This window comes from Archocentrus centrarchus, chromosome 1 (genome assembly GCF_007364275.1).
Source record: "Archocentrus centrarchus isolate MPI-CPG fArcCen1 chromosome 1, fArcCen1, whole genome shotgun sequence".
NCBI lineage: Eukaryota > Metazoa > Chordata > Actinopteri > Cichliformes > Cichlidae > Archocentrus > Archocentrus centrarchus.
In genome coordinates this window covers 6,581,665-6,870,022 of record NC_044346.1, presented here as the reverse complement: position 1 = coordinate 6,870,022, position 288,358 = coordinate 6,581,665, and the positions used below count along the sequence as shown (strand labels likewise).

At 40.0% G+C, this 288,358-nt stretch overlaps 1 protein-coding gene across 1 annotated transcript; it reads left to right on the top strand.

The window, feature by feature from the left end:
* Positions 1-63,388: 63,388 nt before the first annotated feature.
* LOC115775707 (voltage-dependent T-type calcium channel subunit alpha-1I-like) lies at positions 63,389-247,648 on the top strand. The gene is made up of 37 exons (XM_030723225.1): positions 63,389-63,417; positions 95,551-95,662; positions 100,527-100,660; positions 127,658-127,755; positions 138,480-138,639; positions 149,135-149,477; positions 150,915-151,007; positions 161,339-161,678; positions 161,776-162,182; positions 168,045-168,196; positions 170,113-170,298; positions 171,504-171,621; positions 174,016-174,171; positions 176,278-176,365; positions 178,465-178,631; positions 183,509-183,579; positions 183,824-184,322; positions 185,288-185,388; positions 188,322-188,445; positions 189,016-189,084; positions 199,364-199,542; positions 202,591-202,717; positions 203,272-203,397; positions 204,034-204,123; positions 207,151-207,343; positions 209,064-209,215; positions 211,632-211,741; positions 214,011-214,144; positions 216,856-216,926; positions 221,278-221,356; positions 221,669-221,790; positions 222,797-223,237; positions 235,586-235,726; positions 237,509-237,643; positions 239,178-239,349; positions 242,528-242,742; positions 244,403-247,648. Exons 1-37 carry the CDS (start codon positions 63,404-63,406, stop codon positions 245,039-245,041), a joined length of 6,558 nt encoding a protein of 2,185 aa, XP_030579085.1. The 5' UTR covers positions 63,389-63,403; the 3' UTR covers positions 245,042-247,648.
* Positions 247,649-288,358: the final 40,710 nt, after the last annotated feature.

Here is a 288,358-nt window from a genome sequence, read left to right as displayed (position 1 = left end):
ACACACACACACACACAATGACATACTCTCACTCATGCACAGGTGTTGTCTCTGCTAACTAGCCAACCATCCCAGAGGGCTTTAAATATTCTTACATGGAAGGTTGGGGCTCTCTACCCCCCCCCCCCCCCCCCCCCCCCCCCCCCCCCCCCCACACACACACACACACACAGACACACTCACTCACACACATACATACACAAGCTACAGCCCACTGGTGCAGGGAGAATTGAGTGCCAGGGGGGCTGACAAGTGGAGGAGAAGCACTCAGGGAATATAGCTGATGAACCGAACAAATGACAAACAGACAAGGGACTTTCTTACTGTTAATATCATTACTTAGTATATTCTATTTCATTGTTTTTCATCACCATTATGGACCATACAATGACTAAAGTAATAATCCGCCAGTCCTGGCACATGAGTCAGGTCTTAAAGACTAGAAACTATGGCTGCAGCTAATGATGATTTCCAACATGTTCACTTTACTGTTCTGTAAATAAAATTGCTCATAAATCACACTTTTCAGAGTACATGTGGTTTAAAATGATATTTAATGTTCTGTCAATTTACTAAGTGATTTGGATATTTGGAGTAGCTAATCATTTCAGCACTTGTTATAAATCTAGAAGGCATGATTAAAAGATTGGCTTTCTTTACATCAGTTCCAGTTCTGTTGTACATTAATTCACACTGTTGTTTCAGTTTGAGTAAGCGTGTGAATATGTGTGAATGCATGTGTGTGTGTGTGTGTGTGTGTGTGTGTGTGTGTGTGTGTGTCTTCTTGCGCTATTCCTGTTCTATCTCTGATCCAGCCTTAATAGTGTTTGTCGTGGAGTGTTTGTGCTTCCCCCCTCCATAATATCTATATTTAGGCTTCTGTGTCCCTCATTTATTGAGGCCATGCTCCTAGCAGACACAATTTGTTATGAAAAGCTAACACCAAAAGAGCACTCCCTTGATTGCCAGACTGGTCAAGAGGTGACTGGTCATTTGCAGTCAAAATACAACGCAAACAAAGCAGAGGCATTATTGGGTCACTCCCCTCAACAGTCTTTCCTCACTAGCAGCACTCAGTGTTCTAATCACCTTGGAAAGAAAGGTTAAGAAAGAGGTTGTCAAGAGTCTGTGTGTGTGTGTGTGTGTGTGTGTGTGTGTGTGTGTGTGTGTGTGTGTGTGTGTGTGTGTGTGTGTGTGTGTGTGTGTGTGTGTGTGTGTGTGTGTGTGTTTGTTGTGCTGATGCCTTTGTAATGTAATGACTGTTTGGCATTATATGTAAATTCCCTGCTCATCTTCAAAATTCAAAGCCTCTTTTCTATCCTCAGTCTCCAGCTGAGCCAGCATTCCATACTTCCTCAATGATGAATCTTTCCAAACATTACAATTGTACTTGTACGTGCATTAATTGGCTCCTTGAGGTGGATAAAATTAGAGTGCAAAATAAGATGGCATACGTAATTTGTGTTTGATTTGGGTGTGTGTTTTCTGTGTGTTGTTACACAGACAAAAATACCGTAGATATATTGCAGGGAACTGAAAGATGTAAGCAAGGTAAAGATATTATAATCTAAATATCAGAGAGCTGCTACATCTTATATGCCCTCTTTGTCACTCTTTGGATAGTCTGTTCCTCTGTGCTTTTATTTGTAGCATTTTCTTCCATTGAGATTGTATAAAAAGAATAAATAAATCAAGAACAAAAAGTTTAACATCCATCTATTGTAACTCCAGGCTCAGCATTCACAACCACAAAGTAGTCCAACAGGTGTCATTAAACTTTAGTTGATTTGTTTATTGTATCCATATACCTAGCTACTATGGAGTTCACTCATTTACATTTACTGACTTATTATTTAGTCATTTTAAAACTTTGCAAGCATACACAGACCTCTGGACAAGAAAAAAGATTAAGGCAAGCTAGAAGATGATAGAGATGGTAGTTTCCAAAATGGTAATGAGACAAATTATGCTGTATGACGTGTGGCTATATGGCTATTTTCATTGGGAGTGACCTGGGTTGATGGGAACAGCTATATCAGAGGGAGCGCTCAAATTTAGAGGCACATTTGTGATGGTTTGGACATGTGCACATAGTGAATAAACTGACAAAGGGATGGTGAAGATTGAGCTGCTTGGCAAGAGGAAGAAAAGAAGACCAAACAGGAGGTTCGTGATGTAGCGAGAGAGGGCAGAGGATGATGAAAGGGTTAGGGCGAGATGGAGGCAGACGATCAGCTGTGGCATCCTCTAAAGGAACCAGCGGAAAGAAGAAGAAAAGGCGAAGGTTTAATTTTGGATATGCTGGGACATAAATCTTGTGTTAAAGTGATTTTCTTTTTAAACATACATGGTTTGAGTAATAACTGATAGTGTTAGGTCTTTGTTTGTGTTATTGGAGTGTTACCCTGCAATGCCTCTCATGTGTTTTTAGAAGTGTTTTAACATTCCTTCCTCCCTTTTATCTCCCCTCTAGTGGGCGTTCAAAAGGGAAATCACAAATCACATAAATCTTCAGTATTTCTATGTGGTTAATTTGTTAATGGGATGTGTAATGACTGCTCAGGCCCTCAGTGTCATACAGTTTTTTTTCTTTCTTTTTTTTGGGTTCACTTTCCATCTCTGCTGTAATAAATGAAGGGGATTGATAAAATTGTCAAATCCTTACAATAACACTAAAAATTTCCTCACTAAAATTTTCTGCTGTCAGTCACCAGGCTGAACGGCAGCAAAAATGCACTTGCCACTCCCCTGTGCTGACAGGCAAGCAGCTGATTTAGATGACAGAGATGGAGAGACTGAGCGCGGGTCGCGTCGTGCTTTTTTGTGGTCACACCAGACACCTGTGTGGAGGTGCTGTTGAGGACTGAAGTTGGAAAATGGTTGATGGCTCAAAGATGAGAGTTTGTTCAAGAAGTAACCTTATGAAGCCTGCATCTGCCACTCTGTATCATGATTTCTTTCTTCTTTTTTAACTTAATGTGGGAGTAAGGTTCTTTGTGGACAGTTCCACTGACTAAAGCATAGAAAAAAGGTGAATTTTACATTTACAAGTGTCCTTTGAAGTTTAAGTCAAAGGACACTTGCAAGTTGATAATTGGACCTTCAGACTTTGGATGGTAATACAGCAGAGACCGTGCCCGTCTGTGGCTGGGGTCTCACAGGGACACAGACTGATTTGCAGCTGTGTGCATGTGTGTGCGTGTCTGTGTGTATGGAGATTTATACTATATTTTGTGGGAGGAAAGAGAAAAGAAGACCGACGTAAATGCGATTAAAGACAGAAGAAGTCCAACATTTATGGTCCCACAGCAAAGTAACAATTACACACAGACACAGATAATTTACTAGTTACCTGACCGGCACCTTAATCAGCCAAACTGAACAGAATTGTGTATCTGCATGTGGTTTCTGTCGGCTAAATCATCACTACCAGAGATTATGGAACGCGTGAGTGATGTTCTCCTGACTTTCTTCATTTATGTTTTCCACGTCACATCCACCTTTTCCTTTTCCTACATTATGCATTTTACCATCTGCCATTTTGACAGCCTGCTTGGAAAGAAGATACTTTTATTATAGTGTTGCTTCAGTGTTTTTGTCTCTTCTTTTTGTCTTCTCCACCGAATGCTGCTTTTTGTAGAAGTGGAGCAGAGGGGAGAAGCATCTGTTCCTGCTTCATCAGTATGCATAAAGGTTAGGTATTTGTGCCATCTGTAAACAAAACCTGCTCTGAGACAACCTACATTACACCCACAGGCACTAGTCAGATACGAATATGGAAGATTATAGTTCAAATTCTGCATGTCCCATGGTGTAGCGGGGTCTTGATAAGTGAGTAAACTGTGGCTTTAAGCTAGCTATGTGGGATTTGTGTTTGACTTGAAAGCAATACAATATATAACACAATATAATGTTGAAGGCAGCCTTATTCTTCAAGATGTACATTCTGCAGGGTAGAAATCCCTCTTCCCAGAGGTGGATATATATGCATATACACACCAACACTCCTTCAATTTGTCCCAATGAAAGATAAAGGACGTCACATGAATTTTTTTTTTCTTTTTGGAATTGAAACGTAATAGCTCTGAAAGCTGTCAATCATTTAATATTTTTTGCATGCATCATTACTCCAGAGAACAACCATTATGAACTTGCTCATTATTTCAATGTAGTGTATGGCAAAAAAAAAATTGCTACAGATTATCTTTGAAGTTTGGCACTTCCATCTGATGCAACACAATGAGAACAAAAGGCAACACAGACGAGGTGCAACACAAATGCAACAAAACTGCAATGTGGAGTACAGACATAGGGTGGCATTAGACTCAGTGGAACTTCCACCTATTCTAATTAGACCAACTACAGAGTATAACATATCATGAATACACTAATCAGCCACGGTGACAGCCATGTGTGCAACACTGATCATCCTGTTGCAATTAAATTTTCTGCTGGGAAACTTTGGGTGCTGGCATTCATGTGGCTTTTACTTGTACATTGTTACCGACTAAGCACACCCCCTATGGCAGCAGCATCTGCTAGCAGAGCTGGTATGACACAAAAAAGCAGCTCAGGAACAGCTTAGGGAATAAGGCAAAGACTCCAGGATGTCAACACAGCCTCTAAATTCCCTATTTGGAAATGTAATTGAGCAGACTTTGGCTGGGAAAAGCCTTACCCAGCCCTCAACCATGGCCATGGTCAGGCTCTTTTAGGGCGCAATCAGAACATTACTGTTCGGTGTATGGACTAACAAATTAATCTTACCCTCAGGTATAATGCGCACACACACACACACACACACACACACACACACACACACACACACACACACACACACACACACACACACACACACACGCGCACACACACACACACACGCACACTATTATTAGTATTATGGCACTAACCAAACATTTGATTCTGGATGTTTTTCCCAACTACTTTGGCCTATAACTATGTCATGCATCACTGCACAGGTTTTTGTGTGAATCTGTGCTCAGAAATGAATGCCTTTGAGTACGGCTTAGGCTGATACAATTTATTTTTGTCACTGATGTGTGTTTGTTTATGAGGGTTTCCTCAAGGCTTTCCCGAGGACTTTTTCCTGAAGTGTACTACTGCCGTTTCTCTCCATTCTGCACTGCATGTAAAGGCAAGAAGAATGTTAAGATATGTTTTTGTTACACTATAGTGACTCATTTGGATGCATTGACAAGTTTAGAACTATAAGTTGGACCTCCAAAAATTCTAGTCCATCATGTAGCAATGCAAAGTACATATTTCCCACAAACAAAATATAAACCCAGTATTTGTATTTTATTTGTGGGTGATACATGCTCATTGGATAAGCTTATTGAATAACCATGTATTTCCCACAAATAAAATACAAATGGAGTGTTTGATGAAATATGAATACCACAGCTGTGAATTCACTGAATGCTGAATACTTGCTGGCATGATTTGAGGCTTAAATGCATTTCCCTGTGATATGATATGCCAATACATTTGAATATGAATGCTTTTTGGTTTGTATGGCTGCAATATCATAAGACTACACTGGTATTGTTTGTGTGATGCTGACACTTGATTTCAATACATTATTATATTTGAATATTTCTCTCTTTATTTATTTGTTATATGTACCATAACCACCCCCACACCACTGTGTGTCATTTCACTTATTTCTATGAGACTAAGTTGTGTGTGACTGGTTGTAGAGGAAAAGATAAACATGGAAATAGGAAACTGTTCATTGGCAAATATTTCTCACATTACTGATTCTCATATAATGTAACTACATAATGTTCTTTTTCCTCATGAAAACAGTCACCGTTTACTTTCACCTGTTAGCATATGAGAGTGCCTCTACATATCGCACAGTGCTAATGCTAATGATCTACCTGTTCAGCCGCAAAGCACCCCATCTATCTGTTTCCTCCTCACTCGTCTCCTCTCTGCTGTCTTTACACAGCTCCATTTTTTCAAATCCACCTCCTCCTGTCCTCATATTTTCTCCTTGTCCTCTCATTCTCCCTCTTCTCGAGCTTTTCTGTCACACCTGTAATTAATACCTGCTCGCCCCCGCTCTCATTTCCCACCTGCCTGCTATATGGCCATCATTGTTTGCTGCTTGCAGTACCGAATCATTTTGAAGGACCACGGTGTGAGTACTTGTATGAGAGAGAGACTTATTAGCATATCTGCTGATGATAAGACTCTGCTGGTATCTCCCATTGTTTATATTTACAGAGGCACATGACTGCGTGCATCCTGTTTAAGTATGATGATGTGTGTGTGTGTGTGTGTGCGTGTGTGTGTGTGTGTGTGTGTATGGGAAATGTGTGGATGTCCCAGTCACTCCACACCTGGTTGTCAGGAGTGGTTACTCGGTGTTGGCAGCAACCAGCTGATAATTAAAGCAGAGCCGAGGAGAGATAGACAGAAGAGAGGAGTGAGCAACAACATGAAACAATGAGCCGTGAAGCCAAAGCGACACCAGGCCTTCTGAGACTTTATATGATTACCTTTAAATGCATGCTGTTTTAATTTTATATTGTTTATTTTTAGTGCAACTAATGTATTTTTCTTCCTGTTATTTCTCTCTCTTTCTCAATCTGTCTGCCTGTACAACTCAACTGAATCTACCCACCTCTACTGATACACACTGTCCTGTTACATTCACTTCACCTGCACACCATCCACAACCTTGGTATCTTCTATTGTAATTTGAGGAAATTCCAGTACAGGTCAGAAGTTTGGACACTCACCCATTCATTTGAATTTTTCATTTTATTTTGGACTTCTATTACCTTCTGGTCATCTTCAAATCTCTTCTTTTGTCTGATGAACAAACTGCATTATGTTTATATAAGACAAAAAAAAGAAGCTAATTGTAAAATCTAACAAGATAGAATAAACCAATGACTTACCGTTCTTTGCTAGAAAAATCCTGACAATCGATTGTTAAAGCTGACTTTTAGTTTCGGTTATGGTTGGTCAGAGCCTCTTCTTATTGTTCACATCAGAGATCTGACTGGTTTTCAGGGCCAGACCTCGACTGTGTAGGCTGATGCTTAGTTGTCATTCCACCACTGTACAGCATTTTTCTTTTTTTGTCTTTTCTTTGTACTGTTCATGTGTGGAACACCTTTAACCTAAGATTTTTTTTTTTAAGTCACATTTTACACTACAGACTCATGGTGTCCTGGTGTCCATCAAATTTTTAAACGAATCACTGTCTTGCCAGCTAAGATTTCAGTATGATGGTTAAACTTAGGAACATGATTTTTGGGGGGAGCAAATGCAAAATACTGATGACTAACATCACTGTGGTTTGGGCCATCTTTTTTTTTTCTGCATATGTAAGCACAGTTGTTTTTATTGATCAGTTGTCGTTGGTGAATGTCACTGTCTGATCCATACTATTTAATATATTATATTTGAAATATGATCCATCAGACTGCAGTTTTTATGTCTGACTGTGTTGTTTCCTCTGGTCCCCTCCACAGTTGGAGTGAGATGTTTAGCCACATGTTCTCTTTAAATTGCTGGCTGTCTGAGCGGTGTCCAAAAAAATGACTATAGTTAATCATAGATAATTAAGAAACTTTCTAGGCAAAACCTGGTCTTGACAGGAGATATGGCAGCCATCCCACTTTGGATGGAGCAGCAAAGCATTGAGACCAGGAGACAAAACAGTTGAAACAGTTAAATGTGAATTATTGAACATTAGGTCTCTTTCTTCTAAGTCCCTGTTAGTAAATGATTTAATAATTGATCAACATATTGATTTATTCTGCCTTATAGAAACCTGGTTACAGCAGGATGAATATGAATCAACACCCCCGAGTCACAGTAACTGTCAGAATGCTTGAAGCACAGGTCGAGGAGGAGGAGTAGCCGCAATCTTCAATTCCAGCTTATTAATTAATCAAAGACCCAGACAGAGTTTTAATTTTTTTGAAAGCCTGACTCTTAGTCTTGTCCACCCTAATTGGGAAAATTCAAAAAACTGTTTTATACCTGGTCCTTATTCAGAGTTTCTCTCTGACTTCTCAGACTTTTTATCTGATTTAGTGCTCAGTTCAGATAAAATAATTATAGTGGGTGATTTTAACATCCATGTAGATGCTGAGAATGACAGCCTCAACACTGCATTTAATCTATTGGTAGATTCAATTGGCTTCTCTCAAAATGTAAAGGAGCCCACCCACCACTTTAATCATACTCTGGAGCTTGTCCTGACATATGGCATAGAAACTGAACATTGATACAGTGGCTTGCAAAAGTATTCATGCCCCTTGAACTTTTCCATATTTTGTCACATTACAACCACAAACATAAATATATTTCACTGGAATTTAATGTGAAAGACCAACACAAAGTGGTATACAATTGTGAAGTGGAAAGAAAATTATACATGATTCAAAACATTTTTTACAAATAACAAACTGAAAAGTGTGGTGTGCAAAAGTATTCAGCCCCCTTTTCACTGAGTGCAACCAATTGCATTCAGAAGTTGCCTGATGACTGCTAATGACTAAAAAGAGTCCACCTGTGTGTAATCTAATCTCAGTACAAATACAGCCGCTCCGTGACGGCCTCAGAGGTTGTTTAAGAGAATATTGGGGAGTAAACAGCATCATGAAGTCCAAAGAACACAGCAGACAGGTCAGGAATAAGGTTGTGGAGAAGTTTAAAGCAGGCTTAGGCTATAAAAAGATTTCCCAAGCTTTGAACATCTCACAGAGCACTGTTCAATCCATTATCCAGAAATGGAAAGAGTATGGCACAACTGTAAACCTACCAAGACAAGGCCGTCCACCTAAACTTACAAGCCGAAAAAGGAGAGCACTGATCAGAGATGCAGCCAAGAGGCCCATGATGACTCTGGACCAAATGCAGAGATCCACAGCTCAGGTGGGGGAATCTGTCCACAGGACAACTATTAGTCGTGCACTGCAAAAATGTGGTCTTTATGGAAGAGTGGCAAGAAGAAAGCCATTGTTAAAAGAAAACCATAAAAAGTCCCGTTTGCAGTTTGCCAGAAGCCATGTTGGGGACACAGCAAACATGTGGAACAAAGTGCTTTGGTCAGATGAGACCAAAATTGAACTTTTTGGCCAAAATGCAAAATGCTATGTGTGGCGGAGAATTAACACTGCACATCACTCTGAACACACCATCCCCACTGTCAAATATGGTGGTGGCAGCATCATGCTCTGGGGCTGCTTCTCTTCAGCAGGGACAGGGAAGTTGGTCAGAGTTGATGGGAAGATGGATGGAGCCAAATACAGGGCGATCTTGGAGGAAAACCTGTTGGAGTCTGCAAAAGACTTGAGACTGGGGCAGAGGTTCACCTTCCAGCAGGACAACGACTCTAAACATAAAGCCAGGGCTACAATGGAATGGTTTAAAACCAAACATATTCATGTGTTAGAACGGCCCAGTCAAAGTCCAGACCTAAACCCAATCGAGAACTTGTGGCAAGATCTGAAAACTGCTGTTCACAAACGCTCTCCATCTAATCTGACTGAGCTTGAGCTGTTTTGCAAAGAAGAATGGGCAAAAATTTCAGTCTCTAGATGTGCAAAGCTGGTGGAGACATACCCTAAAAGACTTGCAGCTGTAATTGCAGCAAAAGGTTATTAGGGATTATTTTTTACTCAGTAAATAATGGACATATGTTTAAGGTAAACTCCAGTAAATTAAATAATTAACAGTGGACCGGCCACCAAATGTACAATTAGAACATCGCCAACGTCACCATGTTCTGTCATTAATCTGGACAAGATTCCACTGTATTGATTAAATTAGAACATCAGGAAGAAGATGTGCCTATGACCAGAGGTGGGAAGTAACGAAGTACAAATACTTCGTTACTGTACTTAAGTAGATTTTTCAGGTATCTGTACTTTACTTAAGTATTTATTTTTCTGACTACTTTTTACTTTTACTCCCTACATTTTTACACAAGTATCTGTACTTTCTACTTCTTACATTTTCAAACAGACTCGTTACTTTTTAACACGTCAGGGAGAAGTTTGCATTTCCGGTCAGTGCGCCGTCAAACATCAAACGATCTGAGCCTAAACGGAGGACTAATAACACATAAGAGACAATCGTACTGCGTATCCTCCATCATCGGGGCTTATCTCGTACAAAGGGATTAAATACACAAACCCATATAATTAATGTATCATTTATAGCGCTATAATCGGGCCGGACCGAGTCCGTAAGTTGCGCTGCGGCACATAAACAGCTTAGCTAGCGCTACTGAAGAGGAGCGAGCATGAAGGGAGTAACGTGTGGCAGGTAAATGCAACGTTTCTAAATGCTCAACAAATATCAGCAAACACACAAAGTGTGTGCAGTTTGTCACACAGTGTGTCTACTAGCTAAAAGAAGAGCTGCTGCATTTCAGGGAGAGCAAAGAGAGAGAAGTTCACTCAGAGATGGAGAAAGAGGACAGGAGAGGAAGAAGAGAGGTTAGAATTAAAGGTAAGGACTGGAAAATAAACTGAAGTATGCTGACTTTGTGTAATTCAAAGATTGTATGAAAATACTGCAGTTTAGTGTGTAATAAATAGGTTAGCTTGTTGTACTGTATTTACAGTAAAGCTCTGTGTTGGACTGGAGCACAGTGTTTGTGTTGATGGTCAGAGTTACAGGTTACATCAGTGCAGCAGAGATGAGTTTGAATCAAAGCTGCTGATGCTGAGATTCATTCACTGAATCCAACATTTCTACAGCCTGTATGCTGTCAGTGTAGGGGATGGAGATCAGCTCAGATAGCTGTGAAATACTGGGTTACATCTTTGAGAGTTCAGTTCATCCACACAGAGCAGTAAACCTCAGAGCAGCAGCAGCAGGTCAGCTGATCACAGCCTGCACACCAACATCATTTACTGCAGCTACAATAGAAAGTTGTGATTCTTCTCCCCATGCAGAGCCGCTACAGCTGATCTTAGGGTTCCTCCACCTGCTGAATCCCACTGAGTATCCTCATGTTTGTGTTTAGGTGGAGGCACAGTCACCCTCTACTATGGAGGACACAGAGAACAGAGCTGTGTTTAAATTCCCTTTTACAGTTTGTGTCCTACATAACAGATTCAAGCTGAGTGCATTCATTAGGATTAAAATTTAGATTGGAATAATGTTTGCATTCTCATGTAATTTTATTTTATATTATTACAATAATATATAATGAGGTTCGGTTAGTTTCACACAAAAATAGCAGGTAGAAACGTCCTCCAAAGAACTACTTTTACTTTCTTTTTTTTTTTTTTTTTTTTTTTTTTTTAAAGCCTGTCATGTCTGGTAGATCTTGCAAGCAGAACTGTGATCTGAATGCGTCTGAAATATTTGCTATTTCAAGATGAGCTCTATAGGTTCTCTATAGGCTCTTCTTGTTGATGTTTTAACCCTTTATTTTATTTATCTGAGTTATTTTTCCACATACTATGTAACAGCCAGAGCTGACAGGCTGAAGAAGAGGAAAATAAAGAGAAGAAAAAGGGAGAGAGAAAGGGAGCAAAAAAAAAAAAAGGGGAAAGAGCACAAGTCTATTAATCAGATACTTCATCACTTTAACATATAAAAAAATACTATCAATACTTGCAAAAATAAATTTGTGTGTGAAAAACAAAACTAACAAAGCATGTTACGCACACCAACAATTTTGTTGAGTTGTGATTGAGTGGGCGTTTGTGTCTGTGTCATGTTTGTGTCTGTGTCATGGAACGTACTTACCAATGAGGGCAAAACGCTGCAGCTCCACCCATCAGAAGCCAGAGGCAGGTACGGAAAGCCCCCGGAACCCCAGGCCACCAGCAGCCCACCAAGAGCCAGGAAGACCCCCGGCCACTCAGTCCAAAGACAACCGCACACCTACCCCAGCAGACGGGAGAGGGTGGTCTCAGACGGAGCCCCCCCAGTCGAGGAGCGAGGGCTCCAGGGAACCCAAGGCGATGAGAAGCCAGCCCCCCCCCAGCGGCCAGCCCCCTGCACTGGCCGGCGGCAGGGCTCCCGGGCCCACGGCACCCAAGGACCGCCCGACCCTCCACAGAGCCCCCCCCCACGCCGAAGAAGCCAACGCAGCCCCGCACCGCACCCCCAAGGGGGGCAGGCCAGCACCCACGCCAGAACACCCAGCCCCACCCAGGAACCCCGAGGCACCCCCATCCCAGGGGGGTAGGGGGGAGGAGGCAACCAGCAAGGAGCGGCCAGGAGGCAAGGCACAAGGCCCAGACCCAGGTCCAGCCATACATACAAACACACCCAGACACCCGTGTACACATTTATACACAGATACTCATACATGCCCATACATACTTACCCACACACAGATATGCCATACATACACATTCACTCACCCACCCATACTCACGGAGACGGTGACAAATACACAAAGACACACATTCATCCATAGCTACCCACCCTCTGAAGGCGGGGCAAGTGGAAACCACCCCAGGGCCAACAGCGACCCCAGGACGCCACCAGCCCGGTCCCCAAGGAACCATCCGACCCCTACCCCGGGCGAGACGCAAGAAATCGGGGTGTAAGATGACCCATCCACCCCTCCTCCTCCCCAACTTGTAGGTCTATGTGTTAATGTTTGTGAGTGAATGAGGTGTATAGGGTGCAGTTAAAATTGAGGGGACAGTTATGCCACAAGCGCCAACTGTTGGTCGTCAGCGCTTGCCCACACTGCCCCCCCAAAACCCTCCATGTCTAAAGTGCAAATAAAATTTGGAGACAGACAGTGACGAGGATCCGAGTGGGGCCACCTCAGCGGGGTTCCTCCACCTGAATCCCACTGAGTATCCTCATGTTTGTGTTTAGGTGGAGGCACAGTCACCCTCTACTATGGAGGACACAGAGAACAGAGCTGTGTTTAAATTCCCTTTTACAGTTTGTGTCCTACATAACAGATTCAAGCTGAGTGCATTCATTAGGATTAAAATTTAGATTGGAATAATGTTTGCATTCTCATGTAATTTTATTTTATATTATTACAATAAAATATAATGAGGTTCGGTTAGTTTCACACAAAAATAGCAGGTAGAAACGTCCTCCAAAGAACTACTTTTACTTTCTTACTTTGAGTACATTTCAGAGCCTGTACTTTTTTACTTTTACTTAAGTAGAGAAGTTGAACCAGTACTTCGACTTTTACTAAAGTATTTTTTAACATAAGTACTTGTACTTCTACTTAAGTACAGAATGTCAGTACTTTTGCCACCTCTGCCTATGACTGAGAGGAATCTGGGTTATGAAAAACCAGCTGGAACGAGCCTGGATGGCGAAGGTCAACTCATAGCGCCCAGAGATTGTTTATGCTTAGATAACAGGAGTATAAAAATGTTTTGGTTAGACAGGAACACGGGCTCAGAGAGAGAGAGTGCACACTCTTGCTCTGTGTCCCCACATGGCCGTGTGTGTACTTTTTCTGATCCTTTAATATATTAAATGTTTTACTTTTTTAATTAAAGTGTTTCAGGTGTCTTCCTTCACAAAAAACCTGTTTACCTGACAAGGTGGTTCCACAAGGTATTGACTCAGGGGGGTTGAATACTTTTGCACACCGCACTTTTCAGTTTTTTTATTTGTAAAACATGTTTTGAATCATGTATAATTTTCTTTCCACTTCACAATTGTGTTGGTCTTTCACATTAAATTCCAGTGAAATACATTTATGTTTGTGGTTGTAATGTGACAAAATATGGAAAAGTTCAAGGGGTATGAATACTTTTGCAAGCCACTGTACATTAATATTCCCTGAAAACTTAATAACATTTAAATTTACAATAATGGATTGCACAGCAGTGGGGGATACATTTCATTACAGTCAATGTCTTTCTAAAAGTGCTATATAAAGGATATAATTCCTCTGTTATTATCTTCAATTCATGAGCCTACACAATGCAGAGCAGCTACCTAAATTCTGCTCCCATGGAGGTAGTAGTGCATCCTCACTGCGTATGACTTTGGATACTGTGGCTCCTCTGAAAAAGAAAGCCTGAAATCAGAAGTGCCTGACTTCCTGTAAAACTCGCAAAAGCGCACCTTAAAGCAGATAACCTGTAAGCTGGAGAGGAAATGGTGTTTTTCTCTAATCTAAAAGATCTTCATTTAGCCTTGAAAAAGAGTTTGTTACTCTATAAAAATGTGCTCCATAATGCTAGGACATGTTACTATTCATCACTGATTGATGAAAATAAGAACAACCCCAGGGTTCTTTTCAGCTCTGTAGCCAGGCTGACAAAGAGTCAGAGCTCTGTTGAGCTCTACTCAACATTTCTGTGGAGACACTGTTTTTTCACTGACGCCTGGATGCAGTGTTTGATTGTAACACCTGGGGGAACACTTATACTAATAACTGTGGTAATAACTGAGTGTTTTACCTCTCAATGGCATCTCAGTGTTTGTTTGCTTTTGGGAACTGAAGGATGTTTTGGACCATCGTACCTAACAAGTGCATTGCCTTTCTTCTTAGCAACATTTGGATGAAATGCCAGAAACACAACAAAATAACTTGGAAGTCTAACAAATTGCTTTTCATGCAGGTGTGAGGATTTATTTTTTCTATTTGGTGATTTTTGCTGCTCTGTTCTTAGCATCACCTACTGAGTGACAGAAGTTGCTCACTGAGAGAGTCTGTGCTGACATTGTAAAAGCCTTTGCAAATTTGTTGAATAATAAAATTGTTGTAGTAGTCTGAATAAAGTTGTAGATACGTTTTCTCATTAGAAAAGTGTTGCTTTAACCTCACAGTGATTCTCTTCAGTTTCTCTCTTGTCTCTTCTCTGTCATCACTTTTTTATAATGTCACTTGATGCGCTGTTTTACTCATCCTCACTGTTTATCCTGAAGATTAACCATTATATCCTGTTCAGGTCAAATTTGACCCCTTTTTGACATTTGACAGCAGTAAAAACACCCTAAATGTAATCCTTCTATCCTAGAAATGAGAAGTTTAGAGACTCTTGTGACAGTGAAACTGTACATGCCATTTCTTTTTTTATAGTGCAGTGCTGACAGTTCAATGGGGGACCTTGACAATCTCATGAGAACTGTAGGTGTTCCCACCACATTTGACCAGGTTCCTGCAGAGACAGGCATCTGTTGGCCTTTGAAGGATCAAGGGGGAATCACATACCAGTGAAATAGTACAATGACACAGGAGTGATAATACATGGCGCGCAAAAGGAACAGAGGTCATAGAGAGGTCAGACAGTAGCTTGAGAGAGAGAGAGAGAGAGAGAGAGAGAGATCAATAGTAGGATGGCATGGTGGTGGTGTGGTTAGCACTGCCACCTCACAGCATAAAACTTTCAGTTTGCATGTTTTCCCTGTGCCTGTATAGGTTTCCTGAGGGTATGTTAGATTAAATGGTGATCCTAAATTGACTGTGGCACTGAGTTGTCAGTAAGTGTAGAAAAGTACTATATAAATGCGAGTAGATGCAAGTTGTATTTGCAAGAGGAAAAACAAGCACCTTTGATCCAACAAAATAACCTATAAAACAAATTAGAATCAATTTATTCTTAGCTGTTCTTCTGAGAGGTCAAAAGAGGGGTTGGGTCCCTGAGCTGACATTTCAATAAGTGTGGGAAACATATATATGTTGCTTTAACCATATATATATATATATATATATATATATATATATATATATATATATATATATATATATATATATATATATATGGTTTGCACATTAAACTTTTGTGGCCAGAACAAAGACAAAACTCCTGTCAATCAAGAATGGGCTCTCACTCTATGTAGTATTTCACACCACAGAAATAATATTTAATGTTAAAGAATGTTTCATGGTTGTTTTGAATGCCTAATAATTGCGATAAATTAGAATACTAATATTTAATATGGGCAGCAGACTGGTGACCTGTATAGGGTGTACTCCTCCTCTCACCTGATGACAGCCGGGATAGGCTCCAGCCTGAAAAGGAAGGATGGATGGATGGATGGATGGATGGATGGATGGATGGATGGATGGATGGATGCTTAATACTCTGTAAATAATGGAAGTGCTAGTGGATGCGTTAATGAAGGGGAAGTTGTCGTGGCCCCTAGTTTTGGTCCTCAGGGTTTTGTGTTATTTTGGATGTTGTGGATTCATGTTCATTACTAAGAGTTTCCTGCTTGTTCTTGACTATTGTTAGGTTGAATTTGGGAATCTGATTTGATTCTGTGGTTACTCTGATGTTTAAAGTTTTGATTCCTGCATTTGTTGGATTTCAGGATTCCTGTTTTAATTTCTTTTATTCTAGCAGAATCAAAGAACTTAAAACAGGAATCAAAGATTCAAAGATATCACAGGAAATAAAGCTGGCAATAGCTTTATATCCTGTGTTATCTTTGAATCTTTGAGTCCTGTTTTTAGTTTATGGTTAATCTAGAGGTGAGATTCAGTTTGAATGCTATGTGTTGGTTCAAGTCTTGAGTTCTGTTAATAGTAGTTCTAGTTTAGTGTTCCCTATCTGTTCCTGCCTCGTCCTCTTCTTTCTGTGTTTAAAATCATGCGAAAAACAAAGTTTTCACAGCTCTCAAAAACTAAGTGCAACCTTATTGCTTCCACAGGAATAATGCTAGGCTGTCATTTGTTTGTATGCATTGTTAGAGTGACTTCTAAATTTGCTTTCAAAGTACCAACAAATTCAGGTATGACAATATTGATAAATCACTGATTAGTGCGTGAAATGTTTGTATGCGTGATTTACACACAGATTTGTGCATACTTTCATTTGCTGTTAGTAAATGAGGGCTAATGATCCAAAGCTGAAAAGGAAAAGAATCAAAGTGTCACAAAGGCCCAGTCAGAGTCCAGACCTCAACCCGACTGAAATACTGTAGCAGGATCTTCGGAGAGCTGTGGATGAATTAATGCCTGCAAACCTCAATGAACTAAAGCAACACTGTAAAGAAGAGTGGGCCAAATTTCCTCCACAACAATGTGAGAAAGGGATAAAGTCATATAGAAAATGATTACTTCAAATTATTGCTGCTAACTACTTAGTCATGGGGTGTACTTAGTTTTTCACAGGACTGTGTAGAGTCCTGTGAAAACTTTTGTTTCCTTTTTTACACGTCTTTGTCCTTCATTGTTCTCTTTGTCTTCATGTTTGGTGTGAGTCTTCTTGGTGTGCATCTTTTGGGTTGTTTCCTTGTCTCTTACTTTTTTTAAGTGTCAGTTTTCAGGTGCATGTTAGTCTCTATAAGTTATTTCCCATTGTACTTTCCTGTTTTTCTCTCCTCTTGTTTGTTATGATTGTCTTCACCTAAGCATAATTACTCTCCCCTGTGTCTCATTTCCTTCCTATTTGTCATTCTCCAATCAGCCCTCTGTGTATAAATAGACCATTTACCCTCTTCCTCTAAGCACTTGCAATAACTGATGCAAGTCAATGACTGTAGATCTCTCCCATATCTCCTCTTATTGGTTAAATGGATCCAGCACACAGGTAGTGCAATATTGGAGGTGGAAAAAAAAAATTCGCTTCGGAAATGATCAAGACGCGTGGCTGCACGTGACAAAAAATTAGTTTCATCTTTGTTGAAGATAAATTAGTATTTTCTTCCAAGAAACAAGAAAAATAAATCCAAATTAAACATTTTACACATTAAATATAAGATTTACAATAAAAAGTGCTGTGCAAAAGTCTTGAGCCACCCCTCATTTCTTTATATTTTGCTTCCAAGGAGCCAGACTTTCTTGTGATTTTTAAAAGTGGTCTTGTTCTCCAGACTTTCTGAAGGTCTTTTTCTTTAGACATTGGCTGCTTTTACACTTATTTTCAGTCCAGTCCTTGTACCTCACCATTTTCAAAGCCATTTTTTTGTTTATTAACCAGCTTAAACACTGACTAAAGAATTATTCAGACATGAAAATGCAATAAATTCTATGGATGAAGCAGTGCTGTGTTCTCATTTCTTTAGGTGTATCTTTACAAAGAGCCAAAGATCACACAGTTTGACAGGCATAAAATAGCATTTTCACACCAACAAGGTGATTGCTAGAGATATTAACAGAAAACTGTGTGGCATATCTCAGCACGACATGCAGTGTGTCCTTAAAAAAATTGGAGGAAACCGGAGAAGTGGAGGACAAAAGAAGTAGCAGGGCTAAAAATCTATCCACAGCAGATGAACTGTATCTGAAAGTCAGGTCCCTAAAAAACAGGAAAAATAAAACCCAACAAAGACCAAACACAGGACACGAGAGATGCATCTTTTTTCCTGAGATGCTGTATTTCTTTGTGTGTTTGCACGTTTCATTAAAACACTGCTGGAAAAATATAAAGAAATGAGAGGCGGCTCATTTTCTTTGCTGTTGCAGTTTAGCAGTATTGGAACTGAAACTTTAGGAGTCAAATTTACTGAAAGAACAAGATCTAAACAAACCCATGAAACTACATCCAATGTATATATGTATATATATATATACATACACATACATATATACACTCATATATATATATACATACGCATACATATATGTACACACACACGGTACACACACACACACAGACACACACACACACAATCTTGCTGTGTTATGTAACAATGTATGTGTCTATGTGTTTCTGTCATGAAACATACTCAGTAATGAGGGCGAATTCTCCATTTTAAAATCATTTTTTCAAAGTTAGTAAACAACTGAATGCAAAGGTTTAGTTCTGATCACTTTATATGACACAAAATCACACTAAAGGTAACAATAACATCCTGTTTTATTTTAGCACATCTCCAGTATCTTTCATGGATGAGGTCTCTGGCAAGAGAAAAAAAAAAGACTGTAGACATATTTCTAGCGCAATGAATAAATTATGATACATTACGCCTCTTTTTTGTTTCTTGTTATTATTAGCTTTTTATTGATTATAGATACATCACACATCAGAGAAGCCTATTCCCACATTTCCAAATGGGTGTTGCCAAAATAGACCTGAAGTGGATAAAGAAGAGATCACTGGGAACAGTGTGTGTTTGCTGTTACTGGCATTCATTGAAGGCATTTGCCCTTCACCAAACCTCCAAGTACTACAAAGTCATTCACTAATGTCCTACAGTGCCCTCCATTATATGGGGAAAAGGACACACTCTTTATCGTTTTGCCTTTGTACACGACAGTGGATTATAAATCAAGCAATCAATATGTGATTAAAGTGCAGACTTTCAGTTTAAATTTAAGGGGATTTACAAGTATTTTGCGAGAATGAATACACTGGGCAGCTCAGCAACACTGAAGTCAACTAAAGTGCATGATGGCAGAATTATGTGTATGTGTGGTTGTCGGTAGTGATTATTGATGATGTAACTGCTGAGAGAAGTAGCAGGAAGGATTGTAAAGTGTGCAGGGTTACACTCTCTGCTCAGACTCAGCCAAATGTTGCAAAACTGATCAGACAGAGCTTCACACTGCAAATGGACAATGACCCAAAGGAAACTGCAAAAGCAACCCAAGAGTTTCTCAAGGTAAAAAAAAAAAAAAAGGGATATTCTTCAATGGCCAAGACAGGAGCCTGATCTCAACCCAACAGAGCATGCTTTTCCACTGTTAGATCCAAACTGAATGTAGAAAGACCCACAAACAAGCAGGAACTGAAGATGGCTGCAGTAAAGACCTAGCAGAGCAGCTAAAAGAAGGAAAAATAATACATGCTGATGGCCATGACTGGCTGCAATGTTTTTTCATCCTTGTATTAAAAAGAGTCTTTATCTTTAAATTTCTGTTAGTTGGACCCATTCGTTTTGAACCTCTGAAAACTGGGGGGGCCATGTGTGAAAGTATCTGTAATCCTAAGACAGTTCATGCAAAGGTTTTGTAAAACATCTGCTCTTCAGTCCCATATTGATTGGTTGATTTACAGTCCACTGTGGTGACGTCCAAAGGCAAAACTACAAAAACTGTGTCTTTTTCCCAAACATCATGGAGGGCACTGTACACTGATAATTTGTGGTGTAAAAGAGGATCTCATATGCTGCGCTTGCAGATTGTGTAGTTTTTTACTTTCTGGTTGTCTCTTTGACTTTAAAACTGAAATCCATAGCCACAATGATTTCTTGAGATATCACATAAGTAAAAAGAGAGTATTTTTTTTTGCCTATTAAACCTATTTGAGTCTGTGTTTTTCAAGGAAAATAAACAATATTTTTTTCAGTTTCAGGTAACGCATGTTAAGATTTTCTTCTTGTCTTTTGAACTGCCAGATTTCAAATTTATGTCAGTGTCCCTGTATTGTCTGACAAAGCATTCAATTATTGAAGTGAAACCTCAATGAAAGTAATTTTTAACAGCCTGTCATAAAAAAAATGTCGGTGCTTCACTTCTTATTTCTGAGGTCATGGAGTTAACTGGGGTGGCTCAAGCCTATCCCAGCTGGCTCTGGGCTAAAGGCTCAAACAAAAGAGTACACAAGCAAATGAATATTTCACTTGGATAAAGTTGGGGACAAAATATGATCACACCAGCTAATCTCAGGCAATATCCTTAATTGTGGGTAAAACAACAAAATCCCTGGACCCCTCACTTTCTGCACATTGATTTGGCTTTTTTTCACTTGAGTTTAAATTGTTAAATATGTGAATTTTGTTTGTATAAATCTTCAAAAAGGAAGAAAGCTAGGAGTGGCTTCTCAACAGTTGGTGCTTTCAAAGGAGGAGATGTGATTCATGTGTTGCCTAAGCTCCTCGCTGACCTCCGTGTTGCCAAGTTGGAGTACAACTGCAGCTCAGCATAGTAAAGCAAATATAAAACTTCCCAGGAGGAAAGTCTCTAGAAGAAAAAAAATGCCAACAGTCACTGGAGTCCCAAGGTGCACTTGCCTGGCAGACAGTCGGAGACCAAAGACATGAGAGAGTTGGCTCAGCATTGCGAGTGAGTGTGCACGACTGAGATCACGATGAATGGTGAGCAAAAAAGAAGAGGAGGAAGACTGGGATAAGTGATGATGTCACCCTCCAGACGGAGGAGGTTGACCCTGTTTACCTTTTTGACTTGGATTCATCACACATGTGCATGCTTGTACAGACGCATGCACGCTACAGCAAGAGAATGTCTGGATTCAGCGGCATGCTTTGAAGGCTGCATTTAACTCACACTTATACAGGTTTATGTGTAAACACACAGCTGAGGCACACATGCTTGAACGAGGGCAGTTTGGACTTCAGCTGTTTTTTTCACGTCTCTGTTCTCTAACCTAACCTCACCAGGGACTGGAGACAATCAAAAAAACCCAGCCTCTTCTCTTACACCCCTCTGCACTCTTGTTACTGTGCCAGTTCTGTACAGCACTTTTCTTGTTGCCGTTCACCCTCAACCGCACTTATAAAAGCTGGAAACTGGCCTAATAAGGAATGGTTGGAAGGAGAAATCACAAGGAAACTGGCCATGGGGAGTCAAACAGCCAGGCCAGGGAGACACACGGGCACACAATGATTCAGGTCTCCAGTGGTATAAGAGTTCGGCTTGCTATGGCTCTCTGGATCCAACAATCCTAATGGTTTTGGCCTGAAGGAGTAGGAGCGCTGATTCTTTCTCTTTTTTTCTTTCCTCCTTTTTCAGCTGATTGAAAGCTGGACAGTGTCGACGATAACAATTAGAGATGCTACCCTGCTGCTCTCACCCTGCTGTAATTGCTGTTGTTTGCAACTGTACTTTTATCACAATCAGTTTTGCCTCAGTCTGTAGAAGGAGCCAAACCTGTTATTGGTTGAGTGCAATAAGCTTGTCTGTGTTGTAAATGTTTTAAACCATGAAGAAGTGCAAACAGCAAACAAACAGTTGATGCTCTTTGTATATAAACTGAAACATTGAAACTGAAACATGGTATATATTGTATCTGTAAAATATATACTCAAGCATACTCAAGGGTGGCTGTGGCTCAGGAGGAAGAGCAGGTCATCTCCTAATCAGAAGGTTGGTGGTTCAATCCCTGGCTGCTTCAATCTGCATGCTGAAGTATCCTTGGGCAAGATACTGAACTCCCAGCTGCTGTCAGATGTGTTCGTCAGAGTGTGAATGCTAAATAGAAAGCACTTAAGTGTAGAAGAAAGCAGTTGCGTGAATGAGGCATGCTGTATAAAGTGCTTTGAGTGCTCGAACAGAGTAGGAAATCAGTATATAAGAACAAGTCCATCTACCAAGCAAGTGATGAATAAAGTTGGCATTTTGTAGTCAGAATTTGAATAAAAAAACACCACCTGTGCCAACATTTGCTACAGCAGCTCCATAAATCAGGATTTTAGATTTAAACCTATTGATGTAATATAATATTAAGATCTAAAGAGCTCTTATGTTTGAAAATGAACATATGGGGAAAGAGCAACGGCCTTTTGGAATGGAGTGCTCTTTAAAGGCTAGAAATACAGCAGTGGATATATTTGGTGCACACCAAATACAGCTATATATTTTTTTTCCTCAAGGAGAAGCTTCATACCAACTGTGAGGCATGAAGCATTGTGTTAGAAATGTTATGGTTTAGGGTTGTTTCACCACCTTTGTGACTGGGCACCTTGCAGTCATTGATTCAACTCTGAAGTCTGCATCACATCAAAGAGTGTCTGAAAGCAGAGCTTGAGCTAGAAATGGACCTTTCAAAAAACACAATGATCCTAAGTACACTCTAAAATACACTGAGGAGTGGCTCAAAAAAGAAGACATGAGGGACTCTCACGAAAAAAAAAGCCCAGTTTAACATTTTGGGGGCTCATTTGAAGTGAATACATGCAAGAAAATTATGCAACTTCCAATTAATTATTTCTGCTGGAAGGGGAAATATATCCTTCTGAAGCTGAAGGAACATGTTTCGTGTGCTGGATGGCCCAATACGGTGGCACCTTCATCACCCACGAGAGAGAGATGAATAGATGACATTTGCATATTTTCTCATATGATTGTGTTCTCTAAAAATAAATAAAATACTCACAGAAAAGGCAGATTAACACTACAAATGTTCATGATAAAACTGTGACCATCAGTACTGTAATGTATTATCAAAGTCAACCTCAAACACAACCTTGTATCTGCGAGCATTCACCGTTTAGCAAAATGTCCACTGGCACTGCTATTTACCAGATATTATACAACTGCTGCTCTGCAATGCTTTTATGAAAGCCAGATTCACAAAATAGTACTATGATAAGAGCAATGACCACAACCGCTGATACGGTTATAGGCGAACCAAGGGCATCGCATCATCAGCTAACAGTTCAGAGGACATTATGCTGATATTCTAAATGTTTAGCACTGTTATTCAAAGAAATGCAATGCACAGATTTAGGGATTTATTTACCTTTTTTCCCCTCTTTTTTCTTCCCCCTTTTTTTTGTCAACACTGATTAAAAGCATGAGAAATGTTGCACTTTTTAACTGTGTTAAACCCAGTAAATCCAGCTTTTACTGTTGAAGTCCGATGCTTTTCATACCCAAATATAAGGCCTGACTTTCAGCCTTTCGTTTTTATGCTTTACAGTAACATAATAGGAAGTTTCTTTGAACATAAACAAGCAATTTTGTGTGCTTTATCTTGCACCGTAACCACTTGCACATACAAAATACACTCACCAGCGACTTTATTAGGTATAGCTCAATAGTGCTGGGTTTACCCTTTCACCTTCAGATCTGTTTTAGTATTGCTGTTGACATGGTCAGCAAAAGTACTCTGGCAGGCTGTGGTGTTTAAACCAAAGAGAGCCAATATAATATCCCCCACAACTTTATATTACCACCAGCAGCCTGAAACAGTGATACAGCACTGGGCGGATATATGCTTTCATGTTGTATATGCCAAACTCTGGCCCTACCATCTGAATGCCACTGATGATGTGACTCATCAGATAAGATGCCTTTCCAGTCTTTCTATTGTCTGATTTTGGTGAGCCTGTGTGAAGTATAGCCTCTGTTTTCTGTTCTTAGCTGACAGGAGTGGCACCCAGCATGGTCTTCTGCTGCTTTAGCCCACCTGCTTCAACATTTAATGTGTCCATGATTGAAACAAGTGTCTGCTTGAGTTACTGTTTTCTTAGCTTGAAACAGCCTGACCATTCTCCTCTGAGCTCTGGCATCAACAGGTATTTTCAGGTTCGCTGGATATTTCCTCTCTTTCAGCCCGTTCTCTGTAAACCCTAGAGATGGTTGTGTGGGAAAATCCCAGCAGATCAGCAGTTTCTGAAATACTCAGACCAGCCTGTCTGGCACCAACAACCACGCCAACTTCAGAGTCATTTAAAACACCTTTCCTCCTCATTCTGATGCTCGGTTTGAACTTCAGCAAGTTGTCATATTTTTATATTAGGTTAAAGCAGCTTAGCGGACAAAAAATGTTTTTGCTCATCTGCTTTTCTTTATTTTGAGGTGATATCAGTAATGGACAGCTCAAATGTATCAGTGTACCAATGAAGGATTTTTATGTGTTTTTTTGTCAAGCAAAATATGGTTGTTAGCACACCCACAGGGTAATCAATGGCTCCTGCGTAGTTCTCCTCCCACACAGACTGTTGCATCAAGCTCCAGCAGAGGCGTTTGAATGTCAGATATGATCCAATTTCATCTAGATCAGGGACTCGCCTGCTGATGCCTCATCAGATCTGTCAAAGGGTTAAATCTTTCTCATCATTTCTGAAATAATATATCTGCAATTTGATTGACATGAAATGAGTTTGAAAGGTACTTTTGTTCTGTTTGTGTATGATTTTGCTGATTGTGTATTGCAGTTGTGCTGTATTTAGGGCAGTAATACACTGATTCAATATTGGTTCATTAGTAAAAGTATAAAATGCATTTAGCTTTAAAGCTATGGGTCACTAGAATGCATTGAAGCGATAAATAATTGTGAAGGTTTAAGGAAAGTGAGTTAAAAGATGGAAGCAGGCACCAGCTCACACTTTTGAGCCTGTAACACAGCATCAAATAATTATTTTGGCTCTGAAACTGTAAAAACGTTTTGCACAAATACAGAGATCCTCTTTTTGAAGGTCTTACTGTAGTTTCTAACATTTATGCAGCAGCAAAAACTTTATTGCTATGTAAAGATACGGTGGAGTGAAGTATAAAGAATAAAGGCACTCCCTGCATTTTGATTGGATTCTCTGTTCTATGTTTTGGTGGTCAGTCCAGCCGCAGATGCGTTTTAGTGCATGTGAGTCACTCCCTTCAAAACTACCGGCCCTCCCTTTGTTTGTTAAGCGACTGGGGAGTGACCTCCCACGCTGCATTGTAAAAGCGAGGTGACAGAGTGCAGTCCATGCACTCAGCTGGAGGCGACCTTTCAGATTTTTCCTCCACTGTAGAAGCCACGGCCTTCAGCTGCAAAGTACAGCCAGAGTCAACAATCTATCTTTTCTGAGCTGGGAAGAGGAGCTAAAGTTGACCCCGCTTTTAGTTTCAGTGCTACTGGATGCTAAGTGGGATATCCACACAGAAAGCATGTGATCCAAAGCATACCACAACATGGTGGAGGTAATGTATGGCTTCCAATGCGAAGCTGCAGTATAGCACCTTCTCAGTGTTTATTGTTGAGTACAGGTTTTGCAAGAATATATCTAAAATATCTCTGGAAAAGCAACATAATCTGCAGATTTGAGCAAAAGCCTTATTCTTCTTCTCACAATTGCAATTTGATTAACCTGGTAAAATCACCAACACTCATCAAGCACAATAACAGCTAAACCCCGTTTCAGTCAAAGAGCAGTGATTGGTCCTGAAACATTTTTGTTCAACAATAAAACAAAATTGAGGCTTATGCAAATGTTTTTCAGTGTCATGTAATCACTTGCATCAGGTATTTCTATTTCTTTTCTTTGCTTAATCAGATTCACCCTTTTTTTTTTTTAAATTCCTCTTAAGACTGTGTAATCTCCATCTGTTTGTCTCCTTTCCAGCATCTGCCTCCTCTCTCTGTCATTCTCTGGCAGATTCAAAAATGTCAGTATAGTCACTAAACATCGCCAGATTACAATACTAGATGTCTATAAAAAAAAAAAGTCAGCAAGGAGATGATTTAGCTCATAACTTTCTAGCAATGAGCAAGCACCGACTGACTGAATATAAAAACCTCACAGTCAAAACAAGAATCGACAGTTAGATATTTGCTCATTTTGTAGTTTTGTCTTTGTGCACCACCACAGTAGATTTTAAATCAAAAAAACTGAGATGGGACTGAAGGGCAGACTTTCAGCTTGAATTCAAATAGTTGAACACAATTATTAGATTAGGAATTACAGGCTTTTTAGACACAGTCCATGCATAAATGGGACACTGACTGACATGCAGTTTCGTGGCCAGGTGAGGGCTGTTCCCTCACTATTTCATGACAAGCTGAGGTTGCATTTTGTTGCATTTTACTGGAACCCTCAGTGCAAAATCCAAAGAACAATGCAAGTGAATGAGACTAAAAAGCAAAATAAACCTATTAGCGAGAAAAAAAAGAAAAATTTGACTTGATCAAATCAAATGTATGATACATTCTTTAAAAGAATGAAGGCACTGGCCTGGTCAAAAAGGCCTGAAAGACCACAGAAGAAATTTAAAGTGGACGATCACTGAATTTTTAACTTTGCAGCATATAACCAAGTCAAGAACACTTTTGAGAAGGTAGGCATTTTATTGTCAAAGCCTACAATCAAGAGATGCCTTTATGAGAGGAAATACAGAAAACAGCCTTTTAGATGTTTGCCAGAAAACATCTAAAAGAACCTGCACAGTTCTGGAAACATCTTTGGAAACATGAAACTGAGATTAACTTGTACCAGAATGATGGGAAAAGAAGAGCATGGAGAAGAAAAGGAAATGCATACATACCACATTAGTTGTCAAACTTGCTCGAGGCGCTGTATGGCTTCCAGAGTATAGCTGCTGGTGGAACCAGTCCACTAGTGTTTATTGATCACGTGACTGCTGATAGAAGCAGTGGGGTGAACTCTGGAGTGTACAGGTCCATACACTCTGTTCAGATTCAGCCAGATGCTGGAATCGTGATCAGACAGTGCTTCACCGTGCAAATGGAGAATGACCCAAAGCAAACTGAAAAAAACAACAACAACAAAAAAAGAGTTTCTCAAGGCAAAAATTGGATATTCTTCAATGGCAAAGTCAGTCATCTGATCTCAACCTAACAGAGCATGCTTTCCAATTACCAAGGAGAAAACTGAAGGCAGAGAAAACTGCAGAGAAAACTGCAAACAAACAGTCAAGTATTAACAAAACAATGTGACTTCTATGCTTCCTCAAATGGATTTTGTTTCATTTTTTGTTTTTCTTTTATTATTTTATTTTGTCTTTTGGAACTTTAAATGTACTAGTTGTATGTATATATATATATATATATATATATATATATATATATATATATATATATATATATATATCTGAATGTAACCCTATCTCCTCCTTAACAGGTGGCTCAATCTGAACAAAACTTTGCACGAACATCGTCACACACAGCAATTGTTAAGATTTATGTTTTAAATCTAAATTTTTATTTATTTTTTTTATATATTATGTTCATTTCATCTTACACATCACATCACACAGTCTTCTGTGTGATGTTGTTTTAACTTTCTTTTTCAGCCCTTTCCAATGAGGCTTTGCCTTTTTCCAGGCTGTTATTGGAAATAAGAAATAGGTTCTTTATAACTTGGATGGTTGACTCACTGCACACTGGTACAAAATGGCATTACATGATAGTGAGGCCTGGCCCTATTTTAACTTCAGTCAATATATCTTCAACAAAATTCATTTAAATTTTGTTGACAGCTTCATTTACCCTTGGAAGGGTTTTTCTTTTCTTCTTCTGTTTTGTGGTTTATTTGGCTCCCACAAACAGGCAGAGTCATCCACAAAAGGTGAAATACCACAGGGCTCCTGAAATTTTAAATAATTTCAGGTTTTAAAATGAGGAAAGACAGAAAGCATATTTGAAGGAAACTGGTACATACGTATGTGCTGCTGCAGGCGGGGGGAAGAGAGATATTGGAGCCATTACTCTTCAAGTAGATGGTTGTTAAGGGAGAGGGGCCTCTGAAGTGCCACAGAAAATCAAGTTCCCATCAAGTTCCCCATGAGACAAAGAGGGATAACTGATGTGTACTGTGAAAGTAAGTGCATGTGTGTCTTGCTTAGTGACAATATTTGCTCAGTACCCAGAACTTTTTACATGAGTTATAGTCTTTTTATATTATAATAATCATACTCCATGTGAAAAAAAATGTGACAATGTAAAGGAATTCATCCATAAAAAATTATCAGTGCCATCTCAGAATTGCTCCCCCTTGTGCTGCCAATACAGCTCTGACCCTACAGGCCTTGGACCTCTGGGGTTTACTCTTGTTGTCTGGTGACTGGGGACATTGGTCACATGGGTCTTCTGGGTTTCAGGCGAGTGCCTCTGAAGATTGTGCTCCTTCTGGCACATGTTTAACTATAAGCTTTATCAAAAAGGACAGTTTTGAGTCTAATCTTAAAAGCAGAGAGGGTGTCTGTCTCCCAAATCCAAACTGGGAACTGGTTCCACAGCAAGGCTCTGCCTTTAAGAAACTCTAGGAACCACAAGTAAGTCTGCACTCTGAGAGCAAAGTACTCTATTGGGATAATATCGTAGTATAAGGACTTTAAGATATGATCGTTCATTGATCATTGTTGAAGACATTGTATGTGAGGAGAAGGATTTTAAACTCAATTCTGGATTTAACAAGGAGCCAGTGAAGAGAAGCAAATATGGAAGAAATATGATCTGTCTGTCTCGTCCCTGTCAGTATTCTTGCTGCAGCATTTTGGGTCAGCTGAAGGCTTTTCAGGGAGCTTTTAGGACAGCCTGATAGTAATGAATGACAATAGTCCAGCCTAGAAGTAATAAATGTATGAACTAGTTTTTCAACATCATTCTGAGACAGGATGTATTTAATTTCAGAGATACTGCACAGATGAAAGAATGCTTATATTATATTTGTTTTGTGTACTTGCTGAAGGACTTGTCCTGATCAAAAATAACTCTAAAATTTCTCATATTGTTGCTGGAGGGCAAGGGAATGCCATCTCATTACACATCATGTTTCTAAGGTTTTTAGGGCCAAATTTAATAACCTCATTTTTTTTTCTGAATTTAGGAGAAAAGAATTACAGGACATCAAGGCCTTTATGTTTTTAAGATATGCCTGTGGTTTGACTATATTATTGGTGCCGTCTGGCATCATAGATAGATAGAGCAATGAAAATGTATGCAGCATTTTCTAATATTGTTACCTTAGTGAAGAATGTATATTGTAAATAGAATCAGTTCCTTCACAAAACCCTGTGGAACTCCGTGGACTAAGGCTCCGTTTACATGGGAACGTTTCAGATGGAACCGGTAACGTTTTGATGCGTTTTGGCCTCCCATTTACACGAGAACGCCATTTCCAGTCCCTGAAAATGATACTTTTTAAAAATGGGTTCCAGAGTGGAGCGTTTTCAAAATGCTCTGGTCTCTGTTTTCATGTAAATTTTGAAAATGCAACTTTTTGAGAACGAGGGTATTGACACATGCACACTATGGTTGCGACTCTTATAGCCACACCGTCAACTTGTGGCCTGGCAATGGAAACTACATCATTTCAACGTCTTGTGTTTTTAAAATGTTTCTGTCTGAACGTGTTACTTTTTGAAAATGGAAAAATGACACAGGTTACAGATCATTCTCGTGTAAATGGGACCCAACTTTCATTTTTTTAAGAAGACTTTCCATTTACAGGCACAAATCTATTAGAGCTATCAGATAGATATAATTCAAACAATTCCAGTGCATTTCCTTTAATACTAACAATGTATTCTAGTCTCTGAATTAAAATATTGTGATCAGCGGTATCGAATGGTGCACTGAGGTCTAACAACAAGCACAGAGATGAGTCCACTGTCAGAGGCCATAAGTAACCTTATGTAACCTTCACTTATGCTGTTTCAGTGATATGATGAACTCTAAATCCTGATCTCAAATAGACCTCTGCAAATGGTCACTTAAGCTGTTAGATAACTCTTTCAAGAATTTTTGAAATAAAAACATATACAGAGGTGGGAAGTAACGAAGTACAAATACGTCATTACTGTACTTAAGTTGGTTTTTCAGATACTTGAGTATTTATTTTTCTGACTACTTTTTACTTTTACTGCCTACATTTTTACACAAGTATCTGTACTTTCTACTTCTTACAGTTTCAAAACAGACTCGTTACTTTAGGTTTAATGTATCTGAGAGGAGTTTGTATTTCCGGTCACTGTGCTGTCAAGCATCAAATGATCTGAGCCTAAATGGCGGAACAATAACACATAAGAGACAATTCTTTTGGCGTATCCTCCATCACCGGGCTTATCACATACAGAGAGACTAAAGAAGCAAAACCATACAATTTATGTATCATTTATAGCGCTATAGTTAGGGGTTACAGTTCTCCGAACAGAGTGGTCAGGGTACTTCCAGCGTCTTAGCTAGTGCTGCTGAAGAGGAGCGAGTATAAAGGGAGTAATGTGTGGCCGGTAATTTTAAATGCAATGTTTCTAAATGCTCAACAAATATCAACAGACACAGAAAGTGTCTGCAGTTTGTCACACAGTGTGTCTGCTAGCTAAAAGAAGAGCTGCTGTGTTTCTAGGGAGAGGAAAAGAGGGAGAGAAGTTCACTCAGAGATGGAGAAAGAGGAGAGGAAGAAGAGAGGTTAGATTTAAAGGTAAGGACTGCAAAACAAACTGAAGTATGCTAACTTTGTGTAATTCAAAGATTGTATGAAAATACTGCAGTTTACTACGTGATAAACAGGTCAGCTTATTGTACTGTATTTACAGTAAAGCTCTGTGTTGGTGCACAGAGGCTGTGTTCATGGTCAGAGTTACAGGTTACATCAGTGCAGCAGAGATGAGTTTGACTCAAAGCTGCTGATGCTGAGATTCATTCACTGAATCCAACATTTCTACAGCCTGTATGCTGTCAGTGTAGAAGATGGAGATCAGCTCAGATAGCTGTGAAATACTGGGTTACATCTTTGTGAGTTCAGTTCATCCACACAAAGCAGCAAACCTCAGAGCAGCAGCAGCAGGTCAGCTGATCACAGCCTGCACACCAACATCATTTACTGCAGCTCACAATAGAAAGCTGTGATTCTTCTCCCCATGCAGAGCCACTACAGCTGATCTTAGGGTTCCTCCACCTTCTGAATCCCACTGTAACCCCTGAGTATCCTCATGTTTGTGTTTAGGTGGAGGCACAGTCACCCTCTACTATGGAGGACACAGAGAATAGAGCTGTGTGTAAATTCCCTTTCACAGTTTGTGTCCTATATAACAGATTCAAGCTGAGAGCATTCATTAGGATTAAAATTTAGATTGGAATAACATTTCTATTCTCATGTATTATTTTATATTTTATTTTATATTTATATGATGAGGTTCAGTTAGCTTTACACAACAATAGCTGGTAGAAACGTCCTCCAAAGAGCTACTTTTACTTTCTTACTTTGAGTACATTTCAGAGCCTGTACTTTTTTACTTTTACTTGAGTAAAGAAGTTGAATCAGTACTTCAGCTTTTACCAGAATAGTTTTTAAAACAAGTACTTGTACTTCTAAGTACATAATGTCTGTATGTTTGCATATATATATATATATATATATATATATATATATATATATATATATATATATATATATATACACTTAAAATAAATTTTAAAGGTACCCTGTAACTGTTGTTGATGTGTGAAAAACACATACTGTGTTTGCAAAACAGCAAAAGAGTTTGTTATATCAAATGAAAGGGTGATGATATTCAGGGATGTATATGGCCAAAGATCTCAGTTATTACAGATTTAATGATGCAGGTTTAATAAATGGGATAAATGCTTTTCAATTTGCTGTATATAAAAATAGCAAGGATTGTTAAGCACATGTAGCAACCATGCAGAAGGGGTCTTCACCCTAGGTTTTGAAATACTACAACAAAGTACAAGAAATCGGAATTTTGAAGGAGAGTTCAATTTTGACTGTGTGTTTAAAAAAAATGGACAGTCTTCAGAAGGGAGAGAAAGAGACATGCAAATGTGCATATCAGAGAAAGGTTGTCATTGAAAATAAATTAAAATAGGCAAAAGCTGTCAGGAGATAAATACACCAAATAAAAAAAAGAGGGGAAGGAAAAATGGGGAGGACCGTGATGGAAATGAAAGGCAGGAAAACCAAAGTGAAAGCAGACTGAGCCATTGTACTCCAGCTTCAGAGAGCAACAAAGGTGAAGAAGAAAAGAGAAAATGGAAAGCAGATGGAGAAACAGGGAAATGCTGGAATAAGGGGAGTGATGAGTGGAGGGCTTTGAAAGAGGGCACGTGAATGTGTTGCACTCTTTAATAATGATGGGGTGGTCAGACATTCACATCACAGAGTCCTCTCTGTTTTTTATCTTCTCTTGCTTGTACATCTGTCACTGAGTGGTTATACGATCAGTGTTGGTTGTGCTACATCATATGCCAACATGTTGTTTCTGATATATTACCAACACACTTAGTGGAGATTCTGCTTGGATGCCCCCAGGGAAAGTAAAAACAAATGCAAAGATGGCACCCGTTACATAATCTCAGTGCATGCTTCCAGGGAGCCAGCCCCCCATGTTTTATGGCTCAATCACACGAGCATAAAAACAGGATGCCAACCTCCTTTCGAGTAGGGAAAAATCTGTGGTTGCAACAGATTCCAAAAAGTTGTGGTGACAGCTTGTCGCCCAGAGGTTAGGCATGCAACACCCTGAACCCCTGGGCAACCACTTTCAATTGCAAGGCAGTTGCCCAGGTCACCTAGTGGGAGGCAACCTGTCTCCAAACAATTGCAGTCCAATTCATGTTGGTCACAATCACTCTCAGACAGACTGGCAAAGGTCTGCAAATAACTGCCATCTGATTTATATATGTAGACAGATTGCCAGCATGTTTCAATCAATCTGCAAGTCCTCTGAGACATGTCTCTTTGCAACAGGGGATTCATCTCAGCTGCTTGCCAACTAGCAGCAATCTGATTACATTCCTGTGTAAAAGCAAGGTTGCTGAGCTCCTGTTTCATTTTGCAGTTAAACTGAAAATTCTGGGGCAAATAAGTCCATTATTTGGGAAGTAATTTATGAATTATGAATCCTCAACCCAAAAAGGCCCCACAAGTTCATCTTTGATGATACCAGCCCATACCAGTACCCCACCTCCACCTTGCTGGCGTCTGAGTCGGAGTGGAGCTCTCTGCCCTTTACTGATCCAGCCTCGGGCCCATCCATCTGGCCCATCAAGAGTCACTCTCATTTCATCAGTCCATAAAACCTTAGAAAAATCAGTCTTAAGACATTTCTTGGCCCAGTCTTGACGTTTTATCTTATGTTTCTTGTTCAAAGGTGGTCATTTTTCAGCCTTCCTTACCTTGGCCATGTCCCTGAGTATTGCACACCTTGTGCTTTTTGATACTCCAGTAACGTTGCAGCTCTGAAATATGGCCAAACTGGTGGCTAATGGCATCTTGGCAGCTTCACGCTTAATTTTCCTCCATTCATGGGCAGTTATTTTGCGCCTTTTTTTTTTCAACACGCTTTTTGCGACCCTGTTGGCTATTTGCCATGAAACGCTTGATTGTTCAGCGATCATGCTTCAAAGGTTTGGCAATTTCAAGACTGCTGCATCCCTCTGCAAGACATCTCACAATTTTTGACTTTTCAGAGTCCGTAAAATCTCTCTTCTGACCCATTTGGCCAAAGGAAAGGAAGTTGCCTAATAATTTAGCACATCTTATATAGGGTGTTGATGTCATTAGACCACACCCCTCCTCATTACAGAGATGCACATCACCTGATTTGCTTAATTGGTAGTTGGCTTTCAAGCCTATACAGCTTGGAGTAGGACAACATGTATAAAAAGGATGATGTGGTCAAAATACTCATTTACCTAATAATTCTGCACACAGTGTACAGTAATCCCTCGCTACTTCGCGGTTCACTTTTCGCGGACTCACTGTTTCGCGGGTTTTTGCGGTACTCGTTCTTCACATGTGTAGTATGTGTTGTACAGTAATGTATATATTTGGTGTATAAGTGTGAGGGGAGGGTTTATAAAAACTTAAAATAGTGTATAACTACTAAAATAATGTATAAGTATTAAAATAAATATAGCGTCCCTACTTCGCGAATTTTCACTCACTTGGTCCTGGAACGTAACACCCGCGATAAGTGAGGGATTACTGTATTACCATAATAACTCTTGGGTGTTGAGTGCAGTTTCTCGGCTTTCAGAAACTGTTTGAATGGTCGGGTAATTACGGTAATTTAAAGTGCTTTTGATCAGACGTCTCAGTGGTGATAGGCTTGGTGTTAACCAGCTGTTCACAGCAAGTAAGGGCAGGTAACAGGTGTATCAACAGCGATCACCGCTGTTAAAGGGTTAAGTCTGGAGATTGAGTAGGCTATTCTAAAACCTCTCACTTCATTCCCCTGATGAATACTGGTATAGTTTTGGCAGTGTGTTTTGGGTCATTATCTTGCTACATGATGAAGGATCTCCCAATCTGTTTAGTTGCATCGTTCTTTAAATTGACAGACTTCTGAGTTCATTGTACTGTTGCCATAATATGTGACATCATCAATGAAGATGAATGAGCCCATCCCAGAAGAAGCCATTCAAACTAATGCCATGACATTACCTTCACTGTGTTTCACAGATGAGCTTGTATATTTGGGATCATGAACAGGTCCTTTATTTCTCCAAACTTCAGCCTTCCACACATAATAATGTTACAGCTTTTCCTACCAGGAACTTTTGTGTTTATATACACTGCTCAAAAAAATAAAGGAACACTTTTTAATCAGAGTATAGCATCAAGTTGGACATTGATCTGGTTAGTTAAGTAGCGGGGGAAGGGGAGGGGGTAACAATGAGGTAACCCCCACAACAGGTATGGTTGTACAAGTGGAGGTCACTGATATTTTTCTCCCTTCATTTTTTTTTTTTCACTAGTTTTGCATTGGCTAGATTCAGTGTCACTACTGGTAGCATGAGGCGATACCTGGACCCTACAGAGGTTGCGCAGGTAGTCCAACTCCTGCCATTGCCAGACGGTTTGCTGTCTCTCCCAGCACAGTCTCAAGAGGATGGAGGAGATTCCAGGAAACAGGCAGTTGCTCTAGAACAGCTGGAAAGGGCTGTAGAAGGTCCTTAACCCATCAGCAGGACCGGTATCTGCTCCTTTGTGCAAGGAGGAACAGGATGAGCACTGCCAGAGCTACAAAATGACCTCCAGCAGTCCACCAGCATGAATTTCTCTGACCAGATAACCAGAAACAGACTTTGTGAGTGTGGCCTGAGGGCCCAAAGTCCTCTAGTAAGCCCTGTGCTCACTGCCTGGCACCATGGAGCCTGATTGGCATTTGCCATAGAATACCAGAATTAGCAGGTCCGCCGCTGGTGCCATGTGCTTTTCACAGACATCATTCAGCATGACTGGTTTGGTGGTGGGTCAGTGACGGTTTGGGGGGGCATATCCATGGAGAGACGCACAGAGGTCTACAGGCAACGGCACCCTGACTGCCATTAGGTATCACAATGAAGTCCATGGAACCATTGTGAGACCCTATGCTGGTGCAGTGGGTCCTGAGCTCCTCCTGGTGCACAACTATGATTGGCCTCATGTGGTGAGAGTATGTTCCTAAAGGATGAAGGAAATGATACCATTGACTGGTCCCCACACTCACCTGACTTAAATCCAATAGAACACCTCTGGGACATTATATTTCAGTCCATCCGACCCAACCAGGTTGCACCTCACACTGTCATGGAGCTCAGTGATCCCCTGGTCCAGTAGATCACGCAGGACACCATCCGTCATCTCATTAGGAGCAAAATTCCCCCGATTGCCCTATGGGTGTCTTTCTTTGTCCTTGAATCTCACCAGAGGCCTGGGAGCTTGAGGGTCCTGTGCAGTATCTTAGCTGTTTCCAGGACTGCGCTCTTCTGGACAGATGTCATTCCAGGAATCTGCTGGATCAACTCTCCCAGTTTGGTGGTCACTGCCTTGTGAGTTCTGATTACTACAGGGACCACTGTTACGTCACCTTCCACATCCAAAGCAGCAGGAAGGTTCATGAAGTTGCATTACAGAGAGTCAAAACTATGCTATCTGGCAAAAGCTTTGGAAATCCTAGATGATGCTTCCTTTTGCATGGCTGCACTAATGTTTATTGTAAAATATATAATATCTTGCCTACTGTATGTGTCTAGAAGAGCTGAGACACAAATTTCTACATGTTTTCAAAATCTGGTTTCTCACTAGTAACAAACGTAGTGGCTTAGACACTGAGCATGTCTTGTATTTATTGTTGTGTTACGTTAGACGTCTTTTCCAGGCACATTGTTTCACAGCTTGAGCAGCAGCATCCAGGCTAAATGAGAATCTGTGGTGATAGATGGTGGAACATCACATATTTCACTTAGAACAGATGGAAGGAAATGCAACACCCTGCTTGGTGGCAAACGGATGATGCAATTGCCTCACATTTTCTGCTCCATCAAACTGAAGGAGAGCATTTGAATATGCCTGTTGGTGTTAGACGGATCACTCAAGAGCTTAGCACATTTATTTGGTTTTTCTGTGCTGCAGTGCATGAAGGCCAGGAGATTATTCTTAACAGGGCAAGCAGACAAACACATTCCTTTGCACACCTCATTGTAGTTTAAAGTCTGCTGACAATAAACAAAAATCAAGACATTCAACATGACAGGGCAGACAGAAAATAAGCCCCAAATAAATGGAGCCCTTCTGCTGTGAGGCACTAACTTTGAATAACAAAAAAAAAATAATTTTTTAAATTCTCAATTCAATAATATTGTTTTCCAATAATGTCACCCAAAATTTTTCACAGGAAAATTCTGTTTTAGAGCACAGGAATTTGAAATTGTGCAAGCATGTTGAATATGCAATAAATAAGCAAAGCTAAAAAATAGAAACATTTTGCTTTTTAGACAGAACTAAATTTTAAACAGTCAGCAAATAATTCTAAAACTAATAATCTCAGAATTAAAATCAATTTCTTCATGAATTACTGCAGAGTAAGTAAAGACTGAAAAAAGGTTACTTTTTTTTTACATTTTTATTTATTCGGCCCTGCGGCAGGCTGGTGACCTGTTCAGGGTGTACCCTGCCTCTCGCCCTATGACAGCTGGGATAGGCTCCAGCCCCCCCGCGACCCTGAATAGGATGAGCGGAAGTGAATGGATGGATGGATTTTTATTTATTTATAAAAAAATTTTTTCTTGCAATGTTTGTCTTTTTTGCACCTCCCAGTGTCGCGGTCTCCCTCCGGCTTACTTTCACTCTGCCTCTGTCTTTCTCTGCCTCTCTCACTCATTCCTCTCTACCTCAGTGCTCTGCAAACTGTCAGCTCCCATGGAGTGGGTGTGCTACACACTTACATAAAACCAGCATGTTACACAATTTGAATGCTCTCTGTATCAGTGTATGTGTTCATGCATGTTGCCTGTATGTGGGCTGTGTGTCTGAAAGTCTTGAGTGAGCCTGATATAAAAGAACAGAGCTGATTATAGCCATGGGCTTATATGTATGTCTGTACTGTGTGTGTGTGTGTGTGTGTGTGTGTGTGTGTGTGTGTGTGTGTGTGTGTGTGTGTGTGTGTGTGTGTGTGTGTGTGTGTGTGTGTGTGTGTGTGTGGTTTTACTATACATTCCAGGCGATGAAACACAAATCCTCTGTTGCCATTCAGTGTGTATTGATCCGCACTGTTCTCTTTACTTTGTTCCTAAGCTCTGTGCAGCCTATTTAATAGTGTACATAGCACACATTCTAATCCTCATATCAAACAGGCTGTTTTTTTTTTTTATTATTAAACACTGTTATTACAGAGTTGCGCGTATTCCCTCTGAACTGACTATAACAAATGCACTGGATGGGCGAGCAACAGCCTGCACAACAATCACTCAAACCTTGCCCATTCAGGTCTGTAAGTGAGAAAGAGAGCATGAGAATGTTAAAGATGCTGCTGATTCAGTCTGCCATTTTCTCTTCAGTAATGAATGCTCTGGGTTCCTGCTTGGCTGACTTCATCCCCCAATCAACTAGCTTTATTCTGTCTTACTAGCTCCTTTCGTGCCCCATTCCTTTCTCCCTTCACCTCTCTGACTCCTGTCTGGCAGCTGGCCTCCTTTCTGGACTACTTACCAGTGTTCTTGCTTACTTAGGAGTAACTGCCCTGGCTGACTTTCTTTTTACACCTACTGTACCATCTGGCTGTCTAGTCTAATGGGCCTTTCATTAATACATGCAAATAAAGACGATGAACAATGTACAGATGCAATGACATTTTTGAGACAACAATGACAATTTAAAGATGGTAAAATACACCCACTGGCATTGTGGTGATTTGCTAAAAAGGAACTGATGCAGGTTTGAACTGTAGTTTTTTTTTTGTTGTTGTCTTTACCAGCGAGAGATACTGCAGCTAGTGTTGTTTGGGATTCCTTCTTTGTGTGACTGTGACTTTGTGGTGGCTTAAGAAAAAAACTTGGAAAAGTGTCACAGTCACTGTCTTCCTGCTTGACAACTTTTTCTTCTTTGAGCATATGGATTCATATACCTACTTTTCTTCTTTCTCGTGATGTGAAATGATGACCCTGAGCATGCTACAGTACATGTAAAGGATTCATCTCACCTACTGGCCAGTCATCTCAATACTTCATTATTTGTCCCTCAGCATGAATTTAGCAGCGTGTGTGTGTTTCTTGATTTCTTTATAATCTGTCACCTTACCACACCTTTTTATCTATTCTCAGTTGTTTTATCCTCTCCCTTATCTTCTTTGTCTTCTTCTTCACATCTCTTTTTCACAGCCCTCTGATCTTTGCTGTTCTTTGTATCCCCCCCTCTTCTGTCTGAGTGTATTTGCCATTGTTTCTTTCCCCACTGCTGCCTCATACATGCTTCCTTGCACTGACATACATCTTGCATATAGCTCATCTATAGAGACACCTACAGTACATCTACACAGGGAGCTTACAGTATTTTTTTTGCTGCTGCGTAATACATGCTCACTCAAACACAATCACATAGGCAGGGCCCCCTCCTGTGTAATTCTAGCAATGAGCTATTTTGCCCCTGGCCCGCCGTTACTCACGAGCTAGCTGTCAAATCATCCCCGCTCACCCTCCTTTCTCTTCCAATCCATCATCTCACACCCCTGCCTCTCTCGCCTTCCTTTTTCTTTCTCCCCCTCTCTTTCACACAGATCTCACATCCAATTGCTCTTTACTTCATCCATCTTAGTCTAAAGCTTCTTTTGCTCTCAGTCTTTACCTCGCTGCCATCTCTCGCGATCACACAATCCCCGATCTTCCACGCCTCTTCTCTGCCCTCTGATCTCTCTTCATCATCAAGCGTGCTTTTCCTTCTATTGTGTGCGTTGTATGTCATTGTGTCAGCGATCAAGATGTTGCTGATTAGTCCCAAACCAGCATCCTCCTTTTGCTTAGTTTGACAGATTTGAAATCAAAAACTGTTGATGTCACTATTGTGGGACTCAATCCAAGCCATTAGGAGACCTGGTGGGGATGGTGACTCACTGATGTAATGAGCTGCCATTTGTTATGGCAGATGATAGCTTGCTTGATGAGTTCAACAACTGAAAAACAGATAATTTATTCAAATGAGGAAACCAGTAATTAGTTTGTTTCTGTCATTGGCAAGAGTGTAGTTTTCAGATATATAAGAATTTTATCTGCTATTTTTTAAGCCATTCTACTGACTTGGCATTGGGGATGGCAATGATTGCCTGTTGGTTGGAGTACCACTTTGATCAAGTCTCAAATATCCAAGTACTTGCTAAATTGTTTGCCATTAAATAGAAAAACATTCATACCCCTAAAGGATGACTTTTAATGACTGCAGTGGCTCCCTATTCATGTAGCACCATTACAGTAACACAGATGGATTGGTACTGACCTGTGTACAAGATTCAAAGTCCCCAAAGGATTTGTCCACTGTTTTCCCTTAATGTTCACCTGTCTTTTTCCCCCTAGAAAAAATTTAAGTTGCTGCAATGTGTCAGTGATAATTAGATGCATTGCCTAGGCTTCAAGGTCTGAAAATTAGAAAAATATCCTGCAAAATCATATTATATTGGCATACTCACACTAGTATTTTAATCAATGCTCTGCTCTGCCTGAGCCTCACAGATTTGTAAAATACTTCAGAGATGATTTACCTTGGAATCATAGTGAAATTAATTTTTTTTAAAAAAGTTCTTCTATTCTGGAGTCTCAGCATAGCTTGTAACAGTAAATCCCAAAGCTTACCGTTTCTCATACAAGAGATTGTGTTACTTTTGCTGTTCTTTCTTGCAATTACCAGGTTGAATTCTATGTTATATATTCAGTGTTTGCATTAACCCCAAAGCTATGTCTGATTACCACATCCATCCATACAAAAAAATACTTTCTTTTTGGAATTCATTATCATTATACTATCATACAATAAACAATAAATACCGTATTTTCCGGACTATAGAGCGCACCATACTATAAGCCGCACCTACAAATTTTTTGGAAAAAACTGGAAACGTACATATATAAGCCGCACCGGGCTATAAGCCGCTGGTATCTCCGCCGCTCTTGGTTTTCCACAATTACTCGGCACTCAGCAGAGGGGGACAGACAACCCCAAATTTGAGTTATAACAAGTCAATTCACCATTGATTCGTTCACGCCGAGCTTACGTGCAGCGGCTCTATTTCCCTCCTGTAGTGCCAGGTCGATAGCCCTCAACTTAAAAGCGGCATCATAGGAAGTTCTTTTTGTGGTTTCCATGATGAGGGAGTTTGAAAAAAGTCTCTTTTGTGCCTGCTGCTAGCACTTGTTGGCGCTTTCTTCTTTGATTTCCAACTTTGACGTCCCATGATTCATATCCTGCTAAAGAGCCCCCTGGTGGTTAAAGAAAAATCCACAGAAACGCCGCACCGGGCTATAAGCCGCATGGTTCAAAACGTGGGGAAAAAGTAGCGGCTTATAGTCCGAAAAATACGGTAGTTTTCTACAAATACTGCCAAAGAACCATCGTTCTCTGTTTATGAGTCAGTTGTCCAATTCCTATCCAGTTCCTGAGCTGCAATACTTTTTCAATTGCATTGTGATTGTTAGATTTAAAATCCACTGAGGTGGTGTCCAGAGGCAATATTTAAAAAATGTTTCAATGTCCAAAGACTAAAATGAGTGAAAAATTAATGTAGCAAAATGAGGTTAACCAGTACGTTTAAGACAGATGATATTTGGGATTTTACAAAATATTGCTCTTTACTTATTGGTCTTGGCTAGGCTGATTGGCCCAATTGTATTTGTACACTGGATAAATCAGACCCTGCAGCTTGGCTTAAAACAATCTTTACAAATTGGACATGTAGCACGCTGCTCACTTCCCAGTTCTCCCAGTCAAAGACAATGACATATTGCCAACAATAACTAGGTTATATATATTTACACTCCACATAATACCTTTCGTGTATCCATCGATTCTTTAACCCAGGAAGTTAAAGGGTGATTTATGGACACAGCTTCCTGTGTCCCTCATACTGCAGACAGATAGTGTGACTACAGACAAATTGTGTTAGTACCAGCCTACAAATTGCTACAGCTGCTTCACAGTCTATTTTTACCAGCCATAGATCCTGGCGGTCTGGTACTGTCACACCCTCATATCTAGACTAATGGAGAACTCACTGGGAACTGGCCTGATAATACTTTATATACCCAGTGCAAAACATCTTTTCAACTAATTACAAGGGTAATCGCACACCTACTAACACAGATAAACACATATAGAGTTGACACCTTTCTGGATGCAAGGCACAAACAAAAAATGGCATTCTAACAAATTCAAGACTTCAGCATGTATGTTTGCATGTTTACACACACAAAGAAAATAGGATGTTTATTGTCACAGTTTATGGTAAGCATCAATAATCATCAATAATACCAAGAAAACACTCAGTCTGAATGATATTTGCAACACATAATCTATCCATAATGTCACATGTCATCTCTGGGTATTAATTGATCCCAGATTTTCCCATGTGGTTTCTGAAGCACCATAAGCAGTCTTGGAAAAATATGTCAAGTAGTGATGTATGTTGCACCCAGTGCAATATTTTCACATTCAAACAATTTCAACTCATACTCTGAAAAACTTAAAATAGTATTGTACCTTTTTTCAAAAACAGTGGTGCCTTTGTTCTGGATAATCTGGAAAAAATATTTTAGGAGTGTGGACCAAAACTGAAAAAGATTAGCTGTTTGATCATTTTTATAGCCTATCTTATTCAAACTCAATGGTTTGCTTTGATGGAGCTTCCATTGAACTTTTTTCCAACTTTAAAACACGAAACAAAGTGAAACGCAGCTTCCAGCAACATTAAATGGTTTGTCTCTTTAGTGAAGATCACGAAGAGCTCATGGACTTGATGCAAAAATGGCTGGACATCAGCACGGCTTCTGATGAATAGGGAGAAAAAGTGAGCTAAAAACTAGGGTCCTCTTTCATCCATGATGAACTACAAATAATTTAACTATTTTCATGTTTTAGGACAGCTAGCAAGATCCTCACCTGACTAAAAGAAAGGATAAAAAGGTAAAGGATATAAGAAAAAAATATACACACACACACACACACACAGATTAGTCGATTAGACAACTAATTGTCGCTAATGTCCCTTGTTTAGAAGCTCTTAGCTAAACCCACAAATTCCCATTGGACTTTATCTCTTAATCCCAGCCCATTTTATGCACTATAATTCCAAAAGAAAAAAACTCCACAAACTATTGACTTTTGATGACCTTACCTCAGATGAGTATTACATTCACAATGTTTTCTGAGAAACTGATGTGTTTCTGTGGGAGTTTTCTTTTATTAAATTCCATCATATATGCCTTAGATAGTTTTCTGTAGGGATGCCCCAGACTGATGGAGGATCGGCATGGGTACTGACACTGGTCTTATAAAGCAGATTGAGGATCGGCCAGTTATGGAAGAGGATTCAGAGATAAGGGATGAATGGGTATCAGCAAAAAACAGCCAGACTGATGCATCTTTGAGTTCTGTTGAATATATAAGAAACTGTTTCACAATCCAAATGTAGGATATTAATCCACTGCAGTAAAGCTATTAATACCTATTTATGCCTAACTTTTACACATTTTACACAGTTTTTTTTTTTTTTTTTGATAAATTTTTCTGCTTTTTTGACATTTGCTAAAAATGCTGAACACTGAGAAACTTAAACACTATTTTTCAGACAAGAGACAAAAATACACGCACTGGCCTTATGCAGGTATACCTGTTCAGCTGCTTGTTAACTTGTTATCTAATTAACCAATCACATGGCAGCAACTCACTGCATTAAGGCATGTAGACATAATCAAGACAATCTGCTGAAGTTCAAACCGAGCATCAGAATGGGAAAGAAAGTTGATATACGTGACTTTGAATGTAGCATTGTTGTTGGAGCCAGACGGGTTAGTCTGAGAATTTCAGAAACTGCTGATCTGCTGGGATTTTCCCACACAAGGATTTATAGAAAATGGTCTGAAAACAGATAAAATATACGGTGAGCCCCTTTAGTACTAACTGAGCATCATTTAAATGCCACAACCTGCCTGAGTATTGTTGTTGACCACGTCCATTCCTTTATGACCTTTAAGATATAAAAGGAGCTCCAACCCAGTATTAGCAAGTTGTAAGTAATAAAGTGACTGATTTTATGTTTGTGTACATGTGTAAGCTTACAAGAGACCTAAAATATGAAAATACAAAACATGTCATATTATATATATTGTACACACATTTATGGACCAGAGAGGACAAAACATAATTATTTTGGTCGACCTGTTTTTGTCTAGTGTCACCAGTCAAGGCAGTTCTGGAGTTTAATCCCGGTCAACATCAGAAGTGAACGCTACACGAGTTGCCAGTCCATCAGATCCGTGAATGTTTTTTTATGTCAAGTGAAACATCTCACAATGGACTAGCACCAAATTTTGAACAGACATTCATGTTCTTCAAATAACATATCCTAATGAGACTGTTCATTCCCTACTTTTTCTGTAGTGCTACCGTTAAGCCAGTGGTTGAAGTGTTCTTAATAATATATTGGATGGATTGCCATGAAACGGGGTACAGGCTTTCATGCCATCTGGACTAATCATAATGACTTGAGTTCTTTCTTGTGCCACTTACAAACTACTGTAGGCGATCACTCTTACTAGGTGATAAGTCTTAACAGTCAATATGTTGGTCGAGAATGACAGAGCCATGATCCTGTGGGACTTCCAGATACAGATGGACAAACTAGTGATGTCTAACCAACCGGACATAGTAGTGGTGGACAAACAGAAGAAGAAGAAAGCTGTAGTGATGGCAACGTCAAGACGAAAGAACAGGAGAATCTCAATAAATTCTCCTGTATATATATATATATATATATATATATATATATATATATGTGTGTGTGTGTGTGTGTGTGTGTGTATTCTTAGTGTATTCAGTGTCAGAAACCATGGATTATACATAAAAGATAGGTGTAATATAATAGGGATGTCACCCTTTGACTTGTTGAATCTGATTTTGAAGCCCTGACTTCAGTCTAATGGCCATCTCCATAGTTTGTTTGTTTTGTTTCGGTTTTTTATGTTGTTTTTTCGGTGTCAGAAGTGACTTCATTTAGACAAGAATGTTGAGAACATCTGTTCAGATCTCTGCTACTCTGTGCTAATCAGGGGCTGAAGTGGGATTTGGCAGGTGTGGAAACTTTAAGTTCGCATACAGTGGGGCAGCAGGGGGCCAGCTACATTCTGCAATATATAAGCCCATGTTACATTTACCAGTATGACTGCTGGAATTTGGCAACTGTTACTAAAGAACACCATAAACATAAATTCAAATTGATGACATCTTCAAGAAACAAGTCCTGCGACTTAATGAAACAAATCTGAAAACTCATAGTTGCAATTATTTTCAAGCATTATCTCTTTCATTCCAATTATCAACAGGACATAAAGCTTGATGTACAGAATATGCATTCAAATCTAATATAGATTACCTTAAGGTTTGCTGACTTTTGACACAAATATGATTTTAAAAGTTTCTCCCCTGGTAGTGATTCTTCCATCAGTTCAGAATTGAGTTCCGTGTCTACCCCAAAATGAATTAGAATATTAAAAATAAACTTTACATTTCAAGTTTATCTAATGACACTTGCTGAGCAGTCTTTACCTTCGAAGGCAATCTCTCATCTTCCTCTAGGGTCCTTTCTTTCTTACATCATTCTCCATCTGTGAGAGTAAAATTCCCACACAAAATCTTTTCTTCTCTGGAAAATACATCCACTGTACCCTTAGCTAGCAGATAAATTATGTGCCAAATGGCACAGAAACAGTTTGTGTGTTATATACTGCATATTGAGTTGTTTTAAATGTTGAAATTAGCTGCCACTTCTAAAACTAATTACGCTCACTCCCCTTCTGTGGCACTAGCTACAGTAGGATACTGAAGTTGTCATGTTGGCCGAGTGGATTGGACCCAAAGAGCAACCATGGCAGTTCACACTACAAAGTTTATTTAGAACAAACACAAAGAGAAAACAGGGTAAAACCAAAATGAGAGGCTGTGGAATGAGTCTGGCAAGACACGGAGAATCTGCGGGGAGAAACAGAATTAAGGGCATTATCAGGAACGGGAATACTATGGTGGAGGTGCGTTTGAATGAATGACTGGTCTTACTGTTACATTTGGGGAAGAGAGACCTCAGGGAGGTGTGACAGAGTAAAGGCTGTCGGAGTATTTGCACGCAGGTGTTATCCAAGAGGCAGGCTGGTGGAGGCTGGAGAGGTGGTGGCTGAAAAGAACTGGCTCCGTGGTGAGGCAGAGATGGTCTGTAATTCCAGTGATAGGTGTGCTGACAGGAATCAAGCTGATGAACAGGAGAGGTTATAGACAGACAGACAGACAGACAGACAGACAGACAGACAGGCAAGGATTACACACGAGAAGGAACAAGCAAGCTGTGTTACCACCATGGAGGTTGTACAATCTGGGGACGAACCATAGTCTCAGCCACTCCTAAATACTCCAAGCCCAGATTGGTTTAACCAGCCACAGGTGTGCTCCTTGGCACAGCCACAGGCTCCACCTGAAGGTGGAGACATGAATGGCCTGCCCACAACCACCTGAAACCAAACCAACCCATGAGAGAAGTACCTCGAACACAACTTTACATCTGAACCATGAACACGTTACAGGGATGGGATGGAAAAAGGATGTGTGCTGTGTAAGTGCCTTAGCTGTCTGTGTTGAATCAGCTAAAAGGACCACCAGCTTGAAACTCATAAAAACCAAATTGTTTGACAATATTTTGGTTTAAAGTGCCAATCAGATTTAGTTACTCATTAGCTGAAGGTGCCTGGACATTGTTCTGGATCTTTCTGGCCCACTTTAATTCCTCATACTAAGTAACAGATGAAATATAGAATTTCACTCACCAAAAACTGAAGCACAGACAGTCTGATAATACATGCAACCATCGAGCAGACCATATTAGTGGTCAGATAGGCACCAAGATTCCAAACAAGGTTGAGTAGTCCAGTTCACTGCTTTGTACAGTATTAGCTAAGGTCAAACCTATCAGACAGATATAGCACCAGTGTTGGTACCCAGCACTCAAAGTGACTGTGCTCTTCAGAGTCACAGCTTTGACCCTTATTACATTTTAAATGAGGAAGTTATAAAAAGAAACAGAAATGGTTGTCATGAAAGGGAAAATTAGACTAAAATTTGTGTTGTTTTTTTTTGTACCCGTCTGTGTCTATTTCTGCTGTAGTTTTAACATGGAAGGGTTTGGGATTGATTGACTTTTGTATCCAGCTTCATGTGACCATTTGAGAAGCTCCAGTTTTTGGCACTTTCACAATTGCTACATTTTCAAGGTTTCCACTTGACCTAATCTTTTTAGAGCCAAATGTAAGAATAAGACATTGCATCAGCCCAAAATACCATAGACTTCCTGTTCATGCCCTACTCCGCTGTCGTTTTTTTCTCTCTGATTGTATTCAGTTTTTCACAGTCCCTTGGCCTGTTCCACCTCAATCCATTTTTTTCCTTCAGCTTTAATACACTCAGGAAGGCCAGGTGATCTTTATTTCTCTGTCAGTACTCTGTTATTACAAGACTACTCAGTTAGAGAACGGTTATAAACTGAGGATGAAGCTTTTTTTTTTTTTCCCTTTTGTTCAAGTGGAGCTGCTCTGGTCACTCATTCACACACAAACATACACCTACAGTAGACTCAAGTCCGGGTTCTTGTCCCAGCCAAAATAGTACACTGACAGGCTAAAATAGTGCTGCGGGAAAGTTGAACAAGAAGCTAAATAATTCAGGAGGCAACCAGTCACCCTGTTCCCTGCACCTCTGTTATTTTGCCAGTCCTAATGTTTGCCCCCTGCTAGACTCCCCTGAGCAGACTGGTGCTTATGTCAGCATCCTGCAGTGTTTCCTGTGTCATCCTAATCTGACAAGACATTTTGTCCTTTTTATTGCCCCCCCACACACATCACCACTTCTATCTTCATCTCAGTCTTACCTGTTCTCTCTCGCCTGCTTTCTATCACATAGTTATTAATGTCAGATTTGTTTCTGAGATTTATTCCCCACTTTAGCTTTTTTAATGCTTTAGTCTGTGGATTTTTTTTTCTGCAGGCAGTTTGATATATATATATATATATATATATATATATATATATATATATATATATATATATATATATATATATATATATATATATATATCTTAATGTTTATTTTACTTTACTTTGCATATGAAAGGGCACACTGACAGGAAGCTGTTTTAAATATGGATTGCCAGGGTTTCTGCCAGTACCTCATCTGCTTCATTAAGGTGCCCACAGACTGCGAGACCACAGCATTCTTAATTAATTACAAACCACTCAGTGCAACATGGATATAATAAACTTGGGTGTACATGAAATTTAATGCAGACACACTGTATGATGATAATATATATTGGATTGGGGCCAAGACACACTAGTGTTTTCCTCTCTTTTGATGATATGTGGTCATAACACCTGGAGCACATATCATGCAAACTAGAGCTTCTGCTTGGAATCCCAAATATTTTGTTTTGTATATTTTGCTTTGATGTGTTCCACTGGAGTTGTTTTTGTCCCGGTGTCATCATTTTATGCCACGGTCATATTGGTTGGTTAGCAGCCACAGGTCAGAGCAGATGGTCACATTGTGAGATGGCCATCCTAAATGACACTATCAGAAAATTGTCCCAGGTTATCTTTGGTCACAAGGCTGTTGTGACAGCAAACACTGAGGTTGTGTCATTTTGTGAAGCAGGACTGCCATTTCAGAAATACAACAAAAGATATCACTGCGACTCTGGGACAGCCTAGAATTACACAGTATATACCTGGCTTTAGGTCAGTATCAGTATTGGTACCTGATGGGTGTGAAAGATCAAATTCACCTGTGCTTTTGTGTGTCTGCAGCATTATAATTGAGGACATGTAAGACAGTGTGCATGGGTGTGTGTGTGTGTGTGTGTGTGTGTGTGTGTGTGTGTGTGTGTGTGTTGACATGAGACAGGGGGACAAGGAGAGTTACACTAAGATAGATTTTGTTTCACAGCAGTGTACTGTGGCAAATTGGATTGCTGTTTGTGTGTGTGTGTGTGTGTGTGTGTGTGTGTGTGTGTGTGTGTGTGTGTGTGTGTGTGTGTGTGTGTGTGTGTGTGTGTGTGTGTGTGTGTGTGTGTGTGTGTGATTGTGAACATCCACAAGCCTACTGTCAAGATGTAAAGGTGTATCCCTCCTGAACAGAGCTTTGTGCATGTAAGAGGACAAAGAGAGACAGACAGAGAGAAAAAGAGGAAACTATGACTTGCAGAAAGAAAGTCTGCAAAAGAGAAAGACTGAGGACAACAAAAGAAGCAAGCGAGGATGTCTTGCTGCATGATTCATAAAGAATGAGTAACACTTTTGAAAGACACAACATTGATTTCTTCTCTTGCTGCTGTCTCACCAAGAAACCTCACCAAACCACTTTACGTCAGCTGTGAAGAGCAGCAGAACTAAAGCGCCACTATCAAAGTAAATACATTTAAATATTCTCCCATAGCTTCGTAATGTGTGTGCAGCAGTGTGCAAATGCAGAACTGCTGTTGCAGAAACATTCTGTGTGGTAAATCAAATAATAAAGATTCTATGTTTACAAAGATTCTTTATTATTGACAATAAACAGCTTCCAGATGTGGCCATTTTTAACATTTTGTGTGTGTAAAAACTTTGTGTGTGTGTGTGTGTGGTTTTATGTCTAAAAATAATTAGTCGCAGGTATGTATGAATGCTTGCTTCAAACTAATGAAATCTTTTTCAGCTGTTTCACATAAAAAAAAAAAAAAATCGGACTGAAACATATCTTCATTAAAAATATTTCCACCCCCTATAACTATGACAATGGACTGAATGCACTATAATATAGAGATCCTGTGATTCACATATTCAGTGTGAAATGTAATTTCTTAGCAGCTTGAGTCATGTGTGTGTCAATATTCTTATAGTATTACTTTTTCAGCTAAACTTTAAACAACCACAAAAAGAAACTGTGTCTTTGTCTCTGTCCCTTGAGGCTGATTTCAACCACTGAGATTTTGTTTATGCTTCCTTATTGACTCTGCAGAGAAATGTAAATTTGAAATTATTAATATTCTTTCTCCTACCTTCCCTCTCTATCTCGCGCTCCCTCCTCTCTGTACAGTGGCAGTAAATAACGTCTGCTCCACAAATTAATTCCCCCTCAACCCTCATTGGCCTTGTTCATTGTCTCTACCAGGTTTATAGGAGAACTCTCATATCAATTAAAGCCTAATTCTGTTAGCTGTCATGCATGGTGCACTGGGGTATTTCCTCAGCTTATGAAAATGCCAGCTCCCTTTAAGAAAGTGTCATCTCTGATAATGCCTATAAACTTTGGCCCTCTGAACTCGAAGATAGCATGTGGGAAATAGCCAATATTAAAAAGATTAAGCAGGTGGAAACAATTGGAAGCTAATATAAAAGCCAAATAAATTGAACCGGTAAATCTTTGTACTACGTCAATGCTAATATGCTGCTGTAAAGTGCTGCCTGCATGCATGGGGATTTTAACTACTGGTGAGTAAAACTGAAAGCAAATGCTTCACAGTAACATGACAGTTACTGCACAGTATTGCACTAAAGCACTTTACATTAATGCTTTTGCATTTAGGATATATGACGCTATTTTTTATAGCATAATGAGGTTCATAAACTTCATCCAGAAATTGCAGTATTTGTTTTGAGGTTGATAAAAAGAGCTCTGAAGTAATTTCCTTAAATTAAATTCTAAATAGCTTCCGCAAGACACGCTGCTAGTGGTTTTCCAAATTCCATGCTCCCTTCTGGCCATTGCCCAAAACATGAAAAAGCCTAAGAGTCCCAAATAGGCTTTTGTCCCCTGTTTATCTATCCATCCATCCATCCATCAATCCATCCATCCAACCAACCAACCAACCATTTTCATCTTCTTACCAAATTCAGGGTCCCAGAGGGTTGGATACTATCCTAGATGTCAAAGAGTGAGAGGCAAGTTACACCATCGACAGGTCGATGTCGCAGGGCTAACACAGAGAGAGAGAGACAGTCATTTACTACATGATTGTGTGAGGATGAGCTGCAGACATTCACACTTAAGGCCAGTTTAGAGTCGCCAGTTATTCACCGGGAAGCCGGAGAGAACTGTGTTTATTTCAGTTTTTGTAGACTAATTTTAAATTGTAATGAAACATAAAACACAATAATGTCATAATTTTGTAAACCCTGTCACGCCCATTCTTGCCCAGTGTCAACAAGTGGAGTACTTGTTGGCTTCTGGTTGTCTCAGGTTACAACATAAAGTGAAGCCTGCAAAGCCTCTTGTGTGCAGAATTGGATCTGAGAAGCCAGTGAGTACATTCTAGACATGTAAACAAAACAAGATACAAAATAAAACAATAACTCAATGTGAGCAGACATCTGAACAGATGATGCTGTTATCCCTGGTGATCTGATACTAAAGCCGATTGAAGCTGGGATGAACTAAGGTGTTGTCTGAAGAGTTGCTACAATGGGCCAGCGATTTCTCACTAGATTTCTCTTTGTTGTTTGAAACACATTTCCACCTGGAACTATATTGTGTTTTTTTTTTTTTTTTTTTTTGGGGGGGGGGGGGTATTTATTTATTTTTATGATATGAGTCCCCACTTACTGAAAAACAAGCCCAGTCCATTTCCAGTGTTTATGGATCAATAGAAATGTCATCTGCCTATATTTTCTATGCTTAGTGCATTTATGGGCATCTGTCTTTAAGCAGGTGTGTTGCTCCCTGCACGAAACAGTGCAGCAGTGAGCCTGGAACTCAAAAAGTGGAGATTAAGCAACCAACTGAGCTGCAGACATACTCTTAGCAGAGAGGTCACAGTGGACAGGTTGAAGCATGCACTTTGGCTGCATTCATACAAAATGTGTGTGGATGTGTCCGTGCTTATTTTCACACTGAAATGTAACCATTGTGAAACAACGAGAAAAAAAAGTTTTATAGCCCCCTTTGATTCACTCCAAAGCTTCCTTGACCTCTGTTGCTCACTCTACACTCATACTGTACCATCTTTAACAGTGAGTCTACAAACACAGTAGGCCTGTAAAAGAAAGAAATCCATTCTTTGATAGAAGAGATTTTTGGCTGCTCCATTGCACTGGCAGAGTTTTATGCCAGATGCAGCCCCAATGGGCATCTCCAACTGGAATCAAACCAGCAACCTTTTGCTCACCAAGCCAATGAGTTAACCACTATACCATTATAAGTATGCTAACAACCAGCAATAGTATTTTACTTACCTCCCATTGTAAAACCAAACAACCAGCAGTAACACAGCTTTTTTTGCATACAGCTGAGAATTATTTTTGTGTTCATTTATCTGTTCATTCACTCGTTGAAAGTGGGGTGCAGATAAATCATCATTATTTATTTATGTTTCAATTTAAAGTAGATAAAGTAGCAGATTAAACAACCTCCAGAAGCCAATGAGACACACCATCTATGGTGGTTATCAGCTCTAGCTGTATGATGAAGAAAGTTTACATAACCAACATAGCCAAGCTTCCTTTGCATTAGCTGGCTTAATAAAACCTAAAACCCCATTCAAAGATGACATGTATCACAGTGGTGGTTATCAGCTCTCTCTGTTAATCCAGGTTTTTCTGCTTGGTGATTTGATCATTTTACTGCACAGAGCAGTAAAATAAGCACAGTATCAGTCAAAAGTACTTTGCTAACCAATCAATCTTGCTTGATAGTACACCCCTCTGGTATGATCAAGGATAAAAATGTTTGATGTTATGACAACATAAAGCTAATGGTCTGCGCCTAGTACATAGACGGTTTGTCTAGGTCAGAGGTTTGGGATCACCATAGGGTTTCTTTTTTTCTTTTCTTGCAACGGAGACCAGTAATTGTTGATGTGGTCACATGTGGACACACAAACAAAAACTCAGGGAGACACGTTAGAGTTAAAATGCACAAAAACCTGCTCACATAAACAACATGGAGCTCCATAAAATCCTGCCAAAGACTCATGAGCAGCTACAGAGCTGGAATACCTACACACATGCAGATAGAAAAAAAAAGAAAAAGACTATGTACATGAAGCACCCCATTGTCAGCAAGAGCAAATCACTGAAGGCCTATCTGGTAGCACCAGCTCTCTAAATAGCACAAGCCCAGAGGCCACGACACGCGTCTTTCATCTGAGAAGGAAATGTTGCTGAGCTAGAGATTGCACAGAAGTGCTTATGTAGAAATGATTTGCTCTCTGCACAGCTACTGAAGCCAAACAACTGCTCCGTCCTCAGCAGTGTCTATTCTGTCTGAATCTGGTAAAAGACAGAGACAAGAGCTAATTGCAGTTTATGGATAGAAGCCAGCTGGCTCATGGAGAATCCACAATGAGACGTACTGTAGATGGTTCACAGGAAAGATATGATCACATAGCTTAGTATTTAACGGCAACCACTAACTCTGCCACAAATGGAGCATGTGTGCATAGCACTTGTGGATGGAAGAAGTACAAAGATGGGCATATCTCGTCAAGGAAAAGCTTGTTAACAAGCCTTCTGTGTTTCCAAAGGGTACTTTTGTAACATTTTATATTCTCCAGAATCAGTATTTCTTTCTTCAAGTGGCTTCTGTCCTTTGTGACTGCAGTATGGTAGTTTACAAAGATGTTACTTTTCTTTTTCCCACTGTTTTTATCATGATTACCTTAGCAGACATCTTGGAAAATGCCATGGCCAAGCCTCCTGGCTTTTTTGAGCTAAAAAATCAGGAAGGCAATCCTTTAGTAGGTTACATTATGAGTCATGAGTCAAATTGTCAAAATTGCAACACAGTGGTGTCTGAACAGTGGCTGTTATTACACCCCTAGTTAGTTTGTGAGAGGGAGCCATTCAGCCACAAAAGTGGAGTACACTGCAGCCCAAAAGTGGAACCAAAGACACACTGACTGAAGAGCAAATACTATGTACTAAGTATTCAACTATACTTTTTACTCTAATGGATCGTTCCTTTCTTTAAGTTTCAAATAAATGCCATTCTAAATGGAAAGAACTCTGACTTTAAATGTGATGCTACAGTTCCATGTTGTGTTTTTCAACAATTAGACGGCATATTAAAATAGACACGGAGTTTACAGGGCGCTCTTGGGCAGCAACATCAGTAGCTGAATGGATGAATAATTGTTTCACTGTGTTTTCTTTGTCCTGTGATTTCTAGTTAAGATCGAAATGATTACCCTTTTCTGAAAGTTTTGCATTCACATGGGCTCATATTGTCTAAAGAATGCATTAATAAACCAGTTTCAGCAATCACTCTCTTTGGACTCATTTAGGCGTGAAAATAGACTGTAATTAGGTTGAAATTTGCATACACAAATGTATTTATGCACATTGGCGTGTAGCTTTTTAGATTTCAAATGGGACTTGAGTGTACATTTTGTAAACAAGCCATGATTTCCTTAGGGCACTGCGAATGTGTTTGACTATGCCAGCAACACTATTTGTATAGTACTACAACCTTCCTGCGGTTTAGATAATTAAAGGTTTCACACACAAGTCTCAGCAAGAATGATAAATCAGCTGCCAGAAAAATAAGAAATCACTGCCTATTCACGTTGCTGGGAGAGCAAATCAAGTTAGGCAAACAAATTCAAATAATCTTCTCATTGCCAGTTGATTGCTGGTAAATAGAGGTGATATTTCAATCTTACAATCAAAACATCAGGTTGCATGCTTCGTATTATGCTTATCAAATAGGTAATTGCCATGCTCCTTCAAACAAACCCCTAACTTTTAAAGCTCCTCCTTTGCTCACCTGTCTTCAGTTGTTTGAAAATCAATTTCTGATCCATGCAAGGGGGCGTGCTTGGTGTGAGCGAGGATAAACTGTGGCTCGTCAGTGCTTGTTTCGCTACGAGAAAGTCGATGAGCAAACGGATTGTGTTGTTAGCTGCAGGAAATGTCAATGGGGATATTGGGAAGCAGCACTGGGCTCTAGTGGTCCTGCTAAAGCCTTTCATCTGAGGTAGCCAACATCATTATGAGCCTGCCATGTTTGCCTTTTTGGTGCCTGGATGTGTGTGTGCTCGTCTGAGGCTGTGTGAATATGTGGTACCATCCTAGTGAGTGTGTATGTGCTTGTTAGAGTGTGTTCATCTGTCTGCCAATGTACAATTTGGTTTTGATTACTTTGTGTATAATATTATGTGTATGTGCTTGTGTCTAAGTGAGCCTATGGGCCATTAAGCTTTCAGCATGGTCCAGAGCTCACTAATGAGGATCCGTGTCACATCAAAGCAGCTAGCTCTTAGGTTCCCATACTGTAGCCACTAACTAAAAGCGTGTGTGCAGGTGTGTCAGTATGAAGTCACGTGGGCAATCAGTGGTCACTTTTCCGTTTTACTCATAGCTCATTGTATAGTTGTTACCCTTCGATGTTATCTACCTCAAATCTTGTGTATGCATATATATTTTTAATGATTTTTAGGTTTTTCCCATCAGCTCTTTGCTGTCTCATCTCATCAAGTATGTGGTGTTCTGTGAAGTGTTTCTTTTTTTTAATTTGTTCAGTCTCTCCTCTAAGATCACCTTCTAATCCACCTCTGGACTGCTTCCTCTACTGGTTCTAGTTTTAGATCACATACTGGAATTCAGTGCCATGCAGTGAATTTTACAGACTTTTATAGACTAGCAGACTCAATTTTCTGAGACATTTCTAAGACAGTCAAAAGGTTGCACACCATTCATTTATTATTCTGATGTTCACTTGTAATGTACTGAGAGAGAACATTCAGTGCAAACAACTTGAACAACTTGAACTGTGATGTATGTCATTGCATGGTGACATACACCAAATGTGAGGGGATAGAGCAGGACTTCCAAGGAAGCATATCATACATATATGAAACAAAGCAACACAAAGGTCCACCCATTTAATAGAATGTGTTTCTCTTTGAAAAAGGCAGAAACTACAACCTAATGCGACGCCTCTGTCTTGTCTGAAAGAAGAGGATGCACGTCAGGCTGTTTAGAATCTGTCTTTTGTTTCTCATAAGCCTCAAACACTAACACCATAGGTGAGACACTGTTGAAGTCTTTACTCAAAAAACCCAATGTAAAAAATCAGTTATTATACTTTTTCCATTACTTTTTCATTACTCTGCAGGCTACAGTGCATACAAGCTTGACACAAATGCTGAAAATTCAGCTGTGGCTGCTTGGCAGAGTTTGATATACACTCAGCTTTACATTTCCCCAAGAACCTTCAATCAGTTGCACCAAATTACACCAGTTTGTTTTGAGCGATGTAATATTACAAAATTATTCTCTAGCCACTTAATCAACAAAACTCACACACTCATTAAGGGAAATGTAAATTGTTTTGGCCCTCATATAATGTTGGTGTGTTTACGAATTATGAACACAATAAACAAATTAAAGAAGTCCTTGCATTGATACTGTAGTAAGCTGCGAGTGTGTGAGCATATTTGTGTGTATGCAGGAAGCACTACATATTTTATCTCTTGTGCGTCAGCTGATTGGTGCTCAAAGTTCAATAAATTAAATTATTTGAAGAAAAATGTAATTTCTTTATTTGTCATTCTTTGCTTGGGTACAGGAATGTGCAAAAATCTTGAGTTAACCAACAGTTTCTGTATAATTTGCTAGAAAAATGGGAAATAGGTGCAGCGATTTATTGTAATACATTCAAGCCTACAGTAAATGGGAGTACAGTAGATGAGGCAAAAATAGAATTTGAACAGTTCTAACAAGCTTGAAACTCAGTATTTGGTATGGCCACCTTTATTCTTCTACGCAGCCTGAACTCTTAGGCAGCTTTCTTGTAATTTCTTGAAGTAGTCTTCAGGAATAGGTCTCCAGGGTTTATGAAGGATGAATGTCCTCAAGCTCTTCTTGAGGTCTGGGCTCTGGGGAGGCCAGTCCATGAATCATAGTGTCCCATTGTGTGTTTTCCCATCCAGGTGTGCTTTTACTAAACTGGCAGTGTGTTTGGGATCATTGTCATTTGAGAAATGAAGCCGTTGCCAATCAGATGCTTTCAGATGGTACTGCATGGCATATCAAATTCTGGCTGTACTTTTCCACATTCATAATTCCATCAATTTTAACAAGATCCCAAGCATCACTGGCTGAAATGCAGGCCCAACCTATGACAGAGCCTCTGCAGTGTTTACAGATGGCTACACACACTGTACTGTACATGATCTCCTCTGTACATATTGACCGTAATTGGAACCCAAAATTTGGATTCATTACTCTATAAGACCTGTTGCCACTGATTTTCAGTCCAGTTGTTTTGTAATGTAGTATACCTGCAACATTCCCTTCCTCAAAAATGACTTCTTGGCAGCCATCCTTCCCCTAAGACCATTTCTGAGGAGGCTTCAGTGAACGGTAGATAGATGAACTGAAGTGCCAGATGCATCTTCAGGTCCCGTGTGAAGTCTTTATTGGATATTTTATATTTCTTAAGGACATGACTGAGTTTTTAGGCCTGACAAACATTTCACACAATGCCAAGAATGCAGCATTTTTGGCTAATAGTTCTTTGAGAATCACCTTGTTGGTGCAAAAATATTATTTTATGTCAGCCAGACTTTGTTTTGTTTCACATTTTTCATAGATACAACAACAAGAAATAAGAACAGATGTGTTTTTGTGACAGACTGTTAGTAACAAAGTGCGTAAAGATACAATTTAATTCATTTATTTTTTTGCTAAGTTGTCTGTTATGTGTTGACACTGGTCTGGGTCTCTTTTTTATGCTTTAATGATTTACAGGTAAAATGGTCAGGGACAAGACCTGGACTTAAAATGATTGAAAAAGCAGCCAATGTCCAAAGAAAACCCTTATAAGACCTTCAGGAAGCCTATTGCTCAAGACCACTTGCCAAAAAACATAAAGACATAATGGGTGGTTCAAGATATTTGCACAGTACTGTGTGTGTGTGTGTGTGTGTACATTTCAAATCCCCTGCCCCCTCCGAGGCAGGCCTCTAAGGTGTTCGTATATCATAGCTTCACACCATGATGTATGAGCTTGCTTTTGGCATTTGATCTGCAAAGTTCAGTCCATGCCACCTGACGTTAATCACACATAGATGTGAGAGTTGTCAGGGTTGGTTGATCATTGACTTTCAGCTGAGAACCAAACAAACACATATAAAGCAACTAATTAGCTCAGCGATGCATAAATGATTTGCCAGGAGGGAAAATGTACTCACACATAAGCATCATGCTTTGAAACCATCCAATTGGTGGGTCATTAATGTGATGAAGCTTTAAGGTAGACCTGCTTGTTTTCCTTTTTCTTTGCTTAGTTATTGTATTTTTTAATGGCCTTGCTATTGCTGAACAGTGCATAATAAGATGCAAATTGCTGGCTGCTCATACAAAACAAAAGGTAAACATTGTTTAACAGCCACTATCTGTGGTCTCACTGAAATTAGGGCTATTATTCAGCATCGTGCTTCAGTAACATGAATCATTAGTTTTGTGTCGGCTGTGCTCACAGACCTTGATATTCTTCAGAATGAGTTATAAGTTTTTCAGGTCACTGTTACCGTTTTAGGGTCTCATCTTCTTCCATGTAATTTAAATAAATAATTTTATGCGCAGTCTTTGACTTTGGAAATCTCTTGACATTTGCTTTGAATAAACCTGCAGTATTCAAGCAAGGTGCAATCATATTTTAAGATAATTACAGGTACACCCTTCCTCCTGTTACCTTCCTCCTTACATAAGTGGATTCAATGACATTTTGACTTTGTTGGTATATATTCAGGCTGAAATCATTATACTAAAACCTGTAGTTATATTACCTTTGACAGATTAATGGGAGTCATGGCCTGCCATACTTTGTCTTTAGTAAACCTCACCTCAGGGTTATTAATTGTGGAATTTTATCTCTAATATTTGGCTGACCATTAAGATTCTGGTGTGCTTAAAAGTATTACTTTTTGTTCCCACAGACAGCAATCTAGTTAACTCAAGCACCTTCGAAACTACAGCACGTAGATAAGTGACACCATTTGATGAAAAATGAACCCACCTGAACTTTTTTTTCTCCTTCACTAAGTTTCTTAATTGTGGAACATTTCCTGAATACTTGAACTTGTCTTTTTCAGAATGTATATCATTCTAATGAAACCCTATAGAGCCTGAAAGATGCTTGAAAAGATTGTGAAATTGCAGCGTATTGCTATTTAAATGAATATGACCAGTAATTTTGCTGAAACAGGGACACTTACAGGACAGCCATTAAAGTGAAGGTGGACACTAAAATATCATTCCATATGCCTGATGGTGTCTCACTCGCCTCTTGGTGGTGTGTAGTGTGTGTGTGTGCGTGTGTGTAGTGCGTGTGTGTGTGTATATATATATATATATATATATATATATATATATATATATATATATATATATATGGAAACTTGAGTGGAATTGGTATAACTGGTGTGTAAGAAAATCATAGTAAAACAAGGCAGCAAATGAGAAAATCATGCTGAGAATCAGTAATCCAGAGGATACAAATGCTCTGAGCAGCCTGACTTGTTAAAATCCCTTTTTAAAAAGGCAGCAATTTAGGGACACATTCACAGGAAACGACTTAACTTGTACCACAAAAGATATTTCACATCAGCTGCAAACACAGCACTAAAGTGAAATCAACATGTTGTTGCAGACAGTGAATAGCAGCTAGCTCACCCCAAAGGTCATAATGAGCTTTAATGTGTCACTGACTCATGCACATTTTAAAAGAACTGCCATTAGGAAAGGGCTGCACAGATGCATTTTTATTTTTTGTACACAAGGCTTTATCAGCTGCCATTCTCCCATCTATATTTCTCAGTTTTGATCCAGAAAGAATCCCCGTGTGTGTGTGTGTGTGTGTGTGTGTGTGTGTGTGTGTGTGTGTGTGTGTGTGTGTGTGTGTGTGTGTGTGTGTGTGTGTGTGTGTGTCCTCAGCCAGCAATTGTGCTGCTTTCTAGCGGGATAACACCCTGTTGTCAGTGTGCCTAATTTGTTTTATGATGAACTCGTGGCTTTTTTCCTTTTCCTTTTTTTCAAAAATGAGAAGTCAGTGTTCCTGACACAGGTCTCCAGATTCTGAACGGCTAACAGCAATAAACATGTCTGGGGCCCTGCTGTCAAAACCAAACAAAAAGATAAAAACACTACCACCTACTTTCCCCCATCACTGGCAATAATGGGTAAGCATCATCATATTTAATGGCTCTTCTAGTAAAACGAGCATTCCTGACATGAATGCTCATGAATTTCAGTGTTAGAACAATTACTATCATGTTATTGCTTAGCATCAGTGCTGTGGAGAAGGTTCAGAAGGTAGAGCTGCAGACCTCTCGTTAGCCAGTGGGAAATCTATACGGTCCCTCACTTCCATCAGATTTAGAGCTTGTGCAACAAGCTAATCTTTATTGGAATATACAGCAAATGAAGATGATGATTGGGACTTGTGCAATTCACGCACAATTTTATTTATTTTACACAGCATACTAAACAAAAATAAACCTCAGCTCATCTGTTGTCCAATGCAGAACTTCAGAAATGGGTGAAACCTCACTCATTCATGCTGCTCCACTCCTACTTGTATCCATGGTGGCATCAAAAACACAAAATTCGACTTTTGAGATTAACAATCTCAGCAAAAGACCAAGACCATTAGAGCTCTACTGCTGTTGTGCTGTCCGTTGCTTTCTTGAACAGAAATGCATAGAAATCTGTTTATATGAACCTGCAACTGTTTGCATTTTTTTGACACTTTTATTTTTCTTTCCACTCCATGTTCATTGCTTCATTTTTTTTTTTTGCTGCTTTCATCTTTCCTCTTCCTTGCAGTGAACCTTTGACACTGTTGCAACAACCTAATTGCCACCAGGGTTTAATACAGTGTTATTTCTTACCACTGACATGATGATTGCTCTGCCAGATACTGTGATTTAAGACGCTGCCAATTCCTTTGCCAGTTTGTGCTCTGATACAGCAACAGTCCTCCGCTTAGCTTTCTCCTCTCTGTTGTGAAAATGTAATGAAAAGCTTTGCCAGAGTTGACGCTGGCCTTCCTTGGCAACTGACAGCCCGATTACATATTGCACTTACTGTAATAAAGAAACACAGGTTAACAGTCTTCAGTGTAAGGTTTCACCCTCCTTCCTTTTTCTCTTCTCTTTTGTAGTCATAAAAATGCCCTGAAAATAACTGAGAGCAACACAATCTACCTCCACCTCTCCAGAAACTCGCGGATATGATGGTAAACTGATGGTGTGAGTAGCTTTTGTTACTCACTCATTGGAAATCTATGGGCATGTGCCACTTAGTCATATCAGGACTCCTGTTCTCTGTATTCTCTCTCCAGCTACACGGTATTGATTCCTCTAAACTCTAAGCCTCTGACTAAACCACTGAAATCTCCTTACTTACCCACATTTTTCTTACCCCTTCACTCTCCTTCCCTCTCTTTATGCTTTCAAAACACATTAGTGGTGTAGCTTCTCTGTCTCTCTTATTTCTGCCTGTGATCAGAGTGTGATAAAAAAAAAAAAAACAACATGGTATCTATGTATATTCAAGTGTTTGCCAACACACATCCTTTCCAGTTTCCACCATCAACCTTCTCTTTGAATTGGAGTTTTCATAATAGATGTAAATGCAGCTTGAGAACGACCGCTTGTTAATGCTGGAGATGATACTCATGAGACTGTCTGCTTGTTTCAGTGTTTGACAACAGCAGCTCTACACAGCACACGTTTCATATAAACAAAAGGGCCTGACATCAGCGTGCAATAGTGATAAATAAAACTGACAAAACTCAATAAAAACACAAGATGAAAACTTTCACCAGAGATGTTTGAAGCAGTGTTGATGTAGCCTGGCTTCTTTGAATTAGCAGGCTCAACAAAACCTAAAGCTTCAGTCAGACAGTCAGAGATAATGGATACCACAGCAGTGGTTATCAGCTTTCTTTCTTCTTTTCTTCTTCAGAGTCAAAAGCCAGCATTTGAAACTCTGTTCAACTGTTCTTCTGCTCACAATGGGCTAATCAAGTGCCACCTGCTTCAGTTAAGAGGAGCACTTTAATAACACACAATTCCTTGTGTGTGTTACACGCATGACCAATAAAACGGGTTCCTGTAGGATTTGTAGCCAGCAGACATGCTTGAAATATGGATGTTGCTGCACGTAAACTGCAAATTCTAAAACATGGATGAATGACACAAACATGTTCAACCCGGCAGCACAGAAAATTTATACATGCACAACCATTTCAAGGTCTGTAGCCAAGATTAGTGCCACTTCTCTGAAATATGGTCACCATCTCCCCGTCTACTGCTGAGTAATGGGCTACGAAGGCATTTTTGCAGCACATTATCATGTGACTGTGAAACTGACCTGCGCACAAATATGTAAATGGGATCAAGCATATTGGGAATTTGGCTGCATTACAGGACGATAAAGGTACTGATCATTGAGTTCAAGGTGTACAGGGCTCGCACCCACTGGGGCAATGCCTACCACACCACAGTCAACTCTGTGGAAGAAAATGTATTTCAAGGCAGTTTAAGGCAACTTTCTCTCTTAAATGTTTTTTGGCTTTGGGAAATGTGGAAATTCCAAAGGACGAGGTTATAAATTTTAACTATATTTGTGTCACTTCCAGAGTTCTTATTGACAAACACAAAAACCATGGCCTTCCATATATCAAAGGAAAATAGTAACAGATAAACCATTAAATAAAACAAGCTCATGTTTATTATTCCATTAAATAACAGGAGAATCATACTTTTCTTTAGTGTCATATTCTCAACTCAATAATCTAATTTTTATGTTATAAGTAATTACAAAAAACACAATCATTTCAGAAACAAAAATTAAATAAGAAAATAAAATTTTACTTCTTTCTGGGGTCACTAAACCCTGGTGACCCTTTTCTATCCTACTTTTAAAAATTGGTTAGAAGTACGAAAAGTGTCACTTGTGCTTAATTCCTACCAACACACTTTACTTTATTCAAACTATGACAACCTAATCATGGGAAATATTCATTTTTGATTCCTTTCCCTTATTGTTTAAATATATACTCTTTATTTCTTTCCCGATCTGTTAGCTCCGTATTTCTAACCCCTGAGTGATTTACAAAAATAAATTTCTCCTTTGCTGTTCTGTGTCTCTCATTTCAAGACTGTAAGGTGGCCATGACGAGTGAGGAGGAGGAGGGCCCTGGCGTTGCAACATCAACAGCAACAACACCATCTGCACCGACAAACTCCAGAGTGACAACAGCCATAGCCAGGGGCGACAGCGACGATGCTGTCACGTCCTCGTCTCCCCGCGGGCCCTCCCCGTACCACCGCCCAGATCCCGAGAAAAAGGAGGCGAAAAAGGAGGACATTGAAGAGGAAGGAATTATTCAGGAAGACAGGATAGAGAAGGAGGAAGAGGAGGAGGTGGTTGAGTGTAAGGAGGATAATGAAGAAGAAGAAGATGATGATGATGAGAATGATGATGATGATGATGATGGCAGCAGTGATACCAGTGTGCTAGTAGTGCCCTACCCGGAGCTGGTACCTGTGGTCTTCTTCTGCCTTAAGCAGACAACCTTTCCCCGCAGCTGGTGCATCCACATGGTCTCCAGCCCATATCCTTTTTACCATATACTGGGAATCACAACAGCATGCATTTATGGATTATCCCCACTGTGTGTTGTCTTTTCATAACTGAATCCATCATCAGTTATCCTTCCATTTAAAGGGTATAAAGAAAGGACTTAGTAAACTATGCTCTCTTAAAGTTTAATTTTGCATTAGATAGATCTCATGAATGGATCCAGTGGATTCTGTGCTCTGACACAAACAGGTTTTGAGCTTTTTCACCTCTATCCCCTGTTCCAAGCTGAATTTCTGCCTCCCGTGTGAGGCTAGAGCAGAGCCTGGGTGTTTACAAGTGTACATAACATTAAGGGCCAAATTTTATGCTGCATTTGTTTTTCCACAATAAATCAGGCACAAAATAAAAAGCACACCAGGCTGATTGCATATCAGTTTAGCATCAGTTTCATCAATTGTAGAATGATTTAGAGGGAAATAGTGCAGTAAGATTTTCTGTTTTGCCATGGTTCATTTTGTGGAGAAAATGTCGGAAAGATCAGCTCTAAGTAGTCACAAGGATATTTTTTTTATGACAGTAAATATGTCTTTACCTTTATTAAGTGTTAATAATCTACCTTTTCCATGCTTGCATTGCTCTACTCTATGACATACTTTTAATCTTGATTCTTCAGATCATGCATCATTGTATTTTTGTGGAATGTTTGGGTATCTCATCACACTAGTTTATGCACAGACACTCTTCTGCTGTTTGTGAAATGCCAGTGGTGCTGCATTACAGCAGAAACAGTACAATGTGCTAGCAGCCCCCAGGTTTAGGAGACGCTGTTTATCAAGTTTATTAAGAGCAACGCTTACGGTGTGGTGATGTGTGACGTTCAAGTAAACTTCCCAGAGTTTCAACACCTCTGAGTGTAAGCTTTGACAATGCATGGAAACTGGGATATGACTGACTGAAAGTCACTGAAGTGGAGACAAAAGGGAAAACATGGGGAAATGGCAGAGATGGAATAATAAATGAAATACCTGAGGCAGTGAGAAAGAGATAAAATGAAACAAAATGTAGAGACTGATGAAAAGACATAAAGGCTGATGGTAAAAAGAAGCATAAAGAAGAAGCAGAGTGCACTAGAGGGGTAACAATGAGACAATCCCCCAAAAAAGGAATGGTTTTACAGGTGAAGGCCACTCACATTTTTCCCTCCTCCTCTTTTTATGACTGGTGTCTGTGTAGGCTCTCAGTCACCCAGGTCATAGTAGTCTCTGGAGCTTGAAAAAAGGGCGACTGGACTTCTTTTTGTTTCTTGAAGATGTTTCACCTCTCATCCGAAAGGCTTCTTCAGTTCTCAAACTAAAAGGTGAACAGAGGAGGTGGAATACATCACCATCTTTCTCCTGTTTACAATACTGTCCTGAACTCTGGCCCCAGGCGCCTCAACCCCCATTCACACCTTTGTTCAGGTGACCTCAACAGGTCACTTGATACAATGGAGCGAAGTCCCAAATTGGTTTAACCCGAAACCACTGATTGTAATCACCCGTGCCTCCTTTCACACCTTGGTGCATGGGAGTATGCACATGAACAAGAGTGGGTCACAACCACCTCCAGTGGACTATACCCACTGCGGTTTAAATACCTGGGTCTCTCCACCTTTTGGTTTGAGAACTGAAGAAGCCTTTTGGATGGGAGGTGAAATGTCTTCAAGAAACAAAAAGACGTTTAGTCGCTCTTTTTTCAAGCTCCAGCTCAAGAGCATGGAGGAGATTCCAGGAGACAGGCAGTTACTCTAGGACAGCTGGACAGGGCCATAGAAAGGTCCTTAACCCATCAGCAGGACTGGTATCTGCTCCTTTGTGTAAGGAGGAACAGGATGAGTACTGCCAGAGCTACAAAATGACCTCCAACAGGCCACTGATGTGAATGTCTCTGACCAGACAATCAGAAACAGACTTCATGAGAGTGGCCTGAGGGCCCAGCGTCCTCTAGCAGGCCCTATGCTCACTGCCCAGCACCATGGAGCCCCCATACTCACCTCACTTAAATCCAATAGAACACTGGGACATTATGTTTCAGTCTATCTGATGCTGCCAGGTTGCACCTCAGACTGTACAGAAGCTCAGTGATACCCTGGTCAAGATCTGGGAGGTGGTCCCTCAGGACACAATCCGCCGTCTCATTAGGAGCATGCCCCGACAGGCATGCATATAAACTACTAAGTGCCATTTTGAGTTGCTGCAATGAAATTTCGGCAAAATGGACTAGCCTCCTGCATCATTTTTTCACACTTTTGGTGTTTTTGAATTCATTCCTCTGTAGGTTGATATTTTTTTTTTTTTTTTGATGAAATAGTATGGCTCCTTTTGTTCCTAACAGATTAACCAGTCCACATCAATCCAGATATCTAGCATGAATTTGTTTTCTCCCATTAAGGCCTAATGTGTTTTCAAAGTGTTTCTTTAATTTTCTTGGCAGTTTCATAACTCTAGTATGCTTTATTTCTGTTTGTTTTATGTTTTATATCTGTGTAGGTTCTCAGACATCCCGGTTATAGTGGTCTCTGGAGCTTGAAAAAGGCAACTCATCTTTTCAGATGAAAGGTAAAACATTTTCAAGAAACTTGAAAAATTCACCTTTTTAATACTTGTGCACAGACACACATCCAAACTCTGGTTACTACAACGCTGGGACTACTGGGGAAAAAAATCATGTCTGTATTGACATGGAAATATATATATAAATATATATATATATAAGGTAATTGTTAGGAACACTAAGAGTCACATGGTTTCATCAAAATGAAAATTATCAACCTACAGAGGGCTGAATCTCATCCTTTTGGATGAGGGCCGAAATGTTTTCAACAAACAAGTCCAGTCGCCTTTTTCAAGCTCCAGATTTGTTTTATGATGCCTGTCAGTGAAAAGAAGCAACATTTTCCTCCAGCCAACCTAAGTGTTGTCTAAGACTATCACAAAGAATAAAACTAAAAGTCCTCATTTTAGACATTTTAAATTCTTACCTTCCCATTATGCAGGCATCACATTAGCTTCTGGCTGAGTCTGATGTGAATTTAAAACTAAAGGGAGAGCAAGGAGCTCAAACATAGTGGGATAGTTGCTTAATATCAAGCCATTCACTCAAGTCTAAATGGAACATCTTCCTCACAAAATGTCTTGAAAGAGAACCCAGAGGGGGAAACAAAGACTTTGTTTGTGTTTTGGCCTTTTTTTGCTCTCTCTTTCCATTTCTCTGTTTCAACTATGCCAGTCTTATCTCCTGTGTTACCTTGTAAATGTCAAAAAGCCAGTACCAGAAGAAAAGTGATCATGCACTAATAACTACATGATCACTGCAAAATATATATGAGAGAGACTGAAGAATATGATCTCAGCACAAGGCTGACAAAGACGGTCACAGCAAACTAACAAACTACACTGTAAAAAAAGTCTTAAAATATCAAGTGAACTTAATTCAATACATTTTTGAGTTCCTCTCAGTTTTTGACTGTTGTTACTGACTTTACCAAGATTTACACATTTAGAGAGTTTTTGATTAATAAACAAACAAACAAAAAACTATACTATGCAATGTTTGAATTTAGGCCTTTTACATAAGAAGCAAATGCACCATCCACTGCACTATGAACACACCTAATCCTTTGACTGGTTAATCATGTTGCTCTTGCTGTATTTAAGGAATGAATTGTCACACCCCTCACCTATTCACGTACTTTTTCAGTGATTAAGTGAAACATTACAGTTGTACAAATTAATGCCACTAATTAGCTTTTCAAAGGCAAAGAGGGCGTGCAGTAGCGTATTCCTACTGTACAAGGGTTCCGTTAGTATCATGGACTGTGTATAAAGTAGGTTAGCCGGAGAAAAACACATTAAAAATCAGATGCTGCCCCAAGTGGAGGAATTTAAGTATCTCAGGGTCTGATTCACGAGTTGAGCCAGAGATTGACAGATAGATACGGACACTGTACTGGTTTGTTGTGGTGATGAGTGAGCTGAGTGTGAAACTGAAGCTGTTAATTTACCAGTTGATCTATCTTCCTACCCTCAAATATGATTGTGAGCTCTGGATAGTGACCGAAAGAATGAGATCACAGATACAAATGTCAGAAATCATCTTCCTCCAAATGGTAGCTGGCTACTCCCTTAGAGCTACAGGGAGGGGTTTCATTATTCGAGTAGAGCTGCTACTCCACAACAAATGGAGCTAGCTGAAGTGGTTTAGACATCTGACCATGATGCCTCCTGGACACCTGCTGTGTGAGGTCTTCTGGGCATGTCCTACTACTAGGAAGCCCGGGGCAGACCCAGGACTCAGTGGAGCAATTATATCTCTCAGCTATCTTTGGGCATGCCTCAGTGTTCTGGATGAGACTGCTTAGAATGCTGCTCCCACAGCCTGGACCCAGATCAGGGGTTCAAGATGGATGGATGGATGGATGGATGGACCTGTATTTTTCACTGTTTATAATGGTTCTGGTCACGGAGAACATGGGTTTCTATTGTGACCAGAATGAAAACCAGTGAAAATGTAAGTGTAATTTCATTAGAAAGAAAAAACATTTTCTTCAATACTTACTAGCTGTCTTACATTCAGACATGCAGCTTGCTTTTGTTTTATTTTTGAGCTCCTTTATCTCTTGACTTTCGGAGCAGTAACAGTAGGAAAGGGGAGGATGAGTCAATGTAACTCTACTGAAACGGGTGAGGACTGAAAATTTAATTCTGCAGTCGGTTGAACTGCAGTGACCTGTGAGGAAAATTTAAGACCTTTCCAACAAAATCAAGAAGAGCAACGTGAAAGAAGGAGTCATTTTAGTAAGAGTTCAAACTGAATAGCTAGTAGCATGAAGAATGGAAGAGTGTGGTTTGAAAAGTGGTCGAAAAAGAAAGAAAGAAATCGGCCTAGAGTTAAGAGAAAATAAGGAATTTGTGTTATCGGGACTTAAGGAGCTGTGTGCCAGCTGCTGGCTCAGCTCCCCTCCTTCTAATTCCCTCTCTGTCTCAATCACTCTTCTTCACCCTTTCCCTTCTAGACAGTCAATCATTTATAGTTTTCATTGTCAAATCATTTTGCACAGGTAGAGAGTGTCTGACAGTGCAGCATAGTGGGATAGTTGGAAGTCAGCATTAAGGAGGAATGCCTCTGGCAATAAGCTGTAATAGACAGATCAAAATTTTGTCACTCTACACTTATTCCAAATTGCTGTTGGACATGCTTTTTTCCCCCTGGTTTGCCCCCCCCCCCTTTCATTTGCACATCTCTTTTTTGTTTCTTACTGCAGCTAGTAGGCTTTTATGTTACTCACTGGCTCATTTTAGTATGACTGCAGGGGTCTTTTTCTCAGTCTGTAGTAATGCAAACCCAAAATATCCATTTGTCCTTGTGAGGAAGGAAGGATAAAAGAGCCTGTCAGGATTTTATTTTTATTTTTTTTATTTAAAAGAACCATTGTACAGAAGGTGCATATTTCTGACTAAAAGACCAATTAGAATACTTCAAACAGGACATAAAAAAACAAGATTGTTATTTAAATAAACACAGGTCCAACAAAAAGTGAAATAACAGACAAAACACCCTTTGTTCAGGCAGGATTTATCAAAGTACTGTGTTAAATATTGCATCAATTTTACGTTGTTGCAACCAATAAACTGGCAAGATGGTTTTTAAAATTTTATGCAGTTTTTTCAGATTCATAAAGATACCTAATTTTATTTATACACACACACACACACACACACACACACACACACACATATATATATATATATATATATATATATATATATATGGTAAATGGTAAATGGTAAATGGACTAGTTCTTATATAGCGCTTTTCTACTCAGATATGAGCACTATAGTGTGTGTGTGTGTAATACCTTAAAGAATGGTAATATACAACATTCCTGTTGTTAACCTTTCAAAATATCTTTAATTACATTTGCTTGTGTCAAAAAGACTCTTTACATCTCTTCTGTTGTTGTACGTGACATTGTAAGTAAAACAGCTGCACTCTACTTTGTTACAAGATTGTTATATAAACTTCAGATGCATTCATACACAAGTAAACGTCTGATAGAGACCCACTTTGCCAAGTCATTGAACAACAGCTCATGAAATTAAGTTTCTGCACAATGTAGCTACAACAGTAACGCTATGAATAGCTTTAATTAGTAATGTGTTTCGGGAGGTGGGGGGTACACAGGTCTAATTATTAAGGCATTATCAAAGAATATTACTGAAATAATGCTATTCAGTACCCTAAAAAATACTGTGTTGAACTGAAATGACTCTTGTTAATGTGGAAACTTTGCTAGTTCTGCTGATCTCACTGAGTTTTACATTACTTTACATCAAGTAACAGGTATAAACATAGTTTGTTCTATGCTAATATGAGAGTATGTTACAACTGACAGGTGATCCTGATTATTTCTTAAACACAATAAATTTCCTGGCTAAATTAATTCAATATAAATAAAATAAGAATAAATTTAAATTAGATATAATTTCTGACTTGGTTGTGGGTTATCTGTGGAATGTGCACTATTACCAAGCCTTTCAACATTGAAGGGGGATTATTTGATTCATTAATAAAACATTGGAGGTTTGCTCACTGGATGATTGGACTGAAGGAACAGCAGTAATAATGAAACTGTTGTTAGAGGGGGAAAAAAAGAAGACCCAACTGACTCTTTCAGACACATTTTTATGCAGTTATCCACTTGGTTACAGCAAAGTCATGCTTTGACTGATTTTTAAAGATATTACTACCCAAAGCTATTCAGACCTGCTGTATTATGTCGGAAGTGGTTTTTAGAATAAAAAAAACTCATTTTTACTGAACCAAAGAACGAGGACAAAATACTTCAGCTGGAACTAAGTTTTCTTGTTCCACACCGTATAACATATTCAAACTGAGGTGCTGCCAGCAGTCTTACTATCCTGTGAAATTGCTATTTATTGTTAAATTGTACATTTTCCATGCTGAATAGACTCGAGAACTGCGTAAGAAATGAAACATGTCATGCTCTGTGGTTTCCTCTTTCCTACTTTTTACAACAAAGCTTATATCCATCAGGGAGTACTGCCATTGTATCCACATCTGTGTGATTCAGCTGATGCTGGGCTAAAAGTGGGAATACAGCTGAGTGGAGATCAGTGAATGTTGTGTTAAACAGCTCTCAGGCAGCATTCATTCACACAGAGAAGGAATAATCAGAGCAGCATCAGAAGAGGGAATAGCTGAGATCATTTCAATCTCTGAGATGTAAAATGTTGCCATCCACACCGAAACTTGTAGCGCTGAATTGGAAAACAGGAAGGACAGGAGGTGATGTGGGGGTCGAGGAAGACAGAGAGAAGAGCAAAGCAGGCTGCGTGAAGAGAAACAGAGCATGTGGAGTCAATATATATTCTGCTCCAAACCAATTCTGAAAGGAGGGGAAGGTCAGATTAATAGTTTCCAATTCACTTTCAATCTCTTCTGGACCAACACATGTGGCCCTCGTTGCCACTGGCATCACTGCAGACGCACACCCGCTCTTATATAATTCATAGAAGTTGTGTGTACGGGGGAAATATTGAGTATCTGAGTATTTATGAAAAGAAATTATAGCACAAGAGGTTTGTTTGATATCTGGCTTACCTGTTTGGCTGGTCTGACTGACATAGATTGGCTCATCCTCATGATTTTCAATGATCATGTGATAGTAAGTGATGCCATATCTAGCTGCTGCAGTTTAATAACCTCTCATGTCTGTGATAGGCTGTTTGAACAAAGGTCCTCAGCAAAATTATGTATAAATTATAAGCACAGCCTGCATACATTAAGATAATTACATTTTAACTAATGCGTGTCCCTGTGGAGGGCTGTGTCCATTTATGTAATGGGTATTCTCTCATGCTGGCTTTGTCCTGTGACCTCTTCGTAGAACATGAGTTTCAGCAAAAATTTATGTCAATTGACAGTTCTGGGATAGCTGTGAGTTATCCTTTGGGTGACTGAATAATTACTGGATTAATGCGGCTAAACTGGACTATATTTTACAAGATGTCTGCTCAACAAAATCAGTGTACTGTAATTGCAAAGTTAATTCTCTGGCAGTGGGTGCAGGTGTGGCTTTTAATGATTTTAATGGTATATTTTTGCTGAATAATGCTTGGCAGAGTATTTTGCCTAGCTATGTACTCCTTCCAGCAACAACCACTGATAAAACGTAGATTTTGGTTTTAGTAACGAATGTCTGAAACACCGTCACTGTTCTGGCTCCGCAGGCACACAGTTTATCATGTTTTTAGAAAGGAGTTAGCTATGCACTGCATAATCTGAAAGACCACCAGCAAATCTTACCAAATTGATAAATTAGACACTGTATGGAAGACTTTTTATTTTATATAGACCTGCAAAGCCATTTGATGTTTTTTTAATTAATTTAAGTACTTAATGAGTATTTGGCGAGGCTTGACATGACAGCGTGGGTTCAGTTGTGCTTTGTGGCTGTTCTTGTCCGTGTATCATCCATATTGACTTTGGGGGTTTTGTTGGATTAAGGTGTTACTTTATTTATTTATTACACTGAGGTGTTGAGGAAGGGACATGCTTCTCTGGGCTCAGAGTCAAACAAGCCTGTGGCTTTTCTTTCTTTCTTTTTAACATTTCCAGTATTTGATTGGGTTAAATTAACCAATCAGGATGTTTGATGCTCAGGTTTGCACAATTTGTTTGGAAGTCATTCGTAGCAACCAACCTTCCCAAGCCTTTTAAGCACCATCCCAGTCGGATGGCCCTCAACATAAAGGATTTTGTTTGTTTCAACAAAATATAATAAAATACAGTAGCAGTCAAAAGTTTGGACACACTCGTGTGTGTACTGTATCAGTGAACATGAGAGCTCCATTAAGAGGAATTATATAACCCATCCTACAACAAAGCATTTCAGCTAACAGCACAACAGCATCACATTTTGTTGCTTTTCACAGAAGTGATTAAGTCCATCCAGTGGGTGGTAATGTCAGTTTCAAAAAAAGAGGGAGTCATTTATGTCTCAGAAGTTGATAGATGAATGGAGACTCCTCGTTTGTGCTTATTGAGTTATTTAACAGCTCTTATTTGCATAGCTTTATATCTCGTATGTCCTTTGTTGAACTTCTGTAACGTATTTTGTGTTAGCTTTCACATTTGTAATATACTTTTATAATGTTTTTTTTTTTTTTAAGTCTGTCACCTTAAGTTGGAACATGTGTGGGTAAGAAATACCAAATACAACACTGAACACATTGTTTTCATCTTTATCTTTATTTTTCTTCTCTCACCTTAAAGTAGGTGAACGTGTGCCAGACATTTCTATTTATATCTTTACAGTAAAGAAATGTAGCTACATATTAGCCTTATCACTGCACTTGATGTGGCTCTAAATGTAGTGGGTTACACATCTGCCTAACAAGCAAAAGCTCCCCACCTAAAAAAAAAACTTGCTTGTAGTGACCACTTGTGAATTTTTTTTAATGTGTATTATATGCAGTAGCTAGTGTTTCTACCTAAAGATAAGAATACAGCTTGAGACTGTGTTGGCAGAGGGAATAGCAGTGACTGCTATTCTCCCTGTTTGGGACATGCTGCATTCATTTATGAGGACACATTGAAACGAAGGTGCTGAAGCTGTCCACAGCTGTGTTAATTTAAAAGAAAACAACAACAGCATCATTATGTTCCTTTATCCCTGTTGTTTCTTCTACACAAGTACTGCAGCCATCCTTTCCAGTTTCTTGTGGTGCCCCACACTATTGCTTTTCATACTCTATCTTGCACTTGCTGTCTTACCATGTGTCTCTTTGACTCTCCCCCCTTGCTCTCACAGCCACGGCTCTTATGCTAATGCCAGTATTAATTATTATGCTAATGTGTCTGTTAATCACTATGCTAATGTCACTGTACCTACCTGTCAAACTGGTGCAAACGCTGCATGGAAGGGCCTGTGTTTTCCTATTTTCTCTAACTCCCTCCATTATCTTTAATCTTCTTTCAGCGTTTTATGAATTTAATCAATCTTTAAATGAACTGGTTAATTTTTCATACAGTTAGATTATTTGTTTCGCTGTTGTCTAACCTTGACTGTCATTTGATTTCCCACTGAACTTTTAAATGCTGCTCTTCCCCCAGTTTTTCTTCTTCTCTCTTCTTCTTCACATTGCTGATGCCGTCCACGAGCCACACCGATTTCATCTCATCACACCTATACACAATAGATCACTTCTTGTTTGTCTTGCTTGTTTATCCCCCATTCAGCTCCCACCGCCTTCATTTCTCTGTCTCCCATTTGAAACTGCCTCGCCACATGTTGATAGATAGCAGTGAGGCAAAGAAATCCCACTGATGTGTGCGCACGTGTGTGTGTGCCTGTGTCAGTATGTGTATAAAGACAAATATGTGCGAATTAGATTGTTTACCAGTTTTTTTTTTTTTAATGCAACAGTGCAACAATTTATGTGTGTGGAGGCAGAAAAATAAGAGTAATTAGTGTGCCAGCATATGCACATTTATGTGCCTTTGTGCATATAGAGAATGGACAGAGGGTGTGTGTGTGTTGCAGCTGATTACTCCTGACAGCAGTTATCAAAAGGAGGAGCCACTACTTCAAGCTCAGAATTAGTCATGTTTTTGGGTGTATATTTACAGAGTACATGTGAAATGTAAGTGTGCAGAAAAAGGCTAACTTTTTAAAACCAATTATCATCCATAAAAGTATCCTATTATTTTTGCTGTGAGACAAAACAAAAAGGAAACTAAGGGGAAAGTCATACTAATGAGTCATATATGAGCTGCATGTAACATTTTTATCATTAATGACTTGTTTATAAACATACTGAAACCCATAAGTCAGTCATTTGTTTCTTGTTACCGTTCTACATTAAATAATTATAGATACAAGATAAAAATATATTCACTAATAACAATGTTGTTTTTAATGTTGTATTTTTTTCCATTTCTCTGCTGTCTCTGCTCTGCAGTCAGATCTGTGTTGCACTGCAGTTTTCACATATTCTTCAGTAGTCAGTCCAGTACTGTAATCTAATCATTCTCTCAGTAAAGTAAATGAAGTTGTATTGTGTGTTTTTGCAGCTTAATTGGCTAGTAAAAATAGCCACATTTTGCTCATTTTTACAATCGTTTGTTGACATGACTATTGCTATATTTACAGACAGAAATGACCAGAATTCTCAAACTCAATTGTGTGTTTGTGAACAGAAAAACTCTGTTTGTGAATTGAAACTGCTTTGAAACATTATCGCAAATTCATATTCTGCATATCTCCCAGCTTTGGCAGATCCCCTTCATTGAGCAGGCAATTTGTACCTTGGCAGAAGCTACAATTCACTGAATGGTCAACGTTTTCATAGTTAACCACTCTGTTCCATAAGTATAACTTAGTTAGAGCCAGCATTGGCAATGACACAGACAAATGAGATGGCTTAATGAAATGTCTGAAGGGTCACAGAACAGAGCAAAAGTATTTTTTTAGTTTAATGAACTTGATTCCCTGCAGTGTGAGTACAGGGTGGAATGAACTGTGTGAGTGGGGCAGAGAGAGACAGAGAGATATAAAATTTCTTTGAAATTGGTAATCCAGAGTAGTGGCTTATTCTCATTGTCAAATTTATTTAAAGTTAATAGCATTACATTTAGCTTTTTGATCATTAAAGGTACAAAGGTTTGACTTCCTTGCAAATGTGGACACATTGAAAATGTGTTTAAAATATATGTATGGGTATCCCAGTGAAGCTGTAGCAATCGTATTTGAAAGAGCTAATTTTTCCAAAACTGAAGGTCCTGTTTCGAAATTACAAAGATGACCAGCTCAAATTAGTAATGATATGGAATCATTAGAAAGCACCGGAGATGGGAGATATGTCTGTGTACTGTAGATTCTCAGTCATTCAGGTCATGGTAGTCTTACAAACTTTTTTTTTTTGAATAAGTTTCACCTCTCATCCATTGAAACTGTTGTGGGGGGTTGTACCCTTTGGAGGTCGTCATTGACCCAATATTGATCATCTGCATCATCACATGAGCCAAGGTGTGAAAAAAAGGTGTGGGTCATTACCACCGAGGCAAAACCACTGTGAGACTTTGCCCCATCCTATCATGATGTGGTTTCACTTTTCACTTGTATACCTACAACTGAGGCAGTGGAGATGGTCAGAAAACGATTACAGCAAGGCAGGTCCTTACACAACAGAACCATCTTTACCCCCATTAGACCTGTTAGACCTCATATTTCAAGTACAATGAGGGTTTCTGCAGACAAAAGTATGGATGTGCTGGAAAGTGGAAAGGAAAGCTTTTGGCTCCTTCAACTGGTACAGATATGTGGATGGTACCTGGGTCAAAATCAAAACCTAAGAAGTAGAAGTCTAGATAAAAACATAAAGTTCACCAGGGAGGATACAAATAATATGTCCTTGGACTGTGCTCGAATCATCAAGGAAGATGGAAGCCCAAACACTGAAGTTTACCGGAGACCCACACACACAGACCAGTACCTACTCTTTGACTCCCACCACCCACTTGAACACAAATTTGGGGTGATCAGGACCCTGGGATACAGAGCAGAAGATGTTCCTTCTAAGGCAGAAGGGTAAGAAAAGGAACACATACATGTAAAGAAAGCTCTTAAAATGTGGTTATCCCAGTTGGGCTTTAATCAAATCAATGAAGATGCACAGGAAAGAAGGTCAGACATCACCTAGTGAGAAAGAGAATGACAAACGTAACAGCATTGTCATTTCTATCTAGCAGGTTTGTCAGAGAAACTCTGGAGGATTTTCTCCAAGCATGACATCCCAATGTACTTCAGACCCAGCCATAAGGCAAGAACTGGTCCATCACAAGGACAAACCTCGTAAACACAAGCTAAGCAACATAGTGTTTGCTGTGCAGTGCGGTGAGGAGTGCTCAGACCTGTATGTTGGAGAAACCAAACAGCCACACCATAAACAAATGGCACAACATAGAAGAACCACCTCGACTGGACAAGACTCAGCTGTACATCTGCATCTGAAGGACAAAGGGCACTCTAGGATGCCAATGTTCACATTTTGGACCAGCAAGACAGATGGTCAAAAGAGGAGTAAAAGAGGCCATCTATGTCCACTGTGAACACAGTGAACAGAGGTGGTGGCTTACAACACCTGCTGTTAGCCACCTACAATGTATTTCTGAGATCCTTTACCAGGTGCCTCAACCTCCACTCACACGTTACTACAGGTCACCTCAATAGGTCACATGATAGGATGGGGCAAAGTCTCAGAGTGTTTTTGCCTGAAAACCCCTGGTGGTAATGACCCACGCCTTTTTCACACTTTGGCTCATGTGATAATGACCACCTCCAAAGGGGACAGCCCCCTCTACGGTTTAAATACCAAGAAGTTCAGTCGCCTTTTTTTCAAACTCTTAAGAAACCCACTGGGCAACTGTATAGACCAGTTGCAACTACAGACATTCTCCGATGTGTCAAGAGATAAAATGACTGAATTTTACCACCATGGATATTACAAGAAGGAGTTGATTCAATGATTTTCAATGCATTTCCAGTCCAGTGCTCTTCAGTCTTACATGCATTAGAATTATGGTATATCAGCATGTGGCCTTCTTTGGGTAGAGGAGCTCAGCAACCTGGGATGGACGAGCACAACACACAGAGAACAGAATAAATTATTTAAGACATACCTAGATCAACCCTGAGTCTGATTTGATCAATACAGAGTAGCTCAAATCATACCAATGAAGTGAAGCATCTTGAAATTTTAGCCAAACAATATTGTCAAAAGACCAGAAATACTAAGAATCTGCAGTGTTTAAATTTATTACTCTCATTTTATTGCAACATTTTAATTTATTGCCCATCATTTGTTCTCTGCAGGCCACATAGTTCCTTTATGCCTATGTCACGTATGGTCCCTGTATGCTTGAAGGTGAAATAGAGCAGAGCAAACAGTTCTATTCATCCTATTTACTTTTCTTGGCTTGAGATTTCACCTACCTCAGCACCATTCCATGGATCAATTTTATGCTATTTTGAGCATGGCCTCTTTGAGACCAAGGGTCCTCTGTGGTGTAGCCTAGCAAATTCAATGCCGAATGCCATGCAGTTTTTAGGCTTGTTCAGAGGTGGTCAATAATTTTCCAGTCACACAGAGTTCTCCGTGACCTTGATTAAACATAAATAGATGGCTGTATTACAGTACATCTAGCATAGCACCTTACTATGATTGGTTGATATTTTAGACATGATACTGGACGATAATATTTATAATAATAAAAAAAAATGAACATAAATGTTCACATAAATTCATGACAGTTTTTTCCTCACAGCTGAAAAAAAGCACAAATGTAATTTACAGCACTACGCCATTTCTGTGAGTTAGCTTGACGATCCTTGCATGCAGGTTATCGAAAAATGGCACGATTGTGTTTAGTTGATTACTCACATCTGTGTTTTTGCTCTTTCTGAATACTCTGGATTATTTCTGGATAGTAACAGGCACTAGCCGGCTGTTGTCACACACAGCCACACAGCTTAAACAATAGCTTTAGTAACTCCAGGAGCATCTCAGAGGCTGCTTAAGCAACAAATGCCTTCAAGAATAAAAGGATGACAAAGTGTGGTTTAAAGCAGGGTTTTTCCTGGGTTGGTAGTGCTTTGAATGCTCAATTAGAGTCGAAAATCACATTATGATTACTATTACCAGTTTGCCTCACCTGGGATGCATCCAGGAGGCATCCTGGTAAGAAGCCTAAATCACCTAAACTGGCTTTTCTCTAAGCTCCTCATACTATCTCTGAGTGTGGAGCCCAGACACAGGTTGCAAGGAGCCCATTTTGGTGGTTTGTATCTATAATCTTATTCTTTCAGTCACTATCCACAGCTCATGGCTATAGGTCAGGGGAGAAAAGTTAGTAAATTGACAGCTTCGCCTTCACACTCAGCTCTCTTCACCACAACAGGCTGGTGCACCATCCACATTACTGCAAAAGGCACCAATCCATCTATCAATCTCCTACCCCATTCTCCCCTGGGGTACTTGAGGGAGTTAAGTCATCCCTATCCCAGAGTTGACAAACTACCCTTTTCCAGCTGACAACCATGGTCTCAGACTTGGAGGTGTGAATTCTTATCCAGGCCACTTCAGTCTCAGCTGCAAAATACCCTGTTGTAAGCTGGAGGTTATTGCTGTGTATGTATTGAAGAAACCCAGTGGAATTGTATTATAGTGTTCAAGATTCCTGAGAGTTCTGAAAGGTGCCTAAATACAGCTAAAAAACAGCTGTAAACTGTCATTTATAAGTTAGTTTTAAAGATCATAAGTAGCTCTTTTAAACTGTATATGACCATTTAACAACTGTACATCTTATATTTCTCCTCATCTCTTTCTCATTATTTCTTTCTCCTCCTTCTGTTCTTCATCTGCCTCCTTCTCCACTGTTCTTTCTCCTCTTTCATCACCTCCTCATCTTCTTCCTCCTCACCTCAAGCCTCATCTCCCGCACTGAGATCAGGGCTCTAACGCATGAAAACGTGCATAAACATGCTTATTTATTCCCACTATTGTCTCAGTTACTTCAGCAGATTAGACATGTGACCCTCCTGGCTACAGACCACAGCTGACCACAGATGGCTAAACAACAGCAGCAGCTGGTTATAAGCTAACAACATGTTAGCTAATGTTAGGTATCCAAAAAATCACTTTCCCCCTGATAAACACGGATTACATTCTCACAGCAGTTGAGATTTTATTCTCTGTCTGAATCGTTAACAACATTACAGCCACCTCGAAAAAAGTTTCAGAAACACCGCCACACAGAAACAGCCGTGCTTTAAAAAATTGCAGCGCTTACCAGCAAAAAAGTTAAACATCAGTATCGCTGCCATGACAGAAATGAGCTTCACTCCCTCTTCACTCTTCGACCCATTTCTGCTCTTCTTTCACCAAATTTACAGCCTCCTCCAGAGTAAATAGTGGTGGACGCATCACACCCCGGCCAGAGCATTTGAGGTGGCTTGGGAGTAAAAACGTAAAATATCATAAAATATTCAGTTAACAAATTTCTGTTTTTTACTCATAATTTATTGCTAACAGTAGTCCTGTCAAAGCAGGTAAGCTCGACAGTATCACTATTAGTCTTAAATTATGGAATATTTATGCTGACGCTGAGCCCAAAGGATAAGACAATGGTTTTGTTGTGGCATTTAATATATAGAGATACATCTAGGTTCTGTTTCACAATGTGCTGAAGAAAATGTGTAGATATGCATCTAACTTTCACTAAACATAAAACTTTAACTTCTACCAGTGATATCATGCTGCGATATTGACCCCCACAGATTTAACTCATTATTCCTCTCTTTGTGTTTTAATCCTCTTTGCATTTACCCCCTCTGCTCCAGACAGCTCCTTGCTGTTGATGCCATGTATTGCTACACTGCCTTCATGCTGGTAGCTGCCAATGTGCATTACTGTCAGAATGGCATCGTCTGCTGAGCTCACAGACACTGAATTAACACACTTGCTCCTGTAGAGAGATGCCTTGGTGGTATGCCACACTGTGTGTGTGTGTGTGTGTGTGCGTGTGCGTGTGTGTGTGTGTGTGTGTGTGTGTGTGTGTGTGTGTGTGTGTGTGTGTGTGTGTGTGTGTGTGTGTGTGTGTGCGTGTGTGTGTGTGGACAGGTGTGGGATTACTCACGGTGAGCTGAGGCCTTCAAAGAAGTGCAGAACCAGTAATTAGCACTCCAGGTTCTGTATGTAACACTGGTTGGATGAGCATGTGGATGCTTATATTTGAGTTTCTGTATCACTGTTATCACCTCTGTTGTTTTCCATTTCTGTTTCCTCCCTCCTGCATCCTTTCATCCCTCGCTTTTGCTTTCCCGCACCTCACAGCCATCTGTGTCGCCATGGTGATGTATAGAAGTCAGGTGGTTTGACCTGTGCTGGTTATGCGATCCCTCAGACTTGCGTGTGTGTGTGTGTTTGTGTTTTATTTAGAATAGCCAGTCTGGCTATTATCAGAGGGAAAAAAAATCTGAAACGGAGCGTTATATCTGATAGCATAAGTTTATGCAAAAGAGAGTTTTCAGGGGTTTTTTTTAATATATATTACATAATCTAGTATTTGGAGCATGCAAACACAAGATAAACACATTTGTCAAGACACAAAAACAAGCACAAAGTATTAAAACCAAGAAAACATAGTTGTCTAGAATAAGTGCTCAGTATTTTTTCTAACTGGTAATCAGTGTTTATAATGTAACACTTAATCTGAACATAATCTTGAACAACAGATGCCAGAGGAAGGGAAAGGATTCAGTTGTTTATGTACTCATTCAGTAATCACAATACAGGGAATACAGGAAAAAGATCAGCGACTGCACCTACAATGAGCGACAGTCATGTTTGATTTAAATCAGGCCATTTCTGATGGGACTGGGGTGAGCACCTGTGTATGTGTAGATGACATACACGTGCACATACAGTTATGTGAAAAAGAGTCTATGCAGTCCTGTGATAAAGCTGAGTACACTCCATAATTTAGTAGCTTGTAGAACCATCTTTAGGTGGTCAATAGATTGATCTGAGGGTCAAAGTGATAATAATGCTATATAAAGCTATTTAATAAAACTATGTCTCTTATTACCGTTGTTTGTATTGACAACATATAGGCATATAGGAAAATATAGATTCTAAATATCTCATTATAGTTTGCATCCAAAGATCATGTCACATTTGACCCCTGCCCTCACATTTACGTTGCACATCTGCCTTTCTCTCAAGTTGACCCTACAATGCATTACATATTTAAAGAACATGGTATTAAGAGAAGGAGAGTCATTCATTTCCAGTTATTTACAAATCAATACCATTACCTACTACAACATAATGTTGTATGTGCTGCCTTTATCTGATTTTTACTGCACTACAAATTTCTTAAAATATGTTTTAAAAGAACAAAGAAAACAAAATGAATATATACAATAAACCAAATACAATACGGTTCCCTTAAAAGTAAATATTATCCAGAGAGAGAGCTGCCTTGGCAGAGGTTTGCACTCTCAGAGTACTTCTTGTTTTTCTCTATGACTTTATCACTCTCACATCATTATTGAGGGATTTTGGCTCACTCTTCCTTAAAACATCACTTCTGTTCATTGAGATTTGCAGGTATTAATTTAAGTACAGCTCTCTTAAGGTCCCGTCTCAGCATTCAGTCAGGTTGAGGTCAGAACCATGGCTGGTTCACTGCAACACCTGCAACGATTCTTTTCTTTTTTTTTTAGCTGTTCTGTTGTGGATTTGCTGCTGTGCTTTGAATCATTGTCCTGTTGGATGACACAGTTTGGACCAAGCTTTAGTTGTTGGACAGATGGTCTCACATTTGACTCAAGAATACTTCGGGATAAAGAGAAACTCATGGTTGACTCAATGACTGCAACATGTACAGGTCCTGTGGCTGCAAAATAAGCCTAAATCATCACCCCTCCAACAACGTGCTGACAGTTTGCATGAGGGGCTTGTGCTGATATGTTGTGTTTGGTTTTTGTCAAATGTGGTGCTGTGATTTACGGCCAAACATCTCTACTTTGATCTTATCTGTCCAAAGGACATTGTTCCAGATGCAACTTTGCAAACCTAACCTGCGCTGCCAGTGTTCCTTTTAGAGAGAAGAGGCTTTCTCCTGGCAACCCTTCCAAACAAGCCATACTTGTTCTGTCTTGTTCTGATTGCTAATCTACTGTGATGAACTTCAACATTTAACATGCTAACTGAGGCCTGTAAAGTCTGAGATGTAGCTCTGGGGTTTTTTGAAGTTTCTTTGAGCATTGCATGGTCTGACCTTGGTGTGAATTTGTTTGTATGTTCACCCCTGGGAAGACTGTGGCATTGTGTGGCATGCTTTTATAGAGGTGCTCAGACTTGCTGATGGTCAGTTAATAAATTGCATTTAATTAACAACACCTGGTTGCTTCCTGCCCTCTATATTCCTATGGAGGCAGTGAAGGTGTACTTAGTTTTTCACAGGATTGCACAGAGTCCTGTGAAAGCTTTCTTTTTCACATGACTATAAAAAGTCCTCTTTGGGGAAGCAGCTGAATATTGACCACTACAACCACAATCTGGCCAGAAAAAACAAGACATGGGAAACGCTGGGACTAGCTGTTTATCATTGGCTTTACTTTCAAAATAAGAGCAACAAGGATTCTTGACTAATATATCCATTACTGATGCTGTAGTTTTCACTGATAATAAAAAACAAGATAATATATTCAAAATGATAAAATGAGTCACCACATATATTTACTCAGCCCACTTAAGTAAACTCTGTGTGGGAAACACTAAGACTGCCTCCTTGTGCAGAGCTGTCATTGCTTCTAGCACTGCTGGTATGCGTGGACCCCTTCCTACAAGTCAACCACTTGCAGGTTGCATCTATCAACAATTCTGTATCTCCTCCACATTGTCAAAATAACAATACTTTAACATAAAAAAATAAAAAAAACAAGTAAGGTATATGGCATTTGCAGAGTTTTTTTCTCATCCATCCTTCTTCTGCCTTAGGATATTACAGAAGAACTCTGTGCTGACAGTCCCGGGAGATGAATTCACACTACATAACCTTGTCAATATCATAAAATGATGAGCATGCTCCTATTTGTGCTCCTGACATGATGCGATTTCTTCTGGCTTGGATTTTTGTGGCCACTTTCACTGAAAACTGCTGTTTTGTTTGTAGCTCTGCTTCACTAATGAGGATCCTCAGACTCAAAATCTGAGGGAGTAATGTACGGCTACACAAAGAGACAACCACGAAGGGACAACAGTTAAATATAAATCAGATACAGCTTTTCTTTCTTTCTTTCTTTCTTTCTGTTTGGCTGCTGCTCACAACAGACACTCTGCTTAGCAGAAAATTGAAATCTCTGGCTTATTGTCAACTACCAGACTGTAGTTCCTCTACCTTGGGCTGTGGTGATCAAGGTTTTTGTCTCTAATAGTTCGATTGTGGTTTGCTGCAGAGATCATTTACTACAGCATAAACAAATTTAGTCTTCCATCAGGTGCCTCATGAGCAAATAGATTGTATGACCTGAAAACAATAAGTGAGAAGTTTCTGTCTAAATATTTTATATACAGTAATCATCAGTGAATATGCCCCAGTCTGCCCTGACATGGATGCAACATTCAGTATGAGACACTGTTTTGTAGGCCTGTGACCTCGTGTAGTGTTAATGTCACAGACCCTGCTCCTACGTAGGGGGTCATTTTAGACAGACCCTGCAACATGTAGGCCCTGTTATAGTTCCCACCAAACGTTATGCAGCTAATGTTACCATACAAGGATATCATTCTAGGGACAATCTAAGCCACGGATCCTCAAATCCAGGCCTCGAGGGCCAGTGTCCTGCAGGTTTTAGATGTGTCCCTGATCCAACACACCTGAGTCAAATAAAGAAGTCATTAGCAGGACACTGGAGAACCTGACTGCATACTGAGGAGGTAATTCAGCCATTTGATTCAGGTGTGTTGGATCAGGATCTAAAACCTGCAGGACACCAGACCTCGAGGCCTGGATTTTAGGATCCCTGATCTTAGCCATACGCTTCCTAAGAAACACACACTTTGAATTTTACCAACTGTGTGTTTCAAAAATGAAGAAACTTGTACAGCACACATAAGGTGTACATGAGGACAAAAATATTTAAACAGCCCAGTTTTTCTAGACAAAATGAGAGTTTATGGTTTATTTTTAGAACACTAGTTTTTAATATATGAAAAAACTTAATAAAGCTAATAAACTCCCAAATTCAGCATAGAGTGAAAAACTGAGACACATTTAAATGAAGCAATGGTAAATGGCAGTCATTAGTCTGTCATTAACACTTGCCTCCAATGATTGCTATCTGCATGCTGCTATCTTGGAAACTGTTGAATGGCATGTGCTAATGTGCTAATGTGTTATGTTTGTGTCTGCAAGTGCATGTTTGTGTTGTACTGTGGACCAAAATAGAAAGCCTCTTTACCCCACTCAAAGTGACACTTGTCCCTGCAGATAGCACACTTTGTTCCTCTTGTTAAGATAATGAATATTAATGTGTCACCTTGTTATGTCTCAGCCAAATTATAATGATGCCAAACAAAACAGAAATGCTGAGCATTTTCAAACACTCATTCTGACACCCTAGAGCTAATTGATCTCCTTACATAAGATGATGTTAGAGTGATGCTCACAGACAGAGACAGGGATAGGGAGAGTACACCACTCAAAAAAAATTAAGTGAATATTTGAAGTGTTTTAGGTTTGATTTTTGCTTTTGAATCCAGTTGCCAAAGAGTTAATCATTTTTATTTCTGCTGACTGTTGGTATGTCATTTTGTTCTCAATGAATTGCATAATATATATCAGAAAAGATTTTCAACTTGAATACACTACTGTTTATTGCCAAACGTATCTGCCTTCACATGCATATGAACTTTAATCTGATATCAGCCCACCCTTTACTGCTACAGTATAACAGCTTCAGCTCTTCTGGGAAGTTTTTCCACAAGGTTTAGGGGTGTTTATGGGAATTTTTTACTATTGTTCCAGTCTCCACTCTAATTCATCCCAAAGGTTTTCTGTCAGGTTGAGATCAGGACTCTGTGCAGGCCAGTCAAGTTCTTCCACACCAAACTCATCCATGTCTTTATGGTCCTGCTTTGTGCACTGGTGTGCAGCCATGTTGGAACAGGAAGAGGCCATCCCCTTACTGTTCCCACAAAGTTGGGAGCATGAAATTGTCCCAAATGTCTTAGTATGCTAAGACATTTGGGTCTTAGCATGCTGAAACATTAAGAGTTCCTTTCACTGAAACTAAGGGGCCGAGCCCAACTCCTGAAAAACAACCCCACACCATAATCCCCCCTCCACCAAAATTTACACTTAGCCCAATGAAGTCAGGCAAGTACGTTCTCCTGGCAACCACCAAAGCCACACAAGTCAATTGGTTTGCCAGACAGAGAAGAATGATTTGTCATTCCAGAGAACACGTCTCCACTGCTCTAAAGTCCAGTGGTGGCGCACTTTACACCTCTGTTTCATTGCACTTGGTGATGTAAGGCTTGGATGCAGCTGCTCAGCCATGGAAACCCATTTCATGAAGCTCTCTACACACTGTTCTTGAGCTAATCTGAAGGCCACACGATGTTTGGAGATCTGTAGCAATTGATTCTGCAGAAAGTTGGTGACCTCTCTGCACTGTGCACCTCAGCTCTGATTGTGTTGTCTCTGCAAAACCAGAGGTAGGAGCGACCATTTTGGAAACGTAAATATAGGTCGTATTTTGGGGCCTGCAGAAACGACGGATACTGATGGAAGACCAGTGTGCTAGACAAGCTGCGGTTTGGTCTGCATTCATGGTAGAGCCAGTATTCACAAATAAACAAGCTTTGTGTGATTTATCATTGTAACAGATAAGTTTCCTCTTACAAACCAATTTGGCCAACATGTGTGTGATGTAGAGGAGTTGGGGTGTTGTTTTTAATTTAACTCCTTAGCAATGAAAGCTTTGATAACAGAGAGGGGGACTCTTCCTTCTGGCAAGTTGCACAGGTGCAGGTTGAGTTTATCCAGCTGTTTTGCTAATACACCACCTTCATTTTCATGAATATTTTTAATCCCCCTGTAGATACATACAGTTAACCATATCACACAGTGCTCAAACCTTTTAATTCTGCTGTGATTTTTAAAAAAATATTTATAAATATGTTTAATATGATTTTTAAATCAAAGTGTAGGCCTATTTGTTCTGACCTCATTATAAGCTGTCCTCACAGGATGGCCACTACAATCATAATTTTTATCAAATATGAGGCATTAAACAGAATGTAAAGTAACCCATTCAAAATGAGCTCAATCTTAAACATATGCAGCAACAATATTAATCAATATAACACTGATAGGGAACATTTTTCAGCAGTAATATAGTTTTATGTGTAGTTAGGTGTTGTAAGCACTCATCATTGTCAGCTAAAGCTTCTGTCTGTTCCTTTGCTTCAAGGGGTCACCATAACATGTTTGATTTGGCAAATTTTTATGTCATTCCAGCCATAACCATTTGGGGTTATAGACACAAACCACTACACTATTGGAGGCATATTACCAGCTGAATGTATGAGGTAATAATATTTCCTCAACTAGGAAGGAGTGCAGAAAAGATGAAGATGTCCAGGAAGAATGCAACAAGCTGCAGGAGGCCTTCAGCTTATTTAAAAGAAAAAGACAGGGATCAAAAAACTCTATGTTTTTATTCGAGTTTGTCTTGTTAAAAAGTGGAGGAAGATTTTGTTTTGTTTTTTCGGAAGCAGGTGTCATCAACTCTTCTTGTCTTTCTGTAATAATCGCTGCATGCCACTTTACTAAACCCACGGATTTAATCAAAGTTTCAATGACAACAATTTGGGGATTGTTTCCTTTTTTTTAATAGTTTAGCGATACCTTGATTTGAACTAGCATGCTGATGTGGCCAGCAGTTAATTTGCAAGAAAAGTTGCTGAGCTGATAGATAAGCAGGCCATTGGTTTACCAGCCTCGCCACTGTTCTGTGTTCATTTCACAGAAGCTATGAGAGAGAGAGAGTGTGTGTTTATTTTATTTCCTTTAACTGGTAGACATCTCCACTATTTTTAGCACAATCAGTAGTTGCATTGCGTAATTGAGGGTCAGTCTGTTCATCTAGGCTTTTTTCCTATTAGTTACACAAGCCTGGCAACACTGGAGGATGAAAATAGCATGCAACAGTGGTTGTGGGCAGAAGAGGAAACCTACACACTTAACACCCATATCATATTACCATCATACTACATCAAAAGAAAGTAAGGGAGAGAATGGTAGGAACAACCAAAAAAAAAAATAGCAAAAGGAAGGCACAGAAAATCCCACCAGATGGTCCAAGTCAGAGATTCTGTGTGCTTGTTGGTGTCTTTTCCTGTTTTATAAGCAGGCTTCTATCTGTGATTGCACACAGAGTATTTTCTTCTAACTTCTATTCCCCATATCTGGCCATCGCTGCAGAAAGATACCTTAGTTGGCAGCTGTTACTAAACCAACAGATCTTCACCTGTCTCTGTCCATGCAATCAGTCCTCCATATTGCTGCAGTTTATCGACCTCTATCCTTTTCCAGGAGGTAAATGACTGCTAAATTGACTCACAGTAAACTAATAATTTCAGCCAAACCGTGGATCCTCCTAGTCTGTGCGGGCAAAGTTTTAGACCTGTCATAGAAAGTGAGTTCACTCTTAAGCGGTATCTTCTCACACAAGCAAGACTGATAACACCTCATTAAGCCAAACCGCTGTCTCGTTGGATGAATTGCAGCTTCCTTAGACTTCCATTTACAAACTCTGGATCCTCAAAGAATGAAACGAGTATTTAAATGGCCAAAGAGGGTGCTATTCACAATATAAATGCACACACACACAAGCTCACGCCATGCAGATATTCACAAACAACAGAGGGTTCCTAATATTTTGTCAGTGCTGGTTGCCACAGCAACAGGGCAGAGCTTGTCTTAAGGAATCCTATGGCAGCTGTGCATTAGCCAGAGAGCGAGAGAGAAAGTGGGAGACGCGGACAGAAAGCGAAGGCAGATTTGGAAAGTTCAAGTTTAATTCTTTAAAAAATGCTTCACATATATATTTAAAAAAAAAAAAAACTTTATAATTTATTTAACTGAATAGTATTTGTGTCAGTGTGTTAGTGGAACACTTTAGAAAGTTTCTCCTTATTTAGAAGGAAATCTGTTTCCTAACCACCGAAATATCAAATCTCACCATCTATGCAGCTGCAGCCTGCAGTTACTCACTTTAAGACGAAGCTTCCCACTAAGCTAAAGAGTTTAAAAAGAATGCTGATTCAGTAATATCAATAATTTCTTTACTGTAAGTTTTACATCACTGTAAGTGATATTCAGTAATTCCAGCAAGGTTCCACTACTTCTTTTTTTTTTTGCAATATTTCCTGTAATTGGGGGATTACAGGTCATCAGCCTGAGTTAAAACTGTACTGAAAGAAACATTGCTGCTGTTCGCAGTCAAAAGTTGGCATAAATGTTGTGTTATCTTAACCGGATAGCCACAGACAAACATACAATCAGTCACTTTCTTATTTATTTTTAAATTAACACGAACCTGCAGCTGAAGTCTGCATTTGGAAGCCTGAAGTCAGTGTGCGCTCACTAACTGAAGGTCTGCCTGCTTGTTAAACCACGATGTTGGAACCTGTGATCGACTGAAGGTAACACAGAACTGTGCGCAGGCAGAATTGATGCCGTGTGTTGGTATGAACGGCTCATATATCATATCTAAGGCAGACAGCTCACTGAAATATTATGTTTACAGCAGCATAATACAATAAGTGTTTGGCACCTAAGCTCCAATCTCATCACTTAAACAGGTTACACATATAAAAGTTTCACAGTAATAAGTACATATCCTCCCCCCCCAGAGCCCAGAGCCCAGAGCCTACAAGTGGATTGGTGGAGTTGGTAAAACGCCACGCCCTGAATTCAATTATGACTGCACTTCTTAGAAAAGAAGTGAATGAAATGCATAGTGAGCGATTAGGTACCTTTGAACTGGGCATACACATGTTAAATTAGCAATGTGCTTTGCAGTTTACACCTCTAGTGTTACATTTGTTGGATGTAGTTGATATTTTTGGTATAATGAATCAGTATTCTCTCAGCATGTCATTCATTTTATCACTGATTTAATGTCTCTGACCACAAAACAGAATGTTAATGAGCAATCAGAGATTCACAGAACTAAGTGATAAGTAAGAATTTCAACAGTTATGTGCACGGCCTTCATGTGTCTGTGTTTTGCTCCTCTGAGCTGACAGCTGAAGGAAAAGAGAAGCTGACATGAGATGCTGTGAAGCATTACCATGTGATATCCCATGACATTTACTGCTGTCCAGCACACACACTGATACACCATCACACAAAAATACACTCCGTGCTCCCTCTCTCCTGCCAGTTGTACAAGATTGAGGAACCCTTGATGGAAAATTCCAGGAAAGGAGAAAGGACCTGCCAGTGTCTGTGAATACTGTGCAGTGAAAGAGGAGAGCACATGGAGAGTAAGAGGAGAAAGGGATGGAGAAAGTGAGTGAGTCAAAGATAAGGTGAAGTGAGATAAAACTAGGAACAAATGAGCCAAAATAAGAATTAAGCAGCAAATGTTACAGTTGTAGAATAAATGGTTGTGCTGTGCCCCAAATGTAGTGAGCACACCGCAGTTAACATCACATTAGCACTTTAAGGTAATAGGATTTTGCTTTGCTGCTATTTAGCAGATTTCACCCTATCCCAGCTGCCATAGTGCGAGAGGCAGGGTACCCCCTGTACAGGTCGCCAGCCTGCTGCAGGGCTAACACATGAAGAAAAAAATCTCAAGCTAATCTAACTCTTTATTTCATGCTTTATCTTAACCTGCATGTGTGCAGGAATGTAAAAAAAAAAAAAAAAAAAAATTGTGTATTGGATTTCACCCCAAATGAACATTTACCAACCTCTCAACATCTGGCTACAAATATTGAAATGGCTACAGAGAACTCCCACAATTTTACATGTCAGTCTAGTTACAGGCCTTGAGGTGTATTACTGGTGAAAAATTAAAAGATTTTGCAACTCCACAGTGTGCACTGTTTAGGGATCAACAGCACAAGGTGGAATATGAGAACAAGATAAAACAAGAAGCACTCCGAGAGTGCAAACCTCAGCCAAGGCAGCTCACTCTCTGGGCAGTGTTTACTTTAAAGGCAATAGTATTGTATTTTTTATATATTCACTTTTTTTTTCTTTGTTCTTTTTAAATGTACTTTAAGAAGTTTGTAGCACAATAAAAACAAGTGCAGGCTGCTGAAACCATTTTAATATACTTGACATCATTTTGAGTATAATCGTAATTTTTTTCTATTATTCTCTTTCTCTTGACAATATTTTTTTTATTTAAAGGTGTAACACATATTGGGGTTAACTTGAAAGAAAGATGTGAAATGTAAAGTGAGGTCAGAGGTCAAATGTGACATGATATTTGGATGCAAATTATGAAGTGATATTTAGAATCCCCATACACCAGGATCATTTCCTAAATGTTGCCAATACAAACAAAGGCAGCAGAATTTTTAAGAAGTTTTAAACATAAAAAGACATTTTATGAAAGTTCGACCTTATTTGACATTGCAGGAAAGGTCAGAGGTCCAAAGTAACGTGATATTTAGAGTCCCCATTTGTGACATATTTTAAATCTTTATATGGTTCTTTCTATATTTTGACTCTACACACCACACTTGTAAGAATCATAGTTTCTGAGTTATAAGACTTTTTGTCAATTTTCAACCAATAAATCATTAAGCTGAGCTTGAAAACCTTGATGGATGCAAGACAAATTTTAATGGACTGTTAAAGTGACCCCACTCTACACACCTACAAAGTTTTATCAGAATTCATTCAAAGCTTTTTGAGCTGTCATGTTCACAGTTAGACTGACCCACAGGCACACAAACTCTGCCAAAGGCATAACCTAATTGGTGGAGGTTATTTAAAAAAAAAAAAAAACCGAACAAAACTTTCTGACATTCAAAACTGAGGTCTGTGTTTTCTATTTCTGTGTGGGTTAAGCAATATTGAACATGTTAATACTGAACTTCTGGGTGTGTTTGAACCTTTAGCAAGAAGCCCTCGGTATACTGTCCTTCTTCAGTCTTTTACACAGCTTCCCTCAACTCTATCGCAAATCTGTTGCTCAAAAGTTGGTGAAAGAAGGGATTTTAACTGGTCTGCTATGTGAAACGTCACACCTCCAGAAGTTCCAGAGATGTTTGTTTTGTTTTATTTTTCCATGACTGGGGGATCTAAATATCATACCTCTGTTTTAAACCACAGACATGCTATAGTGAACCTTTTTTTTTTTTAATGGGGCAAAACATTTTGCATGGAAAGTGAGGTTTAGTTATGAAAGAAACTAACTTAGGGGCACCAAGTTGCAAACTAAAACAACCTCCCCATAAACCTGCCTCTCTCTTCTCTTTACTTCCTTTCTCTCCCCATCCTTTGTGGCGATTTACTTCATTTGATAGTCGATTGGTTTCCATGGAAACCAGAGGTCGTTTGCCTCCTCTTTGGGAACAATAAAAACAAGAGAGGAAAGCAAGAGAGAGAGGGAAGGGAGAGAGGCATTGAGAACGGGGTAGACAGAGTGACGCCATGCAGTGAGGTATTAAGAATTCATTTATCCCCCGCTGCCGCACACTTTCAGCCTCCCAGCTCTTCCCAGCTCTGTCACGCTGATGCTTTTGGCACATCCAAATCTTCTGGGTAATGGTCTCCGGTGCCACTGAATTTTATCTGGCCTTTTAAAATCTTAGATTTGTTTCCTCCTAGCTGTATGATACACTGACTGAAACTCGTCCGTGGTGCTTTGATACAAACTGTGCTGTTCCTTTACTCTGCATGCATGGAAAAATGTAAAAGGAGCTGAAAACAGTTGATTTAAACAGTTTGTCAATCTTAAAAGGACTATTTTGCAAGTGTTTCAGAATGAATTGCCTTTCATTTATAGGCTTAAATGCTTCCATCCTTTTAACAATGAACATTAAAGTATATTTTATCCAGTCACTTGACAACTATTGGACAAGCGTGTTAGTTTAATCACATACTGTATAGTTTAAGTAATTGTGTTGTACAATTGTACCTCCGGATCCTTTAATGGTGCCGCTCAGTGACCCACATTGAATTACTGTAGGTGTTCCAAGGAGCTTTCCACCAGTGAGTGACAGCCGCTGGATGAATGCGAAGCAGAGCGGGCTGAAAACAGCATATGCTACAATTTGCAATTACTCCTGGAGAATAAAAAAAAAATGAAGGTTAAAAAATTCAGAAGGTGGAATAGTTCTATAAAAGTATTTCAGAGTTAATCTTCGAACACCCGGTCTGTAATAGAGCTTTGCGCTTTGAATTCCACCTCTTTTCCTTCCAGTGTTGATGTGAGGTGTGTGTGCATGTGTCTGTGTGAGAGAATAAAAAAAAGATGGAGCCTCCTCCAAGGCACCTACACTAATTGACTCATTTTTCAGAAGTGGCGAAAGATAGACAGACACTTGCACATTGTTAAAGGCAGCTCATGTATAGGCAGCGTCCATTAGAAGGTAACTGGAAAGCCGGGCACTCTAGCAACACGTCGAGGCTGTTTTGAAAGAATGCATTTAGGAGTGAAAATGACCCCAGGATAATCCTAATAGTATTAGTCCAAAAGCTGTCATCATTACTTAGAATGGGGAAATAAGAAAGCGCTGACCTGCAATTTTGTCCAGCTACGCTTTTCGCATTAAAGTGTAGCTGCCTGGAAAAGCTTTAGTTTTTTAGGGGCTGTATTCACAGACACTGCCTGAGGTTCTCACACAGGCTCAGTGACACCTGAGGATGATATCTCTGTCCTCATTAGGAAGGGCTAGCAGCACAAAAAGCTGATGTGGTGAAATTGTGTGTGCGCGTGTGAGTGTAGCCTGCAATGCCTGCTTGTAGAGTGGTGACATAATCTGAATTTTTTTTTTAAATATATATCATTTGTGGCTAAATTTCCACTTGATTTTACTATATCTGTGTAAAATTATATATAAAGCCTACTTATATCACTAATGGTTAACCGATCATTATAAAAAAAAAGAGCAAAAGTTTAAATTGATGCTGGAGTATGTGTGCAATTTATGAAAATTGTGAAAATGTGTGAAATACGCACATGCAGTACGTACATAATCAAGTTCTCTCATTTATTTTCAAGCAAATAACAGTGATGGACTCACAGATGACCTGACCTCTTATTATCTTATTCATCCTCTACCAATTCTTCTAAATGGTAGAGGATGTACACACATTGTACACAATACTTGCAGTCTTTTGGAAACATGTAATTTCAAACGTTTCCATTTTTTTCCATTTCCATATTACGAATGCAAAATTGCATATGCACATATTTATTTGCGTGTGTGTGTGCGTGTGTCACTGTTGTTGTTTCTAAATGCCTCTGGCTGTGTGTTTAATAGCCGGAACTTTGCATACAGTTATTCAAATAGCATTTTTTTTTGTTCACTTTAGCTCAATTGCTATCATGCAGTTCATTAATCCATGTCTTTGATGCCTGTTTGTTGTGTTTCAGGCAAGATGAATGCACATTAGGCCACATGACAAGTCTTTCCTCTTAACCTTGTCTCATGTCTGCTTTGCAGCTATTAGCCTATTTGCCTTCGATATCAAACATGTTACCCTGCAGTGAAAATTTCTCTTTAAATGATCCCTGTCAGCTGACATGCATTGATTTAATGTTTGCTTTAATGTGAAACATAATGTGCCCAAGTGTGTGTGTATGTGTGTGAGAAAGTACTGTATGAATCTGTGTGGGTGGGTGATTTGAGTGTTATATGTTTGAACCTGTTGGTTTCTTTGCACGTGCATATGTGTGTGCCTTTTCCGCTCATATGTGTTTTGAGAAGTGGGTGTTTGTGTGCAAGCCTCTGTCTTTGTGTTTATGTGTGTGCATGTGTTTTGCCCACTCAAAACCTATCTTTATCCATCCTGTGATATCTAAAGTAGTCCATCTTTTTGTAGGAAAGTTCAGGCAGGGCCAAGATAAACATGCTGAGAAGTTAATGTTTTCAGGAAATTCTCTGTGTGTCTTATACCTCTGCTGACGCTGCACCTGTCCTGCTGACGGTGTATTGTAAGCTGCTTGGGGAGAATTTCAGCATGCTGCTCTGTATTGCCTCCGGGGGGGACTGGACCTCCTGGGCTATTACAGCACATCGTCCTTCACACACTTGTTAGCCAAGCAATGCACTCACTCTGTGAAAACATGGTCAATTTTGAATCACTCCCTGTGCCTTTCTTTGCCAATAAAGCTTAGTTTGATTACTCACAGTGATATGGGATCTTCCTAATAGAAACCACTGAACCAGTAGGGTTTCAGCATCTTGCAGACAGTAGATGGTGCAGTTCAGTTCTATGAAATGTCCCTGTAGCATCTGATGCAGCTCATTTGTCTTTATAATTTAGATTCTTTGGGGTGCATAAGTGAGTGTCAGCGGAGTGATGAGGTTAAATAAGAAAAGTGCATTTTTCATAGTATATGTCAGATGCCACACGTTACACTTTCCAGTCCTACTGCAAACTCCTGTTATTGAGGATTAACATTTATTGAGTGATCAAAGAAAAACTGTGGCAGGTTTTAAAATTGGATTCTTCAGGGTTCTTCTGTTTTTGACAGTTTTGTTTTGTTTTGTTTTTTAACATTTATAGCAGCTATAAGAAATAATGCTGACTCTGAGAACCCATCATAAAATATAAAAGCACTCTACAGATGTAAGAGTGTTGGTAAAGAACAGGCCTTTGGGAGGGATTAGCACCTGTGCTGTAATAACGGGATGAACTGTCGAGTGTCACATTTAGACCATATGCACCCTTTAGAGTAAAAAGTTAGACATACTATCAGGAACTGGAGAGAACAGTTTTTTCTTGCTTTCTTTCACTTGGTGTGTGTGTCTGTGTGTGTGTGTGTGTGTGTGCGTGCATGCGTGCGTGCGTGCATGCGTGTGTGTGTGTGGTGTGTGTGTGTTTGTGTGTATGTGTGCATGTCTGTGTGCATGTGTGCGTGTGCTTGTGTGTATGTGTGTGTTTGTGTGTGTATGTGTGTTTGTGTGCATGTGTGTGTGTGTGCTTGTTTGTGTGTGTGTGTGCTTGTGTGTATGTGTGCATGTGTTTGTGTGTGTGCATGTGTGTTTGTGTGTGTGTGTGCGTTTGTGTGCATGTGTGCGTTCGTATGCTTGTGTGTATGTGTGCATGTGTTTGTGTGTGTGTATGTGCATTTGTGTGCATGTGCATTTGTGTGCATGTGTGTGTGTGTGTGTGTGTGTGTGTGTGTGTGTGTGTGTGTACTTTAAACAATAAATAATAAGAAATTATTTATTGTTTAAAGTATGAATGACCCATTTCCCCTTCAATGGAACGTGAAGTCTAGGCTTTCACTTTGTGAGGTATTCTCCTTAACCAGATGTGTTTCTACATGGTTCGAGCGTGTGAGTATGATGGTGATCCTGCTGAACTGCGTCACCCTGGGAATGTACCAGCCCTGTGAGAACATCGACTGCTCCTCAGACCGATGCCAAGTACTACAGGTACACACAAACATAACAATATCCCATGAAGCCTCAAAGGATTTGTATCTGCTTCACAGTAATGCCTTGTGAGTGTGTTGTTTTGTTTTGTTTTTGTGGAATCGGATGTCATGCTGTCATTGTGATCATGTAGCAGAGTTTTCCTGCATATATGAAAGAGGTTTTGTCCTTCCCTCAAAGGAGCTCATGAGGATTCCAATAAAAATTGTTTATCAAGTGGCAAGAAATAACAATGGATCCCATAGACCTCTGCTAAGTAAAGTACAGTAACAGACTCTTTTCTTTTAATACTCGGAAACCAGTTGTGTGTAGATACATTGTCACTCCCCTGAGGGAAACCCTGTGATAACAGAAATATTCCTTTCAAAGAAATGTATCATTTCTGCAAGCTACAGCTGTTGAAGCATTTTTTTTATAGGGCTCTAAAAGTAAAGGGAGCTAGTTGCACTGGTCCATGTACAGTATATTTGATTAGAATCTCATTACATATACAATTATAGCAGAAAAGAACATGCAAACACACACTAATACATCCAAACGCATCTTTTCCCCCCATCCTTTCTCTCACTTCTTCCTCACCTCATTCACCCCTCATGCTCTTCCTCCCATGCTGGGGTTTGCACATCCTTGCACTGACTCACTGCTAGCATGTGGTCTTTATGGTGCAGCAAGCGTGACTCTCTCATGTATGGCACCTCTGCAGCTTCACTCATCATTTGGCAAGACACAGAATCCCTTCTCACTTATGTCAAAGGTGGCTCGAGTAGGTGTAACATCTGTGCTAGAGCCTGTGCACATATGTCTTCAGTCTGCTAGTGTAAAGTGTTTGCTGAATCACAGGCTTACGAAATACACACAAGGCACTACAAGTATCATGTAGTACAGCAGCAAATGCAGCACACAGCAGATTGATTCAACTCGCTGCGGGGGTTGTGGTTGTTGAGTTGGACCTAATAGAATTTCTCCACCAAGTGTCTATACACCCTATTCAATATCAGCATGGATTTAGTGGGTTACAGCCCCACAGTCAATACTCTCCTATCAGAAAATCCGTTGTTCAACATGATTGCCATGCTGCTTCACCAGCAAAGTCTATAAGCTCTAACAAATGTGGGCTCAAAAACCTTTGGAGGCTTCAGTAACTTAACTAGTAGACATCGTTAGATGATGGATGAGTGCTCAAAAAAAGAAGATAAGAAAAAACACATACTTTAATAACTTGCATTACTGTGCAAAAGTCTTGAGCCACTCCTCATTTCTTTATACTTTGCTTCTAAGGAGCCAGACTTGTGGTTTTGATCAGCAGTTCTCCAGGCTCTCTGGAGATCTTTCAAAGTTTTTCTTTGGATATTGGCTGCTTTTTCACTCATTTTCAGTCCAGTCTTTGTACCTGGCCATTTTCAGAACAATGGCTTTTGTTTGTTAAGCCACTTAACACCTGTGAGTCATTCAGGCTAAAAAAAGGCACCTAACTCAGAGGATCAACCAGTGTTGTGACTTGTATAACAGACAATTGAGCGAAGAGCAAATTATATCTTCAGACACTTTGTTACTAGCATCCTGTCAAAAACAAACAAACAAAACAAAACACATCATTGGCATATCTTGGCATAGTGAGCTGTGTGTTCTTAAAAAAATGAAGAAACTGGACAAAAGAAGATGTGACAGGCCTGCAAAACTATACAGCAGCGCACAAAACAGTATCTGAAAGTCACATCTTTAAGAAGTAGGGAAAAAAAATCCAGCAAAGTCCCAAAAATATCACCTGAGAAATGCATGTGGCCTTTCAGCTGATCCATCTATACTGTTTGACAAAACCTCATTAGTAATAATTTCAATGGGATTATAGCTGTCAAGAAGCCATTCTTAAAGAAGGGAAAGGGGGAGAAAAGGCTGAGGTTTGCCAAATTACACAAGAACTGGAATAAAATTCTGTGGCATCAGGTTGTATAGAGTAATAATCTGATCAAATCACTATAACCCCCCCAATAAAGTCACATCATTTCGATTTACAAAAAATGCTAGCTCTTTGGTAATGTAACCCCCCCTCTCCCCACGAAAACTTGGTATCACCCAACCCGCTTTCTCTACCAATCGGCGGCGTTCACAGTTTGCGGATTTGTGGAAGCAGCTGCTGGGTTGTGGGTGTAGTTCGAAAAAGATGAAAAGAGCGCCAAAAAAGCAGACAACCAACAATTTTTCATTGTTGGTCAACAACATCCCCTTGTAAAAAGCGGAAAAATCAAAATGAGGTAAATGTATATGTATTGTTAGCTGATGATTTAATAGCTAGCTCCGTGAGACCTGCTACTCCTAATCTGACAATGAGTCAGAAGAAAAAGAAGATAAAAGTGGTTATTTACGAACACGCGGCACAGTACAATACCTGTAATATGTAATAAACTAAACACATTAAACAAGTATATCGTTTTACTCAAGTGAATACACACATTTTATGTATTTAGTTATTAATAACTAATATTAGTGCTGATAACAGGACTGAAGATGCGTCCCAGAAAGGTCCGGGATGAGACTCGTTATATTTTAAACACATTAAGTTAAAACCTTTTTCTCTACAGAAAGCGCAGAGTAAATACAAAGAAAGTTAAATAAATACGTAGTAAAAGCATTACAATATATTTCTAATATGGTTAACCCAAAATCTCCTGAATCCTTTTAGAAAAGTAAATGATTTAATAAATAAATAAATAGGCAGAGAGCTTAACCCCCCAATGTTGGACCCAAAGTTAGCCCTTGACTGGGACAGTCATGGATCGGCATCCCCAGAGCCTGGAACTCAACATTATTGAAGCAGTGTGAGATCATCTTGACAGAGAACTGAACAAAAGAAGAACTTTTAATATCCTCCAAAAAGTCTGAAGAAAATTCCCCTGAATTATTCCACATTTCCACTGGTATGGATACAGAGAGAGAGGTAATGGGGAAAAAAGCCAGAAGAAGACAGAAAAAGAAAAAGTGAGATGTTTTAGAAAGCTGCAGAAATGTCAGGAGAGATAAATGGTTGCGATGGTAGCACCTCATCCATCTTTTCAGCAAAGGTCAAGGTTGGAAAGTGACCACTCCTCCTTATTAATAACCCATTAATACCTGCACTCTTCTGGACTTTCTAAATAGAATACATTTTTTCAGCATCAAACAGGTAAAAAAAAAAAAAAAGATCCACATGAATGGTTCAGATTTGGATCATGTTGCCTGCAGTATATCACTCTGAAAATCAAATTACAGGCAACACCAAGCATGTCAGTTCATCTCTAATCCCCCAGTATGAATAGAAAAGAACTCCAGCTAATCTAGGCTTTTTGCACACAGCAGCAATAGCATTCATTAGCAAGCTAAGATCTTTGATTTGTTTAGATTTTTTTTCTTTTTTTTTTTTAATTAGATGCCTGATTAAAGCTTGGAGTGTGGTGTGGGAATGTCGACGTGGGGCTTACCTCTGATTGCTGCTCAAGCTAATTATTTTTCACTACCCCACCATTTAAGGCAACCTGTTCATTTGGAGAAGAGTTGTTGGCATTGGGATGATGTCATGGAAAAAGTGCCTTATGTAATTAGCTGCCTAGAGCTCGCTTTTCACACACAATGTTACCAAAACTCTCACTGTGTACAAACAAAGAGATATCGATTCATTGTTAAAACCAACAAAATGGAAAGATATTGAGTTTTACTGTTTATTATGGCAAAGAGAAGCATCAAGTCATCCCAGTCATGAAGCTGGAATCACTGAATGTTATTCTCATCTAAAAAAAAATGGCAGTTAATAAATTCTGAGGAAGGTTGTACAACTGATAAATCATTTAACAGAAAATGAATAAATCAATTCATTCATTAACTAATTGCTTCACTTATATTACAGACAGGCCACTGAGATGATCTCAGTAGTTGCCAGGGATATGATAAATGCTAAGGCACTGCATATATAATTTGTGTCCAAATATTTTTTGAACGAGTGAATCCTAACGTTAACTCTTGTACTGTAACTACATTGTGTACACTCAATTAGTTGTTAGATTTAGAAGTACAGTTACAAGTAAAATATGAATTCCACAGCTGAAGCATCACCTGAAGGATTTGTGGATTTGGAGAAGTTTATGAACTCAGAGGTACTCAGGTGTGAAAGTCTGTAGGAATGGTGAAGTCCAGACGTTGGCTTTAGTCTTATTTGCTGAAATGAAAACGTGCATCTTGCCATCAGCCCTGGATGCACATTTGATGAAGATGAGTCAGTCAGACATAACAGTTCCTCCTTGCTACTGTATGTCATTGGCAACATGCAAGATGGACCAATAGACTCCAAGTTTTTGACTCTGCCTTCAGCATGTCTCTAGAGATTCTTAGTACCAGGTGCTACAAAAGTCCAAGGTGCAGCAGATTTGACCAAGCTGTTTTATGTATTTATTTTTGCGTGTGTGTGTGTGTGTGTACATTTGCTGGTTCTTGTCTATGAGATGTGAGTGCTTCCCTCAACAAGTGATTTCTTTGTCACAGACATGTATCATTTATTTAATTTAATCAATTTTTCAATGGTAAGCCTACTGTATACTGAACTGCAATACTGCAGCAAAATGATAAATGTCCTTGCCACTTTATACCTGAAACATAAATAAATAACCTGTTGATTCAAATGATGATTTTCCATTTATCACTTAGTGCAGAAAGTCAGCTAGTTTAACTTTTACATGCTAAATGTAATAGATCTCTCTCCATGATTATTTTGTTTCCATCCCCAAAACGATGCATCGTTTATGGTTCAGTCAGCTGAATTACATCAAAAGCAGTCAGAAAATGACTTTTTCCTCTTTTCCCTCATTAACACCTCGTATCTTTGCTTTATTTCTGTCAGGCCTTTGATGCATTCATCTACATCTTCTTTGCTCTGGAGATGGTTGTGAAGATGATTGCTCTGGGGATCTTTGGTCGACGCTGTTACCTCGGGGACACATGGAACAGGCTGGATTTCTTCATCGTCATGGCGGGGTGAGGACCTTCTGTTCCATTTATCTGACTCCTTTTTTCCACATCAGGAGACTGACATGGATGGGAGCACTGAAGGGCTTTCTTCCAAATAAACGCCTTGATAGCAACAGCAACAATAATAGAAAAATAAAAGGAAAATGATACATGTTATATACTCATGCATTGTGGGTCAGAGTAATACTAATTAAATACATGCAAAGGATTAAACTGAAACAGTAGCTGATTCTTTCTTAGTAATGTGTCCGCTGTTCCTTTAAAGTCTACTGAAAATGTTTCATTCCACATTTAAACTGGAGCTTTCACACATGGGGCGTTTGAATTATTTGAAAGTTCAAATATTTAATGATGATTAATTGCGGTTGTAAAGGCGAGGCTCCAAATCCCTTTTTGGCTCGGCCTTCTTTGTCTTCCTGACAATTCACAATCCAGTGTGCTGTGATGCATAGCCTATCAAGCTGGTGTTACAAATGTAACATGGCATTCAGTATTAACATGTGGATAGTAACTGGCTCTCACTTGGAACATGACTGTCAGTAACACAGTGATGATGTAACTCAGCTGAGCTAATCATCACAATTTACTGAATGAGCTGAAATTACCCTGCCATGGATTCTGTTTGTGCTCCCACTGTGCACACCTTTAAATGGGGGAAAATGCACTTAAACTGAATAATTTTACTTGTTGGACATTCCACTATAAAATGTGTGTACTTTTTTTTTTTTAACTCTACTGTGTCAAGAAACAAAGTTTTGTGGGAAAAGGATGCCAAATGTAGGACTCAGAACTCCGGTTAAAAGAACAAAAAACTAAGTTTTATTAAGGCTGAAAGCAGAGAGCACCAAACTCCAACAGAACATGGGCAACAAACTGGAATTCACAAGGGCAGGAAATTAAAGGGACAAGACTGATGGTGGAACAGAAGGGGAACAGGGGGACCTAACACCACAAAATCATCAGTAACAAAAACCTAACAAGTGCTCAAGACTCGATACATAAAGAAATACCACAGAGATCATCTTAAAACAGCAAAGCAAAGAATGAAGAACTCATAAAGAACCCAAACATAAATCATACTCAAAACAAAAAAACTCAAAACCCTGGGACCATGACACACTGAGCTTCCGTGCAAATAATTGATGACCTAATTCTAACTCTACCCCTCCCCTAAAATTATATGATATGTTAATATGTTGACCTTGAAGCCCTTGGTGAATGTAAGCCAAAATTTAATGGATTATTAACATGACCCCGCTCTACATGCCTACAAAGTTTTATCAGAATTCATTCAAAACTTTTTGAGCTATTACGTTTATAGACTCATAAACACTATCAAAGGCATAACCTCCTTGGTGGGGGCTATGCTCTTCACCTTCTGCTGTGCCAGACATTTGATTTCTGTTATCTGTAGCTGTCTTTTAATGTAGTCCTACTAGGCTAGACTACATCCATGAAACATTATGCTGCATGTTGCAGAGAACAGCTGTGATCGGCACATGCAGGCACATCGTCAGGCAGTGACTTTGTGAGCGCTTGATCTGCTTTTTGCTTTGTGTTTTGTCAGTGAAGCATCCATATTTGATATCACTTGATCACGCTAATTTAATTGTGGGGAGCCAAAATCATGATTGAGGTTTAAATTTGATTAATTATGAAGCTCTACTTTCAGATATATAAAAAAACCTGCTTCTAATGACAGCACAAGTCATAATGGTTTCCAAGTGATATTTTACATAATACAAATTGCTTAGATTTCTCAATAGCTTTCAATAAGCAGCGGTGGTCCAGGAGGTAGAATGGGTCGTCTACTAGCTTGAAGGTTTGTGTTTCAGTCTCTGGCTCCCTTAGTCTGCATGTTGAAGCATTCTTCGGTAAGATGCTGAACCCCAAGTAGCTAGGAAGCTTGTATAAATGTGCATGTGAATGGGTGAATGAGGCATTTGGTAGAAATTGCTTTGAGTGCTCAAACTGAATAGAAAAGCACTATACATATGTACAGTCCATTTACCTTTGAACAACACCTAACACCAAACTCCATCGGTGATAGGCTGCTGCACCCAAAATGTTTGAGGTCTTTTCTCCCCACAGCAGTCAGACTTTTTAACCAGCACTGCTCCGAGAAATAGAAGTAGGCCACTATGTTCATCACTACTATTACTAGCACCGTGCAATACACATCCTTTTAAATAGGTTGGGTACTTATTTATTGCAATAAACAGGTGTAATATAATAATCCATTTTGTAACATAATCTGCATATAATATATTCTGTCCTCCATTATGAACATATGTTTGTACTGTACTATTATACTTTACTATACTGTATTATTTATACAGATTTTTGTTATCATTCTACTTGAACTCTTATACTTTCTATTTTTGTTTTATTGTATCTTAGTTATTGTTTATGCTCTGCACTATACCTGTGCTGCTGCTACACTGAATTTCCCCATCATGGGACTAACATAAAGGGATTCCTTATCTTATCTTCACACTAACACTCAGATTTAATAGGTGTTAAACTCTTGTGTTTATGCTAAAGTCACATCAGCTCTAAAAAATAAAAAAAAAACATGGTTTTGCATTGACACCACAAATAGACTGCACCTAAAGTCATTCTGAAACAAAGCTAGATCTTTCTTTTCAAGACATCTCAGACCATTTGATATTTTTAATCAGTCAGAAGATTCTGCCTTCATTCACATTTGATTTTATCAGTTTTTTGGGGTGTGTTGCCCTTACTACAGACTCAAGAACACTACATTTGTTTATTTATACACACAGAAGAACAGAAAACAGTTTACTTTTTTTTTTAACTGTACGCTCTGCATATCTATCCTGACTAGAGAAGAAAAAGATCCTTTATTCCATAAAAAGCTGTAGCACATCAAGAGCCATGGACCTGGCTAAGAAAGCACACTATTACAAAGTTAAGAAAAATATAAAACTTTGGGACAACAATAAAGAAAACAAGGAAGCAAGGAAATACAAAATCACATAATACAAAATCCAGGTTAGGAATAGCAATTAAACTCCTAGTGATACAAACAATTCAGTTTTAATGTGTTCTAAAGGTTCATCCACAACTAAAAATATGAGAAATGTGTCCTGGCCTGGGTACCCTGTAAAGCAGTCATCCAAAGGAAATAACAACTGTTTGTGAGTGACAGGAGATTATGCAGGTAAGTAGGGAGATCACCCAGCATGGCTTTGTATTTAAAAAAGACCAAGAAACCACACTATAAAGTAGGCTGTGATATGTACTGGTCAATGAATCTTAAATATAAACATGATACATACATATAACAAAGAGACATGAAGATGTCATATATTTATGTATTCATCACTCTCACAGGTTACAGGAACTTATGTGAGCACTGCAGTCCTAAAAGACATTGTTGGCACACTTTCAGTTTAACTAGCAATCTGAATAGATGGCAGGAAATTAGCGTTCATGGCAGAATAAGGAATTAAAAAAAAAAAAAAAAGCATTTGGCAAGCAGCACATGTTTCCAAAGCTGGGTTGCCACACTATCACTTAGTACATAAGAATTAAAGTAATTAGCATGGTTTGATTACTCAAAGCAATTAAGTTGTATCCTATCATTTTTAAATAGATCATTAGCTTGCTGCGTGCTGCCCCCCATGATCAGTAAACCAAAAAAGAAAAATTCCTTATGGTGGAGAATTGCCAAACATCAACAAACGTCAAATGTAGCTTTGACACCGTCTTTGCTGACCAACAAAAACAACATGATCAAATTTCTGTATAAAGCCGGGCTGGGCAACATTTTTTCTCAGTGGAGCGGACTGAATAGATAAAGTAAGCAAACGGACACACACAGCGAACAGCTGAATAGAAACATGATACACACAGATGCTCAAACACTGTCTGCTCAAATCAGTTACGTTTTTAGACATTACAGATGTTTTAAAATGAGCCCGGGTTCTTGTTCCACAGGCCAAGAACTTTTTTTGTTATTGTTTTGGCACAATGCAATAAAATTTTGTTGGAGCCGTCCTCCAGGTGTAGAAAATAATAAAGATAAGAAATTTAAAAATAAAATAAAATAAAATATTTACAGTTCTTTAATTTGGGGAGCTGAGTGCCAATGATTTTCTCAGCAGTCTTGATGATGCATTGGAGAGCTTTCCTTATGTATGCCGTGCAGCCAGGGAACCATACTGAGCTGCAGTATGTGAGAACAGTGACCTGTTAATGTATTTAAGAAAATCTGGACATGTGTCCTTTCACATGTGCATGTAGCACCAAGCTTTTTGTGATTTTCGGAGGCTTATTTTGCATCCACAGGACCTATGCATCTTGCAGGCATCGAGCTGACCAGGAATTTCTCTGTATACCAAAGTATTCTAGAGTCTGTCTGACAGCTAAAATTGGGCTGAAATTGGGTCATGAAACAGGGCAATGATCCCAAGCACAGCAGCAAATCTACAACAGAATGGCTAAAAAAAGAAAAGAATCAAGGTGTTGCAACGACCCAGTCAAAGACCAGACCTCAACCCAGCTGTGCATAAACGAATGCTCACAAACCTCAATGCGCTGAAGCAACATTGTGAAGATGAGTGGGCCACAATTCTTCCACAATGATGTGAGAGTCTGATAAAGTCATACAGAAAACGATTACTTCAAGTTACTGAAGAAAAAGTGGTTCTACAAGTTACTGAATCATGGGGTTTACTTGGTTTTTCTTAGGACTGCAAAGAGTCCTGTTAAATTTTCCTTTTCACAGTACTTTATTTTTGTAAACAAGTTTTTATACATTTGTCACCTGCACTGTGAGTAATTGTACTGCTTGTTAGTCATACTTTGACAAGCTTCTCAAAATGTTACCCTAAGAGCAGAGCTGCAAAAAAAAGCTCATGCTCAAAACTAAATTGCCTTTACTTATACACATTAGGGCTGGGTATTGTTAGGAACCTCACGATTCGATTCGATTTCGATTATTGCTGTTGCAATTCGATTCGATTCGATATTGATTTAAAGTTGTGAAGACACAAATGATTTAAGATAATGTTGATATTTTTTAAAATATTTATTTTCATACAAACTTCTGTAACGTCACATTTCTGAGCAAAGAAACAAACTTCTTTCTGCAATGTGCTTAAAGTAGAAAACTGTTCTTAATAAACAATAAAAAATAAAGTGCATGTAAAATAAAATTAGGCATAGCTTATCTCTTGAAAGTCTAATATAAATAAAAATGCATTTCAATAACATCTCTGCATATCAGTGCAGATTTAAACACAAATCATAGGGTTGTATTCAACTGAATTGCACTGAAAAAGTTTAGTGCTTGTAAACATTCTTAGCTTTTGAACATGTAGTGATTAACCTCTAATTTTTGAACATATCTTGAACTGAACTATAGTACTGTAGCCAGAAATAAAGAATTGTACTGTAACAGTGCAGTTCTTAATTTCTGGTTACAGACTAAGTGGGCACGTGGAGATTCTTGTTCAGAAAAAGCAGCTGATCCACATGCTCAGGCTTCAATGCACTTCTCTGGGCTGTGACTATGTCACCTGCTGTGGAAAAGATCCTTTCAGCAGGTACACTACTGCCTGAGATGCAAAGGTACCTTTTAGCTTGGCATGACAACAAAGCGTTAAAACCCTTGTTTTCAACAACACTGTACGGTCGTAGGTCCTTGCAAATAAACACGGCTACAGACTTTGTGATTTTTTTGTGCGCGGGCAGAGCTTGGCGGAAGTTTAGAGGTGAATGATTTGTCGATTTGTGTCTGTTTGGAGTCAACAGGTTGTGCTTCGGGTTTTTGTAGCGCATCTGCGTGGTATCTGGTTAAGTGGTTGCGCAGGATTGTCGTGTTACTGCAGTAATTTAATTCTCTCTGGCACAGCTTACATACCACCTTGCTTTTGTCGACTTCTTGAGTTCCAGATTTAGACGGGAAAGCAAAATGAGCCCAAACATCTGACTTAAAAGTTGACGGAGTTAGCTTTCTACAGCTGCTCGCCATGACTGTTGTTATGCGCTCAGGTGCTCAGCACAGTAACCAAACTCGCAGCGCCCCCAACGTGTCAGGAGGTGAATCGATTCTGAGGAGCCCCCTAATCGATTATGAATTTTGCGTGAAATTATTGCGATGCATCGATTCTTCAATTATTTTACCCACCCCTAATACACATTGCCTTTCTTTGGATATTGTATTTTCTAATGTAAGTGCAACACTTTTGAATTGCACATTTCAAATTATTATTTGTGACAGTCTTTATTTATTAATAGTCATTCTCTCAAAAATATTCCAATATGTGAACAGATTTGTACAAAACAACAAAAACCTTGTCAAAAAGCTTAAGTTGCTTCAGTTTGAGTTTGGCTCCGTGCTTACAAGCCTGGAAGTAACAGCGAACACAGTATTATGTTATTACCAGTGCATGTCAGTCTCTCACATATTTGGAATATAATTACTGCCTCTGGGTTCTGTCCTCAGAAAACATGGAATCTCATTTCATTGTTATGCTGACGATTGCCAAATTTATTTGCCCTTGAAGCAGAAGGATGTCCATTCCATAAAACATCTCCTGGTGTGTCTAGGTGATATTAAAGCTTGGTTGGCCTTGAACTTTTTTAATTTTAATGAAAAGAAAACAGAGGTGATGATGTTTGGACCCAGTGGTTCCTGTGAGCCCTCCTCTGTTGACTTGGGACCCTTGGAGGTATATTTAAAACCCATTATTACTGATGTTGGTTTTAAGGTGGACAGTGATTTTAAATTGGACAGCCAAATCAGAGCCGTGGTTAAGTCCAGTTTTTATCATTTGACGCGATTGGCATCAGTAAAACCGTTTCTTTCTAGGCAGCATTTTGAAACAGGGATCCATGCTTTTATTTCATCTCGACTGGATTACTGTAACACACTGTATTTGGGAGTCTGCAATGCTGCTGCACGGCGTTTGACGTGAACTCAAAAGAGAGTGCACATTACTTCTGTCCTGGCCATACTTCACTGGTTACTTGTATATTTTAGGATTCATTTTAAAATTCTTATGTTCGTTTTTAAATCTTCGCACAATCTTGCCCCACCTTACCTATCAGAGCTTCTTCACCCCTACATACCTTGTCGGTCTCTCTGAGGTACCAAAATCGAGAAGGAAGCTCAGAGGGGACAGGGCTTTCTCTATAGTTGGTCCTAAATTATGGAATGACTTGCCTTTGCAGGTCAGAGAGGCCCCTCCACTGTCCACTTTTAAAGTTCGTCTTAAAACCCATCTTTTGTCCTTGGCTTTCAACTCCAGCGGAATCTAGTTTTAAACTGTATGTTTTTTTGTTGTTTTTTTTTTTTTTTTCCTGAAAGAGTTATTTAATTGTTATTTATTTATTTGTGTTTTAATGTATAGCACTTTGTGTTACCTGTGGTTGTTTTAAAGTGCTTTATAAATAAAGATAGTATGTTATGAAACAATTTTAAAGGATTTGGAAATAATTTTTTTTAAATAAGTGTAGAAATTGTCCCCAGGGCATATTTGCATTAGAGATTTACATATTTATGGGCAGCATGGTGGCGCGGTGGTTAGCGCTGTTGCCTCACAGCTAGAATAACATCTAGAAGGACTGGGTTTGGTTCGACCTTGGCCTGGGCCTCTCTCTCTGCGTGGAGTTTGCATGTTCTCCACGTGTTTGTGTGGGTTTCCTCCCACAGTCTAAATACATGCAGTTAGGTTAGGTTAACTCAGTGGTTCTCAAATCCAGGCCTCGTGGCCCAGTGTCCTGCAGGTTTTAGATGTGTCCTTGATCCAACACACCTGAATCAAATGGCTGAATTACCTTCTCAGTACGCAGTCAAGTTCTCCAAAATCCTGCTAATGACTTCTAGATTTGACTCTGGTTTGTGGAAGCAGAGACACATCTAAAACCTGCAGAACACTGGGCCACGAGGCCTGGATTTGAGAACCACTGGGGTTATTGGTCACTCTAAATTGCCCATAGATGTGAGTGTGAATGGCTGACCTGTACAGGGTGTACCCTGCCTCTCGCCATGTCAGCTGGGATAGGCTCCAGCCCCCCCATGACTTTGAACAAAAGAAGTGGATGGATTTACATATTTATGTTACATTTGTCTCATTAGTAAAATTCAAATTGACAAATTTAGTCAAATTGCAACTTTCTGTCATATAGCCTCCCTTTTTTATTTCCTGTCTTTTTTCTCCCCCCATTTTCATTTTCACTTTCATGGAAAAGGGCACATTTTTCATTCACTTTTACTGATATGATTCCTCCAGATTTTCCAACCTTGCACTGTCACTAGCACAATGTTCTTACCCCCAGGCTACAGAAGATACTACTGCCACCATCTTGCTTTCTTTTAATATTTGAACTAGTCCTTTTTTTCTACTTAGCCCGAAAATTTCAACACACGTCTTTCCTCGCCATCATCTTTATGCACCAAACCACAATATTCAGTGCATGCGTGGCATGAAAGCGATAACGCCATCATCACCAATTACTGCCTAGTCTTGCATCCACCACATGCAGCGTGCTTAGTGACAAGAAGGTGGTGGTTGGGGGGGGGGGCGTGATAAAACGTTGCACCCCTGGGAACTAGTTTAGTGCAAACACAAACAGTAGGCGAGCTGCGGGGAAGGGATTAAGAGCAGTGTGAGGCTCACACCAGGCTCAGCTTAGCTTGCCTGTACAGCTGATCCCTGCACACAGTTAGTGTGTGAAAGAAGTTAGAACAGCAGGTTGTGTGTGTGGACCGCTCTAGGATTGGGTAGATGCCAACATTAATCTAAAATTGTCTTTTTGTGTAAATAATAACCCTTTTAACTTGAGGCCTCTATTAGTGGTGTAAAATAATACTATAATACTTTTACTAGCTGCATTACGTCACGATACCTCCGTTAAGGGTTAATTCTGGTACACAAGGCTCCAAACAATGATTAAAAGGTCTATAGACTGACATAAAGCTATAGAATAAGGTCCTCAAACACAAAATAGGGTTAGTGTTCTCTACAGCTAAAGTTAAGCTTGCAGATCTTTCTGTCATAGTTTGCTGTGTGTGGTGGGCACGGCACTTTCTCCACCTGTAAAAGCCTGTTGGGAGGTTTTGAAGGGCAAGTTGAAATAGACTGATTTGTCTGAATGTGTGCATGCATGCACTGATGCCTCTCCTTTCACTCCTACTAAGACACACTTAAAATCCATTACTGTATATAATGGTGCTTAATACAGTGAAACGTAGGAAGTCAGTGTTGGTTTTTAGTCATTTTTCCATTCATCCTTAGTCTCTGAGGTCTGTCAAAGATGAAGTACTGACGGCAGTCCTGGTATTCACAGCACTGCATTTTACTTTTGAGTCTATCTGCTGAGGCACAGGAGAAGACAATGAGAAAATCTGGGACACTGTGTTTGTACTAAAACAGCTTGATGATCATCTGCAGATGAATGGATTATTTGAAGAGCTTAAGTCAGGATAGCATAGAAAAAGCACTACACATGGTTGTGAGGTTCTCATGGCCTCGGACTGGTTTAAATTTAATCTGTCCGATAGATTTGTGCATATAAATAGGGAGCCTTTGTCTCACACAAAAGTTAGTTATGGAGTACATTATACGACTTCTCTTAGGCAATATATAATTAGAAAACCCTGCATACGTTTCCATTGCTATGCAGATGATACCCAGCTATGTTTAGCCCTGAAGCCAGATGTCAAAAATCAGTTAGTGTCATGGTCCTGGGTCTTTGACTCGGAGTTTTGCGTTCTGGACTGTTAAATTCTCTGTTTAGTTCCTAGTTTATGTATCCTCTTTGTGTTTGTTCTTCAATATTTTGAGTCTTAGTTGTTAGTTCCAGTTTTTGGTCATAGGTTATGAATTTTGATGTTCAGAGTTCTTAGTTCATAGTCTGTAATTCCTCTTTGTAATCTGGTTTTCTGGTAGAGTTTAGATATTTTGATCCCTTGTGTTTTAGTCTAGCCTTCCCGGTATTCCTTTGTGTCTTGTCAGGACTTTGTCTCTGTTAGTGATTCTCTGTTAGTTGCTTCCTGTTTTATTTTGGTAGTCTTTGGTACTTTGTGCCTTTTTATTTAGTTTTAGTTCCTTTAGGCATTTCTTAAAGACATAAAGGTCTGGATGACCTCTGATTTCCTGCTTTTAAATCAGACAAAACTGAGTTTATTGTTCTCAGCCCTTAAAATCTTTGAAACATGGCATCTAACCAGATCCTTACTCTGGATGGCATTACCTTGGCCTCCAGTAACACTGTGAGGAATCTTGTAGTAATTTTTGACCACGATATGTCCTTCGAATCACACATTAAACAAATATGTAGGAGTGCTGTCTATCATCTGCACAATATCTCTAAAATTAGAAACATCTTGCCTTAGAGTGATGCTGAAAAATTAGTTCATGCATTTATTACTTCTAGACTGGACAATTTTAATTCATTATAATAAGGCTACTCTAATATATTATTTCATTTTGGCACTTTTAGCCCTCCATACTTTAAAAGTTCCTTGAAAAGCCTTCAGTTGATCCAAAAGACTGCAGCAAGAGTAGTGACAGGGACCAGAAAGACAGAGCATATTTCTCTCATATTGCTATCTCTTCATTGGTTTCCCTATTAAATTCTGAATTGAATTTAAAATCCTTTTCCTCACATACAAAATCTTGAATAATCAGCCCCTGTCATATCCCAAAGTACCATATTATTGTAATAGAGCACTTTGCTGTCAGACTGCAGGCTTATTTGTGGTTCCTAGAGTTTCTAAAAGTAGAACGAAAGGCAGAGCCTTCAGCGTTCACGCCCCTCTCCTGTGGAACCAGTTCCCAACTTTCCTTTTTGACAAAGCTTATATTTAGCGCTGGATCCCTTAGCTATGCAGCAGTAAGCTTAGGCTACTGTGGGTTTTCCCATAATGCACTGAGCACCATTCCTTCACTCACCTCGTTTCACTAAACCTGTTTATACCCCACTATTGCATTAATCATTAGTAATAGTAGTAAACTGTGGCTCTCTCTCTCCTGTGGTGTGTATTTTGTCTTGTCTCCCTTTGCTCTCTTCTGTTTCCCCTCACCCCCAAATGGTTGCAGCAGATGACTGCCCCTCCCTGAGCCTGGTTCTGCTGGAGGTTTCTTCCTGTTTAAAGGGAGTTTTTCCTTCCCAGTGTTGCCAAGTGCTTGCTTCTGGGGAGATGTGTGATTGTGTTGGGGTTTTCTCTCTATTGTAGTGTCTTTACCCAACAATATAAAGCACGTCGTGGCAACTGTTGTTGTGAATTGGTACTGTATCAATAAAACTGAATTGAATTCCCTCATAAAATGTATGTTTTTGTGCATGAGACCTGATACGAAAATAAACTAAACTATAATAAACCAGTACCACAGGATAGCTGTCTCTTCCAATTCAGATCTTATGTATGGTGATTATATATACAGCTGAGCTTGGCTCTTGGTGACAGTAATAAAATTACTTGCAATGAGTGACGCTGATCCTAATTTGTTGAAACGCTGCATTATTGTGTTTGCCTAAAGCAGAGTGGACAGCGAGCATTTGAGAGGAAAAAAAAAAAATGCACACTGAGGCGAATGAATGCATTAGCATTAGCATTATAGAAGGTTGTCTTTTCCTGTCGTCACTGTTTTAATGTTGGCATCTATCATTGTTCAGCATTAAAGTGTTTTCTTTTTTTTGCTTTGTTTTGTCTTTGCCCACATGAGGCAATTAGATGTTTGCCAGAAACTTAAGCTGGGTCCACACTTATTATTATTATTACACCGATTATGAATGTGATTTGGCTATATCGACTGATTAACCTGAGCTGGACTGGGTCTTTTCCAGATTCAGCTGGTGTTAGCAGTTAACAGGTAAAGTAATCTACTTTGTTTTTTGTTGAAGGATTTGAAGGATTTTCTATCCTTCTAGCCCCCAGTGATCAAGCTTGAGTTTGTAGCTAAAATTGCTTAGCGTTCATGAATTTTACTCAGAGACTCTGCTTCAAAGATAATTTTATAAGTGAAACTTGAATTGAGGTAAAATGTGTGCTTAACAGTCTGTGTGTAGCCTTTTGCGATGGTCTGTCTTCAGGGAATAATGTTAGAGAGGTTATCCGTGAGTGCAGGCTGAGCTTTGTACGTCCTCTCTCAGGATGCAGTCAGTCTCTCAGCCCCTTGTCTCTCCATGTCCTCTATCTGTCTCCAGCACTCAGCCGAAGAAGCGAGGTAAAAACATGCTGCGTTTTGAGGATATGACAAGGAATCTAGCTGAGAAAAGCAGAGATATCAAAGCTAAATGTCAGGGTTCATAAATTTACACATTTTACACGCCAAAAGCATTCCTATAAAGCCCATCATGAAAATGACAACCAGGAATTTACACTACAGTATGCTGTTCAGGCTCTTGCTGATTTCCTTGACTGCTGCTTCAAGCTTGGTTGAAATACTAAAATCAGTTTGCTAATTGCTCGGTAGTGTGACTGTTGTTGGAGCTACAGATGTTTGATTATCTCCTGACGGGAAAAGCTACACAAGTTCATTTGCTAAGAAATTTGCCACAGAAGTTTTGATGATCCTGTATTCCAACTGATTTTATCCCTGCCAGACTGCTCAGAGATGGTCTGATCTTTAAAGCAGAGCTTTTTCTATAACTTTTGCGGTCCCCCACCTCACATATTAGCCGTGGCTGAGTTGCTGTGCTTCCTAAATGCTTCCACTTTGCAATAATACCATTTACAGTTCATTGTGGACAATTTAGGAGGGAAGAAATGTCACAGACTGACTTGTAATGGTCACACTCAAATTGAGCTCTTTAGAATTACCCATTTTTTCACAAATGTTTGTGGAGGCAGACTGCATGGTTAGGTGCTTAACTTTATACAGCTACGGCAATGGAACTGAAAACATCTGAATTCAAAGCTTAAGAGGCGTGGCACAATACTTTTGTCCACATAGTGTAGTGTTGTGCATTGAAAATGGATTTATTTTTGTAGCCTTTATTTAACATCACTTTTTCAAGGGTCACTGACCAAAGAGCCATTAGAGAGAACTGTGAGAGAAGACTGAAGACCTACTGATACTAACTTCAAAGTCAGACAATAGAACAGCTTCAGCATTGTTACAAGTACAAGCACCTTTGTAAAAATCCTCTTTAACAAGCCCAGGAAAATAGGTTTAACATGCAATGTCTAGCTTGCATAATAAAGCTTAAATCTAGACAACATATCTGTAGTTGTTTCTTCTTTAGAGGATGGTTTAGTGCTTAGTGCTTAGCTGAAGGACTGCTCTCCTTTGAGGAACTGCTGAGATACTTGCATCAGTCTCCATCTAGAGTTATCGCTGTGTCATGATCAACAGATTATACTTGTTTAACAAAGAGTGCCATTTTTTGGTCTTGCCATCTGTTTTTCACTGTTCACATATAAATAATAAAGCTTTCTTTTTCATACAGTAAATTTGGAATCTGTATAACAAGCATATGCTTGCACTATAAATCAACTGTCTCCCCCATACACTGAGAGCTGGCAACCCATGTCCTAGTAAACAGAACAGATTGGAGGCCATAACTGATCCTGATTTACGTTGGCGTGACTATATTTATATGAGCTGTTCACTGTTAACTTTTCTCTCTTAAAAATAAATAGTCATTCTTTTATTTACTTTACTTTACAATTACATATAGGAACTAAAGACTTTATGATGCCTTCTACTCTATATTAGCGTTTTATGAAATAATGTAAAAAAAAATAGTACTATTCTAGTACAACAATCCAGAAACAAATCCAAAGTTCATTAAAGGTGCAGTGCTCAATTTTGTTGAAAATATTTCAAAGTGAAAGTGTTGCAGAAAGATGCTGATTCAACTCTTTGTGCTTTTTGGCATTGTTCATCTGTATCTACTGGGATGTTTCTATTGATACAAACACAAATGAGGTGACTTGATGATAGAAATACCTGTCAGTAAGCAACGTGTCCTTTGGGTTGTCGGAAGGTTTCCATAAATCAGATAAAACTTCCACACATCTATTAGACTGGGATATGTTGAGTTTGGAAGCTGGGCGTATGCTTTGGGGTTTGTGTAATGTTTCTTTTCCTGACCAGTTTTTGAGCTGGTAAGGAATTTTTTATTTTTATGATTGGAGGAATTTTATTTCTGTATGATCAATATTTGCACAGCAGTCAGTATGTTTCCTAGATTATATGTACCCAGTACTGTCCAAACTGTGTGAACAACTTTAGAGGTTTAGAGTCGCATCCACCACACCATATCATCAGTGAGGCCTCTAATCCTAAATCCATTCTGCGTCATGACCCCAAACATACAGCTAAAGCCATGAAGTGCTGTCTTCAACAACAAGAAGTCCTGCAACAGATGGTCTGCTTCCCACAGAGCCCTTATCTCAACATCATGGAGTCAGTCTGAGATTACGTGAAGTGACACGGGAACAGTTTTGCCAAAGAACTGTTGCTTGAAACAACATACCTGCAGCTTTTGTTTATGAATATGATTGTTATTTGTTGTTGCTGATTTTGTATTGATGTAGTTAAGCTAACTAAATGTTTCCCTGATAGTTGAGAATGAGGAAGGTCAGCTTCTGGTCTCACTGCCCAAGAGGATCTCAGTGGGTTGAACTTTAGTGTTGACGTTCACTTTTTGGTTTTATTTTGGTAGTGTTCTTTCTAATTTACAGTAATGCAACTAAGACCAAAATCAGTCATTTCTCCTGGATATATTAGAAATGAATTATTTTGGTAGATATATGGGTTTCCATCAGACATAAGAATCTTCATTTCAGGGTAACTAAAATATTCTTATTTCCAAATCTCAGGCTGCTGAGGAGAAAAAGTAATCTGGTTACTCTCTTCATACTCATATTACAGTAACATAATCAAGGCATATATCAAACCTGTGAAACAACCGCTGCGTTTTTTTTTAACCTCTTTCTGCCTTCATATGCTGAAGAGAAAGAACTAGTATTCTTATGGTGGTGAATCAGACACGTTATCGTTTAGTAGCTTTTTCTTTTGTGGTGAACAGTGGCCCATTACAGAAACTATACACTCCCCTGCACATATGTTTTTTTTTTTTTTCCCAGATCTTCAGCTTGTGACACGAAAGTTTGTTTTACTTGTAAGCCATAGCCAGTGAGAGCAAGTGTGCAATGTCTAATGTATGGCTTTGCTGTAAACATGACCTTCTGGAAATCAGCTGTGAGTAGCTGAAACTTTGATGAGATGCACCAGAGCCAAAGGAGGGATAAGAGAACAGGTGTATGAGAGATTCAGTTGAGGTACCTCTTGATTGTGACTGAATAAGAAATCCTGAGGTTCACACACCAAAAGCTACTTGATTCCACAAATGACTTGTTTTGCTTTAGGTACCAAAACTATTTGGTTAGAATTGAGCAATAAAACTACTTTGTATTCAGTAATTTTACAACTCCAAGTCAAAAAAAATTTGTGCAAAATGTAAATAAAATTAAAATGTATTGATCTTCAAATCTCATAAACCCATATTTTATTCACAATATAACAGAAAACATAGCCAATGATTAAACTGGGACATTTAACATTTCATTTTGATTTTGATGGCAGCAGCACATCGCTTTGCAACTAATTAGGTTAATTGACAACAGGTTAGTAACATGATGGGGTATAAAAAGACTTAAAGAGACAACGTTTCTCAGAACTAAAGATGGGCAGAGGTTCACTAACCTGCAGTAAACTGTGTCTACAAATTATGGGGCAACTTCAGAATAATGTTACTCAATGAAAAATGGGGAGACAAGGTTGAAAATCAATATTGGATACCTGTGATCTTCAGGACCTCAGGCAGCACTGCATTAAAACCAGACATAATCCTGTCATGGAAATCAGTGCATGGGCTCAGGAACACTTCCAGGAATGAATCTGAACACATTTCACTGTGCCATCCACAAATTCAGGTTAAAGCTCTATCATGCAAAGAAGAAGTGATATGTGAAGATGATACAAAATATTTTTTGTAAAACATGGATGGTTCAGAAGTCTGCATTTCTGATGGTATGAAGGTGCATTATAGTTTATGGCACTGGCAGGTCGCACATCTGGAAAAGCACCATCAATGCTGAAAGGTATATACAGCATTTTAGAGCAACATATACACCCAGCCACACAATGTTTCAGTGAAGGTCTTGTATATCTCAGAGAGACGATGCTAAATCTCATACTGCATCTGTTACAACAGCATGGCTTCTTACTAGAAGAGTCTGGGTGCTGAACTGGTGCAGACCTTTCACCAATTTATAACATTTGGCACACCACAAAACAAAAAGTACAACAAAGAAGACCACGATTGTTGAACAGAGGAGAATGGGACAGCATTCCTTGCCCAGAAAGTCTAGCAGCTGTTATCCTCAGTTCCCAGATGTTTAGGGACTGTTCTTAAAAGAAGAGAGGATACTGCAAAGTGGTAAATACGGCCCTGTCCCAGTGTTTTTGAGACATGTCCATTAAATTAAAAAATGGTGCTTTTTTCTTAAAATAGTACTTTTTCTCACTTTTAACATTTGACACATTTTCTGTGTTTGAAATAACTAAAATATGGGTTTAGGAGATTTGCAAATCATTGCATTCTGTTTTTATTCATGTTTTACACAGTATCCCAACTTTTCCGTAAAGCATGCATACTGCTCCATACATATTTTAATCGGGCATTTCACATTAACATTGTGTTATTGTGATTGTAATTTTCATTCCAAATGCTCTCACTGGGAGTAAAACCTGCATCACTGTTGCCATAAACCCAGCACATCATAGCATTAACTCTAAATATCCTGATGAATACCACTGAGGATGCACTGAAAACCCATAACTTGGTCATATGTCTTAGAATGAGTTAAATGAAAGCAAATTGTGATGACTAAAAGCTCTCATTTAAATATCACTGTTAGCTAATTGCAGTCATTAGTCAGTAAAGCCATCTTTTAAATAATTAAGAAGCAAAAGCAGCTGTTTTTTTTTTCTTTACATGCAGTATTTGTTACGTCTTACATTTTGTACAGAGCATAGGCTAAGAAAAGCACACAAACAGAATGACACAAGCTCAAATTACTGTCAAATAATGTTGTATGATATGCTTTGACATATTAATTCTGTACATGTGCAGTCTCTTCAGCATGCAAACAAGGGTACTGCTCTATATATATTTTAACCAGGAACTTTAACATTAACATTGTGCTACTGCTGCAACAGGTGCTGTCAGATCCATATACTGTAATTAGTTTAATTTGAAGATGATGCATGTGATTAGTGAGTTAATGATCCTCAATAGCTTTTGACACTAAGAGTTTAGCAAATGAAGCATGGGAATCAGTCTTGTTTCACAGAGCATCGAATGGCTAAACAGATGTGTGCATGTTCATAGCTAATAACATAGTAATATTTTATTTGTATTTTATGCTTTACAGTGTGCCTTGCTTAACAAAAGTATTGCATTAACTGTTTAGCAGCAAGGATTTTTTTAAATATTTGTGTGGCAACCGAGGAGGTGTGATGAGTGAGAAGGAATAATCATCAATTGCAAATCACAGCGGATAATTGATAAAATCCTACAAAATTGCCAGACAACACCACGCAGGGAGTTTCACCCAGGGAATTAAGTTCCTTCACTAAAAGGCACATGGGTTCATCCACAGGTGAGGCTAAAGACGAGGTTCAATGTAGTTAAAAACAGTATAATTTTTATTTTAAGAAGGAAAAAAGTATTAAAACAGGAGAAGCACACAAAATCTAACAAACAGAAAATCGTAATCAGCAGCTGGGGCCCTATGGGGGACAGGGACCAGTGCAAGGGAGGCTGGAATCCCAAAAAAGACAAAGAAAAATAAATCACCCAGACATGTGATGACCACACCCTTGAGTGAAGAACCACAATCCCAGGGAAGCACAGCAAACACAAAGAAAAGGGGCCAGTGGGGGATACCACCACTCAAGCTACTGGTACTGCCACCACCACGGCTCCAGCAATTGAAAAGAAATAACAAGTGGAAAAGTACTAAACAAATAAACTAATCAGACTCTAACCAATGTGCAAATAACAGAATAAAGTAAACAATAAACATCAACCAAAATAGGAGCCAGAAAAGCCCCACACTCATTCATGAAAACGCATAAATCCATAAAAACCAACACCGGCAGAATAGAACTGAGCTGCAGGGCACGGGACTGAGTGCAGCAGCCGATACTGCTCCAGTTCACAGGCGGACAAGCAGAACACACAATGAAACAAAGCAGCAAGGAGACAGGACAGCAGCAACTCCAATCACCTGGGAGAAGCACGAGGTATTGCATCTCCAAATAAGTCAACCGAAGAGCGCCGCATAATTCTGTTATTCTAAAACCCACCTACCTATCTCAAGCACACACGGAGAGAAGTGACCCAGGCAGCTAATTGGTGTTTACCTGTGACCACACTAGTGTCAGCCTCAGAAACGTGCTTCATAGTGCAAAAAGAGACAAAGGACACTTACTGCAACAGGACACCCGCTTTGCTCAGCCAGTAGTAATGCTAGAGGCATTCAACTCTGCCGTTCTGCTAAGCAATTATTTTAAGCATCGCAAAAGAGACCAGAGAATAACGACTGAAGCCACGAGTAATCATACCTGCTGGAGACTGAGGCCTCAAGCCCGCAAATGGCACGTCAGCTAGGAAGGAGGAAACAGGTAGAGAGCCACAGCTTATATACCTGCCCTCACCTCTGTGAGTGGCCACCAATGGCAGACACATTAAACGATGTCTATACTGCCACACTTGGATGAACATTTTTAGAATCAATAGTTGCCTGAAGTCTAGAATCCGTGGATATCACAGGATGCTATGTTTCCTCCCTCAAGATGCTCTGCTAGACCTTTACTGCAGCCACTTTCCATTGATACTTGTTTGTGGGTCTCTCTGCCTTCAGTTTTCCCTTCAGTACCTGAACAGCAAGCTCTAGTGGGTAGAGATCAGGTGACTGATTTAAGAATATCCCATTCCTTTGCCTTGAGAAACTCTTGGGTTGCTTTTGCAGTATACTTTGGGTCATTATCCATTTGAACTGTGAAGCTCTGATCAACTTCACAGCATTCAGCTGAATCAGGGCAGAGAGTACACACAGCTCATCCTGTTATGTCTATCAGCAGTCACACCACCAATAAACACTAATGACCTGCTTCCACAGGTGACCATACCATATCATTGCCTTCACCATGTTGTTTATATGGTTCAGACCATGAGCTGTTCGTTTCCTTCTGCATACTTTTCCCATCATTTTGGTGTAAAATAACTTTAGCTTCATCTGTCCAAATACTGTTTTTGAGACCTGTGCCATCTCTTTTAGACGTTTTCTGACAAGGTCTTGAGTGTAACCAGTGATTTGCACCTTGTTGTAAACCCTCTTTACATTTTTGAAGGTGCCTCTTTATTGTAGACCATGACAATGGTGCGCCTACCTACTCAGGAGTTTTCTCGACTTGCACTGACATCTCTTATAGAGAGGTCTCTTGAAAATTAACTCCAAATGCAAGTTAAACACTTGGAATCAATGCCAGAATTTTTTTTTATCCACTTAATTTGTCATGAAATAATGAGGAAACAGGCCTCACTTGGCCATGACACCGTTTGTCGGTCAGTTGTAATTAACTTTGAGCCTCTAAAAAAGGGAACTATGTATAAAAATGGCTGGTATTTCTAAACAGTTAATGCACTTTGTTAAACCCTTTGAGTTAAAGTTGAAAGTCTACACTTCATTCACATCTTGATTGTTTGATTTAAAATCTAAATTAAAAAAAAAAAAGTTTAATGATTCAAAAACTTTCATGCTAATTTGTGCTAAATTGTCACATATATCTCTTCATTATCTTGCCGTTTCATATTTATCTGTTTCAGTGTTTTAAAGTCAGAGGCTTAAATGTGATGTGTGGGAAGTCTAACAGGAAGAAATAAGGAAAAAAAAAACTGTGAGAGATGGATAATGTGTCCGCAACAGCTTCAGCAGACAGCTGGCTTTTATCTTTGACAAGATATTCACATGTCTGAGCATATAACACACATAGGGACATGTGCATGAGCATCTGTACTCTGCTTGAGATGTAACAGTAGCTTATTAGAGCTCTGACGCCACATGGCACACTGTGGGAATGTGAGAATGCAAAATAATGTGCACCTTGAGAAAGTACACATACACACGCATACACACAGAACAGAACAAAACTGATAAGGAGCAAATAAAGAGGAGTGGAGAGATTGCATATAAGTGATACACGAGGAAGAGACTGAAGAGAGCGTTTGCGAGGTGGATTTTTAGTAGAAAGGATAAAAGACAAGGGCAGGAGGGAAAAGGTAAAGAGAGTGGAGTAAATTACAGCTTTTGTAAATGACTGTGTCTGTTTTGTGCTCACGTCTGTGTGCTCCTCTATCTTTTTTGACTTGCAAACCACTTCTGGGACTGAAACTCTACCGCATCCATTAATCTAATTTTAATAATTGAAGTCATCGTCACCAGAAGGAGTTTAGCCTGGACTGTTGGCATAAAACGAGACATTTAGCATGTTCTCGTAATTGCCATATTATTTTATCCTTGCCTATTAGACCATTGTACATTCAGTGAAATGGCTTAAAATGTACAATGTACTATTTAGCTGTATTATTGCTTTTCAAGGCTATCTACCGCCTGAATCACCAATTATGGTTAATTATAGAGTTTTGCTTGTGCATATGACTGTAACACGGGAAAGAAGAACTTTTGCTGTTGATGCTGGCGAACTGTAATGTGTGCGCATCTAGTGCTTTGTCGGCACCTTACAAGCACTGCAGCAGATATAAGCGTAGTTGCTGCACTACGTGTGACTCATGTAGGAAAATGTGCATGTACATGTAGACATTTACAAAATGTAGTAACTAGCACAGCAGTCAGTGTTGCTAATGTCATTTCTGGCAGTGGAGTGTTTCATCCATCCATCCATCCATCCTCTTATCCTGTTCAGGGTCATAGGGGGACTGGAGCCTATCCCAGCTGTCATAGGGCAAGAGGCAGGGTATACCCTGTACAAGTTGCCAGCCTAACACAGAGAGACAGACAACCATTCATGCTCACAATCACACCTATGGGAAATTTGTAATCACCAGTTAACCTAATCCCAGTAACTGCATGTCTTTGGACTGTGGGAGGAAACTGGAGTACCCAGAGAAAACCCACACAAACATGGGGAGAACATGCAAACTCCACACAGAAAGGCCCGGGCCAAGGTGGAACTGAACCCAGATATTCTAGCTGCAAGGCAACAGTGCTAACCACCACACCACCGTGGAGTGTTGCAACCTCTATAAAAAGGAAAGTGCCTGAATCAACTCTGTGAAGTTTTCCCTTGCAAATGTCCTATAGGACACTAACTCCTCTACATGACACATGTTCACCATGGTTATTAGCAAAAGAAGACATATCGGTTAAGATGATCAATCAGAGTAATCAGTCATTGTTTACTTCCTCTTATTCCGCATGCATCTGCACATGTGTATAATAACACAGATCACAACTGATCTCAGAGCCAGGAGTAGTGTCTCTAGCACGCTCGTCTCACATCCGTTTCCCATAAGTGAACAGAGGCTTGTCCACAAGGCAGACATGCAGATTAAAAAAAAATGCTGTTCTCAATTTGACCAGATCCAGCATTTGTTAACAGAACATGAGACAGGCATGAAATGCTTTACTTGACTGAATGCTGTCAAAGACAAGAGTGCTTAGATTTCACTGGGCAAGCATTACCTGCCTTACTTGTCCTGACAGAATGCTCATGTGCAACTTGCTTTGACAGCACTGAGCTGTCAAGATCCATGCACTATACAAATTGAACTATAGGAAGTATTCAAATGGAGAAACCCTAACACCTTTATAGAGCAGTTCTTCCTTTTTAGGGGGTTTTAAGGTGTCAGGCCTTGGGACCCTACTCTGTAACATAATGCATGAACTTTGTGCTGTTCTCTCATGCTGTCTTTCTGGTGTCTACTTGTGTATGCACTAAAATGTAGATCAGAAAAATGAAAGGAAAGTCTTCAGAACTGGATGGCCTTTTGCAATTTGTATTAAATGTATCTGCATTTTATTCTATTAATAATACTAAAATATTGTTTTGGCCCACAATTTACAAACAGCAATCCTGTTCTTAAACATGTTATTTAAGACCACAAAATATCAAAAAAAAAAAAAGTTAAAAAAGTACTTTTGAGTCCTGTGTATCATTCTAAAGTGTGCTTGTCAAAATTATCTCCAGTATTCACATATTTCCCCTCCAACCAGGGGGCAAGCCTGGAGAAAATCACTCCCACTGTTCCACTCTAATGCCACCTGAGAGAATATTTCACAGTATTAACTTAAAGAAGCAGAGACAGAGCAACTCTCTGAAAAGAGGAGAGGCATCAGCGAGGCCAAGAAAAAAAAAAAAAAGGAATAAGAAATATGTTTAAGAATCTGTTAAAAAAAACAAATCCACATTCTACCATCCAAGGCTGCTTTGGAACAAAAGTAATCTAGTTACTCCATTGAAATATTCATGAAGCTGTTTGGTTGGAGAGCGGTCCTAACTCAAACACAGACAGACACTAAATTTAGTTTGACGTGTGTGTGTGTGTGTGTGTATGTGAAGGTTTTGTGTGCCTGAGAGTGACGGCCAGTGCGCGTGCGTGTCTCTGTGTGTACTGTAAGTAAGAGTGCGTGTGGATTCACAGTTTATGTAACTGCATACTTCAGGAGTGTGCATCTGCGAGTGTGTTTCACTGTGCAAATTAAGTGTGTGTGGCCCCACCCTTCTGACTTAACACAGCTTTACGAGAGCCCCGGGCACTTTCTCTACTGTGTGTGTGTGTGAGTGTGTGTGTGTATGTGTGAGTGTGTGTGGGTGAGAGAGAGAGAGAGAGAGAGAGATTTTATTTGAGTGTCAGACTGGCGATACATCTGCTCGGTGTGGGAAAACCTGGGGTGTACAGGGATAATGCTTTTGTGTGCGTGTGTATTATTATTCCTGTGTGTCTAATAGATGTGTTTGTTGTCTCTGGGTATCATTTTGTGCAAAAGTACAATTGTTTGCCTGTGTGGCTGTGTGTCTCACTTGTGTGTAACCATGTGTGTGTGTACCTTATCGCAAATTGCTGCAAAAAATTGTTGGAAAATGACAGATCACTATTATGTCCCCCACACCACACACAGACACAGACACACAAATGTGCACACTGAGACACAAGCCTCATCAACACACTGGAGCATCGTGATTAAAATAGTAGCTGTAGAAATGACACACTCCAGTCCAGTTTTGTCCCTTCTTTCCAACTCAACTCTTCTTTCCAACAACAACAGCAGCAGGCTAGGACGTGCCTACAGTGTGTCGAGTATTACTTTTAATCATGTTTAAAAGAAAACAAAAGACCCCAATTCAGATGTTATTCCCCCACTGAATGGCTGTTATCAGGCCCATACAGATCACCAGTAGGTGGCCTCCTCCTCCTCCCAGTGGGTTGTTCCTTCAGCCGTGCTTACCAGAACTGAGAGGGTTTTGTTTTCTGTTTAAAACAGTGACAGAACGCAGCTGGAAAAATAAACCACCAGACTCTCAACCAACGCACATGAGTTTTGAGATCTCCTTTTGGGTTGTTTTTTTTTTGTTAGGTCAAAGCAAAAAAATGTACTTGTGTAGGTTTACTTGGACTTCTTGGATAGAGTTAGGGAAAGGTCACAGTTTGGATTAAAGTATACCCTTTCATAACGTGTTGCAAAAGTCCATTTGCCAGCTACCGCAACATATTCCAACAACAATTTTGCATGCACATTTTTTCTATCGCTGTAGAAGTGGGTAATGTGTTTATTCTGCTCCGCCCACAAAAAAATCACCTGTCAAATTAAAGCTCTGCCACACACTGAGGAACCAGTCTGTGTCCCACATAGATACGGTCTGTAGGTAGTCTCTGAACTCTGACTGTACGTTTCATGGTCAGCGTGTTTTACTAGAGCATATTTGTCTGATTTGTGCAGGCAGCTGCAGAAGAATGAGTCCTCTGCCGCCTCCTGTCACCACCAAGGTTACAGTAATATACTGGCAACAGGAGAGATTCATATTTCATGGCTCACTGAGTTAGATCCACACCTAACAGATGCAATCAAGCATGGCAAGAGGTTTGGTCACTAGAGAGCGGTTTGGTCACTGGACCGCAAAAAAATAAAACAAACTGTTTGTTCACTAGTATCACCTTTGACCTAATGTGGGAACCCTCTGTAGCTGAAGGTTTCAATTTGGAAACTTTGGCCTGGTCAAGCTTTTCAGGCTTCAGGATGATACTTTTGATTGAAGTTGGCGGCACTTATAGTTTTTAGAATCCTGGGGGGGGGGGCTTTGACATGGGCATGTACAGTATTTATTCATCTCCTGATTTACAAGTATGCAACTTGTTAATGTTTTCCAACTTTAAAACCTCACAAACACTTCAAAGTGGGAGAGACTCCCCCTGAAGCACCATGATACTATACTTCTGTGTTACTGTCAGTTTCTTGGTTATATTGCAGTCTTCTCCAGGTGTGCAGGTCGAGAGGTCGAAAGTGAAAAATTTAATCTGGCTTTTTAATCACTTGAAAAAGCACCTGCTAGGCTCTCCACCTTATCCTTGAGATGAGCTTGTTATTACAGAGCACTTGAATATCTTGAAGATCTTAGTAGGGGTAGAATATTTGTGTCAAATACCTGAAACTTGCCTTAGTGTCTTCTACTATTCTCTCCTGCATCTTGATAAGAGCCCCCCACCCCTTCTTATTCTAAGAGCAGCTTTCTTCTGTTCAGTCAGGTATATGCATATTGCTCTCTTCTCCCTGCCTCTCTGTTCCCAGCATTGTAATTATCTCGAACACTTGATAAAGCCCTGAGGCTCTGTCTTTCTTCCTCTCTCAATCTTACTTTATTGCCTTCATTATATTGCACTTAATCAACTCTTGGTGCTTTCCTCATGTCGTTTTCTCACCTGTCGTTGTCTGACCTGTCCGCAGTTTTCTCACGTGTTTTCCTGCCATCTCTGCCTGTTTCTTTTCTTTTTTTCTCTTGCTTTCTGTCCTCTGCCATGTTCTCTGTAGCATGCACACACACACACACACACACACACACACACACACACACACACACACACACACACACACACACACACACACACACACACACACACACACAGGTACAGACAGACACCATTCCTCAGGCAAGAGTATATTTTCCAAGTAATAAATTTGTTAGAAACAGGTCAAATAGCAAAATTCTTGATCATTTCTTCACCTCCTCTGTCCCCATTATTCCATACGTAGTTTTACTTCAAGCCTGTTTACTCCCTCCACCTCGAGTCTTTGCTCCCTCGCTAGGCTCTGCTTTCATCTCAGGTGGTTGCACGTTTAATCTCATGCCTCTCATGCTTGTGTACACCCGCCAACCAACAGGATACACTTTGATGCATTCGCTACATGTGCTAAAAGGTATAACCAGTTTCCAGGGATGCAGGAGATTTTCTGCACTTATTCGCTCGTAGCTTGACATCTCTCTCCACCTGAGTCAAAATAATCTGGTTTTTACTGCCAGTGCAACCCTCTGCAACCTTGCCATATATATGGACACTCCTTTCTAATTCAGTGGTTTTTCATTGTTTAAAATTGTCTGCATTATAGATCATCCAAACTATGAAGAAATACATATGGAATTATTTAGTAAACAAACCAGAATATGTTTTATATTTTAGATTCTTCAAAGTCGGCACCTCTTGCTTTGATAACAGCTTTGGCATTTCCTCAGTCAGCTTTATGAGGCAGTCACCTGGAATGTCTTTCAGTAACAGCTGTGGCTGTCAAGAGTTAATTTCTTGAATTTCTTGCCCTCTTAATGTGTTTGAGACCATCAGCTGTACTGTGAAGAGGTAGAGTTGGTGTACAGTGAGTAGCTCTATTTGAGTAATGTTCTAATCCATATTATGGCAAGAACTACTCAGCTAAGTAAAGAAAAACAACAGTTCATCATTACTTTAAGAAATGAAGGTCAGTAAATCTGAAACATTTCAAGAACTTTGAAAGTCTCCTCAAGTGCAGTCACAGAGACCATCAAACGTTATGATGAAACTGGCTCTCATCAGGACCACCCCAGGAAAGGAAGACCAAAAGTTTCCTCTGTTGCACAGGATAAGTTCATCAGAGTTACCAGCCTCAGAAACCGCAAGTCATTCTGGCCTCCACAATCACCTGAACTAAAACCAACTGAGATGGTTTGGGATGAGTTGGACCACAGAGTGAAGGCAAAGCAGCCAACAAGTGCTCGGCACCTCTGGGAACTCCTTCAAGACTGTTGGAAAACCATTTCAGGTGATGATTTAGAGAATACCAAGAGTGTGCAAAGCTGTAATCAAAGCAAAAGGTGCCAACTTTGAAGAATCTAAAATCTAAAACATATTTTGGTTTATTTAACACTTTTAAGTTTACTACATGATTCCTTAAGTGTTCCTTCATTGTCTGGATGACTTCAGTATTAATTTATAATGTAGGAAAAGAAAGAAAAAAATAAAAACATTGAATGAGAAGGTGTGTCCAAACTTTTGACTGGTACTTATATCATGTTCACCTGCAAACTAATTAATGACTGTTTTCTAATTTCCAACTCAGTTAAGATAATGTTATTCCACTGACCCCTTTCTTTCTTTAAATGTCTTGCATTATTAGGTACACATATTCCACTTCATTAATTCATATTAGGCTCAGCACAGCAGATGCCCAGCTGTGAGAGGATGCGTATTCTCTTCTGTTTAAGCTTTTTAATAAGAACAAACCTGGAAGGAGGAGTACATTAAATCAAATGTAGTTGGAATTTCAGATGAAACTGCTTCTCTGTGATGACTGCAGATTTGTTGTTTTTGAATTGCTGTCTGCTATAGACTGCAGATGTGGAAATGTTGTATTGTTCATTTTTAGTTTGTGTTTAATTTTGTTGCTTTCTGCATGTTTTCCAGGATGGTCGAGTACTCGCTGGACCTGCAGAACATCAATTTCACTGCCATCAGAACAGTGAGGGTGCTGCGGCCGCTCAAAGCAATTAACAGGGTGCCAAGTAAGTCACTGTACCACATTGTGCTTATTTCCCCTTCCCAAAAACAGAGTCCTTTGTGTTGTGAACATGAGAGGTAACCATAGCTGTATCTCCATGACTGAGTTAAACAAAAAGTTGTTGTCAAAAGCTTTGCTGAACTCTTCTCTCCTGAACTACTCATTTCACTCTGGAAAAAAAAAAAATAAATTGTAGGATGATATCCATTCATGTGTTGTCATCTGTGGCTCTTATTCAGCACCATGGACAGCTGCCTGCTGGAGAAGGCTGCCCAGTAGCTGGAAAGTGTTGAACATGAGTCACTAAGCCAGAAATACCTGAACAGGGAACATGTTCATTTGACTGACAACAAGCTATTGACTATTTATTAGCTACCTTGATTAGAGCCATGATTATTTTTAATCAGTGGATAGCTTTTCAAAGTCTCAAACATGATATGAAATAGTGTTTCCAGTAGGTACTTTTGGAGATGTAAGGTTGGACTCCACGCCTGCATAGCAAACCATACGAGGCTGGGCTGGCAGAAGAGAGTGAAGGACTGAGTTGCATTGATAAAATATTTGCGTTTATGTTCCGCACATGAAAACAGGCGCCTGCTTATCAGCTCTAAGACCAAGAATAAAACTGCAGTATAGACTTATTGTGAGACCTTTCATTTCATAGCAGGTCACATCATTTGTCACATAATTCAGTTAAAAGGCTCTAAAAGGCAACAGCACTACAGTAAAGGTCTACAGATCTAGTTCAGTGATTCGATTTAGTTTGCGTTGAGGCTAATCTGACATCTATCAGCTACAACTGTGGGGAACTGTGTAGGCATAGGACAGCACCACTAAGGCAATGGTACGTGAAACACTGTATATAATAGTATAAGAAGTACAAAGTTTAGTACAAAGGCCGTTTTTTTTTCTCTAAAGCAGCTTTCAACAACAAATCAAGTGACATATAAACTTATAAAATTAAGCTAAATTATCTATACCTTTATTTCAAACCCTCTTTCTCTTCAGTTGTTACTTGTTAGTTTGCTGTGCCATGATACCTTCACTTTATCAATCATTCATCATTCACAGTACAGTACCAGTTTAAATAAAACACAGCTTCTATAATGTGGTATTGTGTGTCCATAGCTTCACCTTGCTAACAGATGCCTTCTGCTATTGTTTGCACACACACCAGATCCTGCAGTGCTGAACACGTGCCACACCATTATTCATTCTGGAGCAAATGAGAGTAGCACAACTGTAACTGTGGCACCATAAATGCAACTGTAACCAGACTGCCAAATGGAACCCAAATACCTCATTGTCTTGGCTGTAATTATGCCATTTTGATTGTTTTCCTATTGTTTACATAACCTGGCTTTGTGGTTTGGAGGTGCTGTTTGGCCTTTAAGCAGATGCCTCGTGTATTTTCAAACTGATTTGGACAACTGCAAAAAGCAAAGAAATGGAAGGGGAAGGTTCTAAAAGGGAGGTCACATTTCATCTCTGTTTAGCTATTGGACAGTGTAATAAAATCTGCCTGTAAGTACTTTCATCCGGTGTGGAACTAAATTCCTGAGTATACTAAGTGTACATGGCTATTTAAAATCCTAAAAAGTAATTTCATCCACAGCGAGCTGTGCTAATCCCCCTCCCTGTAAAAATCCTCAGCAGCCAAACCCATCATGAAATGACCAGACATCACTGAAGTATTCTGAGCTAGCTAACCTTGTCACTTTGACTCCCAAAGTGCTGCTTAGTCCTTCTTGATGAGAATAATCAGTTTGCTGCCACTTGCTTTTGTGCTTTATGTGTGTAAATTGTGCCTAGCAGGCAATCATTTCCAGAAGCTATGAGTACTCTCTAAGTCAGATATGCTGGTGCTTGAAGTTAATGTTGTTTTGCTTCTTTTGTAATTGCTAACCCTCCCACTGCTCATAAATCTGCAACATAAACCAGGCTTTTTTTTCTTTTGTAAAAGCCGCTGTAACCAACTTGGTTTGTTGGAGAGAATGCATGTTGATTTCTATATTCGTCACAGAATATACATGAACATGAATAAGTCATTGCCACTCATTTTTAGTTATGATTATAGACAGCTGTTTGATGTCTTTCTTCCTCCTTCTCTCTCCCTGTCTCTCCCCCTCGCTCTCTCCCTGTCCTTTTGTCTGTCTTACTATATCACTTGAGGTAAAAAGGAGTTTTTAAATATCCCATTATTTTCGTTTTATCTTCTTTTCTCTGTGATCTCTCTGTCATGTTTCTGCTCTCAACTCTTCCTTTATCCCATTGTTCAGTTGGTTTCCTTTGCAGCAGAGTGAGAGCCAGTCTCAAACCTTACTTCATTCCCCTTTCTCCTGTCCTGCTTCTTCTGCCTTTTCCACTTCCTTCTGTCATATTCTGTATAGTCTTTTCTCTAACTTATTCCTCCCTTTCTCCAAAAGCAGAACTAGTAGCCCTTGCATGTCTTTGAAAGGATTGGAAAACCCTGGGTCTGCGTAGTACTTGATTGTTTTTAAAATAAGCTTGAAGAGTGCACATAATCCAAAAAGAATGAAGATCAAGTAGAAATCAGTATGAAAGAAGTACGAAGAAAATAAAAAAAACCACAACTCTAACACAGAGGTTGCCATAAAGGGATCACAGAATGCTTATTGAGAAAAATAAGTGTGTTTTAACTGTAACTATGGTAATTTCCTGACTATAATTGCGTTCTTATGATTGAAATCCTGACAATGAAAGTCCCTGACCTTAACAAAATTGTGAATTATATACTAAACCACATTTCCCAACCTGCAATCAAGTCGTTCCTGACCTAAGCAAACCTTAACCAAAGCACAGTCACAGCACGCCTTGTTTTAAGAGTTTCGGGTGCTACTGACAACAGTGTCGTTCTTCCAGCAGAGACATCAACTAAGAGAACACTGCGTTCTACCAGAAATGACTCAGACATGTGTCAGAACACAAAGATTCTTCCTTTAATCAACATCATTGTGTGCACCAGCTGTGCACAGTCATGCAATGAAGCTTCTTCATACATGTCACTTTTTATTCCATCCATCAATGTTGTGTTTTGTTTTGTTTTTAAAATATTTACCACAGCCATAGCCTTTGTCAGTTCTGTCTGAGGGCAGTTTTGACGGCCTTACATTTATAGAAATGGTAATTAAGAAATTGTTATGAGTCATGATTCACTGGCTCTGAAAAAAAAAAATAAGTGCAAGAACTTGTTTCATGCCCATAATAAAAGTTTTATTTCTTTACTGTATGATATACAGTTAAACAAAATGGATACACTTTGTCGACTTTTTGCTCCTCTGTGCACCAAATTAAATGTTTAAAATGGCGCAGAATGTCCCACGCGTCAAGTTTTGCTTCCCCAAAGTTTGTGTTCTAAACTTTCATTACATCCCTTAATGTCTAGCAGTGGTTTTGTGCAGGGTGGACTTAATTTGCCCATCAATAGGTTTTTGCTGTACAGCTCTCTGCTGGCAGGAAACACAAACAATGATGAGTCACTGAAGTCTAAACCATGTTTGCAGCTGTAATCTGACATTTCTATGAGCAGAGGGGACTTTTCTATTCACTGAGCTTCTTCCTCTCTGTCACTCAAAAAAAAAAAAAAAAAAAGATGTCTTGGATTGGTTCATTCGTGGTGAAATGTCTAGCTCGGAAACAAAAAAAAAAAGAAAAGTGGCAGTAAAGAAAAGGCAGCCAGCACCTTATATAATAAATAATAATCCTCTCACATCAGATTGATGCTCTTATTCATCATCGTTTTTAATAAGAACACTGTATTTGGGTTAAGCAAGGATAGGCCAGAAAGAAAGGCAGGTGAGAGGAGAGGACAAAAAAGGCAGCAAGAGAGATAAATGAAGGAGGGAAGAGGGGATTATCCAGCTCCATAAAGGAAAGGCGAAGATGGACGAGAGGAAGAGAGGGATGATGAGAGGAGAGATGCAGGGGGACTCAGATGAGCAGGCTATTACGATGATAGATACAGCTGGGGGAAGTGCAAGCGGTGGAGGGAGTCAGTGGAAGAATAGAGATAAAAAGGGGGCAAGGAACGTAGAAGACAGACACCTGGAGGGAGGAAGATAAGATGAGAAAAGGGAGGTGATTACATAGAAACCACTGCATTCATTTTTTAAAAATTATGATGCTAAATGTTTTCAGAATCTACCCTTTTTTAACCAAGTGAGAAAAATAAGGTGTTTAACTTTTATGCAGAAAATAATTTCTTTCCTGAGAGCAACATTTCTGCTTGTTTTAATGGCTCTGATCATAATGTTTGTCGGTCTGCAGGTTCACATTGAATCACCTCAACAAGTATTAAATGGATTGCTGTGAAATTTGGTTCACATATTCACATTGTCAGGTCGAGTAATAGTGTGGGCTGGTTGAATTAGCAGGTGGACAGTTTGAGAGGTAAATGACCCAGGGCAAAAAAAAAAAAAAAAAATCTTCATCTGTATTTAACATATTTTAATCAGATCTTTAACATTTGCTTTTCTTCAATGTGATTAGTTCTTAAATGAAAGCCTACGCAAATCAGACTTCTCATCATATGTAGTATTTATAAAACTGAAGGTCAGTCGTATTTAAACTAAAACTGGAGCATGAAAGAAGGAACATATAAATGAATAATAAAGCCTTTATGGAAAATTCAAAATTTGATTGGGGCAGAGACAGCTGGGAGAGCTACGTTGGGGCAGTGCTTGTTGAGGGTACACAGGCCTGCGATTGACTAGCATCAGCAAAATTACAGGCAGAAGAAGCAAAGCATGTAAATTAAAAACTCACTAGTAGCACAGAAATCATGAACAGATGAAGTGTCTGGAACAAAAACTTTCCGAAGTGGACAGATCTACTTCAGAGCTCTTAGCATTTGTTATTAGACGAGTGGGAGTGGGAGTGAGTGACTTTGGAGGTGTGCTACAGGCTACCCAACAAGTGGCAAGTGTGCATGTTCTATAGACACAAAGATCATAAATAACATCAGCAAGTTAATATTTTTCTTACTGTGGCCACAGATAAATGTTTTTCAGTGTAATTTCAACCTTTCCCCAACTCTTTTCTGCCTGTTTCAGTTTCCTTTTCCTAAAAATATTTGGAAGTTTAAATGATGCTGAAAGTACAGCATTTTTTAGTAGATGGAAAAGATCTATTAATGCTCTATCAAATATTGGCAATACAATTGTCAACATTAACATTAAACCATCAACTTATTTCGTGAAGCACCAGCAACACTATCCAAAGGGTGAGAAGGGCAGGTTGTAACAGTGCCAGCATCAGCTGCCAAAAGCAAAACGTTCCACTCATTTTTTATTTGCGGGATAAATAAAGATGCATTTCTCTGTTTTTATTAAAGACTGTTCACCACAGAGCTCATCACAGGAGTAATTCAGTCTACACGTGGTTGGCTTTATGAGTGCAGACACACCAGCAAATGCATACGCTGTGCAGGCAGAACATGAAATGACACAAAACTGCAACCAGCGCAAAGCCAGAAAAACACTTGTGCACACATCCTTGCAGGCACATGCTAACTGAACGACTGCACACACTCTCAGAGGAGGATGTGAGGACTGAATTGAGGAGTCAGTTAATGGCACAAATGGAAATTATCCATGTCGGGTTCCCACCGGTCACAGCTTAAAGGACTGGGCCTGTTTACTGCACTGCTCTCAACCCCTGCGGGGGACATCGAATTAGCTGCCAGGGTAACGGTCCTCAGCATATTCCCTTGTTCTTCCCTTTTCATTTACATTCAACAGCATTTGATTCAAGTCTGTAAAATTATAAAGCAAATACTGGCTGTTCTGTTTAGTCAATACTTGCATGACTAGAATAACTCAATTATTCACTTTTTAAATTATTATTATTTTGTAATTCTCGTTGTACATGTTATGCATTCTCCTCATTCCCTGTTAATTAACAGTTTTTTAAATGCTAATATATTCACATTAGGGTGCCTGACTTGATATTGCAGCGTTTTAAGCTGCTAGCAACTTCAAACAGACTTAATCAATCTGAAATGAGACGTCTGTTACGACTTCCTCAAAGGAAGTCAGGTTCTGTGATTTCAGTTTGACTGCTGGACGAATGTACTTTAACTTTATTAAAATGGTATACGGAGCTAAAATCATTAATTACATACATATCTGTTTGTTTTTTAAACGACAAAATTAACCTAAAATTATTAAAAAAGGAAGACAATAGCAATTTATATATATATATATATATATATATATATATATATATATATATATATATTAGGGGTGGGACTTTAACGCGTTAATTTCGATTAATTAATTATGGGGAAATTAACGCGTTAAAAATTTTAACGCATTTTAATCGCACTTTGCACCGTGGAACGTTTCTCAGTGCGCGAGTTCCCGGCGTACAGATTATATCGACGCACAATGTCCAAATTAGGGGCCGCATCCTGCGAAGGACCCGGCCCACGTCTTTCGCAGCCCACGAACACCACAAAGGCCGGAAGTGAGCGGCTAGCCTTCATATCAGTGTCACCTGCCGTCACCTCTGTGCAGCTCATGTCACCTAGCAACCGTGAGTGCGAAGCACAGCTGTGTAAAAGCAGCTGTTAAACGGAGAACGAACTTTTTCTCCTTTTTGTGGTTTAATTTTAAGTCTTTAATTCAAAATAAGCTGTTAAAACAAGCGTAACACATTTCAACATCAAGGAATACAGCTGAGAGAATGATTAATTTCCAACTATAACAAGTGAGACATTAATGTTGAATAAAACTATCCAGTTATGATGCTTAACTTTAATTTCAGGAGTTTGCTTATCACAGGAGCACTTCCACCCTTCATTGGTCTGTGTAGCAGACTGGTGGGAAAATAAACAAGATTTTGAAGTTTAAGCTTATGTATATTGATTTATTCATCAACCAAACTTAAATTAATATTTATCATGTTAAATATTGAAATGCGATTAAAATGCGATTAATTTCGATTAATTAATTACAAAGCTTGTAATTAATTCGATTAATTTTTTTAATCGAGTCCCACCCCTAATAAATATATATATATATATATATATATATATATATATATATATATATATATATATATATATATATATATATATATATAATATATATAAAGATATCAGTATCCACAAATCATTTATTATTTACATCAAAAAAGCAAACTCAGCCCAGACAGTTGTTCACCAAAGGTCATGTGTTGTGTTTAAACCCAAAGGATGAGCACAGAAGGGGATTTTTTTCCCACCAAAAGTAAAATCTCTGCCATTAAAGGGGGATTTAAATCCTCATGAGAAATCTGTATTTTCCGTGTGTGACTTACCATTTCCTGCAGCTCTAAAGGTTTAAGTAGAGATAAAAACTAACATGGGGGAGATTCTTTCATGCCTTTCATTCAAATTTAAATTGCAGCTTTACTTTTCAATTGATATATCACACAGCTGACTTTTATAGTAAATACAGCCAAGTCTCCAGGTATTCTGGCTGTTTACAGCTGCGTGTTTCCAAGGTCTTCTTCTGTCAAGTGAAACATCTTATTTATGTTATTTAGTGAGACTCCTGGATGAAGAGCTATAGATGGGCTGCCCACCTAACTAATCAGTTAAATGCTAATCATTTCTCATCATTCCTCAATACATTTTACAGATATAATTTAACCCCTACTTTAGTTTCTCATAGTATTTAGAGCCAAAGTAATTGGCTGTGGGATCGCAATTAGAGAGGAGATTAGTGATTGATTAGCTAATTATGAAAACGCGACGGCTTATATGGAAATGGTTGCTTACGTTTCTGCACAAGCTGGAGAGTGGGAGGTGTGGCAGCAAATGTTTTAAGAGAGAGAGAAAAAGATAGGTATGATGAGGATTGGAGTCTGTGTGCATGCACAAATTATACGGATGCATTTTTGTGTGTTTGTGCTCCTCTTCCATTTTCTAATAGAACATAATTGCTCATCCAGTTTCAAAGCAGAACACAGAATTATCACAGCCAACGCTGTAGCCTCTTATAAGGAGCTTAGTTATTGTCCAGAATATAACAAGCCTTGACAAGGTTTTGATAAGATGGCATAACTGACAGTAAATAATAAAACAAAAAAACTTTTGGCTGAATTTGGAGTCTTTTTTCTTTCCTTCCCAAGCCAGGTTTTACACAATGTTTCTTGGTTCTCTGTAACTTTTAAAGAAAAGTTACAGAGAACCAAGTTGCTTTAACCTTTGTGTGATGGAACAATATAGTGAAACACAAAAATTGGTTCTTGCCAATATTTTTTCTAGTGTTGCTGTGCTTCCTAAAGTGCTTCATCTTGAGCCACCCCATCATTTCTTTATATTTTCCTAAGAAAATGGGAAATAGGTGCAGCAATTTATTGAAATGTGCAAAGATAAGTAAATAGAGCAGATAAGGCAGAATAAGAGTGTCTACAATCCTAATATGCTTGAAAGTCAATATTTGCTATGACCACCTGACTTCTGTTATGCAAGCTTTCTTGTACTCTTATGACATACCTGTGGAGGTATGGAGATCTCCAGGAAAGAGGGCAGTAGACTTTTTGACCAGATGGTTTAACACAATCTTGGAGAGTGAAAGGATGCCTGAAGAATGGAGAAGAAGTGTAATGGTACCAATTTTCAAGAACAAGGATGATGTGCAGAGCTGTAGCAACTACAGAAGGATGATGAGTCGTACCATGAAGCTATAGGAAAGTGTTGTTGAAGCTCGGTTAAGGGCGATCAGTGAGCAGCAGTATGGCTTCATACTGAGAAAGAGCACTACAGATGCAATGTTTGCTTTGAGAGTGTTGATGGAGAAGTACAGAGAAGGTCTGAAGGAGCTGCAGTGTGTCTTTGAGGATCTAGACAAAGCATATGTTAGGGTGCCGAGAGAGGATCTGTGGTGCTGCATGAGGAAGTGGGAGAGAAGTATGTGAGGGTGGTGCAGGACATGCATGAGGACAGTAAGACAAGTGTGAGGTTCAATAGGAGTGACAGATGGGTTCAGATGAGGTTATGTCTGGAATCTGGTTTAAATACCTGGCTTCAACCATCTAAAACAATGGACAGTGCAAAAGAGAAGTGAAGAAAAGAGTGCAGGCATGGTGGAGTGGGTGGAGATGAGTGCCAGAGGTGATTTATGGCAGACGGATAGCAGCAAGAGTTAACGGGAAGGTTTACAAGGTGGTAGTGAGACCTGCTGTGATGTATGGTTTGGAGACAGTGGCAGAGCTGAGGAGGGATAGTGGATATATCGGTCAAAGGATGCTGAATATGGAGCTGCCAGGCAGGGGGAAAAGAAGACCACAGAGAAGGTCTATGAATGTACTGATGAAGCTTTCTTGAACAGTGGATGCATCAAGTGATGGTCCAGATACATCTCTCAGGTCCTGTCTCAGGTCTGGATTTATTTCCTATTTCTTAAAGACATGACTTTCAGATACCGCTCATCTGCTGTAGATAGATTTTTTAGGCCTGTCGCTTCTTGTTTTGTTCTCCATTTGTCCACTTTCTTCAAAAGCTTAAGGGCATGCTGCACACAATGCCAAGATATGTCAAGTTTGTGGCTAACAGCTCTTTGGGAATCATCTTGTTTATACCTATTAAACTGTTATCTTTGATTCAACTAAAGAAATGGGAACAAATGGTGTGTCTTTGTGACAGGCTACTAGCAACAAAGTAACTAAAGATTCTGTTTAAAATTGGTTCTTTGCTAAGTTGTCTGTTATGTGTAGAGAGGTCTGTTATGTGCCCCTTGAGAGGTGCCTTTCTATGTTTGAATGAGTCATAGATCAGTGATAAATGGCTTAATAACCAAAAAAAAAACATTGCTCTGAAAATGGTCAGGTACAAAGACTGGACTGAAAATGAGCGGAGAAAACAAACAAAAAAAAAAACAGCCAGTGCCCAAATAAAAATGTTGACCTTGAGAAAGCCTGGAAAAACTATTCCTGAAGTCTGGCTCCTTGGAAGAAAAATCTAAAAACATGATGTGTGTGGCTCAAGACTTTTTCACAGCACTGTACATCACAGTACAGAACACTGACACCCGCACCAGACCATAAAAGTATGCTATATAGAGAGATTTTCACAAAACAAATACTCTTTTGACTTTGAACAAAAAATGTTGCTTTGTGTGTTTGTTTTTACTTTGACTTTGAGTTGATTGTAGTCATAGAGCACAGTTTTGACTGCACTCTTGCTCCAAATTCCTACTGAGTCAGATGGGATTTGAAGCAAGAGTGCAGTCATTACTAGTAAATCAATACCAGAACTGCATTAATGATTTTGTTTCTTTCTGTTTTTGTTTCTGTCAGTGTATTACAAACCCAGATACTTCTGGGCTTGTAATGCAATGTAATGTTAGTATTACCGCTGTTAAGCTGACATCAGTGCACTAATTAAGGTCGGCTTATTGCTGTATATGAAATAAGTCAGCTGTGATTCAGGACTCTCTTGCTGGCATATAATTACTTACAGGTACTTTTTTCCTCTTCATGCTGGAAATAGAAAATAAGTAAACTCTCACTCCTCTCTCCTGCTCTGTGCAGAGCTCCACATACGCAACTGTGCTAATCTATTGCTGTTCTTTGCCTGTGCACAATTTGAAAACAGCATTAGAGCAAGTGGATATGAACTAAGTGCCCACCCCTTGCTCCATTTAGATCATGAAGTTAAGTCTGCCATTGGGCTATGTGGGATTTGTCATCACACAAGTGTTTGTCTGTGCTTCTCTTCAGGCATGCGTATCCTGGTGAACCTGCTGCTCGACACTCTGCCCATGCTGGGTAACGTCCTTCTCCTCTGCTTTTTTGTCTTCTTCATCTTCGGCATCATAGGAGTGCAGCTCTGGGCGGGGCTGCTGAGAAACCGCTGCTACCCCGAGGAGAACTTCACACTGTGAGTCACCGCCTGGTCTGTCGTTCAGAGTGTGGAAAGGAGTGTGAGACCGTGTAATGCACAGGCTGTCGTCTTGCACATTAATCTCTCTGACAGGGTGTGTGTGAGTCTGATCTCTACACACTTCACTCTGTGTTTCTTTATTACTGTAAATGAAGTTGTAATTTATGGAATAGTGCATGAATCAGAATACACACTGTACCCACAATGTATATGTGTGTGTCAGTGTGCATATGTGTAAATAGGACTGTCACCTCTCCTCTCATTACCTGCCCTCCCTGTGTGACACTAGAAGATTAATTACATCATCTATTCAATTCACTGATATTTCCATAGTGTGAGATTAAACCTCCGTCTGGTTCTGTCTCTCAAGTGCTAATATAATGAAGCTGATGGCAAACTAAAATTTACACAAAGCAAATATCATTACTTCATAATCAAATCTGCCACTTAATTAAAAACCTGACACTCTTCTTCACTGCAGCCCTTCTCTTTAACCTCTGCTATTTTTTTTTTTTTGTCATCAAAATTTTATCAGTATCTCTGCAATATGCTACAGAGATACAGGATCTAGAAATTCCAGGTAATGGGGTAGTTAAATTCTAAATAGTTCACAAACATTTTCAAACTCTACTGGAAACTCTAATGCATTAATATGATTGGTTTACAGAAAACATCCATCCTTATTCCCTCCTGATCTCGCTTTTGCTAAGAAAAAGCTAGGTGTGCTGACCTGTTTTTTCTTGTAATATTCCTGTTAAATTAACTTTTACTCTATGTTAGTCTCCTTGCTCTCAGATGTCTGAGCAAGATGACCGTGTATCTGACAAATCACCCCCTGCTGTGCACACCTGTAGTCACACATATGCTCATTTCTCTACTTTTTAAAAATTGAGAAACACGTTTGAAACGATGCAGGCAGAAAACTAACAAAAAAGAAGTTAAGAAGTCAGCTGATACACACACACACACACACACACACACACACACACACACACACACACACACACACACACACACACACACACACACAACAGAGTATTGTATCTGAATTTTGGAAAAGGTCAAAGCTTTAGCTGAACTGTGCCTTTATCCTTTTGCTATCCCTAACCTCTACGCACTATATTGCCTCATCTGCCTTCACACTTATATGAACTTCAGTGACATGCCATTCCTAATCCAGCTGGGTTTAATATGATGTCGACCCACCCTTTGCAGCTATAACAGCTTCAGCACTTCTGGGAAGGGAAGGTTTTCCACAAGGTTCAGGAGTGTGTTTAAGGAAATTTTTGACCATTCTTCTAGAAGAGCATTTGTGAGGTCACACACTCATGCTGGTTGAGAAGGCCTGGCTCACAGTCTCCACTCTAATTCATCCCAAAGGTGTTCTATTGGGTTGAGGTCGGGAGTCTGTGCAGGCCAGTCAATTTCTTCCACACCAAACTCACTCATCCATGTCTTTAATGGACCTGCTTTGTGCACTGGTGTGCAGTCATGTTGGAACTGTTCCCACAAAGTTGGGAGCATCAAATTGTCCAAAATGTCTTGGTATGCTAAAGCATTAAGAGTTCCTTTCACTGGTACTAAGGGGCCGAGCCCAACTCCTGAAGAACAACCCCACACCATAATCCCCCCTCCACCAAACTTTACACTTGCAGTCAGACAAGTACCGTTCTCCTGGCAAACGCAGACTTGTCCATCGGCTTGCCAGACGGAGAAGTGTGATTCGTTACTCCAGAGAATACATCTCCACTCCAGTGGAGTTCAGTGACGATGTGCTTTACACCAGTGCATCCAACACTTTGCATTGCACTTGGTGATGTAAGGCTTGAATGCCATGGAAACCCCTTCCATGAAGCTCTCTACCCTCTGTTCTTGAGCTGATCTGAAGGCCACGTGAAGTTTGGAGGTCTGTAGTGATTGAGTTTGTAGAAAGTTGGTGACCTCTGTGCACCATGCACCTCAGCATCAACTGAACCCGCTCTGTCATGACCTACCACTACGTGGCTGAGTTGCTGTCATTCCCAATTGCTTCCACTTTGTTATAATACCACTAAGAGTTGACTGTGGAATATTTACTAGTGAGGAAATTTCAGGACTAGACTTGTTGCACAGGTGGCATCCTGTCATGGCACCACACTGGAATTCACTGAATTAATGAGCAACCCATTCTTTTACATATGCTTGTAGAAGCAGTATGAATGTCTAGGTGCTTGGTTTATACACCTGTGGCCCCGGGAGTGACTGGAACACTTGAATTCAATGATTTGGATTGGTGAGTGAACACTTTTGGCAATATAGTCTGATAATATTACACACTTAATTTTTTTCTGTGTATATACTGGTACTTTTCAGGGCTAATGTTCTGTGTCTCTACGGCTGTGGGCTGTTTATTTTGGTGGAGGTATCAGAAATTCAATTATTCTTCTGTCATGTCGCTTCAGAGAAGTGCAAATGCTTTGTGGTTGATTTAGACTCACTCTCTGCTGATGAAACAAATGGAACAAACTGGGTTTTTTGTCTTTCTGGGCATTAGACTGTGTAATGCATGAGTTTTTGCACAGTAGCAGACACACCAGCTGTCACTCAGCAACCTTCAGCTTCTAACCATAAAAAAAAAAAAATGTTGGCGATTTTAAACAGCTTGTATTGATTAAAATTCTTGCATCCAACACTTTCATAGTTCAAATGCAAGATAGTTTAACAGATGCGATGTGTCATCATTTGAACACACTAGGTACCCCTTTAGTGTAAATTTTGGGGACTCATACTTTAAGAATTCTTTTTAACATTTTCCGTTTGGTTAGGTTTAGGAAATGAGCAGGGTTACGTTTAAAACATGTAAATGCATGCAGAAAGCAACAATACCGGGGAGATCTTCTGGCTGTGGTGTATTTATTACAAACATTCAGGACCTTCTGTTGAAGTCATTGGACTCTACATTATGTGTTGAAAAATTATTCTCAAGTGATACCCAGCACACTTACATGTGATGCCAAGGAGAGGTTTTTTTCTTTTGTTTGGTTTGCAGTGGTTCCTGGAGGTTTGCTGGCTCTTGCTGGGTGAAACTGGTTGCAAAAAAAACTGCTGCACCAAACACCTCCTTGCCAAGGTTTTTCATGTTTGTCTGCGAATACTCTCTAACTAGTAGCTGAGTGGTACAACTTGAAAACTCACGACACAAATGGAGAAGGTTCTCCTTCAAAGAAAAAAGCTTTAACTGAAATCTGCAGCTAACATGTCTCGAGAGGTGCAACTTTTATTTTGAAGGCAAATGATCTCCATTTCTGCTTTGTATCACACTTTGCACTACAGCTTGGAAAGCAGCTGGCTAGTGTTTGTATACAAATCCGTCACTTCCATTCAAACTAGGACTACAGCAATATGACAGCAACCAAAACAGTCACAAGGAGGTTTTTTGCCAAATGGCTGGAGAATACACGTTCCCTAGTGACAGCAGTTTGCCAGGACACAGACCGGCTCTGTAGGCCTGGGGCTTTAGGAATCATTTTCCTAGCAACTGCCATCAACCTCCAGCAACCACTCTCAACCAGCTGGGGAATATTTTTCTCTCACAGCCATAAGTTGCCAGAGGGTCGGGGACTGGTCATTAGGCCCGTGGATGGGGGTCTTATAGTGACTTGATCCTAAATGTCACCATGATTATCGCATGTCCAAAATGGCAGACAAATTAAGATCACTTGGTTAGTGGACATAGTAGATTCAGGTTTCTGAGGAAGTTTCCATGATGCTATGAGCTTTCCCCATTTTTTATATGCCTCTGTTGTGTGAATTAATGTGTGAATACTCTCCCCTATATTCTCCCCTCACCCCCAACACAGCAGAACATTGCCCCTCCTTACGCCCAATTCTTCTGGAGGTTTCTTCCTGTTTTGTTTTTTTTATTCTGCCCACCATTGCCAAGTGCTTGCTCACAGCTGTTGACATTCTCTCTGTAATATTGTAGGGTCTTTACTTTGTGTTACCTTGAGCTGACTGTTGCTGTGAACTGCCACTATATTAAAAACAAAAGAAGAAGAATTGAGGTGAAATAATTTGAATTATGTTGTTCGTACACATTTGATGACCAAAAGCAGAAAACTTGCATAATTCCAGCTGGCCTTTATTTATTATCTGTTCAGTTGTATTTAGCATGGCAAAATTAGAGATACATTTTTAATAATCAGCAGTCATCAATTAGTCATAAATTATGACCGTTCATGTTCCCTGGTAGCCATAATAGGAAATAGCAAATCAGAATTAGAAGCTTGAAGCTAAACAGGTGTTGTTTGTTCCTAAACACGTCTATGATTAAGAGTACAGCTAATACCACTGTGAAAACACAGAGCTCAGACAATAGCTGGGATTCTATTAGTGGTAAGGAAATGCCTGGGGAGACCAAATCTGAGGCCAAGCATTTGATTAGGCCAGTTTGGCTGCACAGAGTGGGCTGGATGGCAGTTCGCACTTACAAGCCCGGGAAGAAAATAATGATCTGATGAGAGGCTTTCGGGTAGGTCATCACCATAGTAACGAATTCTGAGATGAAATGGAGAGGGGATGTAATCATGGGATGCCCTGATCTTCCTGAGTAAATCTCAGTAATGTCATCCAATGTTGGTAAAACATGCACACATGTACCTTTTTTTCTTCTTTGTCGAAGAGCTGATGTAAACAGTGTGTGACGGTTGTAATTCAAACTGCCAGGAACAAGAGCATGAGGTATGAAACAGCTGCTTTTGCTGGTGCCTCCGCTGTCAGCAGTCCAGCATCTCTTCAGCTGTGAAATGACTGCTGTCTGTCTGACACTCTCTGGTGACGAACATAATCACCTCAGCATACAGGAACACACAGCTGATGTCCAACCTGATAATGAGCTAGGCTGTGATATCTGCTGTCAGTGGATGTTGGCTCAGTCATGCACAGAGTTTGGGACTTCTGGATGGTTGGTTGTCTGTCACATTTTTCTCATATTTACCTGTTGTTCTCAGACCTCTGGTAAGGAGCATAAAAGGCATGAATGACAGGTTCCCCACGGGGGGGGGGTATATCTGGGAGCGCACACTCATTTGTGCAGACATTTACAATGGCAAGAGGAACGTGAACATGAAAATGTCTCTAGAAAACAGTACTTTGCTTAGCTAATGTCTCTGAAATGAGCGTGCAGAATGGGTGGAGAGCAGAAAGTACAGAGTTCTGTGTTTTTTGTTATTTCTCACTGTATCAATGCTAGTTTCACCTGACACCAGTCTGCTAGTTGATTAATGAAATAATGACATTATGTCTATTTAATATTGTTTTCTTTGTGGACAGGCTGCCCTGTGCTGCTGCTTTGGCTCTAAGATTAATCTTTGTGCATTTAGAAAACTGCATTGTGCAATATGTAATATAATATTAGGGGTGGGACTCGATTAAAAAAATTAATCGAATTAATTACAAGCTTTGTAATTAATTAATCGAAATTAATTGCATTTTAATCGCATTTCAATATTTGACATGATAAATATTAATTTAAGTTTGGTTGATGAATGAATCAATATACATAAGCTTAAACTTCAAAATTTTGTTTATTTTCCCACCAGTCTACTACACAGACCAACGAAGGGTGGAAGTGCTCCTGTGATAAGCAAACTCCTGAAATTAAAGTTAAGCATCATAACTGGATAGTTTTATTCAACATTAATGTCTCACTTAATATAGTTGGAAATTAATCATTCTCTCAGCTGTATTCCTTGATGTTGAAATGTGTCATGCTTGTTTTAACAGCTTATTTTGAATAAAAGAATTAAAATTAAACCACAAAAAGGAGAAAAAGTTCGTTCTCCGTTTAACCAGCTGCTTTTACACAGCTGGGCTTCACACTCACGGTTGCTAGGCGACATGAGCTACAGGTGAGGACAGGTGACGCTGATATGAAGGCTAGCCGCTCACGTCCTCCCTTTGTGGTCTTCGTGGGCTCTAAAGGACGTGGGCCGGGTCCTTCGCAGGATGGGGCCCCTGAAGTTGGACATTGTGCGTCGATATAATCTGTATGCCGGGAACTCGTGCACTGAGAAACGTTCCACGGTGCAAAGTGCGTTAAAATGCGTTAAAATTTTTAATTCGTTAATTTCCCCGTAATTAATAATCAAAATTAACGCGTTAAAAGTCCCAGCCCTAATATATATATATATATATATATATATATATATATATATATATATATATATATATATATATATATATATATATATATATATATATTAGGGCTGCATAAAACGATTATTTTAGTAATCGAGTATTCTATCGATTATTCCAGTGATTAATCGAGTAATCGGATAAGAAATACTTTTTTTTATTAACAGTTTATCTGCATATTTTAACTTCCGTAATGCAGTTTCTCGCCATGTGAACAAACAGCGGTGAATGGAGCAGCTACAAAGTTCTCTTTTCTTCACCTTAACACTTGCTGATCAGGTGCTTGATGAAGGACCTCCAGCTGTTTCACAGATTTAATGATTGTTACTAAAAGAAAAAGCTGCTGTTTTGGACGCTGGAAAAACGTTTCCTTTTTCACTACTTGAGCTCACCGTCACAGCTTCGCCTCTTTGCGCTTGCGCAGTTAAAACCGCTGCCTGCTATGAGTGTTTTGAAAAACTAGTGGCTGCGGGAGCCATGGCGCATGTGTGAGTAATGGTGTAATGCTTTGTATTCACAAGCATTCTCGAAAATACGTTTCTACTGCAGGTCTATATTTAGTCACTAATAAGGGATTAAAGTATAAAAAATATTTTGAAGGAGCCTCTCGGTTCTGGGGGGCGGGCCTTCCGGACCATCGCTAGTGCTAATGGCTCGCGCTCGCTAGCAAACCAGTTCTGGTAGCTACAGCTGAAGTAAAGACAAAAGTAGCAGCTGAAATTCTCAGCGAGCACAACACACACAGACACACAGAGAGCAGTGGAGGCGTGGAAATGCATGTCAGCGACAGTTGCCACCCGTCCCGTAAAGTACGGAACACGGCATGTTACGGAGCCGTATTCCACGGAGTCCCGTAACATACGGGGTTCTGTATTTTACGAGACAGGTGGCAACTCTAGATGATCCACTCTGTGTTAAATGAAATCCATCGCAGCGACGGAGAGCTTTTTAGAATGTGTGCTTATGTATACGTGAGTGATTCACACTCCAGTCCAGTAGGTGGCGGTAATGCAGTTCTATGTTGGTTTGCCAGCCCCCAATAAACCCACAAAAAAACGTCAGCACTAATGCTGCTAATGCTAGTGAGGAGCGCCGCTTACACCGAGACAGCTGAGCGCTGCAGAGTTTAAATGAAGCATCGACACAGTAAATTTGTGTCGATAAATTTTTAGAATCGATTTAATCGAGTTAATCGATGAATCGTTGCAGCCCTAATATATATATATATATATATATATATAGTGAAAAATGTCCAGTGTGACATCGTAATCCTGTTGCAAAAGTCCGCAGATCAAGTTTTCTTTCACTTGGTAATACAGTAGCTTTTGTTCAGCTGAGCACAGGACGCAGGGGCCGAATCAGAAGAGATACGAAGACCTCAACAAATACAGAGTGTATTAGAGAGAATGTGGTTACTCTGCTGCTTCTATTGAGCCGTCACAAATATCAGGTCAGATGTAATTGCTAACCACTGTTTCTTTCTCTGGTCTGCCCTTTAAATAGCAACCCTTCATCAGACTGAAATAAAATCATACACAGCTTTCTTTACCTACATTTCTCTTTTCTTCATGTTAGGACAGTCGCCTTTACTGTCTCCCTCTTCATGTTTGTTTTCTTGTCTTCCTTTTTTTTTAGTTATTTAGTCATTTCAGCTTTCTTCCTTTCTCAGCATCTTTATACCGTGTGTCTTATTTTTCTTGGTTTCATGATGGAACACTTTATTTTGCAATATTCCGCCCAAAAAAATGATTGTTTCTTTGATGCAGCCAATCAAGTCATAAATTGGGAAGTAACGTCAGTGTTCTATAATAGGCAGAGCAGACGGTCACACTGAGCCAGACAGCAGCCTGCTGCACAACACGAGAGCCACAGACTTTGAACAAACTGCATTAACTTTTCTGTTAAAGTCTGCTTATCTAACTTCTCCGTGCCTCCATCTTTTTCATCTTGCCGTGCACCCTGCTGGACAAGCTACCAAGCAAACATTAACTGGAGAAAAATGTGCTGCTGATGTCAGTTTGCAGGCAGAATAGCTAATAACACTGTATTTTATATCACTGTGTATTTGAAACATTTACAAGACAAACATCAACTCATACAAATGGTAACAAACAAATCCTATGAAGAGTCAACAAATCCTTTATTTATTATATTTTTTACATAACAATCAATTTCAAAGATTTTTTAGATTATAACATAATTCAGATTAAGCACATAATGGTCCGTTACCACTTGGGATTCAGGAAAAAAAAAAGCGATAATAAATACAGATTAAGAGGAAATTATATTTTTGAGAAACCCGAGGTTATGAACAGTGTGAAGTGTGTATCTGTTGCGGGGGTTGAACTTTGGAACTATTGTCCTGACAAAATTCAAATGTGCAGCACACTGAAGCTGTCATAATTATTCAGTGTTATGATAAATGTTCAGTGTGAAAATGCTGTAGATATGAAGAGTTTATCGACAGCTGGATTTGACACGAACGGCCTGTTCTTTCTTCTTCTTCTTCTGTTGATTCTGCACTTAAATCAAAGTTTAAAGCTGTAGCTTCAACCTACACCCTGTCAGTCTATCATTGGACTTCGTCTTTTTTTTTCATTATTTAATTTCTCGTGACATGAATGAACTGAATAAAGATAATTAACCAATAACTTGTTCACAACATGTGTAAACATACCTGCCGTTTGGTCTGGTTAGGTGCTTGTGTAGTGACAGTAGCTGTTCATGTTCATGTAGTACTTAGTGTTGAGTGCTACTAACAACATGCTGTGCACACATTACATATAGGTGCAAATTTACATTGTATCTGTTAAAAATATATATATTACTCCCTGGATTTGTTACACAACCTGTTACTCTACTTTTGCATTACTGTGTAACATGGCCTGAGTATGATTATTATAACATAATTAACATTTAACAATATAAAAAATCCCCAGTAACTCAGGGAGACCTTGAAAGCCTTTCTTTTAACTCCAATAAAAACTGTGTATATATTTGTATGTGTGGACAGGCATGCATGTTTGTGAAGGCACACAAGCACAAGATGGTCATTCTAGTTTCTTCCTTTTTAAAGCTGCTTTCAGCTGCTCCCTTCACAAGAGGTTGCTCTACAGATTTGATTTGGTAGATTTTTAAGCTGGATGCCCTTCCTGATGCAACCCCTAAGGGATTTGTACCTCCTCCCGGCATCAAACCAGCAGCCTTTCGCTTGTTACGAAAGTGTGTAAAACACTGCACTGTGGATTTTCTTCCTTTTAAAGATATTTTAAAAATATTCACACCAAATTTAAAAATCTGTTCCTACCTGTTGACTAAAATTGATTTTACCACTTTAAAGGTCACACTTTAAAAGGTGACACAAATGAAAGAGGAAGTAAATTTGTCAGTCAAAAGATTGTTTTTGCAGAAAGAAATACAAAACAAAGCACAATTTTTTTTGAAAAATGATGAAATAATCACATTGCTGTGAATTTGTTTTAACGGGTTTGATTCATGCTTTGAATGCAGTGTTAAAATTCAGTGTGCCTAGACACCTTTAAAGCCTCCAGTATGTTTGACAGCCTGTGTTTGTGCTTCTGTTGTTTTGTGAAACAAGAAAAGGACAAAAGAAAAAGTTCATATTCAATGTGTGAAAGATGCCACTTGCTAGAGTGAACAGCAAGTCAGAGAGCTTGTTCTCAGGCTGCCTTTGTTGCCGGTACAACAGGATCGAGATTGTATCAAGAAAAATGTCCGTCACACTGGAACACAGACACACAACAACCGCTAACCGTAAGCTTGATGTGTTGGGGTTAAAATGTCTCCACACTGCCATCCTACCTCTCTCTCTCGCTCTCTCTCTCTGCTCAGGGTGACATTTCTTTCAATTTTTTAAATATTATCATCTCTCTCCAACTCTGTCTCTCCATCCTTTCAGTCACCCTCAGAGCAACAAAGGACAAATAGTGTCGCTCTGTTTAAAGTTCATGCAACACACTTGCAAAAATGCACCATTAATCATTAAGTTTTGATTTAGGCAGGTTCTCTGGCATCACGACTCGTGTTCTGCCTTATTCGATTGCGAAGCTTTGTTGGTAAATGGTCAAGAAAAGAAGTAGACTCTTCCTGTTCACGACACACCTTTTATATTGTTTTTATTATGACTCGATGTTTAAAACTAGTAAACAAAGTAAGCTGACTGTAAGCTGATGTACAGATGATTTCCTCTTTCAATAAAACTTTAAAGAGTACATGTCATTTTTAAAAAAAGGCTGTAAAAAATATTCAGTTTTTAGAATGTTGCTCTAATCATCGTCTCCTTCCTCAACTCTTCTAGCGCTACTGGAATCAGTCTCCCTCGGCCTTACTATATGGCTGATGAGGATGATGAGCGGCCTTTTATCTGCTCCCTTCCTGTTGACAATGGCATCATGTCTTGCTCCGATGTGCCAGCCCGTCGCGAGGGAGGCAAGACGTGCTGCCTGGACAAAGATGACATCCTGTATCGCCAGTCTCTTGGTCTGAGCCCTGAGCCTCTGGCCAATGGCAGCGTCAGTGTAGCAGGGCTCTGTGTTAATTGGAACCAGTACTACACCAGGTGTCATACTGGGCACAGCAACCCCCACAAAGGTGCCATCAACTTTGACAACATTGCCTTTGCCTGGATTGTCATCTTTCAGGTGAGTATTTTTTTTTTTTTTACCCTGAGGCTGTATGAGCAAATCGAGTAATTAAAACACCTTTTAAATATGTGATGTTTAATTTTCTTTTCTTTTTATAATTCATGGTAACTGATACTGGTTAATAATAAAAGTAATAACTACACTGCTGAAAACAATCAAAGGGACACTTTAATCAGAGTTCAGCATGAAGTCAGTTAAACTTCTCTGATATTGATCTGGTCAGTTACAGTAAGTACTGACTGTTTTTTCACTAGTCTTGCATTTGGCCAGAGTCAGTGTCACTTCTGGTAGCATGAGGGGATTCCTGGGGGATACAGAGGTTGCACAGATAGTCCAACCCCTCCAGGATGGCACATCAATACATGCCATTGCCAGAAGGTTTGCTGTGTCTCCCAGCACAGTCTCCAGAGCATGGGCTAGATTCCAGAAGAGCTGGCCAGGCCCGTAGAAGGTCCTTAACCCATCCGCAAGACCAGTATCTCCTCCTTTGTGCAAAGAGGAACAGGATGAACACTGCCAGAGCCCAAAAAATGACCTCCTGCAGGCCACTGGAGTGAATGTCTCTGACCAAACAATCAGAAACTGACTTGATGAGGGTGGCCTGAGGACCAAATGTCCTCTAGAGTTCTGCTGCCTGTAACATCGTTCAGCACGACCAGTTTGGTGTTGAGTCAGTGATGGTCTGTGGAGGCATATCCATGGATGGATGCACAGAGCTCTTACAGGCAACAGCACCCTGGCTGCCATTAGGTATCTCAATGAATATTTGGACCCACTGTCAGACCCTACGCTGGTCAGGAGGTTGATAATTTTCATTTCCATCAAACGATGTGACATTCTTTCATTCCTATCAGATCACCCAGTCCATATCAGTATCAATATCCAGCTTGACTTTTTTACCATTGATATCTAATGTGTTATCAAAGTATTCCTTTAATTTTTTTTGAGCAGTGTTTAGCTTTAATTATTTGGTCCTGGGTTCAAATCCAGGCCAGGAGCTTTCTGTGTGGGTTCTCCCTGTGACAGACTGGTAACCTGTCCAGGGTGTATCCTGCCTCCCACTGTGTTGCAGCTGGAGTGCACCCCAGCAACTAAGCTGGATAGGCAGAAGAGGATGGATGGAAAATAATTATATAGTGTTAACAAAAACATACAACTCTTTTCAATGACAGTAGATAGCAACAGAAGTAACTAAGAAAACCTTCAGAGCATCACATCAATATACTTACATGCATTAGTAGCTCTGACAGACGATCAGAGAGATAATATGCCTCCTTGGTAAAATATGTGTCTGAGCAGGAGTAATATTAATTAAAATTTCATTTTACTGAGGGTTATGGGTCAGTCCTACATTTAACTTTCCTCAAATGCACGTTTCCAAGAATCAAAAACCCTTCTTTTAACAGGTACTGTCAAATGTTCTTCTGATTGTAGGTGATCACTCTGGAGGGCTGGGTGGAGATCATGTACTATGTGATGGATGCCCATTCTTTCTATAACTTCATCTACTTCATCCTGCTTATAATTGTAAGTAAGAAATAAGCTAGAATTCAAGTATGAGTGCTTCAGAGAATAAAGTAAATGTAGACATGTTAGGCAATGACGAGTGCTCAGTTGCATCTGACAGAAAAGTATCTTGAAATGTATTCACTGAGGTTATTTTAGTTTGTGAACATGAGATCATATGACTGTGTTGAAATACCTTCATTCCATCATAGCCATATAAAAAAATTACATTGAAGCACAAGCTTGAGTTGATGTTTTGGGCAGTAATGTGTGTGTGTGTGTGTGTGTGTGTGTGTGTGTGTGTGTGTGTGTGTGTGTGTGTGTGTGTGTGTGTCTCTGTGTGTGTGTGTGTGTGTGTGTGTGTGTGTGTGTGTGTGTGTGTGTGTGTGTGTGTGTGAAAGTGTTATAATGCAGCATGACTGGCAGTCCCAGCTACTTCCCCAACCCAGAGGCTGTCTTGTCTTTTATTACACTTTTAATTGCCTGCCTTCAGATTCAGACACAAGCTTCGCCTCTTTTCCAGTTTCCTCTTCTAGCCAATACTCCTTTCATTCTTTGCCTCTTAATTTCGTTTAAGATTACTTTCTACATCCTTCTATCTCCTTAAATCTGTCAGTCTCTTCTAGCGGCACCCTCTTTTTCTTACCTTGCCCTGCCATAGATCAGTCCATGACTCTCAGTTTATTCTACCTGCCACCCCTCCCTACTTTGTCCATCTTGTCCATCACCCATTCCCTTCTGGTATCACTCTTTTTTTTTTTTTTTTAACCCGCCTTCAACCATCCTTTTCTCTTTTTTTTTTTTATCTCTACCACCTCCTGGCTCCATCCTAATATCCACTGCAGCTTTCATTTCATCCCCTCTTTCTCACTGTGGTGTATCTGGGCATTAGTCATGTATCGGTCATTCTACTCATTCTCATTCACGTAGAAACATACACAAACTAAAATTGCCTCATTATTTCCAATTTGTGATGTAATGGTTGCTTTTTGAAAAACTGATAAAGAGTGGAAGGAGGATGAAAGGCAGGAAATAACCAATAGCAAGAGTGAGGGTTAGTGAATGATGAAACGGGTGGTGGTGGGGGTTGACAGATGGAGGTGAGGTGTGGAAAGTGAGTAGAAGAACTGCAAGCAAGCTTAAGAGAGCAAGAGATGAAGAAGGAAGAAGTGAAGGAAGGGTGGGAACAGGATGGATGGATTGATGAGGGGGAGACAAGGAGGTGGTGGTGATGGACTAGAATGTCAGCATGAAATCACAGAGAGGGTTGGAGGATGAGTGAGAGGAGGCAACCACATGTTGCTGTCTCCCTTTGATCTTAAGTAAAATCTAGATAATTAGAGTGAATCCCTCAGGGCTCACATATTGAAGCAGATCACAGTATCAGGTTTAACAGTGTGTCAATCTGTCTCCCAGCCTTGGAAATTAAAATGTTTGGATGACATATAAACTGTACAGCACATTTCAGAAACAAGAAGTTCAGCACTGCAGTGTAGTGAAAACACTAAATAGAACATGTAGAATAAAATAAGCTGCAAATACAAATTTAGAAAAAAATAATAGAATATTCCCTAATGTGGAAAGTCTGCAGGGTCAAAGTGAACTTTGATCACACAGACTGTAATTACCCAGTTGCTATAGTTTCAACAACATAAGAAAAACATACCATGCACTGTCAGTGTAAATAAGCTTATAACATCCATCCAAAATACAATGGCATACAGTCCTCAGAAAAATTAAGTGGCTTGTGGAACCATTTATAGCAGCAATCATTTTCTCTATGACTTTACCAGTCGCTCACATCGTTGTGGAGGAATTTTGGCCCACTTTTCTGAACAGTGTTGTATCATTGAGGTTGGCTGACATTCATTTATGCACAGCTCCAATAAGGTCCCGCCTTTCAGTCAGATTGAAGTCTGGACTTTGATTGGGCCATTGCAACACTTTGATTCTCTTTATTTATTTATTTTTTTTCAACTGTTCTTTTTTATAATTGTTGCACCATCTGTATCTGTCAGACAGATGGCCTCACATTTGACTCTAGAATACTTTGGTATACAGAGGAGTTCATGGCCGACTCAGTGACTGCAAGGTACCCAGGTCCTGTGGTTACAAAATAAGCCCAAATCATCACGCCTCCACCACCGTGCTCATGCTTGACAGTTGGTATGAGTTATTTGTGCTGATATGGTGAGTTTGGGTTTATCCAAATGTGGTGCTGTGCATTATAAACAAACATCTCCACTGTGATCTCTGGAGCTTGAAAAAGGCGACTGGACTTCTTTTTGTTTCTTGAAGACGTTTCACCTCTCATCCGAAAGGCTTCTTCAGTTCTCAACCAAATGGTGGAGAGACCCAGGTATTTAAACCCCTGTGGGCGTAGTCCCCTGGAGGTGGTTATGACCCTCTATTGATCATGTACTGGATCCAGATGAAACCATGGTGTCCTTTGATGTGGTTTCACTTTTCACTTGCATACCCACAACTGAGGCAGTGGAGACCGTCAGAAGACGACTACAGGAAGACGATTCCTTACTGAACAGAACCAGCTTCACCCCAGATCAGATTTGTGCACTTTTAGATCTCTGCCTTACCACAACATATTTTAAATACAATGATGGATTCTACAGACAGAAGCATGGATGTGCCATGGCCTCCCCAGTGTCTCCCATTGTAGCCAACCTTTACATGGAGGAAGTGGAAAGTAAAGCTCTTGGTTCTTTCAAAGGGATGGCACCTAGCCACTGGTACAGATATGTAGATGACACTTGGGTCAAAATCAAAACCCAGGAAGTAGAAGCCTTCACTCGTCACATCAACTCAGTGGATAAATACATACGTTTTACCAGGGAGGACACCAGAGATAACAAGTTACCATTCCTGGACTGTGCGGTGCTTATCGAGGAAGATGGAAGCCTCAACATTGAAGTTTACCGGAAGCCCACACACACAGACCAGTATCTCCTCTTTGACTCCCACCACGCTCTGGAACACAAACTTGGGGTGATCAGGACCCTACAACACCGTGCAGAAAGTGTTCCCTCTAAGGCAGAAGGGAAGCATAAGGAACACACACACATTAAGAAAGCCCTCAAAACATGCGGTTACCCCAACTGGGCCTTCATCAAATCAGCTAAGATGCACAGGAATGAAGGCCAAACACAAACTACAGAGAATAGGAAGGACAAGAGGAACAACATTGTCATCCCATATGTGTCAGGCTTGTCAGAGAAACTCAGAAGAATTTTCTCCAAGCATGACATCTCAGTATACTTCAAACCAAGTCACACCCTAAGACAAAAACTGGTTCATCCCAAGGACAAACCCACCAAACACAAGATCAGCGATGTAGTGTATGCTGTTCAGTGCAGTGAAGAGTGCTCGGACCTCTACATTGGTGAAACCAAACAGCCTCTTCACAAACGAATGGCACAACATAGAAGAGCCACCTCGACAGGACAAGATTCAGCAGTACATCTGCATCTGAAGGAAAAAGGGCACTCTTTTGAGGATGCCAATGTTCACATTTTGGACAGGGAAAACAGATGGTTTGAAAGAGGAGTGAAAGAAGCCATCTATGTCCACTGTGAACAACCATCATTGAACAGAGGAGGTGGATTACATCACCAACTTTCCCCCGCTTACAGTGCTGTCCTGAGCTCCCTTCCCAGACGTCTCAACCCCCATTCACACCTTTGTTCCAGTGACCTCAATAGGCCACAGGAAACAATGGAGCGGAGTCCTAAATTGGTTTCAACTGAAACCACTGATTAAATATGACCCACGCCCCCTTCACACCTGGGCACATGTGTTCACGCACATGATCAATAGAGGGTCATAACCACCTCCAGGGGACTACGCCCACAGGGGTTTAAATACCTGGGTCTCTCCACCATTTGGTTGAGAACTGAAGAAGCCTTTCGGATGAGAGGTGAAACGTCTTCAAAAAACAAAAAGAAGTCCAGTCGCCTTTTTCAAGCTCCAGAGACTACTATGACCTGGATGACTGAGAATCTACACAGACATCTCCACTGTGATTTTGTCTGTCCAAAGGACATTGCTCCAGATGTCTTGTGGTTTGTTCCAGATGCAACTTTGCAAACCTAAGCTGTGCTGCCATGTTCTTGTTAAAGAGAAGAGGCTTTCTTCTGGTAATCCTTCCAAACAAGCCATACTCGCTCATACTTTTTCTAATTGTTCTGTCATGAACTTTCACATTTAACATGCTAACCGAGGCCCGCAGAGTCTGAGATTAAGCTATTAGGTTGAGTATTACACAGTCTGACCTTGGTGTGAATTTCCTCTGAAATGCACTCCTGTGAAGCAAAACCTGGCTGCTTCTTACCCTCTTAATTATAGTGGAAGCAGTATGGCTGTACTTAGTTTTTCCACTGGACTGCAGAGAGTCCTGTGAAAACTTTCATTCTGATGAGTGTATATTTCACCCAGATTTATATGAGACTTGTCTCATATAAATATATATAATGTATAATATATAATATATATAATGTATATTATATATAATGATAACCAGTTGTTATCATTCTAAGCAACCTCTCTTTAGAAGCAAGCCTGCAACTACGTAGCCATCTTAAATCTGAGTCAAATCCAGAATGTTATTTTGTAGTAATTTCTATCTAAATTAAAGGAGCGAGAGTCTTAACTTTAACAAAGTTGTTTTTTTCTTCCCCACGAAAGTTGTGCTCCTACCACACATGCACACGTGTTGTATCATGTTAACATGTACATTTGGCTTTGTGACATGTTAATGATAAGCTCTTAAACTGTTTCTGACATACACTGTAGCCCTAAACCTTTCTCACCAGTACCCGAAGAAGCTGTATGTGAGAAATGAAATGACAGCTCCGTGTGATCTTTGATTCAACTATGTAAGAATATAGCACGCAATAAACCTGCAGTGGCCTGTAGAATTCACAGCGACCAGTGGGTCTTATGGGTCCTGCCTCCTTTACATTCTATACAGGTAGCACTCTCTCCTAAAAGAGGGAAAAAAAATGTGAGAAATATGTCAACATCCTCCAAACTTCACTGCTAGAACTGAAACAAAAATTCCCCCTTGCTAATCATCTTTAGGATTTACAAAAGCTGAAACATTATCTAACTGTGAATGTAATTCTCCATTAATGAAAGTTTCTCAAGATGAACCTATTATAATTCACGATGTTGTAGACTGAGCGTCTCTGCCTGATCTGACTCCCGGCAGTTGTTGGATATGTCTTTTTTTCCCCCCCATAGAGAAAAGATTTAACTTCCAGCCTCTTGTTGGCTTTGTTACAGCACGTGTCAAAGCTTGTCTCACAAACAGGCTTAGTGGAGGAAAGTGATTTACTATTCGCATGTTAAAAGTTCTGCTCACATCCCAGTTTGTCCTCCCTGGCAAACAGATGAGGAGACTTTTCATCATGTTTTTTTTTTTTTTTTTTTTTAATGCTGCATGACACCATGCACTGAGAGATGGAAAGCAGCAAGCAACAGCAATCGAGAGAGAGGAAGAGAGAGGGGCCAGCAAATGAGAGAGATGAGTTCAGGTTGCATTTAGAGGCGTTGACAATTTCACTCACGTAACATGCATGCAGATTAAGTGTGTAAAATTGAATTGAACTGAGAGAGCAAGAGCGAGTGTTGCAAGAGAGTGCTAGAAGGAAGCTGGGTGAAAACAGCCATGAGACAGAGATATAGAGACCGAGTGACAGATGGAGAGACAGATGAAAAAAGTGAGATAAAGATGGAGAGCGTTAGAGAGATGCTTTACAGTGATTACCATCGTGTAGAGCAGTTGAGACAAGAAGACTCAGTGGAATTAAAGGCTTTACATGGAAGATAGTTTGGCCCTGTGGAATTAAGCTTTAACATCTAGAAATGCCATCCTCAACCTGTTTTGTTGCAGAACTGCATAGTGTAGTAATCCTCTTGATTTGACACTATTTAATCTCATCCTTTGTGGTTACTTATACCCGGTATTAACATGCAGCCCATTTGCATATATGGACCTGAACACATAATGTCACATGATATCCTGTCCTGTTACTGTATATTATTCAGGAAAGGGCACAGCAAATTTGTTATCAGCAAAATGCAGTTGAAATATTGTGATTTTAGCAATGCATAGGAGAAATCCACCAAGCTCCTTTCTGGAAATTGAGAACACCCAGATATGGATATTTTAAGTAATTATTTTAGGCTGCCATAATATGCCCCTTTTAAGTTTAACACAGCATGCATATGCCGCATCTATATACCCCTGATTTTTGTTCCTTGTAACGGGTACTTTGAGTGTCTGAAGCTTTAAATGAAGTAATCTGTTTCAGCCTGTGGCCCTTTCCAGAGTATTGTGTATTTCCTGCTGAGTTCTTTGGCATAAAATAAGATAAGAAGAGTGGTGGTTATGGTTCATAACTCGAGGGTCTATGGGTATATCTTAGCTTTGTAAGAGCTGTTACCTCAAAAACAATAACCCCAGAATTCAGCCTTACATTTCTGAACCACAGTTGGACTGGAACCTCCTGTAAAAGTTGCTGTGTTATAAAATACACAGACAACAATGGTGTTAGCATTTCCAAAATGAATAGGTAATGCACTGTCTGGGCCTGCATTTGGTAGCTTTTCACTGGAACTCTCAATATGAGGTCCAAAGAGATGCAGAAAATAAATAAATAAATAAAATGGAGCAAGATCAAGAGTAGTAATGCGAAGAGTAAGTACAGAGAAGAAAAAAAGAGGAGTTCATGATCTGACACATGTCAAACATGGTGGAGGCAATGTTCTGGCATGGGCATGTACGGCTGCCATACATGCCCGTGCTATAACATTAATAAACACTAGTCACCAGTGGAACCTGATCACTAGTGTTTATTGATAATGTGATTGTTGAAAGAAGTAGCAGGATGAATTGTGAAGTGTACAGGCCTATGCTCTCTGCTCAGATTTGATTCAGCCAAATGCTGTAAAACTTATCTGCTGGAGCTTCATAGTGCAAATGGATAATGAGCCAAACAACACTGCAAAAGCAAACCAAGAGTTTCTCCAAGTAAAGAAATGGAATGTTTTGCAATGGTCAATTCAGGTACCTGATCTTAACCCAATAGAGCATGCTTTTGAGTTACTGAAGACAAAACCGAAGGCAGAGAGACCCACAAACAAGCAGCAACTGAATGCGGCTGTAGTAAAAAAAAAAAAATAGGCAGATCATCTCAGTGGAGGAAAAGCAGCATTAGGTGATTTCCATGGGTTCAAAACTTCAGGCAGTCATTAGCTGCAAAGGATTTAATCCAAGTATCAAACATAATCCTTATATTTAAAATTATGTTAGTATGTCTAATTACGTTTTAGCTTTTGAAACTGGTGGACTATTTCTAGCTACGTGTCTGAATTTCTTTACTTGCTAGCTAGTCATTAGCTTTGTCTGTCTGTATGTTGGCGCTCGGTATACAGTGTGTGATGGGACAGTTGCAAACTGTACCATACCCAAACTGTACTGTACTGCAGATCCATTTAGCTATCACTGCAATTTGGGCTGAAAAGAACACAAAACCAAATAGTAAATGTAAAAACAGTAAGCTAGCAGAGGTTTAAAAACCATTTCACCTGTTCTTGTTTTCATGTAGAAAATATAAATTATTGCAGCTTTCATTTTTAGGATGGTAATTATTTCCTTCACGATTCTTCAGACAATAGTTGCCTCTCACACATATCTACGCTGCTGCAAACTCTAAAAGTGCACACACACAGACACACACAGGCTACTCTAATTGTATTTCAGCCATTCCAGCAGAGTGTGAGTATAAATATTTGATGGGATCAGCGAGGGTGCTGAGCCGGTGCTGGGACCCACTGCCTCCCTTTTAGTACGAGAGTCCGGTGAACTGGCATGAAACCGTCTGGCCACAAAACTCTGCTTTGAGTCAATGAAAAGGCAGTCTTACACACACAAGCCACTCTCACACACTAGGATGGACGCACACACATGCATTCTGCTTTTCCGTAGTCTTTGTCGCAGTGGTTTAGTGAGGTTGTAGGGCTTGCAATCACTATTGATCACAGCCTGCAGAGCACCAGGCTTCATTTCCCTCCCCACCTTCTTGCTTTTCGCTCTCCTCCTCTTTTTTCCACATCAGCTCAGCATCTCTTGGTGACCTTGCCCTTTTTTCTTCTCTTTTTTTCCCTCTTTCCTCCTTCTTCATTTGTTTTGCCAGTTGTCTCTCGCTGAAAGTGAGCCTAAAACATTAAAAAAAGAAGAAAGAAAAAACTGCCAGCTGTGGTTGAATGATTTTGGTGATTAAACAACAAAACGCAACCTAAAGCTTTAATTAAGGAAATCAGTTTATGAGTAACGATACAAGAAAGATGATGAATAAGAAATCAGACCGAATTCTTTTTCTCCCCTCTTCTGACCTTTCTGCTCTCAGCTTTTCATTGTATTCTTGAATCACACCATGTTCTCTCTTACCCACAACCGCTTCATTATTAAACATGCATTACAACGTTCACAGCCAGGTTCCAGTTGCCAGTAGACGGCTTTTCCTAACAGTCACAGTCGGCCCAGAAGCATTTTATATAAGGTGCCGTAGCAGTATGGTGGTAAGTCTGGTATTTGGCTTAGATTGTTTGATATTTTAGCCCTTATCAAAGAATATTAATTTTGAAGCTGTCTTTGAAAAATAACTACAGACTTCTGAAAGCACAGGCATCTCCAGAGATTCACATTCCATCAGTCAGTCAAGGTTAAACTAAGCTGAATATCCATAAGCTGAATTTTCTCAGTAACCATCAGATTCTGCCTGTTTGTAAGTTCAGAAAATTTCAGGTTAGCTACTGCAATGCACTTTGTCAGACTCCATTAACTTTTCAGCTTACATTTTATGTATACAGGCTACTGCCATTAGGATTCAGGCATTTTAGTGCAATACTTAAATAAAGAAGTTGATGTCAGCCAGGAGAGTTTTATGTCAATCAAACTGTGAGGTGTGAGGGGCTGTCTTTGAAAAACAAATGGGAATTTTACCTCAGAAAACAAATAAGCTCCCCTGCTTTGCAGCACTGTGATATTGTGTCTGCCTTTAATGCATGTTAAGTTTCAATAACCACAGAGATGATTTTTGATACTTGTGTCATATCCTTAACCTACACACTGTTTTGGTTATAGCTGACCCATTTTGACATTTCACAGCAGTAAAAATACACTAAAATACATCCAATTCTTGCATCAGTATATTTATTATAATTATATACTCTGTGTCATATTTATCCCACATCTGTTTAGAAGGATTTTAGATCCACCAGTGTGGGTCAAATCACAAAAAGTGGTGCTTTTAAGACTTCTTGAACCTGTGAAACTGCACATACCACATTTATTTGTATTTGTATGGAATATTGGTGACAGAGTTCAGGGAGGTTCTTAAACCAACCGAAGAACTGTCTGTGTTCCCACCACATTTGCCCGGGTTCCTGCAGAAGCAGGCACCTGCTGCTCTTGCAAGGCTCATGTGGGAATCTCAGAACAGTGAAATAGTAAAATATCATGGAAGTGATCACATGTAATCATCAGTTTGTTAATGTCAGATATCCTTTTTATACATAGATTTGTAGCTCCAAATTCGGTATAGACACTTCTCATGAGGCAGTTCTTGGCCTGTGTCAAATATGAACATCATGTGAGGATTAAATAATACTTCCCAAAAGAGAAATGCTGATTGGTGCAATTACAACAGCATTAAGCCACCAAATATGTTAGCTCTCCTCTCTTAGTGGGTCATTGCTTGTAGGTTTTTATACTTGCAAATTTTCCTGGTTGTAATACTAAATCTCTGTCATATTCTCTGGAGGAAGAAAAAAAGTATCTTCAATATGGCACTGAACAGAGCAGATTTGTTTGTGAACATATTGTACAATGTGTTATGTCTGGAGTTGTTCAGCCAAGTGGACTAACAAGCTAGAGGTAAGAACTACACTGCTCTGGCATAAGGCCATTGTCATGCTGAGAGTTTTGTTTTATTCAGTGTTATTAGCTGGCAGAAGCTGTCCACTAACAGACCAAATTAGGGGTCTAGGACAATTTCATGCTGGAGTTTCCAGCTGTTGCAGATAATTATTTTTAAGAATGATTTTTTACCTTTTTATTGGATGGGAGTATTATAAGATTACTAACAGGCCTTTAAAACCTGTTCTTAGATGAACAATTCCCATCTCTGCCAAAGTACCGTGAAAATATTTACATCTCATTAGTTTGGTTTCTCAAAAGCAGTTTCAGCAGCGGTCAGCTTGGGGCAGTGTGCGTGGCAGTCGAGCATCATTCAGCTGTAAATTTTGTTTATATAATCCTCTCAACCTCTCAGGTGGGTTCCTTCTTCATGATCAACCTGTGCCTGGTGGTCATTGCCACCCAGTTCTCTGAGACCAAGCAGAGGGAGCACCAGCTGATGCAGGAGCAGCGAGCTCGGTGTTCGTCCTCCTCCACCCTGGCCAGTGAACCTGGTGACTGCTATGAAGAGCTCTTCCAGCTGGTCTGTCATTTCCTCCGGAAGGCCAGGAGGCAAACCATAGCCCTTTTTAACACCCTGCGGGGCAAACCTCGTGGCTTTCATGGTGTTGGAAGAGGAAGAAGAGGAGGGGGAGGGAGGGAGAGGAAGGCCAATGGACGTGAGGGACGTAACAGAAGAGCTGTGTTGAGACATGGTACGTAACTGTAAATATTTTTAAAGGAAGTAGTATTCATTTTAGATCATAAATTATATACTCACCCATTAATATCCTTCACCCTGCCTCTTGTAAGGTCCTCCCTGTACCCATCATAATAGACCAGACCATGCCTCATCTGCTGAGCCCATGGCCCTCACTGCTGCCTCTGCCGCAGAAGGCTGCCCTCAGTGTGCGGCAGCACCAACGCTCTCTGATGGGGTGGGACCAGTTCGCAGTGCAGCCAGCGACGAAGCTGAAGAGGGAACCGTGGAAGAATCAGACAGGGACTGTGTTCAGTCTGGTAGTAAAGAGAAGGACAAGCAAGGCAATGACAGTGCAGGGGCCCATGATTGCTGTAGGCCAAAGAAGCGATGTAAGGAACTATGGTACGACATCAGAATGAAGCTGTGGGGCATCGTGGAGAGCAAGTACTTTAACCGAGGCATCATGATCGCCATTTTGATCAACACCATCAGCATGGGCATTGAGCACCACGAACAGGTACAACTCGCTCTTTAACATTTGGTCACGTTTAAGTCACTTCTTTCCTTCTCCGTACCCTCATTTATCCCTGTTTTGGGAAATGTTTGTTTGTTTTTGCTCGTTTTCAGTCCAGTCCTTGTACCTGACCATTTTGAGACTGTTTTTTTTTTTGTTTCTTTTGTTTTGTTTTGTTTTTTTGTCCATCCTCATCTATAAATCATTCAAGCATAAACAAGGCAGCAATGGATGAATCAGTGTTTTGTCTACACATAAGAGGCAATACAATTTGTTCCAATTTCTTTGGCATTTTTCATAGATTCAACTAACAATAACACAGTTTGACAGGCATAAAATAGTATTTTTCCATCAACAAGGTGACCCCCCCCCCCCCCCCCAAAAAAAAAAAAAAAGAGCAATCAGTTGCAAACTTGGCATAATCCAGCATGCTGTGCAGTATGCCCTTAAAAAAAATTGAGGAAACTGGACATGTAGAGGTCAAAAGAAGACGTGGCGGGCCTACAAAACTATCTACAGCAGAAGAACAGTATCTGAAAGTCATGCCAAAAAAGAAAACAGTCTCCCCACACGTTTCATTCATCAGCTGCAACACTGAATGGAATTGCTGTCAGCAAACAATTCAACAGTAATTAAAAATGCTTATTAATAATTAGTAACATTTACTTGTCATTAATATTAACAACTTTTATCATTTTAAAATAGCCACTCACATAACATGTGGAATGCACAATTATTTGTTAACCATTTAAAAGGTTTTAAAGTATCATCTGCAACTTTACAGCAAACTATTTACTAACCAATGAGTCAACATAATAACTATTAAATAAGCATTCCCATTGAGTCATGATCATTATTGTAAATTTTTCATTATTGTAAATTCATAAATGGGGGATTCCAATGTATTTTATTACTTTTTAGATGAATGCACTGCAGACTTTCTCTATGACAGAGTGAAACGACAGCCATGCTGCTTGCACTGTATATGACAAAGTCTCTTTGAGCTTCTCCCTGTCACTCTCCTGTATGTCCACACTCCTTTGCAGTGTAAAGCTCTATATTTCCTCTGCACATCCATCTCCCATCCTTACAGATCTTTTCCTCCTTTTGTCTTTATAATGCCTGTAAAATGTGATTCCCCAGCCCACGGGGCAGACAAGTCTCCTCTCAGGTTAGGCAACAGATTGTGATCATACAGTATAAATGATTGCATTTTGTGAATTCAAACTTTTGTTTAGATCACATTTATTAAGCTCTCCGAGCAATAAAAATATGGCACTTCCTGTTGTCTTTTAACTTTCACTTATTTTTCATTTTTCTTCTTGTTTCCGCTCTCTTTCCGATGCTCGGCTTTGTGAACTCTTTTTTTTTTTTTTTTTCTATCAATATTTCTTGCTCTCGCTATACCATCGCCCACTCACGCCTGCCACCGCCGCAGTGGTGGGTCGTCTCTCATCTCAGGGGCTGCTAAAAATAGAGACAGAATGAGAGAGGCAGCGAGAGTCTTTGCTGCTTTAATGGTGAGGAAATAGTGAGCTGAAATGTCTGTGGTTCCACTGCCTGTTTAGCAAACTGGAGTCATGCCTCCCTCTGTTTGAACAGCAAGTATCAGAGACTTGATCTGTCTCATCACTGTGATCTTCTTCCTGTAGAGGAGAGAGGTGCTTACACCTGTCCAACTGCACCTTTCAGACATTTTGTTGTTCTTGGTGTGTTTCTTTTCTCCTGTCTTTTTTTTTTTTTTTGCTTATGTCCACCTGCCACTTTGGCAGGAGAACAGACATTATTTGGACAGTGTAATGAACAATGTCCAGATATCCTTCTTTAATGCTATCAATTTTATAAATATATGCTGTATAGGCTGTTCATCTGTGTGTTTGGACAATGCTTTAAGTGCCCTGCTGGGAAACAGAACAGAGGGGATATATAGACATGCAGAACATGTCATTTTTTTAACTCTGGTTGCAATTAACAGGCAAAAGAGAAACAACAGGAAAGTGAAGGGTCAATAAGAGTGAACGAGACAGCAAGAGAGGCAAAATTAAGAATAACTAAAGGGTGTGTTTTAGTAAAAAGTCTAAACAATGAGTGGGGGACCATAAATGGGGTGTTTGCTATCTAGACCATGTGTGGAGATGTTTGCCTGGATGACACCTTCATTCGGGGAACCAGACCACGTGTTGATAAAGCTCGGGCCCTCGTTCAAATGGCATTCTACTGACTCCACTGGCCACCCCACTGCAAGCAGGTCTCTCTCTCACTCCCTGCTCACTCCCTGCACCTAGTCATTCACCCTATTTAGTGCCAGTCCTCCCCCAGCTCCTGGTGCTTTGTCCTCTGTGTCTCTTGCACCACTTTTAAATCTCCTTCCAGGATACAGTTAGTTCTTTTGGCCTCAAATACCAAAATAATGCCTGGGCTCAGCAAGGACTGGATGGTATGTGATGGAATTTTCAGCTCCTTTTTTTAGGTCAGCTGTCATCACCGAGGTTCGCGCTGTGAAAAGCCTCTCAACAGAGCAGATTTGGATCTTTTTTGCTGGCAGCTCTTCTTGACAAACAGTATCGTCCTGACTGTAGTGTGTGGTCTTGAGGACCTGGTAGTAACACTGACAAAAAAGCTCTCACTCTGTGTCTTGGAGCACCTGCTCAGGATCTGTTATACGGTCCCTCTCTATGAAGATTAGGGGAACGAGGGTTTTCCTATGCCCAATGATAACAGGTTGGATGGCCTGGAGAGGGTATTATAGACTCAATGAATCAAGAATCTAGTCCTATGGGGGGGTCATAGTTAAGTTTTTGTCAGGGGACTTTTCCCACTCAGCGTTTCCCCTGGGTCTTGGGAGGAAGACCATGTACGTACAGTAAGCTGCCTTAACTGTTTGGGCCACAGTTAAAGATATTTGTTACTTTAGAAGTTTATGCATGTTTTTTTAGTTGTGGCCAAAAGTTTTGGTAGTAGCACAAATTTTGTTTTTCATGTATTTTTCCTTTTTTTTTTAACATGTTTGATGTGAAGAACAATCACAAAAAGTTCTACTGGCAAATTAAAAAAAAACCCAGTGGTGCCACTGCCAAATCTTTTGGCCATGAGTGTACAAACACAATGATGTCAATCCATCCACTTTTTTAGCCAAATTATATCTCCCACTGAGCTGGATGAACTGCTCAACTGAGATAACAGAGAATTTAAATGTCATTTGGGGAATTAATGATGCAGCAGCATGACGGACACTTTGGAGACTGTATGGGGAGGGGTGGACAGCACTGTTATTTAATTGTCAGTTATTGATATTCTTATTGTTAATAGCAAAGATTAAAGGACCTAAAGACAACACAAAATCTTGGCCCAATGATAGGCTCCACAGGTCAGTCTGAGAAGTTTACTCTTACTTTTGACCAACTTGGTAACCACGAGAGCTTGTTATGGCCACTGAGGTTATTTTCAGCCTGGTAAACAATTCTACTAAATTATAGATAATAAGTTACTTTATCCATGTCAATCCATGTAGATTTAACTTACATTTATCTGCTTTTTCCATAAACCTGAAGTTTATATATCAGAACTGAATCGAAGTTATACATAGGCTGAATATAATTCTATAGTTGATGAGTTCTCAAGTCAGACTGCTGCAGGGTGTCCTCCTACAGTCTGTCTGTAGTGTCAGCAGAGATGCTTGAGGTTGAGCATCCCCTATGACAAACTAAGCTTGGAAAGAAGGGAGCACATGCCGCTATCCTTATTAAAGGGAATTAGTAATGAATCACCCTCCATGAGGTGCAGAAAAAAAAATAGATGAATTGAAAAAAACACAGCAAAAAAGCACATTTCATAAATGTAATAAATCATGTTTTCAGGGACCTTGTGTTTTATTAAGAGGAGACGAGCTCCATCTGCCTCCCCTGCATTCCTGATCTCCTTTATCAGGGATCAGGAATGCTGAAATGGCATTCCTGATCCCTGATAAAGAAGAGAAAACCCTCTTTGTTTATGCAACTACTATTGCACCAACATCATCAGATTGGATCATTTCATTTTAATCCTAACATTTTGGCAAACACAGACAATCATATAACAGTGTTGTTTGATCTCTATCCATACCCTTCTTAATTACTAAATGAAGTCATTATCAAGCATGTTGTTATCTCGAGATAACAGGACAAATTAAAAGATAATTGTAGGCATGGATGTTGTTGGCTTCTCTACTTTAGTTCATCAATAGATGAACTCTTGAAGTAAACATTCCTAAACCTGTGACTCATATATACCAAACAGCAATTCAGTTAAGTCACTGAAATATAAGTCTTCATTAAAAATGCCAAACTCTGGACTCTGATGTCAAAGTCAATCACAGAACCACCAAGCTGTGCAAGTGCATCACAGGAGAGTCATTTTAAATGCTGAAGTTTCTATCCAATATAAACATGAGAGCAGGCGTCAGTTTATTTGTACAGTACTGACTGATTTACTGATCAGTCAGTACAAATAAACTGACGCCTGCAAATTTACTTAGTGAGAGAGAGAGAGACGTCACAACCAGAACATTCATGTTATTAATAATGATAAAGCAAAAGACTGAATTTTAAAACTGAAACTCATCACTAGGATTACAAAAAAAAAGAAAAAGAAAAACAACAACAGTAGTGCTCAAATTAGAAAATATATAGTGTTGGGAAAAAGTATTTGCCCCCTTCCTGATTTTTTAGTTTTTTTTGCATTTTTGTCACACTTAAATGTTTCAGATAATCAAACAAATTTTAATATTATACAAAGATACCCAGAGTACATACAAAAGGCAGGTTTTAAATCATGATTTTATGTGCCAAGGACAAGTGCGTTGGCCATCTTCTTTTGCCATTTCAAATAAAATAGCTTGAATGGAGAACTTTCTACCTTCTACACTTTCTGCTCAGTGTTTGCAAGCATCACAAGCACAAACTGCCCCAGTGGTGTAAAATGACACAGTAATTTACTGCTATGAACTTTGGTTGAATGAAGTGAATATTTCATTTGAACCCCTTTCCTTGTCAAATTATGTTGTGTTAAAGGAAAATCCATTCCTAAATTTTGACTGTGTATTTAGTAAATCCAGATTGCAGGTTTTCTTTTTTTTTTAGTCCCAGAAGAGTACACAATAGTGCAAAGATACAAAGTCCCTTTTGTCTAGTTAAGTTTACAAGTGAATACTGTTCACTTTTCTAAATCAAACTGGAAGGGAAGTCCTCAGTATGATATAAAATCCCTGCTTTTCTAATTTTATTCCATATATCAACAGAGCAAAAGACTCAAGTCTTTAGATCTGTTCCCAGGTCTGCAGTAATGAGACAGCAGTAATGGATCTCCAGGGGCTGCCAGCACTGTTTGGCTGATCTGGACACTGGTGGGCATACATCATTAGCCCATGTTTTCACACTGCAAACAGTCATTAGGAGTGACAAATGCACACAGCATATAGGGATTCAAAAAACTGCACACATGCACATACAGACATATAAATACAGTACACACAGTGCTCACTGATTCTGGGATGGTGAAATGTCACTGCTGAAGTTACAGAGCAATTTTTTTCCTTTTTTTTAACCTTTTCTAATCAAGCGTAATTTAATTTCTATTTAGCTTGTAGCTAAAGGCTTGACTTTTTAGGATAGCAACATGCTGTCATGGTAAGAAAAAAAGGCCAAAACTATTTTGTCAAGCTTAATCTTACAATACAGAATCATTTAACATGCTAGCATGCAGTGAGATTTACTGTGCATTTAAATTCATTCTCGCCTTTCATTCGTCTCCCTTGTCTCTTCCATCTTCCTTCACTTCTTCTCGTTAATTTCCAATTTCTCCTGCTTTTATTTGTCTCCTTGCTATCAGCCAGAAGAACTCACTAATGTTCTGGAGATCTGCAACATCGTCTTTACGAGCATGTTCTCCTTGGAGATGATCCTTAAGCTCACAGCGTTTGGTTCTTTCAGCTACCTGAGAAACCCCTACAATGTCTTTGACGGGATTATTGTCATCATAAGGTACTGATTGCACTTGTTACATACAGCTATTACAGGCTACCCTTATCTGTGGACAGCCACATGCAGGCCTATATGTACATATTCAGAGCTAAATCACACAAACGTAAAGCATAATTTTGAAGTTTGAACACTGACTGATGTAATTTAGATATCACACTTTTTTTTCATTTGCCTATTCTGGAAAGAGACCCTGTGGTTTAATTATTCATACTTTGTCAAATTGTCATCTGCGTTCTACCTTGTTCAAATGTACCACCTGTATGGATTTAGATGCCAGAAAGCAGCAAACAGATTTTGTCTTTTGTTTTGTGTGCCTGGAAGCTTCAGGTGAGTGGCAGTGCCTTTGATCTGCTGGTGTTTTTTTCCCAATTCATCTGGTTAGGCGCCTTTGTGTGTGATCCCCATTATAACCCTGAGATCAAATACACATCAAAGCAACTAAAACTGAACAAGATCAAATGTGCAACCCATCACAGAAGATACGTGGTGATTGAACATATCTACATCTGTCTTCTTATCTCTTGCCCCACTACCCATTTCCCTCTCTTATTCTATGTGAATGTCCTCAGCTATTTATACTGAGCTGCTCTGCGAGTGTCCCTATTCAGTCTTTGTCAATTCAAAGCCAGCGCTATTTTGATGTGCTGAGTGAGGCCGTTTATAGCTACCAACATGAGGAGACAAATAAAGGCATATTTTCCATGAGCGAATGGCTCTGTGTTCATGGTAAATATCCATCAGAATGAAAAGAAAATGTAAAGCCAAACTTCAGCGATCATATTTTGGTCATTGTTCTGCAGCAGCAGCAATTTCTCATTTTTAAATAAAAGCATATAAGCAAGAGCTTAACTTGTAATGTCAAGAACCTTAGCAAGTCTTCGAGTGGACATATTAATCACACATTTAACACGGATCAGTTACTGCATTTACTAAAGTTGATGCAAGAAGAAATTAGAATCAGTACTGATTCCTTTAAAGGTTAGGCATATGTCTGAAGATGAAGATTAACACTTCTGGCCTTCCACTGCAGACATAATTGTATGACTGTAATTTTTTTCCCTTGGGTTATTAGGTTGCTCTGTCTTTTCACACTACCATCTTCTTCATTTGTAGATTAAAAATTCTGTGCAAAAATCTTGAGCCACACCTCATTTCTTTATATTTTCCTTCCAAGGAACCAGATTTTCTTACTGTTTTTTTTTTTTTAAAGTAGTCTTGAGCAAAAGCTCTCCAGGCTTATTGAAGGTCTGTCAAAGTTTTTCTTTGGACATTTTGGCTTCTTCTTCACTCATTTTCAGCCCAGTCCTTGTACTTGACCATTTCCAGAGGAGTGGGGTTTTTTTTGGTTTTGTTTTTCTTCTTTGTTTGATAAGCCACTTACTACTGAACTATGAATCATTCAAGCATAAAAAAGCCACCTAAATTCAGAGATAAACCAGTCTCTACATAACAGACAACTGAGCAAAGAGACAATTTTAAATTGTTTCTTTGTTATTAGCAGCCTAAAACACACAATTGCCCATTTTTTCGGTCTTTATAAGGATAAATGTCAGGCTTCATACTGTCCTAACTTTCAGTTTCAGACGGTGTTTTTTACTCTTGGGTCTTTATGATGTCAGTGAGAGTGGATTTTCATTATGTGGTCTCATGTGCACAGTTGCATGCACATACACCATTGAAACCTTGCGTTTCCAGGAAATGGGCAAAATAAGTCAGCCTGTTGTATTTTGTAACCACTGACCATATTTCATTTATGCTTTATGTTTTTGTATTCAAATGCAAACATAAAACTGCCTTAAAACTTTTTTTTTTTTTTTTTGTTTTTAATGCAATGAGCTATATTAAAATGGTCATTTAGTCATCCTTTTTTTTTTTCTAATGCTGGCAATCTTTGTGGTCTGTGTTTCATCCCTCAGTGTGTGTGAGATTATCGGCCAGTCGGACGGTGGGTTGTCTGTGCTGAGGACCTTCAGGCTACTCAGGGTGCTGAAACTGGTGAGGTTCATGCCAGCTCTGAGGAGACAGCTGGTAGTCCTAATGAAGACCATGGACAACGTGGCCACCTTCTGCATGCTACTCATGCTCTTCATCTTCATCTTCAGGTAAGGCGTTCGTGTTTCTTTTCTTTCACCTGTGTTTGTGTCAGGGGCAGCACTATGACACAGATCTTTGTTTCACCCTCTACTTTTATATTTTGGCACGTATTGGCTTGAGATCTTCACACCTGCTTACCATCTGCCATTGTAGCACACAAGGTCAGAGCATTCCACAGCAGCTATTAACTCTGGGTACAAAATAACAAGCATTCACTTGATCTGGTTAGATTTTAACAAGCACACACGTAAGTAACTGCAGTAACAAGGACACATTTGTGATGCTCAAGCACTGCCACAGAAATGCTTTGAGTGTTAAAAGGTCTTTTACTGGGTGTTCAGTGTTCACAGTGTTTGTTGTCTTTATTTATATTGTTTTCAGAGTCACGTGCTGCTCAGACAAATTCCTTTAATTTTGTTTTGTCAAGTCTGAAAAATATGACCCTGAGATAATATCAGTATGCTTTTAACACACACTGTTTGTGTGTGTGTATGTTTGTTTAGACTCATACACACAAGGCTGACTTAAAAGGAAGCAATTCTTCAGTTAGATATTATTTTATATACAGTAATGTAAACGTAATAAGACAACTTCACTTTTCCCCATTATTGTGTGTAGTTTAAATTTTCAATGGATACATTTAAAACATTTGCCTCTCACACTTCATTTAAGTCACATCAAGTCAATATTCAAATAAGCTGAAATAATTATATAATATATAAAAAAATGCCAGAGACATGAGGCGTGTAGCTGCAGAAGTTATACCCCATAGAGGCCAAGTGAATGCATTTTCTTTTAGAAATGCTAGCAAACGTATTAAAAAATCAAACTGAAAGTTTTGAGACTGCTGGTGAATGTTTAGTGTGGTACTTTACATTAGCAGGGCCACTGGACTGGATTAGATTGTGTGTATTCCCTGGCAATCAGTAGCGCTCAGGCATTTACATTTATCTAATTTATTTCAGCTCGGAAACTTATACAGTACAAAACAAATGATAACTCACTGAAGCCACTTAAAATAAAATTGAATTTACACAGTCAGAAGCAGTTAAGGCATAGATATGCCTTAATTTTCTGAACCCTCTTTGTGTATGACTCTAAAAAAGAATTTGTATTCATCATGCCTCAAAATATTCAACAGTGATTCAAATTTAATTATCAGTCGGTTATAACAGATGATGCAGTTTATTTTGTATGGTATGTTGTATTGCAGTATCCTTGGGATGCACATTTTTGGATGTAAATTCAGTCTTAAGACGGAGACCGGAGACACCGTGCCAGACAGGAAAAACTTTGACTCCTTGCTCTGGGCCATTGTCACTGTTTTCCAGGTATTCAACATATCACAGCTTCCAGCCTACACACACACACACACACACACACACACACACACACACACACACACACACACATACATGATCATAACATGTCTTATACTACAGTCACGCTAGGGAAAACATTGGTTGGAGATGACCAAAATGATTGCAGCCTTGTGCAGTGAAGTTATGATTTTGTTGCCTGAAATGGTTGCTTTGAAGAGAGGGAACATGTCTGCGACCACTTGCAGTCAGTTGTCATCTTCAAAGCATTAAGAGCCTCATCGATCTGAAACAAATAAACAGAAAACAGAAATTCCTCCGCAAATAGTGATGTAGTTGCTGCTGGAAAGCAATTTTTGCAAAATGACATAAGCTCTTGGCAGCCTTGCTTTTATATAGAAATATAACCAGAATACAACCAGGTGGCAGACAGTTGAGTCAAGTACCTTACTGCAAAGAGATGCTTTGCAATAGACTGACTCAGACTGTGTTGGCAGTCTGTCTGCATTGTAAATCAGATGGCAATTTTATGCAAAACCTTCCAAGAGTGATTGCATTCAGTTCAAGTCAGACTGCAGGTGGTTTGAGACATGTTGCATCCCACCACTAGGCAACCTGTGCACCCGCCTTGTGATCCAAAGTGGTCACCCATACGTTGAGGGTGTTGCGTTCCTGACCTACACTGCTCAAAAAATTAAAGGAACACTTTGAAAGCACATCAGATCTCAATGGGAAAAATAATGCTGATATCTTTACTGATGTGGACTGGGTCACGTGTTAGGAACAAGAGGGACCCACATCGTTTGATGGAAATGAAAATCGAAGTGAAAAAAAAAAAAGATTCAGGATAGAACATTTTGCTGAAATTTCATTGTAGGAACTAAAAATGGTAGTAGTTTGTATGGCCCCTACCAGTTTATATACATGCCTGACATGCTCTGGGCATGCTCTTAATGAGACGATGGATGGTGTCCTGGGGCTCTCCTCCCAGATCTGGACCAGCGCATCACTGAGCTCCTGGACAGTCTGAGGTGCATTGAATGGACCAAAGCATAATGTCCCTGTCATAGTTTATCAGTGTGGCAGGAAGAATGTGAAGTCAAATAAAGGACTCAGGAGGCTGAACGTGAGCTCAAAAATGCTCAGCTTTATTGCTGGTTACTCATGAAATACAAGGAAACAAGGAAAAGCTCTACAGGAGCAAACTAGGATACTCAGGAAACCACAGAACAAGAAAACGCACTACATAAGAGGGATGGCACAGTGGGGTAATTAGGGAAATGAGAAACACAAGGGTACACAGTTGAAACCAATCAGGGAAAGAAGAAAAAGGAAGCAAAACTAAACACAATGCTCACAAGATGCAAGACTGCCAAAATAAAAACAGGAAGTAACAAAACACAGAATCACAAACCGAGACAAAAACGTGACAAAGCGAAGGGAATACAGGGGAAAGCCTGATAACTGAAACAAAAGTAAACAGCCAAGAACAGAACCCAGATAACTAGAACTAAGAAGGCCTGATGAACTCAATACTAAATACAGACAAAACCAAACAACAAAACTCAAACTAAACCAAAAAACAAAATAAACATGAGTTCAAAAGTCTGAGTGCAAAAGGCTGGGTGACCCAGGATCATGACAGTCCCAGAGGTGTTCTACTGGAGTGGTATCAGTTCCTTCAGGAACTGCCTGCATACTCTCGCCACATGAGGCCGGACATTGTTGTACACCAGGAGGAACCCAGGACCTACTGCACCAGCGTAGTCTCACAATGGGTCCAAGGATTTCATCCTGATACCTAATGGCAGTCAATGTGCTGTTGTCTAGACCACGCTCATGAAGTCTGTTTCTGATTGTTTGGTCAGAGACATTCACACCAGTGGCCTGCTGGAGGTCATTTTGTAGCTCTGGCAGTGCTCATCCTGTTCCTCCTTGCACAAAGGAGCAGATACCGGTCCTGCTGATGGGTTAAGGACCTTCTACAGATCTGTCCAGCTCTCCTAGAGTAACTGTCTGTCTCCTGGAATCTCCTCCATGCTCCTGAGACTGTGCTGGGAGACACAGCAAACCTTCTGGCCATGGCACATATTGATGTGCCATCCTGGAGGAGTTGGACTACCTGTGCAGCCTCTACAGGGTCCAGGTATCGCCTCTTGCTACTAATAGTGACATTGACCCTAGCCAAAGTCAACACTAGTGAAAAAGTCAGAAAAGATAAAGGAAAAATTTCAGTGGTCTCTACCTGTTAAAAACATTCCTGTTTTTGGGGGTTGTCTTATTGTTGCCCCTCTGGTCTCCACCAGTAAAACTTGATTAAAAAGTGTTCCTTTAATTTTCTTTTTTTTAAACACTGTAAGAGTTTGTGTGTTATTAACCTTCTTTGTCTATGTATTCAAATCAAAGATTCTGACCCAGGAGGACTGGAATGCGGTTTTGTACAATGGTATGGCAGCCACCTCACCAATTGCTGCTCTTTACTTTGTGGCCCTGATGACGTTTGGAAACTACGTCCTCTTTAACCTTCTGGTCGCCATCTTGGTTGAAGGCTTTCAGGCAGAGGTAAGGGAACTCGATGGCGAGTACTGCCAGATATTAGCTTGTTAATCTTTGCATTGCTACTCATTTAGAATGATTACTCAGTTTCTGCTTTTATCAGGAGTAGTGAAATACTTCAAATTATAATTGACATATTGCCCTCGAACGGCACCTGAGGAAACTCAATAAATCAACATGATCATGTCTGGCAATAATTAAATCCAAATAAGTCCAAATTATAACATAACTTAATGTAATAATAGATATAATGGAGGATATATAAAAACATCCACCAAACAAGTGCCACATTTCAGATATTGCAAAAAGCACAGCCTAGTAACCTGTCTGGTGTCTAACAACTTTTATTACTGCCTGTGATTTAGATACATTTTCAGACTTTGAGTGTTCTCTATTTAATATGCTTGCATAGTGGTCTCTCCTGTGGGCCACTGATATCAATCTGTGTTTGTCAAAGTGAAGACTTTAACCTTTGGCTGAGACCTTCACAGCTAAAGTAAACTGAGCTGTTGCACTCTGCTGATTTCCATAATAACTGAACTGAGCACATTTACGTGCTTACAGCATTTCTACATGGACACCATTTCAACTGTGTTTCTTATGGCATCGGACACAATGGATTTAATTCTATTTAAATCAGACTGTACACAGTCCATGCAACATATCACATTTTACTTGCATTTGAACACTGCCCAAAATGTATTTTTATGCTTCTGTTTCGTCCCATTTTATGCATATAGCTGCAAAGACTGTGTGTTGAGCTGCAAGTGCTGCCAAAACTCGGGTGACCTACAATCCACTGTGCCTCAATTACAGTATGGTTATTGTGCTGAATCATCTTTATCATTTGCTGTTACGTAATAAACTCAGCAAAGAGTTTTAACATATGTGATTCTTTTTTATATGAATGTGTCAAACATAATTTATCCAGTTTTCTCTAGTAAGTCAATAATTGTTAAACCCTTTGAAATTGACTGTAGTGATTTGCATTGAAAGCCACAGTTATAAATCATGAGTCATAAATCATGAGTGAGGCAGGAATAGACAAACATCGCACGTAATGCTCAGAATGATTGCTCTGTCCAGTAAACTTGGCATTTCCTTCCAATATTAAGAACAAGGGTCATTAAATCTACTTAAAAATTCTTGCAATATAGCACTGGTACTTCTCAGTAAATTAACTTATTGGTAGAATAATACTGTATATAACAAGCCAAATCTAATCTAATTATGCCATGAACTTCTAAATATTGTAAAGGAAATGAAAACCCAACCAAAAGCAGAAAATGATTCAAAGTTTAAAATCTATTTTCTGCTGTAGAAAAAAAAAAGATGATTATAGTACTGTTTATTATTATGATATTTCTAAGCAGAAGTCCACACATAATAATGATTAAATACAGTATAATTTCTGAAGCCATCCCTCTCAGTGGAAAACACTGCAAACTGATGCTGTCAATCTGCCCTCAGCTGTCAAACGATGTCAGATGATATCACTGGAAAATTGTAGTGCGGTTGAGTAACCCAGTTGAGTTTTCATACACAGATCAAAGCATTACCATATTCATGGTATGTAGCTGTGATGTGTGAGTTGGGAGAGAAACATTGACACAAATCACGCGGCTTTTGATTGATCTTTCTGAAATGCCAAAACAAAGCTCCGCCATCAGTCATTTGGTCTTTCTCCCTTCCTGCCATTTATTCTCTCCCTTCTCTTGCTGTCGGTCTTTTCTCCTCCAGCTCTCTTCCCTTTCCTCCACTCATCCGTACTGGGTCTGCTACTGCTACACACTAGGGATTATTGAGCCAATTTACTCTCTCAGTGAAGACTGTAGGGGAAATCCCACTGGACTGAGAGGGTTCCTGGAGTAGTATGTCAGTATTTTGAGGGTTTTACTCACTTATCCTTAAGGAAGGATCTAAGATCCTCTGATAATATGTTTGAGGGAGCACTGTCTTGGATTGATGCTAGCCTGGAGATTAAAGGTCCAGAGTATGACATAATTTGTAAAAAAAATTAAAACAAAATATGTTAGAAAAATCTTTTAGAGCTCCACGAGTCCTGTGTGACAAAATGTTTCTTCTACTTGTTTCTTGTTGTTTTATCTATAGGGTGATGCAAATCGATCTTATTCCGATGACGACCACTCCTCTTCCAACTTTGATGACAGTGAGAAACACGACTCCATAAAGTTGTCTGGTGAGAACTTCCCCACTTTATGATTACACTCAGCTGCCAGCTTATTTTAGCCACTAAGCTAAAAAAAAAAACTGCATTCAGAACAACAGGTCTGAAATAAGGATTTACCACTAATACCACAATTCGAATCCAAGATTTTATCATTCATCTCAAAACAGAACAACATGCTCGAGAATCTGCTTGCACATCACATTTTAGCGGGTGCTCTTTGTTGCTCACTGAGGCTTATCCAAAGGGAGGCTAAATGTGCTCAACTCAAAGTAAGACAGAAGTGTTTGCCAAAAGCTTAAAAACTTGTTGAAAAAATTATAAAAAAAACCCCCAAAAAACAGAATAGCCAGTAGTCGTCAAGGATGAATGGGCTCTATCTTTATCCAGCCTCACAGTAAAAGTGTTGAGGCAGTACAGACTTCCTCAACAGACCCAGCAAACAACACAGTTCAGAGAGGATTAAACATGAGTTCATAGGCAGGGGAATCGCTTCTGTACCATCTGAGTGGGATATGGCTGCACAGAAGACCTGATCTGTACACTGCAGTGTAAGCAAAACGGGAACCCTGTAGACTGGAGCTTCATGAATGGGGAAAAAATACAAGGTCAGCTGTGTCCACTTATACAGGACAGATGTATAATTTTTGGTTTTGGGCTTTAGCCTGCTTATATTGGTACAGTTTTCAGATTCTGCCTTTCTTTAATTTCCTTTTTAATGCATTTGCACCACATTAGATTTCCTGGTTGCCTGTCTCTGTCTGTCCATCCTATTCTCATGAATCTATATATATCTCTTGAACCCTCTTAAAGTTTTTTCTGACTCAAGAATGAAATGAGTACATTTTAAGGGTCAATCACTGGAACCACACAAAAGTCATTTCACATGCTAATCATGACAAAACAAACATCTAATAGGAGAAAGTTTATGTCCAAAAGGTCACCAGAACTCTGAGTATGAGGTTCAAAGAGACAAGTGCAAGTGAAGGAGGCCATCATTAGGCTGAAAATTAGAGATAGCAGAAACTTTAGGAGTGCCCAATCAACAATCTGGTATATTCTTAAACAGAACGAATCCAGCAACACCAAAAGACCACAAAAAATAATAAAGTGCATGATTACAGAAATTTTTCTTTGGTTACAAACACTTCAGAACATCTAGCCAAGGAGAGGACATTTTTATGAGGTAGGTGTACCACTGTCATAGGCTACAATGAAGAGATGCCTTCATGTCAGCAAAGAGGGTTTATAACAAGACACGAGGTATTTTTCCCTGGCAGGGAAACACAAGCTCCTGGAGAATGGACATTTTGAGGGCAGTTCTAACAACCGAGCCATCAACAGACGTGTGAAACTGCTACTGTGGTACTTCAGGATGACATTTTGCCACACATACAGATAAACTTACAAGTTAAAAACAAACCCAATAACACTAATGCATCTGGTAATGATGCAAAAATGCTGGCACTCTCAAAAACACATGCTGTATTACCTAAAACCAGTCTGAGAGTTAATAGTGTAAGGTTTCTGATTTCCTAATTTATTTAGGTAAGGGGTGGGTAATTAATTTTCCCAAGGTGCCACAATTAGGGCCTAATTGTAATATCTACTCTTACCAATAGCAGTTTATAAAGCAATTAAATTAATATTGAGCAGAATTGAGTTGAGCTTATTGGTACAGTGCTCCACAACAGTCCCCAGTTCTCATGGGTCTCCTTGGGAAAATTAATTTCCAACCACTGATTTAGGCTTTCTCCAGACACGCATAAGTTTGACTTTTTCCTTCCGTTTTTTCTTTGTTATTTTGTCTTTGTTTATATCTGCCCGTCCCTGGAGGTTTTCAAATAGGAATAATATAAATGTGAGACGCCACAAAACAGCTTGATAGAAAATATGTGAGCTACCTGTACAAAAAATAGTTGCAATCTTATGACAGAAATATTTCAGAAATCAAGTGTAGAGTGTTGATCCTAAACAGTAAACATATGTGAATACCTTCTCATTTGACACCAGCCTGGCCGTAAACTATGACTTAGGAAAGGTTGGAACGCCTATAACAAAAAAAAAATGAAAAGAAAACACTTTTGACCCCTCACTATTTTCCACTCTAGACCCGAGGATCTGCACGCTGACACCAAATGGCCACCTGGAGCTGGGTGCCCTTTCAGCACCCAGGGGATCCTACTCCTCAGAGAGGCGGAGCTTCACCATGGAGTCTAGAAAGAGCAGCGTTATGAGCCTGGGGAAGAGCAGCCTAGAGAGACGTTCCCTCTCTCTGGTATTTTATCACACTGTCATCTACAGACGCTTGTGCGCACACATAAACACAACTTCTCAGCCTATTCACAAGAAATGATTTGTGCTTTATAGTTAACATTGCCTCCAAGCACTTTTCAGCCGTTTCAGTTATGACTCTGTGAGCTATTTTCAGCTTTGTGGAGTGACAAATGTGTTTTCCATTATCGGAACACCTTGGTTCTAGTTTATATTAGTGTCAAAGATGTTTGTTTTCAGATTTTATACTGGCCACATGCAGTCCATCACAGTGAATGTATAATTGAATTAATTTTGGCTGGATTTCATTATGTCAGGTGACAGCTTATTATGTTTTAGATGAATTTGAAAAACAGCAAATCAGAAAGAAACAAAAAAAAACCTGAGGATGGATGAGTGTGAATTCATTTGTTTGGGCAATAAAAATTAATTTATTATAATGTATCTTGATTGCACATTTTTACAATCTCCACTAATGAATAGCTTGAGTCTATTATAGAAGTATAACTTCTATAATAGACAGCACATCTATTAGGACTTCTAGAATAAATGCATATCAAAATGTCTATATTATAAAGTAGAAAAACTTATTGCTTAAATCTTGAGCCTATTACTACCGCTGACCTAAGGCGAGTTGCCGTCATCATCAAAACACACTTGATTTAAATTTGGTCAAACCCACCGATTTAACTTGAACATGGGTGTTATATTTAGATAGCGCCCTAGAAGGACTCATCTGGCAGTCTGTTTTTGTTTTTTTAGGCTCAGTGACCTGTCCCAGTTGACAAAAGAGAATCTAAGAACAAATTATATAAAACAAGAATAAATCATTCTCATAGCGGTGCTGTTGACATAAAAACCACAAAGCCTGCAATAAAAGCACGTGTTGGTAAACTTTTACTTTTAAACAGTATCCACCCAAAACTCAAAGGTCAGTTTATTGTCAGTTCTGGTGCAAAAGTATACAGTTCAAACAGTATCATCCTTTATCGCCACAAGAGAGATGCTTGTAGGCTTCTTACTAAAATCCATGAAAATCTCTGTAGTTTCTGATGCATTAATGTCCTAGAAGGCCAACTTACAGCACTCTGTGAATCCCCCACTTCAAGGCCATCATCAGGGTCATCACTGCTCAGAATAGAGACAATGACTGTTAAATACTGGATTTGGCCTGTACTGGTGTACAGCACAAATAAAAGAGGCAAAAGAACTCTTGCACTTTAGTGTGTCAGAATACTGACTCTTCAACTCAATTTCATTTTTGGAAGTTGCAAAAGGCTAAATCTGGGGAATGAGGGCACATGGTGAATGATGTCAGTGCGCTGTTAGTGGGGGGGGGCTCACACCAGAGCTGGTGCCAAATGTTCACCCTCAGATGACTCTGACCATTACAGGAAAACTCAGCATTGAGGGCTTGAATGGAGAAAATTGATTAGAAACATCCTGTCTCAAAGTGATGCTGAAAAACTAGCTGGTTGCATTTCCTAATTTTACCCAAAACTGTTGAAATTCCTTCTCATCGGGCTGTTCTCAAAGCTCCCTGAAAAGCCTTCGGTTGATCCAAATTGCGGCAGCTAGAGTTCTAACAGGGACTAGAGAGGTCATATTTCTCACATATTAGTTCTCTTCAGTGTCTCCCTGTTAAATCCAGAACTGAATTTAAAATCATTTTCCTCACATACAAGTCCTGAATATTTAGGTTCAGTCATACAAAAAAAAGTCCTTAAAAAACCCCAAAATATTCCTGTGACAGAAAAATACAGTAAAACATGAACAGTCAGTGATGGGGATATCCTCCTGTGATTATTGAAGACATAAACTAAATATAGAAGTCAGAATAACATTACAGCCCCATGTCATAATAGAAAACCCTTCAGCAGACATCTTATTACCTTCTGCCAAACTATTTTGCCCTAATTTGGAGGCAAAATAGTTTGGCAAATATTTTAGTCACCCCTGTGTTAGTAAAGATATAATACATATTCCTGCAAAACTATGTTTTCAATATTAACAATTCTCATTAAATCAAAACACTTTTAAGTATGTGGTAAGAGATTAATATTCTGTGATTAGCTTTAACATTTCTACAAATACTTTTTGATAACCACTTGTTATATATTCATATGTACAAGAATATTGATACATAATGCTAACTCACTGTCCATTTTTCATAATATTATTAACTTTTCACATATTTAGGAAAATTTTGTAAAATTTACAGGAAAAATTCTGTTAAATTGCAGATTTTTTTTTACAGTGTACTTTAAAAAGCTCATGGTATCATATTATCCCATCAGAAAACGTTGCTTTCAAACTGCAGGCTTACTTATGGTTCATGAAGTTTCCAAAAGTAGAATGGGAGGCAGAGCCTTCATCTATGTGGAACCAGCTCCCAGCTTGAATTCAAGAGACAGACATTCTCTCTACACTGCTTAAAACTTTCCTTTTTAACAAAGGTTATAGTTAAGGCTGGATCAAGTGACCCTGAACCCATCCCATGGTTGTGCTGCTACATGCTCAGGCTGCTGGGGGGATTTCCCATGATGCACTGATCATTCTCCCAGTTCTTTCTTTTCATTCCCTATGCAGTCATATGCTGCTCTAATTCTTGTCTCCAGTAGGTTCGTCCTGTTTATTTTTCATGATGTCACTGTGCTTATTCGTTTTTTTTTTTTCTAGTCCATTTCCGCTCACCACCCAACCAGTCTCAGGAGAGACAATATAAAGTGACTTTAGACAACTATTGTTGTGAATTGGCTCTATATAAATAAAACTGAAGTGAATTGAATTCATGCATTGAATTCAAAGTACACAACTCCTTGAAAGCCAATAAAACAACGTGCATGCTCCTGCTTGCGCTCCTGAACTGATGCATCTAAAGCACCACTAGTAATAGCATCCATGCTGCAAGCAGGCTTTATGGTCACACCTCATGTGGTAGGCAAATTTGTATTGATATTGTTATATTAAAATGCATGGCAAATTAGAAAAAGAGAAAAAAAATTATGTTACTCATTTACAAAGTATTTATGGGCCAGAGGGTGACACATAAGAAAGTTGCAATTATTGCTAATAAAGGACACTTTTATGTTGTATGTGTTCCATTTATTAAAAGCTGGTGCTTCTTCAGATCAAATATTTGCACCGTACAGTGCAACATTCAATAAAATATACTATACATAACTACACAGTAGGAATTCCCCTGTTGTCGTGTCCATTGAACCAGAACTGAAGGAAAGCTGAAACGGTTCTACAAGCATTGGCTCAGCATACAGTTGCCATGGCAACTTCTATTAATTGACTCTTCCCTTCTTCTGTTCATCCGCAGAGAAAGTGTGGGAGAAAGACAAAGACGACAGAGAGAAGTGGAGAGGGAGGAAACAGAACAGAGAGGTGGTGATGGAGATGAATAGGAAGGATGATTCAATAATAGAAAAAAAGAGGGGAGCGAAAACATGCGAGATGAAAGGCTGTAGTTTAGCAGCCAGAGGTTATAATGTTAAACACAGTGGGTGTGCGAGATCCACTTCACTGTGAAGTCTCCTCCTCTTCTCTCAGAGTACTCCAGGTTTATTGATATCACTAGGCACCAGTTACATCACTCAGAGGAAAAATCACTGAATTAATAAGCATTCAAGAGAGGTGTTTATACATTTTGTATCATGGTTGAAGTTTTGTAAGGAACCACTTGATTTTCTTTTTTTCCCCATAAAATTACACTTTAGACGACGAATCGATACTACGTGTTTGTTGGATTTGCTGTATAGGCCTGTTTGCTGATTTGCTGGGGTTATGATGATATGTGTATTTGGTAAAGGCCAGTTTATTTAAAATTAAATATAATGAAAATAATGAGCCAATGCAATTTAGGCTCATCCATAGTACAAACGTTCCTTTAGAGTGTTCCCATTTTGTTTAATTGTGCACTATATTGTATGAGCTGAATTTCAAACAGGAATGTTCATTTGGTCATTTCTTTCCTGTGTTTATAATTTTATACAGCCAGCGGCCTTCACTTCGAGTTTACATTTGAGGAAGTTGTAGTTGGTACGGTGTGTCTGACAGTGAAGGAAGCGCTCTTACATTAGTAGCAGCTGTTGTCTGTCACTCAGTGCTCCTCTTGGGTGATCTGCAGTGCAGTTATGTGCGGATAGAAGTGTTACTTAACATTTAGTTTTCATGCTTCACTACAGTTTACAGTATATAGAGTATGATGCATAGGTTCTCTGGCTCAGGCTTTGATTGGCACCATATACATTTCCAAGGGTAAAACATATAATTAGAACTATCAGGCTCAGAGAATTAGACATGCGGAAACAAAACGAACTGTTTATGTTCCTTTAAGTGGAACTGGCGCTCAAGGGTTTGTTTATTAAAGCCGACGACAGCCTGCAGTGCACTTCGTTCCTATTTTAAAATGCCCAGTTTATATTTCTTATGTTCAGCCATTTCATATGTATTGTTTAACTTATGGATAATACACTAACAGCCATGCTCTGGTTCCCGTTCCAGTTTCCATTTAACTACTACAATAGTTTTGCATTGTATTTTCACGGTGTGGAATAAGTACCTTGCTCACATATGGTCTTTGCAGGAAAAAGATGATCTTTTCTGTTTTGCTGTTGCTCTAGAGGTGCTAAAATAGTCCAAATAAGAGCTCGCTTTTGTCGAATTCAAAATTAAGAAAATCTAAGCATGAACTATTCAAAAAAAACAAGCTTTCAAAGCCACTGGAATTCAGTGACAAAGTGGAATCTATTTCTTTTGTACTTGTAGTTTTTACTTCTGATTGCTAATGTGGGGTGTTTGGGTCTGTGATGTTTCACTGAGAAACATTCAGTGGATCAGAAACTGTACTGAACTGCTGCTTTTCCATCTTAGCGCCATGGTCGCAGTTCCAACTACCACAACTGGGGCCGCCCGTTTCCTCTGCAGTCTGGATGGAGTCGCAGGTATAGTTACATTTATTTCCAAGCACTGATTCCAGCTATCCCCTTAATGAACTTCCAATACCTTCATTAAGCCTTAATTACCTCCATGGAAACATCAGACCATTGTTTTTGATTTATGCTCTTATTAGCTTCGTGTCTAAAAGCTTAATGGATAGTACTGATTGCCTTTTTGTTTATACTTTATAAACTATTCATGAATATGTATAACTTTTTAGTTGTGTTTTGAATCTCTTGTGCTCTGCAGGTCAAGCTCAAACAGCCTAGGTCGAAGGAGCTATGGGTTCAGTGGATTACCTCCAGTGGGAGGCAGCCTCCGTGTGCACAGCACCCGCTCGCCCCACTCCTACACCTATGCACCCGAGCAGGAGTCCCTCCTTTCATACCAAGCCCACTCCCATCATCCACTGCCCCCTCATCATCCACCTCCACCCCCATTTTTCCTTTCCAGGCATTTTGCTGCAAGGAGAGATCGACGGGCTCTTTCCCTTGAACTCCCAGAACTGCTTCGGGCAGGTGGGCAGCCACCACCCCTGCCTCCCATCCACCCAGAGCCTGGCAGAAGGAGTGGGTCTGGGGCAGGGGGTTCCCTAACAGGAGGGTCTGTGGCTGGCAGTGGTTTAGGAGTGGATCATCGGGACTGTAATGGCAAGGCACCGGGTCCCCACACTCAGCTCATGGTTGAGGTTTTCCCTCAAGTCAATGCACGCAAGGACAGAACAGACCTTGATGAAGAAACAGACTATGTAAGTGGTTTACCACTAGCTCTCTGCAGCACTGTTATCAGTGCTTTATTTACTGTGATATGAGATTGATAATAATAATAAACAGTAGTTCCTTGTTATAGCTTTATTGATACATAAAAATAACCACAGAGGTGTCATTATTTCTTCATTATCTCAGTATTCTTGAGAAATTCAGACATTAGGAAGACACATTTAGTGGTGTAGGAGATACTTACCTAGAAAACTGTAGACTGTAATGCCAAGAGGCATAATAACTTTAGAGTACCTGCAGTAACTTTTTTCAAACTGCTGACGCTAATATACTCTAGTATTTAGAACATTATCATGTTAAGGGACGGGTCATGTTAAGGAAGCTTGGCAATAGCAGGTCATAGTTCTGTGACTCTGACCCACCCAAAGAATGCTGAACACAGAACCAATGATGAGCAGTTTAACCATCTAACTTGACACCTCATGCAGCCTTTTTCTAACTTGTATAATGAAAATATTTTCCTTTACAATAACTTTAAGATAATATAGTGCCACTTTATTTTGTCAATGCTTTCAGAACTACAGAAGATGTTAGATATTCAAAGTATAGCAGGGATGAGAAATAAAATGGGAGAGTGCCTTTAGGGCTTCACTCAGGGATGGTGCCTGTGGCAGATGAATACAGACTCTTTACAGGTTTTCTTAAAATGTCCTGATTAGACTGAAAACAAAAACAAGATACAAATCATTATTATTATAGGATTTGGTGCAGGATTTTGTGACAGCAGTGACTGAAGTTATATTATCTACAAACAAAGTAAAAAGCCTCTGAAGTCATACCAGAGAATATTACTTCATGCAGTATGAATTAATTCCAGTATGATTGATATTCTAACAGTACTAGTATATATTCTTACCTTAAAAGTATCAGTATGGACATATGGCACAAAAAGATGCTCCTTTTTCTTACCATTTTTCCCTCCTATCCCATGAAGAGTTTGTGCTTCCGCATCCAGAAGATGATGGAGGTGTATAAGCCAGACTGGTGTGAAACCAGAGAGGAGTGGTCAGTCTACCTGTTCTCCCCTCAGAATAAGTGAGTGAACAAAAAAGGAAGAAAAACTGAACTGTTGTAGATTTTGGGTTGTAGATGACTCCATTTTGCGTTCTCTCTTTTGATCTTACCCATCTCCCAACCATCTCTGTATTATGTGGTGCAGTGCAGCAGAAATAATCCAGCCAATTTGGGCTGCAGAAATCCTGTGATCATTATTATTGCAGGTCTTTCATCAGAGCATTTACTGTTATTTTGGCAGCAACGCTATATATATATATATATATATATATATATATGCATCAAGTCAATTAAACTTTGGGGATATTGATCTGGTCAGTTAAGTATCGGGGGGATTAATCAGCTGCTTTGGCGTTATTGAAATTAACAACAGCTGCACTAGAGGGGCAACAACGAATAGTTTTACAGGTGGAGGCCTCTCACATTTTTCCCTCCTCGTCTTTTCTGACTGTTTTTTCACTAGTTTTGCATTTGACTAGGATCAGTGTCACTACTGGTAGCATGAGGTGATACCTGGACCCTACAGAGGTTGCACAGGTAATCCAACTCCTCCAGGATGGCACATCATTGCCAGAAGGTTTGCTTTGTCTCCCAACACAGTCTCCAGAGCATGGAGGAGATTCCAGGAGACAGGCAGTTACTCTGGAAGTGTCATGGTCCTGTGTCTTTGGCCCAGTGTTCTTGAGTGTTTAAGCTCTTTTCTTGTTGACATTCTTTTGCGTTCTAGTTTTCTTTAGCTTCTTGGTTTGTTATAGTTATCTGTATTGTGTTCCTGTTTCCCTTTGTTCTTGTGGCCTTCCCTGCATCCCTGTGTTCCAGTCTGTTTCGTCCCTCTGTGTCTTTGTGCCTTGTCTTGTGTGTTCTGTATTTAGTTTGTGTTGTGTCATGTCTGCATTTCTGGGAGCCTGTTCTCTCTTCCTGTTTTATTTTCCTAGTCCCCTGTTCCATGTGCGCTATGTTTAGTTTTGCTTCCTGTATAGTTCCTGCCCAGCTGTTTCCACTTCCCTCATTATCCCTCTGTGCATTTATTGTCTGCGTTCCCCTTGTTCCTCGCTGTGTCGTTGTTGTCTTTGGATTACCTCCTGCTGTGTGTTCACCTGTCCATGTATAGTTCTGTCCCAGTGAGTTTGCTATCTGTTCTGCTGGCCCCTTCCTGCTCTGTTAGTTTTATGCCTCCAGCAATAAAGCTTTGGATTTTTGAGTTCAGCCATTGCCTACCGAGTCCTGCATTGGGGCCCTCCTCCTGCCTGCCACAGGGAGTTTCATAACAAAGAGAGCTGGACAGGGCTGTACCAGGTCCTTAACCCACCAGCAGGACTGGTATTGGCTTCTTTGTGCACGGAGGAACACCGAACACTGAGACAAGCACGTCTCTTAATGTGCCAATACTTGTAATTGTGTGCTCCGGCAAAGTGGTTTTACCAAAGCTCTATAGAGACAAAGAGGGTGTGGAAAAAAGACTCATCAAGCAAGACCAATGGCCCCGGAAAACAAATGTTTGCAAATGTTATCCACTCTATCTGGATAATGTGGAAGAACAAGAAGATGCATAGCCAGAGCGTTCTCCACAGAGAAAACTCCTGGTTCCTGGTTGCACAAATAGCTTGTTAAAGTGATGTTGCTGTGTTATTCTCCTCCTAAAGCAATTTTTTTCTCTAGACAGAGCAGTAGTCCGTGCTATGTTTTCCACCAGCCTTCAATTCAATGCTGGTAGAAACTCCCCTGAAAGCAACATGAAAGAAAAATCACTCAGTCTTCCACTCGCTCACTCACTCGATTCCCTGCGTGCTGATAGCCACTTAAGGGAAGCCAGGCCCCAGGGCTGTGTTTTGGCATCCTGGCAGGTGCCATCTGTCAAGCAAAGGCTGTGTGTATGCGTATGTGTGTGTGTGAATAGTGTCAGGCCATATCTCTGGTAATATCTTGTTGCTCGGTTGTACGTGTGTTTGGATGTCTTTGCATATGTGCATGTGGGAGAGTGTAAGCCTTAGTCTGTTGCATGTGCTAGTGTGTCACGATATCAGTGTATTTGTGTTTATTTTAGCACAGCATTAAAGCAAGAGAGGGAAACAAACTAAACGTTAAAAGTTGTGTTTCAGGTAAGATAAGTGCTTACGCTGACACAGCCGCCGGTCATGATCAATATCAGGGGACAGAGTTGCCTGATTTGAATCAATAGATAAAGAGACAGAGTTGCCAGGTCTTGAGGAAAAGCATTCAGATTAGCACATCGATTTCCTCACCCAGAGAGCGAGTGCAGCAGAAGGCATATTCTGTTCCCATCAAAGCATGCAGATGAGGTGAAATGGGATGTGTGAGGGCCTCACTCTGGACCTACATGGTGTCTTTATTGGTTCTGGAGATGACACTTTGACACGTTTGCATCCTTCCTCGAGCTTTTTGTCGTACAAACGCTTAAAATGAACACGTCTGTTTGTGACCACCTGGTCATGCTGCAAATGTCTCTGCAGTGTGATTCCCCTGATAATTGTTCAGACTTTAAGCAATCGCTAGAGGCCACAGGAGGCAAAGATATTGAAGATTTCACAAGGAAAAAGTAAACAAGGCTAAATAACAACCCCTTCCCCCCAAGTCATGTCCTTTGGGTCAAATAATTCTTCATTCTAAAGTTTCCTTCACAGCACATATTCATTAGTTAATTGTATAAAAAGAACTTAAACTGTTTAATAAGATGCTCAGTAACTGAAAGGACCTTTGCAATTTTTTCGTGAGGGTTAAGATGTTGTTGGCCAGTAAAAAAATATAAGAAATGATTTCAATCCAATGAAATTCGTTGTGTTAGAAATGTTTTCTTTCACTCATAAAATCATCTATTTTGGGATTTGATATGATATTAACAAAGGAATACAGACTATTGGAGAAAATTCTTGAACTTTTTCGCTTTGCATTATCTTCTGCTTCCTGTCATGCCACATTTGTTTGTCTTTCATTAGGTTCAGGATGCTCTGCCAGTCTATTATTGCTCATAAACTCTTTGACTATGTGGTGCTGGCCTTCATATTCCTCAACTGCATCACAGTGGCTCTGGAGAGGCCAAAGATTCTTCAAGGCAGCCTGGTAAGAGCAGTGATTCTCCATACTGGTCCAACCCCATATGGCTCTAATTTGAAATATTATTGTTTAACACTTACTGAACAAAGGAAGAGTAGAGCAGTAAAATAAGTGACACATTCATTGAGCAATATCTTTCACTCCTTTGCTGACAAGCAGTTATTTACATAAATAAAAATCAGTACCAGAATCACACTTTCTTCAAGGTCTTACTGTTTTCTGGCATCAAGCCAATTTCACATAATTTAGCAAATTTTTGAATAGGAAGCTGTTTTCAAAGAAAGTGAAATTAGTGAAATTAGTGCATTAAAATTAAACAGCTCGTACTTGTTTGCCATTTAATTTTAATCTAACTTTATCAAAGTGACGAAACCCTGACAAATGCAGTCAGTAACAAAAATTGATTATTTTGTGTCCTTAAAAGTTTCTTACTGAAGCCAAGCTCAGTCAGCATTTCTTAAATCAGTATTGTTTCTGGGCTTTTATCTGCCACCTCTGTTTTGTCTCTCTTAATCATTCTTTTCTACTTCAAGCTGTTTTTCCTTAATTTCTTGTGTCTCCCTCCTTTTGTTACAGGAGAGACTGTTTCTCACTATTTCCAACTACATCTTTACTGCCATCTTTGTTGGGGAGATGACTCTCAAGGTAAAACACCCTTTCTTCTGTTTCTCTTTTGTGCTTATTTTACATTTGTCAGCTTTCTTCTTTCACCTCTAACCCAGTCTGTCCTCTAAGTTTTATTTCCTTTCTGTATTTATGCTGCTCTTTCCCTCTCCCTGACCTTTGTTTTTAAACTTTTCCCTCTCTTTTTGCACCTTCAAATCTCACTCCTTTCTTACGCACCTTGAAATCCATCCATTCTTTTTTCAACTATTCTCCTTTCTTATCTGCATTGTCCCTCTTTCATTCGCAGCTTTCTCCTTTCTGTCCCTCTCCTCCTCTTCCCTGCTCTCAACTTATGTATTAATCAGTGGCACATGCCCCATTAGCGATCCACTGCCAGATAATGAAGTTAATTAGAAGGCTATCACTCTTAAGCTATCCTTTAGCTGCTCCTGGCCTTCCCATTGACAAACACACACACACACACATTGTCTTTTTAACTTTTTTAATCCACTGATCTGCTGTCCAAAAGACATGGCATCATCCATTATTAAGGCTCATGTATCTTCAGGCTTTTTCCGCAATGGTAGAAATCCTGTATTGATTTATTTATGACCAGGGATAATGAGGGCATATGTAGCACAATGATGATATGGAGATAATTTCATTGCTGTAGTGGTGCAGAGTCCACATGTGCATATATGCAGCTGGCCTCAGACTGAACTGCACTAACTGTTATTTATGTATTGTACATCTTCATCTCCTTTTTATCATTCTTCCTTCCTTTCCTTCAGTCAGTTCTCCAGTCAGTCATACTTTTAGTTACTTTATCGCTTATGTGATATTAATCTGATTCATTTCAAATTCAGTCCCTCCCTTTGTAATTTATTCAGCAGAGATTCATTGTTGTCTTTCCTTCTGCTCCTTATTTGCACTCCCAAATGTTTTATCGGCATTATCTTGCTGCTCATTTTACTTTTCCAAATACTTTGAAATACTAATGAAGACAACAGCTGTTCTGGCGGCATGCAAAGATTTCATTTGCTGCCAGAACAGAATCACTGCACCTTGAAACTCTACTGTAGGGATGAACACCAATTTTCCAAAAAAGATGTTCCCTCTTTTAGTATTTTCATGATGGACAGGTTTTTATGCTGCTGGATCACAGTCATGTGCCCACACATGTTTGACAGGATTTTGATATATATGCACTTTATTGCCCAAAATTTGAACTCACCCATCCAAATCACTGAATTCTGGTGTTCCCATCACTTTCATAACCACAGGTGTATAAAACCAAGCACCCTGACACGCCGCCTACTTCTACAAATATTTGTGAAAGAATGGGTCGCTCTCAGGAGCTCAGTGAATTCCAGCGTGGTACCGTGATAGGACGCCACCTGTGCAACAAGTCCAGCTGTGAAATATCCTTGCTTGTAAATATGCCACAGTCAAACGTTAGTGGTATTACAGTATAACAAATTCAAAGGGATTGGGAACAGTGCGAGGTCAGTGGATGCTGAGGTGCATAGTGCGCAGAGGTTGCCAACTTTCTGCAGAGTCAATCACTACAGACCTCCAAACATCAATGTGGCCTTAGCTCAAGAACAGTGCATAGAGAGCTTCATGGAATGAGTTTCTGTGACCAAGCAGCTGCATCTGAGCCTTACATCACCAAGTGCAATGCAAAGCATCTAATGCTGTGGTGCAAAGCACGCCGCCACCGGACTCTAGGGAAAGTGGCATCTCGACCAGATGCTTTTGGTAGCCATCAACAATAGTCTGGCATAACAATAGGCTGGATATTTGACCTCTGTTCTTGGCAGAATTGGTAGAGTTAATTTAAATTGGTTAGTTTCCGGGCACAGACCTGACTTTTAAGCATAGTCCATAAAATTTTCAATAGGGTTGTGGTCAGGGTTTTGATAAGACCATTCCAGAAGTTTCATGTTCGGCTGCTTTATTTATTTCAAAACCAGTTTTGATGTGTGTTTGGGATCATTGTCCTGTGGGAACACCCACTCATGTCCAAGTTTCAAACATCTAGCTGTTGATTTGAGGCAAAGCAAATTAATTTGGAGCTAGTTCTCCAACTTCATTATTCCATCCACTGGCAGCAAAACAGCCCCAGAGCACGATGCTACTACCACCATGCTTGACAGTTGGTACAGTGTTCTTAGGTTTGAAAGCCTCACCTTTACTCCTCTGAACAAATCAAAATTTGTGGCAGCATTTATTCTGTTTGATCACATAGTTTATATTTGCAAAATGTCTGAGGAAGTCTCATTCAGATATAGCTGAAAGTATGAAGAACAACACACGCACATTTCCACATTGTGTTGGACAGATATCAACTCCAGTGTCACCATGTTGAACAAACCTTTTTTCAAGTACAGCCTGCCATTACAGACTTATTCTTTCATTTGTATCCTCAGTAACTGTGGACAGTAATGCAGATGGGGCTCAGGAGGTAGAGCAGGTCATCTACCAATTGGAAGGCTGGTGGATCGGTTCCCCAGCTATTCTGTTCTGCATGTCTGACTATCTTTGGGCAAGATACTGAATCCCAAGTTGCGCCCAGTGCATCCATCAGTGTGAGTTGTGCGCAACTGTTAGACAAGGTGCTTAGGTATAGAAAAAAAAGCACATTTATGAATGTGTGTGTGATTCAGTGAATGAGGTTTGTAGTGAAAAGTGCTTTGTGTGCTCAGAGTAAAAAAGCACCATATAAGTACCAGTCTGTTACTTATAGGTCTTCACTTCTATCTGCTTTCCTCTTGTGACAGTTTAAAAGTGGATTCTCTGTCTCAGTCTTTTGCAGTTCATGGTCACTTAGGTAAAAGATTTCCTGCAGTGCTGTCCATTTTCTCTTTTTATAATTATTTGAGCAACACAGTGCATTACATCTTATCATTACTCTGTCTCACCCTCCCTCTATCTTCTCTCAGTTCCTCTTTCCCACCCCTCCTGTTGCTCCTAATCTGTTGTTTCAGTCTGGTCAGTCTGATCTCTCTCAGTGGAGCTCTAATCAAGCAACCACACTAATTAGAGTTTCCTTTTCGAAACACGCCCCATCACACACGCAGCCTGCTCTCATCTCATGTTCACACATATATTCACACTTGCACACAACCCATACATGCATAGTAGCAATCAGCGTAAACACTCTTACCTGCACTTGGCGAGCCTGACCTTGAGCATCAGGCTCTGATTAGAAACAGGGGGTACATCTGTTATCTTTCACCCTCCCAGACTCTCACTTTCTCTCTCTCACTCTCACTCACACCTACACACACACACACACACACACACACACACACACACACACACACACACACACAATGTGTTTTCATTACTTATGGTATGATTTATGACACTGACATTATTTTTTAAACCTTACCTTGACTGTAACTTCTACTTGTATAACTCAAACCCCAACCTTAACCTTAAGCCAGTGTTAAAATATGTAATAGTGTTAAAATATAGTAATCCTGTCCATACACTATACGTATAAGACTTATTTATTTTTATGTATTCAATTTAAAGTCACTTTATGCAACTTTTTTGTAGCCACTGTGAAGACACTTATGTCCTATATTTTTACTTCCTGATTTTTTTTGCTTTTTCTGCTTCTCCCAGCACATCCAGCTCTGGGGCCATCGTGAAACAGCATCAAGCTTAATGCTTAAGCTACACTTGCAAATACATTAGCATTTTTGCCTCTTTCAAAATGGTTTCATAACACTTTCTCAGAAGCACACTAACAAAAGCTGAAAGAAATTGTGTCAAAACAGAGAGACTTTTTACCTCTAAGTAGCATTACTCAGCAAGTTTTTGAGACATATCCAGACACAGGACTCTCCATATGTCTCTATTCCAAGAGTAAGCACAATGAAGACCATTTACTAAAGTGCTCTCCAGAATCTTCACAGCATTTGCTTGTCAGAACTCCTTCCATTAGGACTCTTAAGTTTTTTTTTGATAGCAGCAGACTAATGTTAGCACAAAATATCTTTCAGATTGAAAGTTGGACTGAGGATGTACAGCTAGGAAAGATTAAAGGCAAGTTCAATTCAACTTGCTATTTTTCCCATTAATGTAGCAATGATTGTGGTCCTGTGGGTCTTTGCACTCTTTGCCCCCATTTATAGAAATTCAGAGAAATAAGGAGTTGCACAAAACAGCATGTGATTATTGTGTAAGGACACAAGTCTTTTCCAAAAAAGCTGCTTTTTTTTTCTTTTTTAAATGAAACATAGAAAATGTTTGGGGTTTTTTTTCAGTTTGAGTGAAGGTGAAATCAAAATTTATTCACCTGGAAATTACACAATCCTGCACGTTAAATGATTTAAACTTGAAGGACCAAGTTCCTGATTTAAGGGAAATTAGAGGCAAAAGAAGGTTGTTATTTCCTATATTTGGTGGGTTGGCTCTGTTCTGGGACTGCCCTATTGTTTCACATGCAGTTTTGAAAAGCCTAAGAGAGAAAACGAGAGAGAGCAGCAGCAGGAAGATCTCAGCACAGGACAGAGCTGGCGTCAGTGTCACTGATTTGGTCAAACACTCCATTAGAGGAGGAGCTGGGGTGCAGCTGGTTTGCAGTGTAGCTTGCATCAAGCTGTGGGCAGGCTAAAGAGTCAAATAGCATACTAACACTAAGCTCTACTTATCATTATGGCTTAAGTAATATGCGTTCACTGTGGCTCATCTCAGGTCCTCCTTTGCTCCTAATAGAATTCCCATTATAAAGATTAAAAATTGTCTTTAGTCCCATTGCCACAGGTGTATAAAATCAAGCACCTAGCCACACAGTGTGTGGAAGTGTAACAGGATGCTACTGTTGTAACAGGCCAGTTCATGAAATTTCTTCCCTTCTAGATATTCCATGATCAGCTGCAAGTGGGATTATTCCAGTGGAAGCATTTAGGAACCACAGAAACTCAGCCACAAAGTGGCAGACCATGTAAAGTTGCAGAGCAAGGTCATCAAGCGCTCAGCAGCATGGTGCGCAGAAGTCACCAACAGTGTTGACTGAGTAACTGCTCAAATTTCCAAATCTCTGGCATTAACATCAGCACAAAAACTGTGCGCCGTGAGCTTCATGGCATGGGTTTCTGTGACTGAGCAGCTCCTTCACCTCCTATAGGTATCATGTGAGCTCCCTTTTTAAACAATCCATTCCAAAACACTGTAGCAACAATTACAGTGTTTTCAGCTGAATCAAATTTCAATTTGAGTCTGAATACAATTAAAATCTGAATTTATTGCAACCCTGTCACCCAAAAACAGCTGGTAGCGTTAGAGGAGAAGAGCACATTTTGACAGTAGACCTACTATCGATTCCCTGTGCGTCGTGTTTTGTTATAATATTTGGTCCACTTAATGGAAACTCCACAGCACTCTAATAGTCCCACAGGGGCCTCAGTATTGCTGGCTGCTATTAATACCAAAACAGTTGTTTTGTAATTGTCAGAACATAAACATAGACCTACAGTACCATAGAGGATGTGATTGACTTGTTGCTGTATATATATCTCATCTGTGAGAATGCACAAAATATATACTCACAGTTACAGTGGGAATCGTGTTAGCTGTCAAAACATTGTGGAACTCTATGGAATTCTGCAAATTCACCCCTTCAGTTGGTATTCTCTGTCATTTAGTCATTCATTTTTACTTTCATTTTTTATTTAGTATGTTTTTTTCCACCCTGGGCCACCCAGGTTTTCTACTTTATTTCTACAGAAATGGAAGCACTGTCAACTTGATAGTTCATTTCTTTAACCAATGTTGTTGCTGTCATTTGACTTCCTGTAGTGACAGTAGTGGTGCCAAATTGGGCGCCAGTTTAGCTTTATGGTTAAGCAGCAGCCTGGGTTTTATTTGACTCAAGGCCCTTTGATGCATGGCTTCCCTGTTTTCCTGCCTCATTCTCACTTAAACACTATGATAAAGATGAGAAAAAGTCCCCAAAAAATGGTTTGGGAGGGACCCAAAGATTTAGGTGTGCGTTTTTACAACTATGGGGAAAAATCCCATGCAAATGACACGCTGTCTTTCCACATACATATCAGCAATAGCCATAGCACCAACAATCACTGTCATGCATGCTTGCGTTCAGCATTACTCGGTGCACTAATATGTCTATTAGTGATGGGAATTCCAGCTCTTTTCAGAGAGCCGGCTCTTTAGGCTCCCACGTGGCTCCTCAGATTTTACTTTAAAAAATGTGTAAAATGAATTACTAATGTAAAAACATACATTATATCAAATGTTTATTTATATACTCAACATAGAATAGAGTGCTCCAAATACAATTTATAAAACAAAAGACTGACACTCAGAAAAACCAAGGGCCTTTGAGGGGTTGATCCTGTTTCTCCTTCCTGATATGACCTGCCCTGTTTTATTCTTCTAATTGCACTGATGGATGAACAGTTCGTATATGTCTGTGCAGGCTGTTTGTGGAGCCTGCTCGATATGAAATTTTAATTTTGCAGTCTACACTCTGCCTGTCTATCAAATTAAAATGTGTCCAAACTTTACTACGTTTTCTATCACTCATTTTCCTCACCATTCCTGCGTGTACCATCTATGTAAACTTCCTCTAGCTCTTTCCTGTCTCTGAGCGAACTTTGCAGGAACCTCTCCCTCTCTGGTGTTTCTGTACTCACTGCATGGTGTGTCCGTGGCCGCTCCCCTCCCGCTCAGTGTACACGCATAGACGCTGCCACCCATCTTAACCAATCACATGTGGCTTCCACAAAAAAAAAAAAAAAAAAAACAAACGGCTCACAACCTGTCGTTCACTTCAAAGAGCCGGCTCTTAAAGCTGGATCGTTCGTGACCGACCCATCACTGATGTCTATCTCTAATCTTGAGTACAGTACAGGAGTACAGTGTGTATCTCCTTTGCGTGATTCATTTTAATACACTACTCCAAAAAATGATGCGCTATGAAAGGGATACTCCAAATGTAACAATGTACTCTACATGTCCCACCAAACAGTGCCCAACCTAATACTGTAGTATTTATTTATGTATGTATTTATTTATTGGTAAAAAAGGCTGTATCTGCTGACAGGTACTGTACTGTAGGAGAGAATCAACACATCATTAGCATTCAACCTCGTCTTCCATGCAAACAGCCAAACAGTCCAGCCCCCACAGACCATGATTTCCAACCCTTCTCACAAACATCCCTCTCCATGTTCGGGATTTGACATGGAGAGGGTCTATTGTCCTCTTAGAGAAGGCAATAGACTAAGTTGGACAGAAGATATTTTGTGACTGCTAGCATTAAGATACCCCTTTGAAATAACCTGCTTGTATTTTCCTTAGCTGTAGGAGGACATTAGCAATTGTTACTTGTTTCCATTTCAGTGCTTGCTGCTCTCTGATGCACAACATTTGCATTACACACTGACAGTCTGCCACCTTTGTGAAATGAGATCCTTCCTCTTACCTGCGGAAAAGTTAAAAAAAATAGAAATCTCTGATGTTCACTGGACTGTACTCCCCCCCAGCAAATTCTAAACAAATAACTCAACCGTTCTTGTGTTTTGTCCTTGGTAATTAAATCCACTTTTTTTCATCTTTGCAAAGGCTCCAAAGACCTTTAATAAGAGCATTTTTAATCTCAGTACATTTGTTGGATTTACTTAATAGTTGATACTGTATGACCATGGAAGACTGAAAACTTTTTTTTTAAATATGCAGATTATTAACAACTGATATCAACTTTATTCATTTGCTATATCCTTTCTTGTCATTGTGTCGTCACAGCAACATCTGCTTATACAGTATCATCATACAGTACGACCCCTTAAACTGAATGTGCAAAATAAACCAAGCAAAATTTACAGGAAGCTGTGTCTTAAAATATGTCAAAGTCAGACAAGTCGTGTATAATTACAGTAATCCAGTGTGGAGAAAGTAAATTGTTTTTGTTATTACTTTGCGTGAGTTTTACCATGACAAAAATACGTCTCAATCATATTGTCTTTATTTTTGTCTTTAATGTTTCTAAGTGCAAACAATATATCTCGAAAAAAAATATTCAACAAGGTAAAAGCCTTGTTGAGTATTGGTCAGTGGTCAGTAGGGTCCATTTTAATGCTGACACGTTTGCACTGTCTGAGGGTACCTTCAGGATATGTACATGAATCTAAGAGGACCCTACACTTTAATAAGAACAGTGTACGTAAACTATACTTTATACATTTTCTAGTACATATGTAAAAATACTGTCACCTGGAGGTAAAGCAATGTCTAAACAGATAAAAAGCCAGCAAAATGGTACATTATAAACAAAAGAAAGCTGACTTTTCTGAATTGATAATCTCTGACCATTTGACCAGGTCATTTCTGATTACCAGCAACCAACATGATGATGGTCAGAATGTCCAGACGTTTTTTTTCACAATGTTAACTTTCTTTGTTGAAAGAAAGAGGCAAAGGTGGATTAAATTGGCACTAACAGTGGGAAAACAGCAGCAAACAGAGGGTAACAACAGCTACCAGCAGCTTACAGTGGCAAAAGCAGCAGCACTTAACAACAGAAAGGTTCAGACTGTCCTCAGCAACTCACCTCAGTATTGCTGTCATCTGACAGAAGTGAGCTTCACTGACTCATCAACTCATATCAGACTCCTTTCAAAAATTTGTAAAGCCACTTCTAGAGTAAATAGACATGGACACATATTGACAGGTGAGGTAAACAGCAGACTGTCAGCCAACACTCACTACAGATGAACGGCAGCCAGGGATGTTTGTCCTATAGCGGCCACCGTAGCTAGGATTATGCACTTGGACTGGGAGGGATAAGAAAAGAGAATTCAGTTGACTGTGATATACTGACATCTAGTGGTGAAATTTTACGCACGATAACTTTAATAAGGAAAAAAGAATGCTATTCCTTTGTCTCACAGTATCTCACAATATAGTAAGCAAATTTGTTGTTGCAGTGATAACAATGGTTCAGAAGGGCATGAATTATCAGTAGGTTTAAGCCTTTGGCACCACTTCACTCAGACAAGCAAAGTGATGCATTACTGAAATGTTAAGAATTGGCTTTTTCTATGCGTTTTTCGAATATGATTTATTGCCTCTCTTTTAAATAGTAGGCCGATCTCGTCTCCTGCCGTTGTTTTGTATAGCAAAATAAATAAAGTAAAAGACTGCAAGTGATGCTCCAGAATCCCTCTCTAGTGGTATTTTCTGCACAAAAGGGGAGACTAACATATCTTGTAAGTTCTATTGTGAAATGACAGCAGCCCCAAAGTTGCTCTCCCCATGAAAGCATTTGGCAGGTGTCAAATGATGCCGCTTACACCCATCTGCTATGCAACTTCTGTTTAAAACTCTTTTTTTCCCCAAAAAAGTTTCTAAATTTCTTTTTGAGCTGCTTTTCACTTTTGCCCTGATTTCTGTGTTTCATTCTTCTGACTGATAGTTTTCACACTGTTTATTCAAGATTCTTGATCTCACCCCGCCTCAGTCACATCCTTCAGTCCCGCTTGGAGTTTTCCTATGAGTGTGACTTCCCATCTAGCTGTAACAAGAAGATGACAAAACAATAAACCAGAAAAAGGAAATATGAAATATGTCAAATATGCCTGGACTGCAACATATGCCTTCTTTGTATTTGGGCTTCTGTGTCCTGGCAGTTTGTTAGGCCAAAGTGTGGAAATGTCTGACATAAGAAGATTTGGGTAGACTGCTGAAGTGGCACAGTCAGCAGTTCAAACTACTCTCCATCTAAATGAATTTTTAGTTTTATGCCTGAACTTTTGCTTCAGTCACACTGGTCAGCAAGATTTGGTGTTAACATAAAAGCTGATTAACTGCACAAACAAATAGGATGTTCTTTTTTTTAGCGGACTCTTCATATGATTCCTGTTTTGAATGTGGATGCTTTGGAACACAGGCCTATGCTGGTGACTTGTACCGGTGGATAATAATAAACCTGATCTTGTTTTAATTACTGCATTTTTCCTCCCTGTAATTTTATTTATCTCATTGTGTCTCTCTTTTTGAATATTCACATTCTCATATTTAGGAGCTGTTTCTCGTCTTCCTTCTCCTCCTTCCATCCTTTTATCTCCTTGGAATTCTAACCACAGTTTCAATCACACACCAACGGCTCCTTTTTTCACATTTCTCTTCTCCTTTCCTATGACATGAATACCTGTTTGAGAACCTAAGTAAGCAATTTGAATATCAAAGAGTGTGTGTGCGTGTGTGCGTGCGTGCACATGTGCATCTGGCCACTTCTGCATTTCCAGTGTGGGACTCATCATTTCTCCCTTCATCTCCCCAGGTGGTGTCCATGGGTCTGTATTTGGGGGAAACTGCCTATCTGAGAAGTAGCTGGAACATTCTAGATGGTTTCCTGGTATTCGTGTCTCTGATTGACATTGTAGTGTCCATGGCGGGTGGGGCTAAGATCCTGGGGGTTCTCCGTGTGCTCAGGTTGCTCAGGACACTCCGTCCTCTCAGGTTAGAAAGACGTCGTCATCTTTTCACGTTTTGCCTCTGCATGGGCAATTAGGATGGTTTCTAGAAGGAAAGGTTAGAAAAAACTGCTTCAGAGTACAATCAGAAGGTAATATTATAATAGTATCTGTAACTCCTTTGGATTATATTATTGTTGCTAATGTGAATGTTGTGTTTTACTTCTCGAGATGCATAAAGTTGAGCTGATTTTAACTATAGTCATGGGGGAAAAAAAGTGTGCACATTTTATATTCAAAGGTTTTATATATCAGGACATAATAAAAATAATCAGGTCCCTTCAGGTCTTAAAATGAGGTAAATAGACCCTCAGATGAACTACAAAACATATTATACTGCGCCATTACTTATTTAACAAAAAGAAAGCCAAAAGCAAACACAACCTTACTGCTTCCATAGCAATTAAGAGAGTAAGTAGCAGCCAGGTGCTGCTAATCTACTTGATTAACTGATCGTCAGCAAGTTTGAGCTCTTCTATAAAAGCAGACGTTTTGGCTGGAGTTTGCTGGACTGGAGCATTCAGGTGTGTTAACACAATGCTAAGGAAGAGAGAGACATCGACAATGATCTTAAAGAAGCAACTGTGTCTGGGAAGGGTTCTAAGGCCATTTCCAAGCATCCATCATTCTACAATAAAAACTATTATTCACAAGCTAAAAAAAAACATTTAAGACAGTTGCCAAGTCTTGCCAGGAGTGGACAGACTATGCAATGCTCAGAGAAACTGCAATAAACCCAAGAGCTACATCTCAGACTCGTGACTGTACAGTTAGACTGATTAAGTATGGCGTGTTTGGGAGGGTTTCTCTCTGGAAAGAACATGGCAGCACAGCCTAGGTTTGCAAAGATACATCTGAACAAACCACAAGGCTTCTGGAACAATGTTCTTTGAACAGACAAGACCACAGATGACCTCTTTGGCCATAATGCACAGCGCCATGTTTGGAAAAAAACCCAAACACAGCACATCGGTACAAACACCTCATGTCAACTGCCAAGCACAGTGATGGCAGGGTAACCATTTGTTTTGCAGCCACAGGACCTGGGCACCTTACAGTCATTGAGTCATTGAATGTATGCCACAGTATTCTAGAGTCAAATATGAGGCCGTCTGTCCAACAGCTAAAGTTTGTCTGAAATTTGGGTCACACAACAGGACAACGATGCCAAGCACAGCAGTAACTCTACAACAAGATGGCTGAAAAAGAAAGGAATCAAAGTGTTTCTGTGGCCCAGTCCAGACTTTAAGCCCGATTGAAATGCTGAGGCGGGACTTTAAGAGAGCTGTGCATAAATGAATGCCTGCAAACCTCGATGAACTGAAGTAATGTTGTAAAGAACAGCGGAGCTAAAATTCCTCCACAACGATGTGAGAGAGACTGATAAAGTCGTGCAGAAAACAGTTACTGCATCGCTGCTAAAGATGTTCCTACGAGCTTGTGAATCATGGGGTGTACTCAAGTTTTCACACATTGCTTCTGTATTTTGGTTTAGTTTTTTTTATAATAAATAATAGCACGGTGTAAAATTTCGCGTGTTCATCTGAGATTTTATTTACTTTCTTTTTGCCATGACTGTATTTTTATGCTGCTGGGTTAGTTTAAGCTACAGCGGTTTATGGCATAAGATCATAAACTGTTTGAAGTCCGCTGTCCTGGGAGAATTATCTAGCCTGTTTCTTGAAAGTCAGCGTTTCAAAAAAATGTTTTTAAAGATTTTAAAGAACTCTTTAGAAACTTTACAAAGAAGCAGAGGAAAAGTGCTCCTTTACGGTGGGAAAACCGCCAAAAGGAGCCAAATTTTTAGTTTATCAGGGAGGAAAAAAATGACCATATTTGTCATTATTTTTTTTATTGCTGTTATCTCATAACAAAGTGTTGATAACAAGATATTGCTTTAGTAATAATGAAAAAAAGCAGAGAGGTTGTTTCCTCTTTATTTGCCAGAGATCACAAAGGAGGGTTCGAATTACACGAGTTACAGGAGAGCTTGGGTCTCTAAATTATTAACAATATGCTATTTTGATGTGCATACGTTACTCATGTGTCTTTACCATTGTGGGTCATGCAGAAAATTTGGTTATTATTGATGATTGCCATTCATGTCCAAAGGTAATTCATCATTAACTCACATTATTAAAGACCCTGGCATGACTTCTGTTCGCTTCTAAAATTGCTCATATTTATGAAACACAAACTAGTTAACTAATGTATCAATCACAGCACTCATTTTCACACAGGAGAGTGGATTCATGAAATGGCCTCGCCGTATCAGCAATAAAGTGTTCTGATGTTACCACTGAAACAAACTGCTTCCCTCTCTGACTGCTCTTCATGCCTCCATGGCGCATATTCTTAAATCAGGAAGGATGATAAATAAAAGCTAAATCAAGTGCTTTATAAATGTATCTGTAGTTTTGACCCTGATGAAGTGAAAAAGTGAGCTCCCCTCAAAATCCAGTTTGAACGGCGGCGGCTTCAACTTCAGCAATTGATGTGCATGTCTGCCAGAAATGTCAGATTATGAGACTTTACCGCTATCAAAGTCTGACATGGCAGAAATGAATGTTTCTTTCTGTTAGTGAGAGCATTCACATTAGTCTGCCTCGTGCAAGAAGAAAAGCCTGGCTGCAGCTTCAGTGAAGTGCTTGTGACCACCATTAGTTCAGAGTGAAGTACACTCCAGTGTTGAAATTGTTAACTTCATGGAAAAGTTGTTAATGGCTTCTCTATAATTACACCCTGATCCTGAGAAAAGTTAAATTGCCTTGTTCGAAGAAATTATCTTGAAAAATTAGACTTTTATTGATTTTTTTTTTTTTCCTTTTTCAGATGGTGACTTAAATTAAACCAGCTGTATTAAGATAACAAAATAGTATTTGCATTTTTGGGATCACAGCATTAAGAAAAGTAAAACAACTGTAGTATGTAGCATAAGTATGATTTTTTTTTTTTTTTTTGGTGTTGTTGTTTTTCCCTTTCTCTTTATGTCTCTTACTGTCTGCCCATCCCTCTCCACCCACTTCTCCTAAAGGGTGATCAGCAGAGCTCCAGGACTGAAGCTGGTGGTCGAGACCCTAATCACATCCCTCAAGCCCATCGGCAACATTGTCCTCATCTGCTGTGCTTTTTTCATCATCTTTGGCATTCTTGGTGTTCAGGTAAACATATTTAAGTCCAAATGCTTTCTATCTAACATGTTCTGCCTTGCTTTTATCTGTATGGGAATATCACAAAATCTTTCTTATTGTTTTTTTTTTTTTTTATTCTACAAGCAAGTTCATAAGTTTGGCAAATATACAGCCGGCTCTTTTATTTCTTCAGAGCAGTTCATATTTTCTTTTGAACCTAGTTGTCAATCTCATCCTGTTATTCCACACTTCGTTTCATGTCATTCTCTCTGCATCTGCTGTTCTGCATTATTTTACCCACATGCCTCTTTGATGCGTTCAGTGTGAGTGAGAGTTAAAAGCATCTTTTCTCAGGAGGAAAACCGCACTGCTGATATCAAGTGCTTGTGGAGTCTTCGGTTATGCTCCATCTACACTAGTTACAAATGCTAATTCTGAAATTGCTTCAAAAGCTGAGTGAAAGAAGTGGCTATACACAGAAGTTTTTCTTTTTATTGCTCCATCATGATTTATCTGTGTGTGCCTCTGCCTCTCATTTTCCTCTGTGTGTGTGTGTGTGTGTGTTTGTTTGTTTTCCTTCAAAGCTTTTCAAAGGAAAGTTCTACTACTGCGTTGGTCTCGACGTGAAGAACATCACCAACAAATCCGACTGCCTGGCTGCCAACTATCGATGGGTTCACCACAAATACAACTTTGACAACCTTGGACAGGTACAAGACAGAATACAGTACATTTGGCATCCTGGCACAGTTATTTTCCACAGATTAGCCTAGAAGTATACAAAAAAAAAAAAAAAAACTGCACACACTGAAGTACACCATCTATCCTTTACTGTAGCAGAATAACTGAGAAAGTGGTCTCAAAGCTAGAAAAAAAAAGCCAATTAGATTAGAAGAGACATTGGTTAATTAACTGCTGCAACATCCCATCACACAACAAAAACAGGTGGATGCCAACAGAGGAACGACTCACACAGCTGACAATGCTAATTATCTCTTTTAATATTCTATCACTGATTTCTGTTACATAATAACATTTTCTTTTGTTGCTTTGGCCCACTAACATATTTTCTTATTCCTTGTTTTTGTTTTTTTTAGAATAACTGTTGCTTTACAGATGTTTTTTCAGATATCTGAACACATTTAGATTTGGTTAAAAGCTGACTCGATTTAGCCCATTAAACAATGTTAATACTCCTTTATGCTGTGTCTGTTTATTTATTCATTCTTTTTTTTTTAATGTTAGTACTATTACATTTATCATAATCAGCAGGAAAACCCAATTTAAGAGTAAATAAAATTTTGTGAGCGTGCCTGTATTCCATCAGTTGCATGTGTCCCTTTCAGGCTCTTATGTCCCTATTTGTGCTGGCATCAAAAGATGGCTGGGTCAACATCATGTACCATGGGCTAGATGCAGTGGGAATTGACCAGCAGGTAATAACAAATGATGTATACCTATGCTCTCATGTATATATGCACATATATTATCATCCCCACACTCTGAGGTTGGGTACCAAGCCCCCATAACAACCGGTACATTGAATGCCAGTGCAGCTGGCCTGAAAGATAAGATCACGGCTAAGCTGGACAACTGGAAGGAAGGAGGCCGAGGACTAGTAAGTGTCAGATCCACTATCCTGAATGAAACAACAAAGATCCATGAATACATCAGGAAGTTGGCCACAAAGGAAAGAAGAGGATCAAGAACAGAAACCATCACGGAAGGACAGGCCTCTGCACGACATGTACCACCGGCAGATAGAAGAAGTGGCTGATATCAAGTAAATCCTACCAATGGGTGGACAAAGCTAGAGGGAAAGACAGCACAGAGGTACTAATCATGGCAGCACAGGAACAATCTCGATAGAGGCTGGGGTCTACCACACACAGCAAGAGCCCAGGTGCAGGCTCTGCAGAGATGTCCCTGAGACAATCCAGCACATAACAGCAGGGTGCAAGATGCCAGCAGGCAGGGCATACATGGAACACCATAACCAAGTGGCCGGCGTAGTATACAGCAGTGGTTCTCAAATCCAGGCCTCGTGGCCCAGTGTCCTGCAGATTTTAGGTGTGTTTCTGCTTTAACACCCCTGAGTCAAATATAGAGGTCATTAGCGGGACTCTGGAGAACTTGACTGCATACTGAGAAGGTAATTCAGCCATTTGATTCAGGTGTGTTGGATCAGGGACACATCTAAAACCTGCAGGACTCTGGGCCACGAGGCCTGGATTTGAGAATCATGAGTATACAGGAACATCTGTGCCAAGTATGGCCTGGAAGTCCCGAGGTCAAAATGGGATACACCCCCACGGTTGGTCGAGAATGGCAGAGCTAAGATACCGTGGGACTTCCAGATACAGACACACTGGTGATGGCTAACCAACCAGAAGCAGTAGTGGTGGACAAGCAGAGGAAGAAAGCCGTATTAATAAACTTTGTAATAGCAGGTGATGGCAACATCAAGAAGAAGGAACATGAGAAGCTTGATAAATACCAAGAGCTCAGAGAGGAGATAGAGAGGATGTGGAAGGTGAAAGCAGGAACAACATGTTTTGCAGTTCATCTGAGGTTGGATTTACCTCATTTTAAGACCTGTGAATGACCAAGTTGTTTTTTATTATGTTCTGTTACTAAAAACCATAGAATTGACAGAGGGAGGTACTTTTTTTTTTACCATGACTGCAACATATTGTCAAATTCTAACACAGAGTTATGTCTTCATTTTTTTTCTCTTTCTGCCTCCCAACGATGATTTGGATCCACTGTTCAGTGGCAATAAACTAAGCAGAGTGGCCCACATGCCTCATTTACATATTCAAATATCTTTGAGGGAATCCCACACTTCCTTAACAGATGGGATATGAAATCTCTCCGTCTGGTCTTCTGAATATTCTACCCAGTTGGACGTTCCCAGAACTCCTTCACAGGGAGGTGTCTTGGTGGCATTCTGTTCATATCATCAAACTACTACAAACGTCTCCTGTAGGACCATCAGCTTCTACTTCAGCCTTCTCCCAAATACCTATTTTTCATTTTATCATTAAAACCAAGTTTAAATGGGATGGCATGGTCCTTTAAGATTGCTTTGTTATTACATTTGGTTTGATTTTAGATGGAGGGCTTTGTTCCAATGTCCCTATTTACACTGCCTTAAAATGTATTGTCTGTGTCTATGTTTATATTGCAAATATTGACATTTTTTTTTAATTAACCAATACACCCTCCAATAAAAAATAATGTAAGCTGATTGTACTTCAGAAGTGAGGTTTTACTTTAGTGTTTAAAATTCTGATTGAAGGTGAGGGGTGAGTCATAATTGGGAGCTTTGCCTTAAGGCTCTATTAGAGATCTTGTTACTTGATGGAAGCTAAAATATTCTAACGTACCATCATACATTAGCTCGGCTGTGATCTGGAGAGAAGATGTATGGGTTGAAAAATTTTGCCACCTAAATTGAGAACACCCTGCTTAATTTCTCCTTAATCTCCCAAATAATACACACATATGACATCAGCGTCCAATAACATGACACAAATTAGTTTTCTCGTGTGGCTGCAAAATGAATGCGTTCCTTGTAGAATTGGTTTATTTGAAAATCTATTAGCGAATCTATTAAAAAGAGTGGGCATTATCCTGGATGATTCAGTTTCCTCGCCTCAGGGAGAAACCTCTCTGCAGTCCGACATGGCTCTGAATGACTAATCCCATTTACACTCCACCCAGTGCTTTCAACACTCAGCGCTCCCCCAAATTGAAAATCTGACTCTCATCTCCGGCTTTATTGTCACTGAACTTCAGGGTTTTATCTATTTATTGTTTGTTTGTTTTCTAATGACTACCTCCAAAACCTACCTCCACGTCCAGTCGTTCCAAACTTTCCGTCACATTGTTTCCATTCTCTGCCTATTCTTCTGTTTCCTGTCATCTTTTGAGATTGGTGACAGTTCCTGGATTTTAGAGCTGTACTGAATATGGAGTAGCTTAATTGGAGAGCTGTCTACAGTGAGAGTGTAAGATTTTTTTTTTCTCAAAAGGGAACAAATAGATGAGTAACCCTCACTTGTTAAACATTTATTACAGTGACAAAGTCAGCCGGGAAGTCATTCCCAAACAAAACCTTTCATGTACTGTTACTCTCTGCGACAATACATTTCCCAGTCCTTCATGACTTCCCTTCCTCCCCAGTCCAGGAAATCATCTGTTTCAAATTCAGCTGCTCTACTGTAAGTTCTCTGTGGGGATTTTAGAAACTGTCTGAATAAACATAAGACCCCTACATGCTGGAGGTGAATGCACCAGAATATTAGCTGTACTTCTTACACATCACACAACCTCCAATGATAATGTCTCATAATCACTGTATCCTAGAGACCGCTCTTGATAGCCCTTATTTTTGTGATTCTCACTTTCTATGAGAAGTCATCTTCTTATTCTGTCCTGCTTTTCCCTGTCTGCTCCAGCCGATGACCAACAACAATCCATGGATGCTGCTCTACTTCATCTCCTTTTTACTGATTGTCAGCTTCTTCGTCCTTAACATGTTTGTGGGTGTGGTGGTGGAGAACTTCCACAAATGTCGGCAGCACCAGGAGGTGGAGGAGGCCAGACGACGTGAGGAGAAACGTCAGCGTCGCATGGAGAAGAAGAGGAGAAGTAAGACCCAGAGAAGATGAGCAAGCTGGAGGGTGAACGTGGGTTACACAGACGTAGGGAGGGAGTTGAGAGCCTGTGAAGCAAAGACTAATGGGAAAGTAATTAATGAAGAAAAGCAGAAAGATTAGACGGAAAATTTAATGAAATAAAAAGGGGGTTAGAAAGTAGAGAGGGAAGGTAAAAAAAATTGAATTATGATGAAAAAAGCATAGATGGAAGGAGAACCTATTGAGAAAGGACCAAGGACTAAGTGTACAGAAGAATAAAGAAAATTTGGCAAAGAGATACAAATAGTATACAGTTTATACGAAGATTAATTAATCTGAATGTCTTATCTCATACTATATATACTCCTTCTGCAGTACAGTCCAAATACCCAAGAATTCTAATTTGATTTTTTTATATTACACATGATAATATGACGTTGAGCGAGTCATTATTTCAACTCATTTAAAGCTACTTAACCTCTCTCACACATTTATCAAACTCTCTTCATATAAGTACAAACTTTTATCTCCCCTCTCTGCCTTTCTTATTCTTCCCCTCTTTTAGAATAAATACAGTACTGTGCAAAAGTCTTAGGTCACCCTTCATTTCTTTTCTTTTGACTAGGGAAAGAGGAAATAGGTGCAGTGATTTACTCGTACATCTCTTGGAAATGTAGTATATGAGGCAAAATCAGAGCTTGTACAATTCTAACCAGCCTGAACTCTCTGAGGCAGCTTTCCTGTAATTTCTTCAGGAATAGTTCTCCAGGCTTCTCGAAGGACATTCAAAGCTCTTCTTTCTCTGTGTGTTTTTTAGACCCGAGTATGCTTTTACTGCATTAGCAGTGTGTTTGGCACCATTGTCGTGCTGAAAAATTAAGCCATTGCTGGTCTTACTAGATTGTACTGCATGGCAGAACAAAATCTGACCATGCTCTCCTGCATTCATTATTCCATCAGTATTGATGAGATCCCCTGCACCACTGGCTGAAATGCAGCCCCAAGCCATGGCAGATCCTCCACTGTTTTACACAGATGGCTGTAAAACACAGTGGGGGCTCTATCATGTTTTTCCCTCTCTCCTCATCTCCTACGTATATATTGATGGATGGACTGAAGGTCCAGGTGCAGCTCTCAGGTCCTGTGTCAGGTCTTTGTTGGATTTTTGTCCTCATTCTTAATAACATGGTTTCAGATACTGTTCAGCTGCTGTAGATAGTCTTTCAGGCCTGCCGCCTCTTCCTTTCTCCTTTTATTAAGGACATACTACACAAGATATGCCAGGTTTTTAGCTAATATTGCTTTGGGAATCACCTTGGTGCAAAAATACTATTTTATGCCTGCCAAACTCTGTTATCATTATCATTTTACATAGATTCAGCTAAAGAAAGGCTAGTAGCAAAAAAAAGAAAGGAAATTACAAGGCATTTTGTCTCCTTAAAATATTAAGAAATGAGGGGTGACTTGACTTTTTCACAGTGCTATAAATAATAAAATGCACCTTGTTTTTCTTTCTCCTTGCTTTTTTCAACCTGTTTTAATCAAACTTGTTTTTCTCTAATTTTTTGTTTTACGTTGCTCATTTCATATTTGTTCTTTCACACCATTCATTTTTTCCACACTTTTTAAAATTTCTTTCACTCCCCTTCTTTTGATCAATCTTGCCTAAACCTTACTTGCCTTTTTTTTTCCTCATTCTCAATCTAACTTTCCTTTACTTTTATTCTATCCAGAGGCACAGAAGCTGCCCTACTACGCGTCCTACGGTAGGACGCGCCTGGCTATCCATGCTCTGTGTACCAGCCACTACCTGGACCTGGTCATCACCTTCATTATCTGCATTAATGTCATCACCATGTCACTGGAGCACTACAACCAACCACAGGTGACAGCTTTTCTTGAAGAGGATAGGGGGCTAGTCGGGTCTGGGAGTTTGATTAGACTGAGGAAAAAAAAAAAAAAACAGCAGATTTGTTTAAAGGCTTCTGAGTGGGTGGTGATGGTTAAAAGTTGCCATTCCCAGAGGCAAGTGGCCAGCCTGCTGCTCTGAATCAGCACTAAATACAGCCAAAAACAAAACCATCTCTCCAAGTGCTGGAATATAAACAATCGGCAGATTGGAGTATTAGTTATGTAAAATGATTTGAGGGAACGATTGCCTCGAGGGGGTAAAACAGCCTTTTTAGCAGGAAAATATATGATGTAGTGGCCAAAAAGTGAGACAGTGAGCTCTTCACAACTTAAGCTGATGCTATCAGTTGACTTTTTAATGCCATCCTGTTAAAAATCTTCTTGCTACCCTTGTTTTTCATTGGAAACTGTGATAACTAAGAAGGAAATGAAACTGCCTGAGCAACACATTCAAATCAGGCAGGAGATTTCCTTATGGCGTTGCTCCCGCTGTTTCCGCTCACATTTCTGACCTCTGGCAGATCTGACTTGGTTTGTTGGAGGCTGCTTGGTCTTAGTATTGAACTGAAAATGCTCTTATCTTGAGTGACAATTGTGCCAAACATATAAGGTATTAGCCACTTATACAGCTGCACACAGACAGCCCACAGAGCTCATTATTTTCAGTTAACTATTTGATCTGCCATTGACATCCAAAAGCTATCGCCCACATACACGAGGCTATAGTCAAAGACCTACAGGTTTTATGGCTACAGAACACTCGACTGAAGCCTGTTGGAAATAAAAGAAAGAAATGTAGCTAAATTTCTATTGTAAAGTGGAAAAGTTGAAAACACTGGCCTTTGACTTCATTCACTGAGGATTTTGACAATGAAAGTAATTTTTCTTTTTTGCCTTCAGAGCAGAACTGCTGTATAAATAAATTATAAGTAATAAGAGCGTTAACACTGCAGTAACCTGGCAAAAACGCAGCTTTTGGAAAAGAAATGTATTATAACATGTTTTGAAAATTAGACAAATGAACAAGTTTAGATTCAGGAAATTCTTGCTGGTCCCACACCTGTCTCGCAGCTATGAAGTCATACATCCAGCAGCAAGTTAGTTTAGCCTGGCATAATAACAATAAACAGGGAAACAGCTGGTCCGGCTGTGCCCGAAGGTGACAACCACCTTTGCATGTTTTAGTTCTTCTGATTGTTGTATCTGTGCAAAAAAAAACATGGTGTCACATATGCACCTTCTAGCTGCTTCTCACAGACATTTAATTGATTTGGTAATATTCTTTTCATTTTGAATACATAGAAGCATACATGTATCCTGAAATGCTAAACCTTATAGATCAACACAGTTGATTCTGGAACAGCAGATTCTGGAATTCTTCAGGTGGAGGCGGGGTCTGATTACCAGTGCGTTTTAAGCCGTGTCCACACGAGAAGAGATTTTCAATGATGTGCCGATCAGAGACGTTAGAAAGCCAGTGACATGTGGTGGTAAAAATAACGCTGCAAGTGCAAAGTGGGTGGGTCCTGAGACAAACTTCTCTTAACTTTAATGCAAGTGATTGAAGCAACCAGCAGTGAGAGCGCAGGATACAGTTAACATATGACAGGGTTGAAAATACACTAGAGGGTTACCTAGGCAACATAAAATATCCTCTAGCAACCGACTGTCAGCTTCAACTGATGCAAGATGAGCGAATCGCTCTCTGTGTGGTCTCAGCTTTAAAGGCTGTCTCTGCAGTCTTCAGTGTATTCTGTCCTCTGCCTATGATCAGATTGTAGATAGCAAATATTTTAACAAAAAGTCACCAAAAATCTATTACGATAACAAACCATTTGTAGGTTATTAACATATTATTTGTGATAATATTATGCAGTAAAAGAACAAACATGCCTGAAAATGTCAAATTTCTGTTACCAACAAATAGACTTTTACTCATCTATAATCAGACTTTTATAGTTGAGATAATACAGTTTAATTATGTGCATCGAACATTACAAGTGTTTGATTTGTGTAGTCCTTTTTTTTTTTTTTCTTTTTAAATCTGACTTATTAATACTGCGTAGTAGAAATCAAAGCTCACTGTTTCTCCCCAGAGTGTGAAATAATTTAGCTGTCTGTCTCAATTAAACTCTTCTCTATTAAAAGAAATTTTTTGGCAAGTTATGTTGTTGACATTGGCAAAACAGATTCACTGAACAACCGTTCTCGTGACCTGCTGCGTTGTTTGCTCTGTTCTTCTGTGAATTAATAAAAAGATCATTTCACTGGCTAAAAAAAAGATAACAAATGTGCTTGTAAAAGGTGACGAGAGAGGAGATATTAACTGTCTGCTGCTGCTGTCTCAATTCCAACCCCTCTGTCCCATCTTTCACCTCTGTTACTCCCAGTCTCTGGAGACAGCATTAAAGTACTGCAACTACTTCTTCACCTCCACATTTGTGATCGAGGCCTCTCTGAAGCTGGTAGCTTTTGGCTTTCGACGCTTCTTCAAGGACAGGTACGGTCCCAGCTGTATTAAATCTTTATAGATTTTGTGCTGAAGCATACAAAACTGCTAAAATCGGTTAAAATATGGACCCATGGCACCAATAACGAGTTAATCCTTGCACTTTCTGCATTGCACTATTATATACCAATGCCTTATTGCTTATATTTCTTCCTAATAGAGAAGCAGTTTTTTTTTTTGTTTTTGTTTTTGTGGTCAGCTAAGCTCTGAGAGTCGACAGGAAAAAATACAACACCGCAGATTCAAGGGCAACACTTGAATGCTTCATTGTCTCTGAAAGTGTGTGCGAACATCCAGCCGATCTGGACTAAAACTGCGGCCCTCAAACCTGTTTCTGATTTACACTGCTCGTTCTTTTAAGAAAAGTAATGCAGCCTGATTTGTCCTGACAGACAGTTTTTCTTTCTCCAGATAAGGTGAAGTACAGTTGTAGGGAAGGCTGGGATCTTTTTAAGATTATCAGGATCTTCAGTTAAAGAAAAACACCATCTTAATACAGTGAATAATCTCTCATGATGCTGACTTGAAAAAGTGAGTGAACCTCTTTGTAACTCCTTTACAGAAAGGCACATGCTTCCACATTGGAAGTGTGGTCAGGGTTACAAAGTCTGTATCGACAGACTTGGTTCTTAAGAAAGTCTTTTTATGTGTGGCCACAATTTTAGCACTTGGACAAACTAGCTACAAATGAGTGAAATTGGGGAGTGTTGAACTGTAACAAGTGTCCTGAAAAAGGTGAAAAGGAATCCAAAGAGAAAAACTGCAGAAACTCTTGTTTTCTTATTCTACATCTTCAAAGTTTTGCACTTCTATTCTGGCAAAGACAAAGTTTTCATCTCATAAAAAAGCTTAATTCTTGTTTACGTATCCAGCTTTTATGCCTATTTAGAACCTTAAAGACATCATGAAAACTGCAGAAACTCTTGTTTTCTTATTCTACATCTTCAAAGTTTTGCACTTCTATTCTGGCAAAGACAAAGTTTTCATCTCATAAAAAAGCTTTAATTCTTGTTTACGTATCCAGCTTTTATGCCTATTTAGAACCTTAAAGACATCATGAGCAGGTATGATATTGCATTATGAAGAGACATATCAGTTAGCTCCATGGTTGGATGGATAGATGAATAGTGACACACACACACACACATATATATATATATGTGTGTGTGTGTGTGTGTGTGTGTGTGTGTGTGTGTGTGTTGTTGGTATAATCAAATGGCTACGCAAACATTGTGAAAGATTCAAATCGAAGCCCTTTTTAAACAAGTTGAAGTTGTCATGGTTCAGTTATATGCTGCATGTTTAGTTTAAAAAAAAATCAATCCACGATCCAAATGTGCAGCTGCAGAAACTCTTGAATTTCAGCTGATTTCCATATCTTCACCCAACATCATGGCAATCCAGCATGGAGCAATTCTCTCAGTTACATATGCAAGACTGTGGAGCAGCTGTGAGAGTGTTGGTGAATATTATCTGAGCCTACTATGTAGATTTATTATTGTTGCTTCCAATCCATTTTGAGAACTGTGCTGGAGAAAATTGCTGCTGGTTATTTCTGGCCCTCTAGGTTTTGAAATTACTTCTTCTGACCTATTTTAATGTCCATCTTCCTGTGTGTCTCAGTTTTAGTCACAGTATTCCCTCTAGTTTGCATATCATCTCATGTCTCTTTTGCTTTCTCTCTGTCCTCCCTCTCTTCTTTCTCAGTATCTTTATCTCTTCTCCTGTGTGTGTGTGTAAATATAATATAAAAATATAATAATGCGTACTATTTATGGAGCTTCACATTCATAAATTTCCCCACATAAGTTGTTTAGTAAATCTTCATCTTCACTTTAAACTTGAACTTTTAGTAGCAACAGTGACACTCACTGTGTGTGAGTGTGTCCAAACTTTTGACTGGTTCTGTAAACCAGGAGTTAATGTTTCTGAGTTTTGCATGGTATTCAAACTACTATTAGTATAAATATTCATAGCCGGAGCAGGCCTTAGGGTAATGGTGAGCTGTTACCAATTCTTCAGCCAAGTCAGTTGTGCGAGAGTCAGGCCAATTATGCACAAATGTGATGTAGAACATTAATATTCATTGGGAAATTAACATGACACAGACCTTGATGTGTGCAGTGAAATCCGCAGCCACACGCTGTGTTATGACACCAAATTCATTCTCATTCTCTTTTATAAGGCTTACGTTTTCTTTGGCTGGGTTACGTTTTTCTTTGGTGCATTGAAATGTCATTGTGTGTGTCTGTGCGTGTAGGTGGAACCAGTTGGATTTGGCCATTGTGCTGTTGTCAGTGATGGGCATCACCCTGGAGGAGATTGAGATCAATGCCTCTCTCCCCATCAACCCCACCATCATCAGGATCATGAGGGTGCTCAGGATAGCGCGAGGTATGCCAGAACACACAGGCACATACACCTGTGACCCTGTGTTTTCTCATACGGCAAGATTGCAAGTTGTGTGAACCTCAGTTGCAAATGCGTCAAGGATTACATTTGAAACCTCACGACTTTATTTCTTTTATTATTTTATACTTTTATACATGTATATCTGACTTGCCTATTTCCTAATTTACCCTTTTTGGGGAGAAATTAGTGAGTTTTTTGTTTTTTTGCTTTTTTTTGTGTGTGTGTGTGTGTGTGTGCGCGCGCTGATTCTGTTTTCATTTTCTGTAGATGTTGCTTGCTGTTATTGCCAGCAGTTCTTTAATATTACCCAGCTGTTGTGATACATTAAAAGTCATGTATATTTCCACATCACTAATTTCAATTTAATGCTGCTCTCGCTTACAGATTGATTGTGTGTTTTATTTTTGTAAATGAAAAAGCCTAACAGAAGCTTAGCAGGCGTCGTCTCTCACTGTTCTGTAAGCTTTTTATGTGAAATCTGACAGGAGGTGTTGAGTTTTTGTTCGATTTAGTTTGTGGAAGTGATAACTTTATCATTATATGCTGAGTTCAATCTACAAAAGAACATTTTGGGACTTTCATTTAGCACCTATGCTGTTAATAATTCAGGGGAAATTGAAGGACTAGTTCTTTGGGCTGCACCAGTTTTTCTTAACTTCACACTGAGGGGGATAAAGGCTAATTACATCAATTTCGCTTAATCCTCGCCCTCTTACCATCACCCTCTGCCCTCCATAATTCTGTTCAGGGACCGCTGAGAGGACCCATGGGTAATATGCTAATTAAACAGCATCCAGTGGTAATTAAGAAGCAAGTGGGGTATTTGATGATGAGTGTGAGGGCTACTGGTGACTTCTAGTCCTTCCTCTCTCAACATTTTTACCACTGTGTATGAATGTTAACTAATTTGTGGCTGTGGGAGAGAACATTAAAATATTCCACAATCATTCACTTTTCATGCAAGTGGATTAATTCAGACGTGCTGGTTGGAAAATAGAATAGAAAATTACTCTGACTATACTTTGTTGAATATTTAACAGTAAAAGTCAAGACGTAAAAGTAAAGCCTGATTGAAATGGAGCCACCAAAGCATAATTCTAACCACTTTGTTGGTAGCGCAAGTTAGTTTTTCTCTAGTAAACCTTGAACTGTCCTAGAGCATGTTTGAACAAATAAAATCTAATTTAACACTTTTATATGGTACTATAATGCTCTACCCCACAATATAATGAACTCACTTGTGAATTATTATTTGATAAGGATGCTGGCTTTTCCCTTGGCGCTATAGCTTTAGCCTTAGTTTTTAAGTGTTATAACCTCTTTTTAGGATTGCCATTTTAAATGAACCAGCTAATCTTTTTTTTTTCCACGTTTTCCAACTTCATCCACTGTCCCCGATGAGCTCGCCTTCGCACGTCTTGTGCCGTCTTCCTGGCGCCGAACCTCTGAGACCACCAGCGTTCACTGCTCAGATGGGGTTGTCTTGTTCCACCGGGGTCTGTCCTGACATAGGCCCAGACCTCCTCTGCCCTGTTGAACATGGCCCATTTTTTCAGCATGCCGGAGTGCTGATTTGACTTGCTGCATGGCTTCTTTTGGGGTCCACTTCCGACCTATATGGTATAACAGCCCTTAGATTTGTCCTCTGAGAGGGTCAACTCCAGTCAAGTATTTAAATTCTTCCACAAGATTTTTTATTTATTTATTTTTTCCACAAGATTTGAGATTGGCAGATCTAGAATGTTATGCCCATATACAGTAGGCCAATGTTGTGCAGACATTTTGGGACTCCTAACCATTTCCTCACATGGGTGTTAATCATTCTCTCTGGACTGCTGTGATGGGGACGTCAACAACTATCAGTGGCCAAATTGGAAGCATCAATGCTTTAGATTGAAAGGGAGCGTGGAGTGATCGATTTTTTTTTTGAGGTCCTTGTCAGCATCCTGCTTGAGTTGCTTGATCTGACCACAGTCTTAGAGATTTGCTTCCTAACATCTCCCAAGGCCTTTAATGGCTTTCTCAGATATGTTTGGTATTGGGTCATTGTTGATGAAAAACCTTAGTCCAGTAGCTCACCTTTGGTGATGGAGATGCTTCTTGATTTTTTTCACCAACAAATGCAGCGACTGCTTGTAAATGAAGCTGTTGGCTAGATGTTTTGGAGAAAAGGTTATTTAGAGTTGCTCTTTTCATGGACTGTAACCACCACTTTCACACTCTCTTTCTCACACAAACTGTATATCTCCACTATGAACTCTCTGAAGAGCAACCATCTCCCAGGAGGTTATATTGTTCATTGCTGTTCTCTGTGAGAAAACGCTCGTGTTTTTCTCTCAGCTACTGGCTCCAGTAATATCCATGTTCCTCCTGAAATTGGACCTCTGGGAATTGTCTGGGTCTCTTATGATGAGTTGGGAAACCTGTTCCACTTATTGATCATTTGCTGCCTCTCTTTCTCCCATCTTCTCACTCTTTCCGTCTCTGCCCACATCTTATCTATGTATGTTGACTTTTTTCCCCTCTATCCCTCTGGTGTCTTCAGTCTCTGTCTTTGGTATCGCTTCCTTTCACTCTGTTGGTTGTTTATCGCCGCAACACATATGTCAAGTATCGCATACAGACACATACTTAGACTTATGTAGTTTCGTGCAAGGCTATAGTTTCTCTCAAACTGTGTGATCTCTGTTCAGTGTTGAAGTTGCTGAAAATGGCAACAGGGATGAGAGCTCTCCTTGATACAGTGGTCCAAGCTCTGCCTCAGGTATGTGTCATCCCACTCTCTCTCTCTCTCTCTCTCTCTCTCTCACACACACACACACACACACACACACACACACACACTTAAATTTGTGAAATGATAAATGGACCAGAGTCGATAAATGGGGTCTGAGAATTATGACTTTAAAAAAAGTCAGGTTATTAGAAAATTTTCGCCCTTAATTTTATGACACACTTGCTAATTTTCCACGGTTCCTCTCATTTATTCAAGAGTTAAATTTAAAAAGCACACATTTGCAGCAATAAGTTAAGTTTTTTATTTGTACCACTGTTAATGAGGAAAGTGTGTTCTGCTCTCCTGTTGCACTGAAGGACTTTTGCCTTAAACCTTTGCTGATATTAATGCATGTTTTTGTGGAATTTGAGGGAATATGGTGGAGTTGTAGATGTGCTTTTTGAGGTGGAGAGTTCAAGAATGTTTAATAACTTGTTATCAACTCAGTAATTCCCAGATATTTTACCAACATTGTACTCCATACACACTCTGCTCTATTGAAACTAGATCACTTAGATGTATTGTAGGACTTATTTTAATAATCAGTTCAAATAGATTATCTTTGTTGATGGATTTTACTGTTGTAAATGCACACACATAAAAAACAGTATGGTTACTTAAAAATATGACCTAAAACCCAGATTACTCTCACACCCACCCAAAGAAACACTGAAGAACACAAGACAACGATACACAACTGTGAGAAGAAAAACCCTCAGAACTGCCAGGTCAGTCAGGTGCATAATTTTAAATCAATTTAAATCAAACAATCTAGATGTGTTTGAAGTGCAAACTGAGATTTAATTCACCAAAACTACTGAATTAACCATTTTTACAGCCATTTTTACAGCCATTTTTATCCATTCACCCCCATTTTCAGAGGCTCAAAAGTAGTTGGAAAAACTAAATCACTTGTTTTTGATTGTTTTTAATGTTTAGATGGAAATCTTTTGCATTGAATGGATATCACCAAGTGCATTTCCTCTCTTGAAACTCTGTCTAGATTTCCCTGCAGCTGCCTTTTCAGTTGCTGCTTATTTGTGGGTCTTTCTACCTTCAGTTTAGTCTTCAGTAAGTAGAAAGCATGCTCTGTCAGGTTGAAATCTGGTGACTGACTTGGCCATCTAACTTGGCTATTTTGCTGACATGAGAAACTCTTGGGTTGCTTTTGCTTTTGGTAATTACCCATTTGCACAGCGAAGTGACACTGCGGATCTCCATCCATCATTTTTTTCCACTTACTCAATTCAGGCTGTGGAGCATATCTCAGCTATCACAGGGCAAGAGGTGGGGTACACCGTGGACAGGTTGCCAGTCTGTCACAGGGCTAACACAGAGAGACAGACAACCATTCACACTCATACTTGCATCTGTATTTCTCTTATTTCTATGGGCAATTTAGAATCACCAGTTAACCTAACCCCAGTAAATGCATGTCTTTGGACTGTGGGAGGAAGCCAGAGTACCCGGAGAGAACCCACACAGACATGGGGAGACACTACGCTGTGAATGTCTTATCTGTTTACTTTGTCATGGAATAACAAGTAAACAGGCCTCACTACTTGTCAATTGTCCAATTAATTTTGAGCTTCTGAAAATGGGGCACTAATGGATAAAATTTACGTGATTTTTAAAAGGTTCATACATGAATTACTTTTGTAAAACCCCTCAAATTAAAACTAAAAGTCTTCAGGCACATCTTGAATGTTTGATTTAAAATCCACTGTGTTGGAGTCCAGAGACAAAACTGTAAAAAATGCTTGTGGACCTAACTATAGGTCATATTTAACAAGATAAACAGAAAAATCTAAAAGGTTCATAAACTTTAAACCATCACTTTACTGCATTGTACTAGACTTGAGTTACAAAATGATATCACAAGGTCACCGACTTAAATTTACAATTTCGTTTCTTCTTAAAGTATCAAAATGATTTGACATGTGATTGTTATTCTTTTGCTCCATGTAAAAGCTAAATAATGAATTTTTAGCATTATAATCCCCTGCATCTTTATTTTTTTTTTTTTTAATATGATCAAACCCAATGGGGAAAAAGTTGTAATATATTGGGACTGTCAAATCTCTCCAAAACAACTCTTTACCGAAGGCTTTTCAAATGGAGTGAGTCACAGAAAGAAGTTAGTTCTGCTGTCTTTTTGATTCTTTTTCTCAGCCGTCTGGGAGGATTTTGGTGTCCCTGATGTTTGGGTAGCAAAATGTGTGCACAGATATCCACATCAGAGCAAAAAAAAACACAGGCTCACATTAAATTGTAGTCACAGAAAATTTCCATAAATCATGTCAGACTCACGTTTATAAATGCAAACTGTTTCAGTTTCAGTCCACAAATAAATTGCTGTCATCATGAATGCACTAAAAAAGGTCTTATAGGTAAACAGTAAATGAAAACCGTTAAATTCTGAACACCAACATAAATTTTAATGTCGCTGTTATTTTTTAAGTGTCCAATAAAAAGACATAAAAAAAAAGCTAAATTACCTGCTATGCTTCGAAAAACGTCAGTGTAATAATAATCAAGCCCTCGCTGTGATGCATTAATAATAGCATACTGTATTTATTTATTATTAAGATTAGGATCAAAGCATTAATTCATAATAGAGCTTGAAAATGTTCCAGTACCATTTCATTATAGATTTATTGTCATGGTGCTCTGACACAAAACCCATCAGACGATTGTAATTTTATCGCAACTTTGTGTAGAGGAAATGAACCATGTAACTGTCATTGTCTATACAATACAGCAGTAGGTGCCATTGTTAAATAAGGTGATTTTGCAGTATTCACACATTGTTTTTTATGAGGTAAATTTTACCATTATAAAGTGGGCATGTAACAATGCACAATATCATTTTCTTTCAGTAGAACACATCTCCACTGAAGCCAGGGGAAAAAAGCTGCTACAACTTAAAAGCAATCATACACAGTTATACTTTTACAGTAGAAAAATCACAAATACTGTATAAGTGTACCGTGAGCTTACCATTTTTTTTATTGCTGCAAAGGTGTAAACTGCTACCCCACTGGACTCTGAGTCTACTGAGAAGCTGTCACAGAGTTTCTCTCAATGAAAGCAATGACTGAAAAAAAAAGGTTTTCAAATGCATGTCAAATGCACTGTCCCTGCTTACGCACATGCAGAACAACAGGAGGATTGTCATCCAAGGTGCCTTTGTTTTTACTGTGTCTGTAAAAAAAATATCATATGTGATTGTTTCTTATATTATACAAAACAATCAGTTGGCAGAAATGTTTCGCCCAATGGCACCAACATTTTTAGGACACATTTTTTAAATTTAGTTGATGACTTCAGAATTGTTTGCTGGAAACCAAAAGATACGTTAGAATTACCAGAGTACGCTCCAACTTCAGCTACCTTGTTGATCATTTCAGTGCTTCCTTAGCATCCAGCAGTCTTATATACATAGTGTAGCAGCACTACCCCTGCAGTTTGCTTTAAGTCTCTGCTCAAGGACTCCAAAGACATCAGATGCGTTTAAGTTACAAGCTGCAGACTGCTTCAGGCCAAAGCATGGCTTTTTATAGCCTAACCTCTCCTCTATAGTGTATATACCTTCATTTCCCCATATCTCCTTGTCTCATTATATAGTGTCCTTGTCCCCTGTGATCTCTCCTCACCTAGAAAAATAAAATTTAAAAAATACATGTGCTTTCCCCAGCCTTTCTCAGTTTATTTTACTATCTAAAAGAATTCTGTCCTCACCTATTTAAAAGCACCCTACTGCCTTCCCAGTAAAGTGATTTCACTAATGGCGTGCTGCTAGTGCCTGCTGCTGCTGCACCCAAGGGGGTTCTTTATCCATCCACATTGAATATCATCATTTGTGAACACTTTGAGCTACATGGATGGATTCACATGTGTTGCGAAGTCGGCACGTAAAATGTCACCCACATTGTGCCAGTCCCGTGTATACCTGGTCACTTGCAACTATTTCGGATGCAGTGAAATGCTTGCCCAATCCTGGGTGTGCCTGTTTAACTTCATGATCATTTCAAAGACTGATGCAGCATTTCAAAAATGCATGTGCAGTCAGTTTTCATATTTCATGAAAAGCAAAGGCTTACTGTCCAGACTGTTGTCAATCCAGAGATTTAATGGGGACAAAAGTAGTATAAACTGTCATAAAGAGTGAAATCCTGCAATATTAAGCCTTAAGAAAGTACAGTTATTGCAGTACTTAGACAGTGGAAACAGCAGAAAGAGATGGTAACCACTAAGTCTGTATCTACAGACCTCACCTAACTGCAGATGTTCACATGAATCAGTTCCTCAAATGAATACACTTTCTTTTATGTGGCAGGTGGGAAACTTGGGCCTGCTCTTCATGTTACTGTTTTTCATCTATGCTGCTCTGGGGGTGGAGCTGTTTGGAGAACTAGGTAGGTCTTTCAGTACTTTTTGTTCAAACTATAGGCTTTTATTAAGCACTTTCAGTAATTCTAATAGGATAATTGTAAAAAAAAAAACCAAAAAAACCCCAAAATGCTGGAATAAAAATGAGGGCATCGAATGTGCTGAATTTGACTTTAAACCTGAATCTTTTATTTTGACAGGTTACCAAAAAAAGTACCTGCAATCTTCATTTGTACTACCTGCATCATTTCTAACGTCTTACTCTGTGGACACACACAAACACAAAGACTCAAGATTGTGGCCAATGAACATAACCCTAGATTCATGTTTTTTCTCAGTGTGTAATGCTGACTACCCCTGTGAAGGAATGAGCCGTCACGCTACCTTTGAAAACTTTGGAATGGCCTTCCTGACACTATTCCAAGTTTCAACTGGCGACAACTGGAATGGCATCATGAAGGTAAACTTCATTCATTATGTTGGGCTGGGTTATCTAATGATTGTTCCAGCACTGCCTTTGGAGACAACATGAGTTTAAGTGGAGTGAAAGATTTTCTTAGATGAGCATCAGTTAGACCAGTGCTACTTGGGAGTCTAATAATGCATACATGCATATATTGTCCTGGTATTCAAGTCTGACAAAATATATTTTATACTAAGCTCAGGGGAGAAAGAGGGTGAGAAGCAGAATTATAATTGAAGGTCTTTAGTTCAAATCTGTGGACCGGACCATATTTAGGTAGGAGAAATGGGAGAGTAATGAGCGTGTCCTTTAGCAAAGATGATGCTGAAGATGTAAATGTGCACTCCGAGTCTACAGAGGATGAATGAAGATTAAAATTTACATTCACAAAAAGTGACGATTTGATCTGCCTCTTCAATTTAATCTATCACTTCAATCCACTCTCCAATCACACCCAACTACCCCAAGTACCTGGAGCTCTTAAAATGTTATAACAGCTCATATCCAGCAGTTAATCAGTGCTGATTAGGCTCTCTAAAAAGTGACTGTGGCTGAGAAGCAGATTTTGGAAGTGTGAAAGTTTGGCAGTGTGCTCTGTAAAGACATTTCAGATTCCCCTTTCAATAATAGGCATAATAATCTAAACCATAACAGTATTGATTAAGTAATATTGCAAATGGAACTGGGTGATACGGTCACATTTTCTAACCACCAGCCTTTGATGGCCAGTGTGTTCATGAAACTGTATTCAGCCATTAGCCCGACCCTAATTGAAAATTATTGTTCCTGGCAATTATATTGTGTCCGTGCTCAACATAAATTCTTCTTTGGCTGACTGATCTTCTCCTCTCTTTTCCCTCTTTTGCTTCCATGCCTCTCCATCTACCCAAATTCTCACTATTCCTCTGTTTCATCCTCCCATTTTTCCTCTGCCCCTGTATTGCCTTTCAATCTGTTTGACTCTTCCTTCCTGTTCCTCTCCCAATACCCCTCTATCCACCAGGACACCCTGAGAGAGTGCCCACCAGATCGTCCAGGAAGTGACTACGGCTGTCATGCCGGACTGCAGTTCATCTCCCCAATGTATTTCGTCTCCTTCGTGCTCACAGCTCAGTTCGTCCTGATAAACGTGGTGGTCGCGGTGCTCATGAAGCATTTGGACGATTCCAACAAGGAGGCGCAGGAGGACGCTGAGATGGATGCAGAGATTGAACTGGAGTTGGCCCAGGGGGGCCTCTGCTGCATGATGGGGGGCATTGGAGCCATCGCTGGGGCCACGGTTAGCACTGCGAGCGGGGCTGGCGTAGTGTCTGCCACAGTTACAGCGGGAACAGTCGGGGGTCCAACTAGCGGATTGATGGCACCAACGCGAGACGGAGGAGGAGGGAGTGCAGTTCATGAAGGACACGCTCACCCTCGATGTCGCCTCTACTCTCCTGCACAGGTAAGTGGACTTTCAAATATTCAAGAGAGTAATTGCTGCTGAGTAGAGAGCTCTTGCATTGGTTTCTGCATGTTGGCTATGAAAAAAATCCCACTTTTCTATTACTAAGTTGTTTTTGTAAACCCATTTACACTCATTCTTATGCACATCGTGGCAGCAGAAAACAATAATGTAGTTGTTTAGTGATATTTTATTGATTTTAGTACTGATAATGTCTTTTTCATTTTTCTCTGGAGTCATAAACACATCAGTCAGTAAGAAGACGTTTAACCTCCATAAAACCCTGAAAGAAATCACTTCACATTAGAAAGTAGTCGGTGAAATACAGGTGATCAGCTATAGATATATAACTTCAATATTTGCTAAAGAGTAAGACTGGAAACGACACTGAGACCTGTGGTTACAAGGAGATGACAGCCACTGTGAGTGTGTTCAACTCCTAACTGCAAAGTCCTTATCCCTCTGAATTCACTCAGTACTGCCAAACAGATGAGTCACCAGCCACTGAATATCTCATTCAACAACACGACAAGATTGTCAATCCAATCACGGATTGTGATGATTCCTTTTAAGGGGTACAGTGTAGTGCCACTTTGCAAAGTCACAGCACGAGAGGTGTTCAGTTCAGTCCCTTAAGGTAACGTATACTGCTCTTTTACTCAGAGTGTGGGAGCCTGAGAAAAAAATACTGGTTTCTGCCATTGTAAATCAATAAACCAGTAATGCAATCAACTTAATTATCATGAAGAGGCAACAAGCCATTTTTTTCCTTTAAAATTTGTACATTTGTTTTGTTTGTTTGTTTTTCATTTTTTTATGCTGTTCAGAATGAAACAAGCAATTTGCATTATGGAGGCATACTGTAGCCACTATAGTAAAATAATCTACAGGTTATCAAATCACTAAATACACATCACTCAATAAATTAAGGGAACATTCAGTCATTAGAATAAAACACAAAGTTACTTCAACTTCAGGGACATCAATCTGTCCTGTTTAGGAAGCGTAAAGCATCGTGAACCAATTTTACCTGTTTTGGTGTAAATGAAATTGACAACAGGTGCACTGGAGAGGCAACAACAAGGCAATGCAGGTTGTGGCCACTGACTGCCGCTTTTCTCTTTATCCTTCCTGACTATTTTTTTCTAGTTTTTCACTGTTGGTAGTGACAGACCTGAGTCCGGTCAGGTTAAACAGGTAGTTCAACTCCTCCAAGATGGCACAGTTATACTGTACGTGCACCAACGCAGCTAAAATGAACTCAAAATCATTTGACTCTGACTTTATGTTAATCTTTTGAGCAGTGTAGTTGAAACTGTTACTTTCTAGATATTACTATTATCTATTACTCCACTGATTTCTTTTTTTTTTTTGACTGACTGCTCAATTGTTGGTTCATAAAACTTTAAAAAGCTGCAGGAAAAAAAAGCTCATCACATTTTTCTAGTGACTGCAGCAGATCTTGTGTTTTGTCGAACAGTCCAAAACACCCAAAATATTTGATGTACTTTAATAAAGAGGCAAATTCCTTTTTAATGTGAAACATTCAAATTTCCAACTGTTATTTTTTTTCTTGAAAACCACATTTCTGATTTTCCTTTAAATTATTAACTGATAAATCAAGTTATAGTTGCAACTCCAAGTTGCAGCCCTACCCATAATGAAAATATTACACAAACAGCCTGTGAATATATGATGAACTGTACATGATTAGCATGTTTATCCTGGTTATTTCAAGACTTCATTAATTGAATCTACAGTGGCAGTTGGTGCTGTGCATCCATCAGGCTCAGTGGGACTGCACAGCAGCTGGAGTTGTTTTTATTCATGAAATGCTGCTGCCCCACTTGTGTAAATACAAGGTGCTGATGACTTTTATACTCACACATAAAGATGCATTACAACACATTAAATGCAAGGCTAAGACCTATGCAGAGAACAGCCACACACATGTGCAAAAATATTAAATGGCCACCATCTTTGCCATTCCAAAAAAATGCCATCAGTGGAGAAAATGATTATGGTGCCTCTCATTCTTCAGCTCCCTGACTGCTGCATCTCAAGCAGAAAGTCGGCAAAAGCCACATTTAGACTCACACTAAAACTGTTGCACCTGCAGATGAGAACGGGTATTTTTAGAAGTGTGCCTGCTGGAGCAGAAAGAAAGAAACATGTAAATAAACAAAGGTAGCAACACAGGAAAAAGGAGGGACAGCGAGAGAAATCAGGAAACAGACAACGGAAAAATAGAACAACTATAAATGAAAACTGAGAGCAGGAGAAGGAAATGGGGGAGAAAGTAGGAGCAGTTTGGGAAAGTGAGTGAGTGAGCAGGTAAGTGATTGTTGCATCAAGTGATTGAGCAAATGCTTGAATGAAGGGCGACTGTGTTTGACTCACTGAATAATTGTGTGGAGTAACTAAAGGTCTGTTTGCACCCAGCAAGTATATGCTGGAGTGTTTACTTCTGCACTTAACTAATTTGTTTGGACTGGTGGCAGCAGTGCCAAGTGAGTGAACTGCAAGGTGGCTCATTAGAAATGACCCTGTAAACACAATGTTGTTTTCATCAGTGCCAGCTGTCCTTAATAAAGTAACACAAACCCTAAATTATGGCTATTACCCACCTGAATTCTAGGCATACTCGTATAATCCCGTGTGATTATGGTAGAATCTGCAGCCCAATTAATACTCAATTTGCACAAAAGATGGTCAGTGACCCCTAGATTACATGATAAAAATGTTTTTGCGTTAATTGGGTCAGGGTATATTCTCCTCACGTGTGGTGCAACCACTAAAAACGAGCAAACAAAACTAACAAAAATCTCAACATTCCCTTTCCGATTAGTCGAAAAATGCACCACATCAACCAATCAAGTACTTAAATGGCAACGTGTGGCATTTGGTTGCTGAGGAAAAAGGTGAAAATTGTGGTGTCAGGGTGAAAGAGAGACAGCGCTGCTGATGGCAAGTTTTGAGCAATTTTAGCATGTTTGGAGTGTATAGTTAGTGTGTAATGTAGTGTGTTTAGTGTGTTGTGTAGTCCACAACGCAACTAGTGTTGTATAGGCAGACTTACATGTAAACGCCGCCTCCAGGTGTAAAACAGGAGGAGTGACACACCTGGAAGTGTCAGGCCAGGAACTGTTTTCTGTGGTGGCACAAATCATTTGTGTGGCCTCTGATTGTGACACCTGATTGTTCTGTGATTAGTAGTACAAAAAAAACGCCTGAGGCAGTGCCTGCATTTCATGTAAATAGTTGTAAACTTTGTTTGTTGTATTTGTACATAGGTTTTTGAAATTTACATTTGTATGTTTGTGTTGTTAAACATGTTTGTTGTTTTCACAGTAAGAAAACCCAAACTTTTTTCTACTCTGATTTTATGTTTTTTTGTGTGATTTTAAGTCCAATGTGTTAAATACAGTATGTCAAAATAAAAAAAATAATAATAATAACTGTATACATGTCAGGTTGTGCTGGTAAAAATGATATCAAAGGAGGCAAGGTAAACAGTTTTTAAGGTGAAATATAAAAGTAGAATCAAAAGTAAAATGTCCAGTTAGACCCTACACTGTAAACCCAGATTTTGATTCAACTTAAAAAATATTGAGTTCTTATTACTTAGAATTGCCTAGTATGTGAACATTACTTGTTAATGCTGAGTAACCTGAACTGTTTTATGTCCTTTTTTATTGTAATTTTGTTTTTAAGTCCAATCAACAGCTCCTACTGAAATAAACTGAGTTTATATTACTTAAATATCTGTCATTTTGCAACATAACTTATTAATGCTGAGTAGACTGTACTTTTTGATGGTCTATCTTATTGTAATTATGTGTTTGAGTTCAAACAACTTAATATCATTAGGTTTTGCACCCGCTAAAAATCTAGTTCAAGGCTCTTCAACTCCAGGCCTCGAGAGCCGGTGTCCTGCAGGTTTTAGATGTGTCTCTGCTTCAACACACCTGAGTCAAATATAGAAGTCATTAGCAGGACTCTGGAGAACTTGACTGCATACTGAGGAGGTAATTCAGCCATTTGATTCAGGTGTGTTGGATCAGGGACACATCTAAAACCTGCAGGACAGGGGCTCTCGAGGCCTGGAGTTGAAGAGCCATGATCTAGTTGATACCGGTTTTAACAGACAGCAGCATGGTAGCGTGGTGGTTAGCAGTATTGCTTCACAGGTAAAATGACACCTAAAAGGATTGGGTTCAATTCCACCTTGGCCCAGACCTCTTCCTGTGTGGAGTTTGAAAGAGTAGATGTTTAGTGTTTTTGTTCCCCTTCTGGTTCTCTACCTGCACAGTTTTTCATTGTTCCCTGGACAAATGTTATTTGTAAATATTAATGTACCAGTGTTCAACAGGGCTAAGTTTTATCATGTTTGTTTATTTATAAATTTAAACAGACAGAGTTCAACATCGTAAAAAATATCTTTGCTACAGGCAGCACGGTGGTGTGGTGGTTAGCACTGCTGCCTCACAGCTAGAATAACTATTTAATAATCTGGGTTCAATTCCACCTTTATCTGGGCCTCTTGCTGTGCAGAGTTTGCATGTTCTCCCCGTGTCTGTGTGGATTCGAAGATATGGAGTTACTGGGGTGCTAACCTGCAAAAGGCTAGCAACCTGTACAGGGTGCACCCTGCATCTTGCGTTATGTCAGCTGGGAGGACATAAGCGCCACTGTTATTAGTACATTCAACTTAGATCTTCCATTCCATTCCAAAAGGGCCTCAAGTACATTGAACATAGTCCACTGCACTTATTCAACTGATGCTCATTATTACTTAAAAAATTTAGGGCAATGAGTTACCTTGGTTTTTTTTTAATTCAACTTATCCGGGTTTACAGTGTAGATTCCACATAGGGCAACTTTTAAAAAGATCCTCAGCTTAGCTCAGCTGATATTTGGTACATATTAGTGGAGGGCCAAGAAATACTGTCAAACTGAACCTATTGTCGCCCACCCAACAAATCGCCTATTTTCTCATTGTAAGAGATAAAGCTTTTAGAAAAAAAGAAAATGACCATAAAATAAAATTATTACACTTCAACTTTTTAAACCTTGGAAAATTATGGGCATCGACAATAGGACCTCTGTGTTGTCTCCACAATTCAGTGTTTGGAGAGTGACATGAGACGAGTGAGATGGACAACGTTCAAATCAGCTAAAACGTCTGCTGGGGGCGGGGCCTGTAGCCTGTGTTTTATTTTCCAGTGAGAAAAAGAAGAAAGTGTTTAAATGCATTCTCAAAATTATCAGCTGTCACCTCGTGGCAAATTAGCTTTTTGTAGCTTATCAATATTCTTAAACAATGAACAGCAGACAAAATAACAAAATGCTAAGTCAGCAGAAAGGGCAGTGGTTTCCCAGTGTTACAAGTTTTACAAGAATATAAATTTGCATGTTCTTAAGCTAAAGTATTTTGGAGATAAAATGTTTTTGCAATTTTATTTAGAAAAACATATTTAGAAGTTTGGGTAATAAAGATTGCTTTAAAAAAAAAAAAGGTCAAGTAGGAGGTGGGCAAAGAGGCAGAGTGGGTCATTCAATAACTGGAAGATTGGCATCCCCAGTCCCTCTAGAACCTCAGAGCTGTCCCTGATGTGTCACTGTAGTGTGATTGTGTGTGTGAAAGTCAAATATGTATAGTCAGTGTGCTGCACACTGAATCCACCCAATGAATGCGTGAATTTGTCATATAATGCAAAGTGTTTTGAGCAGTCGATAAGACTGGAAAGCACTATGTAAATTTGATCCATTAACTATTTTGTTCAGTCTTAATGTAAAAATACTGATTATAGGAGCTTTTAACTTAAGATTGCTTAGTGGCTGTGCCATTAAATCTAATTAACTGTATAAAGTAACTGAGCTCTCACTCCCAGCACATTGTCTGTTTCACTTTTTTGCTGTTCCTCTAGTTTAATGAACCCTTTTAGCTTTTTGCTGAGGCTAAAATGGAGATAAAATTAGATTAAATACTGAACTCGGATGTATCGCTTTGCTAAAAATGCAACCCTCTATATAGGGAAACAGTTACTCATTTTTATCAACATGTTTACCATGATTATGTGTTATTATGTGTAAAATGTTCACAGGCAGATCCACTGCTGTGAGATAGCAAAAAAACCACGTTGGTCAACATTGGTCACAGATTGCTCCCAAAGCTGTACCAATAATCAAATGTGCAGTCGTGATGCACGTCACTGCTTTTGACTACAGCTCCAGAAACTGGGATTGGATCACTTTTCCAACCTCTCTGCTGTGTGGACCTAATTAACCTAAGGCATCTTTTGCACGTTGGTTCATCTAAAAGGAAACTCAGTTTGCCACCCATCTTAAAGGATGACATGGAATCAGTGGATAAGCAATCAGAGCTGAGGAAACAGTGGCAGAGGCTGACTTTGGAACAGTTAAAGACACAGTAAGATTGTGAGTGGGTGGAGTGCTCCACCACAGTCTCATTGTGCTTATAGCTCATTGTCTGTCAGCTTATGTTATTTTTAACCGGAAACGCAGTAAAAGACAGATGAAACTAGAAAGGGGAGGAACTCTTTTCATGTGCCTTTTTTTTAGCTGCACTGTATTATTAATCTTTAGTCTGATTAGCAGAGAAACAGCTCCTTTATTTATTTATTTTTTTTAATAAAAGCACCACGTAAGGACCTGTTCTTACGTGGATTTATAATGTGATTTTTTTTTTTTGGCATTCAAAAATGCAGTCATAACAAACATGACTGAAGAAAAACAAGTGTACAAAAGAAATATGATGCCACGAATAACATTTTTAAGCAGTATTGTTTTTGAATATAAAACTATAAATAGACACAAGTTCAGAAAGCTAAATCAGGCCTCGGCACACAGGCTTAGAGACCGGTCAGCAGTAACCACCAGCTGCCAGAGAAAAGTGTGTATTCCCCGACCGGTTGGAAATTGGCTGATAGGTAGCTGATTGGCTGATCATGCACACCAGTGAGTAACACCCCGGCAACCTCTGGTTGCTACAACCAGTTGACAAGTGGTTACTTTAGGTTGCTGCAGTCTCCAGTATGTCGCATGGACGACCCTGTCTTGTCTGCAAACACTGGCAAACTGCTCACCAAGCAGTAGCGAAACTGTGAAAAGTACGAAGAAAAACAGAAATGGAGACCGTTCAAAACCTTCAAGATCAAATTTGTTGAACAGTTTCACCACCAATTAGCAACTATTTTTTTTTTTTTTGGTTTAGCATCCTGTTTGCAACCACCAACCAGTCAAAGAACACACAATACATTTTTCCCTAGTACCTCAGCCCTATTTACTTTTTTTTAGTTCAGGTGTAAATAGCAACAATAAGGGGCGAGCTTACACAGTTGAGTGCCTGCCAACAAGAACACGTATCAGCAGTTAGACCCATATGGTATATTCCCCTACAGATGAAGCTAATGAAAAAATATGCAAGTGGAGAGGGAAAACAAGCCAAGAGAAACACAATGCTCATTAAAATTTATTTCAGTCTTATCACCGTATACATGCTGAACGGTCACAGAATCTCCTCTGCAGATAACTCGTTAGATTCTCAGAGCTGTCTGAAATAGCGTAGGCTCCCTGTGGAGACGGTTGGGTATTTAGGAAATTGATGTACAGCTCACACGAGGAGAGTCCATAAAAGAAACAACGCTGCATCCCTGTGAATTTCTTCCTTCTGTCTCTGTGGTGTTATGTAACATAATGATGAAATCAACAGCTCTTTTGTAGAATCCCAGCTGTACCTTAGACGATACATGCAGACAAGAATGCAGCCGTACCCGATGTGCTAAAAGCTCACATAAAGAGGTGGAACATTTGGAATGACTTCAGTCATTCATTCATTCAAAAAAAAAAAAGCCACACACATTAAAAAAAGCCAGAGTAATATTATTTTACCGTTGAATTATCCGTGCTTTCAGAAAGACTTTGTAATGACTCCATTACTGGATGATCACGGTGATTTGAAAACAAAACATTTAGAAAAAAAAGCCAATCAATTGCCATTAAGTGGATGCACACTGGGTTATAATTAGTCAGTATGAAGCTTGCAGGGCCTCGGATAGGGAGAGTCAGCGGCTCCGAGAGTGGGGTGCTAAATAACCGCCTGGTTATCATTGTTTTATTTCAATTACATTTTTCAGTCAGTTAATAGACTTTTAATTACAAAGGCCAGAAATAATAGCGTAAAGAAAGCAAAAAAGCTTCAGAAACAAATTCAAACCACGCCGTCACCTGTTGGATTAAGAGGATGTTATTGTCTGAGTGTTTGTCTCAAAATGCTGGAAATTGTTGGACATTTCCTTTTGTGAAAATAATCTTTTTTTTTTTTTTTTACAAAAGGAAATTGTGTGCTATAGCAGTGAGAAAAGAACCTTTGCAGCCTTTGTTATGCCTCATCTTAGCTGTGCATAAAATCTAAGTGTGGTTCTTTGTGGTCAGATTTCAGTTTGAGTCCATTCTGTATGCTGAATTCTCAGTATATGTAAAGACTGACTTGGCGTGAGAGATCTGAGTTCAATGCCTGGACTCACAATGTGTGGACTCTGAAGAAGGTGCACAAAGTCATCAGACTGGATTTCTGGATGAGAGAAAACACACAGCAGCACACAGAATCAAACAGCATCATGGGCACCATTTACCACAACCAAGAGCCCCAGCTGAGCCAGTCAATCAGGCTGCCTTACCCCGTGCTGTGCATCTGTCAGCACATGAAACAATGTGTATGTGTTGCTCACAGTGCATCAGTGGGTGCTACCACAGACTGACAATCAGCTCCAGTCGCCCTCTTCACCTCACACTTGTACATGAAGAGAAATAGACAGAGCAGGTCCTCGAGGGAAGAGGTAGTCTTGAACTTTAGAGCTGAGCTGAGGGTGAGGAAGGACAGTAGTAGCCTGGGAAATGAGACTAAGTGAGGAAAATAATATTTAAGAAAAGCAAAACAAAGGAAAACACAGAAGTTTTTCCCCAAAAAACAAGAAATTGTTTTTCACTGTGATTTAAACAGGATTGTGCCTATTAAAGGGAGAAAGACCTGACTAAAGATACAGCATGAGACAATTATTAAATATAGTAAGTCTATCATCAAGTAGCTACAAAGCAAGTGTGTTCATTTGACTGACTGTATATAAAAGATAAACACAGCTTCCTGGGTTGAAAGGTCAAGCAAGTGCTGGAAGTGCCTTAAACACACATTTTTAGCAGGGAGTGACTCCTCTGGGTGCAAAAGAAGGCCTGTTTGCATAGAAATGAATGAGAAAATGGCCCTACTGCTCCCGGGATCTACTGTATGACCTCAGTAATCTTTTCCTGATGAATTTATGTTCTCAGTCATTTTTCAGGTCTTATTTTATGCAACATCATTCTTATTTTGTAAATTGCTAGACTCAGTTTATTAGATTCAGGAGTGGCAAAATAGCACAATGTGCTTTAGCACGTCCATACAAAGTCTGTCCCCACTGTATGAGCGTGTAGCGCTCCTGTTTCTCGCTCAGATGCACCCATCCCGTTGATGCCACTGATTAGTCTCCAAACCACTCACCCTGAGCTGTCACACTGATGTACTCATTTCTAATCTTGAGTGTTATTACTCCCAATGGAAATATTAACATCTTCAACTCTGCCACCTCCAGCTCAGCCTCCTGTCTTTTTGTCCGTGTCACCGTCTCCAAACCAAGCATCATATCAGGTCTCACTGCCATCGTGTCAACCTTCCCTTTCACTCTCGCTGCTCTCCTTCTGTCACAAATCGCCCCTGACATTTGTCTCCATCCATAGGCGTAGGAACCGGGGGGGAGGGGGGGCATGCCCCCCTTCCCCCCCAATATTGGAGACAGCCGCATTTGTCCCACCCAAAAATTACATCGTGGAGAAAAATTTTTAACTCGCGTGCTTTTATTTTGAAGGCGCAACATAGCGTCATGCCACTGCGCTCCCCCCGCCCCCCCCCCCCCCCCCCTCTGAACGGCTCCAAGTGTTTGGGAGCCGGAGACAGCGGCAGGAGTCAGAAACTCTTTGAATGAGGTAAAACTGTCAGTCGGGAATGTTACCATGAATATGGTTGTTTGTCAGTTTACTTTCATACACAGGATAAAGTTTACTTACTGGATAAGAAGTCAATAAATGAATTTCAAATGAGAGGCGGAAAAATCATTTTGGCTCTTCTGCCTAGGCCAATGTTTTTAACCTTTTGTTTGGCTAAATGCAGGGCTGTAAAGAGGCACACAGCTTGTCTATTAAATGTGAGAGGTATCACTTTTATTTATTTCCTTTGGTTATTATTTTTTTAATTGATATTTATTTTGATTTATTAGATTAGAGTTTCAAACTGAATAGGCATATTTTAATAGCCTTTTTTTAACTTAAGGTTGTTAATAAAAAGTGAATAATTTGTTCATTACATTATCTGTGAGGATTCTTTCATGTAAGAACGTTGTTTAATTAAAGAACCAGTTCTGTTGCCAGTCAGCCTACATAAATGCACTTTTGACCATTATTAAATGTTTTCGATCAGTAAAACATATCAAACTTTGCACTTCTGTGCGTTACTAAATTATTTTTGTGCTCCTGAAATATTTAGTTTGCTAGTATATGAAGGAGTGTGAGGGCCACATTGAGAAAAAAAAAATCATTTTGAGCATTTTGAGAATAAAATCAAAATCGTCGAAGTCGTCATTTCAAGTCAAATAACGGCCACAGCTGCTATACTCTCTACAAAATGCCTTGGGTAGAAACAACTTGATCAGCTGTGTTATTGTGTCTTGTGGTTCTGCATGTCCCCTCTGTACTGTAGGAAGGTGCAGCCATCCTTGCAGCTAACCATTGCCAGTTTGTGTGGTTTTTCCTTCTGAGCACATGCAGCTTTCTGCACTCTCTCTTTAACATTCTCATACTTATCACTACATCATGTTTATGTACTAAAAACATGTCCTTGTTACTAAAACCAATTCTAAAGTATAGTTTCACTAACTCATAATACAAGACATTCTGGAGTGGATAACAGACGTGTCGTGGCAGTTGTTTGACTTGAAGCAACTTTAATCTGCACATTTCAACTTTCTCAAAATGCACAATTTTTTTTTTCTCAATGTGGCCCTAATACTCCTTTGTACTAGTACCAGTGTGGCCAGCTGATAAAGTAAGCCCTACAGCCTGGAATGAAATGGTGATTATGCTTCATAAAAGACTTAAAAGATCCATTTTGTTTGGTGGTTTGTCCATGTCTTGTGATTATAAAACATATTTATATATATATATATATATATATATATATATATATATATATATATATATATATATATATATATATGTAAATTATACATGCAATAATATAGGTGTACACAACACTATTTTTCCAAGAAACATTTGAAAAAGAAGAAAGTAAAAGATTAAATAGCATTTTTTTATGCTTTGCTCCGAGTATTTACGGATCTGTCAAGTTTCCGATGTGTCCCCCCCAATAGTAAACTCCTTCCTACGCCCTTGTCTCCATCCACTCCACCCTGTGTGAAACTGAGAAAAAAGCCAAACAGCTAAACAGTTTATTGCTTATTCCATAAATCCACTTCTTAGGAATTTGTCTTCGATGCATTTTTTCCATCAGCTTTTTATATTACATCGTACTGTCTAAGGTCTGTCAGTTCTCCAGTACCATTCAGGAGGAATTCTAAGTCAACTGAAGCTCACATAAAGTAGAGCAGTGTTATCTTAAAGGGATTATGTAATTTATTTCATAACTCTGACATTCATCTGCCCCTTTGGCTCAGTGCAAAGCGGGAGAAATTCCCACATCTCTGTCTTTAACCTGCCAGCAGCAGTTTCAGTAAATGCCAATTAATTAAACAGCGCATCAAAGGATGCAGCCACTAAGTATGAGGAGATCAAGATTCATGGATAAAAAAAGTCAGTAAAGTTTGTTTGTTTATTTGTTTTTTGCAAAATTTGTACAGAACAGGTAGATATCTAATATCTGAAAAGGTGGAAGCAAAGGTAAAGAAAAGGATGAATTTGCATGACAGGATGTGACTGAGTAGCTGACTTTTGCTTGACAAAAAGACAGATTACTGCAGTATTTGTAGTAATCTTGCAGTTGAACATTGAAAAACATTGTGGCCACTGAAGATTGACAGATTTTTTAAAAATATCTTTATATATGATATGAAAAAAAAAGACAGAACAGTAAGTTTAAAAATATCCACACTCATTACTATTAGTAGAAGTTGTTGTGGAGAAGGAGCGATTGTGAACGTACTATTAACACGAGTATTATGTATATATTATGCATACCAAAGGTCAGTGCAGTGTTTGTATGTGTGTGTGTCTCCATTGCAGGAGAGCCAGTGGCTGGACAGTGTGTCTCTGCTGATTAAGGACTCACTGGAAGGCGACCTGATTGACAATCTCTCTGGTTCCGTTTTTCACCACTACTGCTCTCCTCCTGTCTGCAAGGACTGCAAGAGTCACCCTCAAGAGGTTAATAGCAACACACACACACACTACTACTACTACATCAATTATACACATGCATATATTATATACTACTAATGTGCACAAATACAGTGCATATACAGTATAATGTATTCAGCAGCAAATATATTGCTTAGCATGTCTGAGCATTTCACATCCCACTCACATTCAGAAATTGGTATGCTTGTTTGAATAAATACTTTAATTGCACAATGGGCTCTAGACATACTATGTCCGTTATTAACAGTATGAAGTATTCAATCATTTAAAGGTACATATTTATTCATTTTCATCTTTAATACTAAGGAATTAAAAGTAGGAGTAAAATTCATGAGCCCATCAGCACAGAGAGGTGTGTGTTTCAATGCTTGGATGTAGTGTTTCGTAAGGAGCTTCACCAAACTCACCTTAGGGCAGAAGGGCAAGACAGTGGAGCACTGCACAATGAGACAAGAATTATAAAATATTATACTTTCTCACTATTCACATTATTTCATAAGGATAGGTGAGTTCAAATAAGTCTTTGTGCAAGGTGTGTTTAAAAGAATAAACATTTGTGTAACACTGTGTATATGCAGATTACACTGTATGATTGCATTGCAGTGCAATCAAAGCATAGCACTGCACTGCATTAGGATTCCCGTAGCTGGAAATATAGTGACTTCCCAGTAAATGGATAAACTCTCGTCAGTGTTCTTGAATGTCAAATTTTTTGATCATGTGTGAAATGTTTTCATGAAAAACTGAGAAAATCAATTTTTTTATTCCTAAAATGATTCTCCCCCCCCGTGCATTAAAAATGCATGATATGCACTTTAAAATGTATTTTCTATTATTCAGTTTTTATCTGATTTAATCCCATTCAAACACAGTTTAATTTGCTTTAAAGACAGAGGGGACTAAGTTTAATAATACGGAGCAAAATATATAATCATGCCTAAAGCATATACATGGCACTACCAAATGATGTATGAGTGAATGCTTGTCCTGAGTTTTCCACATGATAGATAGAGCTGGGAAAATCATCAGTCACACATGAGAGCAAACACCAGTTTCAGATGAGGTGATCCCATGATTTCTGTTTGATATATAGGATGTGCAGGGTGCATATTTCATTTCATGCAAGTGTGTGTGTAATTTTAGGAGTGTGTAGGTCATTGAATGAGTCGCAGTAGCTTGTTGTCTTTGTCCTTTAGATATTAGAATGCATGTGCAGAGATGAGAGTTACTGGAGAGTTTCTATGTGTATAAAAACTACTTTGTTCAGAACCTGCAAAAAACAAACACAGGATATATTTGCTCAGTACCAAAGATGCGAGGTGGTTAGGTTGAGTACAAATATGCTCTAATGCAGTATAATTGACTACCACCCAAATCAGGTTTATACCACAGACTGTATATCAAAGATGGACACAGCCACTGTGACATCACCCATGGGTTTGTAGATATTTTCAGGGCGTTATGAAATGTAGACCAGAAATACCTTTTATTTTTTGTTTATTGTTGTTTTGCATCCATACAGGCTTCGGAATTACTAGCATTGCTAACATTAGCTGATAACTTAGCACTCCACACTCTACACATGGTTACTTCTGACTGAAAAAAACAAAAAATAAAATGTATTTCTGGTGTACATTTCATTATGGGAGTTTACAGGGACAGCCTCGAGTCATTTGAGGAACTGTGCTTTTTTTTGTCAGCTCACGCTGGCTCTACATTTCAGCCCCTGAAGTTTCACACCCTGCTGTCAAATTCAGCATGACTGGCTACTGTGTATTTGTGGTACAGATCCGATTGGCAGAGGTGGAGCAGGCATCGCTGATGTCAGAGCAGCTGTCAGACAAGTCGTCATCTCCAGCTCTGCCTGATGACCTGAGCTTGGATGAAAACAGCAGCTACCAGTTGCTGGTCAGAGACAGTCAGGTATGTTCACACTCATACACCAACACGTGGACTTGGACTGTACTTGCTCTTAATTCTCCCACTTGTCTTATACACATGATACACAGGCCATGTGTTTGTGTGCATGCAAACACACAAACAAATCACATCAGTGGTGTGCGGTGACTTTTATGCCAGAGCGACAGGTTTATCCACAATGCACATGCGCACAATACCAGAAGCTGCTGGCCTCTCAGCTGGACAAACTCAAGCTCTTATTAATGGGAGATGGACACACCCCTGAAACAGAAAACAGGTGTGAAGCTTTATGACAGAGATGAAAGGAGCGGGATCGCGTTCACTTTGATACATTTTAATTTACGTCTATTTTAAGATTTCACTGGGGAAGCACCGCATTCATTGCTTGTCCTGACGGAACGGCACTGCTTCACACACGTGAGCTTTTTAAAAAACAAATTTTGTCAGAGAACCGTGCCAGAGAAACATCAATGATTTTATGCACTTTGTCAGCATAAGGAAGAAAGTAGGTCCATTTTATGGACTCTGATTAATCTCAGTCACTCAGTAATGTGATTGGTTTACCTAAGTCACCTGGTAAGTCCGCTACTTACTTTGCAGCAGCAGCTAGTCAGAGGACTAGCTGGGTTACTGGACACCTCGGATTCATGATTAAGTAAGAAGAATTAACCCACTGCATCACACATCACACATAGCTTGAGCTTTTTAAAAACTTCTACACATTTTAAATCATTTTGTCAGAGAAACATACCAGTCAAACACACCGCCATGATTTAAACACCAGTGATTTTATGCACAGGCGAGAACTAGAAGCAGGCGTCCTTCCCACTGATGAATATTTGAAATGCTTTTCTGAAATTAACCCTGATAAGTAGGACAAAAATGAACCTCAGCTGTAGTCACTCATGCCTAAACACACAGGTAAAACCGTGTCATCACACTGCTTAGATTTGGCTAATCATCATTAATTATTATTTACATGCTTTACTGGCTAATTAAAACAGGTACCTTCCACTGTGCTTCTGACATGGGCATACTGGAGTGTGTGTGTGTGTGTGTGTGTGTGTGTGTGTGTGTGTGTGTGTGTGTGTGTGTGTGTGTGTGCGTGTGTGTGTTCATGTCTTTCATATCGCCATCTTCACATGGACGCTTTGCTCTCAGCTCACCGGTGTTCCACCTGGTCTGTTATTGAAGGCCAGCTCATTTGATCCAGTTTACAACCAACAACAGCCGAGCAATTTGAAGCTTTGAAGCCTGCCATTACTTTCTTTTTACCACCTCCAATTTTAATCAGACTCGTATAGATGGATAAAGGATGGAACATGAAAAGGGAGCTTTTTGAAACTGGAAACAAATGCTACTCAGATTTCCATTATGACAAGGTGGAATGAAACTCTTCAGTTTTGTATCTTTCTTGCTCCGGTGAACGTAAATGCACCTGGATATCGGGCTTCTTCTTTTGAGGTATTTTTTTTTCTCTCCATTTTCAGTCTTCTCCCTTCAAATTCTGCTCTTATTTTCTGCATCTTGCTTTCAGAGGGGCAGCAGTGACTCCCACAGTTCGGAAGAGCTGCCTACCCAGGGGGGCTACAGAGGGCTTCGTCCCTCCAGCTCAGGAAGCGAGGATTGTGTCCAGGAATTGTTTGAAGTGGGCATCCATCCATGTAATCCTTCTTCACCAGTGCAGAAAAGCTCGGCACGTGACAAAGGTACTGGCGTAAACAAGATGACAGCATCAAGGATGCTGCATGTAGCTAGCAGTGTCATCCAACGTGACTGAATCTGTGACATACTTGGCGGCAAGGGCAGAAACTGCGACATATTCATACCTAACTAACAATGTTCAAAACTATAGTATGTCACTGGGACCAGTTTGTAATCTATGGATTAGTATTAAAAGTTTCAGGGACTTGTGAAACAGCAACACTGAGTTGCCTCTGAAGAGCTGCAGGCAACGAGATGCTCACCTCTAACTTTTCATTCCACCTGCACCCTGCTATTGACTGCAGATTTACTCATGCTGTCTGCACCGTGAAACAAAGCTGCCGTCCTTCATGGCACTTTACAAAATTATTGACTAGCTTCTTTAAAAATTTTCAAGTTTGTGTGGCTACGCTGTAAATAGATAAAGCAGTTACTCTGCTGTACTGAGTAGCTGCACAATGAGGAGCACTGGGAATTCAGGGAGCCGCTTTTTTGTTTTGTTTTGTTTTGTTTTGCCTTTTTTTCTCCATTTAGTCTTTTTTTTTCAGTCAAAGCAATAAACACAGAGTATCTTAAGAGAGGGAAACGGGGTATTAATGCATGTTTACTGAGAATAAGAACAAAAAAAGAAAAAAGATAGTTTAAAAAAACCCTTTCTGTTAATATTTATTTCTGTTTGATTTTTTGATTTTTTGACAGTTGATATATTCTCAAGCTTTTGACAAATATAGTCCTAAGAATAATTCTCTCTGTTAATCCCACCTTAGCTGATTTTTTTTCATCCAAAGGGTTCAATTTAATCTTTCATACCAGCATTAAAAAGATCTCAGTCACATTTCATCAGCTTCCCTTATGACACATATCAGTGTTCTGACCTCACTGATACCACCATGATTTCATTAAGCTATGACTTTGGCACGGCATTGATAGTATCCTTTATATAAAAGGAGGTTTGTTTTTTTTTCTTAGCCATCTCTCACTCACGAGTGCAGTGGCATCCCTCATATTCCGTATAGCTGATTGACTCCCTCTGCAATTAAAAAAGTGATAAATGAGGCCAGACATAAAGCAGACAGATATGCTAATGAATGACATGGTGTGATGAAGGCTCAACAAACCCTGTAATGTGTCTGCCATCACCAGAAAAGACAGAACAATTCAAAGATTCAGTAGCACACAGTGTCATTGAATATATGGAGGAGCTGTTTACAAAGTGTGATTGCCATCAAAAAAAAAAGAAATTAATTATTTACTTACTTAAAATACGTATTCCTAAATTCTCAGTTTAGGAGCTGAAATGGTTTCACTCCACCTTTAATGTCACTAGAATTTGCTTCAAGTGCTGCTTTACCGCTTTTAATGTGTCTGCTATGATGTTATGTTGGTCTAATCTAAAATAGTTTACAACTTTCATTTCAAGACAGTACATCCCTCATGAGAAAAAAATATATAATAAATAAATAAATAATAAATCAACTTCACAACTGTCAACTCTCTAAAAATTAAAAAAAAAAAACTGTTTGCAGAATGAACACAGTACAACTTTATCTACCAAAAAAAGTAACGAGATGATCCTAATTCCAAATTAATGGCTGCTAAAGGGACAAAAGCACATTTAATTTCTAATGTGTACACAAGCTTTGCTATTGTAGTCAGGAGACAGTGAAGCTCGCGATATCAAAAATGATATAGTTTGAGGAGATTTCAATGTCAGGGTGTGTGCACTCTTTAATTTTAATGGCCATCTGGGCTGCAGTTCATTGAAGTAAGACAGTGATATTTAATCGCTTTCCTATAAGTTTTTACTTTGCACAGCGCATTATATTAATAAGGACGATTGCTTTTTTTTTTCAGTTTTTTCATAAAATGGTGTAATAATGTTCTTTAATTTAGTAAGAAAAGAGGTGCTATGAATGAGGTATTCAGAATTTAATTTCCTAACAAAGATTACCATCACATACTTAACCCTAGATGGTGGTGTTAGGAGAATGTACAATGAAGTGTGGCATTCCCTCTTTTGGCCTCTTACCCTTAAGCTTTTTTTTTTTTTTTTTCTTGATTCAGATTAAGGAAGGACATCACTCATTTCTAAAATGCTTGTGAATGTTAAGGTTGAGATGGTTTGAGCACGTGCAGAGGAGGGATATACTGGACAAAGATGTTGAAGATGGAGCTGCCAGGCAGGAGGAAAAGAGGAAGACCGCAGAGGAGGTTCATGGACGCAGTGAAGGAGGATCTAGAGGGTAGCTGTGACAGCAGAGGATGCCAGGGATAGGGTGAGATAGAGGCACGTGATTTGCTGTGGTGACCCCTAAAGGGAGCAGCCGAAAGAAGAAGTCGTCCATGCTAATAATAATCATTTTGGGGGTCTTGCAGTGTAGCCAGTGAATATCCAGGACAAGACGTCCTGGTCCATCCATTGGCCATTGCTCACAAATGTAGATGTATCAAAAAGCTTATAAAAGCTGAACTCCAGTCAGTAGCTGATGGTTTCAAGATTGCATTTCAGCAAATGATTGGTTCTTTTGCTCTCCACACTGACTGTTTACATGCAACTACATGATGAGTCATTATAGCACCAAAGGTTTCTTCCCTTGCCTAAAAACTCTGCATATTCATGTGTCAATACTTGTTCACAGAGACTGTCTGCATTGTTGTGGAAACAGAACTAAAGCTGTCTAAACAGTGCTCAAGATAATTCATCACATATTACAAATCATGAGTGACTGTATCAAATCCTGACACTGTTGAGCAATTGTGCAGAATCACTTTGAATTGACATCCTTATAAAGCATTTTTTTAATGAGTTCTACATGGAAGTGTTCCATAGTTAGTGATTGTCTGCATGATAAAGATTACGAGACACATTTTTACCATGGCAAATGGTAAAAATACAATGCTGAAATGTTTCCCTGATCACACCCGTCATCCAACTGGGCTTCTATATTTTGATATCAACCTGTAAAGAACCTGCGCAGTTTCTTGGTTGACTCTTACACCTGTTGACAAAAATCTATCCAGAGACAATAACCATTTCAAAGTATTCACAAGCGCCTCTGTGGCGGTTCCCACTGCTGTGTGTATCCATGATAAAACATACAGAGAGAGAGAGAGCTACAAAGTGGTAAATAAATATGAGCCTCACCGCCACGGCTGGATTAAACTGCAGCCTTCCCTTTACAGATGGTGATGGAGGAAGCTGCTGTGGAGGTGGCCGTGAATCTTCACCCACATTACCTCTACCAGCAGATTTCTTCCACCCAGCTGCTGCAGCTCATCCAAACAGTCCTGGGAACGATGTAAGCCCAGGAGACAGGGGGTCTTCCAGGTCGGCCTCCCCGGGCTCCTGGGCATCCCTCCGCTCACCCAGAACCAACAGCAGGCCCATGAGCTCCCAGGTATTACGATTAGATGAATGGATTCATTTGTGTCTGGATGGCTGGCTGGACAGACGAATGGGGGATTGACATCAGTATTACAGTGCAAAGCATCGGTGACGTGATAGATCTCAGTGTAAACACACCCATTTGAGTGAATGTTCAGTGAACTGAAGATGTGTGCAAACCAGGTAAACAACAACAGGAAATGTCTGACTGCTGTGCTTGGCAACAAGGGTTTCTCCACCAAGTCGTACTAAGTCATATTTTGCTTGGGGATCAAATACTTATTTCACTCAGTGATGTGCAAATGAATTTATAATTTTAATGCCATCTGTTTTTTTGTTGTTTTTTTTTTTATTTTTGTGAGATATGTTTGTGAGCCTGAATAACATCATCTAGAAACCCAATACTGTAACACACCTTATACCATATCGTTCGGCATCAGATGCTGATTTGATGATACTGTCACAGCTGTAGGTGTAATATACACATGGCACAAAATCACTTCAGTTCATTAGAAATCAACGCTTGACTGGGAGTGGTGCAATTAGAAGCAACGCAACAACCTCTTCTGCGCTCTATCCGTCGCTTTCTAATTACTGTACGCCAAATTGTGAAAATACATGTATCACCACCCTCCACTGAAGTCCTACTGTAGTGTAAGACTCCAGAGAGTTTATTTAGTCATAATTAAAGCCAATCTCTCTTCCATACTGAGTCTAACACCTCCCCTCTGCTGGCTCCGGCATGAAACAAACCAGAAAGAAAAAAAAGCCCTTATTTTAGTTCTTGTTCCTTTTGTAACCATGGAGACAGATTTCTCTTTTCTCCTCTACCTGTTTGGTTTGTTTAGCTCGTGCCTGAGTGCCTCTGTGATCCTCAGCTGCTACAGTAATGCTTTGCGGCGCTCAGCTAATTAGCCCGGCCAGCCCCGAGCCTGATACCGACTCTCTGCACACTGTTGTGTTTGGCTCCCGTTCCTCACATTCTCTCGTGTCGCTTTTCTTCTATTTCCCTTCTTTTTTTTTTCTCTCCTGGGTGATCCCCCCTCTCTATGCCTTTCCGCTTTCCGTTTTCTTCCTGTCACTACATTTCTGCTTTTTCGTAATCTCTTATTATAACACTGCCAGGATTAGAAATAATGACTAAATCCCTCCTGCACATGCAACATATTGGATTAAACAAACGCTTTCCCAAACACAGGGGCGGGGTGCTCCAAGCAGGATGAATTGCAAGCAGGGTAATTTCATGGTTTCATTTTATTATGCCCAACTAACAATGAGTTAGAACCAGTGTGCTCTCATGCTGAGACATAATATAGCACCATTTTGTCAGATCCCTACTTCCCTGTTATAAAGCTTTCCTTCGGCTTTGGTACCTCAATAAACTGGCCACAGCTACTCAGTTAGCTTTATGAAAATGTTGTGGTTTGGTTTAAAAATGGCAGGTTAAGAGTGGGAGTTCCATCTCAGTAATACTATAACCTGTGTGTTTGGGCAGAGACACCGAAGGATACCTTCTGTGTAAATGAGTCATGCCAGCAGCTTGGAGATAACCGCACTAATTTGTGGCTCAGGAATAACAAGGAGCTACATATGTGTGTGTTATCTTTTTTGACTTTGTTTTTGTTTTTCTGTTGTATTTTTTTTTAAATTTAAATTATTATTCTCTCTTCCAGCACCCATCCCGCAGTGACTCCTCCCTGGCCACAGGCAGTTCAGAGGGCAGCCTGCAGACAACACTGGCAGAAGGGCTTAGTGTCAGTGTCTCCTCACCTCGGCATCTGGCTCTCCCCGTGCCTCTCCTCTGCCCTCGCTCCAGCCACCCCTTACAACCCCAGGGACCGAATACGGTAGACCAGGGCCACTCTTTACTAAAGAGACACAGCACTCCTTTTACTCTCCAAGCGACCCGGAGGCACCAGAGGAGCCAGAGCAGCAGCGGAGGCGGCAGCACCAGCCCTGGCTGCCCCCAGCAGGACTCCATGGACCCTTCAGATGAGGATGGTGGCACAGGGACAAACAGGGATGGCTGCCCCCAGACCTTCAGCAGCGAGCACTTGTCAGAAACACTGAACAGTCTCTCTCTTACGTCACTGTTTACCCCGGACTCTTTGGCACCCCCGCTGGTGAAAAAATGTAACAGCACAGGGTCTCTGGATCAAACAAATCTTCTTGCCCGGAGTAAAGACGGCCATGGTTTCTTGTCCAACCCCTTGACAGAGGGAATGGCAAGAGGTGAGGAGCAAGACATCACAGGCCTCAGCATGAAAAGCAGCAGCCAGACCAGAGACACATGTTCCAGGAAAAAAAGATGAAACACTTGTTGCCTCTCTGTAGTGGAACTCTTTAACCATTTGCATTTCTGGACCTTGAACAGAACAGGGAGATTTTAATACATGTCCTGTGAACCTGAACCTGAAGTTCTCTCTTGTCTTTAAAGCATTTGTTCTCTCTCTCATTCCTCCTCAGATTTGGCTGTTGGGATCAGTCATTTCTCAAAAGATTCCAGTTGCTTCTGAGTTTTGACATCCTTTCTTTTACACAGGATATGTGATTGCTCTTTGCTAGGTTTTGACAATAATGTCAAGGAGCTTATCCTTTAGTAACCAGGGCTGAACGCGTGGTAGTCCTGGGTTTTCTATTATAGCCATCTCGAGAGAATATTCAGAAAGCCATTAAGAGAGACAGCCCTGAAAATGGCAGTGATTTGTGAACATTACTGAGGCAGTGTTTTCTAGATGAAACTGGTAAGAAGTTCAATCTTCTCCAAGGACCGGGCTCACTTTTGAACCCTTGTCCAAAAACAGTATTGTCAAAATTGGACAGATGGCAAACTCTCAAGCTTCTTTTGAGGAAGAACTGAACTTTGTACAGTTTTTTTTTTCCTTGTTTTGTTTTTTTTTTTTTTGTAATATCCATGGCTAATAGTAGCGTCAACCTTTCTTCCTCTTCGGAAGATTTGGTGGGTGATGGAAAATCGATTTTTCTGTTTGTTTTTCAGCTTCAACATTTTGAAGTTGTGTGAATTTACCCTGTTCTGTCTCCATTTGTGAGAAAGGGGGAGACCAAGACAAGCAATGAGCCCGGCTAGTCTGAAACCTCACAGACGGCCTCTTTGAAAAGAAGAAGAATGTGAATGCTGCTGAGAACACATGTGGGTAATTCATGAAGCACTGGCCACTTTCAGAGTGGACACCTTTTTGCTTTCTGTATACCCATGAAAGGGCTAAAGTGTATTGAGTGTAGACCTGGGCCAAATACAATTGGCAAATAATCTTTTGCCACCTAACAGCATGTTTGAATATGTCTGTGAGGCACACCCATTAATTTATCAAACCTTTCTGATGCTAGTAATGTGCTATAATAATGTAAGACAGCTTTAAAAGTAAAGCAAGCACAGACTTGAGCGACTGGAAGCTGGAAACTCATTTAAAAGTCTTTAAGACTTCAAAGCATCCGCACCCCTGCTGACCACTGAATCAAAGCCTAATATAGAAGTATACAGAGTCATGCCAAGACAGAATAAACAAGATTTCCGAAAAGCAGAGTTTAAATGTTGTTCTGTATCCTGGAGTATTCTTGCCCTCATCTACGTGATGCTTGTCTGCAAAATAAAACTGACCGACTTCCTACGGGCTCCTTCAGATTGCTGCTGCTCGTGATTTGGACGCACAGACACGTGAATCATTGGAAAACGACAGTCAAGTAATCTTAATGTGAGGTTCTCGCTGCTGGTACACCAGATGTACACCACACTCAAGTACACAGATCTGGACTCCGGTTAACCTCATCAATGATACTGCAGTATGTCCTGAATGTATGTAAAGATGTGGTTAGTAAGTGCAGTGAGTGTGCAAGCAGCATAATGAAAAGAAAACTCTGAACTCTCTTCGTTGTTGGCATAGGTTTGTTAAGTTGTACTTTGAACAAAGTCTCTATCTTTGGATAGGCTCTGCTTTTGTACCAGCAGTCTCAGCCTGCTGACACGCAGCCACCTCTTCAGTTCTATTATTGTCACGAGTACAGGCCGTTGTTTGAGTGCCCTGTGGCAGGGCTAATCACTAGGTTGCTAGCATGTCAATAGACCATCCCTCGTTTGAGTCACACAGAAGCACCCCTTTTCAGTCTGAAACAAAAAGAGTACCTATTGTCTTATACATGCGTGCCGTTCTCTGGGATGGGTCTCGGCATCTGAAGCAAACTGGACAACATTTAGCATCGTCTTAGCAACATCTCCTGCCTAATTTAACATGGGCCGGAATATAACTGAGCAAGTGTAGTGGAGCAGTGCTCCCCAGCGTGTGTGTGTGGTTTCTTAAAGAGTCGGTGTACAGATTACCGGGAATTCAGAAGGTGGAATTCACTGTTTAGTTTGCTGCTTTAAACCCAAATGTTTATTTGACTCAGGTCTGCTTGAGTGTAGCAAGACAGTAGAAAAAAAAAATACTATGACAAGCAATGTGGTCCAAGTGGATGTAGTCTGAGCACATGTTTGTGATTTTAACAAATTGTGATCATTATATATAAAACAATCCCGACCAGGTAGACCTCAGGTGGACCTATATGCACGCACACATCGCACCGCATACAACACGCACACTGACGCACATACACACACGCACACATATCACACAAAGATGTCGGTGTGGAAACACTGCGGGATGCTTCTGTAGTTGTTTGAGATGAGACAGAAGAAATCTCTGTGTTTGTCATCGTTCCCCTCCTTACGCCCATCCAATTGTATTATCTCCTATCCACAAGGAAGCCAGAGTACTAAGTGACTATTGACTACCCACCTCTAACCGAGATATGCAATATGCTACAGTAGATGTACAGTTAGATGTATGGGACTCATATAGATAGGAAATATGGTGAGAGAAGATTATATTTATGAATTTATGTATTCGAATAAAATGTCACCAAGATTCAAAGGTCACTGAAAGGATGATGTATTCATGTATTCCAGAGTGTGTGTTCTCTCTTTTCCCCTCCATCTCCTCCACACGACCCCCCCCCCCCCCCCCCCCCCCCCCCCCCGAATGCATGTAGGTTATTTTTGTTTTCCAAAATGTCATTCGAGTGTCATATAAAAGTGAGATAGCTTTTCAACGACCTCCGACTCATGAAGTTGTTCTTTCAAAATGAGGTTTGTGTGAACGTTATTTTCCTTTCTTCAAGGTTATGTCAGACATTAATGTGAGCCACAGTTCCTTCTTTATTTTCAGTCTGTGACCGCATTTATACGGCTGCTAAATATCTGAGTGAATGATTTATTCCGAGGGTTTAACTGCATTCAGTTTGTATTAATTGACTTTATTTTTAACAATAAAACCTTATGGTTGAATGTATTAAAAACTCATGCGCTACTATGGAGGACCAACACCACAAATAAATACATAATAAAATGACCTGCTGTAAATCACTATGGCCTTAATGCACAAAAATATTGAAAAACAGAGATACTAGACCTTAAATCATATATTCATTGTCTTGTTATTTCACTTTGAATTTGCATTTGTTTTGTTTTTTGGACATTTCCATTGTTTTAACTCCTTTAGTATTTGTATTAAGCTATTTATTTATTTCTCTTTTACTTTTTACAATTTATTAAGCATTTCTGCTTCACTGTGTAAGACGGATTGCCATTCAAACTGTGGCTCAACTTTTCGTATTTGTTCTTTACCGTCATCGTGCCTTGTCCTCACACCTGTGGGCTGGCTCACTCTCAATAGAAATAATACCTGAGGGGCTACCTAATACCTAGAACTGAGGGTCTTAGCTGATCCAGCTCAATAAAGCACTGTTTACTGAGTCATCCATTTATATGCAGTAAAATGGTAAATGGACAAGTTCTTATAGTGCTTTTCTACTCTAATTGAGCACTCAAAGCGCTTATACAACATGTTTTGCATTCACCCATTCATACAAGCACTTCCATATGTAACTAAGCTAAGTGCTTATTATCTAACATTCACACTCCAGCGCTTGCTTCGGAGAGCAACTTGGGGTTCAGTATCTTGCCCAAGGATACTTTGGCATACAGCCCGGAATCAAACCACCAACCTTCCAAATTAGTAGGTGACCCGTTCTACCAACCGAGTCACAGCCACCCCATGTGCAAAACCACGAGCCACCACTCAGTTTATTTTAGTTTATTTATTTTGTTAGGAAAATGGGAAATAGGTGCAGCGCTTAAGTAATAGTTCTTAAGGATTCTTGAAGAACAGTCAAAGCTCTTTGTTGGATGCTGGCTGCCTTTTGTTTGCTCTCTGTCAACATGATCCCATGCTGCTTCAGTAATGTTGAGGACCGGGCTCTGGGGAGGCCAATCCATGACTCATACTGTTTTTCTATCCCGGTGTTCTTTTACTGCTTTTACTGCACTGGCCATGTGTTTGGGATCATGAAAAATGAAGCTGTTGGCAATCAGATGCTGTCCAGGTGACAAATGACACTGTATGATGGAAATTTCAAACATCTGGTTCTGCACACCTGTTCATTTCACAGATCTCATCCAAGCAATAGGATTGTGTTATATAGCAACACATTTGACACATAGAACACAGTTTTCACAGCACTTCTTTGTACGTTGTGTTGTGTTGAGATTTTAGGTATGGTGTCCCATGTGATGGTGTACCACCTTTGCAATCACAGGGCTTCGTGTTTTGTCCTGCGCTGCAAATGTGCAGTTTTTTTTGTTCCTCTACATCTTGTCTTAGGTTTTTAGTTTCCCTTAACTGCCATTTAATAATGGCAAAAGTATAACTTACAAACACTTGATATACTGTATGTTTCATGTTCTTCATCTGCTGTTATTTAAAGAAGCCGTCCTTTTACAACCTTTTCGCTTCAGGGCTTACATATCCCGCTTTTCACTGCAAACAGCCATAAAACTCATTCTTTTTTCCTTATGTAACTCCTCATCCTTCCATCCATCCTCAGTTACATTCAAATCCACATTATGCATCTCCACTCTTCTCTCTGATGCTACTCTTTCCCTTTCATCCTTATTTTCCTTTCAGATCTCACTCAGGCCCAGGTCATTACAGTGGGGAGCTGCCAACTCTGAAAAAATGTCATTAGTGAAATATATTTGACAGCTTTTCTATCACATAAACCCCAGTGGAAATTAATGCTAACTCTATTTTCTGCTCATTTCTTGGTGCTGGGAGAACAAAGCAGCCAAACTTTTCTCATATACCAACAATTGTGGAGGAGATCTAGACTGCAGCTTGCACTAACATCTCTTTGGTCAGAAGAATAATGCATACATTTGTGGGCATGGCTGCATTATAGCACGAAGGGGCTTTGGAGCAAAAACGTAATATGGTCCTCTGAGTATTCCTGTTTCCTACAGGTACAAGAACACTACACACAACAGACCCCCAAATGGAGTTTAAGTGCTTTTTTCTGCACAAAAATCAAAAGATTTCAGCTACATTCATTCCATCTCCTTTGTAGATTTCCATTGTTGTGGCTGCATGCTTCAGTTACTGTGATTTATGCCTGATTTACTGCATCTGACACAGAATGTAAAAGAAAAAAAAAATGCTCATTGTAAACGTGCAATGGATGCAAATGTGTATTGCAAAACTATTTAACTTTAAACATATCTCTGCTGGGCTCTGCAGCAACTTTGGCATTGTAGATAAGTTGTTACTACAACCTCTGTGTTTGTCAAAACATGCGACCCAGCAGAAAAAGTATTTTTACAATACGCAGTCACTGAAAAAGAATGTAAATTGGTGGATAGAATGTTACAAGATTTGAAGTCTAGACGAGCCGTAGGAATATTTTATTTATAAGTCTTTGTGTGTGTGTGGAGCTAACAAATCAGCCCACTCAGAGTGACTCTCACTTCTGAGGACAAAGTTTAGTCACGTGCACAGTGGACCCAAAACTGTGCAAGTGTATGAAAAATCTGGGTCCCTCATGGAGGAAGCATGGGGAAATTTTTAGCAGCTTTGATCTGAATGAATGAATGAAATGCCATTTTACACTGCAATATTCAGATCTCTTTAATATGTCCATGACATGAAATTAACCCGAAGAGTGCTGCAGCCCACTTAGAAACCAGAAAATCCCACGGACATCACGGTTTTTTCAATTTTCCTTGAAAATTTGATTAAAAAAACATAAACAACACAGGCTGTTGTAAATTGCTAATAGTACCCAGTCATATGTAAAGTGCTAATACCAGTATGTGACCCACTTGCCACTGGCACACAAACTTCAAGCGCAGTAAATTTAGGTCAGAGTGATGAGAAATATCACAAACTAAATGGAGACGCACAATCCAGAAATGTAAAAAACTGGATTGATAGGTGGTAGCCCTGACTCTACATTTTGGAGAAAGGCAAAAGAGACTTTTTTTTTTAATTGTGTCATATTCACATTGAGAAGATCCATGAATATGTGTGTTACTTCGAATGATTATTTTCTTGGTTCCCGAATTCCCAAGACTTGGGAGAACAATTTAATAAAAACAAAAATCACATATTCTGATTTAAAGTTAGGATTGGGGTTTGGGTTGAAGTCATCACCAGTGACAATTTAGACCTTAGAGCATTAACATGTAAATCACACAGTGTGTGAATTTCAGTTTCATTTTTTTCTTGCAGATGTTTACAAAGAAAGATGAAATGTCAGAACACACACTACATGGACAAAGGTACTGGGCCACCTACACACTACACCTACAGGACCATTCTAAATTGGTCCCCCCTTTGAAGCTATAACAACTTCCACTTTTCTGCACGATTGTTGCCCCTTCATTCAGAAGAGCAGGTGTGATCTCACACCTGCTCTTCTGAATGAACGAATGAGCTTCCGGCTTCCACAAAACCAGAAGCATAAAATTGTCCAAGTCTTGCTAAGGTGAAGCATTAAGATTTTCCTTTACTGGAGCAAAAAGGCTCAGGCCAACCTCAGAAACGCAACCCCCATAGCATTATTTAATTCAGTGATTAAGCGGTGTGGCTCAGCACTGCTGCATATATAGGGTGTTACCTTTCAAAAATGTCTTTTTGTGATCTGGACCAAAGTGGTTGATGGACTGACCAACACTGGCCTAAATTTGCTGCTGTAGCTTACACCTGGTAAGCATTTGGTCTTAAAGAAATAGAGCACCGTGCTATTACTCAGCCATTTTAATGCTAATGTGGGATGCTGTGGTAAGACTCCCATTAGACATTTAGACTTTACTAAAACAGGCAGAAACGAGACTAAAACATGAAAATTTCACATCCTTGTGATGGAAAAATGTTATAAAAACTGACCATACATTCTCTACACCCATGTAGGAGATCTGGTCAGTTTAACTACGGTATGATCATCAGACCTGTAAGAAATTCCAGAAAACATAACACATGTAGGTGTGCTCATACAAACCATCTTTCTCATTTGATTAAAGCAACCTTCTGAAGCACAGCCAGTATTGACACGTGACAGGAGGCTCTTCTGGCAAAGACAGTAAGTGATGAGGACAGGTGAAAGGCAAAAAACATAAAATAAACATTTCTCATTCCATTTCATTTCTTTGGTCACGGGACATAAAAAGACTCAGCACTAGTTCAACAAAGTCACATCTCTGAGCAAAGCCAGTCTTATTTGCTATTCATGGAAGGCAGCCTCAAGAGACACAGAAACTTTAAGGGGCTGCTTGGGTCTGCGGCAAGTCAACTCAGAATTAGTCCAGCTCAGAAGTGCACGAAGCAAACTTCACACCTGGGGATACTCCATGCACTCACACACCTGGAGATCTCCTGGGACAGCTCTGCTTGATCAAAGGCAGCAAGTAAATCTAATGTCAAAACCTAATGAACCAGTAAACCAGTGTCAGACCACCTGCAATGAAATCCTGGTCGACTGAATTCAATCTGACATGAGAGAGGAATATATAGAAATAAAGCTGTGAAGGAAGGATAGCTGCTGATAGCTGAAGGTTGTGAAATAAGCTCTAGCAGTCCATGATGAGGGGAAATATGAATCTTCTGTTTCATCAATAACTTAATGCATAAACTGAATATGAAGGTAATGCTCTATGCTACACAAAGCTGGACCATTGGCAAACAAGTCATGTCCACCCATTCTATTCCAAATGTAAGAATAAGTTTTATGTGTGTGTTATTTTCAATAGTCAGCTGTATGCAATAACCATAGAATGTAATTCATATTCAGTAATTATCTGTTAATAAAGTTATTTTCTTTGTTGGAGTTTGCCAGCACCACACTGAATTCATTTTATCTTCATACACACAAGGGCTTTACAGGAAGTTATGCTCATGCACTTCAAAGTAATTTTATCACAGAAAATTTGAGTATTTATTGCTTGCTCTCCTGATGCTAAATCAGGAGCTAAGTTGCTAATGCACTTTGAGCACACTGCATTTTTAGAGGGTGCAGCTTTTATCTTCAGAATCTTCAAAGGAGGCTCCTAAAGCTGGATTTATAGTCTGAACCCCACAGCTATCCATCATCTCTTTCAGGTTAGCTGTCTTTCAGAAACAGTTCTTTTTTTTTTCATGGGGTAAGGGGGCATTTTTGTCTTTATTGGACAGTGAAGCGGTGAAGACAGAAGGTGGGGAAAGAGAGAGATGTGCAGCAAAGGGCCACGGGTTGGACTCAAACCCAGGCTGCCAGTTCACCCACTGAGCTAAAGTGGTACCCAAGATATCTAAAGATATTTTTCCAAACCCCATTGTGTTTATAGTCATTGTATATTAACCACACACACACACACACACACACACACACACACACAAAAGTGAAAAGCTGCTTTTCACTGGAGAATGTTATTCCTGTATGTAAACAGCGATAATGCCCATACTTTCAGACATATCTTCCAGAAAGACACCCGTAGTGTTTCATTTGGTTGTATGCAATTAAAGAGATGCAAACATCCAACATCCGAGTAACAAAAAGAGAGCAAAGTAATACAAAGCTCAGCTCCTCCATCAGCTTTGCACAGTTCAGCTCAGAAAGGTAGTTTCGAATGCTAGACTGAAATCCAAAGTGGTTTTAGCGCAGACGTTAATTCTGCTGAATTGTAAAATGGATACAGAACAGCTGCCATTTTATGCAAGAAAGACCACCCACAGCAAGCAATAGCAATCTATGTTAAGGTTCAATAATGTCATTTTACTGACAATGATGAGATTATTTAGAGAACAAACTGGTTTCTGGCTCTCCCTGGGTGAATTTGTTTGCAAATTTCCAAGCAGGTTCCATGCTAGGACCAATTTTATTTACATGCTTCTTTTAGGCAGTATTATTAGAAAGAGACATTATTATTAGAAAGCATAGCATACATTTTCATTGCTATGCAGATGATACCCAGCTTTATCTATCCATGAAGTTATATGACACACATCAATTAGTTAAACTGCAAGAATGTCTTAAAGACATTAAGGCCTGGATGACCTCTAATCTCCTGCTTCTAAATTCAGATAAAACTGAAGTTCTTGTACTCGGCCCCACAAATCTTAGAAACATGGTGTCAAAGCAGATACTTACTCTGGATGGCATTACTTTGGCCTCCAGTAACACTGTGAGAAATCTTGGAGTCATTTATTACTTCTAGGCTGGACTATTGTAATTCATTATTATCAGGCTGTCCTAAAAGCTGAAAAGCCTTCAGCTGATCCAAAATGCTGCAGCTAGAGTACTGACAGGGACTAGAAAGAGAGAGCAGATTTCTCCCATATTGGCTTCTCTTCATTGGCTCCCTGTTAAATCTAGAATAGAATTTAAAATTCTTCTCCTCACATACAAGGTCTTGAATAATCAGGCACCATCTTATCTCAAAGACCTCATAGTACCATATCACCCCAACAGAGCACTTCGCTCTCAGACTGCTGGCTTACTTGTGGTTCCTAGGATACTTAAGAGTAGAATAGGAGGCAGAGCCTTCAGCTTTCAGGCGCCTCTTCTGTGGAACCAGCTCCCAGCTTGGATTCAGGAGACAGACACCCTCTCTATTTTCAAGATTAGGCTTAAAACTTTCCTTTATGATAAAGCTTATAGTTAGGGCTGGATCAGGTGACCCTGAACCCTCCCTTAGTTACACTGCAATGAGGCTAGACTGTTGGGGGGTTCCCATGATACACTGAGTATTTCTTCTTCACTCACCTCTTTTCATTCTGTTTGTAGATCACCACCATTTAATCACTAGTTATTATTAATCTCTGGCTGTCTTCCACAGTGTGTCTTCTGTCCTGTCTCTCTCCCCTCGGCCCCAACTGGCCACGGCAGATGACTGTCCCTCCCTGAGCCTGGTTCTGCTGGAGGTTTCTTCCTGTTAAAATGGAGTTTTCCTTCCCAGTGCTGCTAAGTGTTTGCTCATAGGGGGTCTTTTTGATTGTTGTTTTTTTCTTTGCATTGTAGGGTCTTTACTTTACAATATAAAGTGCCTTGAGCTGCTGGTTGTGGTGAACAGGTGAACAGCAGGTGTGTCTGGCTATTGTGTTCACAGCCAGAGCTGTGTTTCTGAGAATGAAAAAAATTGATTCCTCATTTTAAATTAACAGATTAAAAACAGGGTTATTACTGCTGATGACTAAAATCCATGAGCACCTTCAATGTGGATTTGTCTTTTTTTTTTTTTTTTTTTTTTAACCACTCTTGAGTCTAAAATTAAATTCAGTCCCACAAATAGACTGAACAGACCTTCCAACCTGACAGAGAGCTGGAAGGCAGCTCCCAGCTGCAGCAGCCTGCCAGATGTTGACCAGCTGTGATGCTTGCAGAGCTTAATCTTGTTTTTCTGTTGATCAACGAAAAGCTGTGTGTGTGTGTGTGTGTGTGTGTGTGTGTGTGTGTGTGTGTGTGTGTGTGTGTGTGTGTGTGTGTGTGTGTGTGTGTGTGTGTGTTTGCTGAGAGAGACTTCACAGCATACATTAAAGCCTTTGTACCTGCCACTTCAGGAGAGATTACCTGCAGTGAGTTTCACCTCCTAACTGGGATCTTAAATTTAAAAAAAAAAGTTTAATTAGCTGTGGTCACAATTAAATCTTAATGCCGCATACTGTAGGGTCAGTAACAAGTGGTCTCGCACACACAGTGTGAATGTCACTCTTCACAGACGTTAGTCTGCCTCATTGACTCACTTGAGCAAACAGCTTAACTTCTAAAAGACTCGGGCTGCATAATGAGAATTAATTGCTTCAAATGCCCCTTGAAAATATTTTCCCCCAAAGAATAATTCAAAGACTCCAACACACCAGCTTATTTTCCAAAGCAGCTCCCATCCAGCCATCTGTGACTTTGCAGCTCCAGCACTGGATTAGAACACAATGTGATAACCAAAAAAAAAATGACCCCCTTTTGAAAAATGTACCAGCCCTACACAGCTGAGTAACAAGAATCTAATCATGAATTTAATTTGTTTTCAAATTCTATCGTTCTGCTGTCAAAAAGGCAAATTGAGAAGTAGCAAAGAGGTCAGGTGTGGTAAACACTGCTGTTATTTTTTCAGGGAAATACTAAAGTAGTTTTAGTTATGGAAGGCTTGAGGTGAACTCGCATACGCATGTCCATGACAAATCATGTGTGACCACTCTATAGAATTTAGTGTGCAATAACAAGATAAGAGAGATCCCAATTTAATTTGTATTTCCATTAAGAAAAAAAAAATGATTTAGCCCTCAGAGAGTGAACTTTTGGGCCAATTAATCAGTGTGTTTCCTCCCTGCTGTACAATAAGAGGCCATCAAGAGCAGATAAAGGAGGAGGTTGCACAGCACGGCATGCAATTACTATCCCTACATCCCCTATCTCTGTCTCAGGCTTAACTTAAAGCTCATAAACCAAAGCCACGTTCAGCACAGTGTAGGACGGCACAATAGAAGAGGATCCTTCAAGCGAGCTGTGTGGAATTGCCAGGCGTGCGCGTGGACTGGCACGAAGGCTTCTTCGTTCTGCAGCCAACATAGACTGGGAGACAATGGAAGAGTGATGGCCTCTGTATCTCTGCTGGCAGAGACAGATACACTGACTCATGCACATATGGACATATTGAATATGCTCATACACACTTAGAGAAGCCATCACACAAACCGACAGCTTTGCTCTTCTGTTTGTTTAGATACTGCGTCTGCATGGCAATCGATATTATAACTGTGTCTGCTTCTGTACAAATACATCTGCTGATTGACATCTGTTTCTGTTCTTGTCACCACATACATTGTTTCTACCATCTACGTAGATGCTTTTAGCTTTGCAAGGTGTGATTAACACTATAAAATTATGCAAAGTTTGGGTTATCAGTCAGTGAAAATTGTGGTGAAAAATGTATTATTTGAGGACCCATTCTTTCCTTTTACAGGAGAAGCAAAACCACAAACAAAGAAGAAGAAATATTTCAAGATCAGTTATATAATTAAATGTTTTACATTTTCAGTGAATAAGACACACCACACTCTGCAATTTATAGTGGAATGTCTTGACATTTACTGTGTAATTACTTTGAACATTATGTTATAATTTTGTTGTACCATACAAAGAAAAGTTAGACTTGAATGTCGGTACACAGCTTTTAGAGTGGCATCCAGTACAGTCCCCATATTAGGTATTTCCAAGTCATGTTGTAGGAAAAGTGTATAAAAAAAAAATTTTTTTGCCCTCCCAATTTCCTTCCATGTGCACTGTAAACCTGGATAAGTTGAATCTACTTAAAAAAAACAAGGTAACTCGTTGCCTTAAATTTTATAAGTAAAGAAACAGTTTATTTAACTCAGCCTGTTAAGTAAGCACTACTCCATTTCCAATTGAACTAAATTGTATGTTATAATTGACCAAACTTATCTTTTATAGTTCATGAAAAAATAAAATGTCTTTATTTTTTCATGAACTAGCCTATCCCAGCTGACAAGGCAGTAAGATGCAGGGTACACCCCATACAGGTCACAGGCCTGTTGCAGGGCTGACACAGACAACCATTCACACCTGTGGACAACTTAGAGAGACCAAATAACCGGATGTCTTCAGATTGTGGGAGGAAACCCACACAGACACAGGGAGAACATACAAACTCCACACAGCAAGAGTCCCAGGCTAAGGTGGAATTGAACCCAGACTATCTGATACCTATTCTAGCTGTGAGGCAGCAGTGATAACCACCACACCACCATGCTGCCCAGTAACACAAATATTTTTTACAGTGTTGAACTGTGTCTGTTTAAATTTGGTAAATAAACATGCTAAAACTCAGCCCTGCTGAATGCTGGTACATTAACATTTACAAATAACATTTGTCCATGGAACAATAATAAAAAACTATATGAGAGAACGTTGTGAACAAAAACATCAAATGCCTACTATTCCAAACAGCGAGAGGCCCGGGCCAAGCCAGAATTGAACCCAGACCTTCTAGATGGTATTCTACCTGTGAGGCAGCACTGCTAACCATCATGCCACCATGCAGCTGCGCATCAATCCAATCTGTTAAAACTGGTATAAACTAGATTTTTAGCAGGTGCAAAACTTGATGATATTAAGTTTGAACTCAAACACATGATTACAGTACGATAGACCATCAAAAAGTACAGTCTACTCAGCATTAACAAGTAATGTTCACATTCTAGGCAATTTTAAGTAATATGAACTCAATATTTTTAAGTGGAATCAAAATCTGGGTTTACAGTGTGCCTTTGGCTGGCAAGCAGCACCCAGGCAATTATGCACATCTTCTATTTCATTTCATGCACAAGTCAAGATTCTTAATATTGTCATGTCCTGGGCCGTTGGCCCAGCGTTTTGTGTTAATTTATTTCCTGAGTGTGTCCTCCCCAGTATGTTATGTTCCCAGTGTTGTGACTCGTCTGCGTGTTCCTTGGTTTATCACTTCCTGTTTTATTCTGTCAGTATGATTTCCCTGTGCTTCGTGTCTAGTTTTGCTTCCCCCCCGTGTGATTAGTTTCATTTGCCTCACCTGTGTTCCCACCTGTTTCCTCTTCCCTCATTAGCCCCTTGTGTATTTAAGTCCTGTGTTTTCCATGCCTGTTGTCGCGTCGTTGATGTTTTGTGCCCGCATGTTCCTGTGTTCCCTGTGCCTGCCCTTCGTCTCCCTGTGCCTCCCTTCCAAGGTTTTTGTATTTGTGTTTCCCCGTTGAAATAAATCCCCTTTTTAGTTATGTTTGCTTCTGGAGTCCTTCATGTGAGTCCTTCCTCGTCCGTTTCCTCCCCGGCCATGACAGAACGACGCGACCATTACAAAACCCCCTCCGGCTCCAATTTTTTCGACGGCACTCGTCTAGCGCTGGGGGGCCCGGCGTCTTTGAACAGTCCCCGTCATCGTCACTCACCTGCCTCCCCTTTCGCTGATCCCTCCCTTCCTCGGCAGCCGCGGAGGAGAGGGAGTTCCCGGCAGCAACGGCGGAAGGCACCCCGAGACCCGAGCGGTATAACGCCGCGGACCGCTTCACCATTTCACACCCAATCCTCCGTTTCCGTGAGTAACACTGGCTTCAACGCTACTATGCCTGCGGACAATTATTCCCGTCACCCCCCTGCCTTTCCCCTCCCTGAGGTGGCAAAGCAGACCATTATCCGTTGGGTGGATTCACTGGTTATGGACCTTCTGGCTGACCCATGTGAGCAGGAACAGCAACAGCTCACGGCCCAGCTGCAAGGGCTAGTCGATGATTACCCTTGGTTATTTGGCTCTCTGCATGGGTTAGTGCAGGATTTCTTAACCTCCACCCTTCACCTACAGCAGTCCCCAGTGTCAGCTCATTCTCAGTCCCCAGTGTCAGCGCATTCTCAGTGCCCGGTGTCAGCTGTGTCTCAGTCTCCCCAGTCAGCTGTGCCTCAGGCTGCTTCCACGCAGTCAGCTCCTCTCCCTAGCTCGCAGTCAGTCTCCTCGCAGTCAGTCTCCTCGCAGTCAGTCTCCTCGCAGTCAGTCTCCTCGCAGTCAGTCTCCTCGCAGTCAGTCTCCTCGCAGTCAGTCTCCTCGCAGTCAGTCTCCTCGCAGTCAGTCTCCCCTAGCTCGCAGTTAGCTCTAACGCCCTTAGCTCCTGCTCTCTCTAGCTCGCAGTCTGCTCTCTCTAGCTCGCAGTCTGCTCTCTCTAGCTCGCAGTCTGCTCTTTCTGTCTCCCGGCCTGCTTCCACGCGGCCAGTTTTGACGTACTCAGGCCCCTCTAGCCTTCAGTCGGTTTCCCTAATGTCTGTTCACCCTAGCACTCTGTCAGTTCCTCCAGTGTCAGTTCCTCCAGTGTCAGTTCCTCCAGTGTCAGTTCCTCCTCAGTCGCAGTGTTCCCAGTCAGCTGTAGCTCCAGCTCCTCCTCAGTCGCAGTGTTCCCAGTCAGCTGTAGCTCCAGCTCCTCCTCAGTCGCAGTGTTCCCAGTCAGCTGTAGCTCCAGCTCCTCCTCAGTCGCAGTGTTCCCAGTCAGCTGTAGCTCCAGCTCCTCCTCAGTCGCAGTGTTCCCAGTCAGCTGTAGCTCCAGCTCCTCCTCAGTCGCAGTGTTCCCAGTCAGCTGTAGCTCCAGCTCCTCCTCAGTCGCAGTCTCAGACCCCTCAGTTAGCTCCAGCTCTCTCTGCTCACCCTGCTCCCGCTCCCTTGGCTCCAGCTCCCCCTGCACCCGTACCTGTTCCGCGGGTGGGGGCAGCCACGGACGGGCTGACCTCTGCACCCGTACCTGTTCCGCGGGTGGGGGCAGCCACGGACGGGCTGACCTCTGCACCCGTACCTGTTCCGCGGGTGGGGGCAGCCACGGACGGGCTGACCTCTGCACCCGTACCTGTTCCGCGGGTGGGGGCAGCCACGGACGGGCTGACCTCTGCACCCGTTCCTGTTCCGCGGGTGGGGGCAGCCACGGACGGGCTGACCTCTGCACCCGTTCCTGTTCCGCGGGTGGGGGCAGCCACGGACGGGCTGACCTCTGCACCCGTTCCTGTTCCGCGGGTGGGGGCAGCCAGGTCCAAGCCTTCGCATCGGTTTTCTGTGTTAGCTGCAGCAGCAGGGTCTCAGTCAGCTCTAGCTCCAGTCGCTCTCCCTCGCCTTCAGTCAGCTCCAGTAACTCTTCCTCGGTCCCCAGTGTCAGCTGTTTCAGTGCCCTCTCAGTCAGTTCCCTCAGCCCCTGTCTTAGTTCCTTCGGTTTTGGTCCCAGTTCCCTCAGCTCCTGCTCCTTCTGTAGCTCCAGTAGTGTCAGCTCCCTCTCAGGCCCCAGTGTCAGCTAGCTCTCGGTCTGTTTCCACGCAGCCAGATCTCCCTAGCTCTCGGCCTGCTTCCACGCAGCCAGATCTCCCTAGCTCCCGGCCTGCTTCCACGCAGCCAGATCTCCCTAGCTCCCGGCCTGCTTCCACGCAGCCAGATCTCCCTAGCTCCCGGCCTGCTTCCACGCAGCCAGATCTCCCTAGCTCTCGGTCTGTTTCCACGCAGCCAGATCTCCCTAGCTCTCGGTCTGTTTCCACGCAGCCAGATCTCCCTAGCTCTCGGTCTGCTTCCACGCAGCCAGATCTCCCTAGCTCTCGGTCTGCTTCCACGCAGCCAGTCGTCTCCCGGCCTGCTTCCACGCAGCCAGTCGTCTCCCGGCCTGCTTCCACGCAGCCAGTCGTCTCCCGGCCTGCTTCCACGCAGCCAGTCGTCTCCCGGCCTGCTTCCACGCAGCCAGTCGTCTCCCGGCCTGCTTCCACGCAGCCAGTCGTCTCCCGGCCTGCTTCCACGCAGCCAGTCGTCTCCCGGCCTGCTTCCACGCAGCCAGTCGTCTCCCGGCCTGCTTCCACGCAGCCAGTCGTCTCCCGGCCTGCTTCCACGCAGCCAGTCGTCTCCCGGCCTGCTTCCACGCAGCCAGTCGTCTCCCGGCCTGCTTCCACGCAGCCAGTCGTCTCCCGGCCTGCTTCCACGCAGCCAGTCGTCTCCCGGCCTGCTTCCACGCAGCCAGTCGTCTCCCGGCCTGCTTCCACGCAGCCAGTCGTCTCCCGGCCTGCTTCCACGCAGCCAGTCGTCTCCCGGCCTGCTTCCACGCAGTCCCCTGCACCTCGGCTATTCCTCGAGCAGCCCCTGCTGCTCAATAAAGCAGCAGTGTGCCCTGTTCCGCGGTCCCAGCCTACGCATCCGGTGCCTCACTATGTAGGCCCCGTTCAGCCCATGGGCTCAGCTCACTCCAAGCCGATGGGGGTCTCCGCTCAGTCCGAGCCGATGGGGGTCTCCGCTCAGTCCGAGCGCTCCGCGCCAGAGGGTCCCGCTCAGTCCGAGCGCTCCGCGCCAGAGGGTCCCGCTCAGTCCGAGCCGATGGGGGTCTCCGCTCAGTCCGAGCGCTCCGCGCCAGAGGGTCCCGCTCAGTCCGAGCCGATGGGGGTCTCCGCTCAGTCCGAGCGCTCCGCGCCAGAGGGTCCCGCTCAGTCCGAGCCAGGGGGTCCCGCTCAGTCCGAGCGCTCCGCGCCAGAGGGTCCCGCTCAGTCCGAGCCGATGGGGGTCTCCGCTCAGTCCGAGCGCTCCGCGCACGAGGGTCCCGCTCAGTCCGAGCCGATGGGGGTCTCCGCTCAGTCCGAGCGCTCCACGTCACCCGAGGGTTCCCCACCAGAGCCCGGGGTCGCCCTTCTCCGCCGCCGCATGCCCCGCGGTCGGCCTCCAGTGACTCCTCCTCGTCGTCGCCGCCGCCGCTGGGAGCGCGGTCGGCCTCCAGTGACTCCTCCTCGTCGTCGCCGCCGCCGCTGGGAGCGCGGTCGGCCTCCAGTGACTCCTCCTCGTCGTCGCCGCCGCCGCTGGGAGCGCGGTCGGCCTCCAGTGACTCCTCCTCGTCGTCGCCGCCGCCGCTGGGAGCGCGGTCGGCCTCCAGTGACTCCTCCTCGTCGTCGCCGCCGCCGCTGGGAGCGCGGTCGGCCTCCAGTGACTCCCCCTCGTCGTCGCCGCCGCCGCTGGGAGCGCGGTCGGCCTCCAGTGACTCCCCCTCGTCGTCGCCGCCGCCGCTGGGAGCGCGGTCGGCCTCCAGTGATTCCTTCTCGTCCTCGTCGCCGCCGCCGCTGGGAGCGCGGTCGGCCTCCAGTGATTCCTTCTCGTCCTCGTCGCCGCCGCCGCTGGGAGCGCGGTCGGCCTCCCTCGTTGGGATTTTGCTTTGTGGCCCCTTGGCCTCTGCGGCCTCCTGAACTGTGTGTTTTTTGTTTTTGGATTTCCCACTGACTCCCCTGAACTGTGGACTGTTTTTTCCCCTGCTGTTTTTTGTTTTGTCATAGCTCCTGGACTGTTCCTTGTTTCGGCCCCCTGTTTTGGACATTGGAGCTCTCCGGCCTTGTGCCGTCGCTTTTTGTTTCATCCGGTTGTTTTTTTTTTGCTTCTCGTCCCCGTGTTTTTGTTCTTGTTTGGACTGTGTTGCCTCTGCTCTGCCTCATTTTGATGCCCCCTGTTGGACTGTCTCCGGCCTTGTGCCGTCGCCTTTTGTTCTGGTCCTGTGTTTTTGTTTTCTTCCTGTCCGGGTTTGCTTTGTTTTGTTCACGCCCTGTGATTTCTGTTTTGCTCCCTGTCTTTGTTTTTGTTTCGGGCCCTCCCTCCTGGTCCCCCGCCTCCCGCCCTTGTCTGATTTTGTTTCTGGTTTTGGCCGTCGGGAGCCGGCCTTTGAGGGGGGGGTACTGTCATGTCCTGGGCCGTTGGCCCAGCGTTTTGTGTTAATTTATTTCCTGAGTGTGTCCTCCCCAGTATGTTATGTTCCCAGTGTTGTGACTCGTCTGCGTGTTCCTTGGTTTATCACTTCCTGTTTTATTCTGTCAGTATGATTTCCCTGTGCTTCGTGTCTAGTTTTGCTTCCCCCCCGTGTGATTAGTTTCATTTGCCTCACCTGTGTTCCCACCTGTTTCCTCTTCCCTCATTAGCCCCTTGTGTATTTAAGTCCTGTGTTTTCCATGCCTGTTGTCGCGTCGTTGATGTTTTGTGCCCGCATGTTCCTGTGTTCCCTGTGCCTGCCCTTCGTCTCCCTGTGCCTCCCTTCCAAGGTTTTTGTATTTGTGTTTCCCCGTTGAAATAAATCCCCTTTTTAGTTATGTTTGCTTCTGGAGTCCTTCATGTGAGTCCTTCCTCGTCCGTTTCCTCCCCGGCCATGACAAATATGAAGAAATCCAGCTGGTGGACATCTGGTTATTTTCATAAAGTCAGGAGATTGGTTCTTCATTTATGCAGCACTGGAGAAGTACACAAAGACCAGGTTGGGGTGAAAAACAAACTCACCTTTTTGAAGTATCCACCTGTGGAACAATAGTATGTTCATTGGGGGATAAAACTAACATAATATAATATGGATGTGGACAGAGGCCATTCTCCAAACAGAAAAATAGCCATAGTTTTTTTTTTCTCTCCACATTTTAATGTGTGGGCACTGCAGTGCTGAGTGAAGGTCTGTTTCTATCCATATGTCTGTTAAGGGGTCCAGAGCTCTGAGTTAATTCCCTTGTTCTCTGGGTGTTTCCTCTGCATCTACACTCCTCTCAACCACACTCAGCAGATGTTTGCTGTTAATTAACAAGCTGACATGGCATATGTAGCGGTCATGAGCCATCTCACTGAGTATTAAAAAAGGTAAGGGCTGTGGGTGCTGGACCTGAGTGGTTAGGTCATAGGAAATGCATAGTGGTCCACGGCGGGGAGGCCAGGGCAAAACACCGTGGCCAATTAGTGGCTTAACAAGAGAAAAATCGATTTGCCGCTCTCTCTCAGTTCAACCTGTGGCCTGTCAATCTGCACCCAAACAACACAGGGAGGAGCGTGGATAAAGATGGCCAGCAGGGGAAGAAACAGCCTACAAGTCTTAGAAGCTTAAACTCACACTTGCAGGAGTAAGGGGGTGGGGGGTAGGGGATCCCTACTCACACTCACTGTGTGGTTTCCAATGATGTCAGTCTTGCTGTACAGCTCAGTTTCCTGATAAAAGAAGGAAAAAATGAAAAGTAGGGAATGTTTGACTTTAAAAACCTGAGCAGATTTTTACTAACAGTCTGTAGTCATATGTCTGTAAACCATTTATTGTAGCGTTGCCTCTTTAACACAATGGATTTTAAATCAAACAATCAACATGTGACTGAAGTGCACATTTTCAGCTTTAATTCAAGATGTTTTACCAAAACAATTGCATTAAGTGTTTATACAGAGTACCCCAATTTTATAGGACCAAAACTTATTTGACAATTGACTGCCAAGCAGTTTCATTCCCTTGAAATATGATATTCCTTTAATTTTTTTGAGCAGTATATATTTATTTTAACATTAGTTAATGACATCAAAGAGAAGCTGCTGAACCAACTGTGCTGTGAGAAGCTTTACTGCAGCTGGATATCAGCATGCTAACAAATAAATAATAATAAAAAAAATGCCCTGCACATCTCAATCAGTCATGCTACAAGAAGCACTGAGAGCAGTTTTTTTAAGACGCAAACTTAAAATGTTGTTAGAGGGACAGCAAATTTCTTCTGCGGCAGCTAAGCCCCCGGAAGATAACATATTAGCATCCATTAGCATGGATTGAAGGTATCCTCTTCTGTTTACATACTATTAGTTTATGTCCCTTTGCTTAGACGGCAGCATGCCTGTTCGATTAATGAAGCTTCCTTTCACATATTTATCACTAAAAAAACGTTTTTGGAGTCTTGATGCACCAAGAACACCTCCTAAAGGAGAAGATAGCAAAGCCAGATAAAAGTGGGGAGGAAATAAGAAGAAACCCAAACCAGAATCCTTCTTTTTCTATCTAAGCACACATCTATAAGAAGAGAGATTAGATACAGTTAAAGGCTTTTTCCTCCTGCCCAAAATTAAAAGGCAGCCATGAGCAGAGCATGAGCTCAAAGGCTGCAAAGATGTTATGTCATTCTTGCTGTGCAACACCCTAATTAGCCAGCTAACCTTAAGGAGCAAAGGGAGCGATATCTAGGTTAAAGTTAACTTAAGTAGAAAATATGAGAAGCTAAGTAGTTCCCCAAGGTGCTGTTGATTTTGCTGTGTAAGAAATAATGTATCAAACCTTTGGTGTTTTCTATGTAGCGAGTCCACAGCTCCAAAGTATCATATTACTACTTACACAGCACTGAAAACTATCCAATCTGGCAGCTCTGCATGTATAGAATCTGTCTCCATTAAAGGTTTCAGGTCTGCAAAAGTGAAGCCAAATTTGAAATGCCTTAAATGTGCATTATTTTATTAGCCAACAGGAGGTGACTCCTCTGTTTGCAAAAAGATTTATTGTTGCATAGAAGTGTATGGGAAATCTTCATATTGGACAGAACTTTAAAACTGCCAAAGGGCATTTTAAAATTCATGTAACTCTGTTATAACACCAGCCAGAGCTAGATGTGGATCATAGATAAATATATTGGAGACTGTAGTCAGAAAAAAGATGAATAATTACTGCAGGTCGTGGATGGGATGTTGAACCGAGGCGGAGAGAAGAAGAGCAGGGCAGAGTGTGTGACTGGATGAGTTGGATGAGAACTGGGCTGCTGGCTGTGCAGAGCAGCGGGAGAACCGTAGCCGAACGGAGCAGAGAGTCCAGAGCGTGCAGGACAAATCGGAATAATCCGAATAAAGAATGAAATCTGGGGCTGAGCGGTCAAATCAAATGAGTTTCAGTGCTGAGCGGGAGAGCTGAGGAGGGCTGCAGACGCTGGCTGAGAGAGAGAGGCTGCAGGTCCTGTGCAGCAGGAGACGATCAGCTCTCTTTGTTCTACTTTTACAATAATTCATTTATTAAAATGTGTTTCTTATTTTGCCGTAGCCAGCTGTGAGGTCAGTTTAAAAATGTAGGTAATGAGCCGCTCAGTCAGTTTCACAGTGAGCGCTCTGTGTTAATACCTTCTTTATTTTAGCATAACTAATGCCACCTGTTATCCAAAACACATTGAAACTTTTCCGTAATGTTCTTATTTAGATGTAGCAGGCACTGTGTTGACTGCTGTACCTGTTTATTAGTAGAGTCTAAAATAGATTTTACCTTTATGATCTGTGGTGAAATTATGCAAAACTAATAAAGCACTTAAACTAGTAATTTTGTCTAATCTTACTTAAAATTAAAAAAAAAATCTGATGAAAATGAACAACTTAACTTCTTGACTTCTTTGCCATCGCTGCCGTTAGGAACACCTGCAGCAGGTTGAGCAAAGTTTTCCAAATGCTCACGATCAGTCAGTCTGATTTATTCAATCACCCAAACATAATCTTGTAGTTTATGATGACGTACACAAATATTTTTTTCATACATTTTCATGCTGCCCCGGGTGTCATCATTCGCTAAATTGTATGCCTGTTCATAATACCCTCTTGAAGTCGCTGTGACACAGTCGTATTCAGTGAAGGATTAAGGCTGTCAAGCGCTCCCTCTCAAGATATGACCAAGGTCAAGCACACCATCTGTGAGCTGAGTACGGCTGAAGAGTCCTTTTCATTCTCGTCATTAACAGCACAACCCTCAAATCACCACTCCACCACCGCTATACATTCAATACACAAGAATAATAAGACAGCCAGACCCAGTTTTTGAACATTTCTGCACATAATTCTGCGTTCTGACACGCTGATGGGCTGTGTATGACACACACACACACACACACACACAGAAAAACACTGCACTGTGATGCTCAAATCACCTCATTCTTATGCATAAACAAATGCATGCCATTTGTCCACGGAAGAAAAAAAACAACAGAGATGTCAAATTGTTATCACGGTGTTCTGTGGGAGTCATTATCATGTAAATAGGATGAGGGGCTACACACAAGAGAAATTTAGCGACCCCTCTTCCTCATTTAGCTCCACTGGACTCGACTTCCCAGATTGATGCTTTTGTCTTTTCCATTAGAATGCAGCGCTCATCCTCCTCTCATTCCCCTGACAAGCCATTTAGCCTGGGAATTACAGTTTAACTGGAATTACAAATTATGTGACAGGATTTTCACAGGGATGCCCTCACCTCTCCATCACACCGAAATGCACACACACATTTTTTTTTTTTTTTTCATTCTAAACAAGCCAACATCCTGTTAGAGAATGCAGATCAATAGAAGTGAACATTCTGGGTGCTACACTCACAATGTCCTAAGTATCATCAGAGAGTGAACAGACAAATGTGTGTCTTAAATCTGCATTTTTGCAGTGGCCAGTAGGGGGCGATGTCTCTCCAACAAAAACATCCACAGAAGTCCACAGACTGCCTACGTTCAAGTCATACTGAATAGAAGATTATGCCTATTTTGTAAATTATGATCCTTCGTTGAATCAGCATAGAACGGACAGGCAGATATGATGCACTGTTTTCTGGTTTGGCCATCTGCTGAGGTTGCTTGTAAGATTTCTCATTGTCTCAGTTATAGACAGCCATAAAAATGTGGAGGAAATTTTTAGATAGTTCTAGTTATGATATAAACTTTTCATGCGCACAACATAATAATCAGTTCATTTCCTGCCACGTTCTCTCTCTGTTGTGTGTTTCTCTTTGCAATGTTGAACAAACATGTGAATATATTATATAAAATATGATTACAGAGCTCACGCTGCATAGCAACCCTAAATAATCTTTTTGTGAGACTTTGCCGACCATGAAAAAGAAGAAAATGACGGGAATGTGAGTTCCAAGTTCAGCTGTAATGTGTGTCACTAATCAGCTTGGTATTGTTTGTTGATAGCGGACAGCCTCTGTGCCTGAACCAATCAGATCAGTGAACCATGGCTTCACTGTTCCCAATACCCCATAATTCAGTGTAATATAAGATTATTAACTCAGAGCCTACAGGTCACCTCGGTCGCTTGTTCTGCTGCAAGATCATTTGTTAATGTCAGATTTAAGTTGCGTATCTTTAAAAATGACATTTTGTTAGACCGATAAGTCCGAGTGATCAGGAAGTGTGTCCATTCCCTTTAAATGCAGCAGCTTGTAGGACAGCAGCAGAAGTTCAGATTCTATAGTGTCAGAGTAAAATCGTGGTGCTCAGGGTCTTGACAACCAAAGTTTCTGATGATGTTCAGATGGTGCGTAAGATCGTCAACTCGTCAAACTGACTGGGCTGAACTTGTTACTGTCAGCAGCTGCCCTTCAGCCAATCAAATTTTGTCACTTCCCTTCCTTCACAACTCTTGTCCTTTCATTGTCCTGCTTGGCAACCAGAGATGGATGAAAAGTGGATCACAGCCATTAAGAGCGCTCTGCCTCATTCAACCGAATTACAGTAATATTGAGCACTAACGTGGTCACATTTGAGGTGGAGGTGGAGATCCTGTAAATTTCTGTATGCAGAAGTGATTTATAAATGTCAAGTTGCGAGGAGAAATATCAAAGGGCAGAAAATAAAGCTTAAAGTAGACTAGTTCACAGTGCTGCTACCTGACGGTTTCCCTGTAGTTACATTGAACACATTATGTATGTGGAACACAGGCTTTCATGGAGCAGCTGTTGCAACATTAAGCTTCCACTATGAAACCGGCTCCGTCAGGTGTAGCAGCACATAGGTGATCCATCTGCTCCTTGGAGATGCATAAAAATATGCCAGCTTTCTTTTTGTATTGGTGGTACTCAGTTCTGTTACATAAAAATAGGTCAAAAAGGCTTTTTTTTTTTCTAAATTAAACCACACAGGAAATGATACTTTTGTTTATATTGCCAGAACAAGCTGAGGGTTAGTGATTGTATCCCTTTAATAATCCTCAGTAACAGTTTGAAGTTTCCCAGACTACACAGACGTGGTCACAGCTCAGCTTTGCCTGTAAATCAGGAATACACGGGCAGCACGATGGCTCAGTGGTTAGCACCGCTGCCTCACAGGGTAGATAAATAAAAGGCATTGTGCAGCACATCTGCTCCCCGAGCAGTTTGCATATGTTAGGTGTTGAATGCAAAATGTCAGAAGAAACAGAAAGCATAAATAATCACAAATGGAACAACCGCGACCTTTCAACTCAAACTGCAAGTCAGGTTACAGAATGTGAACTTTTTAGAACTTCTTAAATACAATACAGGCTATCATGATCATCCTGGTGTTGTGTATTTTTAGTGGGTATTGATCCAGCTTTTTCCTGTTCTATTCTGATACAGATGGTTAAGGTATCTGCCAATACAGAGTACCCATCCGACAGCAGTGTTGAATTACCGAGTTATATTCCTCACTGTGAGGAAGAGCCAGGGAATCTTTGTTTGATGTGTAAGGTAACACCAGGCTCCCAACTTTGTAAAGTCAAATGTTACCAATAAAGACAGAATATAACTGAACTGCTGTTTATGCACAAACTAACACATGAACAATGGTTATAAATAAATAGATGTAAAGAGTCAAATGAATGTGCAAAGAGTCTGCTTTCTCTATTAATGCAGGCAAAAAGTCTGAATTAAATCCAAAATAACAAATATATTGCAAAAACGGTGGAGAAAAGACACCGAGGTGTGTCAGAAAAGAGACATCATTGGCAAAATGATGTACGTAGCAGAATTTGTGCCACATCTGCATTGGTCAGAAAAACTTTCTATACGAGTCACAAGTCTGCTAAAAACAATAATATAAAAACACAGACTGTATAGGCTTACTTTGTGTTGCTGTTTCAAGAGCAGGCTAACTGTCCACCATGCAGCCTGACAGTCTTGCATATTGAGAAGGAAAAGGATATCATAGTCAACTTCTTTTGCAAACTTGGTTTTGATATTGTATGTTTTCCCCAGGATGGTTAATCCTAGGGCTGCACCATTAATTAAATTTTAATCTTGATCACAATTCGTGCTTCCCAAACTTAAACGAGCATGAATGTGCCGAGACGTTCACTCCCGGGAAGATTGGCAGCTGTCCTGAATGTTTCCCACTTGTGAATAATCTTTCTCACTGTAGAATAATGAGCGTCATGAAAGTTTTCTTTGTCAAGTGAATTTTATTGACAAAGAAATTCCCATAAAATGTTTCATCAAATGCCTACTAGTTTTATAGGACAAAATATCATTGGGATTTGTTGTATTGGTGTTAAATGAAGTTCACCGATGTCATATGGTATTATGTGTCAAAGGTGTGCAATGAGCTCATAGATATTAAACAAAGATCAGGAGAAAAAGTAAGGAAGGATTCAAGAGAAGCTATGAAAACAACTGAACAAGTGTTTTTACTTTCTGTGCTGATTCTAAATTAATCAAATTGCTTTGAAGGTTCTTGAATTATTCCATTAAGCTTCCGAGTCCTTTGAAGACAAAAGTTGGGTTCAAAATTAATTTGTATAACAGCACTGCTTTACAGCAAGATTCTGCATTTATTTCTTGTTACCAAGCACATGCTCAGGAAGCACTCGCCAAGATCACTGCATGGTTAAAAAAAAAAAAAAAAAAAAAGCACCCACTCAGGATCAGACTGAACCAGCCTTTTGTATGACATCACTGTCTGTATCAGGTTTTTAAATGACTCGAGGAAGCATACAAGTTTGTTTCGTCCCACTATTTTTTGAGCACTTGATCATTTGTTGGCGGCCTCGCGCAGATCAGATACTTATGAATGTTTGTGTTTCAGAAACTGATCAGCCAAATGGTAAAAGTACTATACTGCTAAGTATTATACCTATGTGCTTTTTTTTTCTGAGTCACTTTTAAATGGCTTGTTGCCCTTCACACACACAGATGTACAAGTTCTTTATGTGCCTTCAATCTCCTACACAGTTTTTTTTGTCGCCTCCTTCTTTACAGCAGCAAGATAAGCTGACAAATCTGGAAAGTGGAATCAACACTGTTTTGCTCGGCAACAAAGTGCTTTCTGCTTTCCTTTTTGGATTAAAATAATCAGTGGGACAGAACACTCACTCGCCCACTTTGTTGGGCACACCTGTTCAACTGCTTGTTAGTACAAATATCTCACTCAATCACATGGCAGCAACTCCGTGCATTTAGGCACGCAGGCACAGTTAAGACAAGTTGCTGAAGTTCAAAATGGCACTTGTTGCTGGTACTAGCAAGGTGTACCTAATAAAGTGCACAGTGGGTGTAGCGCAAGTAAGAAAACCAGAGTTACACAATCATATTAACTATTTCTTACCATGGATGCTGCTGAGCTTCAGTGAATATGGGTTCTTAACTTTCCTTCACGGGTTTGTTGCAATAAGTTTGTTTTTTTTCATGAAATGAGCAAATTACTCGCTGTATCAACTCCTAAAATGTATGAAATGTGAACTTGTGTTTGCTGTACTATTTTGTATACATAAGTACTTCAATACTGAGTCGAGCGTGGTAAATCAGTGCAAAAGGAGAGTAGAAATAATTATGTTTAAAACTAGCAATTCATATTGTCATAGATAGCAGAAACATCTGTTATATTGAGCCACTGCTGGCCTGGACATTTAAACTTAAAAATCATCATCTGCTAAATAAACCACATTAAAGACAGCATCGAGACACCAGCCGTGGCTTACTACAGGAACCAGGACTTCAGTCCTCGGCATTGCTCCTGTTATAATAAAAGGAAGTGATATGAGGAGGGTGGGAATGCTAAAAACAAAACCTAGCTGGCTCTCCTGTCCATCCTTATAAAAAACAACAACAACAACAAAAATCTTGTTAAAGGCTTCTGCCATATTTGCCTTTACATGAGTTGCAGGAGGTCAGACTGAATAAAAGACAAACATGTTCTCAAGGAAGCACTGCTTCTTCCTCTTATGTTGGACTGAGAGCGGACAGAACATCGAAGAGACTTGTTTTCTTAAGGCAAAGCGTGGTATGACGAGTCAGCTATGACGAGGGACAATTGGTAACTTCCTGGGCTGAAAAACAAAGCCAAAAAAGATTTTAAAAACTTTGTGAAGGAGATGAGAAAAGACATTGTAGGTGGTTCACCCCAAGTGAGTCTAAAGTGAATCCCCTTAAACTCCCATGCTAAAACTATGGAAGCTTGTTTCCACCACTAAAAAACAAACACACTTTCTTTTGAAATTTTGAGACAAGAAGTCAAAATTTCAATTTACGTATCTCAAAATTCCGAGTTATCGTTGCCAAACCAGCAACACTAGGTTAGCTCCTGCTGCTAGCCAGGAGCTAACCTAGCAGTGACCAAGGGTGCCGCAGCAGTGAAACAGTTCATCACTCTAAACTGAACCACAACACTGCAAACTGTCCAGTTTAACCGACTGTCCAGAATATAATTTTTATTATCTTCTAATTTGATTTAAAAAATGTACATTTATTGTACGTCACTTGCGTAGCAGTCCTTACTCTCATCTTCCTCTCCTGTCCTCTCTTCCTTCATCAATGAGAGTAAAATGATCGCACATCATTTTTATTTTTCTTCTCTGGAAGCCACTGTACCTTTAGCTGACACACAAACTGCATAGAAACGGTTTGTTTGTCATATATGTTTAGCTGTGTGAAACGCTCAAATTGAAAAAAGTTACTCTGATTATGCCGACTCCTCTTTTGTAGTGCTAGGTAGATGGTGAAGCACCGCAAATGCAACATTGACATCGTTGACATCTGAATCATAAACGCATCATAGGGCAACCCGGCATCACAGCAACACTGTAACAGAGCTGCCTATCCACCATGTCCGTTTCACGCTTTGCCCCTCATAGGTCTGAAACGGACAAGCATGCTGAAATTGCAGGATGTTGAGGTAGCTTGCGGTACCAGCAGGGTGCGATATTTAATTTCCAGTGAACACCTTTCTGTTGATTTTCAGCCAATTAAATGATATTACATTACAAATATTGTTTAACAACAACAAAAGACAACATGATAGCTGTATGGAGGCTATTTTTTTTTACAAATCAGCCACCTTTAAATAAAATATCACACCCTGATGGTAGTGCAAGTTACTGCAGCTTCAGCCTAGGACAGGCAAAAGTGTGTAGGTGGTTCTATTACACGCTTTGCCGTGATACTGGGTTGCATAGGGGTGAGACTGAAAAAAGGAATCATGTGGTGACCAAACTGCTCCTGTGGCATTAGTTAAAAATACCACCAGATTGCAGGACATGAAAAATGAACTGGCTTGACAGGATTTTGTATTAAACTGTCGATAAGATTTAATTGCTCATTAACTGCAGGTGCTGGGATGCCATTCTGGATTGTTTTGGCTTAGTGTAACCTCTGGTGGCCAAATCCTTCTTTTGTACAGAGTCTTTCAAGACTTGCTGGTTACCATCCTAACGATACATAGACATTTTCATAAAGGATCAAAGTTAAGGTTATTTTAACAGTTTATTGTTTGAACATTTTCAGCTAAAAAAAATCCTACATATTTCTCTTTCAAGATGTAAGGGAGCAAGCTTTAGCTCACTTTCTAGGATTTTCTTATTTCCTTTATCCTTGTGCGCCTGTGCACGCACGCACGCACGCACACACACACACACACACACACACACACACACACACACACACACACACACACACACAGAGGATATATAGTGGAACACGCTTGTATGCCTGTCTTCCTCCTTTCTTTTTACCCTATGAGTAATTTGCAACATATCATGTAGGGTTTAAGCCTCATCGCACACTTTACATTCTGCTGCAGCAGCATATATGGGGGCTCTCGCGATCCCCCCCTCTGTCATGTTGATGGGCAGTAATTTTCCCTCCTCATTACATAACTCAGATAAACCTCTTAAAAATGCTATGCCTCTCAGTGTGGAAATTGCTAATCTATGCGGATGCCTTGACGGCATGCGGCAGCCAGTTTAATTTTCAATAACGGTTACCATGTTAACATTTTACCAATGTGGTGGACACTTTTATCCACGGGGCTTTCGAGTCCTGCATTTATAGCATAGTTTGCCTGGCTGGCCTTGGCTTTCACAGCTGACACACAGCAGTAGCTGCCATCTTACCAAACTTCAAAGGGAGTTAAGTTGTGCTTGTTATAGCCTATGTTGGTGACAGTTTATGCAGATGAAGGAGTCAGAATGTCATGTTAGCAAGTCAAATGCAATCATGACATGATCATTTTTGTCTTACTCTCCAGCTCTCTTGCTTTTGCGCTTTTCTCAGCTCATATAACAAACAGCCAGATGCAATGTCCTTCCCCCCATTTTTTAAGCCTGATTTCTCTCTTTATGGTGCCATTAATACTACATTAGAGCAATGATGCAGAAATGTATAGATGTTTGGAATTACACTGCAACCCACGTACAGTGTGGACCTCACAGACATGATCACAAAAGAGAGAAAACTGATTCATTTATTGACGCTTTATAATTGTGTCTCAAAGTGATCAGTTTTTCTCTGTGTCTTACTTACACACTGATCACATCACAGTCAAGCTTAATTCAGTCTGTTCTATTAAAGGAAGCACGCCAGTGCATGCTGCCTGTCTTGCTGTCTCACTCACACTTGCATGCTTCAATAAAAATAGACTGATGCTTGATGAATCTGCCTGATGTTGTGGCGAATCCTTTATCGACAGTGAAAGCCATTATTGCTGCAATGAAGGCCTTGTCGATTGGAAGAGAGATGGAGGGAGGTGAGATCTCAGTGATGATAAATGCACCAGGCAGGGGCAAAGTAATTATTTAGCTGCTGCAAAGTAATGTTAGAGGCGCCTCCCACAGCATCAGTTTAATCTTTTTTTTTTTTTTTATCAAAGGGATGGTAGAAAGAGGAAGTGGGAAGGGTTTGACATGAAGCCTCACCATGAATTGAAACAGTTGACCTGGAGATGTAGATCTTTGTTTGTGCTTATCTTATGTCACGGAGAAGAATGTACACAAGTGCATGCATAAGACGCGCACACACTTATTCTGCCAGTATACAGAGAAAACACACTGATCAGTGTGTGGCTTGTTGTAGTCGGTCACACCGACGTAAAAATATCTGATGGGGCCTTGGAGATGGTGTGAATATTTGATTGGAATATTCGGGAGAAGATGAGGCTGAAATGAGTTTAAGACTTTAAAACTGAACTAAATGTATTTAAATTGACTTCTGTAGAGTCGGACTGTGTTCTGAACATTACATGATGAAATTTGTTCACAGACTGAGATTCAGTCATTAAATGATGTCAAACACATTTTGAAAGGTACCGTGTGTGAAATTCAGAGTCGGAAACTCAACATGTTTTCTACTGAAAATCACCTAAATCTGTCTCAGTGGGTTTATCCAGAGAGCAGTGACTCTAAACCTAAAGATGTCAAAGGATCAGGAAAACAGGTGTGCATCTGTATTTATGTGCACTGCGGGATGGATCAGTAATGGATAAGAATCATGGTTTCAGACCAAATCATGCCCAGATCCAATTTGGAGCTAGTCATTTCCCAGCTAATCACATCCCAAACCTTTTGGATCTTTCCATAGTGGCTCATTATGTTTGGCTCATTCCAAATTAATACTGAAATATCTCAAATCTATATGTTTGCCTTTACTGATAAAACTCTACAATAATTAAAGACTTGGGAAGCTTTCCTGTATTTTTTAGTTAAATCTGAAACAGACCATATTCCTCAGGCCACTGGATTAAAATGGAGGCTCTTTATTTACTCGTTGCCATGGCAAATCCTGGTATCGGAGCTCCGCTGATGGCGTCTTTCTTTCTCTAGTCAAGCACTTCGTTAACTCAGGGATGACTCTGATTAGCCTTTCAGACAATTAATCAACTCAGAGTTTATGGTCTCTGGAGCTTGAAAAAGGGCGACTGGACTTCTTTTTGTTTCTTGAAGAAACACCTTGGAGGTGGTTTTGACCCTCACCTCCAAGGGACTACGCCCACAGGGGTTTAAATACCTGGGTCTCTCCACCATTTGGTTGAGAACTGAAGAAGCCTTTCGGATGAGAGGTGAAATGTCTTCAAGAAACAAAAAGAAGTCCCAGTCGCCCTTTTTTCAAGCTCCAGAGACAAATATGACCTGGATGACTGAGAAATCTACACAGACACTCAGAGTTTATGGTAAGACTCAGTTTTTTTAAACCTGCTTCCTGGAACAGGACCCAGGAAACACAACTAGCTGCTGCCAAAATAGGCTGAGCAGCAGCAAGGCTGTAGAGGGTAGCCAGGGCAAATGAGGACAACTGGGCTACTGAGGTTGAAGACACTAAGTTGCTGGGCTTCTGAGAAAGATATGGAGGTAAGAACCACATTGTCTCTGACAGGGTGGAGCTGGAGAACTAGGGAAGGCTGGTTTTGGCTGGAGGATGGCAGGCTTAGTTGTGAGCTAGGGTGGGGGTTGGGTGGGGGAATGTGGGTGTTTGTAGTGCCCAGCAAAACTGAGACAAGTTCACTGGACACTGGGCTCAGGCTCAGTCTATACATAACTTGTGGAGGGGGTGAGGTTTATCATCACATAACCAAACATCAGCCAACATGCAGGCAGGGCTAGAAGGAGCTGAGGAAGTAAATAGAAGATGAAGCTGAAGATAAAAGGCTGCCAGCTGGCTGTTGGTTTTAGGGAGTGGAGGAGAGAATTGGCCGAGTGTCTGGAGAGCCCACTGGCTCTCACTGGATCCAGTTTTCTGAGATGTCTGATATGTCGTGTTAACACTGTGTTAAGAGGTTGTGATCTTTTCAGCTGTTTCTCTCAGACCAGCTTCTATACCACCCAGAAAGTCTCATTATTTCAGCTGTCGATCCCTGGTGACAAACCCAAGAAGTTTAGGGCCACTGTGCTTATCTCTTCTGTCACCTTTAAGGAACATAATAGAAACAGCATATTGTGAAGCAGCTACTGTAACAATCGCTGCATATAGTATAACGTATATGCATAATATGTGGTGATATGAACAGGAGCATTGTGCAGGAAAGGTCATAAAACATTACCTTAAATTGCACAGCAGTATCTCCCTCACAGATAATACAGAAGTATTATGCCATACACTAGTGTACCTATTTTTAGGTTAGGGAGGTAGTTTTTTTCTTTACCATTGAATAGATGCATACACACACAAACCCACAGACACACACACTCATCTACCGATTCCAAAGCCATTTACTGTCGGGTAAAAATGATTTCTCATAGTCTAAAAGTACATTAGGACAGAACATGGTATATTAACCTCCTAATGCTCCTCCAAGGTGCAACAGTTTCTTTTTTGGTTTGATTCTTTTTGGTCTGTTTGTCAACAGAGACTTTATATAACGATGAAACTGTGTCTAATAATCAATTCCAAAACATATTCTAGTCTATCATTTCTTTATTTGAGATCATTTCATCACTTTGTCAAACATTTTTGGTTGACCAATGATTTATTTTTCCATTAAACTACATATTTTATTTACTATTTGGTCTGCACAGGTACAATATATTCACATAAAACAAGGCATGCCTGTATACAGTGTTATTGTTTTTAATTTCAATTCACTGCTAAATGAGCTAAATTGTTACTAATACGAGGAGAATATTTCCCATTGTTGCTGCTGTTCAGCTGGTGATGGATGGAGAGCTGTAATTCTGAAGAAGCCAAAGAAAAACTAATATGTTAAACAAATCTATCCCAATGAGTACACAGGATCTTTCTTTAGTGTTTAAGTATTGCCACAAAGCTGATAGCAAGTTAAAAAATAGCCCAAGGAGCAATTCTTCTGCAGGCGGAGATACAGGTAGAAATGGTGGCTACCACACTTCATGCCATTATCTGTTAAAAATCAAACTTGGGCTGCTTGGTTGGGGTCAACCCTCAGCTTTGCTAGCATCCTAGGTCCAGGGTCTCCGGTGTTAGCTTTATGTTAGCATCACCGATTGAGTGTAAATGAGATAAACGTCTCGCTCTTGCAGATAATTAGAGTCGATGTCTTATCAGCAGTAGCAGCAGTGGATAGTTGTTTCTGGCCTGAACGCAGTTTGCACCTTACTATCATGTACTTAACTAAACTAACATTTTATTGCAACTGCAATTATTTCAGGCCCAACTTCTCTATCACTGTGTGTTTGTTTGCAGTGTGAACAGATGCGGAAATTGCTGCTCATGAGCGTTTGCTGCCGTTACACTTATAAAAGTTCATTTTTCCTCACTTTCATTTCTCACCTCACAGTGAAGGATTTTTTTTTATTTTTACTTCTCATTGTAGTTACAGAGGAACTCATGGCCGTGTGACTTGTTTCCACCCACTGTAACTGACACATCTGCCCTTGCAGGTGCTGATAAAAGACAGAACCCTCACCTGTGTGGAGGTGACACTGACATATGGTCCCCTGTGAGGAAATTTCCCCAGCACAGAAGATGGACAGTTTCTACTGCAAAACAGCCATAACAGTGCCTTCCAGCCAAGCACTTACAACTGTCTACAAAGAATATACAGTGTGAGCAACCGATGACCAGAGCACAGTCCACACTCCAGAAACACCTCTCAGTAGGTCACCCAAATTTTGGAAGCAGCCAGAGCTCAGCACATAATCACTATTGTTGATTGTGTAAATACTGTGAAAACAAGATAATACTGTATGCGTACATAAAATAAACACTGCCTTACCACCTACAAAAAAAGCCAAGCTGATTAAAATACAAGTATATCTGTTCTGTGAGGCACCTTAATCTATTCAGCCCTTCAGTTTACCTTCTGGCTGACTGACACAACTAAACCTTGACTTTCATGTGCACTGGAGGGCAGCTTCTAGCAAGCTTCGTGTATCCTGTATTTGCCTTTCATTTGGTTCATTGATCATTTCTGCATAACTGTCAGAAAATTCTTAATGCAGCCTAGATACTCCTGCAAACACTACTTAGAATATAGTCCCGTGATCTAGCCCGACAATCACAGCCGTCGCGCTGCAGGTTTGTCGGTGCCTCTGTAAACAGAAGGCACACATCTCTTCAACCGGAATCGTAGCTAAAGCATGTAATCCCTGAGGCATGTCCCTCTGCATCTGGTCCAGTGATAGCACAGACGTGATGAAAGATAGACAGTAAATTGTTTTTTTTTTTTTTTTAAGAGGCAAGTTTGTAAACAAAAGGAGGGAAAACATATTGCAGCATAAGTATATGAATTAGGGTTGAAGAGGGCGGTTTTGAGCTGAAAATGGAGATGTCAGATTCTTGCTTCCGGGATGTAATTAATTGCATGACATCCCACAAAGATGCCTTTATCTTCCTTGTCTGTTGCTCCTTCCGTTGAAGGAGTGGAATATGGATTTATGCACAGTTGTTTATCCAGAAAGAGATGTTGGATCTTTTTTGCTCTATGTGTGTATCCGAGTTTCATAAGATTTCATAAGCAAAAGTAACAAGGGATCTTTCTGGTTTGACATTGTAATATTATTTTTGGTCAAAATAAAAGACAGAAACAAGAATAATGAAACATACCTACGCAAATACATAATCAACTCAATACTTCTCTGTCTTTACTGCACAGATACAGACTGTGGGAAACCAACTGCCTTTAAAGTTTTTATTGGAAGCAAGAAAGTAAATGGACTCTCAAAAGTTATGAAGTATCATCCATCCATCCATCCATCCATCCATCTACTTTATTTTGCTTACCCCAAGCAAATGGAGCTGCTATACTGCAGAGTTCCTATTTGAATACTATGTCTGCATTTCCATTTAAGTTGATGTGAGACAAGGAGCAGACAGATCATTTGTGCAAGTTGACATTATAACATTCTCACCTAAAGCAACCTCATGCAGCCTTATGAATAACGGCTCAGTCACATAATTGACAACTTCTTTGTGACTAGAATAGATTCGATGGCTGCCCAGTGATTGCATAGAATTTTTTTTGTATTTGGCAACTGATTGCAAATAATTGCAGTGACCAACTGGTTGATGAGTGGTTGAGCATACAACACCCTCAACCTCCGGGCAACCACTTTGGATTACAAGGTGAGTGCACACGTTACCAGGTGGGAGGAAACCTGTCTCCAAACAATCACTGTCAGACACAGACTGCAATCACACGTACACAGATTGGTGAGGTGTTGCAAATAATGCTGTTTAATTTATAAACACAGACAGATTGTCAACATATTGCAATCAATCTCAGTCAGAAACTCTCATCTATTTAAGCTGTTGCTGCATTGCCCTCCATATAATCTGGGAATCTCTGACCTCCTATGATGATATATCACTGAAGTGAGGGTAAAGACCAGTACACTCATACACGCATGTCTTCATCACGGTGGCCGTGACATCACATTTGGTGCACGCTACCATTCACGAGGGCAAGAAAGGACACTATAAACTAGGTGTCATGAGAACTAGGCTACGTTCAATAGGTCTGAGAACCAAATAATATATAAAGTGTACCAAAGGTTGGGGTAATTTACCTGGTTTGAAGGTCATAGTGAAAAGAATGTGCATGCTAAATCTGTGACTGTTGGTACATTTCTTGCAGGAGCTCCTCATAAAATCACTGACAATGATGGTTTCAGTTGTGTGCCCAAGAATTTGTGGTGTCCTGCTGGTCCCAGCATTTCATGCAGTCGAAATGCATGTAACTGTTTCTAGATAGGGCACTGGCCCTGGTTCAGGATCACTTTGATTTGAAGCTGATGAAAGTGTAGCTTCTGGGTGGAAAGCCAAAAATAATAAGCTAAAACAAAACCTCTGTGAAAATAAGGCTGCTTGAGAGTCACGTTATGACTCTCAAGCAGCCTTGAGATATGTCACAAGTCATTAAGAAATTTGATCCACTGTTGACATTAAAAGTATTCATATGTGCATCTGCATCTTTCTCAGATGGACCACCCATGACTACAGTATAATTCACAGTATTCTAGGTGCACATGTGAATGTACCACTCAGGTGGCACAGTTCCCCTGAAAAACAAAAGATAAACAAAAAAGGAACACAGCCAAGACTGCTTTGCTTATCTGTTTTGCCTAATTCTTCACCCATCTGACTGGAGGCGAGCTGTTGAATTATGCAAGGATAAAAGTTGTCTCCTGAATCAATTTCAAGCACAGATATAAAAAGAGGGGTGTTGTTCGTCTTTTTCTCCTCCCCCAAACTCTTAAATATCAGGTGTTGAATCAAATACCAAAGCATACAGATCACGAAACTGCATGTGTTTAGGCTCTGTGCAGATGTAGCGAATCAGCATGAAGGTGGACGACTGAAGGGAAGAGATTCTTTCTATTACAGCTCCATTAAAATGTAGCAATAGTGGGATAAAAAAGCGAAAACAAGTCAAAAATATGGAAATTCCAAGTTATTACCATTTAATTACCAAAGTGATAGCTACATGATTATCTTGTGTCAACAGTGGTTATAGCTGAGTAGTATCACATTAAAATTTATTTACTGGGGTTAGGGTTAACTGGTGATTTTAAATTGCCCATAGGTGTGAATGTGTGTGAATGGCTGTCTGTCTGTGTTAGCCAGCTGGGATAGGCTCCATGTAACAAGGTAAGGTGCATGCAGACGATATCAACGAACTCTCAGTTAATTAGAATGACTCTCATTCTTTGTGATTAGGGCTGCTTATACGGGTGTATTGCTACATAAAGTACGTTGGGCATATTTGCGGGTGGGGGTTGGGCGGGTTTCCAGGGCAGGCACCAGGCTTTTGCTGACAAGTCGTCCTGTAGATGAAGAGGAGACAAGACCCCTGGAGGAGGCAGAGCTGAGAGTTAATGATCTTTCTGTATGCAAAGTCCACGGTTCAAAAGGCACTGGGATGATAGGAAGTGGCAAAACCCCATTAACTCCATGACAGAGTCTGCCACGAGTAATATGCGGTCTTCCGCTTTGTTCTTGTCTGTTCTCCTTTTGCCTGTTGCCTAGCCTCTCAGTTCAATCCTCTCCCATCCTGCCTCTCTTCGCTGTTCCTGTCTCTTACTTGGGATGTGTCTCTGTGTCACTCCTTTAGCACCTCATTTTTCATTTCCCCCTAGTTTATCTTCATTACCTGTGTTTTCTTTTCTTTCTGTTCAATTATCTTTCTTCTCTGGCCCTTCAGTGTCTCTCAGTCGGTTTTCCAATTTAAACCCTCTGCTTGTCTGTTCATGTATGTGTATGTGTGTCCTTTTTTCCCTTTTATTATGGTCTACTTTATTATGGTCTACTTTTTTGAATAACAATGAATAATCATTTTCTTTGTTTCTTTTTTGAATCCAATCCAACTTTATTTATAGAGCACTTTAAAGACGACAACATAGTTGAACAAAGTGCTTTCCAGATAAAAGACAGCAATAAAATACAATACAGATAATAAAAAAGGAAAAGATTTTTAAAAATAATGAAAAATAACAAGAACAGTAATCATTAAACATTAATATATACAATAAATAAAACTGAAAAGAATAAGACAAAAAAGTGCCCAAAATTGCTAAAACTCGCTAGAAACTAGTATTAATTTTGAAACGCCTTAGAGAAAAGCTGTGTTTTTAAGCGAGACTTAAAAACCTCTAGCGTTGGGGCCAACCTAACATAGAGGGGTAACTCATTCCATAGTTTGGGGGCCATCGCAGCAAAAGCTCAGTTGCCCCAGTGTTTCAGTCACAACATGGGGACAGCAAGAAGTAACTGGTCAGCCGATCTGAGAGACCTTTGAGGGTTGTATATGTGTAAGAGGCACATGGGAGCCAGGCTGCTCAAAACTTAGTAAACAAGTAAACAATAAAAATTTAAAATTAACTCTAAAATAGACAGGCAACCAGTATAGAGAAGCAAGAACAGGGGTAATGTGCTCACATTTACGTGTCCCTGTCAGCAGACGAGCAGCAGCATTCTAGACCATTTGTAAGAGCAACAGTGACACTGGTCAATACCGACATAAAGTGCATTACAATAACCAAGGCGAGTGGTCACAAATGCATGCAAGACTCTCTCTAAATCTCAAAAAGATATAAAAGGCTTAACTTTGGAGAGCTGCCTCAGCCGGAAAAAAGCCATTTCTCACCACTGTGTTTATCTGTTTGGCCGTTTTAAGAGCTGTGTCAATTTTAACCCCAAGGTTGGTCACAGCTGGTTTGACACAGGTTGAAATGGGACCCAGGTCTGATAGTAGAACACCTGGGCCACTTTGCCCATTTATAATGACCTGTTTTATTTTCATTAAAATCTAAGAAATTCAGAGCCAGCCACGCTCTGATGTCCTTAAGACTTTCTAACAAAAGTCTGAAGGAGTTAGGTCATTGCATTTCAGTGGTAAATCTGACAGTCATCGGCATAAAAATGAAATGAGACATTGTGTTTTTTGATAATGGAGCCAAAGGGAAGTAAATAAATACTATAAAATAAGGGGCCTGAGGATGGATCCTTGGGGTACACCACATGGGAGGGAGACAGATGACGAACAAAATTTACTGCCAGCAACAGAAAAACTTCTGTCAGTCAGCTATGACTTGAACCACTCCAAGGCAGTATTGAATGCCAACATAATGTTTTAGGTGAGAAATTAAAATATTATGAGCTACTGTGTCAAAAGCTGCTGTGAGATCTAAAAGTACAAGTATGACAGAGTCTCCAGAGTCAGCAGTTATTAAAATATCATTAAAAAGTCTCAAAAGTGCAGACTCAGTACTATGAAATGGTTTAAAGCCTGACTGAAATGCTTAAAAAATGTTGTGCGTTTAAAAAAGATTGCAGCTGTGAGGCCACTACTTTTTCCAAAATTTTAGAAATAATAGGAAGCTTTGAAATCGGTCTAAAACTGGACAACAAGGATGCATCCAGGCCAGGGCGTTTCAGTAGAGTCTGTACCACTACCTGTTTAAAAGATACAGGCACATCAACCAAAGTAAGTCTGCTCTTTTGAAAAAAAAATTGAAAAAAAGCACAAAAAGGACTTCTGCATATGTGCCACAGAAAGCCCCCACTCCTCAAATCAGTATTAGAGGAGCAATAAACACACAGAAACAAGTTTTGTTGTTGCACATCAAACCCTGATTAGATGATTACATAGAGTCATTAGTGCCAATTCTCTCTCGCTCTTTCTCACACACACACACACACACACACAAACACACCACACACACACACACACACACACACACACCCACACACACACACACACGCTAACAGGTCTACCAAACCAAACCTGAATGTGTTTCCTACACTATATTGCCAAAGGTATTCACTCACCCATCCAAATAATTGAATTCAGGTGTTCTAATCACTTCTATGGCCACAGGTGTATAAACCAAGCACCTAGGCATGCAGACTGCTTCTACAAACATTTGTGAAAGAATGAATTGCTCTCAGAAGCTCAGTGAATTCCAGCGCAGTACCATGACAGGATCAGAGTCAATTGCTACACACCTCCAAACGTCACGTGGCCTTCAGATTAGCTCAAGAACAGTGTGTAGAGAGCTTCATGGAATGGGTTTCCATGGCTGAGCAGCTGCATCCAAGCCTTACATCACCAAGCACAAAGCAAAGCATTGGATGCAGTGGTGTAAAGCACACTGCCACTGGACTCTAGCAATTGGATAGATGACTCTGGGTTTGGTGGTTGCCAGGACAGTGATACTTATCTGACTGCATTGTGCCAAGTGTAAAGTTTGGTGGAGGGGGGATTATGGTGCGGGACTGTTTTTCAGGAGTTGGGCTCGGCCCCTTAATTCCAGTGAAAGGAACTTTTAATGTTTCAGCATACCAAGATATTTTGGACAATTTCATGCTCCCAACTTTGTGGGAACAATTTGGGGATGGCCCCTTCCTGTTTCAACATGACTGCACGCCAGTGCACAAAGCAGGTCCATAAAGACACGGACGAGAGAGTTTGCTGTGGAAGAACTCGAGTGGCCTGCAGAGCTCTGACCTCAACCTGACAGAACAGCTTTGAGATGAAGTAGAGCAGAGACTGTGAGCCAGGCCTTCTTATCCAACATCAGTGTTTAACCTTACAAATACAATTCTGGAAGAATGGTCAAAAGCTCCCATGATCACTCTTAAACCTTGTGAAAAACCTTCTCAGAAGAGTTGAAGCTGCAAAGGATGTAACATCATATTAAACCCTATGGATTAAAGATGGGATGTTACTCAAGTTCATATGTGTGTGAAGGCAGATGAGTGAATAGATTTGGCAGTAGAATTATTGGCCTCACCTTGGGAGGAAACACATTCAGGTTTGTTAGACCTGGAGGATCTACACAGTGCGCTTTGATTGGTAATACAGGTGGGAATGCACTCCACTGGGGACCTTTTTTATTTCAAATTGGAGAAATTACTAATTTATTCACCTCAGTACTGAAACAAATCAACATTCTGTTAGAATTGGAAACTATCCATTAGTTTTTAATTACTGACCTGATTCTTTGCACAGTTGATATTATTGAAAATTACAGGCTGTGTCATCAACAGTGCTCACCTGTCAGGCTATGGACGCAGGAGCTCTGGGGTTGTCCTGTAGCACCACAGTTTGGGCAGTGGCAGTGGAGCCCTGTGTGTTGCAGAGTAGGGCTTCTCTGGACCACGCTTTTGCTTGATTGGATCATAATGTGAAGAGTTTGGGGGGGACAGGTCAACTCCCTGGGCTATTTTTGTATGTTTCTTAATATGTTACTGAACAGTTTTTGCAGTGTGAATCATTGTTCTGCTGTTGGGGAGTGCTGGTGGCATGGGAAGGTGAGCTAGGTTTGCAACTGAAAGCTTAGAAGTAAAACATTTCATTGCAATGAGATGATTCATGTTATTTAGTGTTGGGGCTAGTTAATGTACAGAATATTACACATAATAATAACCAAATAAGAATATATTCATAAGTATATTGCAGCGTACAAAGTGACAGATAAAGAGCTGCAGGTCTGAATAAGACAAAGCAACTGAAGTTACCACAAGAGGTTTCTTAGCAAGCTTTTGTGGTACAGCGGTGCAAGAACGCAGACTTTTTGTTTTCTAAATACTACTCGGTGACATTGGAAGATTATTTTTTCAAAGGGACGTTTTCCATCTTTGTGGGCGCAGGTCACCAGCACTTCTTGCTCTACTACTTACACGGCTTTGGGAATCCAAACTATTTCCAAATTACAGTTACTGGGGGAGCACTCTTTGCAACAATTTCCGTGTCATATGTGGATGACTGTCTTTATCATCACTCAGTTTTTACCTTTCGAATACTACATAACCCTAACAGCCTACCAGAGGACCTTTACATATGAGGACTTAACCAAATAGAACAGGTACATTTATTGTATATTCCATCGTCATTATTGAGAGAATTTTCATAATTATTAGTAAGAGTCCAGCTCTAGGAAAAAGGCTCCCCTATGCTAAGATATGATTGGACAATTGCTATTCTGGCAGTTTAACTGTTATGCATGTTTTTATTTGAATTGTAACCTGTTTAGAACATTATTCTTATTGAACACAAAGTGGCAGAGCTGCAGTGCTGCAGTCACATCAGCTTAAATGTGCAGTGGATGTCGCAACAAACACCCACCAGACCTCATTTAATGAGGCCTGCTGAAGAGTCATTACAATAGCTCTGCATTACCGAACGTTCTGTAACACTCTGAACTGAGGAAGGCTGGTTTACAGCAGCATCCAGGAACTAAAATACAAAACAAAGAACCTTATAGAAGCATTTTCTGAGTCAAGAACCCCCGCTGGTGTGGAACCATACAGGCAAAGACTGTGGTATTTTACTGTAATTCACACAACAGACAAAACACATGTCAGGCAAACGCCATCACTAAACAGCAGTTCCATTTTGAAAGACAGCCTATTTGTTTTAGAATGGTCTAGCAGTCCGTTCAGAGTGCTATATTTACATATCATGTGTTGTGTTAAATATGATCCTGTTAGTCTGATTTGTACTATTTACCTTTACACTCCTTGATAAACTTGTTCTTTAGGCGCTCAGTCCTGGTGAGGCTGCGAGTTCAGTGAATGACAGCTTTTCAAAACTGGTTTGATGTGTTTTTATTCCTGCTTTTATACCTGATGCCCGCCAGTACAGTTTCTGCCAGCTTCTGATTGCCTCGTGTTTGTTGGACTTCTTGACACAGCGTCAGAGTTGAGAATTGTTAAAAATGAAAAGTCTTCAACAGTTTATTCATCAGTCCACATTGATTACAACTTTCTTGGTCAACTCCTGTTGCTATACATCACAGACTCAAAGGCAGGTCTACGGGCAGGGCACGATATGTCAGCAGCACCCAGCAAGACACATACTAATGGCCTGAACTTCATGCCATTTAGTCCCTGTCATACCCAGCGAGCTTCAAAATGCCACCAACTGCGTGCATATAAATCATCAGAGGGAGGGACAGAAAAGGGATACAGTGGGCATTTTTAGCTCCAGTTGTTGTTACAGATAAGGGGGATTTACAACCACACATGAGACTGTCAAAATGTAATTAAGCTATAAAGACTGCAATGCATTTTGTCACCTTCAGCTTCATGGTTAAGCAGACTACGGGGGGGCAGTGAGTGTCAGCCGAGGCGATTAACCTTCAAGTGACCGAGTGGAGTCACATCGCCCAAGAATTCTATTTAAATGTGGCACTGGGATATTTAGGGCCCGAGCACTAAACGTGCGAAGGCCCTATTGTAATTGTGCCGTTTCTTTTATTTTTAATTGTAATGTTTCCTCATATGTATTCTACTTTTCCTACAACATTTTCAAATTTGGTGTGGCAATGATTATGGAATTTCTTAACATTTAACTGTATTTTTATTGTACTTTGTCAGTAATTATTCAGAAATTAAGCATTTGGTATCCGCTTTTAATAGCTACAGCCTTCAGATATTTCACTACAATAAATTTTATTTTCAGTAGAGAATGTTATGAATATTAAATACAAGATGTTGGTTTAGATATAGCAAGGGAGTAATAAAGGATGGAGAACACCGTCACCATGATGCCTTCTTTGTAATTTGTTGTATTACAGAATCACAAATTCATCTATA

What these genes read in the sequence shown, in the direction of transcription:
- LOC115775707 (XM_030723225.1), top strand. An exon ending in AGATTCTTCAAGGCAGCCTG is followed by an intron (nt 188,446 to 189,015) that starts GTAAGAGCAGTG and finishes CTTTTGTTACAG; the next exon opens with GAGAGACTGTTTCTCACTAT. An exon ending in AGCACTACAACCAACCACAG is followed by an intron (nt 209,216 to 211,631) that starts GTGACAGCTTTT and finishes TGTTACTCCCAG; the next exon opens with TCTCTGGAGACAGCATTAAA.